This window comes from Falco peregrinus, chromosome 9 (genome assembly GCF_023634155.1).
Source record: "Falco peregrinus isolate bFalPer1 chromosome 9, bFalPer1.pri, whole genome shotgun sequence".
NCBI classification, from domain to species: domain Eukaryota; kingdom Metazoa; phylum Chordata; class Aves; order Falconiformes; family Falconidae; genus Falco; species Falco peregrinus.
Genome location: NC_073729.1, coordinates 34,799,649 through 35,066,278, shown reverse-complemented (window position 1 = coordinate 35,066,278; position 266,630 = coordinate 34,799,649). Strand labels below are relative to the sequence as shown.

Genomic DNA, 266,630 nt, shown 5'->3' with positions numbered 1-266,630 from the left:
GGGGGAGACCCCCGCGGCGGGCAGTGGGACCTCTGGGGAGGGCAGGGGGAGCCCCGGGGGCGGGCAGGGGGAAACCCCCGGGGAGGGCAGGGGAAGCCCCGGGGACGGGTAATCACGGATCAGCTGCGTCGGGATGGGGCGGAGGGTGAGGAGCGGATGAGAAAGATGAGGATGGGGATGAGGTTGAGAATGGTGATGGGACACAGCTGGACACCCCCAGGAAAGGGGGCCAGCAAGGAGGGAAACGTGGCTACTCCGGGGGCCAGGCGCCCCACCGCGAGGCCCCCGCACACCCCCACGGTGCCACACATCCCTGTCCCCACGCGGAATAACCCCCTCAGCTGCCCTGCGCTTGCCTTTCGGAGGCTGCCCGCGAAACGGCCCGAAACGCTGGTTTTCCCGGGAAGGAACATCACCCCGTCCTGCCCGCAGCCCCGTTCCCCGGCTTGTGCCACCGCCCGCACCCCGGTACCGCATTGCGGAGCTGCCCGCTGCCGTCGGGGGCAGCTCGGACCGGGCGGGGGGGACCCCAGCCGCTACCCGGGGCTTGACACCATTTGGGGGGTAAACGGAGCCCTACGGGGACCCCCCTCTGCTGTGCCCAGGCTGCGGGGATGCTGCCCGTGGGTCCCGTCCATCCTCATCCCCACTGTGCGGCGGCAACGGGCGGACAACGAATTAGCTGTTGCGGGTTTTAAATCGCTGTAAATCGAGGTGTTTTCGGGAATGGGTGCGGAGCGGGGGTCAGCAGGCAGGGCAGGGCAGAGTTTGGTTCAATCGGGGGTACCCCCAGCCCATTATTTCGTTTATTTCCCTCCTCCACTGCATTTGCTTGTTTGTGAGGCTGGGGTTTTTTTTCCCCCTCCTTCACAAGAGCGAAAATCTCGGGGTACATCTGCAAATTCCATCCAACCCCAGAGTCTGAGCACTACGGGGTAAAGCAAAACTGAGGGGGTGGGGTGGGGTGTGAAAGCAGCCCCTTTCCCCAGCTGTAGGATGGCCCCTTCTTGAAATACGTGTCCTACTTCTTGAAAACAGTTTAATCCCACCGTCGGTGACAACCCAGCGCTGCCTCTCCGTTACCACCGAGGATGTGCGGTACCCCCTGACACAAGTGGGCACAGGCAGGATGAACCCTCTGCCCCTGCCCTGCTCCTCCAAGCCCCCCCACAAACCAGGCCAGCCTCATCGACTATGTTTTCTCTTTATTGTTCGATATATTTATGTACCACATTATATGTTAAAGATAGATTATTTTTTTTTTCTGATATACATTTTTCATCTTATTTACCACAATGACACCACACGTACATTGGAAACAGCTCCACGGATCTGGTAGATTGCACAGAATGAATTGTGTTGTAGTTTTGTTCCTGTATCCTGAACAACGTCAAATCCAACAATATATTATTTTTTTTAAAACTTTCCATAATTTAGAAATAACAATTGTTAAAATAAAACAAAACAAAAGTCACCGAGAAGCAGACTCCGGGTCTGTGATTTCAGCCAGAGGCAAAACATTGTAACCGATGGGAAGCACGGTTCCTCGGTGTGAATTCGGATGGAAGAATTAAGCAGTCCTGACATCTATGTGACTACGGTGTAAACATTGCAGGTAACTGGCTTTGCTGGTCATCAGCCGCTGCTTGGACTTGTTGGGCTGGTCATACAATCTAGGTCTCATCTACATCCATCTCACGTAGCGTAAACTGAAGGTCCTTGCTCCCAGCACCCACGGCTGGTTTGCTTCCCTCTGTGAGCGCAGTAACACAATCCCACAGGATCGGCACCTGTGTTTCAGCTCCTGAAACACTGAATTGCATATCTGTAAGGAGTATTGAAAACTGCAACTGTTTCCCAACAGGTCATTTGTGGGGGGGCAAGCCTCAGGCAACGAGTGAGGAGATAAAGGTGGGGCACTGGATAATTCCTTCAAAAAATTCTAAACAACAAAAAAATATATTTAGATTTTAGCTTATTTAAAAAGAGAGCAGGGCACACACTTTCATCTCTTGTTATTTCCTTTAATTTTCAGATTCTATGACGTAGAATTTGTTGGATGCACGTAACGAAAATAATGACTCTTTCCATTAAAAGGATGCAGAATTATTTGGCTATGCGGATGTTTGATGCAATTCTCTTACTGCAGCTGACTCTGGCCCCTCCTTAGTCTTCAGCATTGGTTCTGAAGGCCTCTATGAGGCCTTCTAAAGAGTGGATGAACCCAGAGACACTGCAGATACCACCTATAACGAAAATGGCGACATCAAAGAAGACATGGTGCCATAAGAGCTTCCGCCACAAGAGTTTGAGGTGGAAAAGACTGGGGAGCAGGAAACAGAGCCCTGCGCCTGTGAGGCTCCCAGTAAGACCCATCAGGAGGGCAAAATGTGGGACATAGATAGCCATGAGCAGGGTGAAAACTACCAGGGCACATCTGAGGGTGAGTCCCCAGGACTTGAGCCGCCCATCACCCCCGTAGCAGTTGGGGAAGAACGCCCTGTTTCCATCTTGGAAAAGGGACCGCTCCAGGACTTCCACAGCCGCAAAGAACGGCAAGGGGTACGAGAGCAAGGCTTTGGCCACGAGGAAAATGTTGACTACTGCCCTAATGGTGGGTGGCAGGTTGTCTGTAATGACTTCCTTGGTGTCATCAGCCCAGGTCAGATAGGCGACCAAGGCAAAGAGTCCCTTAAGGATGCAAGCTGCTATGTGAGTCCAGTTCATCATGCAATGGAACTCCTTGGGGTTCTGCATGTTCCCCTCCAAGGAAGGCAGAAAGATCTGAGAGGTGTAGCTGAAGACAATGATGCCAATGGAGATGGGAAACTTCTTTACATCAATGTAAAACTTGACTTTGTCCCAGGCCCAGTCACGTGCCCTGGAGAGGCAGTAGGCGATCACCAAGATGTTGATCACAAAGTGGGCTAATGTGCAGAGCAAGCTGAACTTGGAGACTGCCTTGAGGTTCTTCAAGAACGCACAAGGCAGGAGCACTGCCGTGGCAATGATGGACCACGACTTCTGGGAGACGGGCAGGTTGGGGAAGCTGTTGTACATCAGGTTCCCACTGACCACCACATAGAGGATGCAGGTCATGACCAATTCAATGATCTGAGCCACGTTCACAATTCTGCCTCCGAGAGTGGGGAAGCGGGGCGCACAGCACGCGTTCGCTATGTCCACGTAGGAGTCTCTCACCCTGACTATCTCCCCATCCTCATTCTCTTCATAAAGACAGGCAATAAGGATTTTCCCAGTGTAGCAGCAAACCACTGCAGCGAAAATTATTAAAAAGAGTCCTAGGTATCCACCATGAAGGATGGCATAGGGCAGGCCCAGAACAAACATCCCCTAGAAAGAGACAAAATGGAAACCGTGTTGCTCGTCTCACAGAGGGGACCAGGCAGGCGCCGGTACCCGGGCACACGCAGTCGCACAGTTGCAGTCACATGCACGCTCGCTGTCTCGCTTGCACACCATCACACCCACGCAATCGGTCACACAGTCACACCACGCAGTCATGGTCACACACAATTACAGCTCCCCCCCCCCTCGTCTCTGATGTACCACCCCCCCCCCCCATCACACCCACACACTCACGCACACCCACATCATGTCGCCCTGAGCACCCACAGCAAGCCAGCACAGTCTCAGCACCCGGGCTTTGCCCCTAACCTCTCTGTCCTCAGCCCCTCTCAGTGCACCGAGACCCCCACAGCCAGGGGACCCCCGCAGGGGTCAGACCAGGCCCACCCCGGCACAAGCTCACCACCGGCCTGGGGTCCCCTCGGGGTCCACCCTCGCCCCTGACCCATGTGCTGGGGCAGCCTGCTGGCCCGGCCCTGTGGGAAGGTGCAGAGGGATGGGGATGGGGCCTGGTGGCCCCCCCAGCTCCATGCCATACTCTGGGGGAGGGAGGCAAAGCAGAGATCCAGGGCTGGACTTTTTCCCTTTCCATTTTTGTATAATTCTTTCTTTTTCTCTTCCCCCCCCCCCCCCTTTGCCCTCTATCTTTTCCCCCTATTTTTTCTTTCTTTTTTTCCCCCTTTTTCCCGAAGCGAGTTTGCAGCCAGCCTGGGGCTGCCGGGCCAGCGGGCGCGGGGTGGGCGCGTGGCGGGGAGCGGGGTGCGCTCCCCGGTGCCCGACACGACGGCAGTCGTACCTGGATGGCGTTGGTGACATTCCAGCCCGCCTCCCAGGCCGTGATCTTGGGCTTGCCCTGCCCGGAGAGCTCGGAGCAGACCCCCGCCTCTTTGGAGGCGGAGGGCGGCAGCGGGCCGGTGCCGTCCCGCTGGTAGTGGATGTCCCCTTCCAGGGGCGTCTCGCCGCCCTCCTCGCCGCCCTCGGACTTGAGGATATCCATCTGCAGCCCCTGCCGGTGCTCCATGTCCAGGTCGTCGCAGTGGGCGAACCCCACCGCCTCCTCGTCGGTGGCCGCCTGGAAGCCCATCCTCGCGAACATGCCGCTCATCTTCGCCTGGGACTTGTTGGACACCGAGGTGGCCACGTTGGAAAGCTTGCTGCGGAGAAGGGTGGCCATGGTGGCTGCCCGGGGAGCTCCGCTGCTCGGGGACCCGCGGCGATGGAGAGACCCGACGGGGCGGGGGGGCGGCGGGGCGGCGGACGGGAGCTCGGCGCCCGGCGAGGGGCAGCGGCCGCTGCGGGGGGCTGCTCCGAGCCGCTACCTCCGCGTCCCGGCGCAGTGCGAGCGGCTCCGCGCCGGGGGGGCCCAGGGGCATGACACCGCTGCGGGGAGGTGCGGGCCCGCACGCCCCGCCGCCCGCTCCGTCCGCTGCGCGCTGCTCCGCGCCGCTCCGCCGGCCCCCGCGGCGGGATCGGGGGGCGAGCCGGGCGGGGATGGGGGGTTGTCACCAGCCGGCGGCTGTCACCAAGCGGGCAGCGCAAGCCCCTGGCAGAGCGCGCCGCGTCTCCATCGCAGTGCGCCCACCTCGCGGAGAGAAGAGGGAGAGGGGGGAGAATTGCTGCATTTCTGGGGGAGGTACCAGCCTCCCCGGCCAAGCCCAGCCCCCCCGCCCCCGCCCCACCCCCCGCCCGCCGGGCCCCGCCGGCAGCGCCGCAGCGCGGACCCCCCCCCCTGCTCCGCAGCCCCTGCGCTGCCCGCCCTGCCCCACACCCGCGCCGCGGACCCCCGCCCGCCGGCCCCTTCCCCAGGGCGAAACAAAAGAGCCCCATCGAAGAGGCGGACAAACGGCTGTCGAGGGGCTCTTAACGGAATTTCCCCTCTCGCACCCCCCCACCCCTCCGTTTGCTTTTTTCTCCCCTCAGAAACGTGCGGCCCCTTCGGGGGCTGGGGACAGCAGCGGGGGCAGCGCACCCTGCGGCAGCCCCCGCGCAGGAACAAGGGTTTAGCGGGGCGACAACGACCCCCACCAGCTGTTTGCTCCCAACCCAGGGTGGAAGGGGGGTCCCCGCTCCCGGCCGGGGCTCGCAGCCGGCGGCAGCGCCTCTGCCCCGGGGGCCGCTCCGCCACCGCGCTGCAGCGGGGCGCCCGCCTGGGATTTCTCCTCTTGGTCCCCACCACCTCATGTAGCAATTCCGCTTTCTTCTAAAAAAGAAAAAGCCGGTATTTTCATTTTGCTTCTAACTTATTTGTAATTAAAGAGCCTTACGATTTTATTTTTTTCTTTATTAAAAGTATTTGCCAGGTGAGCAGCCAACATAGCAAACAACGGCAACAAGACATCCCTGTGTCCTGTGCTGTGGCCCAGACAATGCGGGGTGGCAGGGGGAGCACTGGGATTTTGGGGTGCTCTGTGTGGGAGCACGTCCGCTCTGCTGCTTTGAAATCGTTGGAATCGTCGTTTTATTAAAAAAAAAAAAAAAAAAAAAAAAGAAAAAGAAAAAGAAAAAAAATATTTTCCCTGAAAGGGGGGTGGCAAGGAAATCTGTGTTTCGTTTGCTGCTTTGGAAGGTAAAAAAAAAGAATATTTTTTTTTACTACAGACGGGTGGAGAAGCCAGTGCTGAATTATTTCCTAATATCGCTGTGAGTGAGCGGGGAGGGAACGCTCGGGCTGCGGTTGCGGGTGGGATGCGACACCCAGCAGAGGTGGGGAATGACCCCCCGGCTCCTAGAAAAAAAACCTTAAACACATTTTTTTTTTCCCCCTGTTAGAATCCGAAAGGAATTTGGGTGCAAAGTGACTGAAATGCGAAAAAACCCCCAACCCAAAACAAAACAAAAAATACCCCCGGTGAGGGCTTTCCCCCTAACGGGGTCTCTCGGCCGCTGCTCCCGGCGCGGCGGGGGCTGCTGCAGCAGACAGCCCCCCAAAATGGGGGGGGGGGGGGGGGGGTCTAGCAACCTTTCCCGTGCGAGGGAGGCAGGCGGCTGAGCGAGGCTGTCCTTGGCTTTGCGGGGGAATTATTACATGTCACTGCACAAATGGGTCGAGAAAGCCAAGCGGGGCAGCCGCCGGCCTGGGGTTCGCCACGACCCGTGCGCCCGGGGCGCCGGCCCGGTGGGCTTCACCGGGGCAATGCAAACCAACGGGCGGGGGGCGCGGGGGGCCGGGCCGCTGCCGCTGCCGCCTCTGCACGGTGCTGGAAAACGATGGACACCTCGGGGGACGGGGTTAAGTCAACGATTTCTGTTTTGGGTTTTTTTTTTCTTTTTTTTTTTTTTTTAAGCCTAAGACAAGTTCATTGTGAAAGAAGACGCGAAGGAAAGCTATTTCTGGAGGCTGCAGGGGGCATCAAGGAAGAAGGAACGAAAATTCACCCAAACCGCTGACTGGTGCGTGAATATTTCTTAAATTCGCCCTGACACATCCCCTCCCCTGCCCCGACCCCTCCGCCGGGGCACCGCGCCGCACCTCCCCAGCACCCCTCGGTGCCGGGAGGGGCAGGGGGTCCCAGACACCGGCATCACGCCGAGGGTGGAGGAGGCTCATTGAGCATCCAGAGTGTTAGGGAAGTGCCGGGCTCGGGAGAAATCATAAGAAAAAAATTTACAAACAAGCCAAATTTAAACAAAACAAAAAAACCCCACCCAAACCCAACCCAAACAAATAAACAAAAAAAACCCCAACCCACCAGAAACCCAACACAAAACCAAACCAACCAACCAAAAAAAAACCCAACTAAAACCCACAGGGAGCTGGAAAAGCAGCCCCGGCTGGGGGGGGCGGCGTGGAGCCGTGCCCCGAAGCTGGGGGTCCCCTGCGTGGGCCGTGGGACCCTCCGTCCCCCGCCCGCGGCCTCGGACCGTTTCTCGGGGGGGTGTGTGGGGGTGCGTGTGTGCTCTGCGGGCAGGGGATCTTTTTTTTCTTCTGCTGCATGCTGCAACGGACCCTCCTGGCCGGAGGGACCCCCGCCCTGACGTCCCCGGCACAGCCCCAGCTGCCCTCCGAGCCTTGGCGCACCCCGAGGCGGGTAGGACACCGGGGGGTGCGGGGGATGCGCGGGGATGCCGTGGGGATGCTGAGGGGTCCAGAGACAGCAGGGAATCCGAGGGATGGAGGAGCTGGGGGGGTGCCGGGGGTGTCTCTGTGCCCACTCGGTTAATACCACAGCTGGTTTTAACGGCGGGGGGCTGAGCCCGCCCCCGCCGCGTCCCCCCGCGCTGGTGGGGCGCAGGTCGGGGCTGCCCCCGGCAGCACCCTGCCTGGCTGCAGACACCCCCCGGGGACCCTCTGCCCCCGCTCGCTCCTGCCCCGTTTCTAGAGAAGGGAGAAAAAGACTTTCTGCAGCAGCGGCTGGAAAAAAAAAGACGCCCTGAACTTCTACCGACGGCTAAAACCGGGGGTAAAGCATACAGAAAGGGGGACGGGGGGTGCGGAGGATAGAAGAAAGAGGCAGAGAAAGAGAGGAAAGCGCACCCCGGGGAGGTGGAGAGGAGGGTCGGGGCAGTTACCTCTGCTGCTCTCCCCATCGCCGCCCGCAGCGCGCCGCTCCGCCGGGGAGAGAGTGGGGGGTGATGGTGGGGTGGGGGGTGGGTGGATGGAGGCAGCCGCGTCACTCCTGGGCTCCCCCTAACTCCTAATTAACCCAAGCAGGATAACGGTGCCAAACCTTATCCAAAGGTTAGCGGCTCTCCGGGAGGCGTTTCAGCTGTAAATCATTCCACGTGAAGCTAAAGAGGAGAGAGCCAGCCTGCAAACGAGCCGCAGCCCTCCCCTCTGCCATGGGCTGATCTTTCTGGCACTAACTGCTTTCTTTGCAGCCACTCCTGGGCTGGGCTGAGGGTCTCCTCCCCACCCTGTTCCTGCGGGGAACAGCTTGCCCAGACCCCCTCCATCCTTCCCAGTCACTGGCAGATCCAGCCAGAGGAGCAACTGCCTTATCTCCACAGAACAGGCTCAGGGGGGAGGAAGGATTGTGGCTGGGTCTTCTGATTAATAGACTGTGGGAAAAGAACTATTCATGCTCAAAAATCATGTAAGGAAAGCAAGAAAGGCCAGCCCCGGGTGGGTTGTCTTTCTGTATACAGCCCTCAGCACAGGCCCTGTCCCAGCTACTGGGCAGCACTGTGCCACGGCAGTTGCATGAAGGTGTGACTATTTGGGAGCGGGACAAGCATCACTCCTAGTTCACTGCTCAGTCAGGCTCCCAAACCCCAAAGGATTTGGTTCTCATGGGCTTCAGTGGGCTGTGAAGTGCCTCAAAGACGCTATGCTGCAAACCATGTCCATACAAAAAAGGGGACTTGCAATTCCCGTGTGCTCAGCTTCATCCTCTTCTGTAATACTTACGAAAAGTGTGGGCGTCTGAGTGCAGGTGTGTAACCCTCTGATTCCTGCCGAGCCTTCTTGCTTGTGCCACAATTATTTCCCGACACCCCTTAAACCTGCTGCTGGGCATGGACAGCAGAGCAGGCAGCTGCAGAGACAAGAAGGCTGGGGGGGCACCTTCCCCCTAAGCAGCCAAGAAGCTTCCCCAGCCCCGTCTGCCCAAGGACCAGCCTGCCCAGAACAGACCAGGTCAGCCCAGACACTCACTCTTGGAGGAGCAGCCAGCCCCCCCCCCCCGGACTAAAGTGTACCTAGAGTGTACCTAGAGATAAGATAAGATAAGAGAGAATAAGTGTACCTAGAGATGCGATTGCGGGAGTCAGAAGCGGTCCACCTTGCCCCCAGCTGTTGCTAAAAGCACCTCCTGGGTTTATGGCCCAGGCCGTCACCAGCCCCGCAGCACCAGAGATGCACAAGCTCATCCTCTCCATCACGAGTGGCTGTGCAGCAGCAAATTTCATCCCAGCTCTGCCTCCCTGTCCCCCCTCCGGCACCACGCAGGGGAACTCTGACAGGATAATAAAGAGTTGCACAATATACTATAAAAAGGCAATTAGATAAACTGCTGGATGGGGACCAGCTCCTGTGACCTAGTTAATAGCTCTGGGAATTTCGGGAGGGTAGGGAAGGAAAAGGCAGCAGTGTCAGTACGCAGCACAGGGTGAGCAGGTTTCAGGGGGGAGGAAGGGCTGTGGTCTGCAGCACAGCACCCTGGAAACGCCCCAAGAAAGCAGCCCCAGCATCATGTAGCAAACACCCCTGCCTTGCACTGCACCTTCTCCTTGCCTGTATTTAGAGCTTGCCATCAGCTTTTCAGGTATAACGTGAAAGCACTGAATACAGAATCACACAAACTGCTGTTCGGTCTGTGCTCTGGGTATTGAGGCTGGATTCGTGCACGGTGTGCTGTTCAACACAAAGACAGCTGTGGACAGAATGACAGGTACTTTGCAATAAGATAATTCTAGCAGAGGAAAATCTGAAAGCAAGGTCTCCAGGAGAAAGCCTGCAATGGATGTCCCCTCTGTATTTAATTTTTTTCACTGAAGACAAAATGGCTGCCTGAATTATAGAGACATAAAACAAAGACAGAGCATATAAAGGGTTGGAATATCATCATTTTAGCTGAACATGTCTTACCACAAGAAAATTCACCTGGAGAATACGTAAAAACTAAATAAAAGCTGCCTGATTTAACTTCACTATTTGCAAAATAGACAACTTCTGATCTGGAATTTGGGAGATGGTTCGTACACGGATTTCTGTGATTTTCATCTCCCGGAAGGGAAAAGCCTGCTAAACCATTATCATCTGTTAACTAAAAATTCATTTTCAATTGGACCATTACATGTTCTCAAAGATATTTCCAGTAAGTTGGAATTAAATTTAACTCATAGTTTGTCTTTATTGTTGACATAAATATTAAGTGATAGCCATTGGTTACTTGCGATGCCAAATTCCCAGCTCACTACACTAGTATTGTTCCCATGAGCTTAACAGCATTTTCATTGACAATATATAAAGCTTCATCACTGTCAAATTAAATATTCATATATGTACATGCTCCTGTATTTCATAGGGAACGATTATGGACTAGGAAAGGAAAGTGCATACTTCATAGATGCCAAGCTTTTTAATGTCAAATTTCCAATAAAAAGCTCTTCTGTAGAGCCTAAATGCTGTTTTTCAAAATGAGATTGTTGTGCTCCCCAGTCCTAGATTGACTGTTTTCCTCCAGCATAATGTTATTTTTTGGGGTTGCTTTTTTTTTTCCTTTTTCTTTGTCATTTTAAACAAAATCAAGATCAACTTGCAATGACCGTGCAAGGATTGGAGGGACCTGAGCAAACCTGGCGCGTTCCCGAGCAGAGCAGGAACAAGGAGCCTGCCCGGGAGGATGCTTGTTTGGCCACTGCTCGGTCAAGGGGCAAACACTTACGACGTCCCTTGCTTGCTCTGCTGACCCCAGCCCTGCTCCCTGCAGAGCACTCAGCTCCTTGCACAGCAGCTCCAGACTCTGCAATTGCTGCCTGGATCTGACTTGCCGCGTCCTGGTCCCATACCCGCTCGTGTTCTGGCTGGTGAATGTTGCTTCAAAGCACAGAATAAAAGCTGCTGTAATGAACTGGTCTGTATAGGAAATTTCCCCCTAAGCAGCCTGTGGTCAGATGATGCCCCAGTACTGAAGAGTTTTTATATTATCTGTATTTTTTTCATATGTTTTTTCTCTTTCTTTTAAAATATTATTTTTTCTTAATTTTATTTAGCCTGTGCAGGCTGTGAGGAACGGCCTCCCAGAGCAGAGTGAAGGCGCTGGCATCCAGCTTGCCTTCAGGGTGTTTCTTGTCAGGAAGGCTGAATCTCAGGCAGCTCCATCCCCCATCTGTCCTTTTTCCTTCTCCATATTGTGTCCATTTCTGATAAAAGCAGGTCAACGGCACAGACAGTTACTTATATCTCTTGCAAACATCTCCCAGCCCCATCCAAAAGCCAAGATCAGCACATTGGGAAAACCTGGCCCCCACTTTGCGGTATTCCTGGCAATTCAGCCAGGGCTGACAAGGGGGGCAGCAGGGACACCCTCTGTAGCTACCTTTAATAAGGACCTTGCTCAGTGTTTTGGAGTGATGCAAACAGGGTACACCTAAGCCAGGGACTGGCACTGCCGGCAGAATCACAGCCGGGTCTCTGAACCCAGCCCCTGCATCTCTGTGGAGCCTCATGCACGGAGGCTGCGATTTCCGGAGGCAAGATTTGGATGTGCAGTCTCTGTGTGCTGATACCATCAATTACTTTGGTGTTTGTTGTTGTTTTTTTTTGCCAGAAGCCAAAAATAAAAGCCACATAAAGGATACCGCCAAAATCTGAGCTGAGCAAAACAGCGTGGGAAGGAAGCTACTGCCGAGTTGTAAGGAAAGCCAAAGGGCAAGGTGCGGTACATCATTGCTCCATCCAAAGGGAAAGACAGCTCAGCCCACAGCAACACTCCCAGTGCCGCTGCATCTGCTGCTGGAGAGGATGGGACAGAAAACCTCACCTTGTGCTGGTGTTTACGGGTCCTTTGCATGCCCACTGCTAGCTACCGAGACGCTGGTGCGTGTGGGCAAGCACTGGATGCTGCGCTTGAGTTGTCTGCCTTTGCTGTGCAGTGCGGGCGGAGTCCTGCTCCTAAAAAAGAAAAAAAAAGAAAAAAAAAAAGCACCTCTTTTTGCAGAAAAGACCTACACACATTGTTCTTTTTCATCCCACACGTACCGGTGTGAGCGCTGTGATGCGCAGCGCTGGGAAAACATGTCACAGCCCAGGGAGGGTGAGAGCGCAGGGCTTTCTGCAGCAAAAACAGGGCTCGACATCGGGCAGAACCAGCCTCCCTGGGACTAACGTGCACCTGAGGGTAAATGCAAGGAAATGCAGTTTACCTGTGTCTAATGTAAACAATACAGGACCTGCTTGTTTCTTACAAAGGTATCAACTAATCTCAGTGTCTTAATTTGCTGTTGCATCCTGCCTCCTCCAAGTGCCTGATCGCCAACAGAACAGAGCCGACAGCTCAGCTCCTGCATGCTGACTCTGGATCCAGTCACGGGGACAGCACATATTAATTATAGTCTAAATGTAGCATTTCTACATAGTTTATCAAGTGCTCTGACCTGGAAAGCTTTCCTGTCAGCACTTCAGATTGGGAAAACTGGGATGGGATAATATTTATTGTCCTCACAGCTGTGCTGTGGGAGCAGCTCCCTGGCCGGAGGCACCAAGGCACCCAGCCCACCCTGCGGGGTCTCAGCATCAACCCCATACGCAGAAGACCAGACCACTGCAGAAAGGCTTTTCTTCTTTCATCTAGTCTGATGTACAGAAAGGAAGCAGATATTGGGGCAGGACTGAAATTATCCCTATAACACTGAAACTCTGCCATGTAAATGCCTAAATTAAAGCTGCATTTGATTTGATCTGAACTGCTAATTGTGCTGGCAATAAATCAAGGTATCACTTCTGTTCTTTACAGGGATCCAAGGGTCATTAGCAAATACAGTAACCAATGTTTTAGCCACCTTTGTAACTTTTCATCCATTTCTATTGCAGCAGTCCAGACCTCTGTAAATGCATACCAGAATATTCATTTCACAGCGGAGTCTTAAGCATGCTCAAAGCCTTTAAACTTTGAGGAGAAGATAGCAGCCTGTAAACTCCAAGTATTGCTATTAAACAAACAGTTCTTATAATAAACCTTTTGGCATTGTAACACTATCTTCTTTTAATAGAACAGTACTTCTTAAGCAATTTAGTTAATTTGATTTATAAGAAAAAGAAATTTGGAGAGTGCAAAACCTTAGGAAAAGAACAGCAGGGAAGGTAGCTCTATGATTACCTCCCCCTGCACACATGTAAACTGTGGCTGAGATAAATTCATAATGAGATTTAAAGTTACTTCTCTATGGAGCATATCAGAAAACTGAGTGAAAGAAGACTGTGAGGCTGGGAAAGGAGGGGCTTTGAGAGCAGGACTGTGATTCAGGAACTCTCTTCTAGTGCCAAACCACCTCATCCAAGGATTCTTTTATTCAGACATGTTTTGGTGATTACACTGTGTAGGAGAACCTCAGGACTTGTTCCTCAAAACTTGCAAATGACATTGGACTTACCAAGCCAAGCACAGCACCCGCTCAGTCTTTTCAGGAGGAACAGAAGTCCTTCTTGCCATGTCAGAGGTCTTTGGCTGATAAAGCTGGAGGTTTTCTTTTGCCAAAAACTCCTTTCCATGGTACAAATGTGGGGAAGGGGCAACCCAGACTACCAGCTTGTGCAGAAAAGCAGAGATTAAACTTCCTTGTTCCCATTTCCGTCACTGGAGCTTTGTCACTGTAGATAAATCATTTGAGCCTGGTTCAGCTCACATCCCAACTGATAATGGGACAGAAGTGCCTGGAGGTGTAGTTAAACTAGAGGGTCTCACTTTCCATGGTCTCTCTAGGTTTAACTCTTTCTGCAAACCAGGATGTCTTTCTGGCCACCTGATGACCAATTTCCCTCTGATATTCCCCCTGACACCTTGCTGGCGCCATCCCAACAGAGCCCCTCCGCAGGGATCCCTTCCTCACCCAGTGCTTCTGCCTGGCTCAACCACTAAAGCCATGCTGGAGGCATCTGCAAACCCCCGTTCATCCTCCCCCCTTCCACTATCAGTTCTTCTCTGCCCCAGGAGGTGCCATTCGTGGTGTGCCAACCCCTAACCCATGTGAGGCGACCTGAGTGACACTGCCAGACTAAAGGGGCCAAAGGTAGCACTGACTGGCTCTCATTAACAGGTAATTACCGAGGGGTCTGAAGCTTCCAGATCTGATCAACGGACATTAAAATATCCCTTATCTTCTTCTGTTTTTCCAGTTTCACTCAGAATGTGGCTCTGCTCACCGAGCCCTGGCCTGGGTGGGCTGGGGGTTACCCTCTAAGTCCCCGTATCTCAGAGAAGCTGCTAGAAGTAGCATCTCTTGCTTTGAGTCAAACCTAGTATTTGTTCAGGTCATCACCTGTGGTTTCTCAGTTGTGTTTGTACCCATCAGTCAAATCTTTCTGAGGAAATTCAATCTTTAAAATGTTTTTCCCATAAACCTTCACCGTAGAGAGCTGCCTGAAAGAGCAGTAAAAAGTCACCTTTGAAACCAGCTCTCAGAGCAACCAAACAGCAGCTACGGGGCATCTCCCTGGGGCAACGCGAGAGGTTTGGCAGCCAAGAAGTGATCATTACTGAAGGAAACTTCTTGAAAGCAGTTCCAAAACAGGGAGGAGTTCAGCGCAGACAACCCTATGTTCTCAGGTGCCCTGCAAGGAGACAAGGGCGTCTGCAGAGCCATCACTAGGGCTGAGAGCAGGGAAATAAGTCAATAATTGCGCAATCAGTGGCATCTTACTTTTTTGTAATGAACCTGTAGGACCAGGATTGCCCTCCCTCTCCTCTTTTCCCAGAGCTCATCTTTCACTTTGTCATGCAATTCCCAGCTGGCCAGCTGCAGCCTGCCTCACTCCCTTTTCCATTACACACTCGGCTGAGCTGAGGACGAAAGGGCCCCTGGATTCCAGTGAGAAGGTAATTAATTGACTTTCTGCTCTCGTTGCTATGCGGCAAAGGTGGAAGCTGCAGCAGCTACAGTTCACTTTTAATCCTGGAAGATTAGTCACAAATGGCATCATTATGGAGATCATCAGCTGCCCACAGTAACGACACTGGCCCAACCAAGGGGTGCTCTCAGGACGAGAAGGGCTGTGATGAGGAGACCAGGAGCTGTGAGTAACACACCCCCCGCTAACCCATCAGCCCGGCAGCAGTATTTGTAGCTCCTCTTTTGGGTAGTCTTTCTCCTTTTCATCTTAAACTTGTCTTTTAGCCGCCAGGTTAGGCAGAGATCAGAGCCACCACTGCTTTGGTGGCTGGTGTCACCTCCAGCCACACGCTCCGGGTAGGAGGGGAAAAAAAATAATAAATAAATCACTTTCTGGAGCTGTAGGTAAAATAAGTGGCTGATTCAGCACCACGCCCAGAACTCAGGTGAGCACCTTTCCCCAGTGTGACAGCAGTGATGTGCCCGTGGAGGCACAGACATTGCCAAGATCAGCTGTTTAGCGTGATGGAATGGCAAATTCTACCAACATTTGTGACAAGATCATTTTTCATCTCAAAATACTAAAAACTATTCTGTAGCTGAGACAGCAGGACTACTCACACACAGAAAACGACACAGATGCTGAAAATATGTTTGAATTTCAACTCTAGACTCACACTGGAAATGAATTCCTCTCTCTTCAGCAGCAATGAGTAACTGCAAAAATAAACCCATTTTATGGAAGAAAAACTATTAACCTCGGGGGATGCTTCCATTCTAAGCTTTATGAGGTTTATAGTAAATCTGAGTAAGAGAAACGGTTTTGTTAATTGTGCAAAAGAGCTTCTTACTCTTCTAGAGTTATGTATTTGCCTGATGAGTTTCAGCTAAGCTGCTCTTCCCTAGCTGCTAAGTCGCTGCTTAAGCGTTTTCTCAGTAATTGTGCTCCAGATTTAAAGCAATTTGATAAGGAGGAGCTGCCCACAGAGGTACCCCGCCAGCAACACCCCGAACCTGTCCCAGTGCCCCCCCTCCCGCGGCCGGCACCAGTGGGCAAAGGGTGGGCTGCTTTGGACAGCCCTTACTCTCAGAATCCAAGGGGGTATTTTGGGGAACGTTCATCCAGATAAGGGCTTCTCACTGCTCTGGAATTTGGGGAATTAATCCTGGCTCCCCTGAGTAATCAGCTTCTTCTCCACAGCCATCCCTGGCTCTCCATGAATCCCCATTGCCTGCAGTGTGATACCTCCAGCCCCGCGGGGCCCGAGGTGCTATTTGCCTGAGAAGGTCAGCAGCAGAGCAAATATTTGCCCTTCCTGTGTCTCATTCAGGGCTTTATAAGAATTAAAGTTTCATTTTATGATCAAAATCTGTATCTCTTTCTCCCCTTCCCCCCCCCCCCCGCCCCCCCATTTCCTTGTTACCTTAGGACCGTTCCCTTTGATTTCCAGTTAGCACCAGTGCCCTTCTGCCAGTGCACACACACAAAACCTTGCCAGCTCTAAATCTATGCCTTCGTGATAGCACAGAAAAGCGTTGTTTTAACCTAGTATTTCTGGATGTCAGCAGCAGCTTAAGATTTGAGCCCTATACACAGCTTTTATGGCCCGGAATAGAAGCAAACCTGCTTAAGCAGCAGCACTTACACAGACGCCCCACGGTGCCAAGACTACGGCAACGTTACAAACAGGGAGCAAGGGGTGTCAGGTCAGACTGAAGAAGTCATCGCACCATGGGTCAAATTAAGTGGGTTACTACGGTGGTGTAAGTTACTACGTATCACCCACACCTCAGCAGCCAGCTGTGTGGATACCCCTAGCCCCCTCCTGCTGTGCAACAGAACTCGTGGGCTTCAAACATCACCGCTGGAGACCTGATGGTTCAAAAGCACCTGCAGGTGCCTTCAAGCCACTCTGCATGGCTCTCTGCAGGGTGGTCCCTACACGGAGCCAGACCCCACACCCACATCACTGACCCCAGAAAGGCTTTTGCTACTTGTGTGCCTTGTCCCCGACACTGAGCTCAGCCTTTTCCACTCGTCGGTGCCCTGAGACAGACTCACCTGCACGTAAGGGCTAATTTCTGGTCAGCTTCCACAGCACTGCATGAGTAGGGCACAGGGGCTCGCTGTGAAACATGCCAAAGGAAGGGCAGAGGGAGGGTTTACTAGCCCTGAAGTGAAAGCAGAGATTCTCTTCGTGCTTCTGGTCTGGGCCATCACCAAATTTACAATGCTTGTAAAAGCGCAAGGCTCACTCCCCTGCCAGCGTGCCCAGGAGAGCCGTCTCATCTTGCTGAGGTGGCAAGTGCTCTCCCACGGGGACCCGCGCGCAGACATCTTGCATGGGGGGGGCTGCGGAGGGGTCTCAGCTGCAGCAGCACCAGGAGTAAAAGCACACTGTCAAAGGTGTCAGTTTATAGCACACAGCTGGGTCGAGGTGAAGATTCATTTTCACCTTTCTGAAATCGTTGCAGAGCCTAAAAGTAATCTCTCTCACTGTTTGAGCATTGTGAACTGCCCTCTTCATCCCTATGTGGTGTTTACTCTGAAATTTAATGAAGGTGACCTGTGTCCATGCTACTTGCAAACAGCTGGTTTTCCGTGATCCTGACAAACCAAGTGGGTGGATAATCACTGGTATAGCAGGCGGATGTGTGCAGACATTAGCAGCATCCCAGGAAGCTACTTTCAGATGTTCCCAACTCCCCTTTTTCCGTCACTGTGTCCAAAGGATTTCTGCTTGTGTCATCGATAGCATTAATACGCTTACCTGTGTAATTGCTGTGCTTCCCCTTTCTCCTCCTCAGCAACCTGCTCTCAGAAACTGGAATACAACTCTGGGGTGCTCTCTAGAGTGATACTGAAGAAAATTCAGAGCTAAAATGTGGTTTACTGTTTGAACATATAACACAGATTTCATCCGCTTTGAATTTACAACCCCCTGCAAGTTTCCTGCGCTTGAAGAGGCACGCCATGAGTTGTGGTTCACATCCAGCTGCAGGAGCGGAGCACTTACCTACGCCCGCCCGGGAGCTACTGTGCTCTGCCCCTCACGTGTGATTTGCATCAGCAAAACCAAAAATGCCTGAGGTTGTAAAGAGGCTTTTCTGAATGGGCACACCCCCTGTGGCAGAGTACTGCCGTGAGAAAGCAGCAGGTTTATTGCCTGAGCCATAGGAAAATTAATTGACTTTTAAAACGTGGCGGTGGCAAAATGTACGGGTATGCGGGTATGCCCTGTGCGTAGACATAACTGATACATATATATATATATGAATACAGTGTCTACAGTAGGTCATCTTTTTTCCCATGGAGTTACAGCAGGGTGTGATTTGGCTCATTTGCCTTATGCCCTTACATTCCCTCTAGGGCACTTTTCTATAGGTTACTGGGCAGATACCAGAGGTACAGCCGCTCATCAAAATCCATCCAGACTTACTCCAGTTGCCCCTTTGCTCAGGGAATTACATGGCTCTTTGGGGGCCGCTAACAGAGGAGCTGCCAGCTCTGACTCTCACCTTTCAAAACAGTTGAGCTGAGCAGATTCAGAGCGATGAACCCAGAACATTTTGTTGTGCGGCTGATACGCTGCGTGGGTATTGTTGTGACGGACCGCCAAATGCTCAGCGTACACCGACCAGGGGGCTGCGATGATGTAGATAGGAGGCTTGAAGCAGCAGGAGGCAACAGGGAATTATTCCTTGCCTTATCTCCTTCGTTCAGCATACGTCATCATTCCTGTCGTTCCCCGAGCTGGCAGGTCCCAGAAGGACGCATCTGCCAGTGCTGCTCACCTGATAAGAGAAGCTCCATCACGCACATTTGTACGGTTTCTTTCCTTACACACTTTGCATAGCCACAACTGTTGTTCTGCATTTCTTAGATGTAAGAGGATATGGAAGAAAGCAAATGCAACTAACTAATGAAAATGCATATATTGGCTCTGCTGTCACAGCATTCACAGTGGAGACCAGAGCTGGAGGCCTGATATTTGCATGTTACAGCATAAAATGCAAATGTATGCCAAACGCCATGATATTTGATGGGAAGCAACATGATGACTACCCCAGAAAAAATTGTCTGCATAAAAAGGTGTGGTGCGTGTTTCCCTCCCTGTCTCTCCCTTCACCATATTTTAACAGCAGAGGTGGGACATACCATAGGCATTTGGAGATGCTCCGCGCAGAGCAGCCCATCCTCAAGGGCACCATTTCCCTGCACCACACGCTCAGTCTGAGCTGGAGCCTCTAATTTCCTTCTGCAATTGCATTAAAATGTAAATAAAAAGCAGAATAGTTTAAGGTACTGTAACCTCTTCTCTTGCACATTCCTATGGCCAAGGTGGTCTCCATCACCACTGACCCAGATGTTGAAGCCGAAAAAGCAAGATAAGGAAAGGAAGGTCAAATATGAATAGTTATGGACATACGGAAAGCTTATACACATATGTGCATGGGAATATTTACATACTTACCCAGGGATATACTTGCCTAAGGCCATCAAAATGCCCCTTGCTACAGGGGATCTGCTGTGCCCCGCAGGGGATGCTCTCAGCTGGTGCAAATTGTGACTGCACGCAGCGGAGATGTCTGCCTTGCATCGGTTGGGATCTGCATTTCTAAGAGTCCCTGTTTTGCACTTAGGGAATATCCAGGAATAGAAAGGGTCAGCCTGTGATATCACCTCAGCTGGAAAAGAGGGAGACTAGGAAAGGAGTTTCCATCAGCTCCTTTAACGGCCGATGCCTGAAACACAAGCGCGGCTGTTCTCAGGCTGAAGCCCCTGGTTAGCAAACGCTGTGTGGAGCAACGTCAATGTCTGCAGCGTCAGGCGACAGCCTTTGTGCTTCCTTTCTGAAAGGAGCTCAGGGTGAAACCAGGACAACATGATAAGAAGTCAGAGCTCCAGGTCTCATTTAAATAAGAGCTGATGGCTGGGGAAATGCACAGTGTGTAACAGCGGGACATCTGCCTTTCAAAACTCTCCATCTGAAACAGACTAAAAGCAACTTCTAGACTTCAAATTTGGGAAGCAAAAGCTCCAGACAAATCAGATGTGCCTATTTATTCATAGATAAGAAAAAGTCCATATTCATTCACTTTTAAAAAAAACATGGTAAAACACCCCACATCTGTTTCTATGATTCAACATGCCTAGTCAAGAAATGGCAAGGCTAAACCTTATTTTATTCACAGGTTTTGGGGACATTAAGTATTTTCATCTCTACCTTTAAATCAGCATGCCCTCAGGATTTCTTTCCATGTGCCCTGCTCTGTTCCCATTCCCAGAGGTGGGAGAATTTCTGTTGCTTTGAGGGGGCGACGGATCAGGCCCATTGGGAATTTCAGACCTTGTGTCTCTTCTGCATTTTGGGCCTGTGTATTTAAGAATTGGCTTATTGTCCAGACTGCTAATGTTTTCAATTATGTGAAGCCCAATTCAATATCTCTACCTGATTGGGAGGCAGCAGGAGTTGGCTTTTTGTGTTCTCTGACCTAAAGCTGACTCCATTTGCTGCCTATCTGACTAACTAGTGAAGCAGAAAATGCACACAATACAGCACAATTAATGACAGAGTCTGAAAAACACACCAGATCCCAGCGGAGAGGAAGAAATTAGGCTCTTGCACAGTGAAGGAGTTTGTTGATGATGTTTTTCTATTTATAACATTTTAAAGGGCAGGGGGGATGAACTAGGCTTAGTGGAAAATACTGACTATTTATTTTTTCTAAAATTAGCTTAATTTCTTTTTTTAATTGAAGATGATAAGATTAAAATTCACACCAGCTGTGTGGCCCTACAGTGCCAAGAGAGGGACAGGGTTTCTCTGGCCCTTAACAATCTGTCTTTCTTGGCAAATATGGCAAGGTGTTTAAATCTGCTTAAAGAGAGAAATACTCCTTAAAAATAATTGTCAAGTGACACAACTTGCTCCTCTACTATGCTAATAAACTACCATTAAACAGGATTTTATAGCAAAGGTATATGAAATACACCATAGTTTGACCTATTGCTTTTTTTTGCCCATCCGAACTAAACCAGAATTACAAAGTTACATCTACTTTTGTCCTAAACACTGTGTTTGCTGTGCCATATTGGAGCCAGCCAACTGTTTATCATTATATACCCTAGAAAAAAGGCTAACCTCGTGCTGTGTTTGCTTTGCTGAGTTACACACATGCAGCCAAGCCTTGGCCAGATGCAAGAAGAGACGTCGGCCACAGCTACCTCCCATCACCACGTCTTCAGCTACAACTCACTATAAAGTCAGTTCAGTGTGAACCAAAACACTATCACTGTGTTAGCAATCGCTAATGTCATTAAATTCACTAATGGGATGGGCCTTTTTAACCTCCTGCTCTTTAGCTCTTGCCTACAAGCTTTGAACACTGTGAAAGAACGAGTACGAGCAGCATAAGCTCGTTACTGTGATGACAGTAGTATGAACAGGACCCAAGGTATCAGAACAAGGCGTAACAAGGGAGAGAGCAGACGGATGGAACTATCTCAAGACACCTTTGTAAATCAGGAATGTACCGATATATTTACACTATGCTTCTTCTCAGGCTACTTTATGAGGAGTAACTCCTAATTTTGCAGGTGTCAGTGAGACACAGATAGTCTTTACTAATCTTTTTTAAGCACTAGTTGCCACATTTAAATATTCAGTTTAGATTTTAACTTAATTTTATCTCCCTGCCCTGGAATGCTGCCACATGCCCTGTATCGTCTCATGGCCAGGGTTTCCTTAGCAGGGCTGTTCCCATGCTCTGTGGTCCTCACCCACCACCTGCGACACCTTAGCACAGGACATGACCTTTAGAGGTCACCCAGCTAGCACAGGACCCTGCGGGCTGCAACAGCATCTGATCTCTACTTCTGATGGCTCCAGCGTAACAGCAGGATCTAAATGAGGAAGCTGAAAACCTCTCTGCAGCATCTTCATCGCTTATCCCAAGGGGCAACAATGTGTTTCACAAGACCTATAGCATTCACAGAATCATAGACTGGCGTGGGTTGGAAGGGACCTTAGAGATCACCTAGTTCCAACCCCCGCCGCGGGCAGGGACACCTGCCACCAGCCCAGGCTGCTCCAAGCCCCGTCCAGCCTGGCCTTGGGCACTGCCAGGGACGGGGCACCGCAGCTGCTCTGGGCAAACTGGTCCAGTGCCTCGCTACGCTCACAGTGAGGAATTTCTTCCGGACATGTAACCTAATCTCCCCTCTTTGAGCTTAAAGCCACCCCCTTGTCCTGGCACTACAGGCCCTTGTAAAAAGCCCCTCTCCAGCTTCCTTGCCAGCCCCGCTAGGCACTGGGAGCTGCTCTAAGGTCTCCCCAGAGCCTTCCCTTCTCCGGGCTGGGCCACCCCAACTCTCTCACCCTGTCTCCACAGCAGAGGTGCCCCAGCCCTCTGAGCATCTTCGTGGCCTCCTCTGGACTCACTCCAACAGGTCCGTGTCCTTCTGATGTCAGGGGCTCCAGAGCTGGATACAGCACGGCAGGGGAGGTCTCACCAGAGTGGAGCAGAGGGGGAGAATCACCTCCCTTGACCTGCTGGTCATGCTGCTTGTGCTGCAGCCCAGGATATGGTTGGCTTTTTAAAGTAGAAATGCTTTTTAAAAAAATGCAACACATGTAAATTATACAGAGCCGAGATCTCACACAGCATTGGGACTATTAAATAGTGGCTGTGCTGCCTCCTGAATAAACACACCAACACGCTACCCATTGGCTTTCACAAGGGATGGCACTCGAAGCCCAGCACAATTTTCTCTCTAAAGGCAGGGAAGGACACACAGACCACAGCCACAGATGCCGGTGACTGTTAGAAAATGAAGCATGCAGGAACCCAAAGCATCATAGTTGAACTCATTCCTACAACCTTAATTTAGCATCAGCCAATACTGTGGGTCCTGGCTCACACTGTGCATGGAGAGGGTAACGCTCCAGAGAGAATAAATAGCAACATTTTCATTTATTTTCCCTGTTCACTCTGTGGCCACAAGCTTTACTCGTTGCATAGACGCTCTTCCGACGTATGAGTGTCTGCTTCCCCAGAGGCCATTTTTCATGGCCAATAGAACAAACGGATTTTTCAAGCGCTAATAAATATATCTGCACTGTGATTCAGTAGGACACAGTAGTATCATTCCCACCTTACCTATGAAGTACAGTGCTTGATTGTACAGTCAGCTTGAAACACAATGGATATCATATTTTCCAATGGAATTTAATATTCTTCTGTAACTGGTATCTTCAAAATCCAAACTCTATTGGCTTTAATTGCATCCTGGAGGAGTTGGACTATTGAAAAATCACATCTCAAAGTATCAAGCTGTGAAATATTAACATAGCTGTACGTACGTTCTTTAATGGGTATTTTTGAAAAATAAATACTCTTCAGCTTGAAAACATTGATTTTCATGGGAATATATCTTTCATTCATCCTCTCTGGGGAACAGACAGTGCAAGCACTCAGCGCCGTGCCAGGCCAGGGCTCTGATGAGCAGGAATGTGTCATTTGTCCCCTTTGAACATCACAGCACTGGCATATTTCGGCAGTGATTTTCAGATTCTCTCCTCTTTACAAGAGCCATAGAAGTTTGTTGAGGTTTTTTGTTTGTTTGCTTTGGGGTTCATTATTCTGGTGTGTTTGTTTGTTTTAAACTGCAAATTTAGTAATCAATTATTTATTTTAGTACAAACAATTTGAAAATATTTCAGAAATTCCAGTTTCCCCACTGCTTTTCTGCACTTTCCAGCTGTTTATTAGGGAGACATCTCACTGGATCCAAGTGGTAATACATGGCCTTGAGAGAGCTTGCAAATGGATTCTAAATTGATGTTTAAAAGCCTTGATTTTTCTAAGTGGGAGAGGCTAATGAATTTTAATTCCTTGGAAGGTCAGCTACTTCAGTAAAAAGGGATTTTTTCTATTAGTAGCAAGCCATCTGTTTTGGAGACTTGTTTACTTATTTATGTATGTCCTGACCAAAAAGCACTTGATTAAGGCTGTGTTTTGTCACTCCAGAAATTATAAGGAGTGCTGCTGGAGCAGGTTTTACTTTGTAAACATTCAAAAGGAAGGACAGGTGGAATGGAATAAATATATTCACTGAAGGCCAAAATGTGAGCATTCCTACCAGCACCCTGGTGTACAAACAATTTTCATATGCTCAGACTGCTGAAACCCACACCGAGTGGTTTAGGGACTACAAGAACAGCAGCCAGGTCTTGCTCCTACAGTAAAGCCAAGAATAAAAGTTCAGATTTCAATGTGCAACTTGGGCTCTTTACCTGAGCGTTACCACACCTGCCCATGGTCCAGGTTTGCAAACCTCACATTAATATCCAACTCCTCAAGATTCTGCTGCAAATTATCCCAATCAACATCACAAGCTAAAGGACCACCAGAGGAGAAGGCAGCCTCAGAGGGACAAGATGCACAGCCCTTTTCTAATTCTCCCTGAACATTTAGAAGTTGGACAGTCCCATTCTTTATTGTTTAAAAACGCAAAGCCAGAAAAACTAGTGTCCTCACCAACACGTAGCTAGGCAGAGGGGTTCCTGATGCATGCAAGAGGAGAGGCTGTGAACTGCTGCTTTTTCTGTGGAGATCTTGCAGCCATTGCACATTACCTGCTGTTCTGCCCCAGAATAAAAAGGTGGTACTATTGCTTGGTGGAATGATGCAGTTCTGTTCAGCCATACTCCAGCCAGGGGAGAATAAGCTGTTTCACTGGTTTCCTCGTTCTAGTCTAGAGAGGATCAATCTCCCCTAACCTCAGCACCATCCTTTACAGAAAAACATCCCCAAGGTGTGAAAATTTTTCCCAGTTTCAAGAACAGAAAAGATGACACCTCCACCTCTTGCCACCTTCCATGAGAGAGAACCTGGAACATCGAGTAAAATGGAGAGAAGAGAGGAAGAACCTTCTGTCCCCCTTAAGGAATGGTGAATGGCTCGATGGTCTGGCCAGCTTTCAGCTGCTGATGGAGCACAGGAGTGCCATGAAGAACGCTGTAAGGGGGGACAAAGCCCGTGATAACACATTGGCAGAAGCAGAAAAAAAGAACAAACTTGAGGGAAGGGTGACAACCTGTGCTGGAGCCCGCAAACCCTGGGGCTGTCCCCCACTAGAACTCCCTCTTGATAAATGTGGTCCTTGCAAAGCATCAAAGCCTTGGTGTTCCTTCGCAGACACACTACAGCTCACTGCCACCAAGGATGGGATGAGACAAGGTTTACTTTCTAGTCTCTGTGTCCCCAGAGAGCAATGCCCCAGCGATAGCTGAGCGCAGGTAGAGGCAATGGCAAAGGTGGGAGAGACCGTCCATGGACCCCTCCCCACCAGTGCTCACCACATGGCTGCTGCGCTCAGCATCTTGTGGCCATGGTGCTGCCTGGTGAGGACCCTCCGTACAGGGACAGAGGGTTTCTGCTGGGTGCCATCCCCTTCCTTGCATAACCGAGGAGCTGCAGGGGAGAAAACCAAAACTAGAAGCCTCTGGACTGAGATTTATTGCTTAGTTAATAACATCCTTCCCTTCCCAATGACCCCAGTGCAGAAAGGAAGGGCTGAGTGGCTTTATCTTTATTCAGTGCCATGGTCCTTCTGGGACACTTGAACGTGATCGCATCATTTTCAGTGTCAGACTTGATAAGACGCTGATTGTGTTTCCTCGTTGCTCTGTGGTCGAGGACTCCCCCGGCAGCCTGGGCAGTTAATGGGGACTGACTGGCTCCCCACGCTCACCAGCCCCGTTCCCTTTGGCTTTCTGCAGCAGCACATTAACACAACAAATTAACATTGTAATTGCCTTTTAACTATTTATCACTGTGGAAAAGGGGGGGGGGGGGGGCGGGGAGAAAATAAAAAGGGAAGATCACAGGCAAGGACCCTAGAGATAGCTTAGAAGGGCAGGTCTCTCTCTGCACCTCCCTTTATTTCTATTTATAGCCAGCCATTAAGTTATGCTAATAACAGCCAACCACAGGGTATGGCAAATCCCTTGCTCAGGCACAGAAAAAGCACGGAGTTAAATATATTCAGTTTACCCAACTCACAGGACTGGCGCGACTGCTACCAAAACCACGGGGATCTAATAGCAGCTTCAGCAGCTTTCATTTAGGTCTATTCACACAGCAGAGCCATTGCCAGAGTATGTACGTATTTGGCACATACATACATGTAAATCAAGCACAGAATAAATAAAACAAGAAAACTCAAAATACCCAGTATCGATGACTCAGACGTAACCAATTATTTTGGCAAAGGACAATTCACTGCAGTTCATAAATGGATTCATCTGGGAGAAAACAGCCCTTTTAGCCAAACAGCAGCATAATGCATCTGCCACCAATTTCTCCGGAGCAATTGCGTCAAAAATAGTATTTATTTTAACTCTCCCTCACATACAATTGGTTGTTATGCCATTTTCGTGTATATGCGGCAGTTTCTAATGGGGATTTCATCAGGTCCTCACATAACCTATATATTTAATCAGATTATCCAATTAAATAATACAGCCTTAAACGAAATCTGCTGTTCCCTCGAGTAATTCTGGGAAAGCTTTCATTGCTTGTTCTTGTGCTTAAAATGTACTAAGAGCACTGTCTTCTGCAGCTATTTTTAGGCATACAGACATTTGTAAAACACGCATAGTTAATTTCTAGATACCAATATCTTGTTTTCCTCATCAAATTACAGCAGGCAGAAATGTCACATTAACCTATAAAATCACAGAGCACATAAAAATAACGATGGTGGCTTTATCTTTTCTGACTGTGAGCAAGCACAGGGTGAGGAAGTGATTGCTGATGGCAGGGTTTTTGTAGAGAAAGGAGGGGAATCCCACCAGGGCGATGTGACTGCTGTCGCTCCCACACAGGGCTGAGCCTCGTGCTGACCGGCACCCTTTGAAATGTGCCAGCACCTGCCTGGCAGAGGGGCAGCCACGGAGGCTGGGTACCCTCTGGAAGCCCCTACAACTTCCCCAGCAGCCATCACGATGAGGTGCTGCGTGATGGATCCAGTTCTTGGGGCAACTCGTCACAGTTCACCCCTGGCTACCCCATGCTGTCTGTGGGACCACAGCAGCCCTGCTGCTGAGCTGGTGGGGCAGGAGCCAGCGCTGGCTCCAGCTGAGCAGATGCTCTAGGTTCGAGTATTTCTATAGCCTTTGAAGCAAGCATATCCACGCAGGGAAAGGCCTTTTAAAGTGCTGGAGCTTGCAGATCCCCAGGAGGATTTCACACGTGGAAGGCCACCACAATGCTCTGCCACAGGGATTGCTTCGTCCTGCAGCAAACCCTACAAGGATGGTAACACCTCTGGTTATTTTGCCTCCCAGTCCCTATCTTGGTAAGACACGTTGCCTTACTTATCAATTTACAGTTTAATCCAACATCTCCATTTATTTTAGCAATTATTAAATGGGTCACAAAATACTACCAGGAGGAAAGCTGGGAGGTGTTAGAGCACAGCGGTCTCCGGAGCGGTGCAGGAAGCAACGTAATGGCTCAGCACCGCAGTTAAGTGAACACAGACACCAAGTGTTATAACACAGTGTTTTCCCAAGGGCAAAATTGGGGAAAAGTGACAAATTCAATCTAGGCTGAGCACAGCGAGCAGACTGGTTGACAGACTCTTCTGGCTACTACAGCACTAAGCTCCTCCAAAAGCCACTGGCAAGGCGCAGGGATGCCAATGCAGCAGCTCCGCTGGCGTGCCCCAATGGGACTCCCCTGCGAAGTTCTGACGGCCAGTGCTTGGCGCTCAGGGTTTCTGCCAGCCTGGCTCTGCCAAAGTGCCCAACTTGGGCAGATTTGGCAGTGCTGGTCAGAGCCCCAAAACACGTTCTGTGCTCAGGCACCAGGTGCACCACAACTCTATGAAGAAGTCGGTTGCCCATGTATGCCTCTACCAAGTCAAAGAAATTATTACCTATACACTTTCCTTCATCCCTTAAGGTAATAATAATAAAAATAATTAGTTAGTTAAAATACCTATTCTATTTCTTTTCTCCTCTCTGCCGCCCCACACCCCAGTAAAGCAGGTGAGAGGCATCCACCCCTGCATCAGCTCTTGGACATCCCCCAACTTCCCAGCCCTCCCCTTCCTCCAGAGGGCAATTGGTGGAAAGGGGGCTATTTTGTAATCATTAAAATTTAATTTTATTTTTAAGCGGACATGCTGCCATTTCAAAAGCTCCCTGGTGAGAACGGGATTGGCAGTCTGGGGAAGAGAGAGCAGAGGTGGCGGGGGGCAAGGATGCGGGAGGCATTTAACACAGCAGCTGTAGGAGCAGCGGAGATGCTGCCGGCGCAGGGAGGGGTTGGCTTCTTGCCAGCCTGCTCCACACTCTGAAAAACAGCAAAGCTAATAACCTCAATTACAGCCCGGCCTTTCGGGGGGTAGCGGATGGGGCCTTTGTTTATCTGAATTCCAATGTGAAAGCAAAGATTGTTTTCTGTCTGCAGGGGCACATGTTGTACAGACGCCGGAGAAACAAGCAGTATGCTTAAGGAAAAGGAAGGTCAACTATACTTTCTTCCAAAATTCACCTTAGATGCTGACAGCTTTAACACCTTAAATTCATCTCCTTTGGGCTCCCAAATATTTTAATTTGGCAACTAGAAGGCAGCAAGTCACCTGGAAGGTGGCTATCAAAGTTTGAGCCTCAGCTGAAACAGGGATGGGTTTTCACTGCGGTGGCTGTACCACTGCCCGCACTTCCACTGCAGCACTCATCGTAAAAATGGGTCTTAGGGCTTTTTAAAGAAGTGTGGAGCTATTCTGTAACAGTATGTGGTGACTGATTACCAAAATATTTATTTTACGAATACATTAGTTAGACAGGGATGCCTAGAAGGAATAGGCAGAAAGACAACAGCCACCTCTGTTGAGATGGGGCTCTGTCAAGCCACATCTCAAAGAATATTTGAGACTTGGGCAACACTGCTGGACTTCTTGCCATTTTCCTACCTGATTACAAATCTAATCTACATTCAGGAAATCTGGAAAGATCAGGTAGAGAAATCACTACCTTCATCATGAGACCAGGGACCAGAAAACAGAGTATGGCAGCATCTATGCAGGGTCAAGAAAAACACAGCACGTTGTAGAGGCAAGGTCTGCCTATATCACCATTGGAGAAAAAATAACTACAAGAGATTTCATGGAAAATAACTGTCACTTTAAGACCCTTTGTCATATTTAAGCACCGTTCCTGCTGATAAAATGAGCAATGCTTTTGTTCATGCATGGTTTCCCTCCGCATGTCACTGGACACAGAGCCCTGCAGGCTCAGTGATTCAGTTGGGACTGCCAGATGGTCCATACGGATGGTCCTACGTTGCAGTTTTAATGCAGTTTACTGTGCTAGAACTTCATTTTCACGTGAAAATCCATGTAAAGGCTTGTCAGGATCAGCAAAGCCTGTGACATTATTCAGTTACAGGCTCCCCCTCAGTCCGCCAGCACACCCAAGCACCCCGCTACCTATGATGCTTATAGCAATATGCCTTCAGGCTGCATTTGTATAAATTTCAATGGGGGTGAACTCACATAATGGAAGTTAAATTTTCTCAATTCCCTTACGAAGCAGAGGCAATCGGCCAGCACTCACAGACACGTCACACGTCAGCTCTGTGCCCTGTATACACACACAAGAAACACAAGCCTTGTTCACCTGCAGTGGCATAAATCTGAAAAGACATCTAATAATTCCCAGTTCCCACTCACCAAATGCTAGATGCAGAGAAACAAACCACTTCTTCTCAGTGTCAGTCAGTAAAAGGGGAATGCCACCCATTTTTGGCAGCCCGAAATCGGACAGACTATAGATAACGTGTTACCAGGGTGTGTTAGATCAGGTTTACACAGGCTGACTAAAATCCATCACTCCTTGCAGCAAACAAGGGTAGTGAGATTATGCTGTCAATATGTTTTGCCTATGGAAAACCAGAATCTAACAAGCAATGTAACAGCTCAGGTTAGATACCCCTGCCTCAGGCTAGGAGTTGAGTATTTCTTGGCTAAGAGAACCTTACAATTTAACCTTTGCCTGATCTCACACATGACTGGCTCTTAAAAAATTACAGCAGCAGAACTGTGAAAGACAGAGGGGGGAGTTGTTGTACCTTTGACCTTGTTTGCTCACATTAAATAACAAGACACAGAAGGGTAGAGGCTGGGATCTAGCACAGCCAGGCTAAACCTCACCATGGGCACATGCTGGTTTGCATTAACCACAAAGGCACTATGGAAAATTCATATGAACCAGTCATACCAGACCCACAAACCAAAGCAGATGTCATTGCCTTGTCCTCACTATGGAACTGAGCATCACACGGTCACACCGGACCAGTGCTGCATTGTTCACCAGGGACTGGAGCCTTTACAGCCTGACACCACAGGCTGCACCTTCAGACTTCAAATCATTTCTCCCCCTTTAAAGACAGTACAAATCACACAGAACTTAGAGCTGGAGATTTACCCCACACATATGACATGATTTTTCAGTAAAATCACCAAAACACAAACCACATGCTTAGGTTCATCTGCCAAACTCTCCTTGGACACCTCGAAGTCCCCCAGACCCAAGTCCTCTTCTGCCCTCACTCTCCTGCAGAAGCACTTGCTATTCCTGCCATGTTTTGTCACAGTGATGACAACTGTGATATTAATGTCCCAGGCAAAGGCAGCCAGAGCAGCAGAAGAAATAGGAGTGGCAACAGGAATACTGAAAGAAAAGCTGAGTTTTCTTTGTGTATTTTTTTTAAACTCAATAATTCAGGGAACATCAAGGTCAACAGAGGCTTGAAAGGGTGCACTTAGCACAGGTTTGATACCCCAGTTCAAAATACCAGAGTGGGCAACACACCAAATGTCAATTTGGCCTGTTCCCCTGCAGAAGACTTAGTTCTCACTACAGCATCTTTACTTCTGTCCTTCAGTGAGGAGCTACAGTTTGTCATACCTGACCCTCAGCAGAGGTGCTGAGCTCCGCAGGGCACCCACGTCCCAGAACCAGGTCGCCAAAGTACTTGGCACTAACAAGAAGGTGACCCAGAGGTGACACCAAGCAGCCAACAACCTGCCTGGGGCTCCAAGGGAACAGGATTTGCAGTACGGCCCCTAAAGCAGTGACAAACCCAGGGTGGAAGTAGGGCTACCCCACCGAGCTGGTGTCGCTGGTGCCGGAGGGAGATCTGACCTTAATGTCTGAAGACTGCGTGGATAACTGTGTGCCCCGTAACTCCAAATTTAAGTAGCTCAGTGCTTAAAAGTAAGGTTCGGCTAAATGTCAACACAGCAACTCAATGAGCATAACAAATTGTGCTTCAATTTTTAAGCTTAGGGAAGGAACAGACAGTAAGAGATGCTCCCCCCACCCAATGAGATAAAAAGGAAAGAAAGAAGAGGGGACAACGCAGATACTGTTGATGTTTCTGGGAGATCTGTGGGCTCGAGGTTGATTAGCAGTTAACAGTGTCCTTTCTGTGTCAGGAGAAGATAAGCTGGGAGCAGAACACTGCAGGCAGCTGATAGCAGCAATACCCAGATCAAGGCTTTGGGGGGCTGAGGATGCGAAGCAGGAAAGATTTCCTGGAGGAAACAGCTTGTGATGCTGAATGGTTCTGAAGTTTGCAAAAAGTGCCTTGAGTCTACTAAATAAAAACACACCACTGAAATCTTCTCATCCCAGAAAACAATTTTGTTTTAAACAGAAAGCAGCATCTCCCAAATTCAAGCCTAGATAGATTTAAAATGTAATTATGTTTGCCAAGTAACAGCTGCTCAGCCATCACTTACAACCCCAACTACTTAAAAACATGCAAGTTTATTCTTGAAAACATGATAAATCTTACACTGCCTCCCCATACATTACCCTCATTAATAAAGGGAATTCAAACAAATAAACAAACAACAGGAAAAAAAAAAAAAGTAGTTTTAAAACAAAGCACTCACTCATGAAGTGTCTGGAGGTTTACCGTGGGAGTGCGGGTGACTGTAAGAACCCATACATATCTGAATTTTTAGCATCTTTTAAAAAAAACAAACAAACTTTAGCGTGAAGTTGTTAAGGTAAAATTAAGCAGTATCTTTGTAGACCCTCACTACTGCACAGGGGTGCAGAGTACCTGCTGACAGTTACCAGGTGATTGTGAAGAGGTCTCTACCACTTTTTATGTTTCTTTGCAAGGATACTGTACCTGTTATGGTATTTTATTACAATCCAGAAAATTTAACCAAACCTGATACCCCTTTATACACACACATACCCCAGCAAAAGATCTTGTAATATGCCCAGACCAAAATACATCAAAGGAATATTATTATCCTGTTCTATACATGGTGTCAGAGATGCTGAGAGGGCCAGTAATATGTTCAAGGTTGTAATGACTTTTTTAATAAAACAAAACAAAATCCAACCCTTGTAACTCATCAGCCTCATCCCATTCATCCAACACCGCTCTCCTGCACCTGCTCTGCTTACTGGTCCTGCTGGACCAGGACCTTGTCAGTCTGAGCTAGGTCAACTCAAAGTTTCTTTCCCTTCCTTTGGCTTGGTATTTCTGAGCTTTTCAAGGAAAGCAGCAATTCAGATCATTCAAGCCCTAGCCCCACAGAGTGCTTCAGAGGGAAGGCACCAGCTCAGCCCCACAGACTGGGGAAGAGATGAGTAACTTGGGCAGGCGTTTGATCAGCCCCAGGGATGTAACTACTCTCCTGCATCAAACAAGCTCTTCTCCTGTTCACCATGGCCAAAAGGACAAAGAAGGAGCCCTAGCAGCTCTGTGGTCACGCAAAGTACTACAAACCCTTTGTTGTCAAGGAAAATAAAGAGACAGAGAGTTTCCAAGCCTCAAGCAGAACCATCCTCCACCAGCCAGCTGGGCAGCAGAAGGGCTCTGCACTTCAGACAGAGCATCAAGCTCATTTCTGAGCAATAGGCCTATAATTTAGATATCAAGCCAGGCCAATGAGGGCTTAGCAGCCGCAATCATTGTGGTTTTAGCCATCCAACCTAGCACAGAAACCCTTCTGTAATCCCCTTTTCCTAGCACATTACTTTTAATCATAGGCATAATAGAGATTCAATTTGAGCCCTCAGCTGCATTTTCTGCCTTATTATTCACAGTGCTGTATTTTCCTCAGCAATAAACAATTTTGCCCCCATTCCATTTTGTACTGATCTGCCTCAAAGTTCAAAGAGAGTCTTTTAAGGTTTTTATAGCCCTACGCAGAAGCTCCTGGCCAGTAATGAAAATAGAAATTCAGGGCTCTTACCCGGGAAACTGAATTGCACAAAGGAACTGCCAGGAGAGCACCTGCTTTCTTTGTTCTCCTTCAGATAACATTCCTGGAAATTTGACAGTGATTTGCAGCCATTTGCCAACACCATTTTCATCCAAGTGCCCAAATCTCACCATCCAGGGTTTCTCCAGCACGTGCAGTGGCTGTTCAGACTGATGCTCTCCCAGAGCGGAGTGCCCACCTAAATGCTTTGTTACCAGAGGTCTGTGCCTCACCTCTTTCGTCTGGTACCTTCACCAGTACTTTCTGAACAAGCAGCCTCTTTAAGAAATATCAGTAGTCTCAACTGTTTAAAAAGAAAGTTGCCAAAACATGAAATTAATCCAGGCTGTGTAAATACACAGTTTCCCCTTAATTGACTCTTTAAATGCACCTGTGTCAATGCAGGCACCCCAGCGATGTATCAGCTTGCAGGACTGAAAGGTCTATTCCCCCCTAGAGGCATCTGAGCTAACATTTCATAAATTACAATCATGTTTTCCTTTTCTGTTAATATTTTCATTCCAAAGGTCATTTACCACACACACTTACACGCTCACAGAACAGGGGAAGGTGATGGAAGCTGCTTGATTCCCAGACTTGGGAATTACAGTCGCTCCACTAACGATGTAAATCTGCAACCTTACTACAAAGATAGATGTATCTACAGTCAGTGCCCTCACCTAGAAAAAGCTCTGTTCTTTAGCTCTGCCTGCCTATGAACTCCAGGCTACGGGAGCAGGTGTGAGCCACTTCCCTCCATGTACCATGGGCTACTAAAGATGTCAGACCATCTCTTCTGAAGCTCCGTGCTTCAGCTGGGCACCCTCACCCTACACTAAGGCAACCAACCTTCAGTCACCAGCCTTGGAAAAGCAGCAGCTGTGGCCAGCCTTGCTCAGGAGGGTCACACAAGTGATGTTTCTTCTTCACTGGGGAGCAGAAAAGACCAGGCTACACAGCAGCCGTGGACCAGTACTGGGAGAGGGACCCCAAAGACGATGGGGTACCGAGCCTGCTCTATTGCCCCTGTGTGAACTGGGGTCTCTGACAAGGGATGCTTGATCCTGGGAAACCAGCCATTGCCTGAGCAGCACTGGGGTGAAGAGAACATTGTTTATACACCCAGATCCAACAGCCTTTGCTGAATGGTTAATTCACTTACTGAAACATCGAAGGAACATAACATTTTCTCTTACTATTATCACATTAGCCTGAGAAGGTTTGTGTGCCCCGTCCAGAAGCTTAATATTAATTAAATAGCAGATTTAAGGTTATTTCTCATAATCACAGCTGTGATCTGAATTATTGCTTGATGATATTTCACTTTTGCCTGCTTGCTGCTTTTGATTGATTATTTGCATTTGCTGCTTTATAATGTGCATGTATTGCTTCAAACAGAGGCATCTTTTTTGATTCTAACTGCATTACATTCTCTGGTCAGATGATGGATTGGACTTTCGAGCATACCATAAACACCAGCCCATTCTTGCCAGCATGATATGTATCTATATTCCATATTCACTCTTCAGTGTATCCTGTATTCAATCATCCTTATACTCATTTCTCCTGATATTATTATTATTAGCCTTGGGGAACTTGTTTTATAGGCTATTTAGTTTGAATTAAGCATGTATGTCAGTCATTTTTTGTTTCTAAAATAACACAGATGATAAATGATAGGATTTATGCCTAGACTGAGCTTTGGACTTAGATATAGGTAAAGATGGAGACTAAGTATTATTACTGTCAGTAAAACAACTGCCAGAATCTTTTCCCAAAACCTTCCACGCACACATTTTCACAGGCTTTTTAGCAGATTCATGAGGCACAATTGGAAATTGCTTTTTCTTTCTACCAACTTTCTTGTTTAATCAGATATCGCCTCAAGAGAAAAAGGTCTTTTACCATTTTTCCCCCTACAGGGCTCACTGCCACTTCCCAAAAATGAATTCAAGTATGGATCAAGATATTGATTATATTTCAACTATGTTGCATCTTCATTTTAAGCTGTCTGTACACGGAGACCTGTTTAAATTTCAGTTGTTTTTCAATTAAACACACTTGGTCATCTAGGAATGATTGAATGTGTAGACGCTTACTTGGGATAAGTGTCTGACCATTCTTTCGTTCAGCTTTAACGATACCAAGTTGGTGTATCGCTGCTGTGGACAAATATGCATGCAGAGTCAAATGACCACATCTGCAAGTTATGATGAAACATTCAGACCTACAATCAGACGCTCCCCCGCACTGCTCTCAATGAAGCTTTGTTAGATTGCGATGCTTTATCCCCTTCCCACAAGTTTTGTAGTAAAGCATACTTCAGATGACACGACGCTCAAATTACTCGCCATCATCTCTGTGCTTTTGCCTCCCACAAATGACTCACAGAAACATCTTGGGATTTCTTGAGTAAGTGGCACCTTTGCCACAGAGGCAGCATGCCGCTGCCTGCCGTTCCGCACCCTCTGGAGCAGGAGTGAGTCACCGTTTCCCATCTCTGGCTCGAAGCCCACAGGTTCCTCTGTCACTACTAAAAACCATCACGTTGCAGATGGATAGCACAAGGAACGTCACTCCTCTGCTCTTTCCCTGGTTACTACACAAACTCTGTGATTTCTATTTACTGTGACTCATACAAAAGTTTTTCAGGCTGCTATCCATGGGGTTTTGTAGCTTTTTCCTTCAAGTTTCCAACTTGTGCTAAAAATCACAGTGATGCATTTACATCCCTTCGACTTAAGCCGTGACAGCCAGCGTGGCTGTGTCACACACCGTCGGATGAAGCCATACATTAGTCAGCCACAGATCTCCAGAAATAGAAGTGAGCAGCCTAATGCACAGAAGCAGATTATGAAACTATTTTGTCACATCTGCACTGGAAGATTAAAAGCTGTCAAATAATTATCATCATGGAAATGGGTTCTCTAACAAGGTGAAGATTGGAAACAGCTGGGACACCACCAGAGCTGAACACTGTTAAAGCTGGCAGACATCTCCTTTCTGCATCATTTTTACTTAGCTTCCAGCCACCTGACCAGAGATTAAGGCAGGGAAGCCTTAAAGCAGGCACAATTTTTCAGGTAGAAGTTTTCCTCAGCCTTCAGTATGCAGCAAACAGGATATTTGGGAAGGGGAAACAGTCATACCCCTCCGAATCTAGATAGAGAGCAAAGCACCTGCAAGCCAAAACATGAACAGGGAAGAATAGAACAACATAAGCATCCACAACCGGAGGCCATGCTTGAAAATATTACAGTTTAGATAGTAATTCTTGCTCTCTACAACTCTAAGTAGCATATCTAAGCAAAACGAATCCCCGCACAATGCCAGAATGCCTTTAAATCAAAGGAATAAAAAAAGAAGCCAAGAAGCAGTCAGCAATGCGTGTTCCTGGTCTCCTGATGTAACAGCGGGCATCCCTTCACGGCACACTGCAACCCTCGGACGATGCTGGGGACTTAGTCAAAGCCCCTGCAGCCAAACTCATCAAGCGATGACTCAGAAATGGCTTTGAGAGCAGAGACATCCTTGCGGATAGGACTGCGGGAGGATGAGGCATAATACATTCTTTCCGTTTAATCCTTGCCAGTGTAAGCAGGCTATAGGAGTCAATGTATTGTGGTAGCTTTAAAAAAATAAAATCTTTTAATGACCAGAGAAGCAGTACTGGTCCCCGCGTATTGCACCTGCATCCTGCTGGAGGCACCCACACCTACATATGCCCGTGGCCCAGCAGCGCGGGCAGAACAGGGCAAATTGCGTGCGCTGAGCAGGAGCGGTGGAGGGGGTGCAAGGTCAAGATGGATTATATTTCTGCCTCACTAGCCTGCCAGCTTCTGGTGGCAGAGATACTGGCCAACAGCCCTGATTCACAGAGATCACAGGTTTTAGGACAGAGGGGAAGAAGGCGGCAGAGGTAAAGATATTTTATACCTGACCTTTCTTAGAAGGTCAGGAGTTAGGTGTTTGTTTCTTTAAAGATCCAGGTCTTGATCTCAGAAGCAGCCTTATTGAAGTGCTACAGCACTGACAGCATTTGTAGGTACCTGTGCTTGTAGGGTAATGACACACCAAGCGTCACAGGCAGATCACCATCCAGTATAAAAACCCTGTAATATTTTTTGTAATAACATAGGTTCAAGTCAGGAACAGGCAGTGATGGACCTGAGTAGAATTCCTGTTACAGACGTATTTTTGGATTTGCTCACGTACTGGGTCTACGTGGCAAGGTTTTGGTAGCATGGGGGGCTACAGGGGTGACTCCTGTGAGAAGCTACTAGAAGCTTCCCCCATGTCTGATGGAGCCCGTGCCAGCCAGCTCCAAGAAGGACCTGCTGTTGGCCAGGGCTGAGCCCATCAGCGATGGTGGTAGCACCTCCAGGATAACATATGTAAGAAGCGGTTGGGGGGGGGGGTGGTGGCGCGTGGGAAACAACTGTGCAGCAGCAACTGCAGCAGGACAGAGGAGCAAGACTGTGAGAGCAGGAGCCCTGCAGCCCCCCAGGCCAGGGCAGGAGGGGCAGGGGGGGCTCCAGGACAGGAGCAGGTTCCCCAGCAGCCTGTGGTGAAGCCCCCAGTGGGGCAGGCTGTGCCCCAGCCCGTGGAGGTTAATGGGGGAGCAGATCCCCACCTGCAGCCCAAGGAGGTCCCCATGCCAGAGCAGGGGGTGCCCACAGGAGGCTGTGGCCCCCTGGGCATCCTGTGCTGGAGCAGGTGGCCCCATAGCAATGGAATGGGCACCCCCTCTTCCCTGAGCCCCTGCGCCACTCCAGGGCAGGAGAGAGGGAAATCGAGAGTGAAGCTGAGCCCAGGAAGAAGCAAGGGGTGGAGAGAAGGTATTTTTAAGATTAGGTTTTATTTCTCATTATCCTACTCTGACTTGATTGGTAACAAATTAAACTAATTTCCCAGAGTCAAGTCTGTTTTGCCCATGACAGTAGCTGCTGAGGGATCTCCCTGTCCTTTTCTCAACCCATGAGCCTTTCATTGTTTTCTGTCCCTGCCCAGCCGAGGAGGGCAGTGACAGAGCAGCTTTGGGGTGCACCTGGTGTCCAGCCCCGGCAGCCCACCACAGCTGGTACCATTACTCACACAGCCACTGGAGACAGCATTACCCATAGCTCCAGTGTCACCCCAACCACCACCGAAGCTCCTGTTTCACATCAGAAACTCCACATGCAAGTTCATCGACAGGCAAAAGACCCCAAGGACCTTTAGTGCAGTTCTTTCTCCCCAGCTGGAGAAGGGGAAGGTCACCATGGCAAGCCTGCTCAGAAACAGTACATCAACCTAGGTCCTGCAGCCCGCACTTGGGAGCTTTGATTTAAGGTATACAGATAAATAAAACATGTCAACAGCTCCTGGGGATTCAGAGTATCTGAGATACTCTAAAGAGAGCTTCTAACAAGTGACCACTCAGGAATATTATGACAAAGTTAGGATTTTTCATAAAGTTTTCAAAAACATTCCTGCTGGGCGCCTGAATTATAAATTTACCATTCAATCAAAATAAAAGCAGAGCCAGCACAGCTCGCTGGCCAGCCACAGTGAAACCTCAACAAACAGCAGGGACAGCCTGTTCGATTACTCACACAAATTATCCAACAGGTGTGTCTTAAATATTAGTGAGTTCAATAGCATTTTAATCGGGCTCAATATTCTCATTAGCAAGGAACAATCTGCAGCACTTCACAGTCCGCAAAGAAGGGGGGATCCTTCCACCGGGGAGTAATCCGAAAGGAAACTTCACCAACAGAAGCCAATTTCCCACTCCCTGTATATTAATGACAATCTGGCTATTCCAACCCTTTGAAGCTTATTTACACTTTGAACCTGCTACCCTGAACGTGGTAAATGCAGAAGAAAAGACCTCCCTGAGCTGCAGAGCCAAAAGTTTGGGTAAGTAGAGCAGGACACAAAGCAAAGCCATTCAGCTCAGTTCTTAGCATGCTCCATGCTTCAAAGGGAGATAATCAAACCTAAACCCACCGACGAGTCTGCTGGAATATCCACGGAGGGAAGCAGGAGACAGGTGAGTGTTGTTACACATTCAGGTCGACCTGCTCAGTGTCCCACATGGTTTGTAAAAGGTGTTTTCAACAAATAGTATTAACTCACTTTGTTTCCTACAAGATACTGATTTCCAATATTTTTAACAAGTCCTTTGAAACACACTGTGATGTGTGTATTTATTGCTTGAATAGGTCTGAGGTCTCAGGTGCAAAAGACTGCCTGGGGCTACACGCCTCTCGCCACCATGAACGTGATTAAAGGAAAAATCCAGACTGATACGTAGAATAATTCTACTGTTACAAGCAGCAAAACTGCTTGGATGACAGAGAAGCAGAATTTTCTCCCTTTTGCCATATACATCTCCAAATTTTCATGTGCTGCTAATAGTTCAGCAGGGAAATATTAATTATCAGAATATTTGGCTTCTCAAATGAGCCTTTAATTTGGCGGACCTAAGAGCTACACTTTTCTCTGCACTCCCAACTGAACTTGCCTGTGTTCTTTTCTTTGAAATGAGCTCTTGCCATGCAAAATCTGCCACACTGCCTTATTTATTATTGACCCGTCGCAGTTTGGAAACATAGCTCGAAATAAATGAGCCTGAATGCCATGGCTGTAGAGTTATTAAACTGCCTGGAATTGAGGAAATTGCTTTTCACAAACATCCTGAGCTCCTATGTTGGGTTTGTTTGTTTTTTTTCTTGAAGTGTTAGAGTCCGAGTTAATCTGAATCAGTCTGCAAACTGAATTGCTAACAAGAAGGGAAAATGTATTATTGTTCCATATTGAAAGACTAAAGTTAAAGCAAAGAAAGGAGTTTCACAATATGCAAAGAATATTCTTTCCACTTGCTGCCACTTGATGCACTAATCAGTGAAAGAAAATGCCTCCACTTTCTTAGTAGGTGAGACTGCATGGAGGATGTTCATTTCAGGTCTCCTCCTTCACGGATCCCAAACCTCACGGCCAGTACCCAGCACCCTTCTGCTGCTATCTGCACACCCTGGCAGTACAGACATTAACAGGTGAACAAAAAAATAGAACAGCGATTTGCACATTACCGTACAGAGCCACAGGCGCACAATAAATATTCTGCAGTTGTTAATTCCCTGTTTAATATCTTCCCTCGGTAGCGCTCAGGCATGCCCTTTCTGTGCTAGCACTGCCTTAGGCACCCAGGGAGGAGCGTACAAGGGTAGGTGCTCCAGCCCAGGCAGGTTTGTGTGGAAAGCCAGGTACACTGCCCCGACGAATGGCACACTGATAGCGTGCTTCCTGGTACCTAGTCACCAAACCTAGGCAGATTCATGAGGGATGCCCACGTGATGCCTCGGCAGCCCAATTGCTCTTTCAGGGCAAACTGCCTCAATCCCCACCCCTGTTATTACAATACACACCAAAGCTGCAGATTGAAGTTCTTTGTGCCCCTTCTGTGTGAGACAGCTAGAGCTGCAGCAGGGCAGGGAGATGATGGGATGTCCTGTCCTACCTGCACACTCGGCGATCGCACTCCTCAGTGCTGCCACTCATTTTTTACCTGTGCCACATAATCATGCTGCTCTTCAAAACAATCCTGGCCAGTCTCTGTCACCTCAATCTCACCATCTAGAATTCCAGAAAAGCAGCAGGTTGGTGAATCTATTTCCTATCCATGCATCCAATGGTCCGTAACACCTCACAGGTGTTACAGCTTTGAAGGGGCTCTGAAGCCTGACCACTTCTCCAGCCTGACATGGAGATGCAGCAGCAGAACCATCCCCCTTCTGCGCTTCACTCTCTAAACAGGGCTCGGAGGGAAGAGGGAACACAGTCACCCTTCTCACCAGTAATAATCAATGTGATACCAAGGAGGGCTCCATGGAGATGCCTTTACATCAGGTCTGAAAGAAGCCATGAAATCTCTAGTCCTCATCCCGTTTTGAGCACCAGCAGGACAAAGGGATGGAAAAGAGCAGCTGAAAACACAAACAGAACCTAGATTGTCCCAGGCTCATTTAACTTGTGAGTTTGCACCTACACGATGCTAAAACGAGGCCAACATCGCCTGCCATATCTTTACGAGATGTAAAACCTAAGTGAATCCTTCATCAATAATGAATTCCTGTTTGCGATGCCTCTAAATTGAAGAAAATTATTATTTCTTTTTTCCTCTTAGAAAAGCAGCACGGTACCCCAATCGGGGTTGCTACGCAACCACCTCCTGCACATGGCTGATAACACTCACGGCATTATTTCCCCGCCTGACTGCACCGTCAGAACAAAGCCCGGCTAATGAAGCTTTCAAATGCTCTTGGCTCTGCCTTTGACGGTTCAACACGGGTTTTCCTTGCATGTATATGACAGTTACAGCAGCGACTCGCCAGCCCCTCCAGCCAGGGACGTCTCTGGAGCTGGACAGAGGAAATGCCCAATGGAGAGCAATGGACAGCATGGGAGAAGAGCAGCAGAACACCTGACAGATGCAACCAGCCTCCAAAACACGGGGCAGCCACACACACCACAGAACAAGGCAGTGACGACGAGGCCCTCTGAAATGTTGAGCCACCAGCATTACAGACCAAGCCAGACGTCCCTGGTACCCATTTACCCATCAGACACAATACCCTTATCACGCTGCAGCTGCTGCCCACCTGCCTGTGGGAGTGGGTACAGCAAGGATCAACCTCCCCACTGGCATATGCAAAAAGGGATGGGACAAGGACGACTCACCAGGTTAAGCAGCTCCAGCACCCTGAAACAGTTACAGATTATTCTTTTTAACAATCAGTTGAAATAAATTTGACCATGATTTTCTACACACCACACAAAAAGAACCTGCTCTTCTGCTAGACGATCAGGCGTAGTGAGAACCACCATCATTGCCAAGGAGCATTAGCTTCCCCTGTAGACATCTTCGTCCTCCTGTAAGACAACCAGCCCATGTCGAAGAGTCCCACTTTATAACTGGGATAGTCTCTCCCTCACTCACCACCAGATCTGCCCTTCTGAGTCTGCCACAGGATCAGCCCCACTTCTCAGAGAAGGCACTTGGTTTCCCTCCCCATTTTTGTACCAGTGGCCAGAGCTGGTTTCTTCTGTAGTGGATCTACCCTTTATCAGTTCATTTCACAGGAAAGCAGAATACAGTGAAATGAAGAGCACCTCCTTGGCTCGCCAGTGTCTTGTCTGCTTAACAGGATCACCTTAAACACACATGTGGATGCCACACAGTCCTGGCGTGACAAGGCAGCTAGGACAGGCTGCCGACACCTGCAGCAGGAGCTTGCCAGGGTGCACAGACACACCTCAACAGCTTCAACAGGGACAAACTCCCATAGCCAAGTGCTTTCTAGACACCATGTGGCTCCAGGTGTTGTTTCCATTAGGAAACTACCATGAACTAAATCAGAGCATGAATTCAAAGCCCAGTGACTATGCCGCACCCTGTGCTATTTCAACACGCTCATGTCATGCTAGGTGCAGCCTGTGAGACGCCGGCATAAGGGGTGCCTGTCCCACCAGGGCAAAGCTGCAGCTGCAGAGCAGTTATTTAAATCCCTTTCCCATGTGAGGATCTGCTAGGAGGTATGAAACCCCTGGAAGAAGAGCTGGGCACAAATTCTTCGCACAGCAGCATGGTGGGAGGACTGGCCAGGGCTAGAAGCATGCGTGCCCCAGGACAGCAAAGTGACACAAAGAGCAGCAGCTGCGGGAGTCAGAGCAGGCAACATCTGCCAAGCTGAGGGATTCATCTTGCTCTCAGAGACATAAGTTCTGCAAACAACCAGGTAAGAGTCACAAGAGAGCACAGCACCCAGGGAATCCAGCCCACCCCTGCTCGAGGCTTAGGCTACAACAAAAGAACCCACCTGGCTGTTCACCCGCTGGGGCTCTGCCGGGCTGGGCTGAAGAAAGCACAGCGTGAGCGCTTTCTGTTGGAGACGAAATTATCTAACAAGAGACAATTATGTGACATTATCATTAAAAGCAGCGTGTGGAAAAAAAAGCTTTAAGCCTGTGTATCCTGATGTCTGCAAACCCCTTTCTCTACCTTTGCACTAAATAGGTCTCATTTAGCCCATTTGTTCCGTCCCAGCCTGGCAGAGTGAAAGTAGGGTTGATCGATTTGTTAATTACAGTAATTTTACCTTAAATACAGACAGCTGAGTGTTCATCAAGTCACAAATTTGCCTGTTACTGAGAGACCTCCCCCCTGCTTAATAATTAGGATAACAAGCGGCTCATAATAAATGCAACCCACAACAACACGCTCCGAGAGCGCAGTGCAGAATCACGAGGGCTATTAGGGAACCCCCAGGTCTATTTCTCCTTTGGAAGAAAACAATGCAATATCTTTAATTGTCTCTCTTGAAACCCCAAGCCAGCTCTGCTGGTTTAAGTAAAAGGCAATTATTCCACTTTCTGACTGCCTCTTGTGTCCAGAAAAGGCTTACTACAGAGTCGCCAGCGCAGATATGAGTAACTTTCTCTGCCTGCACTGGCTAGGCACATACGAAGAGCTGAGACAGGAGGTAACACAGGTGGGTTATGCATAACCATGCTCCTCAGAACTTCTAAAACTCTCAGAACGGCTCAGAAGACCCAGTTTCAACACAAGCAGCCCATGCACAGCTTGAAGCATCCATCCACATACGTGGACCAACATGAAGTATGTTCGGTACTGAAGGCTCACCTCGCCCTCCTGGCACAGAAAGGGCAAGCTGGTGAAGGCTGCAGGCAAGGGAAACCAGCCTCTGGCTTTCAGCCTGAAAAGGATGGGGAACCACTGATGGAGGTTTCTACTGCAGCCTGCCAAGAGCGATGTTTGGGACAGACGAGGAAAGGACAGCAGAGCTCGTGTGCATCTGTGTCTCTTCCAAATCCTGCAAAACAAAAAACCAAAAGAACAAACGACCCGCACACACCTACACCCTCCGTTTCTGTTTTAATTCCTCTTTTCCTCCTTTATCCCCTAGGCAATTGCTCCTTCTGCTCCACCAGCCAGGCAAGTAGGGACAGCTAAGGTGACAACATCACCACTTCAAGCTCCCTTCCACGGACCAAGGACAGAAGGAATGATGGCCCCCACCCTTCCTTAGGCCAGCCCGTGGCTAGAGCCAGAGAACAGAACCCGGCACCTGGACAGAAGTCTCAGCCCCTTGAGCTCAGTGGGTCCTGCCAGGTCCAGGTGCTGGGGAGAAGCCCCCTGGCAGGTGGGGCACCATCCTTCCCCTGGGCTGGGAGGAACGGGAAGGGATGGCCAGCACCGAGCTGCCTTCCCAGCTGATGGGTCAGCACATTTTCTCTCCTAGTAACTTAAAATACTGGACAATGGCCTCCCATCTTTTACCTCCCTCAGGGTGAAGACATATGCAACCCTCACGTGCAATCAAGATGAGACAGGACTTGGGAGAGAACTTTCAGCATGCAAAAACACAGATATCATTTGTCTTGTTTTCAGCACTGGGGAGTGTGCCAAGGGAAAAAAATAGGTTTAATCAGTTGCAGCCATATTTTTTTTACAACAGTACTTGTTGCCATTTACTTACTTTGCTCCAGGAAGTGCATTTAGTTGTTTTCCTGTGGCATTTCCCTCCAAGAGTTGAAGCTTCATTTGTTCCTGTGAAGACCCTGTATTTCTGCAAATATTTTTTCCTAAAGCAAATTACTTTTTTTTGTGTGTGTGTGTGGTATTTCAGTCCCACTTCATCCACAAATATGTTTAACGAGCATTTGCAACATTCTTTTATGCTACGTCCCGTTATCTCAGCACACCCGACTTCAAGTTGCATATGGAATAAATACTGGGCTTTTGTTCTGAGCCAGGGAGATAGCTGTGTAATGATCAATCAAAAAAAGCCCTTGGGGATGGAGAGAGATTAGCACTTTGATACTACTGAAGATGAATGGGTGAAATGAGTTTGATAAACTGGTGTTTTCCTCAGATAATTGCTCTGAAAGCTTTCTAAAGCCGCCTGGATCCTCCTCCCTTTCCTTTTGTTTCTGGATAGGGTAGCAAGTCCTGCTTTTCTATCAGCAATACTAGACAGGCTGCTGCTCTCACTGCTTTTAAACAAATCACAGTGGATTTATGCCACATTTCATCACTGACTATTGAGCATCAAAATATCAGCCATAGTTTAACCAGAGCTTCAGACTGGATTCCTGCTATTCTTGGCCAGCTTGGCTAGTTCTCCCAGCACAGACACCCTTTCTCAAGCTTAAATCTTTAACAGCAGCTCTTTTTCCTTCCAAGGTCACTAATCCTCAGTGCTCACAGACCTCCAAACCCCCGCCAACCTTGCTCTGGGCTGCCTGCAGCCAACACTGACCTCCTCTGCCTCCTCCTGCATCCTTCTTTCACAGCCCCCCCAAGGACTGTCTGAAGAGGAACTTCTAAGGTTCAATGCAAAACTCTTGTCAAGCTCACTCAGACCCCAGGGTACATCCCTCTTCAGGCAAAAGGCAAATCCTCCTGCCATTCACTGTGCTAACTTATTCTCAGCTGCTAATGAAACTGGAGCCAAAAGATTGTACTATATTTTTATTGTTTCACTGCATAAATGAATTTTAAATACAGAATTAAAAACTTGTAAAAAAAGTTATTAAAAGCCAGCATTCAGAAGTAGGTTGCACATCAGTGACTGAAAAATGCACACTTACTTTTTGGTACAAAGATAGGAAAGAAAAATTAAAAAACCACATCCATCATCTGGAAAGAGGTGATTTTTTTCTTTTTTTGCATTTCCTTTCATATTTGAGAACTGATACTTGTCTCATGAGTGTCTCCCACCAGCCTTGTTTTCCACAGCACTGATTCACATTGTTTGGTGTTCAAAAGAACCCACTCATCTGTTGTTTACAGAAGCAGTGATGTAGTGTTTCCCCCTCATATGTATGGAAGTCACTACATTTAACAAAACACCCAGCATATGAGAGGTGGGAAAAAATGCAGCATTATGTGATTTGCAGGGATGCAATTTAGCTTACAAAGGATCTTTGAGCTTACACCGATACCTTCATATGTCAGGTATTTCTTAGAGTATCACATCTCTGGCATTTGCTCTTTGCTAAGCTCCATCACTGCAACAAAGATTTCCAGAAGCGACGAGTGGATAGGTACCATTGATTTCTAATGCCCAATTTTAAAGCAGCTTGGTCTTTCAAGAGACACAAATCACCATCTTCAAGGACAAGAATCAGGCCCTTTTTCAGCACAATTTAAGCCCTGTAAAACAGAGGCACATCAAGAAGTCTTGACACTGGGGTTCTGGGTCAGAGTTGGGAGGTGGGGGTTTTTTTGCAAGTTTCTATGATGGGTTCTTAAAAAGACAGCCTTGAAGATGCTCCCACCAGTCAGTGCATCTGCATCACTTCAACCAAAAAAAGCAGACTCTCTAATGTATGCATCATTTCAAGGCATCGGCACCACTCACACAGTATCCGCAACAGGTTCAAAAGAATATGGACTACGGCTCATCTGTTCCTTGAGGATCTCAGTTACCACGAGGATATAACCACAACAACAGACAAACCACGGAATGAAGTGCCCTCACAGTAGAAACTAGCTCTTTGAGATAATGAATAGGGATAGCTACGCAACAGCCTGGGCACAAAAAGCAGAGGAGGGAAACTTCAGATTGCAATGGAAACAAAAAGTCATTTAACAAAAGTAGTAATACTGGAGATTGTCGCTAGTGCAGCTAGGATTTGGCAAATGAAATACTTTGAGTTTACACTTGCAGGGCAGCCCTGCTTCTGCCATGTGAATAAATATCAAACAGTGTTTAAAAATGGTATATAAAAAAAGACATCAGGATTTTCAGAAATGGTTCATGTTCCATCCCCTGTAACTGCATAGTAGGCTCCCTCACATGAGGTATTTCAGCAACACCACAAAGGAAAACAATACTCCTGCATGCTCTTCCACGAGCCCAGTCTGAGCCGAGTGAGACGGTTATGCAGTGGTGCAAGGTGCACACGTTCTGCTCCATCCTCGTCTCTCCAGACCACAGCCACCACGCGGTGCTGCATGGGATGAAAACTTGCAATCAGAGCGGCAAAGCTCAATTCAGTACCCACTGTGCGGCTAGACACAGGCACAGACCTCTCGTTTCAGCCACTGCATATCTTAGGGGGCTTTTTGTCTGCCCCTTCTCTCTTTTTTTTTTTTTTTTTTTAACAGACATGTTCACATAGAGTCTTCCAAAAAGAAGTTTAGTTCATGTGGCCAGGTCAGATTACTAACCTCAAGTTAACTTCAGAATATTTCCTTGGTTATCCATTGATATATAGGTTGTCCAGCATAATAAATGCATGTTTTACCTTCATCGGTGGCAAGCTATACATTTGGTTTTGCATTACCAGCAGAGCTGTATGGGACTAGCATCCTTTCACATGGCACATTTGAAAGGCTGCTGTCCATCCCATACTTTTTTTTCCAAGGAAAGTTATTTTCTTGTGTTACATATATATATATATATATAAATGTAGTCATTAAACACAGGATGTTGGCTTCACAGCCCATCTGGCCTTTTTGGAAGCATCCTTTTTCATTCTTCAAAGAACGTAACAGCATGTTGCTAGTGAAACCCAGGATCACAACTTCTTCTGGTTGCGTGCAACAGTTGATGGTGGATCTTACCAAAGGGACGTCATTAGTACCACTGCAGCATCTGACCGTCTCTCCTCCAAAATGTGGACGTGATCAAAAGAGAAAATCCAGAAGAAACAGATGTCTACCATCCTCTTCAAGAAGGTGTTTCTTCTCTTACACTCCATCTTTGCCACACAATCGCTGCAGCTTGGTTTGCAGGGTGTGTTTGGGGGGGCTATTTTGTTTAAGAATAATTATACTCCCTGCAAATTCTGCTACATAATGGTAATTGCTGCTTGTTATCAACTCCCCTGTTAGCATGTCAGCTAGTGTACTCTCACAGCCAGCTGTCATGGAACTAGTACATTAAGCTGGTTTTCCTTCAAAGCCAACAAGCATCACCCAGTCTGTGACTTTACCAGGAACATGTCTATAGCTTTTCCGTGACTTCCAAAAACTTCAACCAAATGCTTTGTTTTGCTCATGCTTTCCTTAGAACATCCGAGGATAAGATGGGTTTTGCTTAATTATCCACTCAGCATGGGGATTGATGTGGTACAAATCTAAGAGGTAAGTGTCTGGGTCCAGGCAACGTTCACCTATCAAAACAAGAGATTCAGAAAGAAAAGCATTTCTTAGATCCTTAGTCCTACAGTTGATAGGTTTTGTGGGGGCTTTTTTTTTTTTTTTTTTTTTTTTTGCTGCTGCTGCTTTTTGGGTTTGTTTGTTTTTTTCTCCCCTAAAACCTGGGATTTGTTCATATTAATTTCAATACCACAGCCGATCGGAAGCATTTCCACAAATCTGGAAAAGTTCTGGTCACTTATGTTAAAATGAATGTATGTTTCTTAAGATTATACTAAGGCTAAGCTTCAGCCTTTGTGTATAGGTATTAACTTTAACACCCATTAACTTCAGCAGTTGAGAACCACCACGAAATAACGTTGGCTATCAAATGCAGAGACCAAACTGTTTCCAACGACAGAGCTTTTCTTCTACGGATGCTACTAAGAGAAATACAAACAGGCAGCCAAAGCGCTCGCCAAAGCACTCCAGTAAGCAGCAGTCACCAGCAGCAGCTGTAACAGGGCAGAAGAATTCCTTTCTGTTTCCAGACACCCTGAACTGCTGCTGCAATCATATTATTTAAGTCTCCTCTCCATTTGATGATGTTACCCTACTGACGAGTGGAACTTGGTGATGGGCGATCATCAACTTGTTTAAGTACATAGTTGGAGAAACTTCCACCCAAGTTAGCACGGGTTCTTTTGTCAGAAAGTTGGCGAAGGCAGACAGAAGCCACGTGCCAGCCTACCATGCTTAATTCAAGCCCAGATAAGCAGCACACTATTAAAAGCCTCGTGGTATAGGAGGAAGTTTCCCTTTATTTAGATTAACGTAATTTATGGTTTTAAGTTCTACACTTCATTCCAAACATGAACTTTTATCATTGAGGGGAGAGGGAGTTTGACATGGTACATTTAACAGAATGGGAGGTTGGTTTGTTTTTAAGCTGGACCCAGTTTTGCATGTCTCTGTCCTCAAGAGTTTTGGATTTCTGAGTTTCTGCTTTTCTTGACAGGCGGCTTCTGAATAAGATCCATTAATGTTATGTATTTTTGGAAGTCCAGGCTTCAACCTTCCCACATACTTGCACCATAAAGGCTTTGCAGCAATGGGTGGAAGACACGTGAACTATCAACCCAAGAGCTTTGACAGGTGCTGCTCGCTGTGGGTGGGGTCAACCCACACTTGTTTGTTTGTCTTCTAACTTTTGGAGCCTGCCCTCCAAATCTCGTTCTTTTTATAACTCCCTCCTAAGACAAGTTCAGCACAAAAACTGGTACCAGGGTCCTTATTTTCAGTTACCATCCAGGCTTACCAATATTGCCTCCCACTTCATACAGGAGCAAGTTTGTGCACTCCATGGAGTTGTTACTGCAGAAAGAAAAACATATTGAAGTTAAAGCTCTGTGAAAGTCAGGTCAGATAGTTCAGTAATGTTTCTTCCAAAAGAATTGTCTATGGTTCAGAAACCAGCAATGGTTCAAGAAGATACAGGCCATGGCACAGAGAGCTTCCCGAACACTGCAGCTGTTGGAAAGGACACCCAAAATTGGAAAGGACAAAAAAAAAAAAAGAAAACAAGGCCGGTACTCCTCACTGGTAGCAAGAAGCACACTATATGCAAACACTAACTTTTCAACAGGAAGACAACAGGCATAAATACCAAAGCTAGTTGGTGCTATTCCTCTAGCACTGATGGCCTGCTGAAGAGCAGCTCACCTACAGGAAGACTTTGGCATCTGTAGTAACTTGTTAGTGAGACACCACCAGCTGACCCATATTCAGCCAGCTTCCCATCCACCCTCCTCATCTAGACATCTCCTGTCCACGGACACAGTCAGGGGATGCACTAACACTTTATCAACTAAATTCAGCCTACAGGCATGGTGACAGGGGGCAGGAATTCTTCTGTTCATGTTTTGGGTTATTTCAGCAATTCAGCACTGGAGCATAGGAGGGAATTGCAGAGCTTATTTTAGGAAGTGCCTATATTACCGTATGCATGTTGGACATACTACCCCAGGCAAATAATTTGCACGGGCGGTGTTTTTCTCCAGAAGAGCTAGAAAGGGTTTCTTTTGCAGGGTCAATGTTATGCCACTTTCTCTCCCCTGCAGCAAGGCTGCTAAAGTTCCCTTGTCATCCAGCAGCCCAGAGGGGATGACTGACCTCCTGGCAGCCCAAGCACAGTGACAGAATCACTTCGTTGAACTAACATTTGCCTGTCCTGTCCAACACACTATTTCCAAAGCTTAGAATAGAAGAGCAGAGAACAGTCTCCTAATGCTTACTGTGCCAGAAGACAGAAAAGAGCAACTAGACAACCTAGTGGTACTGTTTTTACATTTAAAAAGAAAAAAGCAAAGAAAAAAGCCATTTACCACTTGAGGAGGTTGACAGTGTTAACAATATTCCAGCCATTCTGGCACAGGTTCTTTTGAAACTGCCTCAAGACATCAGCAGCTCTGGTTGCATTGTTCAAACGCACCTCCAGCGAGTCCTTCAGGAGGAGCGAGGCGTGGGCTTTCACAACCTTGGAAGGCTGAACGAGGCAGACAAAAAAGAAGAAAGTACTTAAAGAACAACTTTATTATCAAGCTAAAACATCACGTTTCAAAATAGATGTGAGTGTGAAGAATTAAACCCATCCAGCCAGCTGCTCAGAGAATTTAGGTTTGTTTCTTAGGAAGGCTGGAAGGTAATAGAAGCATCAAGAGGAGCGTTATAAAATCAATACTTGGGTGTTGCGGCTGGGGAGAAAAGCACCGCTCTCCATCAGTGTGCGCTGGTGCTCTCTGCTGTTCAAATACAGCACCGGCAGCAACACAAGCTTTGATGAAAATAGGATTTGTCAGAATAAATTTTGACAAACTGTTTTGCACACGTCTGATAAAGACTTCTCTGGAATTCATTTATGTTACTGAAAAAGGAGTTTAGACAGTTGAATTGCAGAGTGCTGAATTTCAGAAAGGTAGTTTCAAAAAAAGGAAGCACTGAGCCATCACAGAGCAGTCAAAATGCTATTTTTTCACGACTGTTTTCATCAACTGCTTCACAAAGCAACTCCTCAGAATTTTTGTGGAGAATGTTGAGCTGTTCTACTGGGGTCTGATCTGCAGCAAGTGAATTTTGCAATCCCAAATCCTCTACAAAACCAGCACAGAACACCGAGAACAGTGCTAGGAGTACTTCCTAAGTGTCGGGTCATCTGCCTGCCTGCCTGCCCGAACAGTAGTTGTCCTCTCTGAAGACACAGCACCTTCAACAGTGACATGTCGCCTTAAGAAGCCAGATTTCAGGCAGACATCTCGGTATCCCAGCTCGTACAGAAAGGCAGGGGATGTACTGGTGCATGGGAACACAAACTCCTCTGGGTGTGCAGATTTAAGTTTTCAGTGTATTATTTCTACCTGCAGACTCCATCTAGCTCGTGACCTTAGAGCATCCCAGTTGCACCACCACTGCTATGCAATACTTAAAATCCAGCGCTGCATGATGTAACCTGGCTGCTACAGACCTACACTTATTCAACTAACAGCAGTAACAAAAAAGAAAAAAAAAAATGCAGAATGACTCCAAGGATCCTTTCCAGACTTTGACAGTCAAATCGATCTGGTAGTAATATCTGTTTCAAATTCTCAGTCTCCACCGACACAAGAAGTGGAGCCATTTCATTTGTCAGGGAACTGACTTCTAGTCAGTGGCAAGAACCTTGACTTCAAACTCTCCCCCATACATAGATCAGTGGCATTATGGAACAACAACAACAACAAAAAAAAAATCACATGCAAAATGTACTTTTATACTGCTGTAATAGCCTAAATTTTTGCTTTAAGTTCATAAAAATATGTCTGCCTTTATCACAGCAGATATATCCATCTAAACACATGGGACAGAAGAGCCATATGAATTCTGCTTTTAACATGAGGTAAAGACCAACATTTCTGCTCCTGGTCTCTCCCCACGCTCACCTGCAACCATGCAGCATCTTAACCAAGTGTTTTGCAGCCTGGAATGTATTTGGTGCTCTTGCTGTTGGGATCAGTTTTTGCCACAACTTTACCAAAAGGGTCTGGAAACCTGTTTCACATTGTTCTGCACATTTTTCTCCCTTTTGCTCTTTAAAGAGCATCACTCCTTACAGCTTTCCAAGTTCTCATAAAAGCATTTGCCGCCACTATGAAAGGGCTCAGTTTTTCCCAAGCCCTAACTCACCTCTGCCTGGTTCTTTTCCACCTTGTCTTTATCAGCATGAATCTTCCGCAACAAATTTTTAATTCTCTTGTCACAGAACTGGTACCTTTTGCTATTGCTCTCATTCAGCTTTCTCACTTGAGCTACCAGAAAAGAAGAGACCTGGGCAGGGGAGAAAGGAGAAAACAGGAATTAAAAGAAATCAAGCAGACGTGAGGATGCCATTTAAGAAACTAAATGTCACTTTATGAAGTTCCTTAAATAGACAAAATATCTATACACCTTGAAAACAAGTAGTCTTGGAATTCAGCCAGAGTTTTTGCCCACAGACATTTAATTCCTCTGAAATTTCCAAGGCTATCCCTTCCCCTAGCCCGATTCTAATGAGACCCAGACACTGCTACACCACACCACAAAACACCTGCACTGCTTACTGTCCAAAGCAAATCCTGGTAATGGATCATCATCCGCACAACATCAGCTGCCCCCTCTGCCAGCTGCTTCTCCTTCCCTTCCGGGATCTTGTTTGGCAGCCCCTTGTGCATGAAGAGGTTTGGGGCCATGACTGTGGAAACGTTCCAGAGGTTCATTTTGTTGTTGTTCTCCCTGGCAACCACTTTGCTGAGAAACTCAAGTATAGCCTAAAGAGAGGGGAAGAGACTTAAGACATCCATTACCAATAAGCTCAAGAAACTACCGCAGCAGTTGCTGCAGATATCATTTAATTAGCATTTTTTGTTGATATCCATGAGCAAATCCTTATTTCTCCAGTTAGGAAGTTCAGTGACCAATTTCTAGTACTAGGACAGCAACAAATAACAATACCGAGCAGAGAAGGAGTTCCTCCAGCAGTCACTGATCAGGAGAGACAGTCTGTATGGGCAGTAGATGAGCTCTTCTTGGCAGGTGGCAATGCGCAAAGTCCAGTTATAAAAGTTACAGAATCAAAGATGACACCCCCCTTCCCCCCGTATCCCCTCAAAGCTACTCCCAGATGTGGAAAAACAAATCCTTTTGGATCATCTGTTCTGCCTCATGACTCCACCAAAGCAATGATGCGTGACAGATCATCTTTGACTGGATTGTGTATTCCAGCACTCTAAGTAAAGCCTGTAGGGTGCTAAATCAGCCTTGCCTTTATTACCTGGAAGCTGAACTACTCAGGAGAGTAAAAACAAGAATAAAAAAAATAATAAAGAGACAGCAGCAGCCACCACAGTTCTCATAAAGCACAGGAAGGCAGAGATGCAGCACTGCCTGCAAAGCTGATCCCATCAGCAGTTCTTCTTTCAAGAAGTAGTAGGTGAAAGGATTTAAAATGCCTTCTGACCAGAAAAGGGCAGGAAGTCATAAGCTTAGTAGTTTCAATTTTAAAATAAATATACAAAAAGCTATCTGTCATAGATGATGGCAATACCCACGAATCAAGACTGAATTTCTTTCCCTATTCCTTAACAGGCCTACAGACAAAGTAAGACCTAGAGATCTTCCACTCCACAGTGAAGTGGTTTAACACACTAAAGAAAAGCAGCATGTTTCCAGACAGGATACTCCAAAACCACAGGGATCCCTGCTGCTCTTCAGCTTGTCCCCAAAAGGCAGGCTGTGCTTACAGCTTACGTGCACTGCACAGCCTTGAGGTTTGCCTGCTCCCCCCATCATGGGTTTCCATTCTCAAGTTGGTGAAATAAAACCAAAAAGCACGATGTATATCATTTGCAAAAGCCGGCAAGGGTTTCTCCAAATAAAAACTTGTAACGAGATCATGCTTTTCCAGTTAAATCCACAACAGATAGTTACCTTTAGAGTGTTTCTGTTGGGCTCTGGTAGAATCAGGATCAGGAGGTTTAGAGCTTGCAATCTTTGCTTAAGGTCTGGAATATCTGGAGAGGGAGAGCAACAACAGGACAGAGGATTCAGGCTTCTGACACTGTTCTTTTTGAGCACGGGGATCCCCCAAGGAATAAGACAATTACTGTAGCGTTTGTCATCTAAGATTGGAGGCCTTGTTTTACAGAAGTAAATCAAGCTCATACTGCCCTTATGAAGTGAACTACCTCTGTTTTAGAAGACTGGCTGATCTGCTGCGGAATACATGGTCTGCCAGCAAGTCTGATGCCCTTGAAGGGCATCAAAAGACCCCATTATTCCCCAGTTTTTGAACAAAAAAGTCACATACTTAAGCAGTTAGCCTAACCCATTCAAACCATCTATTGGGGCACAAACCCCAAACTCAGGTGCTTGCAATATATTGCATTACTGGCAGGCAAGCCAAGCTCGTGCAGCCTGGCCAGTTGCCACAGCTCAGGCTGCACATCATTATTTATCAGCTTGTCTTAATTCATGGCAGCCTCAAATGACACAACGTGATTTAAGACCCCAGGACAGTCTTCCTAAAGAAAGACGTATGCAACCAAGCGCCAGTGACCGTGACTCTCAGGCTGATCTGTGGGTACACACGGCACCCAGCACACGGAGCGTGGCTACAGCTCGTGTCAGGCTCTCTATTCCCATCAAATCCACGGGCTCCCAACACACCTGACGGGAAAGCCCTAGACCAGCAGAGCTTTGCAAGAAAAGCACAAACCAGCAAACTGATGCTAAAGAGCCAAAGCAGGGACTCACTTTGCACAGCAGCAAAAGCAGGGAGGTACTCTGCTGTCAGCAGCGGGGCCGGCAGCTCTCTTATGAACCTTTTCAGCAGCCCAGATACATCGTTCTGGTGGACTTCATCCCAGCGGAAAAGGCCAGTGTAGAAATCCCTTTCCAGCTTCTGTTCCAGACTCTATTAAAAAGGTGGAATTTATGACATGCTTTAATAAGTAAATACAAGGGAAATTCCGTAGCTGAGCACTAGGGGGGCAACTCGTCAAGTCAAAAGGGTGCAGAGACCCTCCCCAGCAGACCCTGGGAAATTTATGTCTGGGGAAACACAAATTTCCCAGCAATATTTCTAGTTGCAGAAATGTAGAAATATGGCATTTATAGTTGTACTGGGAAGGGAGATGAGACAATTCAGGTTATTTAGATGCTTCAGCAACATGCTCCCTAACCACCCCTGACACTTCAAACACTACTAAAGAGCTCATACCTTGATCCTGGTCTGGGACCCAGAAACTCTCAAAATGCCCTCTGTTTCAAGTCCTCTCTTTTCCAAGCATGACAGCAGCTATTAAAGGAGGGGGAAAAAGAAAGCTCTTAGGCACGGAGGATGAGAAGTCAGCCCTCCCTTCTCACAGGTTTCCCGACTGTGAGGGTCAGAGGTGTGAATGAAACCAGAAAACTTACTGCCTGGAGTAACAGAGGGACCTTGGTGTTAGGGAGCAGTTTTTGGTCATTTTCCAACAGGGTGTTGAGCGGAACTCCAAAGAGCCTTTTCTCTACAACAGAAGCAACAGGTTATAAATCTGCATCACCTCTGATACGGACGTAAGTCTCTGGTGGACGGTATACCCCTAAATGGCACATTTTGAAAGAATAGATACTGGAGAAAAAGAGAGGAATAGTTCAACTGAACAAGTGCATTTGATAGTCAGACATAAATGCGGTGCTAGGTCTTGATGTCAGGACCCAGTGACTTCCAGGACAAATTCTGATCGAGGAACACACACTTATCACAAGGTTTCTTAGCAAAGACCCTCTCCGTTCTAACACTTGAAACACAAACCTATGAGAAGATCAGTGTAAAAAAAAAAAAAAAAACAACAACAAAAACACACTAAAAAAAGGGCACGCAAAAAGATTAAGATGACATACAACTAACCTGTTGTTTTCAGTTTTGCTGCTTTGTTTCTCTTCAGCTCAAAGCCCAGAATATCACAGAGAGCTGTTAGCTCAATAAGGGCCAGCGTGGGGATCTTCTTCATGTCCTGAGCAGATAGATCTCCGATCCTGGTCACTCCTAGTCTGCCCTTGGGGATCTTAAATTTCTAAGGGAAAACATACACCCCCAAGACATTCAGTGCAATCAACTACTAATCCTGCTAGTTACCAAGTTTTGTTGCATTTTTTTCTTACTTACCGTAACCAGGCATCTATTAATTCTTCTGTTTTTGACACCAAAAATATATGCAAAACTACTACTTCCACTCAACCCACAGTTGAATAAATATTTTTCCTTTTCAGTATTGCTCTTTAATCACATTGGAGATCCCAATTTATCTAAATTAAAAACAGCCTGATACCCACCCTAATCCACTTGAACTTTGGAAGCAATCCAGTACATTTACAGAGAAGAAAATCCTTAGAATTACAAGAAGGAAAGTCCAGTTATTCTCTTTTTTTCAGTGGAAACGACTCAGCTCTGTACCAAAATAGCTAGTTTCACACACAAGCCTTACTTCTTTTGACCCTCCACTAACACAATGGTTATCCTTGCTCAGTTCTGCAAAGGTAACAGCACTGCCTGTTCAAAACCACCTACCTAATGTAGACCTAACACAACACTATCCGTTGAGGACATTTCCAAGAGTTGATCGTACAACTGAATTGTCTCGTACCCTTCTCGACAAGAGGAGACTAATAAGTTCTAACAGTAGAGATCCCTTCAGCGCTTACAGTTAGGGCATTTCCATCCTTTAACTTCCTAGATTCAGACAGGAACGATCCCTTGAGCAGGACAGCCGCTTGCTCCGAGTAGGCAACATCCATGTTGAACACTTCCTCTTTTCCAGGGTTCCGAACCGTACAGAAGTATTCCTGGGTTTCTGCTACAGTGGAGAAATTGCCTTGAATTTCAGAAAGCCAGAAGGGTGAAGCTTAAAATACAAGTGTGCTAAAAAAGCGGTTTGAGACACATTTGGGTATCACTGCTTCTAAAAAATCCTACATTAACATTTGAAAACAGTGTTCTTGCAGGCAGTCCTGAGCCTGATCAATAGAGTAAGATGAGCTTAAAGCCATTAACATGGCTACAGTCACCAGGCCACTGGTAAGACACGAGCATGGCCTTAAATTAAAGGACGTGCCTGTGGCTAACTTCTCTTTACACAACTGCATATGGCGTTTATAGGGTTTCACTACATGATCTTCGCTGGACTGATTTTATTTGCATCTTCTAGTTGCTTTCCAAAAGAGTTAGTTATCAGTTTGAGCAGCAATTCCTGACACTAGACCCTGGAAAAATTTACATCCACAACTATGGATAACCATGTATTTAAAAAAAACCCACACACCGCCACCACCCAAAACCCCCACCAAAATCCCCCAAACACATACAGGGCTGATGTTTCAGAGCCTAGATAAGCATGACTTCCCTTCCAGTTCCACCCTCCTCCAGATCCTTCTCCACATCCAAACCTTCCTTACTTCGCTGTGCACTTGAGGTCCGTAGGTTGTGCCACAGCTGATCTGGGCTGGACTCCTCTTTCTCTGCTGCTGTCTCCTGAAAAATAAAACAGAACATGTTTACCTACACAAAACAGAAGTTATCGTAAGGCAGCCTGTTTTTGGCAGACAACACACACCTGACATCACCTGCTAGTCTAAGAAAACGCTGCTCGAGCTCAGGGCTACAAGGCTGTTCTGAAATTAGGAACCATAATTAGACGATCTGGCATACAGGTGAAAAACAGACGACACTCTCATAGACAGTATTTGTGATAGATTTGCACATCAATAGGCCAATTCTTCCCTTCACAAATCATTAGCCATTTTTCCCCTTTAAGTTCACGCATTGAGGAGATCACAAACAGTGGACCAGGCAAGCTGCGTGGGATCCACCCGCTGCCTGTGATCACAGTTTCACAAGAAAGAACACGCTAAGAAAGCGGCAGTCAAAATCTTCCCTTTGTGGGCTTCACAGTAACCTACCTCTCTCATCTAGAGAGAGAAATTAACCATTAGAAGCGTAAGGAGGCATGTGGCAGATAATTTTGTTAATTAAAAACCTTACATTTACTAGAGCTAGTTAGAATATAGGAAAGCTTATTCCATTACCAAAAATTAGTGACTTTCCAAGAACCTGCTTATGGCACAGAGTTGCGGATGGAGGGCTGAAAGTTAAAGGGACCTGTGCAAAGTCAGTGCAGGTGGACACACGGGTTAATCTGCACAGAAGATGTATTTATCTTTAGAGTAGGTGCACGACTGATGGGCTTGCCATGAGAGCAGAACCAACTCTTTCAGCATCTGCAGCTAAATCACAGATCATGGAATGAATAATCCCCCAGCATCTTCAGATCCAGCTGCAGTGCAAACAGCCCGCACAGAACAGTGACACGGGAAATATGTGGAAAGGTTCCGACAGAAATGCCAAAACCTTTGATGCCTGAGAGCAGCTCGCAACAGAGGTGGACAGGAGGCAAACTGCAAAACAGTCCTGAAACACCGATGGAAATAAAAACCGAAATGACTGACAAATGACTGCCTGCATTCTTACAGCCTGAACCACTTCCACTCCAGTCACAGCTGAACTGAATTAGCTTTAAGCTCAATCTGCTGAAAGAAAAATACAAGTAATTCTGTATTGGAATTTTTTTCAACTCAATTTGCTGAAAGAAAAATATGAGTAAAAGAACACGTATTCTTTTGAAAGAAAATACAAGTAATTCCAGCAGTGTTACTGGGGTGGGGAGTGGAGGGGAAAGAGTCCAGGGATCTTGCTGGATGCTGATCTGGATTTTTCACATCTGATCAAACTAAGGCTATTTAAAAAGACAAATTTAGCATCTTTGTACATGCTTTTGTTACACTAAAATGTAATTTTAAAACATCAGATTTAAAGCAGATGCAGTTGCTTATCAAATGCAAGTATTAGCGATCTAGTGCATGGACACCTAAGATTAAGAGCTCAAAAATCCCCATTCCTATTCTAAAGACAGTACAATTATTTTAAGAGATATAACAGGCTTCTATGTAATCTGCAAGTTTAAAAACTTGCTGAATTTCAACTGAGGCACTTAGGACAACCTTGCAGCATTATTACTCCCAGAAATGTCATCTTTTTGCCACCCATTCAGGGAGGAACACTCGGAACACTCTGCAAAAGAGAATCAACCGTGACTGTCCCAGCGCAATTCCCAGTGAGGAAGTTATCAGCACCTCGGCACCAGGCAGTTACCAAGAACGTAACCACAGCAGCTTCCAGTGATGCTGCAGGCTGCTAGCGTCATTCCCTTAAGCATCCAAGGGATTCTTTGGGTATAATTAATCTCATTACAGTAAAAGAAGTTGTAAAGAGGTTCAGCCTGAGGAAAAGGAGTATTCAGTTCTTGTAGAGAGCAAGGGTCCCGTGCTGCTCAAAGAGGTAGATCTTAGTTAAGATCTTCTGCCTAGACACTTGACTGAGTAGAAAAAGTCACAAGGAGACCAGATTTGGATACTTTTCAACGGTCCCTAGAAAAAATAAGAATGCTGCACCTTGTGGCCACAACCAAGACAGCTGCAGCACAGCAGGGAAGCAGGCGAAAAGGTAATGGTTATGTATTCTCTAGCAAAAAAGAAAAAAACCCAACAGGCAACAGCTAGTCTTTCCTAGTCTTTCTCCAGGATTACAAGCTGTACAAGGTCAGCTTATCAGAATTGAATTTATTAAGTTCTTTCTTTTTTTTGGTTAATAATGATTTAACACATCACTGGAATGAAGAAAACACAAGAGGGCTCCAAACATGCTCTGCAAGGCTGCAGCGCTGTGGGCACTGCACAGAAGCCTTCCAGCAATCTCTAGGGAGCTCACGGGATCTGCACGTTTTGTAGCAGCCTCAGTGCTGCAATCTGGATGCAGAATTCCTACAGTCTCAGCTTCATTTCTGCTCAAGAGATGAAGTCATCTATTTGGAAACGACAGTAGCCCTAAACCCAGAAAGCCAAGTCACCTCCCACCACGCAACAAAGTCTTTCAGGAGACCCCATTCAATTAACATACCTCCGAGCTGACCACTCCAAAAATGTCTCGGACATCACGCACAGGATGCTTGTTCTTCCTCCTCCGTGACCGGGAGTAGGTGTCCAGCCGCCGCTGCACGGCAGCAGCCTGGGTCTTGGTCAGGGTGGAGAGCAGCACGATGTTGTCATTTTCCGAGGCATGGTCCCCAAGGAGGTCGGACAAACCTGCGTCTTGGAGCCACTCGGCTTCAGCTTCTCCCTCTGCGAGGCAATGGATGAGAAGGTCGAGCGAGAAGAGAAAGGAGAACAGCAATTTGAGTGTTTGCAACACTTCAGAGGTGGAAAACCAGAAGGCCGAGCCATCCCGTCTCTGGGGTGGCAGTGGGACATCGCTGGAAGGGAGCCACTTCTGTGCTAGGAAGCCACAGCTATTCTCAAAATCTCAGCCCTGTTCCCAGCTGGGTATCAGGGTGAAACCAGACGAGAGACAGCACTTGGGGCAGCTATAACTGCCCACACCCCCCCTTCCCCTTACCCAAGACAAGGGAAAAGAAAAGAAAAAAAAATATCTGTGGAGGCATGGGTGTCGCCAGGAACACAGGCTCCCAACAGCTGGGCAGAAGAGGGGGCATGAGCCCAACTCTGCTCAGTATTTCGCACAAGCACTGCAACAGGAATGGAACCCAGCAGGGGCTTTCACAGGACAGGGGAGGAAAGTCTGATGCATTTACTTAAATCTGCCTTTCCACAGCCTGCCTGTGCAAAGGGGAGCTCTGGCAGCAGGCAACGGCGCCCAGCGAGCTCCCAAGGGATGGCAGTGCCTCCCGTGCACACCCGATCCTTCGGCAGCTTTGAGAGGGGACAAAAGGTCTGCAAGAAGCCACAACACTGCACATCTGGCTTTTTTACTCTTCTCTATTTGGCTATTTCTTTTAATTTTTATTCATCTGTATGCATACACCTGTGTATCAACAACTTTTTTTTTTTTTTTTCTTCTCTTCAATATCCAAACACTGATCTGGTAGATTCAACTGTATTTTAATAAAGTTGCAGAACTATTTGTACGCACCACCTCTGTTCTTTACCTTTTCCAGTAGGCTGTTATCCATACAGTCATCCAACAAAAGCAAAAATGTTACTCTGTGCATTTGCTTGCTGTCTGTACCTATTAAAAACATTAAAGACCATTCCAGTTCCAGAACAAAGTGTGAGAAGCCTGGAGACAGTCCAGCAGCATTACTCAAACAAGCTCAATTCCATTTCATTTTTCAACATATATAAAGTTGCACATCAAACACAGAAGACAATTCTTTTCCTTATGGGATACACCCTTTGTGCAAGCCAGAAAGTGCCTTGAGCCAGGCAGCTACTTGAAATCCAAGGATAAAAGAAGCAATTTAGCAGGTGGCTTCAACTTTAATACAGCGAACACCACAAAGCCTTTATCTTTTCAGTTCTATGTGCCACATGCATTCACTGCAGGCAGCTCCGGCATAGCTCTGCCAAAGGTTATACTGGGAAAAAACTGTCACAACTGAACTGCAACGGAACAGTTCATTCTTTCCTATGAAAACTGCCGTCTCCTCAGGTATCACAGCTGCTCAGGCAAAGCTCTGTTATTGCTGTATCAATAATAAAAAAGCCATGCAGCTCTTCTTGAGAGATAAAATAATCTAATTTTTCCAGGGAAACTTCTGCATTCATGCCATTTGCAAAACATATTGTGACTCCATTAAAACTCTTTCCAGCCTTCGGGGGATGCTCTTGGTGGTGTTAGGCACTCTAATGAAACAGGACTTTTTTTACCAGTACACCACAATAAATACAGCTGGACTTGAAGTCAAGTGTTTAATGAATCATCTAGCAAATTGGCTAGCTTTCCTACATGGTCTTGAGTTTTGGCCTTTTCCCATGTCTGGTTCTACAGAAGCTAACAGGTAGAGCATCCCAACGGTGCTGCTCGCTTGGTTACAGCTGCTCATGTACTTGTCCTGCCCATGACTCCTTCCTTTATGCTTGTCCTACATCCGCGGTTTCACAGCAGCACGGCGAGCAAAAAAAAAATTCTGGTTTATTTTGTCTTTGGGAACTAAAGGAAGTTAAGTGTATTGCTTGCAAATTTTGAAAATACCCAATTCCAGTCATAACAGGAAACTAATCTAATACACAATACTAAGCTGCGGGCCCTAAATCGGACATCCGTGTAAGCCTACTGCCCCAGCTGATGCCAAAGCACCAGATTTCAATTCCTTTATTTAATATTTTGGCCCAGTTGTGTTTGCCAGTAACACAAAAGAAAACCAGTAAAATAAGTTATTTATGGGGAGAAGGGGGAAATCAGAGAGAAATAGGTCAGACCTGAGAGGTCCACAGAAGCTGAGCTACAGGTTTAAGCCTGGAGAGCCACTAAGATTTGCCTTGTGAGTTCCAGACAAGCAGCATTTGGGGGAATTGGGCACTATTAGGAATAAATTTGCAAAACTGAAGAACACCACTTCTAAAAAGTTACTTGAAACACAAGCAAGCCACAAAAAAAAGCGCTTATAGTAAAGCACTTGGTTCCCAAACAGTTACAGGACAGCTATGGCATCCTACAATTTCAGACTAAACACTAAGCACAACTTCCTACATAGTTTTCAAAGGTAAAGAAGAATCCCTCCTTGCAGACACTTCTCAGATGTGATTACATGCTATAAGGATGCTGACAGGTATTTTAGTGGCACTGCTGCAAAGCACATACGTTATCAGTCTGCTGTACTGTCAGACCTTGGAGAGAGCTGGATGAACAGCAGACAGCAAGGGAAGGACAATGCTGCTCGTATTTCAGAAAAAAACCTACTTTCTGCTCCCTTCGACTGTTAGTGAGGCCACAAGTACCACCAGCACCTTCCAGCTGACCCAGTTCTGCAAAGTTACATGCTGGCCTCCCACCAGTACCAGGTCACAAGCAGCTTCCCATTACGCCACCCTTACACAGGGCTTGCACAGGAGGCCAGCGTTTTCCAACTGGGTCAGCCTTTTTGCAACGACCTACCCACGCGTAGCCTCCCTGCTGTCCCCATACTGCAATTTTGATCAGCTGTTTGCCAGGCTGAGCCGTGCCACCCCCGGACGGAGCCGTTAGCTGCTGTCCAGGCATGACCTCTCGGGCTTCACGCGATGCGTGGTGGTGCCTTTGGCTCCGAGGAGCCCAGAAGCCCCTGTGCCGCGTTGCCACCGTGCAGTGTCCCAACCACACATCGCAGAGACGCGAAAGCCAACAGGCACCAGCCAAATCCCACATCCATGCCATCGGGAGTCCCCCCGGCCACTAACCCCTCTGGCACAATGCTTGTTTGACCGAAGCTCCTTTACAGAAGGCACCAGGAGGCTGAGCGTGCCGCACCTCCTTCCCCAGCTCAGAGCATTATTTCAAGTCTGTCTGGTTTCAGTGGACAATTAAGCAGTCGGCTCTTGCCTGCTAGATTAATATACAGCATTAAGACACTTTTCCTTGTGTCCCTGCTTACACACAGTAATCGAATTGCCTCTAGCAGATCAGTCTTTTGTATATCCCAGACAGCCTTTCATCTCATGGCACGGACTCTTTTCCAGAGTCTCCTTCCTGGCGCACTCATTTTCTGAGTCACTTTTGCATCTCTTCCAGTTCTAAGAAACACATGTATGTCCTTTATGTAGGGGCACTAACAGCAGGTCTTACTGTTTACCGTGTCTTGCCTACTACAGCAGACACGGATGGTGGTTGTTCCACCCCACCCTCCAGAGCCCCCCTGTGCACCCAGGACAGCTATTCACCCAAGCACAGCAGCACACTGGGACTGTCACTCAAGCATTTCCCCATCACACACCTGGATCCTTCTCAATATCAAGCCAGCACAACAGCAGGAGGCTGCACAGCTGCAAACCCGACCAGTCAAGAGGATGCGCAACCAATTAAATCCCATTCTTCAAAAGGGACCTGGGAAATGCACAATCCCACTCTGCGGGATCACTGGACACCTATCACCATTTAACATCCCTCCAGCACCCCAGGGTGTTGTACCTCCCGTGTCAAAAGGCAATCAGTCCAGATTCCAGTTATTCCAAAATACTGGATAACATCAGCACTACAGAAAGCCCAGTAGAAACACCCCATGCACATGAAGCAGTCTTCACAAGAAAGAGAAAAAACCAAACCAAACCAAAAGGAGGTACATAAGAAAAACCTTGTGTGGACAGACTCAAGTCATTCTGGATGTTTATTATGATTTCTTGAATACTGAACTAGAGGAGGGAGAGTCTGCCTTCCACAAAGGCAGCTCTCAAAAGCCACTAGGATGAAGTCTCAGAACCACGCACACAAACAAGCCTTCCCAAACACCACCAACCGTCACAGCGTGTTTACCAAACAGCCTCCTGCACGGGGAGGGGGAGCCCTCACACTTGGTGGGGGCTGTCTGAAACGCCCTGGAGCCTTGAGCATATTCCTGATGGACCTTTAGCATCAGCTTTGTTTCAGCAGCTGAACGTAGACCAGGCCAGCACTCCTCTTCTGCAGGGCACTACCTACCACCCAATTAAAAATACAGCTCTCTGATCTGACTGGTAATATTCTAACCATATTCCAACAGGTTTCCAAATCATTCAGGTGCATAAGCAAATTTTCTCTGTAAGATGTCCATCTTCCTCCCCCCACTCCCAACATTTTTGGCAACCTACCCTCTTGTGTTTTGATATCTGCAAGGCTGCATTCCTCTTGCTCGGCTTCAGCGCTCTGCTTAATGTTCTCTACTTCCAGCCAAAAACTGTCCATTGACAAGTTGTCCAAAGACTCTACCGTGGAATTCGTGCCCTCTGACACCAGGGATGCCAAAGGGCTCTTCAGAGGAAGCTGGCTCATTTTGCAAGGGCAATTTCTGGTACTGAAAGAGGAAGAGATAAGGAGAGAGAGACATTAAGCTACACGTACTCACATACGACATTCACATGCAGCGGTCTTCATTGATTAACGACTGCAACAAAAGCCAAACAGAGGTAAGTGCTAGACTTCCTTTGGTTAGTGTTTAGCACTAACAGACAAGGTTGGGATCAAATCCACCAGGGAATGGGAAAAACTGCTGTCCAAACAAGCAAGAGGATGCAGTATCAACATGGATTTTCCGATGCTGTCCTTCCAGTGACCTCCGAGACACCACCTACCACTCCCACCCTTGCTTCCAAGATCCCCTGCAAACTCGCACAGATATCCTCTACAGTCATGGACAACCGAGATGCTTCAAGCCTGGTGCACACGTGCTGGGATTATCTGGCACGCACAGCAAGCCCAACAGCTCCCCGCCGCAGCAGGCTGAACCCAGCAGCCTTGTCCTTCGTTTGCAAAAGCTGGCACAGCTCCATCTCCTGCATCTCAGCTTGTGCAATAAACAACTCTGATGCGTGAAGCCCTCTTTTCCTGACCAGACCAGATTTTTCAGCTGTGAAACAGCACAAGTGTCCTGGGAAGCCCAAACATACAGAATTTTCTTACCAGTCTGCTGATTAATTCATGGGTGGCCGAAGTCCCAGCCCGGCCTCCTTTGGCTTTCAACCTCCGTGCAGAAAGCTGTGAGGTTCTCAACAGCTCATAAAACAATGCCTCTCCTAAAATTAATTTTAATTTTCTTCAAAGGGTTACAAGCCATTTAAACCCTGCTGTGTATCTTTTTCAAAGACATTAAAAAAAGTGGGGTAAGCAGAACCTACTTATGAAGACACCTCAACGGCTCAACTTAAAAATACTAAATTAAAGAGATCGCACACTACGCTAACCCTGGATGGTTTTAAAACCACCTGTGAACAGCCACCACCACCACCCAGACCAGAACTGCTTTCCAGTTTCACAATAAAAAAAGCGCAGATTGAGTCTTATGCCTTGAAAACCATGACAACACAACACCCTCAAAATGCAATTAAGCCTCCTAACTCCAGAAGGACTTACAAAGTTATAGATGGGAAAATATCTGGAATGTTTTAGCTCCTTTTATTCTGGAAAGCCATTACTAGCAGTTCTGGCACCAACTTGCTTCTGTTAGAAGAAGCATTTCAAGTCATAAAGGGCTAAGTCTGAAGAATCTAACAACTAAGAGGCATATGTTGTAGGATATTCTGCACTTACATTTACACATGTGCAAGCATATTACATTCATACCTTTTTCTAATATGCACGTAGTCAGTCCTTCTCTTCCAAAGGTCAGAACTAAAGCAATAACCTGGTTCCAGGATCGTCTAGAGCCAGACATGGTGTTGAGAATGAAAATAAGAAGGTTTTTGTTTGCTTGTTTTACAGGAACATAAGAGTGAAAGATTGAAAAGAGCTCCGATGCCACTCAGCCCACCTGTGACAAGGGCAGAGGTGATCTGCTTGTTTACTACCCATCCCCACTTCTCCCACCTTTCCTATTCCTGGATACCCAAATAACAGGCGCCCAGTTGAGATGCCACTTTATAGCCTGGCAGAGCACTTAAATAGTCAATCTAAGATTTTAACAATTTTTTTTTTATCTGCATAGCTCTCTCTGTCCATCTCTCTCTGTTCTACTACACCTACCATCCCAAATCATTATTTCCCCTTTCAAATTTTTACTTACATCTTCATCCAGTAGGAGTTAACACTTTAGATCGCATCCTCCACGTTAACTCTTCATCTTTAGTACTCCTTTCCATTTTCTCACATTTGCCAACAGCCTTCTTGTGAAAGGATTAGATTTAAGTGAAGCCACTTTGCTAGCATCGAAAAGACCATTTAATACCTTGCCTTGATATCTCACTAGAATTCTACTACACACCAGGCAACAGAAATCATCACTTGCAACATGAAACCCACCAGGAGGTTTTTAGATTATCTTGAGGGACTTGGGTTTTGGCTGTATCAGCACTAGAAACGCTGGCAGCCCAACTTGCACTGAAGAGCAGCCTCGCAGAGCACACCATCATGTAGGCTAAGGAAGCACCTTGCCAGGTCTCCTAAAGGCCCTCAGCAGGCACCCAACTGCTCTTCTTGACCTCAATTATTGCTCTATACTACCGTGGGACCTACACTGCAGCTCTGAAATGCACCTTTCCTTCATGTTCAGCTTGGTTTAGAGCCTGCTCATCTAACATCCCAGAAATCTCCATGGATTCATGCTAAAACAGAACTAAGGTTTGCAGATCTAGCAGAGCCTACCCTAGACCTGAGCAGCAGCTTGCACAGCCTGCGTCACACATAGCTATGACAACCCCCTCCCCACACCTGCCTGGAAATAAACCCACAACAAAACATTAAGCCAATGTAAATACAATCTTCAGCTTCTTCAGAAGGGTGGCTCTTGACTTGCTCTGGATGACTTGTCCAAATACCAGACCCTGAATGCAAGTTTTAGTTCGGGAGATACTACAACTAAATGGAGTAACACTTATTTAAGGCATTAGGGCGTATTCCTGGTGCACATATGAGAAGGGTCACGCCATCCTTACAGCCCAGGTTCCAGGCTACAGCTTTGCCAGCAGTTAATTTTGATCTACCAGCACCTTCAGTCCATATGGAGACAACAGAGTACTGGTGCCAGGATACAGCTTTGCCAGACAACAACGGGTACGGTACCGTGATCCTACTCCAGCTTGTGCTGCCGTACCACCCACAGTTATTTTCCTTCCTTCCACAGCTGGTAATACAGATGAGCTGGCAGTGCTTGCACCGAAAAGCTCCACAGGAGGCACGCTGTATGCCTACTCTTGGAGAGCAGTATTTGAACTACTTGTGTCTCAAACAGCCCAAAAGCCATCCTAACTTGTTTTCGACCCCACGGGCTGAGGCACTGAAGCCTATCTCACCAAGGTGCAGGATGCTCATGCCGCGCAGCAGCAGCAGGATCCAAACCCCAGCTCTACAAGTCCTAAGCTAGCACTGCTGTTCCTGTCTCACGGAACACCACAGCAAAATCAGGCCTTCACCTTTAGAAAATCTTTTATTTTCTGGCCTTTTTTTTTTTTTTTTTTCTCTTGAACACAGGGCACAGTGCTTTACAAGTACAACCACCCAGGTGGAAGGCTAATTTTAGATTCAGCGCACCTAAAAGACTGTTCTTCCTCATTGCATTCCCAAGTCAACGGAGGGCAACCTGTGACGTATAAACATAGCAACAGTTTAGATTGAAAGTGTAGATTGTTGGCTTTAAATGTTAATTGCTCAGTTGTGACTGGGCAAGGAGTAGGTGGAATAATCAAGTTCACATAGTTGCACTGTCAGTGTAACAAAAAACTTAAGATTATGAAGTTTTAAAAATTAACCCCCCCCAAAAGCAAACTGGCAGAAAGATCCAGCTAAGGACAATGGTAAAGGAATGACTCTGTGGAAAGGCTGACCATCCTAGTGTAACCTTCTCGGCTCGTTCAAGAGCAGAGCCAGTTTTAGTGGGGCTCAAGATCCATTCAGCTGACTCGCCTAACACCTTCAGTCGAACCCTGACTTAACCTTTAATAACACAGTTATGAGAAATGAGGCTGGCATGGACCTTATACAGTTAATTTTCTTATTATTATTTCTTCTGTAAACCCCCTCTTTGAAGGGCACTGGTAGCCCTTAGCAAGACCTGCACAGACTGACTCCGAGTGACGGTGGCTCACCCATCCTGGGCTAGGATACGCAGTCTCAGAGTAGTTTTTTGATCTGATCCTAGATACTCTTAACACATGACAAATACATTGCAAATACTCATGCAATTCTTGGCCCTCTTGAATATCAAAATAAAATAAACACTGTTGCTACGCATTTGATCATGCCAGGTTTGAATCATTCCCAGCACTGAGCTTCTCAAAGGATCCCTAGCTGCCTTAACTACCTCACCGCTTGCTCAACATCCTTCCCTCATTGAAATACCTCTCGAACAGATGAATAAATAAAGAGGTTCCATCTCAAGCACTTCAAACAGAACAGAAGGTGACAAGTGTAAGCCAAGAAATGGAATTCCTTTAATATTGGTTCCAGAAAAAGCTAAGATGAGAAAAAGGCAACGGGAACAGAATAATTAAGTTATACAAGGCAGCCCTTCCATACAACAAACACCTAGTTTTTAAAGACATTTCCAAAGATCTGGAGCAAGCACAAAGGCCCACATGAAACAAAGAAACAGATGGAAGGAGTCTGAATTAACCTAAGCGCAAGTTAGGAGCAGCACACCAAGGCACAGCATCATAGCAATTCAGACCACTAGCAGGAAACACAAGCACTTTTGAAAGAGGAAAATATAATAAATTATTCTATCAACTGGCTGCAGCATTTTGACAGATGAAGACACTAAGTCAAGGAACAAAAATATGTTAGCGTCACAATATGCACACAACTTACCAGCTTTCAATTTACCTCAAGGTCGAAACCGACTGATGGGTGGTACTAAAGCACAAGATTAAAAGAAACAAACAACAAGGTCTATGTGGTACAAGTCTGTCTTCACATTGCTTCCAAGTTCCTACCTTAAGCAAGCAGCCTAAACCGAAATGAAGAACAGTGTAGTTAATTCTGGAGACAAATAATGACCTAAAGATCAGCCCACCACAGTTCATGATGATAGGTTTCCTTGTTTAAAATCACATAGTAGGATGAAGGCATCCAGAAGCAACAGACAGAAGTATTTGAAAAACTGGAGCAAAATCTGAAGCAGTAAGTCACATATCTATAGCTATATATATATATAAAATATACATAACTATAATATAGATACCTATAATATGTAACTATAATATAGGCACCTATAATATGTAACTATAATAGATATCTATATGAAATATAGATACAATTTGTTCACCGAAAGTATTGGAAGTTTAAACCTCAGTCTTGCAAAGGCATCAATGCTAATATAAGAACAGGTCCCTGTATTGAAGAAGTCAAACAGCTGGCTGTCAAAATCCTACATGAAGTACACATAAGTGGCTATTTCATCCAGACACACAGAATTACACAGAACTGTATTCCCAGCACAGATGGCAAATTTATCCAGGAGATGCTTTGTGGACAAAAGCTCCACAACTTTTCTACCAAAGATCTAAACCAAAAGAAAGCTCTACTACAAAACTTTAATGCCTGCCTTTGTTGCCCTTACAATCCCCCAGATTTTGTACACAAAGCACTACTGAAGTTTACTTTTAGGAGAAAACTGAAAAGCACATGGCTGCTTCACATTCCTTGGACCAGAGCATAAAAGCCAAGACATACAAATTATCAAATCACTGCAGCAGCAATGAACAGTAACTCACCCAATTACTCTTACCATGCTTTACTTTCCCTAGCTTAACTAAACAACTAAAGAGCCAGAATTAAAGCAATCTTAGAAGCAGGCTGCCACTGCTGCCATACATCTTGGAGTACCTCTAACCATTGAGGATTTGCTCCTATACCTAGTAGTTTCACCAAAAGCATGCCCTACGAGAAGTCACCGTGCCTTTAGCCCAGGCTATGCCATACAGTGCTGCTGCCAGCCGTCACTTATATTCACATAGAGGCACTTTATCAAAGACTTTGCACCCATGGGACAGCACACTTGAAGGTCGGTCGGTATAGCACCAGCAGGAATAGCGAAGACGTCACTACTACAATTTGCTAATAAGATTACAGCTTGTTTTCAGTAACACAGCAATCAGTTCATCAAGATCTTCTATTATGCAAGCAGCTCAGGGAGCAGCGTCATGTAAGGTTGTTTTGAAGAAGCCTGTTCTGCAAGTGATAAAGAGGACGTGCCAGATAGCTCCGCATGCGTGGAGTAATTCGTACTCCACACAAGCTCCAGCTTTCCCCTGCTCCAACAACAACAAAGCGCTCCCCAGCTTCTGTCCTGGCATCCCCAGCGACGCCAGAAAGACAAAACAGCAATCCTGTGCCCAGTGCTTTGTGGAGGGAAAAACGTGAATCCTGATGCCTGTGCACAGCTTAGCGCCTCCATCATTTTCTGTGCTGGACGCGAACTCCAGAGGTTACCCCCGCCACAGCATTGGGAGTTTTAAATAAAACATAGGTTATAACTTACCCGACAACAAGTGCTTCTATCAAAATATTGAAGGGCAGAGAAACTCCATCTCAACATTGCTGTCTCAGGCCTTCATCTGGAACAGATGTGCCTGCACTGGGTCTAATAAGTGTCTAAAAAAGCAGCTAAGGGGTAGTGAAAGCTGCCTGTAATTACAGATGTGCCTGGAGGTGTCTCAGACCAAAACTCAGGGCAGAACACACTGGATTGGTAAGCCCATGCAGATACAGCCACATTAAAAATACTCAAAGCCATGTTTAGCTTAGTCTATTAGCTGGGTGTCTGTCCCACCATGCCAGGGTTTGTTCTGGCTGCAGAAGACATCAGCCACGCTCTCTGTAAGTGGCCTTTTGTTTCACTGTAAGGTCACTGCAGACGAGGCTGCTGTTCACTTTCCCTGCACCGGCAGGGTAAGCCAAACAGGAAAGGGCTTTCGTTGACACGGAAATCCGGCTGCGGGAAAGGGGTACCTGGCCAAAGCAAAGCTTTAGTAGTACTGCCATCTTTAATGCAATTACAAATTGATAAGCCTGATCTACGGGATGATTAGATGAGAATCATTAATTAAGAGGTGGCATTCCCATCTCTATTTCCAACCTCACACACTCCACTGAATCCACAGTCATCTAAACACACGGGCTTCGTCCATCCAGCAGCCCCAAGGACCTGGGCTGCCATTCACATCCCACCTATTGGCACAACACCAGGATGCCAAACCCAGAGACCCACCAGCGTGGGGCTGCAGACCCCAGAGACCCGCCAGCTACAGACGGGGGCTCCCACATACTTGCTCTTACCCACTCCTCCTCCTCAGCTCCCTGTGGCTGCCGCGAGGCTGAGCCTGGGCACAGGATTCCCACCAAGTGGCAGGCAGGGACTCGCTGCCCTTCGGTGACTTGGCTGTCACAGCCTGTAGCACACGCTGCCCGGGGTTTTGCCGAGGCCAGAATGAGTCAATACCTCCCAGTTACTAAACGCATCCTTAAAACATGCTACCGTTACGTCAGACAAGACGCCCTTACTTCATTTCCATCACTGCTGTGACTTCAGGCGAGATGCTCAACCTCTAGGGACCTCAGAGGGACAAAAGGGGTGAGGGACCACAGGGCTTTGAGAGGAAAGGCTGCTAAGTGTGTCTGAATCCTTTATAACAGGCTGTGAACTTACGATTGTTCATGAACGCAAAGGCTTTTTACAAAAGCAGGTTCACACATACTAAATATTTGTTCTACAACTTCATTAATGTTGAACTTGGAGTAAAATCAGGATGACAGGATTCATTTTTATTTCTTCTTGTAGCCCATTCTACCAGCTACACCATTACAGCAGAGAATCAGTAATGATAAGTTGCTGCTCAGCTGTATGGGAACAGGAAAAAGACTTTGAAGAGGTCACCAAGAGTAACTTGCTGACCACAACGTATGGAGGGGTTGCGAGATGTCCTGGCATCCAGCTATGCATCCAGCTGTGTGTGAGAGGTTTGGGGATGCAGGAAGACAGGAGGGACAGTCATAAGCTCCTTGCTTGGATTTCTCCGGTAAGAGTTATTACACCCAGTGCTTGGCTATTACATTGCCATAAAAAGCCTGCCCTTGGTTAAGATTTATAACTATTTTTATAACTAATAACCAGAGCACTGCTGGCAAGCCCAGAGCCACCAGCCCCAGCCACAAGCCACCTCAGGTGCCACAAGCTTTACAGCACCGAGAGGAGGAGCACGAGGGAGGAAGAGCTGGCTCAGCAATGGCTTTTTCTCAGCGGTGCTTTGGAGGCATGACACCTTCGCTGCCGGGTAAGCCGGTGTCTTAATGGGAACCAAACGAGCATGCCACAGTTACTGCTGCAAAAATAAACAGTCATTAAAGTCAATTAATTAGAAGACCAGGATGGCTGGCATATCATCACCTTATTGTATAGGCATGTTTTAGGTGGCTTAGCTACACATATACATAGGGGATGTGTTTCACCTGCTGGTGAGTCCTGAATGAACAGCTGCCCTTTGCCAGTTTTTAACTAGGAGTTAAATATTTTGGTAAATGTTACTAGGCAAATTTGGGGTTCCTGCTGCAGTGCCTGGCCACAGAGCTGTTTGGCACCAGTATGGCCACCGGAATTCAACTAACTTGTGTGGCAAAAACCTTAGAGCTGTTACTGAATATTTTGATTTTTACCAAAGCAGCCCTGCAATACTCAAGGTGTTAGTCTAGTTCTCTTACACATGGGTAATTTTAAAGTAATTTGCCATATCATTCCTGTGTCAGTCCCCTTAAGATTATGATTTTTTCATATATATATATAAAATTTTTTACACCTCAAATTTTGACTAGGATCTTTTAAATACTTCCTTTCTTGCTTCTACACACAAAGTAAAAGCAAACTAGGAAAAATGAGAAGCCAGAAGCATGAATATGGGAGCTATGGTTAGAAACTAAATCCCTGTGAGTACATACACACAAAACCAACAGGTTTCGTTTACTGCAGCAGGGAAACCTTCTGAAACTTGCTGCAACATCTAGGCTGAAGCAAATACATGTTAGATGAGTCTGAAGTCACCTAGCATCCAGTAAGCACACACACAGTACTGTGTTTGTCAAGCAAAGTAGTTCAGTTTTCAGTTCTATCTTTTAGTACGCACGCTTTGCATGATATTTATAAATAACCAGTTCTTAACCTTCGTACAGCACTACAAATCACTGAACAGCCCTCAAACCCCGTGACCTGCCAGGGCAGCATTACCACTGAATCACAAGGCAACAGCCTGCATTTTAGCCCCCCTCAGCCACACATGCACCCCCAGGTCCCACTTCCACAGCTTGCTGTGCTTGCCCCAGTTAGAGAGTGAATTAGGGGAAAAAAAGCTGGGGGGGGGGGGGGTGGAGAGGGGGTTAGTAGGCTTTATTTCAGGATCAAGGCAGTCGCAACACCGTTTTAAAGAGCATGTTATAGCCTGCTTACCTCTGGAATCTTACCTTCTTTCCACCTACCCTGCCTCGCCTCTCAGCCCTGCCTTTGGCAGGGAGAGCGGCCACCCCCCCAGCACACACACCCCCAGCACCCCGCTCCGTACCTGCCACTGCTGCCTGGCCAGGCAGATGCCAACACCACCCAGGGCCTGGGGATCCCACTTCTGGCCACCCCGGAGCTGCACGTGCGATGCTTGTCCATGTCCCGATGGGAGAAGAGCAGCAGCCAGCCTGGCCGTGCCCCTCTGCCCACGAGCCTCGCGGCTGATAACAAAGAGCTGCTCCTTGTCACCCCCGCGGTGCTGACTGGAGGCCCGTGAGCATCCTTCTCCTCCCTCCCCGCATCCACCCGCCTGTGCGGACAGAGCAGGAGTGGTGTAAATCCACCTGAGCCTTCAAGGCAGCAGTGCCCGCGGCTGAGCCGCCCACGCCTGGGACGTGGGCTGAAGGACACAGCCCACAATCAGCATCCTGCGCTCGGAGTAAGCAGAAAATAGCAAAGAGTTATTCCCAAGCCTGGGCTGAAGCTGAGGCTTGCTAAACATTAACTCAAGCCTCAGCTGCGTGAAAAAGTAACTCCCAAAAGCAGCACCGGGAAGGGGGAATCAAACAGCGTATTTGCTCCTAAAAATTGTGCTTCTCTGAAGTAAAAGAACATGAAGAAAAGCACAAAGTATCTGCCTGGGGATTTGAGGGGGGCAGCAAAAACCATGAGTGCTTATTAAAAAAGCAGATTCAGTGTTTCCTGCCATAGTTGAACGATGAGCAAATCCCAGCTGGGTGTAAGACAGTGGTGTTGAAAGAGCAGCATAAACCCATAACACCCACAGAGAACATTTTGCAAGATCCAGATCCTTCTCTAAAACCTCATCAACCAACCAACAGACACACGAGCAAAGGGTTAAAGCCAGCAGATTCCCCAGCCATCCCTAACAGGTTTTGTTCTTTCCTTGTTACTCCATCCACTAAACCTCCTTTCACAAGAGGTAACTTCCCTCTCATTTAACATTCACTATTTTTAATCCCAAAGTCAAAGGGACAAGTCATTTCTTTAAAGTTTCCTTAATGAAGGCGTGCAAAGCTTCTCCAGCACAGGTAATAACCCTGCTCTGTGTTTCCAATATTCCCAGTAAGACTGGATGTATGGCTCAGCCTGCCCTGCCTCCAACAGCTCAAAGGGCAGCAGTAGCTATTTTAGAGACAATCCCTCCTAAAAGCCTGCAAAGAAGCCAGCTCGGTTTTGTTTCTTACCCCTTAACACAGCTATTTTTCCAGCCACCGCTTTAGCCCAGCTGCTTCCACCCCACCCCACGAACGCGCAGCCAACCTCCCGCGGAAGGAACGCTGCCCGACTGCCCAAGCTTCGGTCCCCCGGGGCAGGTAGAGGGAGAATCTGGGATGTTTACAACTCTCCACACTAAGTATGCAAAAATATTAATGGGAATTTCCCCAACCCCTCAATCTCTTTTTCTCCTTACCCTCAATTCCTGAAAAATTTTATTCCTCCCCCCAAAATTCTGGACACTTGTGACACAAACCAGGAGGAAAGCCCGCCGGCGAGAAGGAAGGTGGGTCTTGCTCCAGGTAACTGAATGTGGCTGTGAGAAAGCTCCTCTGCCCAGCCGGAGCTCGAGCTGGCTTCCCCCGTCTCGCCCCGGCTCCCAGTACACCCGCTGTACAGTGGTGCACAGACATTCTGTGCTAGATTTCTTAGATTTCTTATATAGCTTGTTCACTACAAGTGGCCCTAATGAGAATCCTAAGGGATCAAATTCCAAACTCGGGTTATCCATTTAGCTCTTCCTATCAGCTCCAAACCCAGGCAACCTGCAGAACACACCAGCTTGTGAAATTCAGTTATAACCAAAGCTCACCATGAGCCACAGCTTTACAACAGCACTGTGTTATCCATAGGCAGCAAGCACATTGTCATAGAACAGGGTCAGAAGGGACCTTAGAGATCACCTAGTTCCAACCCCCGCCGCGGGCAGGGACACCTGCCACCAGCCCAGGCTGCTCCAAGCCCCGTCCAGCCTGGCCTTGGGCACTGCCAGGGACGGGGCACCACAGCTGCTCTGGGCAAACTGGTCCAGTGCCTCACAACCTCACAGTGAGGAATTTCTTCCCAATATCTAATAATAAAAATTCATCCAATAATAAAGACCTTAGCAAGGTGCAAAAAGCAAATTAAACCAATTCTGATGCTTTTATTCAGGTACACAGACAATGGTTCCTGCAAAGCTACATCAGACAGAAGCGTACATCATCACGTGTGACCACCCAAACTGCCCAGGGCTGGAGACATGGGAGGGGAGAGCAAGGAGAGACGACAATGAGAATATCTACAGGAGGAAACGTGGCTGCTCTAAGCTTTGCTGTTTTTACAAACTCGGGAAAGCGTTCTCTCTGCCCAGGGAGCACCTAGCCTTTCCAAAAGCCTTCCCACCAAGTGTGCCTTGCCCTGGAACAAGCAGCTGGGTGTCAGGCCATCCCTTCTCCTGGACACAAAAGCACATCTAAGCTGCCAGTACTGCAAGTAGACGGGCACAACAGCCCACAACTATATTTCTTTTATTTTCAGCTACGTTCCTTCTCATTACATTTGATAACTTCAGCCAGCTGCTTGTACTTTTTGACTCACAGACTTTCAGACAGACAGGCTGCCAGTCCCTCATATGAGCGAGCTTCATCTTCACAGGTTTCTAATGCAGCAGTAATAATTCAGCCAGGCTTTTTGCCCAACTGAGACAATTTTAAAGTATCCAGAATGAAAACAGAATTCTTTAGTAATATATTCAGCTTGGACTACTCATCTAAAGCAGTACACAAGCACTACTGAAAGTTTAAGATCTCTGTGGATAATAACAGCTGCACTACTACTACCTACAGCCTTTCAGACTCCTGTCTGGACTTTGGTTATTCATATTATTTGAGAGAAGCAAGCTTATTTCCTAGCTTGGGAGGAAAAAAAAAATAAAAAGAGGTGGAGGAATAGGACATGAGGCCAGCTGAGTCTGCATTTTCGGACAAAGTGAATCAGGATAAATATTCCAGCTCTAGTTTCGAGCTCTCCAGCATGTTTCATGCTCCAGGACAGTCTTCCTGGCGTCATTAGAGATGAGCCAAGCTCACTAGGACGAGATCATCTGGATCACAGGAGCTGAATCTTACTCAAATATGGAGACAAAGAGATATACCAATGTTCTCAGCAGCCAATTAGTTCAAATGAAATCACTGATACAGATCCAGCGCTGTTATCATCACAGCTCTAATGCACAAGTTATTTCTGAAGGTATCTACACATCCTGCCAAACTGACACAACTTGGCTCGCTCAGTAAACCTGATATTTTTCAGGACCAAAAAGGAGGGGGAAAAACTTCGAACATGCTTTTGGATAATCAGGAATTTCAGCTGGGCAAAGCAGGTGCTGGCTGGACACCTAAAGACTACAGGAATTCTCTGCCAGACCGCAGGGATCCCAGCAGGCTGGGAGACCTGCCTCCAAACGCTGCCTGACAGAGCTCAGTGTCAGTGCAGTCAGGTCAGCTTGAACACAACGTTCATAAGCTGCATCACAAGATGCTATGGCAGCATTATGTTTTTCAAGTATCCCCAAAGTAATCTGTTACCATGAAAACCAAATGCAACTAAAGACATGGCAATGTGAAGTAGAGAGGAAGAACATGAATGTAGCTGAAAGCTCTGTCGTGTAATTCTTTTTTCTCCAGCAAGTTTATTTTTACAGAGTACACAGTATTAGGAAAGCCTGAAAATAATATATCCCCCCTCAACCCCATCAGATAGCAAGAAAATCCTCAAGCAGCGTTACCTATCCATCACATGGACCCATTAAGATTAAGAGATTATTACAGTTTCTGAGTCACCCAGGCGGTGAGATTACCCAAGTCCCAGCTTGTTCCCAGTCTGCCAGAGAGGCAGCACCCAGGCCGCGGCTCGGGGCAAGGTGCTCCATCACAACCGCATCTGGCTAGCAGACAGGGCTCCCAGCAGCCAGCCCCGCACAGCCACTGGCTCTGCTCTGCCCGGAGCCCGGGGACCAAACAAGCACCTCCGGGCTCAGCAGCTGTCAAGCTACAGCCACAGCAACGCTCAGCCCCTGCAAAGTGCTTCTGCCCGTGACCACTTCACAAGGCGAGACCCAGTGTGTCAGCCTGCTGGGAGGGACACAGGCATGCCCAGGGGAGCTGGGGTGTCAAGCCCAGTGCAAGCGCAGGGGCGAGGCACCCCCCTCCCTGACTGCCCAGCATCGCCCCGTGACCCTTCCTGCTCTACCCACACCGGGGTGGCTCAGACCCCACGCTGAACGGTCAGACCTCGCCTTACTGTAAAACCCAACCTGCCTGCGGCCGCGAGCTGCACCTCGGAGCACATCGTCTGCTTTACTGCACCCAAGCAGTAACAAACAGAGGATTAGGACTTCAGGCAGCAGACAAACAGCAACAACAGATGCTCCTTAAGATGAGATTGTTTGTACGCAGATGGCTGTTAATCTCACATTAAAAAAAAAAAGCACCAAACCCAAACACTGGGCAAAGGAGGGATCCCTGGTATCTGGCGGGATGCGATGCTGTAGCAGGACTGGCTGGCTGGCAAAGCCAGCGCCACTTCATCACGTTTGCATAGGGCCAGCAGCTGTGAGCAGCCATCTCCACCAGGCAGGGCAGAGCTGCGTACACAGCTGCCTCAGCTGCACGCCCTGCTTCAGTGTCATGGCTTGGGAGAGTGAAAGAGGCAGGGGGGTGCAGGGAGGATAAAAAAAAAATTGTATACTTCTTAGACACAGATGTATATTCAGATAAGTGAACTGCAATGTTGCTTAAACCTAATTACTACTGTAAATGTAATTTAAACCACTCAAAACATTCCCCTTGCTCAAGGAAGAGCTGTAACAATAAGAGGAAGCACTAGGACACAGCAGCTATTCTTAATACTCAAAAACACTTATTCTGATGAATAACCAAGACTTACTAATTTAAATTGAATATGTTTCTGCCTCCTGGGCATTTTCAGGTGGTATAAAATTATAAGTCTTAGCAGGTTTCCAAGAATTACCTTGTTTACCTCCTTATTCAAACACGTGCCTGATACCTACCAGGTACCGTGCCATGCAAAACTGTACCTTGCTGGACACTAAAGGCAGAACGAAGTGACTGGCACCAGACTAATAACCAGCAAGCTGCTTGTTCACTTCCTTCAAACACCGGGAGCTATTACCACTGCAACCAGCTGACTAAGTGCCATAAATGCCTTCTAAGGTGTGATGGGAGACAGGCAGATGGGGCAAAGGATCAGCAGTCAGTGCCCTCCCGGGCTGCAACAAGTAACACCATCTCATGCCAGCCCAGCTGCACCAGTCCAGCTCACGTGGGACTGGAGCCCGCGCTGCAGAGCTCACCTCCAGCACCCCCTTCAAGGAGCACTTTGCACCTCCTTAATGTTCACAGAAAAAGGAATATGCAAGAGCTCAAATTCCCAAGCTCACATCCCAGCCCATTTTGCAAACCCCATTTTGATTTTTGCAAGTTGGATTTTCTGTTCCCTTCTGGGAAATGGATGGCGCAACAGAGCTACGGATAAGACGAGTGTCAGAAATGGATTATCTTACTCTGCTGCCCCAGTTCTCAGCCCAGAGACGTGATAGATTAGGTTGTCATCTTGTTTATTTCCTGCACCATAATCACAAGCAGCAGGATGGGCTCCATAGGCTGAAACCACTGTGAGTCAGTGTGTTTTTGGGCATCCATAAGAGTTACTGCCCAAAGAATGCCAAACATCCACTCCTGAAAGAAGTCATGCCCATGGCACGGCCCCACGCTCAGTGCAGAGCAAATGGTTTGGAGCTACCAAGGGTATGAGACAGCTGAACAATAGCTGCTGATAGCTTGACTCAGATAAGCTATCAGGGAGGATGGTAAGACAGGGGGAGGAGAAAAGTAGGAGTGACTGGTCATAGCTACACAACTAAGCTATTTATTAAATTTAAAAGTGAAACACCTAAAGACCAGAGTGTGGACTAAGTACAAGTGCAGTTTTCAAACCAATGTCTTGTTTAGGGTTTTTTTGATAGGTTTTAGTATCTTACAGTTTTAAAAATCTCTCTAGAAGTTTTTATGTTGGGTCAGACTGGCTGAAACTACTTCAGAGATCAGGCTGGAACCCCTCTGTGTTATCGAAGCTTGTCTTGTTGAATGATTGCAATAAAAACTAAATATCTAAATACTCTGAATTCAAGATCCAGAGAAAAATACTTACTAAATAGGTCCCCACACATGTGGGTGTAGGGCATTTATTTGGGGATGAAATGCCCCTGTGCTCATGTGTGGGTAGGACATCCATCTGCCTCTGAGCAGGGGAACAGAACAATACCCCCTCTCAAAGGGAGCGGTGTTTTTACAGATCCCGATTGCTCAATCAAGTACTTCCAAAAATAAAAATAATATGTAATGCAGCCTAGTAGCAGAAGTTCCTATTTAGCAGTCAGGCAATAGTAAGTGCCAATTATTCCACTCATAAGCAACAGTTGTGCTTGTACTCAAAAGTCTCATCATTTATCCTAACACATTTCTGTTCTGCTTTGTCATCTCTTTAGCAGCAACAAGCCCACATCACAAGAAAGCCAAGCTTCTCTGTGCAGGGAGATTACAGGCAGCCCATAATTTGTATTTACGGGCATTCTCATTTGTCCTCTAGAAGAGAGCTGAGACAGAAACAGAACTGGGCTGCTGCTTTAAAGGCTCAGAAGTTAAAAACTCAGCTGTCACTATTTTTGCTACGCTGGCACCCGGCTCTGAAGTCACCATGCAAGAGCTTGTCTGTACTAGTTTTGTCTATAAACGACGCAACAGCTGGAACAAAAGTGGTTGAGATGCTGAACCTGATTGCACAATACAGCTCACAGCTCTTACAGAGCTACTAGGAGTCAAGAGGTTGTTAACTCATTAGAAGAGGGCTTGTTTCTCCAAAATATTAAAGACAAAGTTTAATCCCACGAGTCTTCATGAAAACCAGGATGAGAAGATTTCAGGCATCGTCTAGGACTTAGGGGCCAATGAGGGGATACAAGAACTTGCTGCAGACATTCCCGAACAGCTTTGTGGTGCAGGATTTTGAGGAAGAACACCACAGGGCAGGGTGAGGTTAGTGGTGCAAGATCATCTCAAAGGTCAGTCAGGGACCAAACTAGTGCCTGTAAATCCCCACATGCTGTTTACTCTTGTATAAAAACCCACTGCTGTAAATGCAGGGCCAAAGAGGACATCAGACATACAAAGTCTCAGGTATCAATGTCAAGTGATGTCACAAGACAGATTTTTATTTTTCAGTTTGCACCTGGTGTGCAAGTTCAGAGTAATGGAGTGCAGTTGCAAAGGAAAGAAGATGACACCAGTTGATCATCCACTGAATAAGCACTCTTGAATCCAATATGTTAAAAAAGAAGAATTTCAATTCAGGCTCACAGGCGAGTTGAAAACTGCAAAGATTTCATAGAAGTAAATCTAAAGACACATATACAAGCAGACAAACTATAGCAACTATGTTTTACCTCACAGCTTTAGTTAGTCTGATGAACTCTTGTAACCCAGCTGATGTTCAGGACTGTATGTTTTAACCAGGCTGGTCTAAGCAACTAAACTTTTGTACAAGGGTCCTTTTCTGACACAGGCATCACTTGACCGGCTGCTGACGCAGCGCCTGCTCAGGTTTTGGCCCACACACAGCTAACGCTGATAGAGCTCAGTCTGACCTGTGCTGGGAGCAGCACCACTGGGCTAAAGCAAGAGCTACATGTACACCAGGTACAAAGGAAAGGGGGAGATAAGACCTGCCATCCTTGCAGCTGTGCAAAAGCAACTGTTGGGCAGTTTCTGGTAAGACTGAAACTCTTCAGAATTAACTGGAACAACCCGCAGGAATGGTAGACACTAGACTTCCACGATGGAGGATGTAAGCCCATCACCTTACACAAGAAGCTTTCAAGCTGACCCATCAGCATCCACACTGCTGAAGCTCCCAGGCTTCCCCCTGTGATAGTTATACAGTGACAGAGGAGGAAGGATAAGCATGCTCACCATCAGCTGGGAAACTGGCTTCCTCATAAGCACGCGAGTTAGTGAATTTGTGAATCAATGAAGCAATGAATTAGAGAATGAACAAGCTGCACAAGCCCACCAAAAGAGGACTGAACCCTTGTTTGTTTCTTACCTAATAAGCTCATGCAATAAAGTTGGACTCACAGTGTACATCCTCCTGTAACCTTGGAAAGGTCCAAATGAACCGTGACACTTTACTACTGTCAGGAAAAGTACTCGTATAGGGTGAAACGATATTCACAAATCCCCAGCTACCAACAAAGCCGCAGCTTCTTGACCTTTATAAAGACTAGTTTTTCTTTCCCATTTGCCTTGTTAACTATGAGGTAATGCTAAACCATTACAAAATTGCACAGACCTCGCTAGCAGAGTTCAGAGGAAAGCCTTGAAGCAGCAATTCCTGGTCCTACTTAGAGATTTACTTCCCAGTTAGGCTTTCTTTCAGTTAACACATCATTGCAGCTAGAATAATCTTCGCAAAAAGCCGTTCTCCAAAATGATTTTTCCGGGATGTGTGCTGGTATTTAATAAAGCCTTGAATCCTTGCAACAATCCCAGCAGCTCTGTGCTTGCTCCAAACTTTTCCTGGCATCCAAACATCCGGCAGCTCCCTGCCTGCTTTACGTTGGCCAAGAGCGTAGGAAGCGCGAAGTGAATGAACTCTGAAACTCTTGGACTAGGAATATCGTTAGGAGGACTGCTCCCAGGAGGTATCCTTCCTCTCCTGTTAGTCAAAGGAAATGCTCCATCTAAATACAGCTGTTACCTTTATCTGCTTTGACCCTTCTTATGCAGAAGCTGGAGTGAGTCCAGGATTCTGGAATATTTGACCAAAACAACAGTATCTCGGATCAGCTGCAGGGATGTATATATTGCAGCCTTATGTCCACCTTCCGCTATGAGGCATGCAAGGATTTCCTTCCACTGTGTCAGCCCTGCTGTTTTCAAACATTAACATTGTCTGAGCTTTACCTTGACCAAGAAAAACAACTTTCATCAGCAAAGCTGTATTTATTTGTTGCCTAAAGAGGATATCCTTCCAGTTCCATTATACATTGGTCACCTGCTATGGACCTTGCAAGAGTTACAGGCTGCTGTTCCCTCAGGAGCTTTTACCGGCACCCTCAAGGCAAGAAATACTGTTTCCATGTCCAGTGTTGGTCACTTGGTTAGGGTTGTCAGGAATACCATCAGGCAGGAGAAACGGGGATTCAGGCATTGCCAGCACGCTCAGCTGTGTACAGAGACACTGAGAAACCCGAGTGTCCCCCAGGACCCCCGCATAACTGTGAATGTGGCAGCAGTGGAGAAAAAGTTTTGAATGCAGTTGAATGGCAAGAACCATCAACAAGACAGCCTCATACACCAGCTTCAAAGCCATCACACAAAGTCATTTTCCCAAACCAGCAGAGCTACAAACAGCCCTCTAGATGCCCGGCACCCCAACACGCAGCCTTCCTTTCCTCGTGTGCATGCTTTCTGCACACACCACAGGTTTACCGAGAACTGAAGGTTAAGTTAAAATACATCTGTTACGCCACCTCCTCTGGGAAACAGGCACTAACTGACCTCACCTAACTCAGAAATGAGCCCTTGCAGAGAGAAGAGTGCAGAGGAGGGAGTGAAGACTGCTCTGCATTTGTGTCATTCCACTGTTTCTTAGTTACAGCGATATCTCCCATGCTTCATTAGGTGACCCGGGCAGGGATAACTGAGAAGTATAAACCAATAACTCCTGGTCAGGAGCCCGCTGTCGCTGATTCATTAGTACACAGGCTGCCTGCTATGCTACTGTGGTCGAGCTGGCTCCTGCCCCTGCCCTCACTACCTCCCTGGGCAGCCTCTTCCCAATATACACGTGGCAGTAACATGTCAACACCAGCCGCCACTGCTAACCCCAAGCCCACCATCCTAGAAGGAACCTTCTACAAAAGGGAAAAACAGGACAAACTGATAAGTACATCAGTGCCCCAAAATCAACAAACAGTTCACCCCCTGGAAGTGTGCTTGGGTCTCAGCCAAGCTGGACGCCGAAACACGAAGGTCTCGGCTGTATGTTGTATTCAGGGTCACTTCCTATGCTCAGGCTCCACCACAGGACGGGAGTGTACCTGTTCATTGGACATCTCACAGACCATAATCCACAGTGATCGATTCAAGTAGCCAGAGACATTGCAAGTTATCATAGATGGACAAAATTTCATACTATATAAAAACTAAACAACTCTCAGGCAACTAGTGAATTAATAATAGGCTTGCCAGGCATCACACGTGAATATGAGGGTCCTGACACTTCTCCCTCTAGCAATTTGAGAAGACATGAAAGAAAGACCAGAATATTATTTTAAAAGGTCCTCCAGTGCGGGTTGCCCTATTATTTTGCTGTATGACAACAGCAAGGTTCCCTTCATACATAGCTAGCACCGAGGATTTCCTGAGAAAGATCCTCATTTTGTACAAAAGACCCAAGTTTTGCAGACAGCTCAATGGTACAGGCACTAGCAGCACAGGGGCTGACGGAATAAACTATGCAGATGGAAACAATTATTTAGGAGGGGAAGGACTCCTGCATGCATGGAGCAACATCTCACTAAAACTGAAGCCTCCCACCGACACATTCCAGACCCTTGGAGTAATCTGCTTTGGGGAATATGCTTTAAACTACATCAGCTTTTGTATATCTTTCTCCAAACTCCTTTGCAATCGCAAAGCACACTCCCCTGCAAACTGACCTAACAGTCTTACCAAACAGCAACAAATACCAGAAAGTATTATAAACATCTGAATCTAAAACCTATTTAGAGGCCAAACTTTTCAAGCAACAAGCTCTGATTTCAGACAAGCTTTTCATGATGCAACACACCTGGAAGGCCTTACCCACACAATTAATGATGCTGCAGTCAACAACTTCTGCCCAAAGTCCATGGCATAAAATAATGAATAAATCATACAGGTCATATTTGATGTGTAGAATATCAAAGTGCTTATATAACTCAAAAATCAGGTTTCTTAGATAAAAACAGAACTACAGAAAGGAATAGCACTAACTGATTAGAAATATCTAATTAAGGGTAGTCCTTTCAAAGCAACCACATTAAGAATATTTCATATACGTTGCAGGAGAATAATAATCCCAGCAGGTTTCAATTAAGACTCACTGCCATATGGATTTTACATCTGCAGCAGGAAGGCTCAAACACCGTGTCACAACTAAGACATTTTTATGTCTCCAACTGAAAGCACTTAAACTGCTTGGAATAGAAGCATAAGGGCCATAACATCCCTAATTAAGCAAATAATTTGCTCAACTAAGAGCCTAAAAGACCTATTAAGCTAGAATATACTGTATTCTTGGTCATGCATTTCAGCCTCTAACTTTTAAAGGATACGAAAAGCTAAGAGTGCTGAGCACGTACACTTGCAACCATTAGCATCCCCCTCGCCCAGCCAAAGGAGAAGACCCCAGTGCAAGCCACAAGGATTTTTAATGAGGCACTAAAGGGATGGGGGGCCCTTTACTGCGAGCAGAGAAGGGCAGTGCTCCCTGGAGCCGTTCACATGCACTATCACAAGCACAGGTGAAGGGCTCCTCAGGTCACCACCTCAGCCAACCTCCTGCTTAAAGCAAGATCAAAATGGAAGCCCAGACCAGGATGCTGAGGGCTTTGGCCAGTTGGGTCTTGTAAAGAAATGGGGTTTGTGGCACCTCAGCCCAACACTGCCCTGTACTCGCAGGGAGGGATGTTCTTCTCTAAGGCAAGCTGGACCCTCACCCATTTCAACATATAAAGCTTTGAAGAGTGACACGATTCTCCATCCACCTAATCAAAGACGCTATGTACTAGAAAACAACACTTATGGGTTTTTCCTTTCAGTATCAGAAAATGTTTTAATGAAGCCAAGAGCTACGCTGCGGCTGCTGCGCCCTCTTGGGGCACACGGGCCCACGAGCCAAACCAAAATAGCGAGAGTTATTTTTCTACATGCAGCTGGACCCAAGAACCCCCATTCCTATTTACTAAAAACACATGTGGGCCAAGTTAAATCATCCCATGACTCGTCCGGGAGAGGGATGTAAACAGCCACAGCTCACCCAGCTGTTACCAAGAGGGGGCCCGCTGACAAGCTGGGGATCCCAACGTGCTGCACGACCTTATCCCAAAATGCTGTGACATACTGCTTTCAGACATGTTTATCACTTAAATCCATCAAAACACATCAGGTCACTAGAGTTTACACTAGGTTAGGGTTTGGGTCTTTTACCAACTTCTTCCAGAGTTTTGGGCTAAGGGGTACCTAGGTTTTCCGATGTACAATGCTTCCCAATGGAGTCTTAATGTTTAACACACCCCACCCCTGTAACATGCTGGCAAAGTAAATGCTTTACGAATAAGAAGGTGGTGGGGGGGGAAAAGATTAAGTGATGTGCAAAAGGTCACAAAACTTCTGCGGTACAGTTTGTTATATAGACATGCAGGCTTCTGTCTCCCAGGAGGCTTAACCTGAGCCAAAAGAAACTACCAAAGTGCAGTTCTCACTCATGCTGTGCTCATTTTTTTGGTTTTTTGTTTGTTAGGTTTGGTATCAAACTTTTTCAGCTAAGAAATCTACACACTTGCTACAGTATCAAACTGCCCTGGGACAGAGGGTGCTGGATGCAAATGAGAAATAATGCTTTGCACCAGGTGAACAAGATATGAATTAAATCCAAAACTATAAAGAAAGCCTTCATTTAAAAAACAAACCTAAACCACGTATTTGCAATCACTGCAAACAATCACACTGGCAGGAGCTCTACTACAGTACCCGAGTCCACAAGCTCCAACACTCCTGCCGACGCCCAGAAAACACCTTCTGCACACAACAGCAAACAGAAACTAAAGCACAAAACTCACCGATGCTACTCAAGCGCTTGCGGACTACAAGGCAGCTGAGAGGCGGTGCTACATTCGCACCGTGAGCTCCAAATGCTCAGCAGAGGTAGGCACGGGGGGCAGGCATTTGCAGCTAGAGTCAGGGAATAACGTGTTTTAACAAAGGTGGACCACAACACGAGGTCTACACGGTTCAAACGGAGTCCCCACGTCCGCAGGTCTGGGCCCATTCTCCAGGTCAGCCTCACACATCACCAACCCCTCGCAAGAAGCACAGACCCACAGCAGAACCAGAATGGCCTTTCCACTCTACCTTTACACAAATCCCCACACAAAAGCTTTACTCTCAACAGCCAAATATTTCATTGTGTGTTATTCCTCATAGCTCAGAGACAGAAAACCCAGGTGTAAACCACCAGTGCCACCAGCATAGCTGTGGTACTGGGGAGCTCTGCAGGAACTAGCAATCCTTACAGTAGGTTTCTGAAGCAGGTTTTGTGCACTGGCACCAGCCTCCTGTTATTCCAGTGCCACTGTACGGGACAGACAGCCAAGACTACAGCTGCTCTGGGTGTATTTACACTATTTTTTTTAAATTTTTATTTTTTTTAATTAAATGAATTAAAAATATAATAAAATAAATTTTTACTAAAAACTACCCAGGACATGCATAGATATATATATATACACACACATACACACACAGAGTCTGGTATCGCCAGGCTTCCGAACATCCCCTTGCAACCCAAGAAGCAGCAATATCCTGCCAGACCTTCAGTTACTGACTCACCTCAGTTCATCTACTTCTTTGCAGCAATGATCGTGGTAAAACGTGTTTAAGTTGAATTGTGCCGGTTTGGCAAATGCCTCGCGATAGTAAGATTTCTTGTTACACCGAGATGAAGGGTCGAACGTACTCCAGCAGCCTGACCAAGTGAAACCCCACCGAGACAGGAGGCATGCCCGGCGACTCAGCCACAAGATGAAATCCTCGCCAAGGTGTTTTGAGGCGCACACAGACTCGGTAGAAAAGGAAAAAGGAAAGGGAACAACCGGGAGCCTGACAGCCAGCGCCCTGGGCGGCCCAGGGGAGCCAGCCCCGCGGTGGCACCAGGGGGGCTGCAGCTGGAGCCGCTCCCCCGCCGGGCGGGAGGAGCCAGATTCTGCGGGAAAAGCAGCGATGCAGCCCCGAACCACACCAGGGCACGTCCCGCACCCGCAACCCGGGGCAGCGCCGGGGGCCCTGCCGCCCCCCAGCACAGCCTACCTGCTCGGGTCCGCGCGGCAGCGGGAGCGGGGAGCCGGGAGCTCTCCCGGCCCCGCAGCCGCTGCCCCCGCCCCAAACCGCCCCGGAGCCGCGGGCAGGCGCGGAGCGAGGCGGCCCCCCCGCCCGTCCCTCCTCCCTCCGCAGCGCGCAGGCGGGCGGCGGGCGGGCACGGCCTCCGCTTTGCCGGGAGCCCCGAGGCGCGGCCCGGCCCCTGCGCGCGCTCCCGGGGGAGGGGAGGGGAGGGGGGGGGGGGGAGGCGGGGGCAGCCCCCCTCGGGGCCGGTCCCCAGCATCTCTCAAACACCCCACCGGTCGCTCTCCGCGAGCGGACGCGTCCCCGGAGAAGAAGCGCCCTCGCCCCCGCTACCCTCCGGCACAGGCGGAGGTTTCCGCGGCAAACGGCTTGCTTTTTTTTTTTTATTTTATTTTATTTTCTCTCGTACTCGTCCCCCCAAAATAAAGCCCTTGCAAAAATAAAAATGTGGACAAACAAGTTTTATTTAAAAGCATCCTGCTCTGGACAAATATTTGGGCATGGGGAGGGAAAGACAAACACAAACAAGGCATGCTGCGGAATTAGTGCAGCCCAGTGTTAACTAGCACACCGAGTGCCCGTGCAAGACTCTGGAGACAAGAGACAGTTACTTCACACGAGGAGCAGAGACAAATGTTTTTCACCATGTGCTCTTTGGGATGAAACTTCCTAATTTGTCTTAAATTTTTTTAAAAAAACCCACAAAACAGTTTATTGAATGTGTGCATCAATGCCAGGAGCAAGCAGCTGTTCTGTTCATAGCCTGACGACCGGATGAACATTTAGGCCACAAAATTATGGCTCATCCCAGTCCCACCAACCTCCTTGTGGTCCCACCAACTGGTTAAATCAAGCTGTCAGTGAGTGCCTGTTCAGGCTGCAATCTAACCTTTATCAGCCAGGCAGCTGAAAGGCATATCCTCACCAGAAATGAAGGAAATTCTTGCTCAGTATCTACTAAGGGCTTAATTATTTCTTGTTTAAAATCTTGTTTCTAATTAACCTCTTGTTAACTGGAGGTAGGCTTGTTTCATTTGTTAAACCTGAGTGTTGAAATGTTTCCTACTTTGAGAACTGACAAGTTGGACATCAGAAAAGCGCTGACTGCAGTAGGAATAAAATCTTCACTGGGCTGTACCACATTTAACCTCCAGTATACACTGCCACCCAGAGTTATTGCCCTGATCTTATTTGTTTGAAATCAAATATTAGTAGGGATGAACAGAGAGTATCACTGGTGCCAGTGTAGTGTTTTTTTCCTTATAAAAAAAGGACTTCACCCCCCCATCAAGTGGAAGAGGAGCAGGGTACACACCCAAGCACTGTGCAAGAGGCTGGGTGCTGTCACCCATTTAATATTTAGCCAGTCGATACTGTTCACTCTGAAAGTAGCTGTAGTGATCTGAGCAAATGTTGACTTAGTCTTGAGTAAGTTTCCTCTTCAGAGAATTAACCTCCCTCTGCAATGCTGCAGTATCCCTCACTGATGCCAAGCGGGATTGCTGCTAATGGTTGTGGGACTACCTGCTTTATTTTCACCCTGAGGTGGTTCTCTGAGCATCACCATTCTGTTCCAGTTTCTTCCCCAAGACTGAAGCCAACAGCCCTCTGCCCTCCAGCCTCAGAGAATCCAGGATTTTCACAACTTTTTCACCCAGCAAAACAAACAGCTGAGCCACGTAGATAATCAGAGAGGATGGCAGCAGTTGAATCTTCAGGACATTAGAGATCTGGAGCAACTGGCAGACAAAGTTCCAGGTGAGAGAAGAAAGCATGGTGCACAACAGCTGGTGAAGAAAAGAAGGAACAGAGTTGTCATGGCAATATTTTCAGAAGAGATTACATTTTCAGTAGGATATAAATGATTTGAGACCACAGGTTCTCGTTCCTTCCCTCACCTACCCAACACAATCAGCAAAGTATAGACTCCTACTCAATAAGAGCATTATGTCCTACAAGAGACAAGTTTAAACCCCAGTTCTTCAAACCGCTGTGTTTGAATCAATACTTCCGTATGTGAAGAGCTCTAGGAGAACCAGACGGTAGCCTAGGCAAGGCCAAGCTCATTCTTAGCATTGTTTTTCTAGCCTCTGAACAACAATGAAAAGAAAAGAGAGAAAAAAAAAAAAAAAAAAAAAAAGACTTGGTAAGGCCTTGGTGGTTTTAACGACGTCAAAAATACTCTGACTTGAAATATTATTGATTCCATGGCAAAGCTCAGCTTCAGGGTGTGCTAGTCAAACAACTGCAGCAATTTAAGACAATACCAGTCCTTAGCTACTCTAGCCTAACAAACGTTACCGCTCCAGCAAAACTGGTAGAAGTAAATGTGAGCGAGTACCTCGGTTGCTGCAATTCAAAAATCCCAGCAATGTAAATGGGTAGACAGGACTGTGAATAGTGACAGTGGAGGCACAGGGCAGCTTTCCCTTCTGAGCCCCTTCTGCAAAGGAACATATAGTCAAGGCACAGGGAAAGAGAAGACACACAGGACACTAAGCCCTTCCACTGCTTCAAATATACCTTTTGGGATTAGTATAAAGCCTAAGAGGATTGGGACAGCCATGTTTGCAAGAAGACTTCTGGCTTCAGCTCTTATTGAGCAAGTGAAATGTATCTAAGTTTTAGTCACATACTCCACTGTAAGAAACCTGAAGTAGCTTTTAAAAATACATAAGATCAGCCATACATAACAGGAGAGTTTCTATATACAGTTGAGGTAAATATCCTAGAGGAACAGGTAGCAATAGCCACTGCTGCAAACACAGTTCTCAAGGACTTTAAAAAAGCATATACATACATGTAAATATACACACACACATATTTATACAGTACACACATATGATAGTTACTCTGCACAATTTTGTTACGTTTACCTCATCTACAACAGGAGTCATTCCAAATAGGGAAGATGGAAAAAAGTCTCATTAGTCATTAACCAAGCAGGAACCAATCTTGCAGCTTTCCCTTACTCAAGAGGCTGGGGAATCAGGCAGAGGTGAATGCAAATAAGAGCTGAGGCACAAAAGCAGCAGATATGTAAAGAGGTAGTCTAGGCGTGCTACTCACCATCATGACGTTACAGCAATTGCTCTTCTCAACAGAGGAATACCTTACATTCTGGCTCTGAGACCAGCTGTCTGAGATTACAGCAAAAAGACTCTGCTTTTGGCTTTTTGGATTTGAACTCAGATAAGCAGGCTTGGGCCTCAGTTTTTCCACAGATCCACTAGATTGTGTCTCCTCTTGCGTTTCTGTACTGGATGTGTCATTCTGGCTTTCTTCCTCTGTTGGTTCGTTCTCAGATTTAGAGTCTGAATCAGGCTCATCAGAAGATTGTTTCTTTATTTCTTCTGCATTGGGCATCTGCGCTAGAAATAAGTTAAAAAATAACATTTAAAATACCCATACATGACCTTTTCTTCCTAGCTGCAAACACTGTGTGTTCCACCTAGGGGGTAGGCAAGGCTCTTCTGAATCTTTTTCAGTTGAAATAAAGGATTTCCACAACCAAGCAGGCAATAAGAGGCCTATACAAGTTTTGATTTTAACCAATTAGCTCTTAATCAGCAACTATATTAAAAGAAGAGCTGAAGGGTGGGTCATTTCTTACTTATGCCTGCTGTAAACTAGCATAAAGTACGTAGATGTCCCTGAATTATTTAGAAAGTTACTATAGTGAGCACTGGTTCATTTTTCTCTTTTTAAAGGAATTGAGAAATTTAATGTCCTAATCTTGTGAACACACTAGTATGTAAAAAAATTAGTCTTATGAAAATGGAATTTGGAGCGGTTGTGGATTGGAGGTCTGGTGCTAATAACAGTTATTGTAGGACAAGAAATTGTGAAGGTAAACGCAGTAGGCATACCTTGAAAGTCTTGTTCAAAGCATCAAAAAATTCCAGAGTTACTTTATCCCTGCAAAAGGCTGACACTCAACTGAAGTGTCACTATGTAGCACAGCTACCTTCTGCTTGTGCAAAATGGGTATTTTAGTCTGCTTTACAGACACCAGCCTAAGTCATGCCTATGTCACTCAGAGTAGCTTGTACAACTGTTACAGCCTCTCATAACCCACACATTTTAATTACTGTGTTCAGTTACCCACAGAAATGCAATTGAGTCTGTCTTCCCTCTGTATACGTCACTACTGAAGCAGAGTGTATGGAGGGAAGATGCTTTACTACTGAAGCAAGCAGAGGCTGTTATGAGTTGTGCACAAACATGCAAAGTGGGAGCTGATGGTACAAAATCCAGTGCACATATACACGCAGGACAGGAAAGAAGGGAGGAGTACAAGCCTTCGCTGTGGTGAGTGCCTCCTGTTCCTCTGCTGTCTGTGGTTATTGTCTCGTTGCTGTTCCTATGGGATGTATTATGGGACTGGCTACCACGTTATTAAGTAAGAACAGAGGGTACAGAAGTAAAAGTTTCTTATTTTCCTTCCTAAAGCTGTTGTGCAATGGCAGAATCACTGCTTTTGGCCTTATGATTGATTCATCAGCTGGGATTGCTTATGCTCCAGCATTAGAGCAGACTAGCAAGGTTTTAGTGTCATGAGTACATCAACAAGCCTATTATTGGCCTAAACCAAAGCCTGTTATCAGTCACTGACATGTTAAAAATAAGAATCAGTGATGGATTGGAAAGGGGCACAAAACACGCAAATAAATGAAAATGCACGTCCTGTTCCCTCCAAAAATTTTCTATTGGCCTCAGCATTGATAAAATGATCCCTTAACAGCTCCTCCAGTAACACCCCCACCCCACAGGAAAAGACAAGTGTAAGAGAACTATAATGCTAGAGGCTGAAAGTGTTCAAAATCAGAGGGTTGGACTTGCTCTCTGGGCGATCTTTTTACAGAAATTTACAAAAATTACTTGTCTCTTGCCTTTCTTAAATTATCTATCAGAGAGAGGGTAAGGCAGAACAGCAGGCAGCAGCCTGTCATCTTATAAGCATTTTCAACAGAAAAGCCTAATAATTTGGGTCAGGTTTTCCACATGCCACCAACAGTACTAAAACACCCTTTAGTTTCCTTCTGTGACAAGTAATGTTAGACTAAAAATAGCTAGCAGAGTACTTTCAAGATAAGCTAACAGACAAAGCCTTTATGCAGGAGCATTTTATCTGATCAGCTGCAGAACTTACCTTCATTAAGCAGAAGCTGTAGCCAGATAATAATCACGATCAACAGCATTACAAATGGCAAACAAAACCAGAAGAAAAGAAGAGGAAAGGTCAGTTCATTCACCAAAGGAACCAGAGGATACCTCATTGCTTGCTTCAGGTTACACTAAGTTTACAGCAGCTTGCCTGCTCCGCTTTTCTAACTACCTTTTAATAACTCTTATTGCACCACTGTTAATCACAAGAGGGCGGCTGATGCATAGCATGGCTAGCAAAAGGGACAGCCCTCCTCTATGCAGGGAGGGGCTAATAAGGATTACAAAAGCGATAAAAACAACTGAGAAAACATCTGATTTGATTGTCCTTCCTTTGCCTGCTACTTAAAGGATAAATACAAGTTAGGAAGCTTTCAAGGTTTATGTTAAAAAAATAAAGGTATGTTTATGTCTTGAGATAGGGAGAGGTAACCAAGCCACTTTAAAGCTGGGTAGCCAGGGTTGCTTTTGAGAAATCAATAGAACAGGATCAACCCTGCAGAGATGTGTAGAGGATGACTAGCTAAAAATTACTTCTCCCAGGCTCTCTGATTTGACATGGAGCACAAATATGTCCCATATTAATCTAGACTCTATTTTTAGCCTACTCTCTCTGTTTCTATCTACTAGTTCATCCATTAAGAAAATAAACCTTTGTATTTTAATTGCCTTTCTATCTCACTTCCCTCCAAGAATGGCAAGCTAGCATGTTTCATAGGGTATGTGTCTATAAACATATTGCTTAATAGCAAACATGTTCAGTAGCGATCAAAGTAGGAAGAGATATGTGACTTTGTAATTTGATATTCACCACACACAGTTTTTCTCCTTCAATAAAATAAAACCATTATCTATCACTTACCTCACAGGGGGTTGTTTGACTAAATTAATTGTTTGTGTAGCTCTCTGTAAACCTTAGAAGAGAACAGCTATGTAAGTGCACATTATGAACGATTGCATGCATTTAATGTTCTCGCTTGTGTGCATGTGTTTGTTTTTACGTAGTAACAGCCCCTTGAAATGAGCCTTTTAATCCCAAGATCTAAATGAACTTTGCAAATTCTTATTAATTCATGTTAATCACACCCCTGTGTGATAAAAGAAAGCTATTATCCCTACTTTGTGCATTGGGTAAACAAGTGAGAAAAGCCATTAATGACCTGAACTTCAAGGATGCTAAATATGTGCAGTCCCCATGCCACACGGCGGAGGCTGCAGGTTGGTGGCACTTCTGAAAACGCGGCTGCTGGGGGTTTGTCTGCAAATGCAGCGGCGAGGCGCAGGGTCCCGAAGCTGGGATCTCTTCGGCTTTAGAGGCGAAGTGTTTGTCATGGCCATGTCACTGGCCCCCCACCGGGCCCGGCCGCCCCTGCAGCCCCCCCGCCTGCGGGCCCGCTGCCCGGGGCAGGCCGCGGAGCAGGAGCCTCCGGGACGAGGCGGGGGCGGCCCCCCACGGCCGGCAGCCTGTGACGGGCAGGGAGCTGCGCACGCTGAGGGGGCCTCGGGGAAGGGTCTCCCGTGGGCTTCCCGTCGTCCCCCCGCAGGTCACAGACACCGGGGGGGCTCCCGGCTCCAGGCTTAACTCGGGAGTGCCAGCGGGTGTCCCGGAAACGGGAGCCGGGGGGTACTGCACCCCGCTCCGCCGTTCCTCCGAGGGCCGCCGCCGCCTTGCCCGGAACGCGTGTGGCTGCCCGCGTTCCCGGCCGGAGGGAGCCGCCGAGGGCACAAAATGGCGGCGGCCTCGCGGGTGTTCGCGTTCCGCGACGCGCGGTGGGCGCCGGACCCGGTGCTGGAGCCCAGCGCGGCCGTGCGGACGCCGCAGCCGGTGCCGCTGGTGATCGATAACGGCTCCTTCCAGACACGGGCGGGCTGGGCCTCCGCCGACCCCGCCGTCCCCGCCGAGCCCCTGCTGCGGTTCCGCTCGCTGGCGGCGCGCAGCCGCGGGGCCCGCGGCGGGGCCGGGGCCGAGACCCAGGTGGGCAACGACCTGGGGAGCCCCGAGCCCCTGCGCTGGCTGCTCCGCTCGCCCTTCGACCGCAACGTGCCCGTCCAGCTGGAGCTGCAGGAGCTGCTCTTCGACCACGTTTTCCAGCGCCTCGGCGTCGCCTCGCAGGTACGGCTGGGGGGGGCGCCGGCCCGGGGGAGGTTGTGCCTGGGTGGGCGGTGGGAACGGGGCTCCGGCATCGCCCCTGGCTGACCCAGGACGCTGTGGTGTTGGCTCCCTCCTGGCAGAGGCGGCCGGGGTGGCTGGGCCCTCAGCCCTGGCGAGCCCGGCCGGGGCAGGTGCTCCCAGGGGTGTCTTCTGAGCCCCACTGTTCTCTTAATTTCTTCACGGTTTTGTGGTAAAATGAAGGGATACAGCTGTAGGGTGAAAGGTTTGGACTGCAGTGTCTTGTCAGGCTGTGGCCAAGAACCAGCGCCCAGGATCAGTTTTTCGAGGATGTTAAACGTTACTAGTTCTGTGTAGCGCTCGTAGTAGTGGTGCTTGTTGTCTGCTTGGTTTGTATACACTGCCGAGTTGAGAGTTGCTCCTCAGACCGTTGAAGCCTCTTGCCTGTGTGACACCAGTCTGAAAGCTCTACCTAGTGCTGAATTAAACTTCCACCAGTTTTCAGTCACACTCACCTCACTGCCTAGATTTTGGTTACTTGGATTTTTGATAATTTATATATGCGTTTAAAGATCTATTCTCTTCCACCCTTAGGAGTTTGGGTTTTTTGCTGAAATAACACTGGAAGCCTTGCTGTAGACAAGACTTTGTTGTCTACCCCCTTAAGCACTAGACATAACTTACGTGATTAATAGCCTGCACATAAAGTGCTTTCTCATTGCTGTTTTGGAGGAGTTCTTGCTGGTATTCAAAAGAAGCAGCAAGGATAGGTATCCCTGGATTTTTCCCTCATACCTTTTCTCTTGTCTCTTACAGGGTTGTGTTGATCATCCAATTGTTTTGACAGAAGCAGTGTGCAATCCTCTGTATTCAAGACAAATGATGTCAGAGCTCCTCTTTGAATGTTATCAAGTGCCAAAAGTGTCCTATGGCGTAGATAGCTTGTACAGTTTTTACCGCAACAGGAGGCAGAACTGGCCCTGCAGTGGTTTGGTAATATCTTCAGGTTATCAGTGTACGCATATTTTACCAGTCTTGGAAGGCCGGTGAGTTTTGGGTGTCTTAAGTACAGTGCAGCCTACCTTTGTCAGTCATTGACTTTTCAAGACATGCAAACACCCGTTCCTCTAGCATTAAGTATTCCAGCTCCTACAGTATAAGCTCTTATCAGGTCTTAATTTATACCGACAAGTTAAAACTAGGTCTGCAGATTTTGTTAAGTTCTGTTGAATTTTGAATTGAAGAAGCAGTGTTGTCCTTTTTAGTTACTGTTCGTGCATAGATCTAGACTTTCAAAAGTCCAAGGGGATATCTGCCCCAAGTAGGATCAGGCATTAAAAAACATATGTTAGGTTTTAAAGCGGCTTTGGGATAAAAGAAAGTAGTCTGTGAGATTTCTGCTTTGTTCTTGAAGCTTTGACAATTTTGGTTATGCTGCTATGTTGCTCTACTTTTTTTTAAAAAAAAACATACCTTTTTTTAATCTCCGCCCCCCTGTCCCCTTTTTCTTTAGTCCTTACTGCAGGCAAAGGCTTTGTTAGATTTGGTAAACATCTCAAATTGTCAAGGGTTACACCTGGCCAACTGTGAGATGTTACAAAGGTGAAAGGAACTACTTCTAGCTCCACTGACCCTCACTGCCCTTTCTAAAATAGAACATTTCCTTGCTGTAGCCAAAATCATTTGAGGTCTGTGTTTTTTTGGAAGCAGAACAGAGTGTTTCAGAAAGTGTCTACAGTAAACAAAGCAGTGATTATGCTTGTTGCCTGAGAGAAGCAGGTGTGTTAGATTCTCTGGTAACTGAATCTTGAAATACTTATCTGTGGATATTCGTCTGTCTACTTGACCATATTAGAAATTAAATAATATTTGGGAAAGCAGGAGGTCTGTTTTGGGCTGAACTTGTGGATCTCTCCAGCCTCAGTTGTGCCTCTTTGGGTTTTCAGGTTAGATGCTAAAAACTGCAAACGTATTAATCTTGGAGGGTGTCAAGCAGCTGTATATCTCCAACGCCTCCTTCAGCTGAAATACCCAGGACATTTTGCTGCCATCACTCTCAGCCGCATGGAGGAAATACTGCACGAGCATAGCTACATTGCAGAGGACTATATAGATGGTAAAACCAGCTGTAACTTACCACTAGATAGTGTTCATCCAAACTTAGTTTTGTTGTCTATATCCCTTGTTCTCAAGCTGGCTGGGATTCTGGCAGAAATACTCTTACTGCTATTTTACTTTCTTTGTAGCTGTCTTTCTGATAATCTGCCTCGTGGGAAATGCTTGACAGCAGTTTTGAATTTACATTAAGATAGAAACAAAATTAAATTACAAAAAAAAATCTGATTAGTTCAGATCTCTCTGTGAATAAATATGTGAGTTATGGCAGAGGAAAAGAATTTTAAATTAGTTTATTTTGTTAGTTACTTTATACTTCCACAAAACATTAAATTGATTAGGACGATTTCTGTATCTGGCTATGTTTCTTATCTGCTTTAAGGTTTCCAGAATTGCAGAGGACACTTCTCATGACTTTTTGTGGATTAAAAAAGTTTTAAAATTTCCATGGTGTCATTAAGTAGCGGCCAAAAAAGTGTTTTCTTAAATTTGTCACTTATGAAAGAGCTTGCAGGAGTCCTTAGAAATGCATGAGAATTCTCCCTTACCTTGGGAAGACAGAAGGGACATTAGTGTGCGCTTCCCACTTCTTAATACTTTGTGTTTCCTTCATGCTGGAGATCAGAGCGCTAAGAACTGAACTGTGTGCACCGAGCATGTGATGGGAAGGTAGTGCTCTGAGGGTGTGGTGAAATATGGGGGCAGCTGCCGAGAGGTGACAGAATCCCAGCCTGGACTGGTGTTGCTTTTTCTTCTAAGTCTGAATTTAGCGTGGAAAGCATACAACATACAAATCATCATTTTCAGCCTGGCAAAATAATTATTTTGCTTTCAAAACATTTAGAGCTACAGAAGTGGCGGTCTCCAGAGTACTATGAGAACAACGTGCACAAGATGCAGCTGCCTTTCTCTAACAAACTGCTGGGAAGCACACTGACATCAGAGGAAAAGCAGGAGAGGCGGCAGCAGCAGTTACGTCGACTTCAAGAACTCAATGCACGTCGTCGAGAAGAGAAGCTGCAACTTGACCAAGAGAGGCTGGACAGGTTACTATATGTGCAGGTAACCAAGGCAAAGTTTTCTGTGTGATCTTTTGGGAGGAGGGCAGGCTGCCTTTGCAGCTTTATGAGAAGGTCATACATCTCTGTAAAGGAGCTATGACTGTCCTGTGTATTTTCTGATAGGAGCTTTTTAAGGTTACTTGAAAGATAAAAAGGAGAGATTGTTAATGTAGCGGTTGCTTTCAGGTTCTGAACAGTACTACTTTTGAGAAATATTTTGAATGCTGCCAAAGCATGCACATCATAGTATCTAGTAATGATGAAGGCAAAGGGTCTGTAAGCATGCAGTTGACAGATAGTTGATTACCCTGTGCTGCTCATTACAGCTAACTCTGATCTGTCTGTAGGAACTCTTAGAGGATGGTCAAATGGATCAATTCCACAAAGCTTTGGTGGAGCTGAACATGGACTCTGCAGAAGAACTTCAGTCCTATATCAGCAAATTGAGTTCGTCTGTTGAACAGACGAAGCAGAAAATCCTACAGGCGGAAGTCAATATTGAAGTAGATGTTGTGGACAGCAAGCCAGAGGTATAATATTTTCACCAAGTTAATCCTTTTCTTATTTCAGAGAGAATTAAGTTTCTATGCTTGGAAATGAGCCCTTTCAGACTTTTATTGAACTAAGCTTTTCCTTTAACACATTGCAACTCCTTGCTAATTTAGCAACTGCCTCTCTCTTATCCAGCTTTCCTATGCAGCTACAGAAAATGACAGCTTTGATTGTATAGAGTATACCTGAAATCAGTAACCCTTCGTCTGCTGTTGTGCACTGTAGTTGTAGTTATATAAAATCAGTAAGTTTCCTTAAAAATTTCTTGCCCATCTTTAAGAAGTTGGAGAAAAAAGAAAATAGCTGTAGTGGGTCAGAGAAGGTATCACTAAAGATACCACTGCTTCCCTTTGTACTTAATTGTGGCCACATGTGGTGGCAGCCGCTGTCCTTATTTAAGGTTGACTTGCTCAGAAGTTCTAAATGCAGCAGGTAACATAATGGTTGTGTTCATACTTTAAACCAACCTTTAACTCTGCTTTTTGCACTAATTTTGGTGAAGTGGACCTGGTATGTGAAAAAGACTTTTTTCAGTGCCTGCAATTAAATGACATGAAGTCTTACGTACTTAAGCCTCAAGTGGTTATAATCCTAAAACAACCATCCTTAAACATCAGTAGCCTTCTATTAAAGATATAAAAGAACCTATCAATCTTTTTGTTAAAAACAGTATTTGTTTCCCTTTCTGTTCTCCCCTTTCCAGTGCAGAGAACTTTATGTAAACAACTAGCCCTTTGCCTTCATTCTGGCTGTCTTTTTTTTTTTGGTGCAATTAAGCAGCATGTCCTATTTTTGTTTACTTAACAATAAAATAAAAAAAATGTTTGGTACACTTGGTTTTTGGAGCAGTCTTGAAGACGAGAAGCTTATTTGTCTGCTTTGCCAGACTAATACAGGCCCAGCACATAGCAGCTGCTTCTAAGAGATAGTCTAAAGCTGTTAGTGCATTTACTTGTAATTGCCTTTCTTATAGGTTACATAGAGCATTTTTACTTATATCTGTCTTTGCTCAGGAAAAGGTAGAGAGAAAAACAGAAAATTAATGCATAGAGGAGAATCTTTTAGAGAACTTGAGTTGTAACAAGAACTAGCAGGTGAACCGGTATCTTCTAGGTGTTTTATTTTGCCTATTCTTGTCAGTAAAGCTTGTGTAAGAATCAGGATGACTGTGTTTGAGTGAAATTGAGGTGGATGATGGGCTTACCGTTGTGGTAAAGAATCATTCTACCTTCTGTCAAAAGAAATTGTTCTAGAAAAAGATAATTGAAATACTATCGCGGCCTTGTAATTTTGTTCAGTGGTTCTGCCTCTGTTCCAGCACGTCTGTCTTCAATCCCACTCTCCTTTACCAGGTGTAGTCTCAGACCTTGGAACAAATCTGCAAGCCTTGTTGGGCCTGTGCTCTGTGAGAGCACCTACAATTATCACCAAATCCATTTGTGAAGATAGGCCATCCCTCTGTGGCTGTGTAGAGCACTCTAAAAGATAATTATGTTGTCTTAGGGTCTGTGCCAAGTCTTCAGCTGAGTCCTATGTTTCTTTCTGTTGCTGTTTTTGTTGGGTGGTGTGGGGTTTTTTAAGACATCAAAAGAAATTGATGTAAGCCTTAAGTGTTGGAGAAAACGCCAGGTGTCTATTGTTTGTTTTTTTGTAACAATGTAACTGCTTGAAGTTCAGTTTGAGCAATTGCTTGGGTTTTAAATAGATATAAGCTAGATAGTTTGTTTGAATTAGCTTAATCTCCTTGTATTGCTCTTAGACATTGCAACAAATGTATCAAAGTTAAAATAACAACAAAATCCCAAAGGTAACATTGTAACACAAAATTAAAGGCGATCATTAAAAAGTTGCTTCTGTTTCACAACAGTGAAGTACTCTAAGGTTCTGAGTGAGCTTTGGGAGCGCCTTCACATCTGTGTGAAATACAAGGGCTTTTGGTATATCCTGTGTGCAAATGCTAGGTGGTTGAAACTGTCAAAAATTGTGTGGTGGCTTTGTAGCTAGCAAATATTTGTTTTCCAGTCCCACACAAGCAAGGCAGGGAATTTAATGGTAGTTACAGAGCATTTAGAGGTGCTGGGAGTGCAGCAAGTATTAACCAATTTAAAAAGCTATTTTAATATGTTTTAGTATGCTATGTTTAGGACATGGCTGGCTGGGATCTTGGCAGTCAGCCTGCTGACTAAGGCCTTAATTTCTGAGCTGGCATTGCAATAAATTTATTGCAAGTATTCGGTTTTTATGCTTTGAGTGAATATCTATCTTAATTTCTGTTTTCTGGGTTGTTCACCATTTTGACTTCTGTTGCCAGTGCTGGAGAACAGCATATTTGGTTTCAGGCATGTTTAAAACTGAGGTTTGAGGAAATGAGTGTTGAATTTTCCAAATGTGTCACCAGAATTGAAGTCATATGTGTGCCTAGCACACCTGAGCTAACCTACCACAATATGCCTTCTCTGTTTCCAGACTCCCGATTTGGATCCATTAGGCAGTGAACAGTCACTGGAGGATGTGGAAAGTATTAATGAGTTTGAACCTTTATTTGCTGAGGAACAGCCCGAAGCTGAGAAGCCTGTTGCTGCAGTGCAGGTTTGATTTCTGTATCTACACCTAGTGCCAGAGGTTGCTGCTTCCTGGTTGTCCAGCTAGTCTGCTAACATTTCTCCAAATACAAACATTCTTTGCCTGCTTTTGGAAGAGCTGCTTAAACCATTTGAACAGGACATGAAGAGAGGAGAGGTCCTTGGATTCTTACTGATGGTTTAGAACAGGGGTCCTCAAACTACGGCCCGCGGGCTGGATATGGCCCCCCAGAGTCCTCAGTCTGGCCCCCGGTATTTACAGAAACACCCCACCACCCCCGCTGGGGGTTGAGGGGGGGGAACCAAGCAGCCGCAGATATCTGACTTCCTGCCACTTAATCCGTGTGCCGGCCCCCTGTTTAAAAAGTTTGAGGACCCCTGGTTTAGAACATGAATACACCTGCTTGGCTCACTCTGCAGGCAGTGCCTGTTGTAGCAGTACCATGTTATTAGGGGGAAAAAAGTTCCGCTCAGTTTTTTTTCTGTGAGCCTAATATTGCATCCCAGTGGACACAGGTTTCAACTTGCGAGGTTGAGCCTTAGGATTGAGTGTCATGAAAGAGAAAAAAGTATAGGAAAAGTCTAGCTTCCTTGGCCTTCTGGAGCCCTTTACAGCATGGCCCTTTATCTGTGGAAGCATTAAAGTCTGGTTTTTGTACAGAATTGTTTGGAAACTTTGCTTGTTCTAGAATATTACTGTTCTTTAATGTAACTTCTCACTACTACTCAATCTCATCTTTTCAAAGCCTGTGTTTAACCTGGCAGAGTATCACCAGCTTTTCCTTGGCACTGAAAGAATCAGGGCTCCAGAGATTGTCTTCCAGCCCTCTCTGATAGGAGAAGACCAGGCTGGTATAGCAGAAACCATGCAATATGTCCTTGAGAGGTGAGTTTACAAGGCTACTTGGCATTTACTTCAAACAAGCTAGTCTTGTTTTGATACCAGCTTTTGCAATACTGGTTACTTAATAATTTGAGAAAATACATTTGAATAGTTCTTTTTGGTGGGGTTGAGCATTGCAGTTTAGACATGCCTTCCTGTTCTGAAAACCCCGTGTAACTCTGCTTGTCTGAAGTCACTGGTCTCCCAACTTTTTGAACAATTATCCCATCAGTGAAAAAATTTTGAGCACACATCTTCAATATATCTATAAAATACATACAACTACTAATGAACCAATGTTATGTACATTTTAAAACATACACAAAAAATAGAAATTAAAAAAATGAGAAAAGTGAAATACTTTTAATTTATTTATTAATGGTACAAAAAGTATATTCTTCCTGCACCCCAGTGGATTGTCTTGCAGACACCCCAATTTGGAGACTCCTGGTCCAGCTTGTTACAGAGGAAAACAAGAAACCCTTGTAAATACCCATTCTGTGAAACAATGAGCTGGCAGTCTCTGTTTTTGCAAGACCAAAATCAGAGGTGACATTTTTAAGTTATGATACAGGCATGCTTGCTGGACAACTAATTCCAGACAACTTAGAATTGGCAAGATGTCACCCCTGAACTGTATCAACGTATGAGATTGCGTTTTCTGAAATGTAAGAATTCCAGCTCTACTGAGCTGTTGATTTAGAGGGCTTTAAGGATTTTCTTCTGCCACCCCTGAATTTCCAGAAAACAGATGAATGCACGTTTTCATGCTAGAGAGATGAAGGAAGCTTCTCAAAGTGAATCCTGAAGACAAGTATTACCCATAGTTGTTCAGCTCATAGAAGAGATGTCCTTGAGGAAGACTGAAGCTGGTTTTTGTTCCTTGTAGGTATCCAAAGGAACAACAAGCTATTCTTGTCCAGAATGTTTTTCTCACTGGTGGAAATACAGTGTACCCTGGACTGAAAGCCAGGGTCCAGAAGGAACTCCTTGAAATGAGGCCATTTCAGTCATCTTTTCAGGTACCTGTATTGACATGATGTGTGCATGAACAGCCTGTTCATCTGTGTTCAAAAGTATTTTGGGTTGGGAGAGGTGCAGAGCGGGTGTACTTAAAACATGAGAATGGAGACGTGTTTCATGACGTGACACGAAGTTAAGCGAAGATACAGTTGCTTTTTCTGAGGACATTAGAAAGAGTAGGGTGGATCCCTTGGAAAAGGAAAACCTGCTTCAGCTGAAGGATCATACACAAGTATGTTTGGCTGGAAATTTGCAGATTGCTTAGGATTGGGACAGTTACTATGTGGAACAAGTGACCTTTGTTAGGAGTAGTTGCTGGGAGAAACTGTGCTTCAAAACTACGTTACATGTTCAGTTCATTACATGTAATGGTTGGCCGAGACAGCAGCAAGAGAGATTCAGTGAGTATCTTGCAAACCTGTGATCCTTTGCAACTCTTTTTAGTTGCAAGCACAGTACAAGCTGGGGAAGTCCTAGAGTTTGTAATGCGTTTTGTAAGGAGACTTTCAGGAGTGTCTTCCTTGCTGTTCTTAGACCACTGTGTCTCTTCAAATCTACAGTCTTGCACATTAGTGCAGATATGATCTTGTGATTCCACAACCCTTGTTTTGCACAGTTATTGTATGTAGCTCTGAGTCACGTGCGACTGACAGGAACTTAGTTACAGCCATATACTTGGTAGTTCTAGGAAGGATATTGGTTGCTAAGTTTGGAGTGTGTAACTTGTGTCTGTGGGAAGAAAATGAGCCCATTTTTGTCTGCTTTTAATGTTGCTGCTTGTAACTGATTAAGAGCTTGCTTCCTTTCCATTAAAATATGGTCCATAGTGTGGTTCCCGTCAGAAGTCTGTCACTTCACAGATACCATGCGTGGGATTTACATGGTGTCTAGTCTAGCAAGCCCATAGCTGAATCAGGAAAGCACTTTGTGCTACAGTAATAGAAGTAGTTTAACTGGAAGTATCAATCCACACCAGTGGAAAGAGCATGTGTGGTTCTTTCCCACATACTGTGATTTTTTGAGCTTGCAGTATTCCTCCCTGCTGCTACAAGCAGGGAGGAAGTTTTGCTGGAGTACTTGATGCTTCTTTTGAAGTACCATCAACTCTTCCTGTACTGGTTTCCAGCTGTGAGGGCTGCTGGTAGTGAATGTGATACACCCATGTGCTTTCTCAACCTGTAGAAACAAAGCAGGCTCGTGGAGAATTGATCTCAAGGTGAAAAAACACTTCAAACCCATTCCTAACATTACTCTTCCCCAGAGGCACTGAACAATCAGCTCAGATTTCTGAAATTCAGTGGCTTGTGTCATATACCACTGTAATTAGGGTAAAAAGGGCTTTTCTCTCCTGTGTTGAATTGACACTGTTGTTCTATTTTCCTTCCATCCAGGTTCACCTTGCTTCCAGCCCTGTTTTAGATGCCTGGTATGGGGCTAGGGATTGGGCAGTGGAATACATGACCCGTGAGGAAGGCTGGATAACCAGAAAAGACTATGAAGAAAAAGGGGGAGAATACCTCAAGGAACACTGTGCTTCAAATGTCTATGTTCCCATTCGCCTCCCAAAGCAGGCCCCACGGACAGCAGAGGCGTTAGCACCTAGCAGAGCGCTGACATCCAGCGCAGGCAATCCTTGTGAGCAGGTGTAGCACCGCGTCTGTCACAGACCCTCAGATGGAGATAACGGTGCAGAGACAAGGAGAGTTCCTGGTGTGCAGCATGAGCTGTGCGTGGAGTGCAGGCCTCAGCCTGGCCTTGCTGGCTGCTCAGAGAGTGCTCAGCTTCTTATCCGCTCACTTGAACGAGGAGGAGAAGTGCTGGGGCATCCACCGGTGTGGTCGTGGTAGCACTTGGACCGTGTGCTTGGACTTAGTGCTGCTCAGACATAGAGCACGCATCAGCAAGAAGGAACACAAAAGAAGTGCATTCCAGAGAAAAATACCATCTTATAAACTCTCACAGTAAGACTCAGGCGGTTTTGAGAGTATATGGTTTACAGCTTTTTTTTTTCCTTTTTTTTTTTTTCTTATTTCGAATTTAAATGTACTGGTTTTATTCTGCTTTTGTTGCATGATCCAGAAGCTGGGCTTGTATCGAGCAGCTCGGCCCAGCAGGCGTCTCCCTTGCTCGCTGCAGGGAGCGCTGGCTGCTGGGGGGCGTCTGTGCCGTTCCCCCTCCTGCACTCCTGTCTCGTTTCATTGCCTGCCTGCTGCAGACCTTCTGCTAAACTTTTTTCAGGTTATCAAGTCAGGGATTTCAGATACTTTTTGACTTCATTTATGTCAGTAATGTTGATGTCTTGGTTGAAACTGGAGACCTGGTTACCCAAAGCACTGTCCAGCAATAAAGACAGAACCTTCCACAAAGCGCGGTCCCGAAGGACTGCCAAATCTCCTGCAGCCCTTCATTGTTTTCACAAGGCAGCTCTTGACTGATGGGACTTTATCACAAGTTGTTTTAGCAATAAAGCAAACTTTTTGCTTTACCACTATCTTATGTGTTTCAGTGATTTCACCTCTTTAAAGACTACAGCAATAAGGATGTAGTTGATTGATTGTACCTTACTGAAAAATGCAGGTTTGCAACCAGGCCCCTGTCCTGCTGCACAGCGTGCTCTATCTTGAGTTTGACTGGGGATTCAGTTGTCACACAGAACAGTTTGCTATTGCTTTCCCAAAAGAATAATCAATACTAAATGTTGAACTGAAACCTGTACAGACTCCATCACTTTGGCAAAACCTGTGAACTACTAGGCTGGAAAAGTTAAGGCTATGGGGAAAATATCCAGACAATAACTGGTATAAGGAAGGTGAAGAGGTGGTGGCTTGCTGTCCCCGAGAGCCACAACTCAAGATAAGTTATCACCTGGCAAATTTAAAGCAAAGGACATGAGGTGCTTGTTGGTGTTGAAGTGAGGTGTTTGTTGCCACAGGATGTGATACACAAGTTTCTGGATTCAAAAAGTATTACCCAGATCTATGATTTAAAAAAATAAAAATCTGCTGTCAAATGTGGAGCTGTCACCTGTGCGTAGGAGGTCCTGCAGTTGTGTGTTCTTTGGCAAGTGTGTGAGGGAAGTGTTGTTACAGACCCACTCTTACACAGTTCCTGTGGCACCCAGCACTGGGTGTGCTCAGTGGGGTACGGGTCTCGGTGGCCCTTTGGCTAGGTCCTGTTGGGCAGGGGAGCAGGAGGAGTAGAAGGGAGCTTGCTGGCTTCAGGTAACCTCAAATCTGGGCTATTGATCCTCTCCCTAGCCACCTGGAGGCGTGCTGGTTTTCAGGACCATTAAGGCAATTCTATGGGTGGTAAAGAATGTGGAAAAACGTGCTGTGCTTAAACACAGCAAAGTTACACCCCAACATGTCTTTTCTGATCTCAGTTCATACCAGTGACCTGGAGTAGAGTATATGATGTCCCCTTGCTGTCTGGCCCCTTTCTGACACATCTTTAGCTGTCATGGCAGAGTGACTACTTGAGAGAGAGAAATCTGTTCCAGTACTTGGTGCTGGTTGCTAAATAGGTAAGAGGGTGTTGTGCATAGAAGTGTTGCAGAATGAAGGCCTAAAAGGGCATCCATAGTGGATGGTTATATTACTTTTAAATGTTTGGCCGAGTTGTGCCAAACACTTCAATTGCATTAATTCAAAGCGGGGCTTTCTGATTCTGTACAGAGATGCCAGATCGGCTGCTCAAGCAGCTTCAAGGAAGCATGATTTTATAATCTAGCTATTAGCTGTTCATTTGTTACTTTATCCCCACAATAGCTGGAGTAACTAATGAACCTGGGCAACGTGATCACAGTCACAGACTTGAATGCACTGGTGCACATTCACTTGCTTGGAGTAGCACCATGAAAAGCAGGAGGAACGTTGCAGAACAGGATTAATTTTACCCATATAAGTTCAGTTTCCCGATACGATTTGCTGTGGTGCTACATGGGCATTGGTGCTGGCAGGAGAAAAACAAGAGGAGTGCGTGGTGTGGAGGGCAGGAGGGTGCAACCCTGTTACTTTTTACAGTAGCGTTGGCCAGAGTCCTTGTGAAGCTCCACCACTGTGACTGTTGTGGCAAGGTTTTCTCACACCCACGTGCAGAATTGGCACAGGGCTCACTAAACCCCAAAGGAGCTTGGGCTGTTTCTTCTGTGCATTGGCTTATGCCACCTGGGAGGGGAGCAGGCTGACAAGGCGCTTGCTGGGCTCCTTTTTCATGGGACTTGTGGCTGCGTGAGGAGCAGTAGGAGGAATTGTTACAAAGAGAAAGCAGCGTACTGGGTTGGGGCGGAGGGGAGAAGAGCGTTCTGTGGACGGGAAACTTGAACTGACGCTGTGAGGGCCTTTGCCAAGTGGTCGTAGGGCTGCTGGTGGGTGAGCTGCTGTGCAGTCAGCCTCAAAATCTGTAGTGTGTTTATCCTGGCGGGTGTCCTGCAAGCTGACAAAGCGCAGTTGCCAGTTCATAGGTGGCCAAGTGGTTCCCATTTGGTCCTCAGTATATTAAGTTCGAAACAACCTGTAACCGTGTTACACAATTCAGTTATCACCTAATTCAGGTCAAAGAATACAAAAGTACAGGTTGCAATTTAACTGGCATGGTGAGCTCGGTCTATTTAATCTAAAAGAGAGCTCAAACTGGGTTTCACCTTTGCAGGGTCCCTAAGACCTGCTCCGAGTGGAAACACCACGTCAGTGAGAAGCCCTGGAGACTAAACATAGATCACGTGTCTAATGTCCCAGATTTCCGTTTGAGCTGCATACGAGCCTTGCTTTTGGTCTTCAAGGCTTCTTATGTTTCCTGTGCCATAGCGACTTCAAACACTAACTGTTCTTTGCTAAATCTCTGCTAGGACACCAAGATTAGAACTCTTTGCTCCAGTTATTAATCTCCAAAATACTTAATGTGCTGTGTAAGACGGCATTTCAGAAGAAAGAGAAGATGCCCATGAACTGTCACTTAAAATTTAGGATTATCCCTCCAGAGACAGCCTGCAATGATCCTCTAGCAGCTAGTCATAAACCAGAAGTTTTGAAGCTTGTGTGGGATGAGCAGGGGAGGGGAGAATGCTGTAATGGATTTAACATTATCCCCAAAGTCATATGGTGGGATTTCCACCGCGGTTCAATACATCAGGCACAGAGCAGCTGTGCTGAATCCCATTGCTCGCTCCCACGGCTTTGTGCAAATAGCAAACCTGTCCCTGAGCATCAGCTTCAGCAAAACTTCTCAGTCTTAAGGGGCTCAAACCCCCGCATGGTTTGCCAGAAGTTTTTCAAGCTTCTCTCGCTGCCTCTTTTCAGGTGCTCGGTTTCCTATATTTAGTTGTCAAACACCTTTTCCCCACCTTGTTCATCACATGAGCCCAGCCCTACCTCGTAGGGTGGCAAAGTGCCATAGTTTCAAACCTAGGGGTGGTTTTGTGTGGTGGTGTGGTTTTTTTTTAATTGTATTGGGCTTTTTACATCCTTAGGGATCTTTTCTTCTTTTTGAGCAGTGGGCTTGATTTCCATTTCCTAATGCAGCAGAGACGATGACGAGGGTACTGCACGGAGAGTCAGGTGACCTGGATCCATTTTCGTGTCTGTTTACTCACGACACTTCAGGCTGTTTGCTCTGATCTCAGTTCTGTGCCTCAGCATCTGTAACGGCAAAGCTAACCCGAGCACGGTGCTAGCGGAGGGTTTCGCAGGGTGCATAATGACTGTAGAAGACAGTAAGGGACAGTGGGAAGCCTGGAAAGGGGTTTTTGGGGAAGGAGGGGAGGTCAAGCAAAATCGTGGAGAATAGGTCCATCTATGCTTAATACACAGCGGGCCAGGTGGAAGGTCTGCAAACCACTCGCTGCCTGAAGGAGTACGTGACGGGGCAAGGATCATGCCGTGCAGGTATGCTTTTGTTCTTAAGCAACTGCTATTGACCGCTGTCAGTTAGGATATGAAGCAAGTTCGATTTGTGGTCTGACTCAGAAGCTTTTATGCTCTTCAAATTCCCGGGTTTAGGCAGGGCAGTACTTTTTTTGGCTTTTTATTTATTTCAGAGCTGAGGTGAAGTACAAAGCAGCTTCTCCCTTCATCTGTCGGGAAATAAATGTGCTGTGCTGATGGGGAGAGCATCTTTGATGTTGACAGTGAGGTTCAGTGAAGGCATCCAGGTTCCTGCACTTCTACTGGAAGCCGTAGCCATAGTCAGGAGGAAACTTGTCCCTGGGGAATTCTGGTGCCTTGCTCTTGGCAAGTCTTGCTGGACAAATGAGCTTCCCAATATGCAAGGGAAAAGTGTGGCTTTACTCAAACCTCTGTCAAATGAATTCCAGAGGAGAGACACCTTTGGAAATCATCCTAGCTCCTCGTGTTTGAACTACTTGGGAACAAGTTGGATGATAGAGCACTGGAGAGCAGGAAGACCACAGTGCATTGGGTACCTTCCTTTCTGAGATGAAGGGCAAGGGTGTGTGGTGGACCTCTGGGTGGGAGAAGTTTTGAGGGGTGATGGCAACCTGCAGCCCCAAAAGCCTCGTTGCTGCCATGATGGCACATGGGGGTGGCACACAGGGCTGCTGTGTAGGCATGTTCCCAGGTGCCGTGGTGCGCAGGAGGGGTGGGAGGCTGTTGGTTGCAGCTAAACCTGATTTTTCTCCTTTTCTTTCCATCGCTGTTTCTGCACCTCTTTCTGGAGCATCCTCCGTGCTCCTAAATGGCTCTGTGTGCCCAGTAGGAAAACTGTCCCGTTCAAGCATGGGAGGCTGGGGACTCACTGCCTTGTCTGAGGCTTGCATGGTGGGAAGCTTGAGTCTGTGCAAAGAGTTTTTGGGTAGTCTTGTCCTTCCACGAAAGATTTTGATGTGGAGATTTTGTTCTTTAGGGTGTTCTCGCTCTCTTCAAAGGAGAATAGTTAATAAGGAAACCTAGCCTGCCTCACTGACGTTTCTACATTGGAACAGCAACCCAACTGCATCCAGATAAGAAACAATCTTGTTGATCTGACCTTCCTGCTCTGCTTTGAGGGTTAGCAGGGACTTGCATAGGGCTCCTCCACACAGCTTTTAGAAATAACTTCAGTAGCGGCTAGAACGACCACAAGTCCCCTGGGGCACACAGGGCCCCGTTCCTTGGGGGTGACCTCCCCGTCACCCCTTTCACCTTGAGCAGCAGGTGCCTTCCAGTGTTTTGTCTGCTACACTTGGATAAATCCACCTGATCTAGAAGCCATCAGCTAACGTGCTGTCAGCGCTGCAGAGGCAAAGCACCTTAAGAAGGTCCCAAACTGTTCTCTTAGGTGTATCCACAATGACATGTCCCTGGAATTCCACCATGCGTGCGAGGAGGGTTGTCACAAGGTAGGTGCCATCTGCTAGCGCTGGGTTTGAGCTATAAGTAAGCTTCTTGCATAACACCTTGCATAGCTTGTCTTTGTCTAGTATTAGGAAAAGCACCTCTGATTTCTGAATGTGGCAGGGTTGGGGTTTTTTTGTCATCTTTTAACTTAGTTTTGTGTCCCTTGGGTTAAGTTAAGCATGTGCATTAGCACAACGTTGCTGGCTGGTGTTGCTTCTCAGTGCTGGGAAATATGTTTCATAGCCTGATCTTTAGATCCCCTTTTTTTTTTTTTTTTTTTTTTTTTTCCCCCCACACTACAGCTTGCTTAAAACATATCCCACTCCTCCTCTCACCCCAGATTCCTGCCACATACCTGGCATTCCTTCATCCTTAATGAGAAGGAGGAGTGGGGGATTTCACGCTCCTGGAATTTTAGAGGAATACTAAGTGGATTTCTCATGAAAAGCCCTATTTAGGGTACAAATCTCCCTGAAAGATAGTCCCCATATGGCAAACCTTGCTTTTGTTGGTAATGGTGAACAGAGTTTTGAGTTCCTTGTTCAACAGCTTCTTTCCGTTTGGGTCTTGCTGTAAGTATTGCCATTGATGGAGACCGCATTGGAGCAAGCTCCTGCTGTTGTGGATAAAGCAGAGGAGACTTGCTTGCGAAGGTCGGCAGGGACACCTGTGCAACTCCTGGGCTGTTGGCACTTCAAGTTTTACCAGTGGCTGCAATGTGGACAAAATCTCCATATAGACAAGGCAACATAAAGGCTGTTAAGTCAAAACAGTTTTCTTCCAGGCTGTCATTAATTTACCCAAATAAACATAAAGCTGTGTTGGATCAAAGGTTCCTCCAGCCTGCTCCTGGCAGGGACTTCCAGGAGATGTCGAGGGAGGAGTATAAGAATAGGAACAGTAGCGATATGTGTGTAAAACAGGAAGAAGATTGTAAATAATTACAGCTGGTTAATACTACGTAGCCAGGGAGGCATGCGAAGGCAGTGCTCCTGGTCTGTCTTTAGATGTGATCCATCACCATCACAGGGCTCTGCCCTCTTACGTGTGTTGAAAGGCCAGGTTAAGGTGTCTAAATTACAGAGCTCTGCAAGGTTGTGGATTTTGGAGCAGCAACAACATGCCAGACTGGGAACATCTGCTTTGGAGGCACCGTGCCGTGTCGTGGATATTCCTGAGCTGTTGCCAAGCTGCTGTGGTAGCCCCCAGCCACGCTCCAGCGGGGAAGGGCTGGGACAGGACATCGCACCCAGCCAGCCCGGCTCTGCCTCCTGCTTTGGGAGAGGGGCTTCGCTGCAGCTTCGCGGGGCACCGACGATGGCAGCAAGAGCCCAGGGTCCTGTTGCACGGCGGCCCTGGGTTGCTTTCAGCCACCCCACAGTGGCAGAGGGCCACGGGCTGCTCTGGCTGCTGAGGAACAATGGAGAGGAAAGCTTTGATTTCCCCAGGGATGGACACCCCCCTGCTCAGGGGTGGTGCAGATGGAAGGAACTGGGGGCCAGCAGCTTGGGTGGTGTTTTTTTTTTTTTGCTTTTATCCTTTGTTAACCGCTGGTGACTTCTTGTTGTGGGAACTGCTGTGACCTCCCTGGGTTTTGTTTGTGCGCTGGGGCTGACATTGTTCGTAGCAGCTCTTTGATGCTCGGCCCCGGGAGCCGCTGGCCTGGGAACAGGAAGGTTGAGGCCGGCTGCCCACAGGCTCACTCCGGGCTGGCAAAGGGCTGGTGCCCTGCCATGGTGGCATCGTGTGGCAATGGATCTTTGCATCGCCCGGCAAAGGCAAATTAGTCACATACTGTAATGGGCTGTCCCCAGGTTGGTGACTTGTGCCCAGATCTGCCCTCCTTGGCCACAGCAGCACCCCGTGTCACAGCAGGCGCAGCCGATAGCTCCTGCTCAGGTGGGAGCAGCCGATGGTGCCGTGCTGCCAGTGGCTGGGGAAGATGCAAAGAAGAATCGGGCATTTATCAGAATTTGTCATCTTTTTCTAGGAAGCGAAGAACTAGGAGGCTGCAGAGCTTTTGTACTGGGTTCAACTGCAGATTCATGCCAGGAAGAGCTGGGACATGCTCAACATGGGTGATCTGTGGGAGCTTTGCTCAGGCCTCCTGCCCGCGGTGTCCTGGGGGTGTGCTGGCCGCCCCACTGACCCTCTTGTTGGAGCTGAGCTGGGGCTGGAAGGGATGATTCCCTGGCTCCCGAGGGCTTGATTTCTCAGTGTGCTGTCAGACGGGCACATCCGTGCCTTTTGCGATAGTTCCTGCTCGCAGGAGGCTTTGATTCTGCCCCTCGCTGCCTAGATCCATTTGTCTGGGTGTTGAATGAAAATAGCTTTTATAATGATGCAAAGATGGAGGGAATAATTCACATTTATACTACCCCTGAGCCCATTCTTTGAAATGCATTTCAAAAATCACAACGAATACTATTTTTCACCACACAACAGCTTCCCCAGGCAGCAAAGACAGCAATTCCCAGGAGCCATAAACCCCTTGAGCGTGTTTACCCAACTGAAAATGCACTTTATAATATTGGATCACCTTCAACCTACTCTGCTATTTTACATGCTAGGATCTGAAATACGTATATGCAAGCTCTGGTTGTGCTGTGTGCCTTACAGAGAGATTGGAAATGAGTCCTTAATTGCAAATTTAGTGAGCTGTGGCTGGCAGTTTTTTACAAGCAGTTGTCATTTCAATCATGGGAGCCAGCAGTCACGAACAATTGATTTTTATCAGGTATCGAAGTACACCCTCACAATCTGGGAAGTAGGGCTCATCGAGAGAGGGTTTATCTCAAGCTCCAGCCTTTATGGGGGAGGTTTAAGTAGATGGTCACCATTTCAAGGAGGACTTGAACTTTCAAGTATTCTCCAATACCTGCTGCTTGGCCTGGCAGCAGAGGGGCTGAGCTACACAGAGCCACGTGGGAATGGAGCTGGTTCATGTGTGCATGTCCCTGTTTTGCAAGAAGCAGGTAACAAAAAAACCCAATAACAAAAAACCCAAACAAACCCAACCCAAAACTCCACTGTTCTGATTTTGAACCCAAAGCAGTGATTTGTTATTCCTCACAGAAGGAACCTACCACCACTTATTCTGAGCAGCTATACTGACAATTTCCTATTTTTCTTCCTTCTGGAAGGAGGCCATTGAACTGAAGGAAGTCTTTTCCTGAAATGCAGACAGAAATGCTCCAGGGTTTTCTGGCTCAGGAAATCATTCCTGAATTCTGAGGCTGACTTGTTTGGAGCCATAGACACCAGAAGTCCCTACCAGGCTGGTAGAAACCCAGTGAGGCAAGTCCGGCCAGAAGAGATGATTTCTGTTGCTCCAGCCTTGCAGACTTTATGCCCTTGGCGTATTTTTGCTTCGCGGGCTTTGTCAGAAGATGCTCAGCCAGACTGCCCTTTCCTTTTTAAAGAAGGCACTGTAGATTAAATTTAGGCAATAAAATAAAAATCTAGTTTTGTTTCGTAGGCATCCTAGAAACTTGGAAATTAAAGCAAAAGTATATATATTGAAAGTGTTTTGCTGCTTTGTGTTTCTACTTGAAAATAAAAATGTTGTAGCTCCCTAAATGTTGCATCAGCTTCTTTTGAGATGTATAATTTAAACATTTTGAACTTAAGTGCAAGCTTTTAATGTCGTAATTTCTCAATACCACTGTGACAACTGTTTAGACATACAAGCCATTTGATTACAGTTTTATGTTAAATGAGGAACCATAATTAATACAATCATGTTTAATTTTTTCCTTACTGAATATAAAGATAGAATAATTTCTCCAGAGAAAAAAAGTTTCCTCAAATGACTAGATGGAAAGATTAAAAAAAAAATTTAGCTTTTAAAAAAAGAAATTTTAAGCTGTTAGATAGGAGTGGAGCAGGATATAAAATGCAAAATGCCTTGCTTGTGACTGGGGAGAGAATCCTGGGGAGCCTGAGTCCTGCCTGCTGTATCCTCCTTCCCGGTGTCGTGGTTTAACCCTGGCCAGCACCTAACCCCGCACCGCTGCTCACTGCCCCGGCGGGGTGGGATGGGGGAGAGGGTGGGAAGGGTGGAAGTGAGACAGCTGACGGGCTGAGCTAAAGGCAGTTTAACAGCTGCAGCAAAAGCCGCACAGGCAAGCGGGGCACAGCAAGGCGTTCATTCCCCGCTCCCACCGCAGCCCGGGGCTCAGCCACCCCCGGGACAGCCGGGCTCCATCGTAACGGGGGCTGGGGGGCCGACGGCATCACTCCGAGCGTCCCCCCCTTCCTCCGCCTTCCCCCAGTCTACGTGCTGAGCGTGATGCCACACGGTCTGGGATGTCCCTGGGCTCAGTGGGGGTCAGCTGTCCCGGCCGTGCCCCCTCCCAGCTCCTGGTGCCCCCAGCCTGCTGGCTGTGGGGTGGGCGAGGAGCAGCAAAGCCCTTGGCCCTGTGCGAGCGCTGCCGAGTGGTAGCGAAACACCCCTGGGTCATCAAGGGGGGTTTCAGCACAAATCCAGAACGCAGCCCATCCCGGCTACTAGGAAGACAATTAACTTCAACCCAGCCAAAGCCAGCACACCTGGCTGCAGGTGAGGTGTGGGGGGAGCCGCGGGATGTTCCCAAGTTGTCCTTTCTCCTCCTTCCAGCACCATTTCATGGAAAACACAGAATGAAAAGCCTTTGGTTGTCAGAGGTCTCCAGAAGACATTCTCCACTTTTCACAACTCTCTCCCATTTTTGCCTAAGCTACTTTTACTAACCATTTTAGGAAGCAGAACATTTGTAGAGAAGTGACCCTTGGCCTGGCCTCCGAGCAGCTCGCAGCGGGCGCACATGCCCCGTCTCAGCCCAGGCTTGTGCGAGCCTGAGCGCTCCGAGACATTTTCACCCACCTCCAAGTACCTGCACATCAGTGTCAAGCCCACCACTGTGGCCATCCAATTGAAGGATGGTCTGGAAAGGTGTGTTGGCATATTTTTGCACTCGTACAAGCCTGGGAGACCCCCCATGCCAGCTGCCCTGCCCGCGGGTGCAGCAACCCATGCAGATGGCACCCCTGCAACACCCCAGTAAATCCCATGGGCTTCACAATCCTAGCAATGATACCCCATGCCTTTATCTTCCATCCAGCACATCTTCTGTCATCAAGTCCTCGGGCCTGGGAGCATTTATCTTCTCCGGGTGGAAATTCAGCGCTAGTGACTTCAGCAGGAGCAGAGTCATGCAGCTGAATGTCCTTCATCCACACCCCGACACGATGTGCCGTAGCCTTGTCTGCACATTGCTAGTTTGCTTCCAAACTCTTAGCCACCATCCCCAGTTTTCGGTGCAATATAAATACATTTGTATTTTCTCTTTCTACGTAGCTGCATGCTGACACCCACTTGCCCACCTCTTTGGAGGAGAAGGCCACTATTTACGCTCGTGTTTCTCTCTCAGGATAATACAGCTGAGCAGGGTGTCACCAAGAGGGTGTTGAAGCCACTTGTGTTCTAGAACATGACCTTCAAATTGTTTACTTAAACTTCTGAGCATAGAGGGAGGAGAGTTTACTTCAAGCTATCTGTTTCTGCAGGGCTGAAAGAAGAAATAAGCACTTATTTCTGCCCGTGGTTGCTCCCGGAGCTGATTCCCAGGGGTACTTCAGTATTAAGTATCCCTCCCAGATCTCTGACGACATTATTAGCAATAACGGCCAATTAGGTGTACCGGGAAGGGAGGAAGAGCGATGAACAGAGATATCAATTTTAGCACTAGCAGAACAAAAGAAAATTGGCGTTTGCTGAGCAGAAAGGATTTAAGACCCTAGCAGGGAAGGGAGGAGAAGGAAAAACTGTAAACCTTTAAAGAAGGAACTATAGAAAATATTTAACAACGCTTTTTAGGGCTTGCCAAACAAGCACAATGCATTACAGCATTTTCACCTGCTGGCTTACAGATTTAACTTTTGATTCACAGTTATATAATGTGTTTTGCAGCCAGGGTTTAAGCAGGGCCCGGAGGTAAGTGGATCCGGGGGCCATTGTAGCATTGGGGAGAGGAATGTGGTTCTGCGCTCTTGGCAGAGGTGGAAATTTGCAGCAGGTCAGGTCTGGGCTGCTGAGGGATTAGGTCAGTATCTGCCCTCCGTGCTGCCTTAAGGCAAACTGAATTTTTCACATATAAGGGAAAGATGAAGAACAACCCCCCCCTTACAACTTAACTAATCACCTGCTGCTAAATAAGGCAGTATGAGTTATTCACCACCTCCACTCTGCTTTATAACATTACTGCAGTAATTATGTGCCATACTTGATTGGAGCGTTTCTAAATCCTTGCAGAATAAAAGGATTCTGCCCAGCTGTGCCTGTGCTGGGTAGTTGGTCTGGTGGGTTGGAGTTCTCAGGGGGTGGCTGGCTCAGTTAGTGGGGGAGGTGTGGATAGGCAGGGGGTTGGCACTGGGGGATTGGTTTTGGGGGGTGGGAAATGAGTCTGTAGGATGTGCAGCTGAGTATCACAGCTTTATCTCACAATGGTTTTGTTATTAATGAGGTAATCTCAGAAACTGTGGGTCTTGATTTGTGTTTGCTGATGGCTGCTTTTGGAGAGGTAGGCGAGGGGCTGCTTCATCCAAAGCAGGTACTGGTCCTCTCTGTCACTTGTTGCTTTTCCTTCTGCACTGGGGTAACCCCAGGGTCACCCCACCCCAGGTGCTCCCAAGGAGTGCTCTGACTCCTGTTAAACCTCTGGCTCAAATCCCTGCTTGGTTTGAACTTTGTGGGATGGGTGGCTGCTGAGGGTGGGGGTCAAGTGGTGCTTTTGCTGGGCAGGTGTTTCTGGCCTCTGGCTCCTGCTGAGCAGAGCTGCCAGCAGAAACCCTGCTGGGGCTGCAGGCTCCTTCTGCTTTGCCTGAAGGAGGTTCACTCCAGATAATAAACCACATTTTTCCAGACAGAAGGCAACAGGGAAGAAAGCTGCAGGCACGTCTGAGCCAATGTTCTGGTAACTCTTGAATTAAGAGAAGGCTTAATGATGACTCTCAGTGTTACTGTAGCTCCTCAGAGCAGAGTTCCCAAGAGAAGAAGAGAGGGGAAGCATCTCACCAGCGATCACCAGCATCAGGGCAACTGACTGTTTCCCAGCTCGCAGCTGGCTGAAAATACTATGTAGCATGGAGCCTTCTGTGTGATGCTCTCTTTCTCCTGAGGCTGTTGATCTTCACCGCCAGACACCCTCCCACACTATTGCTGTAGCTGTGTACGGCCAGGCTGAGGGCTGGAGGTGGATAAGGGTGATGAAATGGGAGGAAAAAAGTCAGAGAGCTGCTGTAGCTTTGCTTTTCTCCTCTTGCTTTGACTGGTCTGTCAGTGTGGACAACAGCCTGGTGGCCCCACAGAGAATTAACGTCCCTATTGCAACAGCTTCGGCAGCGCTGCTGAAGCCAGCGCCTGTTTCTCACGGGCTTGGTGCCAAGTGATGCTGGGAGGTCAGGGACCTGTCTGTTAGTGGTGGTGTGGGTATGTTAAGGCTGGGGCTGACACAGAGTGTTCAGGTTGAACAGGTTTAGTCAGGCGTGCCCGTGACCTGAGCACTTTCCTTTATGGCCCTGCCAGTTTTCCTGGGGACGGCTGGCCACCGCTGCTGGAGGGAAGGGACTGTCGTCTTGCATGAATGCCTGTGAAAGGGGGACGCTGCAGAGGGCACAAATGAACTATTCAAGTTCTCTTCCTGCTACCAGTGCCCTCTGTTCTGGATGCTGGCTTGATATATAATGATGTATCTGATCGTGGGTGTTTTTGGTGACACAAATGTGATTTGATGGCCTTCTGGCCACGTCGTGGGCAGCATCGGCTGGTTGGACTTTAAGGAGGGGAGGTGAATGAGTCCCTCAGTGGAGGAGAGGTGGAAGGGTGCCGGCTGAGTTCTTGAGGGGTTAATGCTGCTGAGGCTTCGTTACGTTGTGTGCAAGGCTAGAGCACTTGGAGCCTTGAATAGCGATCTTTTTGGTTATTTTTAAATTTGCAGCGACCAGATGTTTCCTGCAGCACTGGGCTGAGATGGTCAGAGGATGAATGAGGCTGATAGCCAGGGCAAGCCTGGGGCCAGCCAGGCACACACCTCCAGTGTGTCTCCACCTGGGATTCCTGCCAACCCACAGCTGTGTGCCTGCAGCACCCCCGGCAGGGGCAGGTCCCATGCCTGTCCAAGGTTACTTCAAGAGCTCTTGGTTATCTCTGAATGGGGCATCCCCCAGGCCATAGTGCCACTTGCCATAGATGAGCCAGGGCCAAAAGAAATCATGCCAGCTTTCCTAACACTGCTACGTGCCGATGTTGAGGGGAGACAGTGAAAGCATCAGCTTTCCAGAAATAAGGAATTTATAACAACCTATTAACTCAAGTTCTTGTCTTAAAAAATGAGACAAGAGCTGCCTGCTTGAATTACTTAAAAAAAAAAAAAAAAGACAGGAGAGGATTTTTCTATATCTTTTCCCACATTTTTTAAACTGCCAACAGCACACCTCAGTGCTGCAGCCCTCACAGTCCCAGGGGAGCACTGCAACATCTCCCCAGCTTCAGGCTGGGCTCTGAGAGGCAGCTTCCAGGGCTTTCTTCACATACTGGGGCACAATGCCACCAAGCCAGGAGGTGGCCAAAGCCTGGCAGCCTGGTTTCCAAAGGGAGTCCCAATATCTGCATTCGTGAGAGCTGCAAGATGTGACTGTTTGTTTTTAAAGAAAGTCAAACCTGAAATTTGTGTTACACTCCATGTGTATATGCATGTTTATATGTATACACACACCTGACTGAGGACTTCAAACCTTCCACATACAGCAAAAGGCAAGATTTTTGCCCCTCGCCACAGCAGAGTTGGTGTTTCAGGACTGGGCATTACTAGGTGATTTATAAGCACTCAGTCTGATGAGACAGGGCTTCTGTTGCTCTCTGGGGGAGCAGACTTCAGCCACTATGCATTGCTGTAGGAAGCCTTACTTCCTACTTCATTTCAGATTTGGATTATTTTTTTCCCCCCACTGCTTCATGGTCAGGGATGGGAATACCTGCTTGATATATATATATATGAATACCAATATTATAACATCAGACTGCTGTAGTTGAGGTATCACAATTATTTCTTGGAGCATGATTTAAAGCACATCCCAGGAAATAACTCATTGGGAATATTCACCACAGCTGTGAGACTTTCTGGATATAACCCTGTATTTCTGGTGACTTCACTTATGCCTCCCCTTCTGTATGTCTCCAAAACACGATCACCAAGAAAATTTAAGACTCTACCAAAGAAGCTTAGCTATAGTGTTTTACGTTCTTTAGTGTCCTGAAATGCTGAGTAGAGGCTTCTGAGGAAGAGCTGGGTGGTTTAATCCACCACACCTGAAGGCTTTGGTGGCTGTTTTGAGATCCTTCATCTCAAGCTGGCAAACTTTGCTGTGGAGGTCTGTCAGCACCAGGCAGCCCAGAAGTCACCCACTTTAACCGCTGCAAGTGCCCGTTGGGAATATTTTTAACAGGGATGCCAAAGCATCTTATCCAACTGAGGAACATCTTGTCTGCACTCCAGCCTGCTGAGAGCCAGCCAGGGAGACACCAGTCCCAAAAGTCTTCCGAAACTCTTCAGTAAAGAATCTGCAGAGTTTCTCGTGAGTATGAAAATATTTTAACTCCTTAAGAAATTAAGAATACTGAGATTAAGCACCACAAATTCTCCCTTCGTTCCTTCTCCTCCAGAATAATCCTTCTCAAAAACCCTTAGAAAATGGGTGGGTTTAGGGTGGTTTAGTTAGGCTTGTGAGCACTGGGGGCAGCCAGGTCCTGCTGTGAGCTGAGCCCTTCCCTTTGGGGTGTTTAGTGCCGCACGTCCCTGGTTCAGCTTCTGCTGGTAAGCAGCACTGAGTCATTACACCACTGACTCTGCACTGAGTGTGCAAGAGAACTTATTCCGAAAATTAGGGCTTTAATCCTTTGCCTGTGGGTGAAAGTAAAAAAAAATAATAAATAAATTAAATGCAAGTTGCATGTACGTTGTAATCATTTTATCCAATGTTATTTTATTTTTCTGTAATGCCATCTTCCCTTTTACACTTCTATTTTCCTGGGAACCTGAGCAGTGTGGTAACTTGCTGTTTATGTCCTTGCTAATGAGTCAACACCTCTAACACTTTCAAAACGAAATAGGCATTTACGTTGCAGATGTCTATGGAATGTCAGTGGCAAAGGCTCGGTTTTGATAACCTCATCCCTAGTGGTGTGAACTTTCATCCGTACAGTCACCTTTACAGCCGTTGAATAACTGTGTAGTTAAACTCTGTCACCATAAACAAGCAGCGGTAGTGCCCTGCAGGGAAGGGGGGATGCGGGATATCAGTAAAAACCTCTAAGTGAAGCCCTCTGCGGTCTGCCTGGTCGGGTGGCAAACCGAGATGGAACTAGGAAGTTAGCTGTATTTCTTAGGAAACGGAGGAGACCAGATCTCGCCTGTGAAACAGCCATCATCGTGCTCTTTGTTCCTTTTTTCTTTAGTATTTATTTTTCCCGTAAGTTCATCCTTTTGTCAAAACATATTAGAAAGACAAACCTTATAGGAGAGTAATATCTGTTGCCAGACTAGCTGGTGCAACGGGCAACCAGACCTTTTATAAGCACTTGACCTCTTGGAGTAGGAAATTTCCAATTAATATTGATTAGAAATAGTTTTTCTCACTGTAAATACTGCAGCACAGTATACATTGTCATCAGAACTTTTCTTGTTACAGCTATAGTCTTGATTTTTATTTACTCATTAGGATCTCAATGGAAAGATGGTCTTTCATTTATTCTATAATATTAACAAAGCTAGTTAACTGGAATGCATATGAAAGCGATTAGGAAAATCTTGACCTGCAATAGATGCAGAGCCATGGTCAAACTGACTGCTGAATTCACTAAGAAAGAAGAAAGCATTCCTCTGCCTTGCTAAAAGCTCAAAGTAGGGGAAAATCTGGGATGCTGCTACAAAATAAACCCCAAGCTGGTGGCAGGAGTGACTTGTGTGTTCCTGTAACCATTTACGTACAGCGCTCGTTCTCTGCGTGTTCTGCTCTGGTACGTTGTCTCAATACAGCATTAAACCAGGTCTCAATAGCCTCGGGGAGGTGGGGGGAAGAAATCCCGGTGTTACTTTTAGTGCTGAGTTGTGTAATACTGACTATACAATTAAGGCTAAATACCTTAACCTTGAGTCTGTGTTTCTAATGTCAGGTAACCTTGATAAAGGTCTGAGCTCCTGGTGCCTCCTGATGGGTCTGCTGGTGTTGCTTGGTTCTCACTGTTCTTAATTGCTGATTGTTTAAATGTTCATTTATGGATTTAAAGAGCAAAGGCATTGTTTCCTTCGGAAACACTGGACATGCGTGGTGGGCTGGACTCCAATACTGCCAAGAGCATAACCCTGGTTATCCGAGCGCTGCTGCAACAGTCTCGGGCATCTGTACAGTAACATCACCAACAGGGCACCTGACCAGGAAAGCCACCCTTCGTATGAAGGAGAAAGTTCTAAACGTGGAATGTCTGTGTTAAAATCCCTACAACCTGGTCCCTGATTCTCGCAGCTGTATGTCCCAGCTGTAGCTTTTCTTGCATGTGGCTGCTCAGGCCCTGAGCCCAGTCCTGCTAAAATTAACGGGGGGACTTTCATTAACTGTAGAAACTAGATATGGCCCTGAAAGATGGACAAAGGCTTCTGACATTGCTGCTCCTGGTGAGGCTTTTGTGCTTTCAGCTATCAAATGTGTACTCTGCTGAGCAGCGTCATTAAAGATGCATGAACTGTCAGGATCCGTTTCCTGATGGGGCAGGCGCGTGTGCTGCCCAGGGCTCTGAGCAGCAGCTCCAGCATTAAAAGTCTCTTTGTGCTCTTGTGCCTCACAAATGGTCAAGATGTGATGAACTTGGAGCATCTTTGAAGTCAGACCAGCCAGGTACAGCTAGCCGGTACACTGGTGTAAGGAGTTGCTTGGCACCAAGGGAGCGATGCTGGCTGTTCATGGGCTGCTCCTTGGGGTGCTGTTCCAGCAAACCAACAGTGTGCGGTTGCTCTTGGGCGAGGAGCAAAACCTGAGTGAAAGCACCAGAGCCGTGGGAATGGATGGAGAGAAGGTCCCCATGAACCGGCTTGTCTGGAAACTGGAAGATGAGGCTCCTCAGACAGCAGAACCAGGGGGCTGAGTGGGCTTCAGGATGTAGCGTGGCTGGTTCATCTCAAGGGTTATGTGAGGCAAGTCCCAGACCACACCGAGGGCTGGTTTATGGTTCAGGAAACCTGTTCGCTGTTTTTTCCATTCCAAAGGGCTCTGAGGACAAGTTTCTTTCAGAGACTGGATTCAGAAATACATTGAATAGTTGTATATCTAAACAGAAATGCCAGACACACCCTTAAACACTTCAGCTTGTCAAATACCTGAATGCCACAGAGGATTTTGTGGCTAAATGTTCTGGGCACTTAGTGTAAACCAGATTATCGTACAATATTTGCTTAAACTGGGGAGAAAGCCACAGACAATGACAAAGCACTGATGAGTTTCAAAGGCAGTGCACAAGGGATGTTTTAATTAATTGCCAATCAACAGCTGTCCAATAGAAGGTGGAAGGCCCTTTAATGGGGCCGGTATGTGAGAGCTGGGTAGAAAATGTCATGTTCTCCTCTGGTAGTGCTCTGACCTTCCCTCTAACCACCACAATCCTCTGCAAAAATGACATTTGCTGTCAAAATTAGTGTTGCTCTTTATATTTACCACTGGACTTAATAACGCTGTTACATTCCTGTGATCCCCAGATCTGTTTGATCTGGGCTATTTCCATACACTTTTTTTAACAGTTTTAAGAAACCAGGGGTTAAGGAAACGTGTAGTGCTGGAGGTGTTTCTTAGGGTGGTGTAGACCCCATGTTGCTGATGTACCAAACTTGCCAGTGCAGCTCTGCTCTGGATGTCTGTGCAAGTCTCTGCTTTCTCGAGGTGTAGACCCCCAGGCTGAAGAAGGGGAGCACAGAAATTGTTTTCTAAATCTCAATCAGCTTTGTGAAAAGTAGGTGAAGGGTCACCCCTGTTCCACAAGTGAATTATGGGCTGGATGATTTCTTCAAGGCCAGAAACTGAGAAATTGAAGGACCCTACCAGGAGCAATGAATTCTTTCAGTCAAGAGAAGAGAGTGGATGTGGTTGCAAATAAAATGCTGTCTTATCTGAAAGCTAAACCATCCTTCAGTAGTCCAGCGCTGAGATGTTTTAGGAGCATCTTGCTTTGCCTAAAGTGATCTTTTTCTTCCTTTCTTTGCCTTCAGCACTGACCTCAGGGATTTTTCAGGTAGCCAGAGGGTCTTGCTTCTGATTCAAAGTCCTTTTGAAGGCTGTTTTTTAAGGTTCCCCTCCTCATGAGTTGCTGTCACTTTTAAACTCCCTTAGACAGCATCTATTGCTAATGTGTTACACAAGGAGCTTGTGCAGTACCAGAAGTGTGCTGTGCTTTTTTGTTGTGACTGTAAGTTGTATCTAGCCCTTAAAACATCTTCCCCCCTAAAGCTTCTCACAAGCACAAAGATAGCAAGTCAAACAGACTCACTTCTGACCTTCAAAATTTCCAGCCAGATGCAAAGTTTTCACCTTTCTAATTAATCTTCCAAACCTGCTGTGAAGATGGCAACAGGCACTAACTGCCATCTGAGGACTGGAGCAAAGAAACAAGATGCAGAGCTGTGATAATGTCAAAAGTTTGCAGCCCCCAAATCATAGGCAGAAAGAGATGCTGTGCTGGCCAGGTTGTCTTCCCCCAGAAACTGCTGGAGGTGGCACCTACCCCACAGGTTGCTCTGCTCTGCTGCAGCAGGAGGGAGGCCACAGCAGCGGACTTCAAGCATTAGAAAAGATGTAGGGATTAATTATGAGATTAAAGCCACTGTTACTGAAGGTCTGCCGCTGCTCTGGTGGGCTCCGCTCTGCTGCAGTGTAGTTCCCACTTGTTACTGCAGCATCTGTGTGGAGTTAGGAGGAGGACACCACCACCAAAGCAATCCTCCCCTCCCCTCCCCCGCCCGGCAAAGCAAGCCCCCATAGGAGTTCATGCCAAGCACTCAAGTGACCCTACGGGCACGCTCACCCAAGGCAAGGGCACTGGGAGTACCTGTCGTGAACGCTCTCGGCACTGGTGAGTGGGTGGGCGAGGGGTGGGCGAGGGGTGCCCATTCCATCAGCAGGAGGCAGAGGATGAGGAGGAGCACGCTGCTAATAACAGCAATGCAGATTCACGCTCGCTCGGCGCTGGGCAGGCGGCCAGCTCCTAACCACAGGGATTTTAACTTGCAACCTTGCGAGCTGTGGATCTGTGCCCACCACTCCGTAGCATTTCTTTCCTGTCAAGGCATGAAATTTTTCATAGGTCAGCCTGGTCTTGGCTCTTTATGCGTTTGGAGAGGTTTACTCTCCAAACCTGCTCCTTGGCTTTTGTGTCTGCAAGTGGTCTGCCTGGGAAAGCCCTGGATGTTAGTGCTGCAGCATCGCTTTGGGTGAGTGCTGCTGCTGGAGCTGGTACTGAACGCTTCGTTTGTAGCGAGTTGGCCTTTGTGCCTACAGAAAAGAGGAGGAGTGGCAGCATTTGATAAAGGTAAACTGTACAAATCTTGGGGGCTGATTAATCGATTTTTTTCTTCTTTTGGTATATTGACAACGTGCAAACTGCCATTGGCACCATCCCAAGTCTTAATTTTTCTGTAGCAGTGAGGATACACTTGGATAACTTGTTGGACTGTTGGGAAGTCGTTGTGCCAGTTTACTGGCTCATGCCCGGTTTGGCATAGGCTTTCCAAAGGCTGATGGAATAACGGTCCACGAGGTCAAGGCCCCGCCTGCCAGCCTTAGCAAAGTTGGTTTTTTACTGATTTGATGCTCAAGAAGGAAACACGAGTTACTTTTGACTTCTCTTACTACAACACTTTTTGTTCTGCTGTACCATGCTGGAGCCAGATCTATGCACCCTCTCTTTTTGCCTCCTGGTTTATTCTTCACCTAATCTTTGATTTTCTCTCATGACCTTCTACCGAAATCAGCACAAATATCCCAGATCTACCCCTCTGTCTCTTTTAGTCCCACATTTCTGCTGTTACTTTCAGCTTTCTTTTGGTGTCCTCTCTTTTCTTACTGATTTCCTTCCTCTAATTTTCCTTTTCAGTCAGCCCCCAGTTATTCCATGTGCCCTTCTGTAAGATATCTGAGAGCATTCCCATGGCTTCAGTCTTTCCAAGCCCTTGAATCTGGTGTTTAATTCTTTGGGTTTTTAACAGAGAATAATCAATGTCAGTGCTCTTGCTCTTGTGGCTTTCTCTAAGATAGTGTTTTGCCACTGGCAACCCTCTGGTTTGAGCATCATTTCCTTTTCTTGTTCCTAGTTGCTTCCTTCTAGACAGCCCACACCTCACAGCTGAATCACTCCTCCCCTGCCACCACCCCACCACTCATTTCCTCCCACTCTCTCTGTTGGGAACCTCTTGCCCACACCATTAACACTGCAAGATTGCCCATTTCCTTCTGTTTCCCCACCTCCATCTCCCACCCTCATCTCCCACACCTTCCCAGTGCTCTCCGTGCCTCCCCTGCCCCATTAGCTTTACCTCCTGCCCTGGGAAAGCCCCAGTGCTTGAAGCAGCCCGTCTTCACCAACCATGACCAACTTCTGCCTTCACTTCTTGTCTCATGGCTTGTTTCTTCTCCCCAGCCCTTGCTGTGCTGCCAGATGTTGCCCACGAGCACTGCCCAGCGGTGCTCCGCCACGCAGGCACCGGAGAGTAGAGGGCTCCTCCGCTCTGCAGGGGCTCCTGCTTGTTTGCGGTAGGTTTAAGTATGGATGTGGTCTACCTGCTTGCCATCAGCCTTGCTTCTTAGTGACAGCAACTCTTAGCTGGATTGAAATACTGCAGGAGACCTTGAAAGATCATGAGAAGAAAACTTTGCCAGGGAATTAAAATGGAGGAGTTGGAAGTGTAAATTGGAGAGAGGAAAAACGGGGCTGCAGCACCTTCAGCTCGTGCATGGGGCTGCTGGCACAGCTCTTCCTCCGGCACTCGGCTCCCGCTGCAGCCTACCTACGCTCAGCTGTTCTGTTTTGACAGGCTGTCACCACGTGAGTGTACGATGAAGCAGCAATTGCAAGCGCACGTGCTCTGTACACCTGCAGAACAAGGACATGATCTCTACTGTCCCCTCGCTTCTACGTCTTTAAACTCCCAGCATAGCCCAAGACTGGCAGCTCCTTCTGTGCATCTGAGTTACAGGGTCTGCTCAGTGTCCTTCAGCCATTGCAGCCTTCTACTTATTTTTTTAATCCAGAAGATTCAGTTGGTTGCCAGCACCTAGTCTGACCGCTGAGTAACTTAAGTATTATAAAAGCACAAGAGAAAAATCCTGTTCTTAGGCCTGGGTGAAATCTTTCCAGCAAATAGCGTACTTCCTAAAGAAAGGAATTTGAGGGTCCAAAACTACCTGTGAGATCAGATTGAACACTGGATCGGGAAGGAGACACTAGGAACTGCATCTTTAGAAATGCTAGATGTTTTAGTAGTGCTTTTTATGAAACTTGAAATATCCTTCCTCTTAACCTAGATCTCTGTAATCTTTTTAATCTGTACCCAATAAAAAAGAAAACTTGATACAGCCAAAATTCACTGCATTAGAAAACAAACAAACTGTATTTCTATTCTAGCTCCAAATTTTTGTATTGGCAACTGAAGCAAGAGCTTTGATTTGCCAGCAAAAATGAGGATGCTGTGGATGCCTGCGGGCACTCTCTGAGGCACTCACCCCTCCCGCTGCCCTGAAGGTCTCCATCTTCTCCATTCCTGGGCTCTGGCACTCACCGCAAGAGCCTGCTGATGTGGTAGCTGTCCTTGTCTTCCCAATCACAATGCTCATGCCCACATTTGAACAGAAAATGAGGTGTGGGGGTTTTGGGGGTTTGAGGGGTGGTTTTTTTTTTTTTGTTTTTTTTTTTTTAATTCTTTAACTGTTAAGATGCGTTTCAGCTTTTTACGCTGACTCACTGGTCTGGCACAGAGCCAGTTTATTTATGTGACTCCCTCCATCATTACCATACGTACCTCAGAAAGCAGCTGTGCTTACAACACATTTTAAAATAAACAGAGGACTGAATTATGGACTTCAGAGACTGGTCCAAAGTTGCTCAGCTCTCCAGTGCCCTGGGCTAAGGCTCCAGCTGCTAGACTCGAGCTTTGGAAAGCCTCCTCCACCCTGCATAGCCCAGGGCCGCCAAGGTCTCTGGCTGGTGAGGAGCCAAGTCTAGTCCCAGATCGGTAACTAACCCTTAACTCAGTTGAAAACTTTCCCATTCCTCCCATCCTGCACCTCCACCTCTGTGACTCTAGTGAAGAGGAGGACATGGATGTATTTTCTTCTCATCAGCTTTGCTTTCCAGAGTTTTGCATGTACAAACGCAGCAATCGGTTTGTACAGTTAGGGCACATCTCTGTGCCACTCGGTGACTCTTACAACACGGTTCTGCCATGTGGCAGCAGTAATATGTGAATTCTGGACAGAGCTCCCGGACTCTCCTCAGGGTAAACTCTCACCTCCATCAGGCTGTCGCACTCTGGATGCTCTCTCACACTCATGTACAACTGCAAAGATCCAGGTTTTTTACCCGCAAACACTCACCCACACTGTCCTGTTCAAAGGAGCAAGTCCCATTTCAAACCAAAAGGCACTTGTTGAGCTGGAATGTTTCAGTGCAACTTCGAAGGACACCCCACAGCTGGATGGCTGGAGCTGTCTCCCCGATGATCTGCTAGATCTGGGTGGAGGCCCTTTCCCAAGGAGGAACAGGTCCGATGGTGATTAATCCTCCCAACCTTCCGAAACCTATTTCACCCCAGAAAAGGCAACCGATCCCAGACACAGCATCTGACGGCAGCGTGAGGAATCCTCCCTGCTGGGCTCCCCGCCGTGCAGGACGAGCGTGGGCCCAGGAGCTGCTTGGCTTCTCTCCCAGTGCTGCTGGCTGGCTCTGGCTCCCGGCAAAGACTCTTATCTGCCCCTTTGTCCGCCTGTGAAAGGGGCATGAGGCATCCTTCAGGAATGGTGCTCCGTTCTCGCATCACTCACTGGGCTTTACAAGCCTGACAGGGACGTTGCGTTGCATCGGGGGCGGCTTTGAGTTTCTCCTAAAAAAATGCTCCAGGATCCCGTCCCTAGCACGGCCTCGTTCTGTGGCAAGCAGGAGCCTGCTGCCGGGCTTGGCGATTCACGCTGGCAGAAGGGCAAAAGGATTTCCAGCCGGGATGCCCTTGGCAGACCCCCCAATGGCAGCGCGGGCAGCAGCATCCTGCACCTTGCGCCTGGCCAGATCCCCCTGCTGCAGGGTGCCCAAGCCGCAACCTTCCACCAAAACTCGAAGACCTTTTTTTTTATTTATTAATTTTTTATGTACTGGTTCATTTATTTATTTATTTGTTTGTTTATTTATTTATTTATTCACACACACACCCCGCTACACAGACAGCCCCGCCCGCCCCGACGCGGTCCAGCGCCCCTTCCCGAAGGGCCGCCCCGCAGCAGCCGCTCCCGCAGCGCCCCCGGGATGCGGCCGCGCTCCGCGCCCTCCACCTGCCGGGCGGGGCCGGGCTGCTGCGCGCCCCCTCCGCGCCCCCTCCGCGGCCGCGCCCCCTCCGCGGCACCTCCCCGGGGCGGAGCTGCGGCCGCAGCCGGAGGCGGGCGGGGGCCGGGGCTGCGCGGCGCCGCTGCCTGCCTGCCTGCCCGCCCGCCTGCCGGGCCCGCCGCGCTGCGCGGAGCTGCCGCGGGTGAGTGCGGAGCGGGGCGCGGGGCTGGCGCGGCCGGGGGGCAGCGGCAGAGCGGGGGTTGCGGGAGCGGCGCGGGGTCTGCCCGGCCCCCGGGGTGGGGGGTGGGGGATGGATGGCGAGGGGAGCGGGAGAGCTGTGCCAGGCCCGCGGAGCGCTGCGCGGGTGCGGAGCGGGGTCCCCGCCGCGGCTGCAGTCACGCCGCGGAGTTTCGGTAACTCCAGCCCTGCGCGATCGCATGCGGGCTGGCGAGGGGCACCGGAGCACCGCGGCCGCTGCCTTCCCGGCGGGTGCGAGGGACCGCGGGGGGCTGGGGGTACCCCGGGCCGGGGGCGAACCGCGGAGGGGGCGCGGGCAGCCCCCGCGGCAGGTGTTACGCCGTGGAGCGCTGGCGGGGCTGGGGTGCGCGTTGGCGCGGTGGGGCATCGTGCAGGAGCCCGGACGCTGGAGATGGGAATTTCCTGCGTTTGTTCGTGGATGGGCTTTGCCTATCGCGTTTAGGATCCCTTCCCCTTCTGGCCTGATTCAGGGTGGGAGAGATACACCGGGTGGTAGCAGAAGTGTTAAGCAATTGTTATTCCTGAAATGGCATCAGGATTGCAGTTCCTGGTTTCTGTGTGAGATGAAGGTCTTTCTTGGAGAGAGTCTCCTCCAGGTGCTGGCAGACCAGGCAAACTTCAGCCTGAACTTCAGCCCCTTGCCCAGCCCCAGGGGCTGCGGTGGCAGCGGTGGCAGGTGGCGATGCTTTCGGTTGACTCTGTTGACAAGCCAACAAGTTCATGTTTATATCTTGGCTTACTTACCATGAACGGGTCTTTGCTGTGCTGTGATAACTGCTGGAGGAGGAGGAGGACGCTTCCAGCTACAATGGAGTAGCAGAAAAAGTGGCTTTTCACAAATTGTCAAGGAAAGCAGAGGGTTCACAAACCTGGATAAAAGCCCAAACCCATCCCTGAGTCGTCCTAACAAACGCCCAGGGAACCTCAGGGGAGCGGCGGCCCGGGCTGCCCTAGCTCTCCCCTTGACCCAGCCTCCCCGACCCGGTGTCCCGAGCCCTGCCATTGCTGTTCCCGGCTTTTTCCCAGGTGGAAGGGCCAAGCGCTGTTATGGCAGAAAGCAGAAGGGGTTTTTCTGGCTGGAACTGAATTTAGTCCGGAGGGGGATCGTTTTCGTAGTGAAGGATCTAATGCATTAAATCCTGAATGTGAAGGATACTGTTTCATTTGTGTTTTTCCCTTCCTTCTTTAAACTCTACGCTGTGGGTTAGACCAAAAGCTGTGGATGATATTGGGAATACTCTTATTACATTATTTTTATCGGGTTTGGATCATGTCCTGAGATCTCTCATGAAGCTGGGGTGTGTGTGGGGAAAGCTTACTTTCCTTCTGACTGGGAAAACATAAGTGACTATTTCATAAGAAAAATAAGATTTAAAGTGTTGAACTTCAGATATCTATGGTGGATGTGATGAAATGCTGAGATATCGTGTCTTCTTTCTGCCATCAAGACCACGTGTCCAGGCTGCCCATTTCTAACAATGTCTTGTTGTCGAGTCCATCGTTGCAGGAAAAATGACTCTGTGTGAGTGCGCTGGTACCAATTGTACCGGCTCCTTGGTGCTTCTGCATTGCTTCTGCAGCCACTTTGTTGGAGCCTTATTTTCCCTTGGTTTAATAATTAATAAAATGCCTGTTGCCTCAAGGCACATTTCATCCAGTAAGAAGAAAAACATCAACCAGTGTTTACTGGTTATGGAGCCTGAGGTTGACAAATAATGAAGCTTTTGTGGATGAGAAGATGTCTCATTTTTATCTTGCATAAACTCGCATAAGTGCAGGGTTTGTGCTAAAAGTCTTCTAAGGATGTTACTCTTTTCTTATCCCCATCCTTAAAAAGGTCGCTTGCCCGCTGGTGACAAGTGGGTTTTAATTGTGACCTGCCCTAACCTGTTTATGGGTGGTCTTCTCCTTTTCGCTTTTACCTATGCCTGGCTCAAGTTTGGCAGCTCTTGGGTATTTAATGACTGTAAAGATAGCAAAATCAGGTCCTACATCTTCACAGGCTTAGCTTCTTTGGTGTGAAAGAGATCAGTCTCTTTTGGGGCAATAAATTGCCCTCACAAATCCTCTGTCAGATACTTATGAACCACTATCATTAACTGCGTTTTGAATCACTCGTTGAGCTGGAGAGGGAAAATTGGCCTGCAGTTCATCTTGTCTCCTTTCAAACTGCTAAATGATGATTTGGAGAACTTAGTGGGCAAATTATATCACCAGCTAATTGGCCTAAGAAGAAGAACTTGCCTGATATCAAACAAGCTGGCTGCTGCTGTTCTTCATCCTGAAACTGTCTGCTGCCTCAGGTGATGCCTCCAGCTTCAAATACCTACAGGGTTTTTGTTGTGGCGCTGGAAAGGGGACATGGTAAATTCTTTCTGTTAACACCTGTGCATGGTGTCCACTCCACCTCCAGCAGATTTTGAAGTATTGTCCCTTAAAGTACAAAACCTCAGCATTCCAAGCTTGCCTTCCCCTGCGGGTAGCCCTCTCCTCTTCTTCCTCAGAGGGTGAAACTGCTCACTGGGCTGTAATGTTTTTGGAGGACTTGGCTCTGCTGGGGATCCCCGACAGAGCTGAATTTGGGAAGGAGGTGAAAGCATGATGCAGGGACCCTGCTCATTGCCTTGCCATCCGTGTCCCTGCTTTGGCAGAGACCTTTTTAGGAGTGACATGCCTCTCCCCAGACGTGTCTGGCAGCTTGGTGGCCCGGTGCTGGGAGCACAGGTCAGGATTAGCCCCTGCGTGGGCAATGAAACGTGCCGTACAGCTGGCTGGGGCCGGGGTGAGCAGGAGGGTGTGCTCTGCCAGCACCAACGGTCAGCCCGACCTTGCTGCTTGTTGAAAATAATTCAGGGCTGGTGGCTTCTCTGCAAGGAGGGCTGTAACTGCAGGCGACTGCCAGTGTAGAAGCATCCAGGCACAGCAGGTTCAGCCCTCCTTGCTTGAAGAGCTGCAGGCGTGAGCTGGGATGTGTGAAAGGGGTCAGCTGTTGGCTTTTTGCGAGGCTGTTAGTCGAGTTACAGCACCTCCTAGGATGGCCTTGCCAGCTGGCTCACCCTTTAGGGAAGTTTAAAGAGGCTTATCACAATCTTACTAGAAATCTGTCGTCTTCTATTAATCTACTTGTCTCTCTTCATCTCCTTTCCATGTGCTCCCTTTGCTCATTCATCTCGACAGCACCATTCTGCCTGCACTGCTGCTGGTCGACACCAGCTGTGCCATTTGCCAAAGTCTTGTTTAGGACACGTTCATTTGTAGACTGTCACTTTTTGCTGTCCAACATGATTTTTCTTTATATATATGTAGAGATACTATACTTTTAAAATGTTTGTTTTTGAAGGTGGCATGCCTGAAAAGGCAGCAGAGCCCAGGTGCTTTGCTGGCTGGGGTGGAGATGCAGGAGAGTGACGGTACCCAGGAGCAGACTCCAGCTCTGAGTAAGTGAAAGCCCATCCTACGCCAGGTCCCGCTCGGCAGTGGGCTCAGTGTGGAGCACAGCTCACCTTGCCACTGGCAGCAGCGTAAGGGACTGGTGATAATGGATGTAAATCACTGGCTGTCTGCACCTTCCCTACTGAAATCAGAATAGTTCCCGCTTCTGGGGTAGCGCTGCACTTTCCTTAATCAATGAGCACAGGTGAAGGGCAGCGGAAAACACTGTCAAGGTTTGGGAGGTGAGAGGAATGAACGCTACACCCCGAGTCTCATGGCAAAGCAGGAAAGGGCCCATTAGTGAGAACTGGTGATGCTGGACCGAGCTGGAACTCGACAGCACACCTTGGCACCTCTGGTAGCTGGGGCAAATGTTACTTTCAGAGTGATGCGATTCTTGCCGATGGACCTTTTCCTTGCAGGTTTTACAGGATTGTGTCAATACTGGGGTTAACAGCCACATAGACACCAAGGGGGGAAAAAAAAAAAAAAAGTAGCTTGGGGAAGGCTAATCCTTAATACCCATACAAAGCAAACAAATAGTATATCATTTGACATGTATTAGGTGAGCTGGGAGATCTCTGGCTCTAGAGGCCTGGGTAGGAAATGCAAAGCCTTTGACAAAGGTGGCTTGGCCACCCCTGCTTCCAGCGACAGCATCTGCGTGCTGATGCAGGTAGCGGTGCTGCCGGGAGCCGCTTATCTGCCTCTCCCGTCGACTTTCACAGGAATGCTCTCTCTCCTGCACAACACATTGTTTGCTATCCTTGAATGTTGCTAGTTGGCAGGGAAAGAGATCAGTGTGTTTTTTTCCAGAATAGTCAGCTGATTTCATCCCATGGGAGGTGGTTGAAAAGCAAGAGACAGGTGGGTTGGCATTCCTGCTTCGTAGCCTTCCATAATTCCAGCAGAAGGATAAACTGGGAAGTGCAGTTGCTGGGTACTCTTCTATGTTTGCATTTGAAAGAGCTTGATAGGCTGGGATTAATGAGGCTAAATGGAAGCTTGATAAATGGTAAATTCAAATGAACCTGAAACAAAAATGGCTTTATAAGAAGGCATTTGGGTATGTGTGAAGTGCAGATTGTGGGTTTCATCTGTTGCTGGTTGGTTGCTGGTTGGCAGAGCGCGCTGCCTGGGCTGCCCCCCTGCTGAGGCATGTCCCCCGTTCCCCACCCTGCCGTGTGCCTGCCACAGGGGTGACAGGTCCTGCTCGAGGGGTGGCTGTGCAGACCCTCCTGCAGGCAGTTGCTTCTTTCCTGGTTTAGGTTAATATAACGTTTCCAAATGTGGGCTATGACATCTGCATCCTGGAGCCCCCTGTGTCCCCGTATCCAGGCTCTAATTAAGGATGCTCTAAAAGCAGCAGGCCAGCTACCATGGCCTTGCAGATCAGAACCATTGGCCTAATCTATTTTTGAAGTGAATTAAACTAGAAGAAGGTACTGCCACGCTAGAATAAGAAGCCACCTGGGGAGTTAACCCAGAATAGTTGTTCTGCTTTGGATTTGCACCCTGTCTTGTTTCAAAATAACTTTCCCGTCTGTATGTACAAGCTCCATCAGCACAGAATGCAGGGCAGGACTGAAGATCGCCCAGCAGAGCTAGGAAAACATCTTGTTTTTCCCGAGGTCTTCTCTGCATTGCCTCCCAGTGAGCTGCACATGCTCCTTAACATAGGCATCCCTTTCTGTAATAAATCTGCCCTGCTTCTTGCTCGATCCCCTGCAGAGGTCGGTGCTCCTTTCCTACCCACCCCCCTCTGGCTTGCTGTAACCCTGGCTGCCAGCTTCCCGCAGCCACCTCTGCCCTCCTGTCCTGTCCTCTGCCCAGCCTTTGTGCTGGCTGCACCCAGTGACACAAGCATCCCGAGCGCTGTCTCCCCAGAGGTCCACGGCCAGATTGCACAGAGAGCTTTTCTTAGGCTGGGTGGGACCTTATCGCCTTTCTCAGTGAGTCAGTGTGAGCGCTAGGTAAGAGGCAGCATCAGGTGCCTTTTTCTAAGCTGGGGCTGATAACCTGAGCTGGACATAGGTGGCAGGCGTAAATTATTTGCAACAGCTGCCCTAGGTACTGCTCTTGTGCTGCTCTCGTCTTGCAGCATCGGCTGCGAGGAGGAGTGGGGATATTTGCATGATCTTTTGAGTTGTGCTGAGACACTCTGCTGTTACACTGCTCCTTTGGATTTGTCAGGCTTAAGTTAAATGTATATAATTTTAACATCTCATGATTCTTTGGGGGCTGACTCATGGTTTTTTGGCCTGAGTGAATCATAGCTCTTGAACTCCATTGCTAAATTCATTATGCAACAATTACAGGGTTGGAAATGCCACCCAAAGTGCACACAAACAAGCTGGCAGCAATTTTCCTCTCCTTTTCTCTCACCCTGTGTTGCCAAGAGACCTCACCTGTGAGTTTGCTCATTAGCTCTTGCCTGCGCTGTGTAGGTGAGGGTCTGCACGGCACACCGCATCTTGATGCTTTGCCCTTGAGCTGGAAGGGGTAGGAGTTGCAGGTTGGGTGTTTCTGGAAGAGAAGAGAGGGGACAGCCTAGGAGGGGAGGCTGGAGACGCGCAGCTTTGCTCGTTGGTGCCAGTTGCCTTAATTTTGTCACAACTGCTCCATGTGATGTTATGGCATAGTCATGGCATCTCTGATGATCCATATGGGAAAACCCCAAGTATGAGGCGCTGCTCTGCAGTGGCTCCATGTGGCAATATTGGATGTTGACAGCATTTCACAGGCATAAATTCTGCTTGATTACTTGCTCAGCAGCTTAAAGGTCAAATACCCATTCAAGGAGAAAGACCAAGGAAGGTGTGAGCCTTGCGCTGGCTGTCAAGTGTCTAGTAATACCCACCGTCGTTTTCTCTGCTTTGTGGACTAAGCCGAGATTTGGGGATTTGTATAAGGCTTGGCTTTTTATTGCGGAGGTTTTGTGCAAGAGTTCATCTGGTATGTGAAATTAAGAGGGGCTTTGTACCAGGTGGGCTTTGCTTGCCGACTTGTTTAACCCACCAAAGCAGCTGGTGGGAGCTGTGCCGTAGATCTGTCGGTGGGATGCAGAAGGGCCATCTCCACCATCTGCAGGATCGGATCAGGCATTTTCTGGCTTTAAAATGCCCCTGCTACCTGAATTTCACTTTCACTACCAGAACACTGATTTTTTTTCTGCCATCCAAAAAAACCTGCTTCTCAGAGCGAATACTCGGCTGAGGCACGTACGGAGTGGCAGGCTGGGTACCGGTACCTGGGAAGCCTCCAGAAAGTCTCCCTGAAGAGCAGCCAGTCTCTTCCCTGGGCAGGGCTGGCTGTTTGCACATCCAGGCCTTGGCTGCACGTTGAGACTGCAGGGGAGGGTGGCTGAACCTTGTGCTGGTGGGTGAGTGAGGTTCTCCTTGGTGGTTCTTGGCCCGTGGCAGCAGAGCACTAGTGCTTGTAATCCCAGAAATGGCAGAAGCAAAGTAAGAACTCGATTGACAAGGACAAGAGCAGTACCAGCAATTCTGGTGCCAAAGTTCATAGTCAAGTTAATCTAAAGTATCCAAAATCATATTTTCAGACTAAGAAGTGGTAAATATTTGATGAAACTGAATGTCAGAACAACTGCGTTGTCAGAGCAGCAAGTCAAGCCAACGTACCAGCTCTGACTGTGGCCAAGAGTAGATGCAGAAAACACAAAAAGTAGGGCATGTATGGTGACGTGCGGGTTGATAACTGAGCCTAAAAATAAGGTACTTTAGAAACATAAAATCTGCCTTGCAAGCAAGGCAGTGGCAAGCTGCTCTGTCTGATTTAAGACTGAAACTGGTGATGTTGGCACTGCAGAAAGCTGTGCTAACGGTTTGTTAGCATTTTGCTAGCAAAACATTTTGTTTCAATCTGATGGTTTGCATCTAAGATAAGGCAAGTTACTCTGGAGCCGTGCTTGGGCAGAGGTGGAAGTGAGAGGCAGTGGCGGGGCTGTTGGCAGAGATGCTTTTCCTCAGCCAAGCCCTGCTAGCAGCAGCCTGCTCCCTGTGCAGGGTTTCTGCTGATCTGCATTTTAAGGAGCTTTTGTCCTCTTGAAGTATTATGGTTCGACTTTCTAGAAGATGCACTTATAATACTCCTGCAGGCTTCAAGGGAAAACAGTCTTGATTGCCCTGCAGTAGCAGTATCTGGTGATGCCGACCTTTGAATGGGCTGGCACTGGCACCCTATAGCAACTATATGATACTGCTTGTTGGCATGCTGCAGGGAAGCCTGACCTGCTGTGCTGGAGGTCTGTAGTGTCAGATCAGCAGCCTCGGGACCCCCTTGCATGCTGGTGGCTGACCTTGACCTGCAAAGGCTAGCTGGACAGGAAGATGAATTTTTTGGAGTGGTGGGGTGACATGTGCATAATTCAGCAGTGAAATAAGTAAGTCATTGCGGAGTTCACCAAGGTGTAAGGGCTGTGCCTTAGACAACAAATCCAGATGTTTGGGCCATGTGGAGCAAAGCAACTCACACTGTAGCATGGATAATTCATTTTTCCCAAAGCCTGACCTCTTCACCCTCCCAGCAGAGCCTGCGGACACCCTGCTGGTCCCTGCACAGCAGAGGCAGGTGAGCAACACCATCCTGAGTAGATGTACAGGCTCCCTGATGGATGCAGGATGGGTCAGAGAGCACCTTTTTGAATAACTTGGTTAAGATCTTTTAAGGATTATTGGAATGGTTACAGATATGCTCAATAGTGTCTGTAAACAGTAGCGTTGAAAGCATTTTGTTAGCAATAATTAAACGCAACTGCTATTTAAAAAGGTTAAGTCAGACTGTTGGGAAGAACAGCGTCCCTTAAATCTCCCACAAAATCAATATTCCTCCTGTCAGGTATGTAGCAAACACTTTCAAATCCTGGCAGTTGTATTCAAGCCCACCACAAGGCAGCACATCATCCTGACAGCAACGCTGCTTACCAGTCTCTCGGAACCTCTCTCCACGCTGTGGTGGGCCGCTCAGCACGTTTGGCTCTGGCACTTGGGGGCTCCGAGTTGGTTGAGGGTTCTGCCCAGCTGGTGACATCTGTCCCATGGCTGGAGGCAAATGCCTGCTGCTAGAGGGCTACATGGTATTTGCTGCTGTGGTCTGGTCACCTGGGGACCTCTTCTGGCTTCTGCACAAGGTGATGCATCCCGCAGGACCTGACCTTGGATCACTGGGTGCTATGGTCTAGGTGATCAGCTTGGAAGAAGTTGTTGTCTCTTGGTGGCAATGTTGGTACAGCGAACTCCAGTATGGGTGTGCAGGGATGAATCTTCTCTTGCATACCAGCATCATCTCACAGCGTGAACCCATCACGTGTTGTCCCTTCCTGCCATCTGATGGTGGTTGTGGTGGCTTTGTTGGCTGCTGGCATTGTCACAGCAGTGCCACAAAAGCTGGCAGAGTCATGCTTTTGCTTTGAAAAGAGAAGAGCGAGGCAGGACTCTCCTCTGGTGGTGAAGAAACCAGAAAAAAATCAAAAAGGGGAATGTATTCCCATGGGATGGTAACGCCCTGCTGTGTCCCCCAGCCTGCTGCAGAAAGGCAGAGCCCCGGGGCTGCACAGCTGGGTGGGGGCAGGTGGGATGCCCGCTCCTGTGCAGGGGTGCATGGCCCAGAGGTGACAGTGAGGGTGGCCATCCCCTGGGAAAGGCACATCCCTGTCGATAGCTGAGAGCCTGCAAAGCCCCTGCCACTGAAACATCCCATGTTGGCACAGTTTGAGGTGCCTAGGAGCTGTAAATGGAAAATCCAGGCACTTATCTAGCTTGTTGCAGTGCCAGAATAGGGCAGTTCCCAGGATTTTTTGTTTCCCCGTGGGCCAAAATGTGTGTAAGTGGCTTTAAACAATAGAAGGATTTCTGTTAAAAAGACTGGGGTGCGGACGAATAGGGCTTTAATTTGTACCTTAAGGGAAGGGTGTGGGCTCTTGCAATGGTGTTTTTGCGATTCTGTTGGAAATTAGCTGTTTTTTTCCCATGTCTTATTTTAAAGCCTGTTTTGGGGAAAGATTTGTTGTTGTTTTTCAAATTACAGATCTCTGAATGTGTAGTTTAAAATGTCAGGAAGAGGGATGCAGTTTTGGAACACCCCACACATCTGTCTGTTGCAGGGTTGATAAAAACAGAAGCTTTAACCAGAAAAACAAAAAAAAGAGGTAGTATCCCTGTCATAGATGGGTCAGGCTGCTTTCCCTTGCAGGTGTCTGCATTGCAACCCACACTCACATATAATGTGGTGTGGAAAAAATAAATGGAAAGCCGAATGAGAGACTTACACCCTCAATTAATTTTTTTTTTTGTTGTTCCACATAATCGGAGCTGCTGCATGCCTTTCCTTCAATATTTAACTGCCTGGCTCAGAAGATGGGGCTGCCCTTGTGCGAGGGAAGTTGGGATTCAGTTCATGTTTGCACAGAAATCCCGTTCTGATCTTTCTTTCTTTGCCTAAGGGCAGGGATCCTGCTGCTCCTCTGATGCTGGAGATAAATTTTGTTAGCAGATACTTTTCTTTGGGAGAGCAAAGGGGAGAGGGGAGTGGTATGTAATGAATTCTTGAAGGAATAAAATTTCCTTCTCTTCAAGCATAGTCTTCTCTAGAGTCCTGTGTGCAGCTCGAGCCTGTCTGCACTGTCGCCGGTACAGTCAGTGGGGAGCAGAGGGGAGAGCTTTGCGCATGGTTTGATGTGAACAGTTCTTATCTAAGGAAAAAAAAAATGAATCGGTACAATTAGCGTGTGCTCTCTGCAGATTTACAGGCTGTTGAATAGTTTTCTCTGTTGCACCAGGCTAAAAGGGGACGGTGTGTTTTGGTGTGTAGTTTGACACCGAGTCCCAAACTTAGTTTCTGATTTTTACCTCGATTCAAAACCATGTTTAGATTTCCAAGCTCACACTAACTGACACGTCCCTCTCCTTTCTCTGTGTTGCAAGCTGATGGCCAAGAGCCCCGGGCAGCTCTTTTTACTGAGTCACCCATTGACCTGAAAGCAGGAGGCAAACCAGAGGTTTCACCCTTGGACAGCGAGAGGGGGCTGAGCAGTTTCTGCAGCTCCAAGGCACCCTCCAAGGGGCACTGGGTGCCCGGTCTGGGGCGATGCCTCATGCTGGGGGCTGGAAGAGCCCGGTCTGCCCATGGGTGCGGAGGGAAAGCCAGCGAGAGCAGAGCTCGGCTGCCTGGTTGCTAAGTAGGATGCTAGGGAACAAAAATGGAGAGGCGAGGAAAAACCCTAAACTTGCAATGAACACGAAAACTATCCACAGAAAAGTTTTGGATTTGAAAATCTACCTGGGCAAGAAGAGTTCAGTGCAGAAAAATGGCAGCCTTGAGAGAGCTGTGTGGAGCAGATGTAGAAAAGAGCGTTGTTCTACAGAACTTCTAGATTAAGGTTTTCTAAAATGCCTCCGAGCCCTGCTGCCCTGCACTGGGGATTGGGCTTAAGGAGCAGCTTTGTGCGAGACCCATGTGGAGGAAAGCAAGCGCTGGGCTGGGCTGGCTTTAACGCTCTGCCTTTCTCCTAAATCATGTGTGTACGTTGTGCTTGGGCTTGTGTCCTACTGAAGCAAAGCCCTCCGTGGCTGCGGCCGTGCCCAGCGAACCCAAAGGCTCAGCTCTCCAGCTGTGCATAGGAGCCTGATGCCCGGCGTGTGTACGTCTGGGGACCACTGCCAGACTTGTTTTGCTCACCACTGAGGTGCTGCTGGAAAGAGCAGCGTGATTCCAGGCACACTGGTGTGGGGGAGGACTGCTTGGCACAGAAGGTCTTCTTTATTTATTTATTTATTTTTTTAAGGAAGCCCACGTTGAAATATTGATAGGAAAAAGAATGTATATTGTGTTGTGTCGAGTGTTTACAGGAAATATATAGTGAAAATACTGAGGGGCTTTCCTCAAACAACTGCCAATATTGTTAGGAGTGGAACAGTTGGGAGGAAAAAAGAATGAGGCACTTAAAATTTTCTATTACCAGCATCAGCTCCAGAGATATTTTTTTTTTTACTTGCTGTTTCACATTTTTCTTCTTTCTCATATTTCATTCCCACTCTTAGGAAGGAGCTCACTGAAGAGGGCGAGATTATCTAGAACTAGAGATAAAGCGGCCAAACCAAAATGTTTTTAGTTCTCTGGGGAAGAATTTAGCTTTAAATTTTGAGCTTTCCATTCAGCTAGAAATATAACATCGGTTGATGCACCTTCACCACCAAACTTACCTCTGCATCAAGCAGCAATGAAACTTCCTTTACTGCAGATGGGTAAAACAGTGTCTTCACTTTAAGAAGGTAATTGGGGCACAGATTAAATTACTTACTTTGCATACAAGAAACCTGTGGGAAAGCCAAGAATCTCTCCTGAAGCTCCCAATTTCTGATGAGATCTCTCACCCAGAAGACTTCTGTACCTGCTCTTCCTCACCAGCACTCCAGGGCAGGCTGTAGGAGTTGTGCTCTCTAAGGGGTCTTGGCTTTTTTTTTTTTCCCTTCCCCTCCCCCTTTGTATGTTTTTAAGTGATGTTTCCTTACACTTTCTCCTTCATTCCTTCAGGAGGAACCATTTGTCTAGTAGTGCTGAGCATCTGCTGCTTAAAATGCTGCAGAAGCCTTGAGTGAGGAAATGAGCTGTTTGTTTCGAAGAAACCAGTGAAATTAAATTGTTGCTGCATGATTTTCATAATTTTTACTCCTCCGTGTGGTTAACCTGCGGGTGCTGTGGGGCTCGCAGCAGGGTGCAGGGAGAATCACATGGTGCGCGCGAGAAGAATTTGCTACCAGAAGCAATAGCCAGAGCTGAGGGATGAGCAGGGTTTCACCAGTACCTCACAGCTGGAGCACAGGGCTAGAAATAACAATCCTGAGGTGGTGGTGTACCCCTTACAGCCAGCCCACTGCCTGAAGTCAGGCGAGTGACCTTGTTCTGTATTCATCTGTTAATCAGTGGATGCTTCACCTCTGGGGGAGGGTTTGTTGCATGTTATTTTGGAGGTACTGGCTCAGGTGTGGGGCTGGGGCACCTGCATTTACCGGTGGCAGGTTTCTGACGTCAGCTTTGCTATCATCCCTGACATCCCGGAGGAGATAGTGGTCAGGGTCCCCCTGTGTTACAGATATCCAGACAAGGGAGATGGTACAACCTGTCTGGCATGGTGTGATATTAGAGAAATAAAAATTTTGGTTTCAGAAAGGAAGCCCTTTAGGAGGCTGGAAACACTGCGTTTTGGTTTGCTTACCACTGCAGACATTCACCGTGGGTGTTTTTGTTCTCCTCCTCCTCTTCCCCTGGGCTTTGCAGGAGAGGTGACTGTCCTGCAGGTGAGAACAAGTGCTTCAGGGCCATGATTGCTCAGAGGGACAGGCGACTTTCTTGTGGTTTGAACTCCACTTCCCAGTTTGCCATGTGGTCGCTGTTGGTAACTGACCCTCTGTCTTCATTTGGAAGCCCCAGTGGCCGAGTCCCCTGTTATAGGTGTGTAAGGCTGTAATGGTTTGGGTCATTGGGTGGTCAGGCTTGGTGCAGTGTCCTTGTTGACGATGCTCTAATGAAATGTTTTTCCAAAAGGCAGGAGGCGAGAGAAGCAGTTATAATAGGGAAAGACACCCTGGTTCTAAGCTATGGTTTCTTAGCATGAAAGAGCCTCTTGTCTTGATCCAGCCTGTACTAATTATGAAAAACCAACAACAACCCACCCTACAAACCCCAAGAGCTCTTGGTCCCGAACAGAGCTCACTGTTCCCATGAGCAGGCCAGAAGAGGGGTTTGGTTGCCCACCTTCCCGAAGGTGCTGCAGATTGCTGCAGGGAGCAGCCTGCGTGTCGGTGGTGGGGTGGGGAGCGCCTTGGCAGAGCCGGCGCCGTTACGTGCTCGGCAGTGACACCGTTTAGGAAATGACTTGCAGCATGTTCCTCTCTGGGGAAGGTGGGAGGGGGATGCTGCTGCCCTTCTCACCCCCGGTCTGGGCTGCGGGGAGGGAGGGAACGGACCTCAGCTCTTTGTATGGTCAGCCCCATGACACATCCGTGATTTGGACAGCCCCGCTGGGTCCCCCACCTTGTTCTCCCTTGGGGACAGTTGAACTCCTGTGCCCTTCTTTCCCTGCCGTTCCTGCCTGTCCCTTAATCTGTCACCTTCTCGTGGTGGCTTTCTGGCTCTCTCAGGATGGTGTTACGGCTGCTGGGCTGCCATTGAGCTCTTTTCCCTCACCAGGGAGCAAGCAGCGAAGAGCTGCTCTGCTGCATCCTCCAGACCCTGGGGAGATCCTGGCCAAGAGCACAAACTGCCACACAGAACATGCGCCTTTGGCCGCTTTGTGTCACCAAGCAGTGACAGCCCTGAAGGTGATGCCTGAAAGAGAAACGCGGGAATTCTTCACTGGTGCTCGCTGCCAGAGGATGGGTTCAGCAAAAGGGCTGCAACGGGCTGGTCATCTGGCTCTTTGTGGGCAGGAATAGCCCAGACTGGCCTTTGCCCTCGTAGGAAGCAGAAGGGGTAAATGTGGCAATTCCTCACCTTGTCATGGTGCAGGAGTTGACTCTTAATGAAATAAATGAATCAGCCGCCGCCTCTGCAGGCTGCTTATGCGCTCAGATCCCCGCTATAGGCTTTTGTGCTCGGTTTCCAATTCCAGCTGAGAGGAGATTAGCTTGGGGTGGGGAGCAGAGGGCTATTTCTGTCGCTTTTCATGCCACCGACTTGACTTTATGCTGCAGGCACTTCATCTAATCAGCTGGGCCCGATCCTGCGGGTGCCTCCCCACGAGCAACCCAGTGAATGAAAATAATCTCCTTGACTTTGGAAGCGGCTGCTCACTACCTGGGTCTTGAATTTTACCTTGCTGGAAAGATGCACGATTTAGAAGAATTCTCTACTTGCCGAACTATTTCATTGCAAGGTGTCCCACTCGAGGGTTGCTCTTCCATGGTTTGTGTGTTATTTTTTTTTAAGTGGAATAAAACTGAAATCAATTGATGACACTTAAGTGAAGGACTCCTGTAAGTGTTTGTGTTCTGCTTCACCGTCATGCTGTGCTTAAAGTAGTGCCTTGGGGAGATGTGATGGAGGATTTGCAGGGCTTAGCTCCAGCTTCATCGTCTGGTGGGGAGATGAGGAGGCTCTCCAGCATCACTCAGCGACGTGGCTGTCTTAATGGATCCAGCTTCAACCTCAGCAACATTATAGCAAAGTGTCTGCAAGTTGAATGCTTTGTAGGAAGGTTGAGGGGGCCAACTTTGAGTGTGTGCTGGAACAGGAAAACAAACCCGCTCGGTTTGGTCCTTAGAGGTTGGTGCTTGCATCCCACGAAGGTGAAATGGGAAGTGTGTGTACAGGAGATGAAGGACCCCTCTGGGCGGGGCTGGTGGTACCTGGTAGGCAGCTTGTTGCAGCTGCTGACTCAACTAAACTCTGACTTCACAGAATCGCCGTCTCTTCTTGTATTGTGAGTGAGTAACCAATGCCCTGACAGTCCTTATGAGCTTAGCGAGATAGATCTTGCGCGAAGACAAAACACACAGGAAATGCAAACTGTTTTAAAAAGAAACCATTGTGGTTGCCAGCGCTTGCCTGCCCTGTGTAGGGAGTGAGCTTTGACACAGTTGGAGCGGGTCTTTTGTGCTGCAGCGCCGAGAGGACGGCGATGGCACAAGCGGGATACAATAGAGAGTGTCTTGCCTTCCTTTTGGCCCCCGAAATAGCCGCCTGCTGTCCCTGCGGGGCCGGGGGCCGCATGTCTGGCAGGATGCGCTTGGCATGGCGGCAGGCAGATCTGCTGAGCTCATGGAAACTGCTCAGTCAAACACGAGGGACAGCACTTCCCCCCCCACCCCCCCTTTTTAAAATAAAACAGAAACCAAAATGTGATGCCTTGCAAACCACAGACACCCACACAGCCAGCTTCTGTGGCGCTTTGCAGGTAAACAAATGCTGGGGCCCAAAACCGTGCTGTCGTTAGACTGACCAGTCTGTGTGAGGAGAAGTCAATGTGCTGGTTTTTTGGTACAGGGAAGAAACTAGGTCATTGGGAAACAGGTGGTTGGAGTAATGGAGCCAAAGTCTCTCTGAGGCTCTGGGGTCTTTGGAGGGTGCTCCAGGACTTGTCTGGGGGAAGCTGAGCTGTGTCCCTTTCAGGAAGACTTCTCAGGGTGACCCCTCTGCTCCTTTAGAGGTTAATTTGCTGGTTGGTTTGAGGAGGTGCTGGCATCTGGTAGGTCCATAAGATGTCTCTTGGTGTTCGTGGACCTCCCCTCTCCATTTCAGTCTCCTCTGGAGGCCACTCAAATCTCCCTTTCATTCTGTTGTGAGAGCAGAGGAGCTGCTGGAGGACGAGGTGCATGCGGGAAGGCTGAAACGTGGCAAGCAGAGCAAGCCGCGCTTCTCCTCACCTTACAAATCAAAGTCCTGTTGCTCTTTCCAAGGTGCTGTCCTAATACCGCCAAGAAAGCTTCCAGCTTTTTTTTTTTTTGGTAAACAGGGAGATGCTGAAATAAAGTTTCTTTGCTTTAATAAACCGGCAGAATTAGGTCCTCGTTTCTACTTCAGGTGTATTTTGGGAAACATTTGTTCATCTTTCAGCAAACAATGGCAGAAGTGGCCTGGAAAAGGAGCAGGGTGGGAGTGTGCATGGTATGCGGAGAGGCATTTCCTACCCTTATCTCCCCTCCTTCGAGGTATTGTAAACGGGGCTTCAGATCTGCAGCCTGTGTTACTGGGGCAGCGATTGCCAAAAATGATACCTTCCCCGGGATGCCTGCAAGGGGCAGGAGCCGTGCTGTGCGGAGCAGGGTTCAGGAGAGGTGGTGAAGAGCTTTCCAGCCAAGCGCCTGTGCCTGGAAAATGCGTCTGTCCCAAAATTAAAAAGTTTTTTGCAAAGTGGGCTGCATTTGCACTGCTCTTGTTGGCAGGGTTTCTGGGGGCCGTGGTGAGTCCCGGCTCGTGGGGGCTGCGGGCAGGGGTCAGGGGGAGCTGTGCCATGGAGGAGCTGTGGCACGCTTTCCAGTGCTGTGCTAAAGCCATGCGTTGATGTTCTCCATTTTGGGCAAGTGTTTGAATTTCTGGGTAGTATCTCTCTTATGAAAAGGTTTGTAAGGGTTTGGATTTGTCCCTGTGTGGAACTGAAGTGTTTATTTTGCAATGTTAAGTTCTTACAGGATGGAACAAGGGTTTTCTTGTTCAGGTCTATCTGAAACCCTCAAAATAAGGTTTGCAGGTGCTGCTGAAGCTGCCCTTGGCCTTCTGATGGCTATTTACTGGATAAAGCGACTGCCCAGGACCTGCCTGTATGCTCTGGCTGAGTTTGTTTGTTTTTAGTCCTCAAACCAATTATCTTGCAGAGGAAATGATGTGCCTCACTGTCAGTCTGCCAAGATATTTATAGGTAAGGTCAAACATCTGTGGAAGGTCTGTAGCAGTGTTTGGAAGGAGCAGCTGTCTCATCCTGGCAAAACTCACTGGGATGTGGTGGATGTGCTGCGTGGCAGGGACGTTTCCCTGCAGCTCCTCGGAGTAATGCCTCCCTGACTGGGCTGCTTCGCCTCTGAAGAGGGACAAGCAGTGGCTTTTCCTGGCTTGGCTGGAATGGGGTAAGGTTTGGTATCCTCACCACGTCTCTCACCTGGTTCTGGCTACCTCTCTTCTGCTGCTTCTGCTGCTATTTTTCCCACAGAGGCTTTGCATCCATCACTTAGGAGACTGTTGCTTGCTCTGTTTTGGAGCAGGAGAGTTGAGCAAGGAATGGCTTCAGCTGCCCTGTTGGAGTTTTCTCAGGTGCTTGTGAATACTTAAGCTCTCCACAGTCTCCCTTATTCCCCGTCAACTTCCCCCCCCTCCCCGCTTCAAGTTGGCTGAACCATAAGAGCTCTCACCTCATACGTGGTTATTTGCAGCATACCTCGGTTTGGCACGCTCACCTTGCCATTCAGCATGCTTCGTGCCAGTCTGTTTGGAAAGGACTCATTCAGTTTGCTCGTGACATTGGCTTTATTTCAAACACACCTTTCCCTGTTGGACTGCTCCTTAAATCTGGGACATGTTTCCTCCTCCTGTGCAGCAGATGATTGCGTGGCTGCCCATGGGTTGCCCGGTTGATCACTCTGCAGGTAGCACTGCTCAGAGGTCTGATGTCGTGGTCACATCGAGAGTCTGGGGCTGTGATTTAACTGCTCTTGTTGCTGTGCTTGTGGAAGCCCGTACAGCAAAACCAGAATGAGATAGTGTGTGGTGAAGAAAAAACCTGAAGTAAGAGAGAAATGAACACAAACCCCATGGTTTTAAGTCGCTGAGGTGTTTTAAGTGTTAGTAATACAGTAATACCTCCCTGGCAGCCACATCCTACCCGACTGCCCTCAGCTAGGGCTGGGGTGAGAAGGGGCTGATGGATGAAGTAGAAGAGTGCAGATGCTGCTGCTGGTGAGTAGAGCTTCTCTGGGAAAACCTGCCTGGCCTCAGGGCACTGGACAGGTAGTCCTATGCATCTCCAGCTTCTGGGTTGTTTCTGCTGGGATGGCCTCGTCTGGTGTCAGGGCTGCCCTGGGCTGTGGCACTGCAGCTGCGGTCCCCTCTGCCCTGTGCTTTGCTGCTCAGCCCGAAATGCTTCAGGGAGGCGGCTGCTGGTGTGCATCAGTGCGGCACAGTCCCGGCTGCGGTGTTGGGGACACCTCTAACAAGGGTGCTGGTTACGCTGGAAGGGGCCAGCTGGAGGGAAGGATGAGTCTCGGTGCTTGAATCTGTCCTGAGCTGTCTGAGGAATGATACCAAATACCGTGGAAGGTCTTTGCTCATTAAGACTTTCTTCTGCTCATACGAGAGGGCTACCTTGAACTATAGATGTGACTGAATCGTACAGTAAAACTGCTGCTTTATCAAGAGGTTTTTGCTTGGGTGTTGGGGGTGGGTGAAGGGTGGAACCACAAAGGCTAGTGAGAACAATGGAGAGATTAAAGTGCAGTTGAGTGAGCTGCCTTTTGATATGGTAGGTGTTCCCTGTCGCATTTTCCAGTGGGCTGATCTTTGTTGTTTGTCTGCACAGGGTGATGAGACTTGATCCCTCACACTTTCCTCCTCATTTCAGGTTTCCACCATATTCTCGTTGGACACTGCAATGGGCCCTTCCCAGTTCGGCCTCAGGATGCTCGTATAGCAGCAGGTAGCTGCAATCCAGAGGACCTGTGGTGGGACATTGTTTCCTGCTGGGACATCCTTCGCTCCCCCTCTCTCAGCAGAAGCAATGGATGCCCATGTGGACCTCCTGACAGAGCTGCAGCTGCTGGATAAGGTGCCCACGCTGGAGAGGCTGCGGGCAGCCCAGAAGCGGAGGGCTCAGCAGCTGAAGAAGTGGGCACAGTATGAGAAGGAGATGCAGCACAAGAAGCGGAAGCATGAAAAGAAGAGAAACGCAGTTAACAGAAAGAAAGTGTCTTTTGAGGCCAGCGTTGCGCTGCTGGAGGCTTCTCTGAGGAACGACTTGGAAGAAGGTACGGCACTTGCACTTGGCGGTTTCTTTTGTCTGGTGTGTGTGAGGTCCATGTAGCGCTGTGGTGTGCAGAGGCATTTGTGTTGACATCCGTGGACTGGACTGTCCTTGAGGTGGTGTTGGTCTGTAGAGTGTTGCTCTCTGATACAGCTATGGGGTTCTCAAAGCACTGTGTGACACCAGTGTCACCTAGATTGACATCTAGAGTGGGCACACAAATGCCAGGATAGGGCAGGAGTTGTGACTGGAATTTGGGGAAAGGGAGGCGGCTTTCATCTCTTTTCACACTTTCTACTTACAGCAGGTGTGAAACACTTCTTTGCCTGCTGGATGCGCCTCTTCTAGTGGGCTTATAGAAGTCTGTCGCAGGGATTTACATGTCAGTATAAATCTCTTCTGTTTCCCTGCAAGGCGGGGATGATTGAGAGCTACATGGATGTATGAATTTTTTTCCTATTCAAAATACTGAAAAGCATGGCTTTGCTTAATGCTTCCTATGGAAGAGAACTGCAGATTGTTCAGAAACTGGTGTAATTGTACCATTTCAAAGTGAATCAAAGTGCTTTGCTTTTGTTTCAAAATCTGAAGGGAGTTAGAAAAAAGAAAAAGTCTCAAAGTCAACCCCTGTTAGCCTCAGCACAGCACAGGGGAAAATCCGTAAAATCTGAGGAGCTAGAGCTCGCTTCTCTGCAGAGAAGTGAAAACATTTCTTGGAGGAGACATGGAGTAGCCTTTGGGGTTGCTGCTCTGCCAGGTAGCGAAATCAGTGTGATCTCCCTGATCCCTTGGCACGGCAGAGGTGAAGGAGATGCATCTCTACTTGCCAGGTTTCCTAAGCATCTCTGCTAGTGAATGTTGCTCTACTTACCAGCATCTTTTGCAAGAAGCAGTACATACTTGCCTGGTATGCGGGTGGAAGGCAAGGACCTTGTCTTGTCTTGTCTTGTGAGGAGTCTCCTCAAAGTCGTGTCCCTGTTTCTGAGAAGGCCTTTTTTTTGCACTGTAACTTGTCCTTGTGTGTGTGTTTTGCCCCCGTTTGGAAACGCAGCATTTTGGTGGTGGACAGTGATGCCTGCCTGGGTGTTTGCCAAGCCCTGCTGTGTGTCTGTGGTTTTGTGTGAGTCTGTAGCCTCTCTTCGGAGAGCAGACCTGTGATAATGCCCTGGAAACTGCAGGCTTTTATTTGTTTCTTTCGTGCTGTAATCGTTTAACAGTGGCTTCCAGCTCTTCGCTCCAGTGAACCTGTGTTTCTCACTCTGAGCCGTTGTAGTCTTCCAGGAGAGCCCTGACAGTGAAGCCAGCTAGAGCCCTGCTGTGAAATAGCGTCTGTTGGCATCGCCTGAGATGACAGATTTAACTTGTGTCGCCTCTGCCTGTGCTGGCAGGTACTTGGCAGGGTATGGCTGTGGGTTTCGTACCCAGCTGCCCGCCTGTAAGTGACAGGTCACAGCGCCGGGGTGGCTAACGAGCGTTTCATCATCTTCCTCTTTGTGTGGTGACGGTGCCTCTGCTCCGCGCTTGGGCCGGAGGGTGTGATGGGGCCATTGGGTCTGAGGGAGGCATGGCCTTCTGCCCCTTCTGGCTTTGGGTCTGGGCAGTTGGAAGGAAAGCTGCTTCATTGTCTGCCTTACAAATATTTTTGTATTTTGTGAGAGATGTGCAAATGGCGGAGGAGTTTGCAAACTTGGCACTGGTGGAGGGTAGCGGTGCACCCCGATGGCAGTGAGCAGGCAGGGCTGGTGTGTGTTCAGGCAGAGGCGTTAGCGTTCTGGCATCCGAGGTCCTGTGGATGATGGTCTTGCACCACCTGTGGACATGAATACTTTGCTGTTGGGGGTGGAGGGATTGAGCTTTCAGCTCACGGCTTCGCTCTTTTCCTCCTGTAAGGGAAACCCATTGCTGCAGGTCTCTCTCGGTACTGTAATTGTGTTGGCCTCTTTCTGCAGGCAAACCCAGGTAATGGGCTTTAACCGTCGGTGCCCCTTTTCGATGTGATGCTGGTCACACCAGATGTGATAAAGGCACTTCCCTGCTCGGTGGAAAATCAACCTCTCCGCCCACCGGAGAGGGCAGGGGCAGCATCCCTGGTGCCACAGGTGCTTCCCCTGTGCAGCTGGATTTTTCAGATGCCTCAAGTTTTGTGGTCAATTAATTTAAGCCCTAGAAATAGTGTGTGGGCAGGTCCCGTCCCTGCTCTGCCCTCTCTGTGCTGTGGGACCAGTGTAAAGGGGAGGAGGGGACAGAGTCAAACCCAGATGCCAAACTGGGAAAATTCCTTATTAAGTACCCTTGGCCAAAGTGAGGGGATTTGTGGGCTTTTGGAGGTCCTGGGTGATTATTTTGGTGTATGAATCATCTTTTGTTTCCATGTGGGAAGTGGAGGGGGAGGTGAAACATAAATGATTAAGACATTGAGAAGTTAGCGTGAGGAAGGTTAGAGAGCTGGGGGCGCAGCTGGCACGCGTCACCTCCGAGCTGCCTCTGAGAGGGTGTGCTGTTTCCATTCTTTGTTACGTTTCTCTACTTCTGTATTTATCTTTAACATTCACACCCCTGGAATGGGAAAGAGGATGGAGTTATGCATGCTGTGCAATGAAACCAGGGAAAAGAAAGCGGAGCTGGAGGCGGTGGAGCGAGTGCTGTAGGGTGGAGTCAGTGGGTGCAAAACCCTGCCCTGCTCTTCAGGGAGCAGCCCCCTGTCCCTGAGGACCTGGATGTGCTGGCTTCACTGTCCTTTGCTGTGCCTTGCCCAGATGTAATTGAAAGATCAGCGTTTTGCTCAGCCTCCGTGCACTCGCGGGTATCCGCAGCACCTTCCCTCCTCCCCGTTTCCTTCTGCCATCGATGGCACGGCCACCGGGCTGAGCCACCCTGGTTCCCACCTAGCCTCTGTCTCTGCCAATGTGACAGCCTTGGAGAAAAGGACTTCTTCCCTGTGTAAGAAAGAAATGCAGGTTTGTCCACAGGTGACTGGGTGTGATGCAGAATTGCTGCTCTCAGCGTGGTGGTGAAGCAGGACTGAAGGCAAGAGCTCCCAGGGAGCATCAGCACTGGCGTGGGCAGGAGCAGCGAAGGGGTGATAGCTCCTGCCTGCTTGTTCCTTGCATCTTTTGCAGCAGATCTGTCAAAATATCCCAGGTTTAACAAACAAGCTGCTATTAAAAGCTCCTTTGTAGCTCTGCTGAAACCAGGGTAGGGAGCACGCTGCAGACACGCTGGTGGCAGATGCGAGCGGACAGTCACGCTGGGGAGAAGTAGCGATGGGCAGCGACCCCAGACCAAGGGCAGTGGTCCCTCTGGGCTGCGTTGTGCTGGCCAGGACCTTTGGTTAGGCAAGACAGAATATCTACAGGCAGTTAATGGGTGAGCTCCAAGGCAAGAGCAGAGCATTCCCAGTGGACCCGCTCCGCTTTCCCCTGTGCGGGAGCTGGGAAGGGCACGCTGTGGAGGGGCATCGCACACCATGGCTGTTCTAAGTGGAAATATGTTCAAGCCCTTACCCAGCTCTAGGTGTGATCTGAGCTGGGTGCAGGGGGATGGTGCAAAGGTAAGCTCAGTCCATACACAGAGCTTACAGGGAGCAGCAGTGCGGTGTACAGCCTCTGGGCTCTTCTAATGGCTGTGAAGGACAGCTGCTTTATTAATGCAATAAAGCAATGTTTTATAAGCTACCCTACTAATTGCAAAGAAATTGTGAGGGCTGCTGAAGGCCATGGCCCTTCAAGGCCACCCTGCAAGGAGATGGACTGAAACTGTGGGGAAGAGGCTGGTCCTGCCATTCCCGGGGCAGCACCTCGTCCCCAAGGCAGCCCCGGCTGCTGCAGGGCTGTCATGTCCAGGTCTTTCTACATCGCTGAGCTCCTATAAAAGCAGCCCCAGAGTGCGGGGAGAGGAGCTGATCTTCTGTAAATCAACAAAAGAGAACCCAGAGGTGGATGAAGCGGCTGCCTGTACAGATGTGTGGCATTTGCTGCCTGGAAGCCCCTTTGCACACCCAGCCTGTTTGCAGGGGGAGCTGCCGCTTCAGTGGCAGAAGCTGGAGGTGTTTGCCTTAGTTGTGTTCTCTTCAGCAAACCAACGGAGAAATAAAGCCCCTGAAGGACTGATTCACCTTCCAGCAGTGCTGGAGGTGCCCTGATTTCTCCGGCTCTCAGATGAGAGCTGCCTCTCCGCGGGCGCCCGCTGGCCCCCAGCCGTGGCTCTGGGAAGCACTGCTGCAAAGTCCTTCAGCTCCCACCTTCTGGCACTGCATCCTGCAAGCAAAACTTTGTCACATCCAGAGTGTTGCATAAAACAGCGTTTCTGCAGAAGTGTAAGCATGCAGATCCTTATGGCTGGTGAGCCAGAAAGTGAATGACAACTCAGATTTGATGATCTTGGACTTGCCATCCAGCAAAATGGTTCCTGTTAGCAGAGCAGTGGGTGCAAGTTGGGGCTCACTGGGTCCTGTGCTGATACGGATATTTCCCTGGGGAGGGTGTAAGTATTGCACAGCTTATTTATGTAAATACACCCCCATGTTTCCCTTCATGCCAACCCTTAAATCTCCTGTAAATGTGCGATAATGATGAGTGTGGTAAACCCTTTTAGGAGCCATCCCCAGGCAGCTCCTGCTGCGCTCCCTTTGCACCTTTCTGGAATAAACCCAACGTTGTCGTTTGCAAAGGCACTTTAAAAAGAGGCCCTAATTAGTGTCTATAAATTGCTTTCTTTAACCTTTCCAAGTTGATGTGATCTGTTCCCTTGTTACTGAAAACCTTTTATGAGGTGCCTTAATTTTCCACCCACATTATTAGTCTCCTGAAGCTTTTTACATGGGGTTCCTGTGTCCAAGTCTATGAGCAAGTGCATTTATCTGTCTGAGAAGATTTTTCTCCGGGGTTTCATGCCCTTCGAAGGGCTCTGAAAAAAATATCTCTTTTATTGCCAATAGTCTGAGTGCGTATCTGGGTATTTGGGGAATGATTCAAGTCAGAAATGAAGTTTCTGTTCAATAGCAAAGGTGGTTCTTGAGTTTGAAACTCCATAGGTGTGGAAATGAAAGCCATCGTCTTTGGGAAGCTGCGTGTGGGAGCCCTTGGCAATGATGGATTTAGTTAATTTTGTTAATGGCGGTTGGTATGTCTTCCAAAAGCAGATTCACATATTTGGCCACATTTAACTTGGCTTTTTCACGCAATCTGGATGTGATGCCAGTGCGGGGTGGCTTGCATATGGCAGCTAACTAGATGGCATCTGGGAGCACGAGCAATATTGAATATGCAACTTTCTCTGTTGTCATAACAAGTAAATCTTTTTTTTTCTTCCTGACTTCACGGAATTTCAATCAAGTGGGAAGATAATTTCCATTTTCATAACAGCTTGAAATGCCAACTTTTCCGTTTGAAAATTAACGCTGGAAGTCCATCTCTGCTTTTCCTGGGATGAGGCCCTCTCCTTCCCCAAATCTGGAGTCAACTTACACATTTTGTTTCCAATCCATTCTTTAGACAAAAAAGTTGGACCAGAAACACGTCTTTAAAAAAATTTAAATAACAAAATGAGATATTTCCTTAACGTCAGGATGTATTTGATAAAATGTGACACCAGGTGTTGCAGGAAAGCTTTGGTTGCAGTGGGTCAAGCCTTTTCTTAATCCCTTTCAGAGGGATCAGGGTGTCTGTTCTTGGGTCACTGGCGGTTGCATGCACTGAGCATCGCTGCTTGCTGTTTGAAGATGTGTGAGTTGAGACACACTCTTGCCATGCCTGCAGAACAGAAATTGTGCATCTTTTGAGTTTCTCTATTCACAGCAAGGCTTGTAGCACAAGCGGTCTCTTTCCTGCGCCCCATGCAGTGAGCAATTGCTTTTCTTGACTAAAACAAGAACTGAACATGGGCGTGCAAATATGCTTTGACTGTCCTTGCTAAGAAACGGTGAGGTAGGGATGCTGGCTGGAATTTTTTTGATCAAAACTTAAACACCACCACCCTGGCCCCAAGCCTTTTACAGGCTGGCTGCCCCCCCGCCCCCAGCTCCATGGGCACATCTTCCCACTCGTGCATTGTTCCAGCAGAGCGCCCGTCCTCGGCTTGTGTAATGGAAATGGGTTGGTTTCACATCGTTTCGGTTTCTGGCTTTTATGTGGGTGCCAGCTTCCGCCATTTCTGATACCACTGGAAATATTTCTTACGTATCTGGTAATAGTATTAGAAGATAATGAATAAGTACTGGATTAAAACTACTTGTCCCTCCAGTAAGGATTGTCTGTTTGGATTCAAGGTGTTTTAAATCTAACAGGGTTTGGTCAATGATTGTTGCCAATCCCAGATTTTTGTTTCTTACTCGAAGTGGCTTAAGTCACTTTTAATCAGCTTCTAAAATTTGGCTACAGTGTGTTTTGGAGGGGAAACTCCTTGACCGCATGTACCCCTAAATAGAAACTGGGCATTTCTTCAGTTTATTGGTATTGCCGACGGTTGCTTCTTAATGCAGCCATGAGTATTCCCTTTCCAACAGAGACCTGGGCAATGAGGAGTAAAGGCTGAAACTCTCGGGGCTGTGCATGCGAGGTGCAGTAGGTAGGATATGTGAGGTCACCATCTGCTCTGCAAACCCTGCCCGGCCAAATCACAGCAGGGAGAGCTCAGGGCACCACGGCCACCTTTGCTGGGAACGTCAGGACTTTTGTCAGTCGAAGGCAGATTATCGATGGGACCTTAATTCATCCAGGTACCCAGAGATGTTTGTGCATACAACCAAGTACTAAATCGCTGGTGTTTAACCTTTCCCTTCCCTGTCCTGGCTGCTCTGCCTCCGCTGACATGGGGGCAGCCTTGGATGGCTGTTTATTTTCTGATGACTCTAGGCTGTCAAATGTCAAAGCCTTGCTTGTTTGGTTTGTCCCCATCTGAGCCTGATAATACCTGCTGATACATTAGTGGCTTTTTCTAGCCAGTAACTTGCCAGCTTGGTTGGCCCTGTGATGTCCCTGTCATTTCCCTGGGGGGATTGTTGTCTGCCATCCACACAAAGGGGACCAAGGCATGGAAGTGCAGTGATGGCCATCGATATGGGTCGGATCAAGCACTGAAAGCAGCATGCCCGGCTGCCTGCTCTGTGGGATAACGGTGTGGAAGGGCTGACGCTACAGCCCAGCCAGCTCCTTGCTCCGGGGGGGCTGTGACACGGGGTTTCTGCAGGCAATGTGTTTGTGGCCTGCCTGGCTGCCTTCCAGGTGTGTGCTGTTTCCTACGCTCCGATTAACTGTGTGTTTTGTCCCACTCCAATAACAAGAAACCAGAGAGCGTAAATAGCAGCTCCGTCAGGGACCTCTGGTATCTTCTGCGTAATAAGCAGCAGCAACTCAGAGTGAAATATCGTCTGTCTTCCCACCTTGGCCGTGACCTCCGATAGCCAAGGCTCTGTCTTGCTGCAGTGCTCTGTTGTGATATCTAACTCAGTTCTGCCAAAACGACGTAAGATGTTAGCCTGATCACTCCTGAGAATCGCTGGTACCTCACGTTCTGCAGCATCATTCTGTTCTTAAGTGTATTTCGTCAAAAATAAACCCCACCATATTCAACCCCAAAACAACCCATAACAAAAAGCACAGTTCTGCAGCTAAGCGTCTAACTCTTTGCAAATCAGTATTGGTGGGGAAATGAGTGATTTTGGAGGTGAAGCCTTCTTGCAGGGCTAAACCTCATGGGGCTGCTTTACCCTGATGCAGTTGCAAACGTGTTTCCGGACAGGAAGAACCTGGCTGTGAGCTGCGGTTGCAGCTCTGCTTTCTGTCCCTTCTCCTGGTCAAGGAGAACTTGAAAAGTAGATTAAATCTATTTATTATTTTTTTTTCCCTCCAGATTTAAATTCCTGTCTTTCTGGATTTGGGCCAGCTTAGCTTAGCTGGTGTAGATTTCTTCCTCCTAGAATCATGGAAAATAGAGGTTGAGAGGGCCTCAGGAGGTCATGTAATCCACCTCCTGCCCCAAGGCAGGATCAACTGTATCTAAAATGCTTGTTAATGAGGTTGGAGTTAGGTATCTTAGTGTATTTATAGGCAGCTCCACAACTCAAGAGCGCATATACCTGTGCAAATGGCCCTGCTTCTCATCCAGTTCTGCATTTTATTCCCACTGGCTATTATTTATCATCCTTTATTTGCTTTGCATCCCACCCTTATGCTTATTGACTGCGAGTTTTCCTACTTCCGTGAAGAACGCTCTAATTCCTTCTTTAATAGCAGTTGCTATGGCAGCTGGTTCAGGCGGTGCATTATAACCTAGTGCAGAGCTGCTTTTACATACGCTTTCACTGCTTGTTTTTTCCTCTGGAGCCTGGCCAGATGTTTGGGAAACCTTATCACCCACCGCAAATGTCTTGACAAAATAAAATAAATATTAAAAAAAAAATAAATCAGATTCTGGCACAACTGTTAAAAACGTCTCCGAAGCCTTGCCATGCTCTAAACCATCACCCAAAGGATGCTAAATAGGCCAGGAAGCAAACTGTTTAATTCTGTCTGCTGATGCCTTTGTAATCAAGAGCCAAGATGCAATCAAGCACCCTGCGCACTTTGAATTCAGGGAACAAGAGTTCATGTGCAGCTACTAGCGAGCGGATGCAGTTTCCACGGAGGTCCCTGCAATTTGCAACTGCTTATTGCTGAACTTGGCCTCTGGATTCCCCAGACAGTGTGAGGCAGGCTGGCTGTAAATGTTACTCATGTAGGAAACTGCCTTTTGGTGCTCTGTTGTGTTTCTCTGTAGCAGCTTGCAGCATCTGTCAATTTGGCCAAGGATTTCAAGTTAGATCTTGACTCCCTTTTTCCCGGTGGTCTCATCTGCTCTGCCTGGCTTTGCTTTCAAAGTGGCACAGAGGAGAGGTCCCTGCCTTGAGTGTAGGAGCACCCAAGCTCTGAATTGCAATGGGAAACTTCCAGTGTCTCATCTACCTTTGTGTGCCTTTACCTGGGCTGACAAGGGAAATCCTATTAGGTAAAAAAAAAAAAACATCCACCAAACAAAAAAAACGACTTTTATTTTCTTTTTCTCCTAAGGGCTACTGCTATTTTGTTCACCTCTAAAAAGGGGAGACCAGAGCAGGAATTAACCTGAAAGTCACTCCTACACTGTTCTTACTGGTTGTACCAGCCCTGTTTTAACCTGGTTGGCAGCTGATGGTTTCCACAGCACAGCAGCATTATCTGCACACGGCTTGTATTTTGTTCTGTGTTACACCTACATCTGTCTGGAAACATCCACATTTTGAGTGGGTGGGGGAGATTCTGGCATCTTCTAAGTATTTCCACTCTGATCTGATTCAGAGCAGCAAAAGTTAGAGATCAAGTGCTGGTATTTGCATGGTTCCAGTTGAAATGATAAGGCTTGAGCGCAGTGAGACACGATGGCTTGGTGTATTCAAAGTCTTTCAAATTATCTAGTCTAAAGGATTCTGTCTGTCAAAACCATCTGTTTCAATGTTACCAGCAGATTATTACTGAATGAAACCCATGAGGTCCTTGCATAGGAGTGGGGCAGCTCTGCTGCACTGGGGTTTCATTGCTGCAGGACATCTATCAGCCACCCAGTGGCTTGGGACAAGGAAGTCCCCTGGAAATCCGTACCAGCTCTCAGCCTCTTAGAGCTGGAAAGGAGCAATGACCCTGCAGTAAAGGTAAAGGACAGTCATTTCACACACATTAAGGACATGGGCAGAAGAGCCCTTTCTGCATCTGTCTACCAACGTTGGGTTCAATTCTCACGTGGTGTTGGAGGAGACAGGTGAGATTCAAAGCCGGGGTGCTGTGATTAACCCTCCCGGGGAGTCTGTCACCTCTGCAGAGATGAGGACCTAGCTCGGAAACCTGGGGCTGGACAACATGCAGTGCTCTCATGGAAAGCGAGTTTCAACCTACTTAGTAGCTCCTGACTCTTCCTGTGACTCTCGAACTTTTCAGACCTGGTTTCTTTTTTCACTTCAGATCCTGTCAGTTTGTCTTTAATTAGCAAGGCTAGAGCAGGGCTCCAAGGGAACTCAAATGGGACTCTTTTTTTAATTAAAATTTTGGTTTGGTAGCCTGAAATAGCAGGTATTAGGAAGAGCCTGATCTCCAGCGAAGGAGGACAGTCCCCATGGATCTGCAGTGACATCCTCCTGGCTGTCAGGCAGCTGATTATGGGGGTTTTTTTCCTCTTAAAGCTGATGCTGTCAAAACAATGATGCAAGTCCTGAATGTGATACGAAGCGCCAGTCCAGGCTGTAACCAGTCAACTTCCAACCTGCTGCTGGATGCTGTGCCAAAACCACAGCATATCTGGGTTGGTAGGTGACAGTGGGTCATGGAGAGATGCTGGAGGTCCATTTCCTTTTATTAGAAGGGCCAGTGAGTTTAAAATTTCATCTTAAAGGGCATCTAAGTGGAATTCCCTGTGTGCTTTCACAGTAAAGTTATTCTTCCGTAACTTTAATCATGTAGTTGTGAAACAGCTATGAAGAAGCTGCTGCTCTGCCCCCTGATCCAAATTATTCTCGTCTGTAGCAGTTTTCCATTACTCTTCAAAGCAAGGAAAACTGTCATCTCAGTACTGGTCAACACCAAATCTGTAGCATGGATTCAAGATTTGAGTCATCATTGCATTGTATTACTCAGTGCGCTCAGATTTCCCATGCATTTAGTAACGGGAATGTATGCAGCATTCATCTGTCCAGTTACCCTACGGGGAACAAGAGAACGGGAAATGTTACTTAATTCGCTTACATTCGAAGGCTTGTCTTCTAGCTGAAGGGCAATATTTGTTGACTGATTTCCTCCTGTGAAGTGGGACTGACAGCTTGAAATGCAGCTGGAGGTGGAAGGAGCCATGCCCAGAGCAGTGCAAGGGTGACAAGAGGTCTGACCATCTGGCTTTGCATGACCCTTGTACATTCTCTTGGGTCTGAGAGCTCCCAGAAACACGTGGCTCACTCAGGCTTCCTGGACCAAGCTCTGATAAGAGCCCGCTCAGCTACCACTGGCTGGGGCCTTCTTGTGAATCCCTGAACATTTTGGAATGGATCTCTAGAGATATTTGGACATTTGAACTTCTACCAAAGTCGGTTTGGTTTGGTCACCCAATGCATTCGTGCTCCTTAAGAATAGAGTCCATCTGAAAAACACCCAGCTCCTTCCTGTTGGATGGTGATGTGAAGACCACCCGGTTAAGGCACTCCTGCCCCATGGTATTAAAATATACTAACATGGCATTTTGTCCCTCTGGGGATTGCTCCGGTCAGTACCAGGAGTTCCCAGCAGCAGTGGAAACCTCTCTCCTCTTTGCTGTGGGGAGGAGCAGTTCCCTGGGCCAGCCATTACCCAGCTCTGGAAACCGACCCCAGCGCTGTGGGCTCCCCACCCTCCTCCCTCCCTTCCCACAGGAAGGGCCTGTGGGTTTTCCAGCCATGGAACAGGAAAGAAATGGGGATCCTGTTTACCTACCCACTATCTATTTAAAACTTCTCCATGTAACGTGCTGCTTATCGCTGTGGCACCGTGTTCGCCAGCTGTCCCATCCCCACTGCGCCCTCTGGAAAGAGCTCCTCCAGGGAGCATCATGTGTGGAGGTCCTGGGGTGCCGCAGCATGGATGTGGGGAGGGCTTCAAGACCCAGTGGGCTGATGTGAGGGGTTAAGGCACCACCATTAGCTGCTGTGTAACTGGGAGATGAAAACAGCATTTTTGTCACCCACAGACCACGGGGGTCTTGGGACTGGGGGGCAGGAGAGTGATATTTATTCACGTTGCAGTAGGTGAAGTTGGTCTTGCGGTTTGCTCTGTCCTAAGACAGTTTCTGTGTTAGATCCTAATAACGTCCAACTCCATGTCGGCTCCTTGGGAGGTGTCAGATAGTATCTGACCTGTGCATGAACGTGGAGGTTTGGTGAGACTCGTGCAAAGACTTGGCTATGTTTGTTCTCTCTCACTAAAATAAGAGGATGCTGGGCACTGGCTGTTTTGTTGTAGACATCCCTTTGTTCTTGTTGGGAGGTCTGAATTCTCCACAGCTGCAGTAGAAGCCTGCTGTGTGGGACGCCACCTTCCCACAGCAGACTGGTGATGGCTGCGAAGCAGGAGGACGAGGCGTGCCTCCCCTGCACGGGAGCTGGGGGTCTCCTGTGCTTCCGCCGCTCCCCCTCCTACAGGAGGGTCTGGCTTCTGCACGGGAGCAGTGTGCCTCATGGTTACAGTGCTACGGGCTGTTAGCAAAGGCAAGCAAGGTGGCAGAGCTGTGATGGGGGACAGTTTGCTGGTGAAAATGCTTGGGTAAGCGAAGGGAAGGCTGGAGGTCTCCTTGCCAGAGCAGGATGCAATCAGTGCAGGAGCAGCCTGCCCCTGGCTCTGGGACATCCTCCCGCAGTAACAAAAACCTCATTAGATTTGATTAAATTTGTAGTGTACAGGGTGATTGTAAAATGCTGATTTGTAGGCTTAGGCATTCAACCTGGGCACAAGCATCACAGGCTGATGGGGTATTTGCTTTGGAAGGAAAACGCGTACCTGTGCTTGTTCATCCCCTGGGATGCATGCAGCTCCAGAAAGCAGCGGGACTGGCTGGAGCATGGGGGCCAGGGCAGCCTCCTCCGAGACAGCTGGTGGTGGGAGCTTTCTGCACAGCCATGGCCCTGGGGAGCGAGTCATTCCCGAGGGACTGGGGAGAGCGGCTGCGCGAGGCACCCTGGGGGAGCTTTTAACCCTGGCAGCCCAGGTGCATCTCGTCGTGAAGATGCTGCCACCGCCAGGCCCTGGTGTTAGGGAGAGGCTTGGTAGCTGTGCTGGGAGTGGTTACAAGTGACTGGTGGAGCTGGAGCCCAGGCACCCAGCAAGTTACTGGGTGGTTGCATTTAACTACAATTAGCCCCTTGTAAACAGCGGTGGCAGCTGTGCATAACAGTGGGCTAATCTCATGGGGGAGAGGATTTGCTGGAGGAGGTGATGCCTCCCGGGTGCCCTGGCTGGTGCAGGTACTGGGTTTTGGGATCTGTATTGGGCTTCCCTTGGGAAGGCAGGCACGGTGCCTCTGGTGCGTGCATGCATCGTGTTCCCGCATCCGGCACTGCGAGCATCCCCAGGGCAGCACCAACATGCCCTGCCTTAGTCCGAAGGCTGGTGGCTTGTGCCAGGGACCGTGTAACTGCACTGGTGTGCATCCTCGGAGTGGGATGCTTGGGGGCCTGTGGATGGGCGCAGCCCATGCTTGAACCAAATCCTTCCTGCGTGGCTCTTCCCACCGGCTGAAATGGGCTGAGCTGAGAGCCTTGGTGTGGCAATGCGGCTTTGACCTGCCTGTGATCAGAACGAGCTGCCTGGTGCAGGGAGAATGGCGCTGCCAACAGGCAACGAGCCTCGCTTACTTCATTTAATTGAATTTGGGGGACTTTTTTTTATGGCCTATATATTTTTTTGACAGCTGCCTAACTGGAGAAGTAAGCTGTGGTGAGGGAAGCTGTCCTTATTTAAAAGGGTCTACCCTTAGCCCATAAATCTGGGCCAGATCTGCTGGTACATGCTGGCTGCTTTGTGTGACCCTGGTAAGGAAAACAACCATAAATGTCACTTTATAGCTGTTCTGCTTTGTTCAATGAATCTGGATCAGTGCCTCTCTCCCTCCTAATCGGGTTTCGTTTTCTATTGATCTACCTCTTTAGGGGAAATCTAAACTGATTTAGTTATTCCCATCCATTTTCCATTTACCTGATAGCTCTTTCCACCAGGCCATCTCAGCTCTACCCTAATTACTGTTGAGTTGTCTGATGCTGTAGCAGGTGACACTCTGCTGTATAGCTTTGTAAATCTTAGCCAATATTCACTGGGAGGTTTTTTGCCAGATGTTTTGTTTCAGTTTTGGACAGATTAGTTTTAAATTGGCAAATACACTAGATGTAAGGAGAAGATAATTGCTACTAGCTGTCAAAAAGAAAACACTAATTATCGATCATGTTTTACTGAGCCTCTGTTGTACTGATTTCCTGTAGAAAACATCATTTTCTCGTACTCTATCTTCATGAAATCTGATTTTTACAAGTCCTACTCTCTTGATAATGGGGATGTATACTAGAGCATAGAGGAGAGAAAAAATTAGCTCAGGATTAAAATCTGTGCTACCCTGGAATTTAAATCACCTGTTCTGAGGAGCATAAAACCATTATCTGTGCTGGTGTGCCATAAAATCGTTGCAGATGCGCGTTCCTTGTTTCTGCATGTAAACCCTGTCTACACACGTGATTTACAGCGCTTTCCTGGACGCAGCAGGGTCTCGTGAATGCGGTGGCTTGTTTGTTTGCTCTGAATAAGCCCCGGTTTTGAAAATGAGCCTTGAGTTACTGTGAGACAAGATAAGAACAGTTTGGGGAAATTTCAGCGTTCCTGCCTCACTGCAGGGCTTGGCTGCGGCGCTTCCCGTGACTCAGAGCGGCAGCGAGGCACCGGCTTCCTCGGAAATCACCCAGGCTTTGCAAAGCGGCTGGTGCGGTTGTTAAGTAAATCAGGTTTTCAGTGAGTTATCTCCGCTGCAGTTGTGTGTGATGGCTAAAATATATCTCGCTGTGCTCCTGTTGTCTCCGACGCACTCGAATTAACTGCCTGGCAGGGCGGGTGGAGGCGAAGGGGCATCTTTCAAAGATGCTCACGTAGTCCCTTCCTGACTCCAGACTGGTTTCGTTTTTCTCTTGTGGTAAGTCGAACGGGGGTCAGCAGCTTTTATCAAGCTATTTTTCTTGTGAAAGGGAAGCATTATCTGTGAGGGGAGATACGGCACCCTGTGTGATATGGACGCATGGGAGCTGATCCAGAAATGTGGCCAAATAGGACCCGTCAGTGGGTCCACGTGGCCTGGCCCCTGGCCCTTGCTGCTGGTTTAGTCCTGGGGGATGCCATTCACCAACAGCAAATTTCTCCTTATTTCTAGTGAGAATATCGGAAAGGAAGGGATTGCCAGCCAGGAAGCTGGGGAAACCTTGTCATTCAAATCTAGTCTGCTCTCTGAAGAAGCTCCTTGATTTAAATACTCTGGATGAAGGAAGGAGGGACCAGACAGTTGCAAAGCATCTCAAAACTGCTGACAATGTAAAGACCTCCTTATAAGAGCTCCTGCTCTTCCCACAGTTCCTTGAAGAACCTCTTTCTAATGGTCCTGAAATTTTACTGCAGAATAAAAACGTCTGGGAGGGTTTGCATATCTAGCCCAGCTGCTCTGGGGCTCAGGTCTACCTGAATTCCCACCTGACTGGGGCTCTTGTGGCTGGTGCTGGTAGGCTGGTGAAGGAGACAGCTTTGCTTTACATCTTGTCTCCTTCCCATGGTGACTCTGCAGATCACAGCTGCCGTGATTTGTTCCTCTCTGCCTGCAGTGAGGATAGCCTTGCCTGAACCTCGCCTGTGTGTGCTGGGTGTTCATCTCCACTTTTATGGGTGTTTTATTCACTAGAAGTCCCTGGTGCAGATGTTCTCCTTTGTAACCTCTTTGATGCTGTTGTGCATTACAGGCATAAACCAATTTGGTTTATTGCATCTGGCTAGAGGAGCAGCCCCCCTGGGGAGCAAGGCTTCCAGCAGTGACGAGGTTAATACAGTCTGTCCCGAAAACTATCTGTGCCTCATGCCGAGGCTGATTGTCATCTTGCTTCTTCTAGCCCCCGCAGACGTTCTGGCCCCAGAGCGGCTGTATGTGGCCATTTGATCTGTGAGGGATGGATGCACGTTTGCTGGGAAGCTGTCCCTGGCTTCCCAGCTCCTGGTGCCCTGTGAGGTGGGAGAGGCAGCGCCCAAGCCTGCTCTTCTGTGCCCTTCAGCCCCAAGCCCGTGGTGGTGCATGGAGATCTTGCTCAGCAAAATATGCTCTGTCCCCTCGTTATGCAAGCAGGGCCCATTTTAATGTGCTTTTTGCTGGTGATCCCCTTCTCCCCACGTGTGCCAGGTGGAGGAAACGTAATGGTCAAGCCAGAGGTTACAGCCCTAAGAGCTGGCACCAGCCAGGGCAGAAGCAGCGTGCTGCCTCCACACGCTCACTTTCCAAAGGGGAATGGATAGAATTTGGTTCAAGGTTTGTAGGTCAGGTTTCCATTATACAACTCTGCTGGTTGCAGCTGCTCACGTGAGATCCAGACCTCGTTGGATGCTCCTGGTTGGTGGGCTCCTTTCCCCAGGAATTGTTCTTTATGATGAGATGTACAGAAAGAAACAGGATTTCTCTGTTGTGGCTCTAACTGGGGTGGCAATAGAGGCTTGGAGTGGGATTTGCTTCCGTCTATGAAATGTGGGAAACATCTCACAAACATTTGCTACAAACAGCTGCGTAGAAAGAAATACATTTTTTTAAGACTGTGTTCTTTCAAAGGTAGGACCAAAAACAGTCGAGGAGGGATCTTATAACTGATCACAGATCTAGTAATGAGGCTCAGATCTCCTGCATCTCCCCAGACAGGTACGAGTACTCTTGGCACAAGTCACACTGCCCATGTTTGAAGGACAGGACTGCTTGTGTGAGGAAGGTTATACCCCTGGTTTACTAAGCGGGAGTGCAACCCTCCCATTTCCTTTCACAAGGGATAAAATGGTCCACGATGTCTCCAGGAACGAGAACGCTTTGATTCCTGTCCTCACAGTGGTCTGTAAGGGCCCTGTCACCCTGGCTAGCCAGCCCTACTCCTGTTCTTGAAGGACTTGCTTTCAAAAAGTGCTGAGTAAGATGCTACTGGGCATCTTCTGCTGGATGTTGGTCAGCAGAGAAATACATGTTCTTTCACCAGAAGCTACCACTATGCTCAGTGCTAGAGACAGTGAATTTTGGGTTTAGCAGCAGGAAAAAGCAGGGGAGTGCTGGATCCAGCCCAAGCAGTTGCATGGGACTGCATGTCCCAGTACCGTGCGTGAGCCTCAAGCCGACTGTGGCTTCCCTGCGCTGTCACTGGGATCCACCTCTGCAACTTGCAATTAGTGCTGTCAGCAGGGCAGTGTAAGCAGCCACTTAAGCATTAATTGCTTTAATGAACTTACTAAGGTGTGCTTAGCTACGAAAGCATTTTGTTGCTAGTATAAATTCTTAAATCAAAATATTAGACCGTGGAATGGCTGGGAGATGACACAAAGCTACAGCCTGGCTTTCCTTTTGTCTTGATATTCAAAGTGTGGGGGTGTTTAGCAACTTCCATCATGCGGTCTGTTCTCCTCAGTCACGCAGAAGCAGCCATGGCCAGCAGCGTGGCAGGAGAGCGTAAGGAGGCTCTCTCCTGGTTTGCTCAGAGGTAGGTGGAGGATGCAGTGAGTACAGGGCAATCTGCCACTCAAACCCAGAAGATGGCTGTCACCTTCCTTGCATTGTGACAGCTAAAAGGTGGCCCATGATGCTTGGGCTCTTGTAGTGTTACATATGTAATGAAAAACTCCCTGATGTGAGGGATCTGCTGCTGAGGGAGCTCTCTTAGAAGCAAACAGGATGGAATAAAACGGTTCATTAACAAAACTGGGTTTAATATGGAAGTAAGCAGTTTTCACCACTGTGGAGAGGAGAATGGTCCTGCCATTGCTAGTGGCAAAACTTAATGGGGAATTTTAATGACTTAATTATTTTAAGAACTGCCTTTTTCCTTGGGAAATGCAATATACTTTGGCAAACTGAAACTGTTCTCCGCTGTTGCAGAAAGGAAAACCATAACTTCTCTGAGCTGACTGACTGATGAGGGTATGGGAGGCACTTGACTTGCAATGCTGAATGTGGGGAGTTGGACAGGGTCTTGCATCCCAGGACAGAACCTCTCAAAGCGACTAAGGGAGAGAAGTGGGGTGATTTGCTCGCTCTCTGCTTCCTGCTGTTGCCTGCAACTCCTTGCTCCCAGCATCGAGGAGTTATGTCTTCACTGTTCAGGGATACTGCTCTGATAAATGGGATGCCTTAAACCTGCACAAGAGCTGTAGGAGTTATGTATTTTTTTAATTTGCTGGTTTAAACTATGTGTTTTGCTAGTACTACTACTAAGCTCAGCGTGTAAATGTAAAGCAAAGAAATAAAAAAAAGTCTCTGTATGCGCTGAGACTAAAGCACTCATCTCAAACAGGATGAAACATCAGTGACATGGTCTGAAGCACTACGGCAAAGCACTTTCTGGAGGAGAATTTCAGCCCTTTTTCTCTTTCCTTTAAGTAAAAGACTCCTAGACTGACCCCAAAGCCTGTTAGAGCAGCTGGGAGTCCTGAGCTCAGGTCCCAGGTGGAAGCTGTGCCCGCAGGCTCGGACCCCAGACCTCCGCTCCTTGTTCCTCTGCCACGATACACACAGCTCCGCCGCGGTCAGTGAGAGGGAGCTGGCTTTCTCTCTCTGCCCAGCTCTGATCTGAAGGGTACTGCCGAATCCAAGCCGTACTCTGCAGGTGAAAGTTTCAGGCTGGCCGAGATGGCTTTGAAAGCGAAGGAGCTGCTCACTACAAAGGAAAGTGCTCCTGACCCCCATGCAGTTTCTTTCTTTACAGCATCAAAGTGCAGGAAGCTCAGCCGAGGAGAGCTGTCTGGTTTGGAGTTTGCATGAGGCTGGCGCTTTGGTGCCTCTGGATATGGCAGGGATGGGTGAAGGCAACAAGTTGGACTTTTTTTTTTTTTTTTTTTTCCTTTTTCTTTCTGAAAAGTCTAAATGACCTGTCAAGCTTTCAAGCTGCTTCCCACACATGGGCTAACCCCTCAGCACCCGTGAAGCTGTACTGCATCATCCAGCCTGGCAACGCTCAGCTGCTGCCTGGGGTGGAAGAAAGCAGAAATCGCACAGAACGTGAGACAGAAGTTTCAGAGTTTTTGATTTTGTGTGATGGAGCAAGTGAAGTTACTGTTAAAACATGGTAGGCTGAATGCAAAGCACTTGACAGTCAGGTTATAAACCAAGCCAGGCTATATCACTGCATGCCCACTTGTTTTGACCTAATTTAAAGGTCTCTTATGCAGTCTCTGAGGAGTTGTAGAAGGGGATTTCAAACCTTCTTCAATGAAATTAGGCAAGGTTAAGGAAATTAACTTTTTGTCCACTATATTTATTTTTTTTTTTATCGTGGATGCTCAAGATAATGGCTCTTAAATTTGGATTGCACGACTAGCAACCTGCAGTGAATTTATACTGTGACCTCTATTGAACAGACCATCCTCAGCTGGATCAAGCCCAGGGCCCACAAGGTGGATGGTCTCCAGCTTCAGCCCCTGGCTGGAGGGACCAGCGTCCCCTGTGCACAGCAGCCATCACGCAGTTCTTTATATACCTTCTGTCAGGCCTGTCTCATTTATTGTAAGTGTTACTGTCGCTGTGAAAAACCTGCAGTTCTGCCAAGCTGAGGTGCTAACTTCTGGTTCAACTCCTGAATGTATGAGCTGGTTTCCATGCTGAACAGCTTAGATGATGATGTTTACGGATAAACTCTCTTGACTTCTTCGACAAGGGTTTGTTTGTTGCCAAGGGCTAGGAGAGGAGCCTGTGTGGCTCTGTAATCCTTTTGGTTATGCCGAAAATAAATTTGCAGCATGCTGAGTTGGGGTGTGTACATGTTTCTTGGAGATGCCCCTGCTCGGTACGTGGTAATGCACAGACCACCCATGCCTCCTGGCCAGGTCCCCCCAGGGCAGTGTGCCACTATCTGTGGGGCTCTGTGCAGTTGCTCGGTGACCGGTGACAGCTGCCCGCTGCCCCTGCGCCCCATGCCAGCATCGGGCCGCTGCCGGAGCTGCGAGGCAGCTGCTGCACGGGGGTGGTGCTGGCACAGGGGGTTGCTTTGGGTTCAGAGGTGTTAGACCTGGAGAGTGGGTTGAATGTGCTTTTTCATTAATACAAAAGGGAAGGTTTAGGCAATGTGATTTGACTTTGTGGTGGGCGCTGAAATGAGTGGAAAGTAGTTTGAAACTCTGGTAGAATAGTGGGATTTGATCAGTCCCCAAAATGGGCAGACTTCTGGGACTTGGGCTTGTGAGAGGGGGAGATAAAAAAGAGTTTGTCCTGGCTGGGTTGCTGGTGAAGATCGGGGTGGCTGTCAAATGTAGGCTTGGTGACCAAACGTGCTTCATCCTCCACCTTGGTGACAGCATCATTCCTGATTTAAAATCAAACGCAGCGTGCTGCCGTGCTGCGAGCCCTTGGGGTGGCTTTGCTCCCCCACCTCTTGTGACTCGCTCTCCTCGCCCAGCCCAGGCCCTCGATGTGGCCAGCAAGCAGGTCCGAGCCCAGCGGTGGGTTCCTGCCCGAGGGAGCAATACTGGCTGCGAGTCACTGCCGAGCCATGGCTTTGGTTTCTCTTTTTAAAATACTGATAGACACAATTACCAGACCTCGGTCAAGTACAAGGTTCACCTTGGGGTCTGGTGGCTGTCAAAGCTGTTAGTGCTGAGACTTCAGCTGCTTTGCCCAGATCCTCTCAGCTGGACGACCGGGAGGACAGGGGAGAGGAGAATGTTCTTGTGCTTAAAGGGTGGAGCTGGGATGTGGGACTCGAGGGCACTGTCGCAGCTGTGCCATGGACTGTCACTGTGACCTTGGCAAAGAAACTTGAGCCTCTGGAGTCTTGGTCTAACTCAGGCTGAGATGTCACATCTGTGAAAGTAGGAGAATACTGATTGTAAAATCCCAGGAGACAGCCTGGAGCTCGCTCTCGGAGATCTCTGAGTGAAAGGCCTCGTTGAAATTCAAATCTCTGAATTGTATAAAATTTGCAGCTGAATAATTACAGGTTGCAACAACAGAAGGGCTGCTAAGGAACGGCTGGTGCTTCTCTGGTAAAGTTCAGGTTGCTGCTAAATTTGCATGGAAGTTTTCATTCTGTAGTGTTTGGTTTTTGAAAGGAAACCACCATCTCTCATTATGTGACCGAAAAAAAGAAAGGGGAGGACTCTTCTGCTTTTATAGACATTTCCCTTGGAGTGCTGCACAGCAATGCAGCATTTCCAGTAAGAAGCGGTGGTGTTGAGCAGGGGGTGATGTTTTAGCAGATTACGCTCTAAGTCCTGGCGTGCCCGGTGCTCTCCCGTGGGGTGTAATGGTGTGAGACACATCTGGCCTGGGTGCAGTGTGGGGGCTGCCACCAGCTCCTGCTGCTGCCCTGTCATGCGGCGCTGGTTTTCAGAGGGCTGCACTGGGAGCGTGTCCCATACCGTGCTTCTGCCTTTCGCAGGCGCTTAGGTCCTGGCTATGTGGCACCCCGTTTCATGAACACAGTCACCCGTGGGAGCAGACCTACGGATGTGATTTGGTCCTGTGTTTCTTAAAGCACTTCATCCCCAATGTATTCATCCTAAAGGGAGACAAAGTTGGAGGAGGAAAAAAAACCCACAAATGTGCTGATTGAGGGCAGAGTGCGTGCTGCTGAGGGTGGAGAAAGTACCGAAACAGCCAGAGCAGCTGGACCTTCTCTAAGGGCCGGGTCCGATGCACAAGAGAGAAGAGGGGTCTCTAAAGCAGGGCTGGCTGAGGAGCAGGGAAGGGGAGAGCCCGGTCTGCCGGCGAGTGCCTGGGCTGCCATCAGCAGGCTGTCACTGTGGGGAATTGCTTGGTATTAATTCAGGGCAGCTTGAAAAGCAGGTATGTGTATTTCCCCACTCCTCCACCAAAACCTCTTTTCCGTTACTTTAAATAGAAAGTTTTCTGGTTTATAATAGAGACCCTTAAAAACATTCGTGTGGTTCACGTCAACATACAGCTGCTTAGCTGAGGCCATAGGATGCCTGAAATATGAGCTGGGGCAGAGGCTGTTGACTCTGGAACCTAATAACACTTTCAAATGGCAATATGAACTATTTCCTGCTACACAGAGCATATTAGAGTATCCTCTTGCAAATACTGGCAGGCTGGCTCTGCATGGAGCTTGGGGGGTATTGCAGTTCTGCTCCTCGGATCACCTGTTACGTTACTATGATAATGTAACTGGGGGAGCTCTTCATGTACTGGGACAGCTGCAAAAGTTTACTTCCTGACAACATTGCTCGCTTTTATCTAAACGCTTCTTAAGCTGTCATCTCCATTAAAGCCAATTATTTTTTTTTGCTGCATTTCCTTTTTGGTACCCTGCAAGATTTGTTTTCTAATAAGCTTAGTATAGACATCACAGGTGATGACTGCTGCATGTCTCTGTAGGTAGGTTTTGGTCCAATACATCAAAAGTAGTTTCTGAGCAGGTATATTAAGTGGGACCCTCTGTGCTACTCAGATAAAAGGCTTTGATGTTGTGTTGTCTGAATGGATTTGCGTCTGTTGTCATGACTTCCAAGAAAAGCTTTTTTTAGGAAGAAAGCTGGAAGTAGCCAGAGCAGTAGGAGAACAGCAGGTCCTGGTCGAGCACTTCCTGACTCTGCAGGTGCCCTGCGTCTAACTGCCTGAAACACGAAGAGAAGTGAAATGTGTTGCCTGCTTGCACCCGCCAAACCCAACATTTCAGGTGCAAACTCAAGAAACAGGGGGTGCAAGTTCTTATCGAGCCACTGCTGGGGGATGTGGCTGTCCCTCATCCCTCACTTTCTGTTGGTGTTCCCTGCTCAGGCCACTGGCTCGTGCGGCTCCGACCACAGCAGGATGATTCCCTCTGCGCATTGTCAGCGCCTTGTGCTGAGCACCATTGCACCCTAAGAGCCGGCATTGCTCTGCTCGTTGCTGCAACTGTTGAGTCATCCTTGGGCAACTTGGCCTTGGTCTCCCTGATTCATACCTCCATAAGTCTGACTTAATACTTTTTTTAGTACTCTCTAAATCAGCACCATTCAAATACCTACTCCAGAATGCCTCTTGAAGAGAGAAGAGGCTCTTTGGCAGCCCAGGTGTCCCAATGGTATTGGGGAATCTGCTTTCCTGGCTCCCTGCCCACAGAAATCCTGCTGAAGGCAGCTGAGCCTGAAGGTTATATAAAACACTCGTCCCTTTTAAAGCCTGTCATCTGTTTAAAAACCATACCAAAATGATTTATTTATTCTTCCAATAGCAGATGAGGAATGGGAAACCAAGGAATTAGTCTCTGACTTTAGTTTTCCTTTATGTATTTGGTATATCCTGTGTGGACCAATTTCACTGTTAGTCTGAGTAGGCGAAGAGGATGAGGATGCTTTTGAACATGACACTGTGTCCTTAGAAAGGCTTGTTAGATGGTGACATCCTCTAATTTTTATTTTCCCTGTTGAAATGAATTTGGCTTTGTTTCTGCTGCATCCTTTGAGCATTGCTGGTTGCAGATGGGTAACTTGCACATGGTTACTTGAGTAATTCCATGTGGATGGCAGCCATTAAAGAAAGATGCTTTAGCATCACTAGCACTAAGTGGATTATCAAAGCTTGAAGTCCTGTAGACACAGAACAAGAAAAATGTGGGATGCAGTAGGGTTTGGGCGCCTGGCTGTGGCCCATTCTTCCAAGACACAGCTGTAGGCAGCTGTGCCCTTGGAGCGTTCTTCTTAGTGCTCTGGTACTACAATGATGGGTAGGAGTTAAAGCATAAAGCAAATATTGATTGAAAGGCACAAAGAATGGGAGAAAGAATGGACCCTGTGCATGAAATAAATGGCTGACAACTTTCACTTGCTGTCAGAATAAAACTTGTGTATGAGCTGGGCACTGAGCTCTGCGGGAAGAGCCTGCCGTGCGAAGCAGGCTCCTTGGGGCTAAGGAAGGGTATGCCCTCTTAAGCAAGAAGCATCAAATTCAGAAGGAGATTTTCCTTGAAGGAAGCAGCACCTGGGCTGAGTGTAGCTGCGTGAAATATCCCTGCCCGTGTGAATATGGCACGAAGCAGATGGGACACTGCTGGCTTCTTTCCAGACTTCCCAGATTTTGTGGGTATATTAGAAGGGATGTGTGTGCCCAGCTATAAACTAGGTAGGAAGTGTCTTAACAGGCTTTGAACCTTCCCAAGAAAGCTTGGTGATCAATCATGATGGGATGTCTCAGCTGCTAGCTCAGCAGGAAAACTGGGCCATATTTATTTTTAGGTGTACTGAATGTTTGTAGCTATCTGAGTATGGGGGTTTGTTTTCTGTGGGCTTTTTTGTCCTTCAAAAAGCATTAGGGACCTGCAGAGTTTATCAGTGGAGCAGGACGAGATATCAGTTGTACGTTGCAGGGAGCGGAGGATAAGGCTGAGTAAGTTCATCCTGTTATTGCTCAGGTTTTAGGTACGCTTTTAAATCTGAATATCATAGTATACTGTGTTAGGAAGCTGGATGCTTTGCTGGCAGAGCACTCATAGCTTCAATGCTCTTTTCCTGGCAACGTTTCTCCTGTGTAATAAATATCCCTGCAAAACCATAGCAGTCAAAATGCAGCTTTGAAGTGGCTGAGCCCATCCATAGGACTGTGCCTGGTAGGGGATCTGTCTCTATCTAGACCTTTGCCAACATACCTGTGTGGCACAGACACCACCAGTATCTCACTGTAAGTAATGCTGGGAAGAGTTTCTGCTATGCTGGGTTTTTGACTAAAGCTACATTTGGGTGGAAGTGACTTCTAGCAGTGTGTAAAAGCATGCATCTTCATCCAAGTGAAACTTCTTTTCATTTTATTTAGTGTAATTAGGTACAAGCATACAAGAATTTTTTCTACTGCTGCAGAGACCTCAGGGAAATACTAGCTTTTAAAGGTGGCCTGAGATCCAGAAAGTGAACTAGAAGAGTTTAAATATTTAAAAAAAAATAATCATTGAATGCAAAGGATCAAGAGAAACCTGCATTTTTAAAAACTAATGGCACTGTGTGTGTAAACTTGGAGCACATAGGTGAGCCTGCTTACCAGTATGGACAGTTTGCCACTATGTATTTTTGGGGAGGAATCAGTACCTCCAATCAGAAACGTTTGTTTGGGGTTTTTTTCCCCTCCTTGGTATCCATATCAGTTTCACTTAGCTTCTTCTGTGGTGAGATATTAATACTTGAGGTATGCAAACACTGGGTATAGATGGGCGTGTAATAATATCCAGAATTTTATGGTGTAGCTAATCGACTTAGGGGGAACTGCACTGAGGAAGGCATAATTTTCTTTATGGAAAAGTCTTTGTCTGCTTTAGGAACTTTTCTGGAAAAGCTGTTTCTAGTGTAAACTCAGTGGGAAGTAACATTGATGAAAAATGATAGTGCTGGAATATCTCTTCAGATGAGAGCTGATCACCCTGCATTGAATTTTCCTTAGGGCTTTTGCTTTTTTTTTCTTCCCCCTGATTTATAGGTTTGGGGGAGAGTAAGTGAGGGTTGAATAAGCCTGGGAGGAGAGGGAGCTCCTGAGAAGTGCGTTTGTTGTGTTCAGGGAGGACAATCTGTCTAAGGCTGCCCTTAGTGATGTGATGGAGGGTGACTTAAAACCTAGGATGTATTTTCACAGCTGTTGTGGGAGCTTTTTCCATTTAATACAGCACAGATGTGAGTGATGAAATATAAATTGAAGATTAATGTACGTCATCTTGGCATGTGAGAGGTTCAATTATAAGCAGAGCAAGCAGAATAATGGAAAATACATTTGAGTGATTGTTCAGTTAATACAATTTGCAATGAATTATTCACAACAATTTGTTCACCCAGCTCTTATTGTAATCACTCCCATTCCTTCATTTGCTATGCGTTTGAAACTGCTTCCCACAACTTGTGCTTGACAAGTAATAAAGCATATCCACGCATCCAGCCCCTTCTCCCCACCTGTCCCCCACCTACATGCAAAGAAGGACAGATTTCAAAGAGCTCAGTATTTGAGGCACTGAGCTCTCTTTAAGAAATTAATTGCAAATTAAAGTTATGTTAATGTGGAGGCTGCTGCTTGCTGAACCTGCCGGTGTGATTTATAAAAGCCCATTTGTTGGGCTTGGAGTGCCTGGGGCTCGCAGAGGACCCGGTTCCACACTTTACCTATGGTTCCAGGTGTGTGGGGCATCTTCCTTTCACAAGTGGGGTGCTGAGGCTTGAGCTGACAGGAGGCGGTCAGCTGGCATCGAGTGATTCATCTGCATCTTCGTGAGCGGAAGCCTACGCTTCCTACCTGTGTAGCATCATTTGTGCCTGGAGGTGGGAGGAGAAGGTGTTGGGCTTTGCAGCGAGGCATGTGGCACTGGCAGGCTGGAAGAGAAGCGCTTTGCTTGCTCAGGTCCCTGCCCCTTACGTTGTGTGTTAAGCAGCAGAGCAAGTCAGTGGCAGGGCCACAGCCCTGGAGCTGAGGGTCTGGCTTCCAGCACTGCAGAGCATCGCGGTTGTGCCCTCCCTTTCCTATCCTTAAGGCACTGGAAAACCCACAAATGCACATTCCTCCTGAAGTTTATGAGAAAGGAGGACTTGTTTTTCCCAGCCATGTGGGAGGGAGGGGCTGTTCCTGGGCAGTGGGCTTGGGGAAGGTGTCCACGTCCTTTCCCCGTGTCCCTCTGCAGGCACGGCCGCAGGGAGCGAGGGGTGATGAAGCTGCTCTTTGCCACCCTGTGCCCTGCTGCTGGGGGTGGTGGGGAGGAATCGGGGCTGTGTTCTGCTACGAGCTCAGTGGGACGCTGGGTAAATCCCCTCGCTTGTGAAAGGGGGCATATGTAATAGGAAATGGCAGTTTCTGGAGACTTCTGCCTAGCTGTTGGGATTTCTTGTCTGTAGCATGAGGAATACTGAAGGCAACATCCCTCTGACTTGAGAGAAAAGAGCCAGGACTCACTGCTGCCCAGCCCTGCGCTCCCCCTGCCAAACCCCAAGATGCAAACTGCAGCTTAGGACTGGTTGGAAAAGGAGTTTGATCTCTTCTTCCAGCCATGTTTGCCTGGGCTCATTGGTACCACATCCATACCTAGCTTCATTAGCTCACTTCTCTGTGCTCTTTTTCTGGTGCCCTGTGGTTGTCAGTCTTCAGTGCATTGGGAGATGCTGAGAAATGTTTTGAGGGCTGTGGTGAGCTGGTCCCAAGAGCAGATGGGAGCTAAGGGGAAGTGCACCGAGAACATGAGGGCTGCTGCAGGGGTTAGTGGAGAACTCAGAGCTGCTTTAGGGTAAGATAATTCCTTGTTTGAATCTTAACCCTTCAAGGACTCTTACAAGCTCTGTCAAGCCATGGTTGCAGAGGCTTCAGCGCAAACCCCCACACTCTGTAACAAGCTGGGGTTTATGCTGCTGCTTCTTCCCATGGAGGGACAGCACTTGTAAGGTTAATCTGCCGGCATCTACTTGTCCAAATCTCCATAATCAGGCAAAACATGATTACGGAGCTGCATGTCATTAGTACACAATGGCTCTTAAATGACTGAGATTGAATTAAAACCCTAATGGCAAAGCATCCAAAGTAACTAAGAGACAACCAGATCCACTAGTGAATGACTCTCCTATCACTCAGCTTGGATTAGGAGAGCAGGAGCTTGAGGCTGGCCAGAAACAGTAGAAGCACAGTCATTAAATTGGATATACTGGCTGGGGTTCAGCGCTTTTATTACTGTCAAGCATGCAAGTGTCAGGGGGTGTGAGCTGGGTGTAGGCGTGGGCTTCCTGCACTGGCCTCTGAGCTGGAAAAAACTCCGGCTCTTTGGACTCGCCGCAGTGCGGAACGAGTTTTGTTCTTTGTTGTATTCTGCTTTTTTGTATCTGTTTCATTGAACAGGTGTCAAAGCCTTGAAATTATTTCCAGCAAACGTAAATGCTAACATTCATTTCTGGTTGAGTGAAACAATCGTGATGTAAAGTGCTTTATTTCACTTCTGTCTGGTTTTGCCTTCCTTTTTGCTAACGTCAGACCACTGGTTTCCAAACAAAATTTCACTTTGGTTTTGATTTGCCTTTCTTGCCTGTTCATTTCCCAGATCTTTTAAACAATGCTTAATAAATCAACTTTGATGTCATTGTAGACATGCTTTCTGTGTTCTACTTTGGATGCCAGAAGTGTTCCGTCCCCAGGGCCAGCCGGGTAGGTTTCCCTGTTGATGTGTTGGGGAAAGAGCTCCCTCTAAGAGTGGGACAGTGATCAGTCATGAGCAGCAGAAGCAGAGGCTACAGGATGCTTTGGGAGTGACCAGTCTTGCAGTCGTTTTGATTGCCAGCTCTGAAGATAGTTATTGCCCTTTTAGCTTTGTTAGTGTTCCTTGTTTTGCAGCTCTGTTTTCACTTGACGGTCGCATCCATGCCATCAAATAAGATGGGACTTGAATATCTGTTGCTACCCTGGCCCCAGGGCGATGATTCTGAACCTCTGGCTTCTGCCTGTGCTGTCAGTGACATTTGAAGTGGGGAAAAGCATTAGGCAGTGGAATCTCGAGAGAAAAAGCAGGGAATGAGGAAGCAAACAACAAAAGATGTGTACAGATCATCAAGATCTGTCAGCAGTGTTGAATCTGAAGAGTTCCTGGTGTTTATATGAATTTATGTCCTCTGCCAACCTTATTGCTGTTACTTTGTGCAAGATCTGTACCTCGGAGAAAACTTTGTTTTTCACCTAGGGGCTAATAACTTCTCCTGTGCTTCCAAAATGTGCATTTTAATGAAATAAATCTTATCCTTTCCCCCCAGAGCAGCAATTAAAAAATGAAGCCTCTGGGAAGCTTTCGTCAAATACCCAACAACGCATGTGAGGTGTCCAAAGCAACCCCAGTGTATTTTAGGTATAGCAGGCCCCTGAACCTACTGGGCTTCTTGTCCCAGATTGATGACTTCTTGAGGCAAGACCTCATCCCTCCCACAGTGAGATCTCTCTTACGGTTGTAGCTCAGGACCCCAAAATCACCGATTGCCTCTGAGCTCTCCGGGGCTGCAGTGTGCAGGGGCTGCACTCAGGTGTTGCAAAGCACAAGATAAAATTTGTAGACTGTTCCAGCTCAACTTATGAAAATGATAGCTGCAATAGCAGCCTCCTTTGGAAGGAAGGTGAAGGAAAATTGTATGCTGGTGCTCTCTGCTGGATAAAACTAAGAAGGCTTTTTTCTTGCTGCACTGTGGTGGCTGCGGGTTCACACCAGCGCTGAGCTCTTGGCTACGAGGTCTCGTGCAGCTCTGCCCACACTGGAACACCCTGATGGTGTGGGTTGCCTTTGTCTTGAACTGGCCAGGGCTAGCTGAGAGCAAGAGATGTGTTAGGATTACTGATCTGACTCTCCTTTCCTCTCCTCTCCTTCCCGTACAGTGTGTTACTTGCTGAAGAGCAACATCAGCCCAGACCTGTGCAATGAAGATGGATTAACTGCGCTGCATCAGGTGAGGTGTGGGAGGAGGTCACAGCTCCCTGCCGCTCCACACTGTTGCATCTTCCCGCTGCCCTCTGAGCAGACCTGTCAGGGTAAACAGAGAGAGCTCTTGTATTTCTTTCCTTTTTAAATTTTATTTTCTCTCAGTTACAGCAGTGAAACTTCACCATATTGTGCTGGTGGTCCTGTTTCTTGGGGAGCAAACTGAGATCAAAACCTTCTCTTGCTGTATCCCAGACTTTGTTCAGTGATGATAACAGCTCAGGAATCTGGGCTGGATTTCAGACGTGAACATTTCTCCCACCCTTTAATCTTTTCAGGGCTGGGCTGTAAACTACTAAACTAAATTAGCTCAAATTTAGAAACTTTGGCAACCCATGAGCTTTCAAACTGGTGTAAATAAATGACGTACAGGATGGTTGGAGAGCCTGCTGCTGCTCTCCGAGCTCAGGGACTTCCGAGAGTCTGTATGGGATGGCAGCAGCTGATCGCCAGTAAAATACAGACTTGCTGTGGTGATGTGGGAGTCTGTGTCCTTCCTCAGAGCCTCTGCACTGATCCCATAAGGGGGTTTCTATTCTTCTTCCTAAGGCCCCTGTCCCCACCTGTCCTCTTGAGTCCTGATTTCAGTACGCGGCTCCCCGGGAGCCAGCCCGTGCCTGGCAGCTGCTGTGACGCACAGAGCCATGGTTGTCACACTCGCTCCGAGGGTGGAACAGGCACTCATGGGGCGTTTGCCGTTAGACCCTGCTGTAAATGCTCCCATTGACTTGGGATTTTGGATTCTTCTGCAAGTTGCTTGCTCTCTTCAAAGCTGGCTGGATGTTTGCTTGAAAATGCAAACTGGCTTCTAGAGGAATAAAAGGTCCCTGTCACACCACTTCTCCAAAGAGATATTAATCTGCACACAGAGAAATGCTGACAGCCTCATTGCTTTCCCCACTAGGTACTGAAGCCATGGAGTATCCTACCCCGCCCACTGAAGGATCAGTTATTATAAAGGTGCACTTGGGAGTTGAGGTGGGAATGTTGCATCCACTAGAGTTAATTGAGCCCCCGAACAGAGAGAGGCTCCGAAGTGTTGCCCATTAGCAGTGGCTTCCAGCGAAGGATGCAGTTACACTTCTGTGATAACTTGGCTGTGTGACAGGTGTGATTTTAACCTCGCTTCCATATAACAAGTAGTAAACAGAAATAGAAATACATGAAGGGTCCTTGTCACTCAGCCGCTAAAATGCTTGTTGTGGGTTGTAATTCAGCCCCATTACAAGCTGTGAGTCTCCTGTGTAGGTCTGCAGTAATGCATAGGCTGCAAACAGGCTTCTTGTACAAGAATGAATCTTATTTTAGAATCTTTATTTTTATCTTATGAATCTTTATATTTATCATATGCACGTTCATCTCAAGAAGTGACCACAAGATGGATCAAAGAGCAAATTCCACCTTCCCCAAAGGAAAGCAGTTGGGGCCCTTTTTGCAGGCTGCCTCGGGGACTGCGGTGTAAATGCATTGAGGATGCTGGGGTTTTTTTTCAGGAGATGACAGGTGCACTGTCAAGTACCTCATAATTCTGGGAATCCAACTTGCAACTCTTCAGATAGCTGCGGTAGGTAGCGTGAGATGCTGAGAAGACTTTTACTTGTCACATGCCAGTGTGTGGGATTTTCCCTAAGAAAAGGGAATGTCAGCTTTTTAGCTCATCCCTTGGTATGTGGTTATACCGGTTATGTTGAATTTCTGCTGTGTTTGCTCTTGAATATGGAAGACCCAGTAGAACAGAAGCTGTTGAGTATTTGCTGTTACTCCCTGCTGGTTCTGCCCCCAAACCAGGGGGACCTGTAAAACACCAGTGACCTTCAGTCTGTCCGCGGTAGGTATTTAACTCTGGAGGTGCTTTGCCAAACACTGCAGGATAAAGTAGGTTTCCACATCCAGGTACCCTGGTACAACTGAGCTTGCATGAGCCCTCATCTTCCCAAAGTTTAAAAAACCCCAATCTGTATCCCTTCCTCACCAGTGCTGCATAGACAACTATGAAGAGATAGTCAAGCTTCTCCTCAACCACGGGGCCAACGTCAACGCGAAGGACAACGAGCTGTGGACTCCACTGCATGCAGCAGCTACATGTGGTCATATCAACCTGGTGAAGATCCTCATCCAGCAGTAGGTGGCTTTTTGTGTCTGTCCCTTTCTGCAGATCTGATTCCACCCACAGCTTCTGTGGCTGGAAACCGAGACTGCCTAGTACCTTGCAGGATTGCAGCGGTGGTGGTTGTTCCCTGCTTTCAGGCTATTCATGGGACTTCTTCCTGCTTGGGGGAGAAGGGGGTGGAGGAGGAAGAGCAAAAAGGCTGAGGAGGCACAGCAAAACCCTAGGTGACTTAGTTTCATGAGGCTTCCGGAGACTGGGCCAAAATTTGCCACTTTTTGCCCATATTCTGGTGTGTACATGTCTGTGTTTGTGCTCATTGAACTCTGCTGGCTTGGTAGAAATAGGAGCAGCCAGCAGGATCCACCCTTAAGCTCTTAAACACAACTTCAGGTCTTCCAGCCACAGTCAAAGAGACACTGATGTAGGAGGACAGCGGCATGTTTGTGTAGCTCAAATGCTTGGGTGAACTTTGTGACCTCTTACTGGCTCTTAATTAGTAACCGTAACTAGCTTGTGGTCGTGCATTTGTTGCCCAGCGTTGTGACACAGGGTGCTTGCACTGGACCTTCCACTTGACTTTACCAAGGCTCAGGTCTTTTCCAGACTTGCCAGCAAGGAGGAGGAAGCCAGATGTGTTTTGAGCTGCACCAAGTGCAGCATTTAATGAGCACCTGCTGCAAATCCTCTCTGGAGCAGATAGTCCTGCTGTCTGGAGCCCTCTCCTCTATTTCCCGGGGTGCTGGGGCAGTGAGCAGAGTGTGCTTTGGGAGCGTTAACACGCTGCCTTGAACGGCAGTGCCTGCCGCTTCTGCCTTGGGGAGGGAGGCTTCTGCCTCTGTCACTGTCACCGGGGAGACTAGCACTGAAAATCTGGCCCTTGTTCTTTGGCTGTATAATGAAGGAAGCGGAGCAGAGGATGCAAACAATCATCCCATGGAGGATGTTCCCACTTGGGTTAGGAAAATTTTGGGTGGGGGGCATAGAAATGGAGCAAAGCAATGTGGAACACCATAAAACATATCTGACTCTTAAATGACCATAAGGGAGTGTCATGGGATGGCGGACAAGGTGAGGAACTGGACCTTCTAGCCTTAGTTTTCGTAGGCTGCCCTGTGTCAAGTAGTTGCCAGCAAATTCAGACTCCAGTAGCCTAATGTCATGATCCCACGCTCAGAAACAGTCTTCCCTGGACTTTTGAGGAAGGGGGTGATGTAATTTGTTGCTACAATCAAAGATGTCCTTTACAGGAGATCTCACATATCAAATGACTGGTTAAATACTGCCACTGGAGGCCATGTTACTGGTGATGGGACCTGGAACCCCTGGAGACCAACAGAGGAAGTAGCCCACAAAAGATGTCCAGTTCCTTGCTTTTTTTATTTGCTGATTAAACTAATACTGGCACTTTGCAAATATGAATTTCAGTGTAGTTTTTTCTGCTTAGGCAGAGGGGAAAAATAAATAAAGAGGCAGGAATCTAAATGCAAGTGGATACTGTCTGCTGTCCTTCCAAGGCTGGTAACTGTCAAGGTAGATCAGGATTCAGCTGAAACTGGCGGCTAGCTAATATGGCATGGTTCATAAGGCACTGGAAGTTTCCTACTACGTGGGAATATGGGGGCAGTGATCAGTTTAGCTGGCAATTTCACTCCCAAATAATGACCTCCTGGAGATCACCAGAAATGCCTTTGGACAATCAGAAAGAAAAATTCACCAGGTGACAGAGTATTTTTTTTTTTATTACTATTTTTTGCTGGTGTGCCCTTGGCTAGATGGAAGGCTCCCTCTACCATTCAGCCCTGATCTTTCCCAACTTTTCTGGCTCTTGCGAACTTTTCATTGAAGGGCTGCCAGACGCTCAGATAACAAGCACCTGGTAGTTGCTTGGTATTGTTTTCCAGAAATTCAGCAAATAAATTGCTGCTGTGACTGAGAAGCTGCCAGTCTGTCCAGTGCCAGGATCAGAAGAGGACAGGAACAGCTCAGTTGCTCATGTGCCCCAGAGCCCATGAAGGAGGTGTCGCATGCTGCCTTTCATCCACTTCTGGAGTTTATCTTCCCCATGAATAGCTCCATGGCTTTGCTTCAAATCTTTCTTATCTCTTACATATCTTGGTGACATTTGGGCAACTGTTAGTTTTTTCCTAAGCATTTATCCCAATGTTTGGCGCTGTCTGCTCTAGGGTATCTGAGGTCCTTTCCTGTGTAACTCTTGTTTTCTCCTTGCAGTGGAGCAGACTTGTTGGCAGTAAATGCAGATGGCAACATGCCGTATGACCTCTGTGAAGATGAGCCAACCCTGGATGTCATTGAGACTTGCATGGCCTATCAAGGTAAGGAGACTGAGTTCATGTAAAGTACAAAAATGGGTCGATACAGTGCTAAAAATTACCTTGTTTCTCAGCTCTTGACTTGCCTCTGGAGAAATGCAAAGACCTGCTGCCTGGCATAATTTCTTGGAACCTGACTCTGTCTAGTTTCTCTGATTCCTAAATCACGATGAGGGTGAAGGACGGCTGACAGTCCCCTCGGCTACATAGCCTCTGGAAAGGATGTGAGGTTATATCAGCCAGGAATCATAAGTCTAATCTTTAATCAACTAGTGGAGACAAAGACCCTTTCCAAGCCTTCTGTATCTAACTGGAATTTTAACAGGGATTACACAGGAAAGAATCAATGAGATGCGGGCCGCTCCGGAGCAGGTCATGATCTGTGACATTCATGACATACTTGCAACTGGACAAGACCTCAACAGGACTGATGCCCAAGGTGCTACGCTGGTGAGTGGAACTGCGGTGGCTTCAGTTTTGCCTTCCTTCAGCCCGCAGGTTATGAAACCTGCCCTGTGGCAGGACTTACACAAAATCAACATGTACAAGTCACTGAGGAAGTTATTTTGATCTTTTTGCCTGTTTTAGTTTATTGTCGCCTAGGAACAGGCTATGTCCATGAGTACAGCTGACATAACTTCAGTGTCTAACCCTACGCTTTTTGAAGCAAATCCCTTGTTCACGTGAGCTCTGTCAGTTGTCCAGCAGCTCAGGTCCTGCAGCAAGGCTGCCGAGCTCCTGGGTCCCGTCTGACAGTGGCTGGTACCAGCAGCTTCCAAAGAAAGGTGCAAGTAATCCCGCAATGAGGAGCTGCAGAACACAGCCCTTCTGCTGACATCCAGGGAAATGGGGCTGAAACACCTCCTAGAAACTTCGTGCTTCTTGCTCTCGTAGTCTGATCTGACTCCTACAGAGGAGACGTGAGAGTCCTCCGGTTTTCATGGGAGCAGGCTCTGGTGTTGGGCGCTCTGGAGACTTTCTGCTTCCTCTTCTTTCTGCTTTGCATAGCATCTGGCTCACACAGAGGAGGCAGTTCTGTGGTTATTCACGTCGGATGGCTTCTGCCCCTGGGCAGATGGGAGCCCCCAGGGCAAATGTACAGCACGGAGCAAGCTGGCATCTAATTTGACTGGGCAGGGACTGAGAAGGCTGAGCAATCCTAGTCCTGTTCCTTGCTTTTTCACCTGCAAATGTGTCTCTTCAATCCTTGCTTGCAGCAGTTCCAACTTAGGGAAAGTTCAGCTATGTCATACGTGTTGGCACTTTCATACGACCTTGGTTGTTTGACACCTGGGTCCAGACATAACTGATGTACAGGCCACTCGCTGTCATTTGTTTGATGGACAGACCATGGCAGTGCGATCAGGTTTCTTAATCTAAATTGTCATCTATAGCATATACCAGATGCATAAGGGGAGAGCAGGCTCCCTCCAAGATAAACTTAGATGACTGAAGTTTTTATTGCAATTTCTTTTTTTGACACATTTTCCCCTTTAACAAGGATTATATATTTAAGTTTAAGCAGACCTCTTGGCTTCCCTTTTTATATTAACTCCAAGTGATTCCTTGTTAATTCATGTGGCCTCTAGAGGGTATAACCCAATACCATAATATTTATGTAGAAACTAATTGAATTGCCAGAAAGTATCAGAATTTATTTCCAGATTAGGGTTTAATTTTGTGTAGTGGAATCCACATAGAAAATTTTGGAAAGAAGCTTTCATTCTCCTCCTCAGCCCAATTGAAATAGGATGAGCTCTGAGTGGAGTTCACACCTTCAGAGCTGTGCATAGGTCAGTGTTTCGCTCAGAGATGTGACAGCAGACTATAATTATGAAAAGCTTCTGAGACATGAAGTGTCATGGGGGACTAAAGGAGACTATTATTGTCTCCAAAGTGGTGGTTGTAGTAGGAAGGAAGTAGGTTGTAGGAAGCCATTATCTGAAAAATCATATTCCCTTAACTAAAAGTAGCCAAGGATTAAAATGTTTTTGATTTTCAAATGGTAAAAGTAATTATAGTGTGAGCGGAAGCGCGTTGCACGAAGGGAGTCCTGACTGAAGCAGGCTGAAAAATTGATCAAAAAAATCACATCCACAGCTCTTAAGCAGGGAAGAAGAGACATTTTTCTGGCATGAGGAATGCGGAATTTACAGATGATGTTCTCCATTGCAGGTTTGCATTTTGATGGTGCTGTTTCCCTAAAGATTGGGAAGCACTTAAGAACCCTGGATTTAAAATGTGAAAACATTTTTTTCTAACCTATACATATTTAAAGTTATTTTAAGAATTCTTCAGCAGTTTCCTCTCCAAACAGAATTACATGCAAGTAATACTGAGTTTTAGTAATGGGAACAGCTTTAGACCTGATAGCATCTGCCAAATGTTGAATGTGCTGCCTGTCCAGATCTAGACTTAGACATTATCTAAGAAATTACACTGAAACTGGATGTATAAAGCCATTTGTGGTCCTTGCAGGTGTCTCATGCTCTGTTCTTTATCTCCTAGCTGCATATAGCTGCAGCCAATGGTTACCTGCATGCAGCTGAAGTCCTTCTGGACCAGGGGGCAAGCCTGGATGTTAAGGACTGGGACGGCTGGGAACCTCTTCATGCTGCTGCTTTCTGGGGACAGGTAATGATTTTGTTACAAATGTCATGTATGAGGGTGACATTTCTTTCTGCCTGGACAAATTGCAAATGGAAGAAATCTGTTCTAGGGCTGGACTCTCTGGGCAGCATCAGATAAGGTCTGTGAGGTTCCAAAAAGAACCTGTTGATGAGAAAGTTCAGGGAGAGTATGTCTGTGCAGGTGAATGGTGGGAACAAAGTTTAACATCACACATGTGCCAGAATAATTTGAGGCGAGTTCAGCATGCATGCCATTGCTTCCTATCTTATTCCAACTTTTCAGCTTTGAGGAGGAAAGTGATTGCCCAGAATACCTCCGTTAACTTGACTTTCTTTCCCTTTCTTTAGATGCAGATGGCCGAGTTGCTTGTGTCCCATGGGGCTAGTCTGAGTGCCAGGACATCTTTGGACGAGATGCCAATAGGTGAGTTTATTAAGCTTAAAAAAAAGAAATTGCTAAGAAAAGCTTTCCCCCCTAAGCAAGCTGGAGTCTTCACATGGTACTTTCAGAAGCATTAACATAATTTTTCAGGTTTCTTTTGAATCAAAGTCGCAGTTACTTTAACTGGAACTGAAGTTTTGAAGCATCTGCTTTGTTACTTCTGAAAACACTTCTTCCTGCTCATAAAAATAAGGGCCAAGGCACTTGTCCAGCACCAAGTCTTTCTCCTGTGTGTTTCCACCCATGTTATCCCTCTGTACCTGATGACTGCAAAGCTGAGCTCTCATCACAATGAGCAGCTCTTGTTTTCTGCTCCTGTCTAGATATCCAAACCTTTCTGCCTCCCCTAATTTGTTTAAAGATTAATGTGCCTAAACACATTCTGCTTAAATTTCCCTTCTCTTCCTACTAGCCTTTGTAGTTGTATGTACTAACACAGTAACATGGTGTTAATGGTACCACATTTGAACTGTCTGATTAATGGCTTGCTTTGTGCGTGCCATAGATCTGTGCGAAGAGGAGGAATTCAAAGTATTGCTACTGGAGTTGAAACACAAACACGATGTGATCATGAAATCTCAGATGAGGCATAAATCCTCCCTGAGTCGAAGGACCTCCAGCACCGGCAGCCGGGGGTGAGTGCATTGTTCCCTGTGGGTCACCCTTGCATTAGCTCAGCCACCCTAATTATATATAAAAAAACCTAATAATAAATGGTTGGGGAGCACCCTGCAGTCAGCGCATGGGGAACAACCCGTCTGTCCTTTCCAAGTGAAATCTGAAAGGCAGAAGCTGACTTTCAGTTGCTGAAAGCAGAGCTCCTTTGGAGAGGGTTTTTTTCACTAGCAAAAGGTGGGATTTCTGGTGGGGGAAAATGGCTTTGTGCTGTTGGGGTTTGAGAACTGCTGTGAGCAGAGGAGACAGTGGTGAGAATTTACCCTGTTAAACCGCTGATACTGGTGTTGGAGAATCAGTGCTTCCAGTGGATCAACTTGAGCTTCTCAATAATATGCCTCATGGCCAAGACGCTGTGCTCAGGCACGGTTTGCACAGGTCTTTATAAGATGTTTATTAGACACCAAAGCAGTCCTGCAGACCACAAAACTCCATAAACAGCCCGTGGGCTGTTTCCCTCTATGTTTACTCCATTGGTTGCAGAGTCAATCCATTAGGAGAGCTGTATAACCTCTAATGCAGATTTGCAGTACTACTTTAAAACTCCTTAAAATTCCTCCCACCTTTACTAGCCACACTAGTGGCTCTGCATGGGTGCCAGGAAGCTAAATGCACGTTCCATTCCATTGGGAGAGGCTGTGAAGCGCAAGGAGGAGGTGAGAAGAGCTACAAGGTAAGAGGAAATGTCACGTCCTGCTCACAGCTTCGATGCCCCTTCTCCCCGTCCCGCAGGAAGGTGGTGAGGAGGGCCAGCCTTTCCGACCGAACAAACCTCTACAGGAAGGAGTGCGAGAAGGAAGCCATCGTCTGGCAGCAGCTGGGGGCAGCAGAAGAAGGAAGAAACTCGAGTCTCATGGGAGAAATTGGGGAGACTCGGTCTGACCAGGAGAATACAGACCCCGTAAGGAATCTCTTCTTTATTACAGGAGTCACCAAGGCGGGGGCCTGGTACCGCAAGTTCAGTGGCAATGGGTGCCCTGGGGTGGAAGGTGGCTGAGAAATTTGTAAACCTTGTCCATCAGATGTTAGCAAAACACCAAATTCTCATTTGGCATGAACTGGGATATCCCACTCAAGTGGAAAGACTGTTTTGGATTTACAGCTGCATAAATAATTTTCAGATAAGGTTCTAGTTGAACCAAGAAATTCAGAAAAAATAGCATGTGTATTTCTCTTTACAGCTAACAAACCGGTAATCACAAAAGAATTGTAATCTTGCTTTGCAGTTACTTTTTTTAAATTCAGTTATTGTCATGTTATATTAATCTACTTATCTCTCTTTTTTTTCTTTTTTTCTTTTTTTCTTTTTTTTTTTTGTGAGTCCTTCTGAGTTCCATGTTGCTGGTTTGGGCTCAGTGTTATAGGGTCCTGTTAGTTGGGCGAATTCGATGTTTGTGCTGCAGCACCTGTCTGAGTGTGAGCAGGCTTAGGAAGTTGTCACAGGAGTGAATTGTGCTGTGGGGGATGGGGGAAGATGCTCTTCTTTCATGTCTTCTTGTTACAGAATTCAGTGTTGGAGAACTCTTCCCTCCTTCCGGAGTTAGCAAACAAAAGTACCCAGTGTGACTCTGAAATCCCCCTCCAGAATGGACTCATGGCATCTGCCAGCACTTACCAGTACACCTTTTCCAACGGGGACGTTTGGAGTATGCACGCGGACCCTGACAGCAATCCAGGCCACATGCTGCCCTACGGCAGCCCCGGGCTCCCTGACACACAGCAGTTCTGGGGTGCCTACAAGGAGCACAACCATCAAACGCTCTCCGAACTGAAGCGGCAGCGGGCTGCAGCCAAACTCCTCAACCACCCCTTCCTCAGCACCCACTTCGGCAGTGGCATGGGAGCAGTTGCCGAGAATGGGGGTGAGGCCAAGTCGCACCTAATCGGATCCAGGACTTCTCCTTACAGCTCCAATGGGACCTCAGTGTATTACACAGTGTCCAGTGGTGATCCACCCCTCTTGAAATTCAAAGCTCCCATGGAGGAAATGGAAGAGAAGGTGCACGGGTGCTGCAGAATTTCCTAGTCTCATCTGTTTCTCACCCCAGAAGAAACAAGACGCGGGTGGGCTGGCTGGATCAATCGCAGCGGCCAGGTTGTTTGCATTCCAAAGGGAGAATTTGGTCATGGACATCCTGACTGTGACGGCCTCGTTCATCATGAACTGTACTTTACCCTGCCAATTACTTCTATTGCAGTTGAATGCAATAACGCAGGTGGAGCAAGGCTCTTCGGAGAGGAAGGGATGCGCATCAATATGATGTAAAAAGAGTTGCCCTAGTCTTGCTCCCTGGGTCAGAAGGTATGGTGCACTGCCTCCCCGTCCTTGGGAAGTCATGAGATGCCTTGGAACAAAGAAAGGATCTGAATTAAAATCTTTGCATCTGAGCCTCTTGCTGTCAGTCACCAGAGCTTCTGGAAGGTGACAGTTCAGACCTGAATTTTCACTCCGGGGCAATGCATACATCCTGGAGGGGAGATCAGCACCCCCACCCCCGAGGTTTGCAAGAGTGGACAGAGCTGGTTTTTGTACAGCTGGATCCAGCACTTACAGGGCCTGACCAACAAGCAAGCATCAATGCTGCGCTTGCTTTAGGAAGTTTGCAAGGTGTTATCTCCTTGCAGCAACAACTCATCATCAAAAACTGTGCACTGGTTGGGTCCTGTTCTGCTCGTGTAAACTCATCACTGCAGACTGCCATCAGGTTTGAAGCAGAACTTTTCTCAGATCAGGCTTCACTCAATAGGCTTTAAAACTGATGTTGCAATAAGGGGCTCTGGCAATAGAACTTTACTGCAATAAAATACTGACAAAGGTCTATATTGGGATAAGTAATTTAAAAAAACATATTTGTACTATCTAGACTCTTAATTTGTTAAAACTGGAAAGACTTTTGCTGATCTCACTTTCCTATTGATTTTGTTTGTTTACTCTGTACACTCAACACAGATACTAGGGGCAGTATGCTTTGTGTTCTAATTTTTTTCTGGATTTCCAGAACCACAGGGCTCGGGAGGGATGAGGAGGAAGGGGCTTGCTGACACTAATCTAGAAACACCATGAGAGCATTTCTAATCTCCCTAGATGTTACAACATGTGTGTTTATCTGCAGTCTTTGGTTGATAAATAACTGTTAAATCATTGCTGTGGTAGTTGAACGTTTCAGCAGGGCAGGAGATTTTTCCGGTCTGTTTTCCAGCTTCCATGCTGAAGCCATCAGCAGTGGTTAGTGCTGTCAGAAGATTTATGTGCCTGTATGTAAAGGGAGCCACATGGCACCATGCAGGACACGGCAAAGTCTCTGTGCTGTGGAGCGGTTGGCTCACCAACACCAGTGGTTTAGTGTAGTTCATGCTAGCTCTGACAGACCACCCGAGAAACACTAGCACGGTGTAACCTGGGGGTTTGGCACAGCTCTTCAGCAAGTTAAGGCTTTGCATACCTGGTGTGTGTGTGTGTGTGTGTGTGCAAAAGGAGAGCGCCCTGTGGGAGACAACTCTGAGGAACAGGCCACAGTTGAGTTAACAAGTTGTATCTGCAGAAGTAACTGTGAATCTTCAACTGTTGTTCTGCACAGAGGAGCTAGCGCACACATAACTATTCATGCCTGCATGAATATGTGTCTTCTTGGGCAGTTTAAATTCCAAATTCTGAAAACATAAGCCTGTTTGGGTCTCTGTAAGCCATCCGTGGATTAAATCCAGCTCACGTAGTTGTGCTTCTGCCATGCACCCAATGCAGATTCCACCCATCTTCCTCTTAGCTGGCGGCTGTTAGACATCGATATTACACTTCACGCATATGCTCCCCCCGTGGGAATCCTCACAGCCTTTTCTTTTTTTCTAGGCTATAAAAAGTTGACTTAGGCTGCTGGTGAGTGCTCAGTGCTCTGCTCCCCATCCAATCTAGCCCATCGCTGGGGCTGGGCATGTTACAGTACAGGGCTCTGGGCTCCTCGTCCTCGGCTCTTCGAGGCAGCAGAGGTCCCTGTGTGTCACCACCACAGCCACACCGTGCAGGAAACACTGTTGGACGTGAGGTTGTTACTAGGCTGATAATTTACTCTTTTGAACTCTGAAGATGCGGTTCTCGCCAGTTTTTACAATTCTCTTCCCTCACCAGTTTTAGCAACAAATCATAAAATGGCAGCAGTTGATCTAATTTGTTGAAAACTTCTTTCTTTTTTTAAACCTCTTCTTTGTATATTTTGAAACGTTCAGAGAAGTAGGGCTTCCTCCATTATTGAAATGCATATACTAAATAAAGACTAGAAAATACTTCTTGTGCTTGACTTTACATTAAGGGATTTTAAAAGTCATTCTCTAGTAGAAAGAAGGTGATTTGGTAACTAGAGAGACTTTACTGCAGCTGTGTGTGGTCAACAGTGGGTCGCCTGAGTACCCTGAGAAACTTCTTCCTCCTGGGGTACCCCCAAGTGTAGCCTGGGTAGCATTGTTAAATTACTATTTAACATATATAAATGTTATATATATTTGAACATTTATATTCAACATGCAACAGGGGGAGATGATCTTGCAGATGCCTCTCCTGTCCCATGGTGGTGAGGGCTGTCTCTCCCCACCCATCCTGATGAGAATTCTGGACTCAGTGCAATAAATCACGGTGCTGCTGTCCAATAGGTTGTGAATGGTGCAAAATTCGGGCCCTGCTGATGCCTCCCCTCCCAGGGAGGGAGAGGTCAGGCCCTTTTCCTTCTCAGAGCAATTTTGTGCTATTGAGTGTATTGAATCCCATGTAACTCCAAGCAAAAAAAGACTGCCGAATGCAACTGCGTTAAGCAGTTTGAGGCTTGCTTTCACTGAGAGTTGTTAACACATTAAAACTGCAGGAAGCCAGTTCATTTTAGACAAAAAGCTTTTTGTCCATTGGTATTTCACTCTGTTTATATGTAAAACTCCAGGAACTTGTTGCTCTAGCTGTGATCTCGAGCAAACCAACAATTGATTTACTATCAGGCAAAAGATATTACAGGTTCTAGATGACAAAACATCCCCCTAATAGGAATTTGTATTGTACTTGTAAAATTGGCTGTAATACAGCTCCTGTGGCTTTATCACTGCCAGCTAGCCTGCTCACCAAAGCCTAGTGGCGTCTGATCAAATGTAAAAAATTCTTATTCAGATGAGAGAGTCAGTAATCAATAAATCTTCCGGGATATATTTCCCAGCCATGCCAAGTATTTGTCTACCATTGGCTTTGGGTTGAAGTTGCATCAGAGTGGGACTTGCAAAGGCTGTTAAACGGTGACCCAGAACACACTCATGCTTACGTGTTGGTGGCATTTGGGATATACTGGCCACTGCCCATGGGGCACCAGCACATAGGCTTGGGGAAGGAGCTGGCAGTTCTTGCTGCATGCAGAGCCGTTGGCTGTAGGCCTGGGATGAGCAATTCTGTAAAGTGGATATTTAACCTACTTCTGGTAAACTATTTTGTAGAGACAAACAGGCTTTTGGGGGAATAACAAACACATAGATACTCTTAACGTGCACTGTAGGAGCCCACTTGTAGGAATAAGGCTTTTTATTATAAAATTTAGCACTGTTACATCAATACTGGTTTTTTATATCTATGTTTTAAAGGCCATCCCAGTGGAAAGCTCCGAGGTACACAGTGGAAGGCACTTGGTTGTTCCATTAGACCTTAATATTGCTAAAAATCTGTAGAAACTACAAATCATGTTGCAAACGGTATATGTAGCACTTGGCTTATTATAGGAAGATTGGGGGGGTGGGGGGTATGCTATACTCAGTGTTTTTAGGCTCAATAAACATCTAAGTACAGATTCAAGGTCAGGTTAGAGTCCCACTCTGTGAGCAGTAAGCCAAAGGCTGTAGCTGTTCATACAGACCATGCAAAGATCGGAGAACGTGGATATATCGATGGGTCTGTTGTAGGCAGAGCTGCACATGAGAATAACCCTTCTGCTTGCAAAATCTTCCTGTATGCTGAACTCATACTGTTTCTAGCAAACTGACTGGCTGATGACAGCAACTTTATTTTCCATGTTGAAAGACTTTTTTTAAATGGAAAGAAAAGTGTCTCTCAAAACAGCATCTCTGTTTTACTGAGCTCAACCAAGAAAGTTCCGGCACTGAAATGTTAGGTAAGGGCTTAAGTACCATTCTTTGCTGGGATCTATTTGACATCAGACCTGGGTCCATATTTCACTTATCAAGTGATGCGATTTTAGCCACTTAGTCTCAGTTCTGTGGTGTTCCAGAATCTTAAACCCCTCCAGATTCTGCGAAGAACTGGCTCTAGCTGATGTGTTTTGGTACCATCTTACAGGTGTGGCTGAAGAGCCACGTAGATGAGGAACTCCTAGTAGGGAAAGAGAAGAGCACGGCAGGGCAACAGCAATAGCAAGTCGGTGCAATACTCAGTGGAGGCAGTGAATTATCTGGTTTATTGAGCAGGGTCTTATTTCATGTGGTCAAAAGCACGTACAAGCTCCCAAATGGCATTTAGGGTCCTTTTGCTTTAAACTTGGAGCTCTGTTTACCCAAATCTTCTCTGCTGAAACTAAATCAGCAATGAAACAGGAATATCTTAACCAAGAAAGCAATAGCACTGGTCTCCGGTGAGCCATAGATGAGCTGCTGTCCATCTGCTGGAAGGTGTTCTCCCTACATCTGGGTATTTCTGTGCCTTATCGTACTTGCTAAAGGTAACTCAGTAACTGCTCTCTGGAAGGCTTGTGGTGCCTATACAGTGCTGTTCTTTCACTTTCAGACTATTTTGCAAGGGAATAACAGTTCAGAACATAACAGATTTTGAAGATTTTATTTGCTCTTTAACTTTTTCTCATGATCACTGGCTCTCACTTCCTAGATAGAAGAAAGGCAATATGCAGGGTCTTCACTCTAATTTAACAAAGCACTCTGACCTCCTTTGTTACAGCAGTTCTCTGCAGACAGAATCCAGAACATGCTTGTAGCAGCAAGGTCTAGCCGCTCACTACAGAACACAGCTAATATTTACATTTTTTGTTTTGTTTTGCATGTGGCTGTACAACAGAATTTGTTGTCCCTGGTTGTTCTTCAGCTTTATTCTGCTGTTTTCATGTTGTCCAAGCTGGTAATGGACTTCTCAGTGCCCCCCCCCCCCCCCAATTTGAGTACCACCAGATTCTTCAGGCAACATCTGCTGTGGCACAATTATGACCTAGAATATTTTGCTGTATTTCAACCACAGAAGCTGTAGGAGAGGAACCTTTGCTCAAGATACCCGTTCCCAAACCTACACCACCGCAGTTGTCTCCACGCGCAGCTGGAGGGCAGATACAGGTTTTTTAACGGTGCAGATGCAGCATTAGTATTACCACCTCTACGTCTTCAGCCTATAGATTGCAGTGTGAGAACGGACTGGCGGGTGTCGGTAACCCTGGTACAGCTCGGTGCGGCTGCTGCGTGTACAGGATATTAACAAACGATGGCAAGCCTTCTGCAATAACTCATAATTCCATCGATCAGTAGTAAACGATGTACAAATAAAACTTGATGAAATGTATTTTATGTGAAAAAATAATGTAAGAACTGTATTGTATTAGCAGCTTTGTGTATAAAATGGCATTTTGGCAATCAGAGTCTAATATATTTAACACTTTTTTAAAAAAAGAATATTTGATATTGTATGGAATTGACTTTATTGCTACTGTAAGTATGAAGAGGTGGTTTCCTAACACGTTGAAGCAATGCGTAAAATCTTAAGTTGTATGTAAAACTCATGCCAAAAGGGTATGTCCAACAGTATTAGCACCTGACTCAGCGTCTTTAATAGAGATTGAATTTTTTAATTTAAAAATTATATTAAATTTCTTTTAATAATACAAACCCGCCACGGAATTTTATTTAATTGCTTTACATTTTGGGAACCTGCTGAAGCATCCCTGCCTCACTCAGCTGTAAGTAGAGCCGGGAATCGTCTGGAGGAGTGAATCCAGGCAGTGGGTGGTGTCGCTCTTTGTTTTGCAACAGGTAGTAACAATTTGTGATGGCCAAGCAGGAGGGCCAAGCCCCAACTGCCGTGCCTGGAATGTGGCGCCGGCGTGGCCTTAGGCCGCGGCACTCGCTAATGCGCCCCATTACGGGGTCCTTCCCGGGGGCCGCTGGGGCGAACGCGGGCAGCAGGGCCGGGGGGCTGCCACAGCGCACGCCCGGCTCAGGCCCCGAGGCCGCCTGGAGGGCGCTGGGCGTGGGGCGTGAAACGGCCGCCTCTGCCAGGCCCGAGGGGGGGCGCCGGGGTGTGCGGCCCGCTGGGCCCAACGGGGCTGCGCGTCCCGGGGGCGGCGGCGAACGGCCCCTGCGCCGCGCTCCTCCCCGCGGGACCGGCGGGCTGCGGCGGGCGGGCGGAGCGACGCGGCGGGGCCGGGCCGCCTGCTCCGCAGCCAACCGTGGCGCGGGGCGGGCCGCGGCTGCTCCACTGGCGGCGGCGGCGCGGCCCGTTTGGATTCAAAGCCGCTATAAAGGCGGCGCCGGGCCGCGCCGCGCCGCAGCGCCATGGCTAACCCGTCGCAGTGCCTGGAGGAGGGCGCCGGGCGCTGGCCGCCGCGGCCGCCCGGTCCCTACAGCGAGGCGCAGCGGCTGGCGCTGGAGGAGCTGGTGGCGGGCGGCCCCGAGGCGCTGCGGGCCTTCCTGCGGCGGGAGCAGCTGCCGCCGTTCCTCTCGGAGCCCGAGGTGCAGGCCATCGCGCGGGGCGCCCTGCCGCCCGCCGCGGCCCCGGAGCCGGCGGCCGAGCCCTCGCTCGGCGCCTCCCTCGACGCCTCGTCGCTCACCTACTTCCCCGAGCGCTCGGACCTGGAGCCGCCGGCGCTGGAGCTGGGCTGGCCGGGCTTCGCCAGCGGCGCCTTCCGCGGGCTGACGCGGGTGGAGGCGCACTTCCAGCCGGGCTGCGGGGACAGCATCTACGGCTGCAAGGAGGCGGTGCGGCGGCAGATCCGCTCCGCCCGGCAGGTGAGCGAGGGGCCCTTCCCCAGCGGCAAAACGCAGCACCGGGATGGATGAGCATCTCCCCCGTGTGACACCTGGGGGGGCCAAGCGGCTTTAACTCGGCGAAAGCCCGGCGCGCAGGGCGGGCGGTTCCCTGCCGGCGGGGCGCACCCCGGCTCCCTCCTCCCCGGCCCCGCCGCGGGGTTCGAGCTGAGCTCGCCCGTGTGTTCAAGCAGGTTCCCTGTGCCAGGCTCCTCGCTGGTGTGCTCTGCGAGTGGATCCTGCTGGCCCTTAAAGGATGCGCCACCAAAACCGGCTTCTCTTACAAAAGGCCATCTACAGAGAGCGCCCTGTGATCACGGCTCCTTTCCTCGCCGCTTCCCTCCTTCACCTCCTTCGTTGCCCCGAGCAGCCTGCAGGCCAGCTCGCCAGGGCTTCCCTCCTGCGGCCGCGGCGGTTGTGATCCGCTGCAGAGTATGGCTTAAAAATCATGTGGTGTCGTAACTTCTAACTGTTCTCTGTGCCTCCTCATCTTACCTGAGCTTACAGCCTCCAACTGTAATCCCCAGGAGGGAACCACCTTTCTCCTTAGCAGCCATTCAATTGGCTTAGCTAAAATTTAAATGTAATAGCTTCCTCTTTGGGTGGCCAGGTGAAGCAACTGCTGGCTCCTGTACCGTGCTCGCACATGGCACACCCTGAATCAGCAGCCAAGCTTCATCCCTTTCTGCGTGCAGAAGCTTAGGGCGTGTGTGAGGATGACATGGACGATGGGCTTCTGGCCAGAAACGGTCACAGAGGAAACTCAGGTCTCAAAGGTTCCTTACCAGGTCGATGAGACCAGTCTAGTGACTTGTAAAGTCCATGAAAACTTTTGTTTCTCCAGAAAGCTGTAGTCATTTGTAATGTTCCTGCTTGTAGCGTCTTGCCAAACGCTTTCCATCACACAAAGCCGAGAGCCGGGCAAGCTGTTCCTGCTGCTGCCGTGTAAATGCCTGATACAGGGAGTGGTTTTGTGGGCACAGAATGGACAGAAGTTTTGACCCCCTATAACTTACTGAATATCAGATGCTGTACGATGTTGCTCAGTTGTGCCTGAGTTATTCAGATTAATGTGAGGAAAGGGAAAATTCAGATGCTCTATAGTTTCTTCTCTGCTCACTCCAGTGGGGGTAGCTTAAGTGACTAAGGGGGGACACTTGCTACCTTGCCTCTGCTATCCTGAATGGATAAGTGTGGAGAAAATGGTTTTCTTTCTCTTTTCTAAATATAACTGTACTTTTGCTCATTTTGAGTAAAAGTATATTTCTTTTTCAACTGGTAATTCTGGGATTAGAACTCCAATGTACTGTTAATTGAATAGTCACCAGTGTTTCCAAGGGGTTTTTAGCATGATTTGTCTGTTTTCAGGAGTTATTTTCTTACTCATCTGGTCTTGTCTAAGTGTCAAAGGAAGATAAAGAAAAGCAAGAGGCTTTTGACAAGTGATTGGGTGGAGAAAAGCCCAAGAGGCACATAAGAAGCACAAGCACAAACTATCTTGATCTAGAAATACCAGCGTGACTGTGTGTTATACCTAAGAACTCATCCATAGGAGCCAGTCCCTTAGGGAGCAGGGCACAGGTGGGAACACAAAGCTTAGCCTGTTCTTGTGGGAAATGTTTCCTCTGAGTACAGGCAATGCCACACACAGAGCAGCTGTGTTGCATGCCTATATGCCTTGGGTGTGTTGCAGCAGCGCATGCTTATCTATCTAATAAGGGCAGATGCCAGGTACCTGCAAGTGGTTCTGTAATTGTCCCTGATGCTGGTCTAGTGGAGAATAGAAAAGTAAGTCATGAAGCCACATCCTTTATGCCTTTGTGTCCCCTAGTAGATGTGTGTTCCTGGTTTTGAAGGCTGAAAATTGTAGCACCAAAATGGTGTGTGATGTGGCTCTGAATTAGCTGGAGAGATTGGTCATAAATGTAGGACTGTCGTCTTGTCTTTGGCCCTCTGAGAGAAAAGTCTTCTCATCTTAGGACCAGCCTTCTGTAAAGAACTGTTGAGTTGAGTGAGTGGAAGGATTTCTTGTGAAGGGTTGGGACGGAAACTCAGAATCCTCTAGTAGGAGTCTGGAAATAGTATATTCAGTTTATATATTGCCACAGAACTCATTGATTTTTTTGGTAACTTATGTAGGGACAGCATTCCCTTCCCACCATGCAAAGAGAAATCTGCTGGGGTTTGTGAGATGCTCAGCTGTGATGGTGAGGAGGCCATCTGAGTTAATTCTCCTGCAGGCAGTGGCTATCTGTGGCAGGTATGCCACACTGGGAAAACAGGAGTGGAGATGACTTGCCATTGGATTCCCAGTTCTGCTGTGATACCTTTGCCAGCATTACCAAAAGGCCAGATTACAGGATATCATATAAGAAAGCAGGATGTGAAAATGTACAAAAGCAGCAGCAGGCATGAGGAAAAACCTCTTCAGGCTTACGCTTTGCACTCCAGGACACAGAGAATTTAAAGAAACATTGTGGGAATGTAGAAATCTTTTATAATGTGCTAGGGCCTGTGCTACAGGACAAAGAAATGTGCATCTGGCCTTGGTGACAGCAGCAGGAGAAAGTGGGGGGGGCAATGACCTGGCCTTGTATAAAATAAAGCCCTTGAACAAGCATTGTCACTGTTCTTGCAGGTGATTGCGCTTGTGATGGATTCCTTCACAGATATTGATATCTTCAGTGACCTTCAGGATGCCTATAACAACCGCAAAGTCCCTGTCTATATCCTACTTGACCAGGACTTTCTACCACATTTCTTGGAAATGTGCAAGAATTTGGGGGTTTGTCCTGAGCAGGAAAGTGTGAGTACTAAATGTGGGTGGGTGTGGCTTGTGTTTGTTTTTTGTGGAACAGTTGATGGTTATGGATATCAAAGATACTCTTCTATATAACATCAGACTCCCTTGAAAGGTTAAAGCATCCTGTTGGTTTGATAACTGACATAAAAGGGGATTTTCTGAAATGCTGTTCAGTTCCTGAAGATCAAGGCTCAATATTGAATGGTTCCAGTACAGTCTCTAGTGCAACACATGAAACGGCTCAGAAACTCTGTGAAAAACATGCAGACAAGGCACATCTACTACCCCACGCTATCCGTATGTAGGGGCTACAGCCATGCTATGCAACAACCTGGCGTTCTGGGTGCAGTGCATGCTGTGATCCCTGTCCTGAAGAAGCAACAATTTCAAACATTTAATTTTTGCAATATTTAAATGGCTTTATTCTTTGGCTCAAGAAGTGGCTTGCTAAGGAAAACAGAAACACAGGAAGCTCAAGGGTGGTACAGCTCTGGTAACATCTATTTATTTCCTAATACATAGTTGCTTTCTTTTAAAAGGGTTTGAATGATGTCACCGAAGTGATTTACTTAATTTCTCTGAATATAAGCTACATGGCTGTTGTCGCTTTGTTTGGACAGGCTTATGTTCACCCCAGCGAGTTTCCCTGGACTGGGAAATGCTCCTAGCTTTGTGGGCAGTAACTGATGAAGCTGGCTGTTCTCTCCACAGGCTTTCATAATGTAACAGAAATATAGCACTGCGCAACTAGTAACACTCACATGCAGACTATGTAAGGAAGCTCATTTTGTTCCTATCTTCCATAGTGTGCATAGCATAGTTGCTTGCAGGTAGAATTGCAAATCAAAACTTTTTGGAAGTTAATTTAAATCTGATGTTACTTTTCCCCTTTTCTGAAACAGATGATGAGAGTTCGAACTCTCACGGGGAACACATACTACCTGAGGTCGGGTGCCAAAATTGTTGGGCAATCCCATGAGAAGTTCATGTTAATTGATGGCATTAGAGTGACAACAGGCTCCTACAGGCAAGTACTGGGGTTGGCTGGTGCCCAGTGAAGCTACAGAAAGGGGGAGTTCTGCAAGATTGATGTATTAACTTTGCTGTTTGCCTGGTATGCAAGTGGACTAGCTGAGTCTAAGTGGGACTAACACAAAGCTGAAAGCAGCTTTGTAAAACTGGTTTATGCCACTTGTTGCTAGTAAAGCACTTGGGCATGGCTAAATAGAGCTCTTCCTGAAGAAGAGTGAATAGTCTATCAACTTTATACTTTCCTTATGCACAGCACTTCTGCGCCGGGTCTTGCTATCTGTAACTGTATGTGTTGAAATGCACTGGCAATTAACTGTGAATCTTGGTTTGTTTTCAACAGTTTCACGTGGTCTGATGGAAAGCTGAACAGCAGTAACTTGCTGCTATTGTCAGGTCAAGTGGTTGAACACTTTGACCTTCAGTTCAGAATTCTTTATGCCCAGTCGATGCCCATCAGCCCTAAATGGCTGTCCAGCTGCAGAAACAGTGGGATGTTTGATCACCTGGTGAACAGAACAGAGTCCTCTAAAGAATATACTGTGGAAGGCAATTTGAGAGCAGAATTCGCCATACTGGCTAGCACTCCAAAGAAATTGTTGAAAGAACGAGATCAGGCAGAAGATACTCCTGGAGGAAAACCTCGTAACCTGGACACCTCTTCTCTCTGTGAAGAGGAGTGGTTCAGCAATCAAGTGGCCTTGGTGGAACGGAAAAGCACATCAACTCAGACTGGCCCATGGGAAGAGAAGCCTGCAGTGATGGTGTGCAGTGTTGCCACGCAGACCAGTGCTTTAATGGCAGAAACTGGCACTCAAACTTCTGTTGCTGCTAGAATGACGGGCACTCAGACTTCAGTTTTGCTGAAGACTGCAGTGACACAGACAAAGGAAGATGAGCATACAGAAACACCCCTGCTTCACAGGAAGTTGTCAAAAGAAGGATCTTCTCTGTCTGGAAAGGCTGTATCCAGTTCTAGTCTGCGATCCCTGTCTTCATCATCATCCCAGTGCTCTCTGGCAAGCTCTACTGGTTCACTATCTTCTCTCCGGTCCTTTGAATATTCTAGCAGTCACAGGGCAGAATATTTCCAAAAACTGCATAAAGAGAGGCAATTCCACTACTCCACTATCAGGTCAAAGCTTAGCCACATGGTGGATATCCTGTCCCGGAGGGGACGTGTGCCTGAAAACTACATGACCCAGTACACGGGAAGATGCAATCTAAAGCAGAGACGTGACATCAGTGCCAGCCTGCGCAGCCTCAGAGATGTTTCACTCTTTTCTCTGAATAAATGATTACTGTGCTGACTGCAGAACACAAGTTCCAGTCTGAAACTGCAGGCACTTTGTACCTGCTGATTCCTCCACTTTCTTCCAGCACTTTTACTTTTTTTCAATACATGTGTATGTTGCTCTCCAACACTATGTTTTATTCTATGCAATTTAAGCAATAAAAAAAGAGGTATTTTAGTTTTTACGGTAACTTCTTACATGTTCCTCTTATGCATTAGTGGTGAAGGTTCATTTTAATTTTGGATGTTTAACCTAAAAAGTACTCATTACTGCTTTCTAGGAGTACATATGCCCTGGCTTTGATTTATGTAAACTTGGAAAAATCTGAATCATTCTGATCTTGCTCAGAGTGGCTTTGGAGATTTAGCTCACATCAAGGTATACTCAAATATATATATATATACACAAAAATATTGGCTTTTATTTCTACTTTATCTTTGGCATGAGGGGAAGCACTTTTATAAAGAGCCATAAAGATAACTTCATTCTGAGTCTGACTTCAGTGATACATACATTACTCTTCCATCAAAGTTGTGAAGGGTCTATTGGAGCAGTTGCATGATCTTATCGTCAACTGTATCCTTTTTCTATTGTTTAAGCCTTCTGAAATGGACTGAGCTAACCAGCTCTTCAATTTGATCATCCTCTTGTGCCTTTGTATAGGTTATATACTCACACATTTTTATTTCCCCCTCTTTCTCTCTCATCCTCAGAAGAGCATCTTTTTAAAACTGAGACCAGAAAGTAGCAACTTAGCACTCAAAGATAGCTGGTACCCATTTTAAGTACAGTCCTGATGTAAATGTTTCCAGAATTTGGGACCAAAAGCTAGATATATTTGACCTGTAAGACTATTGATGGGAATGTATTGCTGAACTGCTGGTGTTTTGTGTTTGTGAGTGGGAGATGAGGTGGTATCTGGAGTTCAGTGTCTTGCTGCAGCATGCCTGTTGTACTTCTCTGTCGGGGTGACTTCAACAAACTTTGTCGCTTTTGCAGCTCGTTACACTGAATTCAGGCTTAGTCTTAGCACTGTAAAACGAGTTTCTAGTTCTGGCTTAGTCTAGGAATGTCTGAGGCATCTTGCGTCCATTAAGAGATGTGCAAACAGCTTCCTTCTTTGGAGTGAAATGAGAGGCAAGACAACTGCCAAGGGCACATGGCAAAGGCTCTGTTCAAAAGTAAACTGACAAATGCACTACAAAATGCTATGGGTTATGTTTAGTAGTATTGTTGCACAAGTAAGTGTAGGAGTGGAGCTCTCCCATTTTTCTCTTGAAACCGTCCTATCTGAAATATTCTGTTTCCTGCTCTGTTTATCCCCTAAGTTGGTTTGAGGAGCTGAAGTGTCACTAGTTTTTGACCATGTTCTACTTCCACTATTAAAGGTCTCTGCAAAGCAGCTTAACCTAAGATCCATCATCTGAACACTTGTTAGCAGTATCCTGTATGTGTGTGTGCGCTTAGCTGTGCTTGCTGGGTCTGAGCAGTGTGCAGGGTCTCTCTGAGATCTGACCTGTATTGTTATTCTTTAGTCTTGCATCCCAGTCCTTCAGTGATCAACTAGACTGAATTCTGCCAGGTCAAATCAGAGTCTGGGTTATGTATTTTCTTACTTATAGGTGCAGGTGTCCAGTAGATGGCATGTTCCAGCTGTGCCTGACTATTCCTGTCGACAGCCAATAAGTGAATAAACAGAAAAACATCCAAAACTCAGAAAGGCTGCAACCTAACTGTAGAGAGCAACACTTTATTCTACTAAAGCTGGCATTTCTCTCTCTCAAATCTATATGGGCGAAGGGGCTTTGCTACTTTTATTGCTTGGATTTCAAAGCAGCTGCTCCTTCCTTAAAACCATAAAGCAGATGAACGAAGAGGTATGGGGGAGAAAACCTCTGCCCGCACTTGTTTAAAAAGAGAAGGTACTTTCTCACTGGGTGGCTGGAGCTGGATGGGTCACGGGGAGTGAAGTGATTTGCAGAGAGGGAGCTGAGCTACACCTTCAAAGCCAATTTTGAGTTGCACTTCTAAGAGCTCATGTTAACTAGTGCTTGAATGTATGTAAAATCAACTTGGTTGCACTCTGTGCTTTTTAACTTCATTACATCATGCAGCTGTTATGGTACTCTTAACAGGAACAAGAAACCGTTTACAAATAAGCTGCTTTTGCCGTGAGGGTTTTCACCTGATCATTGCTAAGCTTTTTTTTTTTTTGTTTGTTTGACATTTGGACTCTGGGTGACTAACGCAGCTGCTGCCGCTGCCCTGCCGCCCCGGGGGAGCGGCGCAGCCTGGGACGCGGCCGGGGGCCGTTCGCCCTCCGGGGCGGCTTTGATCCGGAGCAGGTCGGTGCAGACGGCCACGCTGGCGCTCCCTGCCCGGTGCAGGCTTTGCTGCTCCGCCGTGCCTCCCGGGCGGGGGGACGAAGCCAGCCGGCTCTGCCACCCGTGCCCTTCCCGGGGGCGCTGCGGCCACAGCACCCCGGTCCTGCCGTGGGCGCCGCGCACGGACGTGCCCCGCGGGGAGGGGGGTGTCCCCGCTCCGCCCGCCCCCGCGCCGCTCCCTGTCGCTTGCCTCGCGTGGAAGAGGCGTGGAGGAGCCTCCCGAGCGCGGGTCCGCCCGCGGAGGAGCCGCTATAAAGACGGCGCCGGGCCGCGCCGCGCCGCAGCGCCATGGCCAACCCGTCGCAGTGCCTGGAGGAGGGCGCCGGGCGCTGGCCGCCGCGGCCGCCCGGTCCCTACAGCGAGGCGCAGCGGCTGGCGCTGGAGGAGCTGGTGGCGGGCGGCCCCGAGGCGCTGCGGGCCTTCCTGCGGCGGGAGCAGCTGCCGCCGTTCCTCTCGGAGCCCGAGGTGCAGGCCATCGCGCGGGGCGCCCTGCCGCCCGCCGCGGCCCCGGAGCCGGCGGCCGAGCCCTCGCTCGGCGCCTCCCTCGACGCCTCGTCGCTCACCTACTTCCCCGAGCGCTCGGACCTGGAGCCGCCGGCGCTGGAGCTGGGCTGGCCGGGCTTCGCCAGCGGCGCCTTCCGCGGGCTGACGCGGGTGGAGGCGCACTTCCAGCCGGGCTGCGGGGACAGCATCTACGGCTGCAAGGAGGCGGTGCGGCGGCAGATCCGCTCCGCCCGGCAGGTGGGTGACTGCGGGCAGCTCCCGGGGGCCGCTCCGCTCCGCACCGCTGCGCCCCCAGCGCGGGCGACCCGCGGGGATGCCGGGCTCCGCCTCCGCCTTCCCCCCTGCACGGACTTGTAAAGAAACTCCCGATTCTACTTACTGCGCTCTTCTGTTATTGTGCCCACTCCCACCCCCTTTATATTTATTAGGAGGCTTGCAAGTTTTTGCGTCGTATCGGTGGAAAGCGGGTCCGTGCTTCCTGGACCTCGCCAGGCTGGCTCAGAGAGCTGGCCCCCCGGCAGCGACACCTCCGGCCCGTCGGAGCCGTCGGTGCGTCCCCTGGCCCAGCGAGTGCGCGGCGAACCGGGGCCAGGCCGGGGAAAGGGCTGCGAGGGCAGCAGCTGGCTCTCCAAAACTTTAGTGAATAATCGGATATTAGCATGAAATACCATGAGAATCTTGAGTAAAAAGTTGAAGAGAAACCTCAGATCAAAATGTACCTGAAATGGAGAGGTGAGATGTGAAGAGCAGCTGGACACTAACAAATCCTTCCTTTTTTACTGTTGCTTTTCACGTTTAAAAAGTTTGAAAGACTCTGGAAAACTCAAGTTTTGGAAATAAGTTCACATTTCTCTTCTGGCAGTGCTTCAGAGAAAAAAAGACATCCCTTCTCAGGGAAAAAAAACTCTTGCCTAGGAATCGAAGACTAAATTTTTCTAACAGAACTAGACCCCTGGTTTTGCCATATCTCAGGGTGAGAAAGAAACCTGAAGCAATACATTTACTTTGGCACTGTTCTGGTTCTTCTAAGATATTCTCAGCACCCCTAAACGTCTCCACAATCAGCACAATGCTCCTGTCATACCGAAAGTTACTGATGTAGCTGAAGAAGACTAACATCAAAATTTTTTCCCTTTCCTCATGCAAAATTTGCTTGCTTAGGTTTTTGGAGAGGTGTCAAGTCTCTGTCTGCCTTAGGTCTCAGTAGTGCTTTAGAGATGGGGATAAAGGAGAAAATGTGCAGGTTTCTGTAATTTTTTCTTGAAGTTATGTAGTAGAAAAGGGAAGGCTTCGGTAGAACCTTAGTTAAAAACCATGAGCAATGTGCTACTAAATAGCTGCAGGTGCTATCATGGCTGCTAATCAATCAGTCAGAGAAAAGGTGTCTCTGCAATAGGCTTTCAGGCTAGGTTGTTCATTCCTATTGACCCAAAAAAGAAACAAGTCCTGGTGAAAAAAGCTTCGATGTCTGTTGCTGAAATCGTCATAGAAAATGAAATTCTATAATGCAATAACAAAAATCTTACATCATGTTATCTGCTATGAATCAATCAAGTGACAACAAAATTGGGGCAAATAATCTTTAACAACAATTTCTGTCTATACATTCGATATTTTTTTCCTATTTAACTATACAGGGACATGAATAAGTGATCATAGTGAAGGGGGGATGTATATTGTGTTTCCTGTACTCGGTAATCACCTTTACCAAAATACCGTTCTCTTCACAGAACTTCATTCTAATCAGTTAATTTTTTCCTTTTTCTTCTCTTTCTGGTATGTCTGTTAAATGTTTCAGCAGTCCTGTGAAAAACAGAAAATTCCATATCACAGAAGACAGTACCATGTTCCTTCCATAACCACCAGGGGGAAAAAAAAAGGGGTGGGGGGGCGGTGGTGTTGGAATATGTAATTTGAAAGTCAAATTTCTCATGTGCCATCTCCTTTAGGATGCTGAGGAAACAGCCTAATGATTTCTTTTGAAACTTGTTGCAGATGATTGCCTTGGTTATGGATTCCTTCACAGATACTGATATCTTCAAAGACCTCTTGGAAGCTTGTAGCCAGCGGCAAGTTAAAGCATATATCCTTCTAGATCAGTCTTCGTTTTCTCACTTTCTAAAAATGTGCAAGGATCTGGGAGTTGACCTTGAACAGGAAAAGGTGAGACTTGTCATATTTATAGGATAGAGAGTCAATCCTCTTATAAGCGTAATCTTTGAGCTATCAAAAGAAACTATTACGCCTGCTGCCACAACTTCAAATGGGGTTTATGTTGCTTTAGCTCTGTCTTGGGAGATTTAACTATTCTTGTGTAAGAAGGCAATTAATAGAAAAACTGAAATCTTTAGAAGCGGATGCTTTCTGAGAACAAATACTCATCGAATATTCAAGGGAATGCAGGAGGAATGTCCAGTTCCAAAAGCATGACTGGAGTTGCTCAGGCTTGCTGAGACTGAAGCTGATGGAGAAACAGGTTCTCGGGAGTCTATGGAATTTGGGTTCCTCCAAGATTAGGTGACAGTTTTTTTGCACTTGCATTCTCCACAATCAGTTTATGGGTTTGCCTTTTAATGCCACCTCTTTGCCTACTAAAACGAGACAGAATTATTATTTGGTTCCTAGAGGGTGAATCTTGTGCAGCAGCTTTTGCTAGTTCATCAATGATTGTTCATGTTCTGTGTTACTCCTTTAAATGCAATAATTTAACTTTGAAATCCACATGATGTTTGCCGTATCTTTAACAGCTGATAAGAATTCGAAATATCACTGGGAAAACATACTACACGAGGTCGGGTGCCAAAATTGTTGGAAAAGTCCGTGAAAAGTTCATGTTAATTGATGGCATTAGAGTGACAACAGGCTCCTACAGGCAAGTGCCCATTTCCTTCTGTGACTTAACATGATTTTATTACGTGGAAAGGGAAAACAGCCACGTTGCAAAACTGCTTTCCTTATCAGAGTTTGTGTGTAACATTTGTCCTAAAAAGAGCACACTGCTCATCATGTGGATTATAAGAATGATTTAATGAAATGCAGTGAAAAAGAATTTTCAGTTAATACTTTGTTTGCTGTTTATTTTTAATTAACTCAGAATTTTCTCATTCTTCCATTGCTAGTTTTACGTGGACAGATGGGAAGCTGAACAGCAGTAACATTTTGATCCTGTCAGGCCCTGTAGTTGCACACTTTGACCTGGAGTTTCGGATTCTTTATGCACGGTCAAAGCCTATCAACCTCAAAGAGTTATCCAGCTGCAAGAAGAAGAACGTGTTGGACCAGCTGGTCAGGATAACAGTGGCTTCTAGAGACTTGACCAGGGAAAACTTCCTGAGAATGGAGTTTTTGTATCTTAGAGCATTTGTAGGAAATCTAAAAAGGAAGCGAAGCTGGCTGCATGCCTCAAGGGAGGCAGTCTACGTGTCAAATAATGCAATGCATGCCTCTCCTCCACTGACAAAGAGGAATGGCTCTCTAGTTATGAGGCCACACTGGATCATAGAGAGATGAAATGCATGTTCACTTCGGAGTGAGAAGCAGAACCTCAGGAACCGCATCCAGCCGTCCATGTCCAGTACTGTCTTACTGTATGTTTGTGAGAGCAGCTGGGAAACAAACCTCAAACTGAGAGAAAGTAATACTGGAATTGTGGTTTTGTTTGAACACCACTCTAATTCAGATCAAAAGACACAATTATGGTATTGTCTTAGGCTCAGATGTGTTTTTTTTGAAATAAAACCAAACTCTTAACACCTGGAAAGCCATTACTTTTAGTATTCTGTCAGATTTTCATTTTTCAACCTGTTCTTACATGTTTTAAGCTGATGGGTTAGCAGTGTCTTAGCTCAGTAGCTCAAACCTTTTTTTTTTGTTTGTTTGTTTTGGTTTGTTTTTTGGTTTGTTTTTTTTTTTTTAAGGAATCCAGGTACAGAAAATAATATTGCTTAAAAGTCTTCCAAAGATGAATAGCAGCACTGCTGTACAGCTCCCAAATCAGTCTAAGCTTTGTCTTGTGTTACGTAAACTCTCCACAAACTGTTTCATGACACAGACCTGATGTGGAGTAACCATAATCTAGAAACAAGTAGGTCGGTACCATGCTACTAGTCCTCAAATATTACTTTTTTTTTTTTTTTTTTACGTGAAGCTGTCCTGCAAGGCAGAATGAGCTAACATGTCAGGCAAACAAGGCTTTTGCAATGACTAAATTTCAAATTACCTTTTCTTAATTGTAAGAATACTTGGATTGTTGGACATCACACAATGAATGCATGCAAGAGTTAGTATTGCTAAGAACTTACTATGTTTGGAGCAGAGCCAAATGAGACCACTTTCTTGGTGTTACTATATATACTTTTTGGTTTCTTTATAGTTGCTGCTGCTGGCTGATCTTGAAGGAAAAATCGAGTAGATCTGAAATCTGTCAAGCTGCTGCTACTTCTCAAAAGCCTTACTTCCAGACATGCAACAACATGGAAGTCAGAAGTAGAACCATTTCTTCTTAAGGTTTCATTCAAGTTTGATTACTTTTTTAAATAAAAACCTCCATCCATTTATGGAGAAAACCAAAAAAACCCAAATTAATAAACCATCCTCCTAAGCAGTTGTACATTGAGGCTCTGAAGTTCCAGCAGTCTGACAGTGCAGAAACTTGTTAGTCCAACCGTGGCAGCTGTGGCAAAAGGTACACAATTCCTCTTCTTGAGGCTCTTGCTACTGCAGAAAACTCAGGCGTATGCTTGCGTAGGTGTCGTGTGGGTTCTGGGCTTTGAAGGGGAATGTTGAAACTTATCTGGGGTATTTCATATGCATTTCTGCTAAGCATCAGCAGGATAACATTAAATTGGACATGTGGAACTTACAAAACTGGTCTTTATGAGCAATGCAATAATGTACTGATTAGGATACAATGAATCTGTGCCCTTTTTCTTCTGCATTTACAATCATGGAAATGAAATAGTTCTGACTCTCCTAATCTGTAAATGATCAATAGTTTATAGTTTAATAGTCTTAACTTTCATCCAAATGTAAAGAAGTTTGAAGTATGTATTTTTGTTCTTAACTATATTTTCCATAAACACAAACCCCCATACAATGTTGTACTCTATGTAAGATACTGGTTTTGCAATCTTATTTTCACAACAATTATCTGTGTATGTTTTCTCAAAGATAAGTTTTTACCTTTGTTATTCGTCTCATTACTTTAATACTTTCCATGCGCCGTTAGTAGGACTTTTTTTCAGCAGTTGCTAATATATTGATAATACAAAGTACTGTGGTAAAAGTTGTGTTTATTTTTGATAAAGTGGATTTCATCTGAAAAGTACATTGAAATATATAGCTAGAATTTTAAGAATGTCTTTATTTATTACTGAAGAACTTATTTTTCCAAGTGGTTAACCTAAAGACTTAGCGTAACAAGTGACCATGAGGTCTGCGTTAATCACAGCTGCACTGCTAGTGTGTCAAGTTATTAATGAAAATGACAATGAATAATAAGATATAAAAAGTGATGAGGTTTTTCCCTAAGCATGACATTTTGTCAGCATTACTGAACTTAGGAAAAAGTGGGGGGGGTTGGGTTTTGTTTTACTCCAGCCTATGCTTAACTCATCTACATTAAATTTGATTTGATAATGACTTTCATGGGCTGTAATGAGCCTGTGATAGGGCGCCACTGGATCTACTAACTATTACTGTAATTGTTTTCTTTCTAGTCCTTCAGCTGCCTGGTGTGAAGTGCAATAGCTGTGGTACATAGTGCGGAGGCATCCTTCATGTGGAGAATGGAAGCGATTAGCTTCACTTAATTAATGAGATGAGGACTTTCTGGAAGCAGTCTTTCAATCTGGTTAAATCCAAGGTTCTCCCTCTGGTTATACACTTCACGTTAGTACTAGGAGTAGTATCTGGTGGGCTTGGCTCAGACACCTCCGGGCCTGTATTATCTCACTCTTCCTCTGTGCTTGGAGGGGAAGGGCAGGTTTCAGTCCTACTTGAGAACGATTTTATGAGCCGGGTTTCCTCAGCAACACTTCTACGTGTTTAAGAGCACGGAACTCGCACACGGCGTTATAAACCGGGAGTCGTTCTGGCCGTCAACACACGGAAACGTCCAAAGCTTCAGCCGTTCATGCTGGGGGCCGGGACAGGCGCTGGGGCCGGCGGGCCGCTCCGGGCACCATGGCAACGGGCGGCGCGTCACGCAGGCCCGGCCCCGCCGCCACTTCCGCTTGCCCTCTCACCCCAAGATGGCGGCGCCCGTGGGACCGGTGAAGTTTTGGAAGCCGGGTGAGGGGCGCGGGGAGTGGCGGGCCCGGGGCGGCGGGCCGTGCGTTGTGGGGGGGGGGTTCCTCCGCCGGCTGTCTGTGGCGGGGGCCGGAGCGAAAGCCGCGGCGCTGCCTCCCCCCTCCCCCCCGCAGTGCGAGCAAGGTCGGGGGTCGCACAGATGTGAGACACCGAGGGCAGCGGAGCAGCGCCCCGTCCCCCCGGGGCCCAGGGCAGCAGGGCGGGGAGGTCCCTGTGGCTCCAGCCGGGCGCTGCCCGGCACCGGGGTGGCAGGGGAGGTGTCGCAGCCTTCCCTCAACCTGCCGGCAGCGGGGTGGGCGGTCAGTGCTGTGGGTCTGCGGCCCTTGGGGGGGCGGCTCGGCGGGCTGGAGAAAGGCGCAGCGGAGCCCCAGGGAGTGGGGCGAAGGAAGGGGGGCGCGAAGTGCGGCCCCTGAGGGGTGGCAGCCCCGGGGCTGCTCAGTAGGGAAGGACCTGGGGTCCTGCGGGCTGCAGGCTGGGCCGTCGGTCAGCCCTGGAGCAAAGAAGGTGACCTGCGGTGTGAGGGGAGCGCCGCTCTTGGGCTGAGCGGGGCGATCCTTCCCTCAGCCCGGGGAAGGCCGTACGGGGGGATCCGTGGGCTCCCCAGCACCAGCAGGACGCGGGCTTGCTGAAGGAGGCCTGCGAGTGAAGGGCTGCAACGCTGGTTGAGAGACTGGGGCGGGCGGTGTGCAGGGGGGCTGAGGGAGCTGGGGCTGCACAGCCTGGAGGGGTCCCAGGAGGATCTTTGATGTATAAAAATACCCGATAGGGGGTTGTAAAGAAGGTGAAGCCAGATTCTTCTTGGTAGCACCTACTGACAGCACAAGAGGCAGTGGGCACAAACCGAAATATGAGAAAGTCAGCTTAAACATGAGAGAAACCTTTTCTGCTGTGGGGGTGATCGGGCGGGCTGCGGGGTCCCCAGCCCAACTGAAGGAGGACCTGAGCCACCACTGGCACAGTGCTGAGCAGCGTGCTGGTGTGGAAGGTCTCCGGAGGTCCCTCCCAGCCTCTGCCATGGCTCTGTGGCTGTTCCCTCGGGATCTGGGCAGTTGTGTGCCTTCCCATGCACTTACCCCAAAGGGGAGCCTGGCGGGTCTGAGTTTGGCAATTTTTTTTGTAATGTGTCACTGTGTTGTGGTGTGCTGCAAAGTTATTCCAGAGTCAAGATTAGTTCAGCAAACAGCTTCTTAATCATTTGGATATTATAGTAATATATGTTTATATGCAATATGTGTGTATATATAGATATAGTAACACGTTGACAGTAGGGTATTAAAAAATAAAGCGTATAAAACGCTGTGAAAGATAATCAGTGGCTGATGAGAAGCAGTATCTATTACTTCATTGATTTGTCAAGGTGCAGATATTCAAGTCCCTGGTTCTTAACTTCCCCATCTGTCCTGGGGAGTGAATAGTAATCGGAATCATTGCTAATTACTCTTAATGTTGGATCAATTTGTTATAAAACTTGCTTGGCAGATTTTAACAGGGACTATTTAAACAGTGGGAAAAGCCCAAACAAGGAAATCGTACAAAACGAGGGAACCCTCTTTGCGCTCAGACTTTCCCAGTTAAATCTGCAGCTGGTAATACATTCCACTATTGACATGAGGTTTTGTTTCTAGTTCACTTGCATGATTCATCCTTTTCAGTTGTCAGTAGTTTTATGATAACCTGCAGCAGCAATAAATCAAGTTTCAGTAGCTGAAACGGCAGATCTCGTAAGTGGGCAAGGCTGAATGTTTATACAGCTCATCTTAGTCAAGGGAAGTTCTGTTACACATCTGACAGGCTGGCTTAAAATCCATGGACATCTGAGAAGGGCATTGAAGGCACATCTGAACTTTTGCACAGAAAAAGAAGAAAGTTCGCAAGATCTTGCTGTGTATTTTTCCTATGTGCTTTTTTTCCTCCTTTATCATCTTTAAAAAATTCGAATACTTACTCACATTAGATATTTTTCTTTTTAGCCAGCAGGAGACACATTTAGTTTGAAAGAATTTCTGCATGTTTACTGTTCGTTATTTTTTAAATTATTTTCTAGAAAAGTTAGTCTTTTGATGTATGCTACTAGCCTTGATTCCTCATTCGAAGGAACATGTCTATTTTGTTTGTATTGTGATACACTAGGCAGAAGTGTATTCTTCCAGTCAAAATTAACTTATGTCATCTAGGCACGGAAGGTCCTGGTGTCAGTGTCTCAGAGGAGAGACAGAGTCCTGCTGAGAGTAGCGGCATAACTGTTATCTATAATCCTTATGCTTCCCTTTCGATTGAACAACAAAGACAAAAGCTGCCTGTTTTCAAGGTACAGAAGTTCTTTTTGATATATCAAATCTGTTGTGTGATTATTTTTTTTTTTGTGAAAGAGCAGTATAGAATCACTTTACAACATAAAATAACAATTGTATGACCTTATTGTCTTTATTTGTTGGAATTGATTGTCAGTAACAGTTGTCACACAGGACACTTTTACAGGCTTTGTAGACTTGTTATTTACTATATGTTGTACGTGTCACTGATAGATTTTAACAAACTGTTTAGCTTTCAACAGTGAACTCCACGTAAAATTAGTTTACTTTGTCTGTTGATATGTAAATATTGTAATTTAAATTATTTTCTTATTTTTGTATACAACTGTTTTTGATACTTAAATGTCATCCTCTCTTTCAGCTAAGAAATCACATACTTTATCTAGTGGAGAACTATCAGACTCTGGTGATTGTTGGGGAAACAGGTTGTGGGAAATCAACACAGATTCCACAAGTAAGTGTCTGTTTAACTTGGTAAAAGCAGGTATTCCTTCAGGGGATTTCACATGAAATGTTAAACTAACGACCTAGACCTGCACTGTGTGAATGGAATTCACCTGTGCTTGTGTGTGTGACCAAAAGGAGAGAAACATAAGGAGAAAACAGCGGAAGCTGGCGTATCTGTAGCATTACACCTTCTTCCACTACAGGAAAGGACCATACCAAACAAGTAAGTTTACGCTGGTACAAATAGTAGTCATGTTGCTATAGGAGGTGTTTATTACTCTGTTGCAATCATGTTTAAAATTTTGTTGAGAATATGTTTTTAAGAAGGAAAAAAGGGACACTTTCTTTATGAGCTTTCCTCTTGGAAATTTTTGCAATACTGCATTTTTTGTGGCTTTGTAAAATTTTCTCCTTTGTGACAGGAACAAAAAAAGTCTGAGAATGGTTCAAAGTTAGTTCTTGATTTTTAACTTAAAAAATTGCAGACTAATGACAAATGTCATCTGCTTCTTTATGAGCACAGGACTTGTGCTGTTGAGCTTTTTTTCTTAAAGTGTTTATAAAATAAAGAAGGGGAAAAATGAAGTAATTAAAAAATACTTGAGACCCAAAGAACTGCTCTTAGATGCTTTCTGAAAGCATATGTGCTTAGGAAGTAGGTATTACGCTGTATTACTTTTACTGGTGAGATTAATAATGCACAGAATCTCTTAAGTAACTGATTTGCCTAAGGTCATGCATCAGTTATTTTCAGAACCAGAAAAAAACATGTCATGTGGAGAACTAACACCTTGCGGTAATTGCAGTGTGACCAATTCATTTCTTGTCCTCAATATTTGTTTTGCAGTACCTAGCAGAAGCTGGATGGACAGCTGAAGGAAGAGTTGTTGGAGTGACGCAGCCTCGTCGGGTTGCTGCTGTTTCAGTGAGTTTCTCCGTGTCCAAATTTTCCCAGTTTGTTGTCATTATAACCCGCAGTTTATTAGCAGGTTTTGCTGAATAGCAGGAATCACAGCTGCATGAGCTCCTGCATAAATAGATGTTTCTGCTTATCGTCCTCACAAAAGGAGGACAACAACTTGTACTCTCTGTTAATAGCCTGCACAGAAAGCATCCAGTGTTCCTTGTCTTCATAGCTGCTGCCAAACACTGACTTGGTGGGCTGAAGTTTCTGCTGCAGCATTCTTTTCGTACTGAACACTAAGGTGCCATTTCATAACCCTCTTTTTGCGTGTTCTTCTTCATTGCTGGCACCTGCAACAAATCCGTTTGTGCCTCTGGTAAAAATGTAGTAGGCTGAGCAGCTGTACAGCTTGCTGTTTCATCTCATCCAGTATTTTTTGACCAGATCCAACATGGTTAAGCCTCTAGCAGCAATTTGCATCTTGCGCTTTGGGCTGTCTGCCTGCAGTGTCCTCCCCTTTCTCCTTCACAGGACATTCAGCTGACAGTGCAAGGTTCTACGGGAGATGTGTATGCTGCAATGATTTCTCACAACAAACTTACTTCTCTTTTCCCTTTCGTGTCTTAACACATTATTTTTAAGCTTCAAATAAAAAGATTACTCAATTAGGGCTTAGTATATAGGCACAGTAGGGTTTTTCTTTAAGAATGTTGTTGCAGACTGGCTAGACTGTATGGCTATTGCAAGGAGATGAGAGATATAATTCATGATTTACTACTTTGTCTTGAACTGAAAGTGATCTTTTAATAGGTGTTCTTGTCTGCTTTCCCGTCTAGAGTATGGGAGTTGTTAGAGTAAAGATAGGTAGTTGCACAGAATAAGGCATAGTTTAGAAATACCTGAACTTCTGTTTGTTCAGACTAACAATTATCCTTATCACTTGGGCTGAAAGCGATGGAGTGATAGGATTCTAAGTAATATCATTAATTCACTGCCTGTTGTTATTGTTTAGAACAGGAGTCCTCAAACTACGGCCTATGGGCCGGATATGGCCCCCCAGGTCCTCGATCCGGCCCCCGGTATTTACAGAAACCCCCGGCTGGGGGTTGCAGGGGGAAACCAAGCAGCCACAGATATCTGACTTCCTGCCACTTAATCCGCGTGCCGGCCCCTTGTTCAAAAAGTTTGAGGACCCCTGGTTTAGAATGTCACTCAAATGACTGCAAGTAACTTGCACTTGGAATTCTACATACGCAATGCATGTATTGTGGAGCTTTCTCGTGTCTTTAGCTGTTAAATGTCTTTGTGGCTTGCTGAAACTGTGGCCTGATAATACCTAATATTCTGTAGAGTAAGTCCGAGTAACTCAAGATTTTTAGCTAAATCTGCTATTGGCTTAAAACTTGCCCAGGGTAGTATTGTTGCGTTTAATTATTCTGCCAGTTCTCTGTTTTCTGCATGGAAGATTCTGTATTATGAAAAGTACAATAGATCTTTATTTAAAAAAAATAAAAATCTGAGTAATTTCAGGGACAGATCAGCTTAACTTAAAACTTTTTTCTGCATGCCATTTTCCCTTTTTGCACAGCAACTGTGTTCGTAAATTGCAGTCCTGCAATTGGCTGTACATGGGCCTTCCCCAGCACTGTGGTGTGTTGCCTTCATAGGTCTGTCAGAGTGCATATCACAGAAAGGTGCCTCTGTAGCTTTCCTGAATAGAAGCAGCATGAAACAGGTTTATTAAGTGACACTAAAACATTTTAAAAGTATTTACCACTTGTAAGTTCAATATGCACCATTTTGTCAAACACAATTTTGTGTTTGAACATGAACAAATAATTCTTTGGAAGCACTAGCTCTGTTCCTGTTTTGATGTCAGTTCTCTTAATGATACAGTGAAGAAATGAGCTGTCTCTCGTTTATAAGAATCTTTTTTTCTCAGGTTGCAGGCCGAGTTGCTGATGAAAGAGGTGCGGTGTTGGGGCATGAAGTTGGATATTGTATTCGGTTTGATGACTGCACGGATCCACAGGCTACAAGAATTAAGGTGAAACATGAACAGTATGTGGTTACTCTGAAAGGATTAGCTGAAACTCTTCAAGTACTTTTGCAAAATTAATGAGAACCTTGTGATTCCCAATAAAGAGAATAGATAGCATTTCAGTTTTCCAGGTGGGTACCCCAAAAGTGTGCTTCAAATGGTTGTGGCTATCCAAACCTTAATAAAAAGAGTACATGTTCTATTCTGCTAGTCTGGCAGTCACCATTTTAAAACTAAAGGATTTTTTCATGTTGGGTATGGCCAGATGTTGGTGCAGTGTTAGTGTGACCTGATACGTCACTCAAAGTCGTAGTGAAAGCCTGCAATGAATCACAGCTAAAGTATCCTCACCACCCTAAAAATAGATTTTGATTAAAAGCGCAGATAAAACATAAGATGAGTAGGCTAACAGAGTAATTTGATGTGGATTAAATAGCAAGCTTTGCAGCTGTTCTTTAGAGCTGTAAGTAATATTAATGTTGCTTGTGTTGGTACGGACAAGAGTTTGCTTTAGTTATGATGGAATAGCAATGATGATGAATAAGACAATTAACTTTCGGAGGCTAGTAGCCCTTCTAAAGTGAAAGAAATGGAGATGCTTGTTCATTAAATGCAGCTGAAATCTTTTTTTTTTTTTTAGTGTGATGATTAATCATTTGGAGTTGGAAATTTGGAGGTTTTTACCTTGCACACCAGTTCTTGCCTAGTTCAAGGCCACAGTTGGTGTCCCAGGTCAAACTACTATTTGATGGCTACATAAAGCTGGTGGGTTTCCACTGGCTAGTAGGAAGAAAGTATTAAATTAAAATGTCACATTTTGTTGAGATGTCAAGATTTGTGTTCAGATGAGAAGTGTGTGATAAATATTAGCCTACTTTGAGAGGGTCAGGACTCGACTGACATATAGAATTTTATTGGTAGAGCAAGTTAGCCATGTTACAGACAAGAGTGAAGAAACTTCTACTGCCATGTTCCAGTGCTGCCAATCTGTTGGATTTTTTTCAATACAAAAATAACTAATTAAAAAAAATCAATACTGATTAAAAAGCAATCACTTTGCTTTTTATCTCCAGGTTAGCACTCAGAAATACATATTTAGCTTCCATAGCTGAACATTGATCAATTTAATAGATCATTAGAAAGTTAAAGGCAAGGAAAAATTCAGGCAAAAGCCTGGAAAATAATCTTTAAAATCACATGGCTAACCAAGTTACCTTGAGAGGGTGGGTTTTTTTTATATTTTTCTTTGCATTCACTTTTAGTTTCTTACTGATGGTATGCTGGTGAGGGAGATGATGGCTGATCCTTTATTAACAAGATACAGGTAAGGAAAATTGAAATGAATGCTTGCTGAAGTGTAATCTGGTAAACAACTGCATTTGTTTTAGACCAAGGTGTGGTTATTGTAAATCAAGCGCCAAAAGATGTGAAAATTATTTTAGGAATTTGATTTCTTGATGTTGTAAAGACTGTTAGAAAATCAGTTGATCGTTGCAGCATCAAACCTGGCAGGGTTTGGTGCTGTGGTTTTAGAGCAAAAGCTAAATGGGCTTCATGAAGTCTGAATTAACTTAACACTAGTAAATTAAATTTCACTCTCTTTCTGATGCTAATCAAATAAAAGAAAAAATCATCAACAAACACAGGCTATTCTGGTATCGAGAAAGCCTATGCAGTATGGTAGAGAGAGTCCTTTTTTCTTCTACTACTTTCCAAAAGCTAGCCTGAATAAAGAACAGTATGTATATACCACGTGTTGTTACCTACATTTTTCTCCCTACTTTGTTGCTGTGCTTTTGATTTTTAACTTCCACGCTTTTCTAAGTGGATATAAACAGTAAGAGTCCAGCAGCAGATTTCAAATAATGATACTTCTAGAAGACAGGAAGCCTGTCTCAATGATATTGATACCAGTCTCGATCAAACCATTTCTGAAATCTTATCTTTCTGCTTTATTCACAGTGTCCTCATGCTGGATGAAGCCCATGAAAGGACTCTTTATACAGATATTGCCATTGGCTTATTAAAAAAGGTTATTTTTTTAATGTTCTCTGTAACAGTTTTCATTTTCATCCGTTTTGTTAAGCCTCTGATTCTAATGGCTGATTAGTGAACCCATTTGAGAGAGGGTGATTTCTGATTCCTTATTTATCCTACAGCCTATTTTACATATCCAACTGTTTACCTTAGATATTTTACACTCGGGATCCTCTTGTTTTCTTCCCGTGATGTTGAAATGTCTCCTTGGGTGACGTTAACAAAAAGGTACTCTTCATTCTGCTGCTGATGATCATGTGAAGTGATCTGATAAGGGGTTGTTGTTGACTTTCAACCTGCTAAAGATCTGACTGCCAATGGAAACCAAGAGTAATCTATAATGATTACCAACTGATTGCCCTTAAAATGAACATAAAAATTCCAAACAGTCATCAGGTTGTTAGATCTATGGGCTGATATGGGTGCTTCTGTTCATCAGCTGTCTTGTAGTTTCAAAGTATTTTTCAAGAGAAGTTATTGATAATCTGGATGCTCTAAAACTTGGTTCTAGCCTTATAGGTCAGAAAACAGTTTTTACTCTGGATGTTCTTGGTCTCTATCCTAGGTTCAAAAGAAGCGTGGGGACCTTCGGCTGATTGTGGCTTCAGCCACCTTGGATGCAGAGGTATGGCTCACAGATTTGATTTGAAATAAAGTGACCTGAAGTGGCAGCTCCACTTGGATTTATATACAGCTTATCCTCTGTGCTGCTCGCTTCTGGCGAAGCGTTACTGCTGTTTGAGTAATGAAGAAGAGAGGGAGGAGTGTTGGAAAAAAATCTGCTATAGTTAGGTTGCTGTGTTTGGTTTTCATTAGCAAACGTTTTTGAAAGTAAATTTAAATATGAATCTGCTTTTCATATATTGATGCCTTTTTTCCTCTTACTGGTAGCGTTGTGTAAAAAGATGTTCTCTTGACTTTATTTAGCCTAGTAAAAGACATTGGTTTAGCTCTGGTTTGCTGATAGCCATAATTTGAGACAACCATGGACCAGAAAAAATAAGTGATAAATGAGTAGATTTAATTTCAGTGAGGTCTTACTAATTTTCTGATAGACTTGTGGCCTGTGGAATCTTACATACCTTATTAAAAACACTGTTAATTTAATTTTGAGTAGGAACAGAATAAATGCTCTCCTAGATCAGAGCAGTGTTTCATCCAGCCCAACGTTCTACCTGTAGCAGCAGCAATGACAGGAGATGCTGTTCAGGGAGAGCACATGAGCCTGTCCCCCTGCTGTGGGTCTGTTCTCTTTGAGCTGCCTCAGCCTCCGCAAAGGTTGAAATAGAGATATTAGACTCACAGAATCACTCAGGTTGGAAAAGACCTTTGAGATCATCAAGTCCAACTGTTAGACAGTACATTCCTGCTGTTTCCTTCTAGTATGTGTTTGTGGACCTGCTGTTTTTTAATTTGGTTTTGACTCTGCCTGATGAAGCTGTAAGTCTGCAGGACGTCATGTGAGACCAATTTTCAGAAGTTTGCCATCTGCTATATAATGAAGTACTTTATTTAATTTCTTTTAAACATCCTAGTTCTAGTAGTGTGGGATTTCTAAAGTTTATTAAAAAAACCCAACAACAACCAAATGATCAAAACCAGTTTCATATTTAATTTTTCAGTTGCCTTTGATTTTGTAAGCCTCAGCTTTGTAAAGCTCAGTCTTCTCAGCGTTCTGCTCCCCAAGTGGCTCCCCAGACTCTTCAGTCTCTCTGCACAGGGCAGCTACGCCATCTCCTCTATCATCTTCATTGTTTTTCTCTTTGCTTTTCCAAACTACATTGTGTCCTTCAGGAGATGTGGTGGTGAGAGCTTGCAAGTAGCCCTGAAGATGTAGGTGTACTGAGATTTCCTTTGGTGGCAACTATCTTGATAGCATGCTGTGCTTTGGTAGTACTTGCACTACTATGTATTCTATGCGTTATATTAAATATCATTACAATACTTTGCCTTTTGCAAAATTTTAACTGCTAGAAATCTCACGTTTCAAATAGTTTACAGTTAATGTAAAAATAAACTAATAGGAGCAAAACTATTAGTATTTGTTTAATATTAGTATTAGTATTTGTTTAAATACAGGAAGTTTATGGTATCTCTGTAGTGGTCACATTATGCATTGTTTGGCTTCTTAAGTGTTCATTGTTTTGCTATTATGTATTTAAAATATTTTGTGGCAATGAATCTATTTATGAAGGTGTCTTGTGGCACATAAATCAAAAACTTACATGTCAGCCTTACTCTGCTTTTACAAAGTGAGTTCATTTACGAAGTGTTGTTCAGTAACAGCTGTAAAATGTACTTGCCCATCCAAAAAATGGATGAGAATATGCAAGCCCTTACCCAAAACATTTAGGACCAGTGATTTCTAAGTTTTTAGCTTTGATTTTGCTACTGTTAAAGATCCAATAAAAAAATTATATCTGCTTTTTCCAACTGTGTCAGCTGATCTAATTAGTTTATTTACCTCCTTTTGATCTTTGCTTTTCAAAGTAATAAACATGAAGAAGGCAACAAATTTTAAAATTTTTTAATTGGATTGGCCCTGTTAAATTTATGAAGAAAACGTCCAAATAGTATTAATTTAACTTCTTCGTATCTTTAAGTTTCTCCCTCATTTTTTTTGAAGTATCAAACTGAAAATGTTTGTTTTTATTTTAATGTAGAAATTCAGGGATTTCTTTAATCAAAATGATACCAGTGATCCCAGCAAAGATACCAGTGTGATCCTTACTGTTGAGGGGAGAACGTTTCCAGTGGACATCTTTTACATACAGAGGTGTGTTCCTGTTTGATCTTCCATGTGGCAATTAGAAGAGTGTGCAATTGTGGTATTGTTTTGCCTAGATTAGAGCTCAGAAATTCCCAGGCCGACAGTAAGGAGGTGTAACATTTAATTAGAAAAACATTTGAATGTTGCTTGTAGCAGCAGGGATGTTTTTAAGCTTACTGTAGTGTAAAAGAAACAAGTGGATTGCTGAAGGCTGATACCCAGGGATGCATCATAAACTAAATGTGGTATGGCTGAGGTATAGTGACCAAAAGCTAGCTCTCTGCTTGCTCCTTATGGAAGTGAAGAGTCTGTACCTGTTTTTCTACTAATATCTCTGCTATTTTCTCTCCCTGTAGTCCCGTTCCAGACTATATAAAATCAACTGTGGAAACTGCAATGAAAATTCACCAGATGGAGAATGATGGTGATATACTGGCATTTTTAACTGGCCAGGTATGGACATAAGCAATTTTTTTTTTTTTTTTTGCTTTACAGTGCTGTATTGTGGGCTTTGTGAAGCTGCCTCAGTCTCCTGCTCTCCTTAGCTGTGCTTACTTTAATCTCATTAAAGATGACAAACATTTCTGCATGATGGAGCAGAATTAGGCCAGCCCCAGACTGGTAGAAAATGTATGGCCTGGATTTATCAAAGCTCGTGACAGAGATATTTTTTTTCTCATTTAGTGCCGTATGCTTTCAGCCTTGTTAATAATTGGAATAAGCATGTGGGGTTTTTTGGCGCTAGTCACACAAAGTTGTTCAATTGACAGTGAGTCATCATTAATAGTTAAGGCAAATGGAATTATCATTTGTTAGGCTAAACATCTGAAGTCTTTGACAGAAAAAACAAATTACTGTGAGATAAAAATTTACTGGTGTCTTCTGCTCTATTTATGCCTGTCAGCTCACTTTGCAGGTGAGAAGAGTAAATGGGAGGTAGCTTATCATTTTTCCAGTGAGGAGCTACCTTGAAGAGCTTCAATAGCCTATTGCGTATTTTCAAAATAAATGCTTTGTCCCCATTATTGATTTAACTTTGCAAGAGTGAATTGGGTATCTCGTGAGGCAATGTCTGAACATTTTGTTGTCTGTTTGAGTGAGATGCCACAGCTGATCTTTGAGATTAAATGTGAAGTTGAGCAATAGGCGTTAGTGCTGTTACTGCTCTTGTTTCTGTTGCTGTTACTAATTCCTAATCAAGACCTACAGCACTCTACCCTGTCAAAATAGGTTGACCTCCCATTTTGTTCTCACAAGTTGAGATACACAGGAAAATATGCCTGCTTCCTTCTGAACTTCATTCAGTCTTTCCCTTGTGATTTTGCTCATGTATTTGTGGTGTGACGTTGTCTCAAATAACAGTGAACATAATAAATATATACTTGTATAAATATTTATGAATAGTAATTTAGGTAAGAATATTACAAAATCGAGTCAAAAGATCTTGGAGTTTGACCAATTAAAATGATATAATTTTGGTGCATTTTTTTGTATAGAAGTGATATTAAAGTGAAACCTTTCTCATTCTGTCCTTTGTCTTGCTCTGACTCTAGGAAGAAGTGGAGACTGTTGTTTCTATGCTCATAGAACAGGCTCGGGCCCTTTCTCGCACTGGAATGAAAAAACATCTCCGTGTTCTTCCCATGTATGCTGGGCTGCCTTCTCCTGAGCAAATGAAAGTGTTTGAGAGAGTTTCTCACAGTGTCAGGAAGGTAAGGCTGTTGTGTATATCTCAATTTCTACCACCCAGAAGGGTGTCTGCATTACACAGATTTTGTGTGTCAGGTTCACATCATGAGACTATTGCAAATACTTAGCAAGTGTCTTCTAACACTACCTGTCAATTTTCAAACTGAACCAAGAACATGTTTTCTGGCTTCCCTTTTCATCTTTGGTCAGTCCTAGACATGCCAGTCCTAACTCTCCTGTCTACCTCATAGACTTCTAAATTTTTAAGTGTCTTCATGCAGTCTTGTATTTGTCTACGTCCAGTTGCAGCTTCTTAAACTCTGAAGTCCTCTACTTTTACCTGTTTTTGTTTATTTTGTGGTCTAAGTGTCTATGGCTGTTTTCCACCAGTAATGGAAAAATTAGTGACACAGTGGGCAAGTGCTATATTTTCACCTAAGAAACAAGTTAAAACTTGCTTGGTTTTACTAGAAGAAAAGCCTTGTTTTGACTTCTGCAAGTCTTGTTCAGATATTTAATGTCACAGAAGTATATAATTGGTCATGATTAGTGCTTTCTGCTTAGGCAGAGTCTGTGTTAGGGCTGAGATAAGCTGACAGAATTACACGGGGGTGACTTGTAATTCTTGTGCCTGCTGGAGTCTAACAAGTAAAATTGTTCATCTGGTATTGGAGAATGTTGAGTATAAATACTTCTTTCCTCTCCAGGATATGACATTAGTCAATTAACTTCCAAAATTTACTTTTTTAATTTCAGGTGAAATAAGGATTAAATTTCCCTGTCATCTGGGAACAATTATTTTTTAATATTTTAGGGACATATATATAACTGTGTCTCTCTGCAGGAATACTGGATGTGGAATGCTTAATCAACTCTGTTCCCCTCCTGTCCTTTGCCTCACTCCAGTGTTAGAAGGAACAGTTCAATATAACTGAGAAGCAGAAAGAAAATATTTTATTTTTTTAATTTAATTTAAAAATGTTCTATTTTTAATTAATGTGTAAGAGCTCTTGGTGTACAGTCAGTTAATGTTTTTCGCTGCAAACACTGCCAGTGATTTTCTCTGCAAACACTGCCAAGTTGTTGTTTTATGAAGAGAGAATAAATGTGAATAAGAAAGTGATTGTGAAGCTGTAAAACCTAGGCTTATTTCAAGCTGACAGCTCTTTGTGCTGCATGTTCTGGTATTCTTTTGTACCCTAGAGTGTGTTTACTGGAAGGGTCATATCTGAGATCTTTCATGTGGTTTGTATTTGAGTGCTGGTGCACTGATGCTAGGGCTTGATAGTGTAGTTGAGACTGGGGTGTTCACAGTATCCTCATTGTGTCTGTACCTGTAGGTGATAGTAGCCACCAACATTGCTGAGACCTCCATCACAATTCATGGAATTGCATTCGTAATTGATTGTGGTTTTGTGAAACTTCGGGCCTATAACCCCAAAACAGCCATCGAATGCCTTGTGGTGGTACCAGTGTCTAAAGCTTCGGCTAATCAAAGAGCAGGACGTGCAGGGCGGAACCGCTCTGGAAAATGTTACAGACTTTATACAGGTCAGTAATTTGATGTGTAGGGAGGATGAACTTGCTGGTTTCCATTTTGTTTCACAGTGTTTTTTGTGTTAGATTAAGGAGACCAAAAGTGTGGGGATTTTGTCAGTGAGAGAGAAATTGCCCTTTGTTATCTCTCTGGCTTGTTTAGAAATGCATTGTTCACATGTGCTAAGTGTTGGAAACTGAATTATTTTATGGATCAAAAGCACAAATTGAGCAGGGTAGGTACTATGAGATGGTCAGCAGTTGCAAATCTGTAATGTTAATGCAACTCTTAGAGTGGTGAGTCTACCAAGAAGTTTATTTTTCAGTGACTTCAGTTGTAGAGCAGTTGCTTCAATTTATAATACCCGCCTATGATGCTCTCTTCTGTGACTAAAGTCTACCTTAGACTGTGCATCTAACAAAGGACTCTTGAAATCCTTTAGAAAACAGAGGGGAAACTTCTTTGTCTCCCCTTTTTCTTAGAAATAGGTGCTAACCCTGAATGCTTGTCTCAAATCAATGACCCTTGTACTACACAAAAATTACTGTTACAAATAAATCCGTTGGCCACCTAGCAGTGTTCAGAAAGCTGCTATCCAACTGTCTCTGTTCTCGGCTGTTTAACGAGAAAAGGCACTGTAGTTGAGCCCTGCCATTGCTTACGTGTCTCGGGTTCCCTTTGGTTTTACTGGAGCTTTGAGACTTGGAGAGATCAAGCATGTTCTTTTAAAATGTGTGTGTGCTTGCCAGCAGTGGCCACGTTAAACAGAGATGTGATTTATTCTTTTAAGTTGCGTGTCCAATAAGAATCAAGAGAGAATGTCTGCTGCATAATATATGAAGGTTACATAGCTTTTTAAGTATTTTACTGGAGAAACCATAACTACACTGAAGTTATTTTTGTGTGCTCAAGAGCTAGCCTAATGAGTAGTGCTTTAAGAAACATTTTAAAGGAGAGAGGGAAAAAAAAAAAAGGAAAAAAAAATGCACTGAGTGGACAAAAGTAGAGAAAAGTATGCTATCTTTTTCTTAGGGGAGGTCTGAGGTAGACCAGGGATAGAAGAGTCTAGAAATGAAAACAAATCAAGTGAAAAGGTATTTCTTGTTTTGATTTGGAGTTTTAGATTGACATAGGGGTGCATGTGCCTTATTCTTTACTGCAGGAAAGTTGGTTAATGGGAGGTGCAGAGATTTTGACCTTTTCTAGGCTTAGACTGTATAGCAAACATGCTTTTAAAATGGCATTTTCAATCTTTAGTCTTTATTTTAAATATGCTTTTTAAACTTCTGTTTGTTTGAGGAGCTATTAAAAATAGCGTTCTTACACTGCAAGCATGGTGGTTTTGAACTTTTCCATGCCCTTTCTTTAGAAAAAAAAAATGTTTTGTACTATTGCACCCTGTCTTTTATTCTCTGATAGAAATATTAAATGGAAGAGAAAAAAAGCATTTCCAGATTTCTGTGAAGAATGTATATCATTTCAAATTGAAATATGGGTGGGCCAAGAACAGAATCAGCATTGTAGCTAAAACCATTGATTTTTCTATTTAAGGTATCTTAATTGTAGAGATACTATTATGAAATTGGAGAAAGATCATCTTGGAGTTAGACTTCTATTAAGACCTGTTAAGTATTCATATTCAATACTTTTAACTTGAAGTCGGTATGATTCTATCATGTTGGCTGCATAGAGTAGGAGTTGAAACTCAGTCCCAAATTGCTTTGTTTTCTTCCACAACAGAGGAGGACTTTGAGAAGCTGCCAAAGTCCACTGTCCCTGAGATGCAGCGCAGTAACCTTGCACCTGTCATCTTGCAGCTGAAGGCTTTGGGCATTGACAATGTGCTCAGGTTCCCCTTTCTTTCGGTGAGTCCTAGGCTGTCAATGCTGTCGTCTTCCCTTGGTGTGCAGAAAGATCAGTAGGTGACTCATTGATAAACCACAGAACCAGTAACCGTTGCCCTGTTAATCTGGAAAGCGTAACTCATTGTCCGCTATCGGTTAGTAAAGTATGGTTTTGGGAATCAACTAGTGCAAGTGATGTGTGAGACGCCTTAGAAACAACACCTGTTTGTATGTAGCATTTGCTGTTAGAAGTAGTGAGAAGCTGAGAAAGGCCTAGAAAGACAAACTGAGATTCGACAAAACTGTAACTGTAGTCCCTTTACAGTGAATTTATGAAGAAAAAGGGGGAAAAATTGGTAGCTACAGAACTAAACCTGTGCTTGTCTCTCTCGTTAAAAAGAGTGATATGGGTTTTTTTCAGATTTGCCTTCCATAAAGTTTCTGGCTACTCTTTTAATGATGTGAAAAGCAGCATGGTAGCGTCAGAAGAGAAAGTTCAGTAATTGTTCTGATCGCCACTGGCGTCATGCTGGAGAAAGCCAGTATGCCTTTTCTAGCTCGGATCTTGAGAGCATCATAGTGGTGATGCTGAGCCTGTTGAGATGGTTTTGACTGGCAGCACTGGTGGTCAGCGGAAGGGTGATACCTGAGTAGAAATGTAGGTAGTTAGAACCTGGGGATTTTGCAAAAGAGGAAGGTCTAAGAATTTGAGAAAACACATGTCCTATGATGATAACATTAAACAATGCAAATTTTTTCTTCACAGCCGCCTCCTGCACAGTCAATGGTGCAAGCTTTAGAATTGCTGTATGCTTTAGGAGGTGAGAATATTATTTTGCTTTATTTATAGTTATGTCACAGGAGTTATGAAAAAAATTTAATTCAGATTTAATGATTGAATGGACATTAATCAAACTTGCATTTGAGAACTGTGCTTTGAGAAAGAGAAAGTGCAGCCTTGACCGGCTCTTTGTTGGTGTGTTTTTGGTGTGCCTCACTCTCCTCTGGATTTACTTTCTTTTCTGCTGGTTACTTCAGACAGATAAGGAAGCAAAAGGCAGCAATAACACTCTGAGCGGAACTGGAAATCTGGTGCATAGAGTATAAACTAGAATTTAACTGTTTAGATTTGGGCAAGCATGTTATTTTATAGCTATCTTATGTGTCGTTCCTTGCACCTTCACAGGAGGAACCAGCTATTTGTTCTTGCTGGGAACACGGCTTTGAGTTGATGAGGGTGTTGGCTTGATCCTTTCAGGCAGATCTTCTGTTTGTGTTTCTTCAGTACTTACAGAGTGGTATGAGGATACAAATGGAGTTTGGATGTTAATTAGTGTTTAACTCATGCACTGGTCTAAATTTTACCTGCATCACATTAGATATGTTGTTAGATACTCAAGCTCTTGGTGTGGTGCTCTTTCATTTTGTGTTACTGTGACAGTGATGGAAACCTGTAGCACTTGCAAGTATAAGCAAAAAAAGCTGGAAGTAGAGGTTTGACCTCTCTTTCACAATCAAACCTTTTGTAATAACCCGCAATTTAGCAAGCTTAATATAGTTGCTACTTTGTTTATTCCTTGTTCAGATTTTAAAAAGCATAGTGTATCTATATAAAATTTTTCTGTTAGCATGTTACATGCATTGTCTGATCTTGATATGTGTGCAGGAACTCTACCTAAACCTTGGAAGTAAAATCTGATGCTTGAATTTGGGAGAGGCAAGTCACTGGAGGCTAGCATTAAACCAGATAGAAAGTCTGCTTCCCGATGGCTTAGTGCCAAAGCCAGTGTCACATGTTAGTTTTCAGACCTTCTCATTGATACAGTTTTGAAGGTATGACTGACAAAAGTGAAGAGCTTATCTAGTTACAATTTTAAAAATGAGTTCTAGTCTGTGTCCCTGCTCCGAGTGTAGTATGATGCATGGTGAAAAGGCTACACCTTCTGTAGTGCAGTGCTGTTGGTGCTGGTCCTGCAGCTGAGGCAAAGTTCAAACTGTGCTGATTCTGTTAGCTGTGAATACACATTGCAGCCACTAAAAGAAAACCCTGATCATTCCTAAAGGCTGCACATTTCCTCCTGGATGAGTTGGAACTGTGTTTTTCACACTCATTGCCTGTGTTTCAGCGCACAGTTGCTTGCTTTCCATGCTTTTGAATGCCCAGGAACTCATTTGCATGCAGCTCACAGAGGGACTGCTCTGGTTTTACTATTGAACTTTCTGGTTATGGACAAATGAACAGATACACACAAGCTTCTAATGAAAAGAAGAAAAAGCTAGTCTCACACACCCTGAGATCATAATTCAAAGTACTTTTCTTCTATTTAACTGGTTAATAGAATATCTTTTTAAATTATGTTCTCTGAATTACTAATCACAGCTTGTTCTCAAATTCAGGAGCGAGTCTGAACAGTTAGTCATATGGTTTAGTTTTGGGTAGTTTTGCGAGGGGCAGGGCGTTGGACTCTGGTCCTTTTGGGTGGGTCCCTTCCAACTTGAGAGATTCTATGATTCTAAATGTGTTTATTTTGGTTTTATTCATTATGCCCCTGTTGGATACCTACAACACTCAAATCACACTGTAGCAGGATTTTTATACACTTATATATTTTTATACAGTTTTCAATTCCTTTTTGTTGTGGTAAGTGGAATGTAAGCTGGCTGATTTTGTTTATAGGAAGAACTGTTACATTGTTGGTTTTTTTGACAGCTAGTTAATTGCTTTGAATGTAACAAAGTTAAAACAGAAATTGACACAAGAAGGAGCAAAATGAAACTCTGTTTCACTTTAACTCAGTGTTTGTAGTTATTTCAAAGTTAACAATGTTCCTCCATAATGTAAACATGAGGAAAAGGGTAGTGTAAAGGAGAGTGTTTAAGTGTTGGAGGCTTTCAGAGGTTTGTGGCTGTTTATACATCCCTTGCAGCAGTCTGCTCTCTTCTTACTCTCACGGAGCTGTAACTCTCTGCTTGGCTGTGATTTTGCTCTGTGCTGATTCAGTTCCATCTTGCAAAGGAGGGTTTCACTTAAGACACTTGGTTCTTGGCAAGCTTTTCAAGCTTGGAACAAGAACCTTCACAGTGGCTCAGAAGCATGTTGCAAGAATGAATTCACAGCCAAAACCACCTTAGGGAAATGGAGAGGAAAGGTCAATAAACTCACTGATTAGCTGTTTGACGTTTTGGCAAAAGTGTTATGCTCATGGTAGCTTCACAGAAACGTACAGAGCTGGTATTCTTTTGGCTGCCCAGCCTTTGTAGCAAAGCAGAGAAGTGCTGATGTTGGTGTTTAAGATGGAAAGAAATGTGTGTGCATGCGTGTGATATGCAGATTCGCTCTTCAGTTTTTGCTGAAGTTTAAGATTTTAGGTGGTATACTGTGGAGATTTTATATAAGCTGCAGAGGTGAAGTTGCCCAAGCGTTTGCAGGTGCAGTGAGGATTAAATTTCTCTTATGCAAGTATGAACGTGTATTTCATCATTTGCATTGTAATAGCATGCAAATGTGCAGTTTAGGGTCAGGACCCTGTTGCGCCAACACGGTACCAACAGAGAAGCTCGTGCAGAGCAGATGCTCTTAAGGTTGAGATAGTTCTGTTGAATAAACACATCACAGTTTTTAGCCTGATTATTTTTACAGTGATGCAAACTGATTACATCAGGAGTATCTCTTCTCAGCCTTCTCCTTTGATGCCCTTTTGAAAGTCTGAGTTGTCAGCTGGAGTGTTTTTAAGCATAATTTAGGAGGGAAATAAGCAGGTAAAAAGTGGCTTTATTTTTAGCTTTATTTCAAATCCAAGACTTTGTTGAAGATTTGTTTGTAAGTTGTCACCTATCAGAAACAACCACTCTACCTAAGTTTAAAATAGTGTTTTAATCCCTCAGCCCATCACGCACTAGTGGTTGTTACTTGAAACTTTAGCGCCACAGCGCTTGAATAATCTCTCCTGAGCATGTTCAATAAAAAGTCTTTGCAGTATCTTTTTTCTAAGATCTCCAGTTTTCTATGTATGTATGGATACAGTGGTTGCTTCCGAGATTATTTCAAGGAAACTTATACCTATTCCGAACGAGCATCCATTGCAGGCCTTTTATCTATATTCAGGCTTACTGCTACAAAGACATCTGTGCATAAGCTATTTGTATATGCATGCAAAATTGCATTGAAATTTGTAGGATTCAGCAGAAGCCAAAGGATTTTGGCTTGGTGCACCTGTAGAAAGTTAAAAAGATGATAATTTCTCCTTTTTCCTACTTAGGAACGCAATTGTTTTTCTGCAGATGAAAGTATATTCTAATTGTGGTAGCACTTCTCGTATTGAACTGATCAAATGAAAGCTACCTTACCCTAATTTTTGCATTTTCTGTCTTTGTGTTTAAATATATTAATTCGTCATTTCATTTAAGCTGCCTTTTGTAACTTGCTACTGAGAAAAATACTGTGACATTATGTGAAAGGCCTATTGGGTTTTGTTGGACAGTGTAGGGGTGTGGTGAGTTAATTACTACATTGTTATAATAAGTGAGATGATAACATATCAAATAATAAAGGAAAGTAAACACTTGATAGAGGTATCTGTGGTTTTAGTTATGCTGAGTTATAGGAGGTCTTATTCCTTGACTGGATTTGTGGTTTTAGTTTTCTGCTGTGAAACATAGCTGAAGTACAACTGTGGCTTTTTGTCACCACAGTGTTTGACAAATAATATGTTTATATAATGTGTGGGCCACAATTGTGTTTCCTCAGTCCACTCTGCTGAGGTTAGTTATGCACACTACAGTGACCCAAAGTCCTGTTATTGGGCTCTTGTTAGTCCCTCCTTGTGCAGCTTTTCTCTTGTGCTCTGCCTCCTTGTCATACCTCATACAACTTGGCTTACTTGCAGTTTTCTTTTTCAGTTCTCACTCTTTACTGCCATTTTAGTGAGATTTTTTCTTATTGTTTCCTGTGTCTGTATTTTTTTATTATTATTATTATTTTATGTCCTCTTGCAAAGGAAACGCTTTTCCATTTAAATTGTTCTTCGAAATTTCAGCATAGTGCTCTGGATTATAACATGACCTGGTAGTCTGCATGGGTAAACCTTACTGCAGGTACCTGACTGCAGGAAGCCATACAAATAAAATGGTAAACATGCAGGGTGGCCCAGTGATTACTGGGAATCAGAAAGCAAGCTGTCATGCCAACCTCCTGTACCATTTCCAGTAAAAAGGTTGTAGTTGGACTGTGGCTGACAGTTCAGTTATTGATGCATGAAGCAGACTAAACTGTAGAGAATCTTCATCAGCTGTACATGTCTGATTTAGATTTTATTAAGTTTAAATTATTTTTCTTCATGACCTAAGCAGATATGCCTCAGAAAAAAGACACCCTACCCCACCCCCAGCAGTACTTCCTATTCCTGCAGTTATGCCTGTTCCATGATTAGGCCCTTTTTTTATTCTCATTGGGGCTGCTTCTGCATCCCATCCCCATGAACAAAGATGCTGCTAAACACTAAAAAGTGATACATAGGTGTAATGGCCATTGCATTGACTTTGACTGCAGGTTTTCTAAATTGTTGGCAGTAGCAATGGAACTTGGTCAAAATGAAGAAACTTGTGCATTCGAGTACGTTTGAAAGAAAAAAAAAAAACCAACACCAAACCCCAAACAAAAAATGGTGACGCATGGGAGAGTAAATGGGTATTAAAGAGTGCCTTCAAGCTTAGTTTAATATATATTCAGCAATTCTTAGGTGCATTTGCTATATTTTAGCTTGTTCTTTAGTACACATTACATTCTTAAGGAAGACCCTCTGTGCTATTCTGCCTGTGTCACAGTTACATTTATTAAAATGCTGTAGGTTTGGATATGCACTGCCATTTAACAGAGCCTCTTGGAATGAGAATAGCAGAGTTTCCTTTGAATCCTATGTTTGCAAAGATGCTTCTGGAATCAGGTAGGAGGAAAAAGAAGTTCGATTTTCTTCATAGTCTTGCGATGAGTAGAGGACACTGCCTCTTGAAATTTTAGTATAATATTATATATTTGCTAAACTTGAAACAAACCTTATGCTTCGTCTTGGTATGGTGTTAAGTGAAAAGAATTGGTTGAACTCGTGGACTTCTCAAATAACAAGTCCAGCACATTTAACCCACTAGTAAGTCTAACACATTTGTCTTTTAAGTTTTCCATTAAAAACATTCACTGTTACACTAAAAAAATCAGGAGTTTAGATATTTTGGTTTTATATACTGTAAAAATATATTCTGCTGCTTTTCCTTTATATTTTATATGGGGGTGAGGTGAATGGAAAAATATTTCCTATACTGAATTTCTTCACTTACTCCTCAGGAAACTTTGGCTGCTCCCAGGAGATTTTGACAATTGCTGCCATGATGCAGATTCAAAACATCTTTGTGATCCCTCCAAATCAAAAAACTCAGGCTGTAAGTTTAGTCGTGTCTCATTTTCTTTTTCTTAGTTCTACATTTCTGGATTTCTGCCAAGTATTTTCTAGATAACCCGTTACAGACTGCAAGTTTGTATGAAAATGAAGAAACGTCTTGAACTGTACCTATTGGTTATGGGTGAAAGAAGAAACTGAGTAACAGAGGGAACCTCGAGTCCTTGATAAGTGTTGAAGGCTTCCCTCTGAGGACCAGGAACATGAAAGGTTAAAAACCAGTACTGGTCAGCATAGAGGTTTACAAAAAACTCCAACAACCCAAGTCTCCCCAAACACCACTTCCTTTCAAGAGGAGCAAAAGAGAAAGTATTAGGATGTAGCAAGTTCTTATATAGGTAGCAGGAGCCTAATTTTAATGCATCACTCTCTTTGATTTTTGGGGCTCATTTTCAGTTCGTTTTATTACTTCCAGTTTTAGAAGTGCTCCTGAATACAGATGGGCCAGTAAAATATTGCTATTGTCTAGAGGAACTACCCTATATGGTAGGAATTTTAATTGTCACCAAGAAATATAGAGATGATGGGGACTGAGCGTATTAGCCATGATTTTTGCATAGATCATTCTGCCTATAAAAATGTATTTCTTCTGCTTCAGGCCAGGCAACACAGAAAGTTTGCTGTGGAAGAAGGTGATCATCTCACTATGCTTAATGTTTATGAAGCCTTTGTCAAAGTAAGTTGTTTCAGGTGTAAGTGGATTTGCAGGAATGGGAAGAACCTGAGGTTCTCGGTTATGATTCTGGAAGTTTAACACTGATCTTAATACTTCTCTGCAAGCTGAGGTTTTACTCAATGGTTTTGAAGTGCTGTACCTATTTGGGACAAGTATATTTTGCTCGTATAAAGCACTTCTTCAACTTCAGCATTGAGTTGAGGCAGTGTAACCACTCAAGGGTTTAAATATGACTTCCAGCCCCAAAGCAATCAGTCAGGCACCAACTGAAATCTTGCCCTTTAAATTTTATATCTGCGTAATTCTCGTAGAAACAGCCAAATGCAGAGGCTCTTGGGGTATGAGCTGGCTTCCAGAGAAGTAGTTCTTTGCATAGAGAAGATCAATGAAAACTGTACAGAAAAGGTTGTTTGCATTCCGAGGTTGAAAACAGACTAGTTTAAGATATGATGCATTTGTGTGTGAGAATGGAATGACTGATGCTTTTCTCTTTCACCACATATGAAGAAATGAAGCACATCTGTTTGAAAATACCCCATAGCATTTGTTCTGCTGCTTTGGAAGTTATTTGAAACATGTTTTGTAGTTATTGGCGCTGTGTGTCCTTGTTAGATGCTATGTAAATAGGTAATTTTCAGGGAAAACAACAATAAATATATTGCAGGAAGCAGAAGAAAAACGGAACGAGGCTATGTGATCCAGAAGAGATTGGATTTTGGTTTTCTGATGGTATCTCAATGTAATTTTGTCTATTCTTCTCACTGTACAGCACAGCAAGAGCTCTCAGTGGTGTCAGGAACACTTTCTGAACTACAAAGGGCTTGTTAGAGCTTCTGTTGTAAGAGAACAGCTGAAAAAGCTTCTCGTCCGCTTTAAAGTGCCAAAGAAGTCCAGTGAAGGTGAAAAAGTGTTTTTTTTAACCTGTTGTTCAATACATATTCAAGGTAGTCTCCAAATTGTCAGTCTGCTTCCTGCTTTTCTTGTAACCTTTGAAGTACATTCTCCCTGGCCTAATAATAATGTTAATTAAGCCCATTTTTTTTCCTAAAAATGATCACAGTAGAGCATTTTAGCCCATATTTACAGTTAACGTTTAGTCCAGTCTTCATTAGGTAAGTCTTCCAGGAAGAGGTTATAACCACTGATTATATGTTCAATGGACAGATTTACCAAAAGAGTCATAAATAGATCGCCTTGTTCCCTCCTTTTGACTTCTCAAAATGCCATTTTTCTAGTGTGTTCAAAATGATGTACAGTCATAGGGTTCTGACATCCAGCTGTGCTGTGCGTGCACGGATGCGATGACTAGTTGTCAGCACTTGTCTCTAACTGCTCTGAAAAATCAGACTTCAATGCTTAGCTGTCACACAAGGTTGCTCTAAGGACTGTGAAACTATTTTCATGGAGACACTAGTGGCAACAGTAGTTTTTCATGTAGTAATTTTGATTTGCTGTGAAATTGAAGTCAGAAGAGATTGCAGGGTTTGTCTGCCTTCAAGCCTTTGCTGTCAAAGTGCTGTGAAAAGTTGTTTGAGATGATTAAGTGTTATTTTAGGGATTTTTGCCATTCTGTTGACTCATTTTACAAAAAAAAAAAAAAAAAAAAATCTTTTCAGGTGATCCCGATCCCGTTTTGAGATGCATAGTTTCTGGCTTCTTTGCTAACGCAGCTAAATTCCACTCTACTGGAGCTTACAGGTAAATATATGTAGTTTCATTGCAACCGTTGCGTAGTTTAAAAGCTCCTTTGACTGAATAAATCAAAGTGTAATGAAGAAATAGATGCTTCTTAAGACACTTGCAGTAAGGAAGACATGGCAATAGATTTACTGAATATTAGAAGTTTTTTATTTTCAAACAGCTTCAATCTTCTCTTTGGCAAATATAAATAAAGTTATTGATAGTAGGAAGCTGTTACTAATAGTAATTAGGCTGTGTTAACATAAGCCAGTGCTGTTGTAGGCAACAGTGTTGTAGCACTTTCAGGCTTTTATCCAGTGCACTGTAACACTACTTTTTCATTTAATGTAGATAGAACTCCTTTTAGGATGTTAAATTATCAGTTGTTCCTTTGGCCAGGGTTTAAGCCTGGTTTCAAATTTTCATTAAATGTGAATGCTTTTAATTTGCTGCAACTCTTTCGTTGTAGCCTTTTATTAACATTCTTAGTGGGGATGAAAGGAATCAAATGTTAAACAGTAAATAGACACCCAGTCTGAAATAGTATCTTGCTTTCAAGGACTATTCGTGATGACCATGAACTTCATATCCACCCCACTTCGGTGCTGTATGCAGAGAAACCTCCGCGCTGGTAAGTTAAAGCTGCTTTCAATTTTTTTGTGATCTTTATAAGACATTTTCAGCATCCAGACACTTTCATGAATGGCTTTTCTTCATCAGTGGAGGAATAGATGTAGAAGGTCATGGTTTCCCACAGAGAGAATTCAATTGGTATTTCCTTTGCAACTTTTTGTAGGCAGTATCCAAATAAATCAGGGAAATTGAGTGACATTTAACTGTCAAAAAAAACCAGCAGAGGTTGGAAAGCAGAGTCAGGTGACCCCTTTTTTCATGGGCACCATATCTTGCACTGTAAATTGCTCTCTCAGTAGTCTCTGTACCTAGATAGAACTAGAGTTAATGTACTTTTATTAAGCCTATTAGGAAATATCCTGTCAAATAGGTGCTGCAATAATTGCAAATGGCTTGCTAGAAGAGGGCATACATGTAAAACACATGATGCAAAAAGTTACGGCTGTTTAGCAGATTGAGGAAAGAAATGGTTGCACTTTCATATTAGCTGGGATATTACAATTCCATTTGTATGTCGAAGATGCTCAGATAACAACTAGGAATGTGTTTCTAACTATCAGGTCAGCGTGGTCAGCCTGAAGTATTTTGACTCTTGTGTTTTTTTGCTTGTTGCTGACACTTTGAAGGATAAACTTGGCCAATGTCATCTGTTGTCTTTGAATTGGGCCCCTGCAGAAGCATAACTGGTTGGAACATAGCTAACATTTACATTGGCTCACAAAAAAAAAAATAAAATCCAGTTCACTGTACCAATTTTTTTAGGGCTGAGTTGAGCAGAGTGTAACTAAAGTAATTTTTGCCACTGGAACCAGCCTGATTCGCTGCTGTTTTGCAAGTTTTTTAACCTCCTGTCACTGCTATTAAAAATAAAAATAAAACATGGTTTGTTTAAAATAGTAAAAAGAATACTTTGCAGATATACCTACTGCTGTAAGCTAGAACATTTTGGAAGTAACACCCCGAAAGAGGCTGGGTTATGGGAGAGTGACAGACAGTAAGAAGAACCAATTTGAGAAGAAATTAATATGGAAAGAAAGTCTAGTGGTAGGAGAGTACTGGAAGAATTCTTTTCTCCAGCACACGCCTCCTCCAGGGCTTGGAGTTTAGATAATGAGCCTTCAGCAAGGAGCTTCCATCCCAGCCTTGGCCACTTCCAGACATACAGAAAAGCAGAACAGTAGACAGATAGCTGGAAGTTTTAACTCGCAGAAGCTTAAGACAGCTCTTTGTTTTGTACGCTGTTTGGTGACAGCAGTATTGCTGGAGTTTTGGGGGATACTGATTCTGGGCCTGAATCTCATGTTGGACCCCTGTGTTGCAGAACACGCACAGAGCTGTCTTCCAAGGCCACGTAGTATTGCCACTGCCAGCCTAAACGCTGCTGGCTCGTGGCATCCTCTAAGACAGAAGTTTAGGAATTAGCAACCCTGATTTCAGTGCTGCTGCTGCTGCCTGGGCAACCGCCCTATATTGAAGCCTTCAATTTTCTGTCTGTTACAGTTGTACATAAAACGTGTTCTCATTCTTGTTTGTTTTCCTCAAATTGCTCTTTAGTTGCATTAGTATGTCTTGGGCTGCATTTGGCAGAGAATTTTGGACTCTTTCCTCTGTCCTTTTAGGAGCAAAATAGCAATTAATGAGAGACTACGAGCCTTGTGGGTTTGCAGCTCTAGTATAGAAGGCAGATAACGACTTGTGGTCTTGGTGACTAACCCTTCGGAGTGTGGGTTTGTGCTTCCTTGGTAAAAATTACTTTCCCTACCAAAGGGTGACTTCAGAAGTAAGTTGCCCGTGCTGGCAATCTGTTCATGCTGGCAGCAGGGATTGAGTCCACACGGCTGTCTGTTTCTAAATCTCTTACCAGGAGATGTTCTGGCAGTAGTTAAAGCTGATTTCTTCCTCTAATCCTTATCTTGCTTGTCTGCAGACAGGCATCAGGCATAGTCATGCTGTGATTTGCGCCCTACTTGTTATGGGTTCAGGGTTTTGGTGCTTTTGACAGCCTTCCTCATGATTACACAGAGTAACTAATATTTGTTCTTCCAAAGCACGTTATGAGTCCCCCTTGGCCCCATTATAAGAAATATTATTTCTTTTATACTTTGTATCCGTGTGTCCTGGTAGTATGTGAAAAGTGTTTTTAATGGCAGTCTAAGGGTTGTCTTAATGTAGAGCGCTCTGAACAACCAGAGGGGAAGAGTTAAGAGGCTGTATTATGACTTCAAGCCTCTCCTGTCACTCTGTAAATACTACCACTGGCAGCATGTATGTGAAACTGTCTAAATATGCTGTTAAATATCTCTCTTCATCATTACTTTATAGCAAACTCTTTTTATTTCTTTCTCTTAGGGTAGTCTACAATGAAGTCATACAGACTGCTAAGTATTACATGAGAGATGTGACTGCTGTTGAATCTGCATGGCTTTTGGAACTGGCACCTCATTTTTACCAGCAAGGAACGGTACGGAATCGGCATAAAGCCCAAACGGTACCATTGCTGAATTAGCAGCTCTTGTATCTGAACTTTTTAAGTATTTATGTTTTGTTGTTGTCTGTCTAGTGGTACAAAAGTGAATATGGTTTTGTACATTGTAGTAGTTTTAATATAAAGAAAGAGGATAATAAATTGGTGCATGAAAGCTTTTTCCCTATTATCCAGCTAACAGACATGATCTCCAAGTTACAAGATAGTGTATCTATCACTCTGGCAAATGAAGCCTTCAGCCATGTTATGGCTGAATATAGGCACTTGGTAGCACTTCTTTGAGTAGCACTATACCTGGGCAGTGGTCCTATTTTGCACGATATTTTAGATTTTATATAAATCTATATATAAATCTGTAACTTTAGACAAGCATTTTCATGCTTTGCAAATGTTTGTGCAAATCCTGAACCTTTTTTTGAGCATTAATTATGTTTACTGCAAAAAAAAATCGGCTGTGATCTGCTCAAACTTGAAATGGCATAGAACAGCTGCTATTTGTGCAAACCTTTATTGCAGATTCTGTTGTGTGTGATATACGTATCTTTTCATAGTTGTCATCACGCTTTATCAACTCTGCCCCATGTGAATCCATCAATCTAGAGTTACTCACTGGTCATTCTGAGAACTGGATTGGTATTAAATATTATCTAAATGTTAGTTATGCTGGGAGCTGTTGATACCACATTGCATGTAAATACTGTACAGGCAAGATTACCAAAGTCATCTTGCGTGGGAGTTTCCCGTGGGAGATCGGTAACTACTGAGCTTTTTATTCTAAATTAGTGAAATATTTCCAAAATACTGAGTGAAAAAATGCACTTGCATACCCAGACCTATGCGAAACATGTATCTTTCTGGGCATTTTACATGCTGGCAACTTGCTTCCCATGGGAAATTGTTCCTATGCTTGCAGTTAGTACAAAAGTACAAGAAGATGATACTTCATACCAAGCCATACCATCACTTTGGGGTGCACGTGGTTTTTTGATTTCATAGGTTTATTTTATGGGTATATCGGTAACAAGCAGAGCTTGGGAAGGGTGGTCTTTAATGATATTTGTTTAAGAGTTTATTTGACTTGGGATTAAAGACTGAAAGCATTCTAACTGGACTTTTTTTCTAATTGTGATGCGTATGCTAAGCAGTGTTTCTTTTCTTTTCTTGCAGCATCTTTCCTTGAAAGCAAAAAGGGTTAAAGTAGATGACCACTGATTTGACGTGACTTAAGTAAGCCTTGTGACATCAGATGCAGAACTACCAGTGATTTCAAGCTGGCTACAGTCCATTCAGCAGTCAGTTCATCAGTAATTTGAACTTACATCAACTTAAATGTTTAAATGCCTGCCAGGATCTGTAGGGGTTTATGCATGACCAGTACATTGTAAACCTATGTAGAGCTTGCATTGTGGACATTTTATTCTTTGCCTGCTTGACCACTGTTGTTAATCTGGGCATGTTGCTCCTTTTAAATAGGTAGATAAACAATTTAAAAAGTAAGAGGACATACAGGACCACAGAAAACTGAAACCTTCAAGAAGGAAACTGATTTTCTGGAGTGGTACGGCTGCCTTATGAGAGTGGGGAATGGGGTACCCTGCCTCCTATTACCTAGAGCACTGTGACTACTGCCGGCCAAACTGAGACTGACTCCTGACAGCAGGAGCTCAGGGCAATGAACTAGCCCTTGAAATGCAAGGGGCTGCCATGGAAACATTGATTTCATGTTGGACCATTCTGAACTGGTGCAGCTTGTGCTCCCAAGCAGTAAAAGCCTCCTGCCTGAGGTCGAGCTGCTCCTGCCTCCCTACGTCCTATGCTGTAACAGTCCTTCTGTAGGCAGAATTTATTAAAATGTCTTGTTTCCATACATAAGAGTTCCTGTTTGGGGAGGGGGAGGAAAAGTAGCTCAGTATTTTTAAGAAAGATTAATTTTCTGCTCAGTCAGGGTACTATACACATAATGTTCACAAACAATCAAATTCACAGATGAGGTTTTACTTTTTTATTATTTTTTTTTTTTTTTTCCCCCCTCCAAACAAGGGGAAAGATGTTAGCCTTTCACGGCTTAGAAATACCAGACAATTTCCGCAGGTGTATATCATGGAATATTTTTTTAGCCTCTGTCATTCAGGAACAAAGAAAATACTCTGTACTTTCCTATAAAGAATGCAGTACTATACGTTTCTTTTATTAAGAATCTGTTCTTTGGTGCTTGGGACTCTGTGTGTTAGCGAAGAGGAGGATGCTCTGAACAGTTGCTGCTTTAATGGGGACTCCATGGCTACTTTTCAGTCAGGAACTGTACCTTTTTGTGTTTGAACAAGATGGCTTGAATACATGTATTTATTTTTTCCAACCCTATTGATATTTATTTTAGAAACACATGGTTTGAAAGCTTTATTTTTGTAAGGCAACTGATTTGATGAATGTGTGTTTGGCATGTTAACTGTCATTTTATTTTCCTTAAAAAAAAAAAAAAAGGTTGTAAATAGGCAAAAATTTCTACATAGAACAAATGCCTTCCTCATCACAGGACTGCCTTGAAAACTTTCTTGAGAGCTTCTTTACCTTCTCGCTTCCAAACACCTGCAGGGAGAAAATGTTCTGTCACGTGCAATGTGTGGTCTATTCAGTGTCCACGTACTGACTGCCAGCACAAAAAGATGTACCAGTCTCCATGTATGGCACCAGCAGCATGACAAACCGTGTCACCTTCCTTGTTGTTTTCCCTGTGAACCTCACGTTTGTATTACTCTCCCTCTTAGAGTGGAAGCTCTTTGGGGCAGGGACTGTCTCCTAGCCAGAGCTGAGAGCAGTGTTGGCACTAACTGAAAAGATTCAATTTGCAGGTTTTTTCTCTCTTAAGGGACTGAATATGAAGACTTGTAAAATGTCCGTGTCTCTCTGTCCTCTGGAAGTATTCTTAAGAAAAATAAAACCACTGAATCAAGGAAGCTTGAGAATGTGTCACTTCAGCCTGAGTGGTGGGTGGTTTCCCAGTGTCCTGGGTTGTTGTACTGTGCTGGGCTGAATTCTGATGGGCTGCCAGTGGATGCTACTTCTTTTGCCAGTTCTGAGGATTTCGGGTGTTCCTGAAGAACTCTCTCTGCAGATATTCCTTTGCCTGGCTGTATAGCTGCAGAGTTTTATTGTGGAATGATTGTGACTCCTGCTGAGTTTAGAACCCAGGGATGTACAAGCTTTGTAACATGCTGCAAGTAATTGTACTTTTATAAAGGAACAAGTGCAATAGGTCTTTGTAAACAAAAACAGAAAGCGAGACTTACCTTTTTAGCAGTTTTAAAAACTGCTGAGGTATTGCCAGAGGTACAGACACAGAAGAGACAGACTTTATACTGGAGATACAGGCTAAGAATACATGGGTTTACTATCCAGATTAAGGGTACCTTTAGAGAGAAGGCACTGCCTTCTCTCAGAATGTTGACCCTTTGAAGGTGTTTGAAGACAGAGACCCAAAACTTAAAAGGCCTGAAAATCTCTTTACTTTGTAAAATTTTGGCCTGCAGCTCTCTGCTAGATTTGTACATCGCGTTACGCTTTAAAGCGTTAAGGGGATGGGTAACTGTGCCTTGTTGTTGGCTCTTTGCTGCATAAACAGTCTGTGAGCTGTTGTGGGGGAGGTTGGAGCCATTTAAAGGTGGTTGTCAGGAGTTTATGAAACAGTTTAAGGGTTTTAAACCTTTTTAGAGAACGAGGTTAAAATATTACGCTCTTGAATAAAAATGCTGCTTGAAATAGAAGTCATGTTTTTTTAAAAAGTAAATTTACAGTCCATTAATGTCAAATTATTATGGGGGGAAAAAAAGAAGCTATACTCCTGGAGCCCATCAGAAAATGCTCTCAGTGTTTCTACTTAGGACTTTGTATTGTCAATTATAGAATAAGATTAAGCTAAATAGGAATAAAAATTCAGCTGAGACAATACTAATTGAGATATATTCCTCATCTTGTAGATTAAAAATAGTTTGGATAAACTGATGGGAAAACAGTCACAACTCTTCCTGGTTAATATGAAGAAAGAGGCAAGCAATTAAAAGACTACAATGAAAAAAGGGAAATAAGTGAGTCGTAACTGCCATTTCTTAGTGCTTTATGATAAAAATGGCTGTATAATAGGATATATAATTGAGCCATGCACACAGCAGTGTTCTCTAAAGGTACATCAAGGTAATGTGTGGTAACTTATTTTTAAGCTGAGTTAATTTTGTATATGTGTTACAATAAGCATGTTACTGATAGGAATCCCAAAAAAGTGGCAAGTCAGGTACCAAGCATCATTAAACAAAAAAAAAACCACCACCCCCCCCCCAAAAAAAAAAAAAAATAGTAGTTTACCAGAATCAGATATGTGTGGCTCATTCTAGATCTGGTGGTTCAGATCTGTTCTGGCTTGTGGGCAGGTGCAAACAGGGAATAGTTTCTTATTCCAGCAGATGGAAAAGCAGGATAGAGATGCTGAGATGGGGAGAATGTTGGAGCAGCATTTCTGCGTGAGGGCTGACAGGGCTGTAAGACACTGTAAATGTTTCAGTAATTCCAGACGTAATCTGCAAAGACATTTCTGATTACGAGGGAGGGCCAGGCTTCTTTGATCCCGTTGGGAGCCTTGGTCGTAGGGAAGGAGGGAGGGAAAAGAGCAGGCAAGCAGGGAGGTATCTGCAGGGAAGGTGCAAATAGGTGCAGGATTTCTTCATCGTCGGTTCACACGATGACTCACGGTGGTGCGGTGCTTGTTGACGCCTCTGATTGCTGCTGAGCAGGCAGTTACGGAGCTGCTGGCTTGGGTGGTGGGAAAATGAACTTCCAGAAACTGGTTGGGAAGTGGCTAAGGCAGTACTGCTGTGCTTGTCCCTTTTGTGCGACTTCTGTGATTAAGCCGCTGGCCAGCTTGCTGGTGGGGCAGGCAGCTGCTGGTGCAGGGGCATGGGCAGGATGGCTGCGGGGCTGGGCTCAGCCATTCGCTTGCCGTGCTGGGTGAGAAAAGCACCTAGACCATGTACCAGCTCTTGGTTTGAAAAGCGATTCTGTTCTGAAATGTAGCTGCCGATCATTTCTTGTGTTTCAGCTGCTTTCTTTACCAGCTCGGCTGTACCCGTTTTACCCACTTGCCTTCCAGAACCCCCTCGGCTGGGAGCATCAACGTGCATTGGTAACCGTTGTCATCCCATCATTCTGGTGAGTGTCACTGACTGGGCTAGTTCCATTGAAGGCAACTTGAAACCAATGTTTATTACTGTAATTTCATAACTTTATATTATTCTCTATCAAGTGGCCACACTATCAACAACTGGCAAAGAAAGTCAACAATACAAATCAGCATTTAGAGCCAGTTCTTCTACCAGGACTGGAAATAAACAAGTTGCAAGATGAACATAAGGAAATACTGTCCGTATATCCAGTTTCTTGTCTGTTCTCAGACTTGCAGAGCGTTTTCCCTTGAGAGCTTGTATGTGGGTTTTCTGTCAATTCATACAACCTTCGCCTGCCTTTTGAGAGACGTGCCAGCAGATGGCAGGCAGCAGTTTCTAGTAGTAGCATCTTGGGGAGCAAACAATTGGCCAGTTCCGAAGTTTTTCTCATTCTTCAGTTTTAACTCTGAATTTATTTAGCGGCGTGAGAAAGGGTAAAGGAAAAAGCTATCGATGGCTGTGGGATAAAGTGCAGAGATCAGTGAAAAAGCCCAGAGTGCTGTGCGCCCCACTGGTTTAAAAGTAAACGAAATGCCCCCCCCAAAACCCCCAAATTCCAACCAATAAATTCTATAGCAGTTCTTTCTGACACACTTGGTCATAAAAATGGCACCTTTGCTGCAACCCGCAGCTGGAGGTGCGGCAGCGTGCTGGGTGGGAGGTGCTCATGCTTCAAGGACAGTGACAGCATTTGCTACCAGCTGTTACGTTTAGCTTATCCAAGTGACCAACCACTGCTGAAATTAATTTTTTTTCTCACTTTTTTGTACTACTTCCAGCTACAGCTCTCCATTTTTCAATAAACTAAATCTTTCAGCCTTCTTGGCTAATAGAAATACTTTTGTAATAAGGAAATGAAGAGTAAATAGAATGCTTCAAAATTTCTGCACGTGGGTTTTGTACATCCATGGAGTTTTGCTCCTGTGGAATCAAAGCCTAAGGCTGGAACAGTGGTGACCAAAAGGTGTTCCCTGGAGGTTTACCGAGGTGTCAGTCTAAGCCTGAAAGTTGTTTTGATTGCTTAGACCTTTCTTCTTTCCCCACACCGATGTTCTTTTCATACCTTGCTTTGTAACTGCTGGGTGCACTGAAACGCTGTTCGAGTGTTCAGGTGGTGCCGAATGCTGTCGAAAGTCCTTACCAACCGTGTGGGTTTTCCTCTGTGAAATATTGGTAAACTAGCGAAGCGCCTGCTTCCAGCAAAATTTTGTACAATTGAAAACCCCAGAGGGAAGGCACCCGTGCACTGAGGCCAGTTCTGCTTACAGAAGTGCATGGGGAGCTCTGGAGACGTGAGCAGGGCTCTGAGCAGCACAAGGACCAGAAGTCCATGGCCTCGATTTTGAAAACATCAGGTCATGTCCCACGCGGGGCCAGCCCAGTGTGAAGGGACACACATCCCCGCTAGGGACCTGCTGTATTTCTTTCTGCGAGCATCTGCTGCTGGCTCTGCTCAGCAAGGTGAAGGCTGGGAGGTGCCCTGGGGTGCGGTGGTCCTTCGGTGCGTGTTTCCCTGGTGGGAGGTAGATCCAACCCACCCTCCTGCTCGGCTTTATCTCCTGCCCAGAGCAGCAGATATCCTATCTACTGCAAAGGAATTTCTGATTTGTGTTGGATTCTAGCCACTATTGGAATGGAAAAAATCAACAATTTTGGGCATTTTTTTATAATTTTTCTTTTTATGGCAACTTGGTAGATGCGTTTTCTCTCAGTGGATGCAAAAATGACTGCCTGCTCCATTCCAAAACTGTCTTTTGCAGGGCATTGCTTTTGTGAGGCTGTGAGATGCAGAGGTTATATTTAGCTGTGTTGCCAGTTATGAGAGATCAAAAATTGCCTGGAAAAACTCCCCTTTTCCTCCTTTCTAGAATTATAATTATAATTTAAAATAAATACATTTAATTTGTCTTCCAATTTCATTTTAATTCTCTTCAGCAGTTCCTGGAGTATGCAGCAGCACAAGGAGCATCTCATGAGGAAGCCCCTGGTTGGCGTTCGCAGTGTAGGTGCCCGAGGTGGTCCCAGCTGGCTGCAGCTGCAGGTCTCTCCCTGGTGGGCTCCCAGTTCGGGGGGTTGCTCCCTGTGCTCTCCTCCCAAGCTGGGTGCTGCAGGGGGAGGCAGGAGGGGGAAAAAGGCTTAGAGGGCAGAACTCTGCAGGTAGAATAAGTCAGGGGAGGATGTTTCCTACCCCTGGGGCGGGTGATGGCCAGCACAGTTTGCTGTTGCCTCTGGCAGGTGCCCTGGAAGCGGGCAGGTTTCCCTCACCACAGAGGCACGAGTCCTGCTTTCCCTGGGCAGCCTCTGCCTCCAGGGGTCCCTTCAAGGCCAGCGGGGTCTCAGACCTGACCAGAGATCCCCCACGGGTTTCCTGTAGACTTTCTGTCCCAAACTACTTTTCTTGGCGAAGCCCAGACTTACAGGAGAAAAGAGCAGAACAGCGAACAACAACATTACGATGGCTTCTTGGCTCCCTTCAGGCCAAGGAATAGGTTGTTTATTGCAGATGCCTGTTGGCAGAAAGCTGATCCTGTCAAACAGGGAATGTTTTGATGCAAGGAAACTTCTTCCACGAGCCAGGTTTGACAGATCTCCTGCTGTGTTTCTTTTCTGTATCTGGTGAGATACCAGGGTTTTAAGCAACCTGAGAGTTGCTCCCGCTGAAGCGGGAGCAGGGAGGGAACGCTTGCAGAGGAGGGAGGACCTGGAAGACCTGGGGTCACGTTCTGTCCTGCTACCGAGAGCAGGATCTCTTTGTAAGGCAGAATTCCTCCTTCCTCCTCCCTGTCCTTCCCCTTGCCTAATGCTTTGGGAGGCCAAAGGCTGTTTTCAGGTGTGTGGGCATGCACAGGGTGCTCACTGTCTGGGACAACAGGACACAGCCCTCAGCAGATGCCTGCAGGTGCTGCAGGGGTGGGAACGTGTCAGGGCTTGGGAGAGTGGGGAAGAAGAGATGCACTTGGTCTAGAAAAATGACAGATCAGCAAAACTGCGCCCCGAAAGGTGCTTGTCACCGAAGGGAATGCCCTGCCTCTGCTGAAGCCCAGGCACCCACTGCAGATTCTGACGGCTGTTCAGGGGAGGGGATCCCACACGTGGGCACCCGGTGTGGCCCTGCTGGGACACTGGTGCGGGCTGGGGTGCTGCTTGTGCATCAGTCACAGCAGCCACTCTGGCGTGTGAACATGGGCTGAGGCAGTATGAAACACCGATGGCCGGAGCTGTCAGGCCAGGCAGGGTACCAAAAAAGGCTTTTTGCAGCCCCCTGGGGGGTGCTGGGCAGCCTGGCACAGGGCAGGGAGCAGTCAGAGCTCAGCAAGGTCCTTTTGCTGAAAATCTCTCTGGTTTCTTGAAAATTGCAGCTGATGATGATTTAACCCTTTGCACTGCAGGAAGAGTCATTGATGAGAAAGCAGTGGTGAGGGACCGACCAGAGAAGCCTTGAAGTTTCTTGTTTTAGATGGACAAGCAGAAAACAATTCCTCTCACAGCTACGTGCATGGGACCTGCCGCACTGGAGCATTTCCAGAGGTGGGCATACCTGGTTCTGTTACAAAATTAGTCTTCGCAGCTGGCTTGCCAGTCTGAGCATCTACACGATAGAGGTAATCCGGGGTTTGGACACATGATCTAGGTTGCAGGGCTCACCATATAGTGATGGAACCAGTTATTAGGGCTTGTGTATGTGCTTCTGACTTGCAGCAGTGCACATATCTCTTGCCACGGTGTGAGCAGAGGCTGTCGTTCCCACTTTGTTCTGCTAAGGCTGCCCATACAGCCATGGTGCAGGCCTAAGGCGTTCATGTCTCCTAGCCTTGAGAGCGGATGAGCTGGGTGATTTTCCATGCAGCTGTCCAGACTGCTACGTTCTGGTTCCCATCCTGTCCACAAAACACCTATGGAAAAAGCTAATTTTAAGTAAGTTCTTTCAATGGCCAATTGCACCACTCAAGCCTTTTGGGAACCCCTGGGACAGCACTGTTCAAAATGCCCCCACTGGTGCTATTTGGTTAGCAGGATTTACGGCACGTGAGCCGTTAGCACCGTGCGCTGAGCAGGCAGGTTACCGTGTGGGTAGATGTGTGTATCGCTAGTGTTATTCATCTTTGCACCTTTCAGTTTAAGTGCCATTTGGAGGCCTCCTGAGGATGTGCTGTACCACAAGGAAGACTTATGAAGGTGAGGAAGGAGGTCCAAGTGGAAAACGCTTGTCACTAAGTGAAGAATGAAGGGAGCAGTGGTGAGGGGAGGGCTGCCGCTACGTGGTAGGTAAGAACAGCTGCTGCTCTGGATCCGCTCTATGTCCTCCTGCTGTTCTCCATCCAAAAGCTTTTTATAGATGCCTCCTAATTCTTGTCCCTTTGTCACCAAGTCCTTTTTAGTCTATTTAAGGGTCGTCTTGTCAGTTGAGTGAAATATGGAAGGAAGATCTATTGTAGGAGGAGATCCCAGGGACTAGGAAAGCAGAAATATATGGGAACCCACTACTCAGTCATTTGAGTGAGGTTCCCATTAGGGTTTGGAAGCTTTCCAGGAGCCCTTCTACCTAAGCAAGCTATAACTTCTGGCAAGACAGGTATTTTAGGCTTTACCAGAATTCCTGCATCAGGAGCAGTAAGAGTTGAGCTGAGCCTAACAGAGCTGCGACCAGGGCAAAGCCAGGCTGAGGGCAGCCAGCAGAGCCATGGAGGCAGGCACAGTGCGAGCGCTGTCACCATCATAGGTCTTCCCGAGGTGGGTTCTCCAAGGAGAAACACCTTCAAGGAGTCCAGGGCTACTATAGACTGCTTTGCACCAGGCTGGTGGGTTATTTCTTTTTTTGTGTGTTTTTACAGAAGTTAGAAGGTAAACTATGTATCTGCCTCCACCCTCCTGAGTTTTATTCTGGAATGAGTTTTTTGTTGGAGACAAAGGACTGGAACATCTGAATTTTGCTGTTGACTTTGTCTCTCACTGGGTAAATCTACTTGTAGTTCATTTTACTGAAGTGTAAATATGGGTGAAATTTTATCTCCTACAGCAGTAGGAGACTGTAATGTCTGTCAGATATATTGACACCCACAAACATGATGCTTTCTGGAAAGCAAAAGTGGTTTTGGCAAGTGGGTTTGCGTGTTTGGAGTTTTCTTGCCAAAGCTAGCTGAAACATTTAGAAAGAAAACTCTTCTTTCTAAAACAGGAATTAGCAGATTGCTGACATCTGATATTTCACACTGCTGATGGATCTTTAAATGTTATGCTTGATTTGAGTTGCACCTTTTTTCCTCCTTTTAATTTCTCTTTTAGGTTTTTGGGTTTATTTATATCACTTGTCTCGCCTTTAATTCCTCCTTAGTGGTCACTGGAGGAAAAGTAGCAGAGCAAGCAAGTCTTCCATGTCTCCCATCTCCTACCTTAGTTGAGTGGCAGAAAGTAGTTTGCCACGTCCCTCTCATCCCCGTGCTTTTCCACTGCAGGAAGATGGAGACTTGCACGTGAGGGTTGCTCCCCCTCTCATTCCAGTCAAATAAAAGCAAGGTGAAACTTCAAGGCATGAATAAAGTTTTAGAATCTTCCTTTGAAAACAGATCTAAACCTTTTTAACTAAAAGTTTTCTGGAAAAATAAAATAAAATTAAGGTTATGACCCCCTCTGCAACCGCCCAGCTATTTAGGGTTCATCTCTCCAAGCTGTGCTCTGCACACCCGTGCATGCTCACAGCCCTCCAACCCAGTGGGCCTTTATAATGACATGAAAGTGCCGTTCTTGGGACTTCGGACATTTCTTGTTTTCTTCTGCACCCCTGTGTTGTTGGCTGCAGCGCTGGTGTGACGCAATCCAGGTGGGAAGTATTGAGAAAGCTCCTGCCGTCAGCAGGTTCCTGTTAAAATCTTGGTGCTTACATGATGCTGAATTGGCAACATGGAACTCCTAAGTGGAGCAACGCGTGGCAAATATGTAATGAAAAATGGCAAGTGGATCAAAATTAATGATTATAAGGAGCAGCTTTTCTAGACGGCTTCTAGTCTGAGTAACAAGTATGGTTCAGTGACTTGGAAGCTCTTTTAACATCTTTAAAGATTAAATTCCTCCGTCACTGTAGTGTAAACTTGCATTAGTTATTTACAGCTACATGCATGAAAGGGCTCTGGGTGTGAGTCAGGGATCTGCAAGGTCTAACTTCTGGACGTCTGGCTCCTGCAGTGGACACCACAGCCTTGTGTAGGTGTCTAATCTTCCATGCAATGCAAAGGGACTGCTGATGCCAAAGGATAAGGTTCATGGCGTTCAGTTTGCTTGGAGGGGGACCCACCTAAGAATGACAGGGAAAACTGAGTTTGAGGTGGTAGTGCTGGTGGGAGCTCGGCTCTGTGGAGTACTGTGAGAACTCTCATGGAACTGAGTGTGTAAAAGCCTTCCATAAGGTGATGTAGACATGTGTGAACCAGTTCCAGAACTGGAAACCCAGAACTCAGACGCCAGTGGGATGCTGATGACCAGCGGTGATTAAGCTGTACATGAGTTACATGTCCTTCTGAGCCGGCTGGACATAGTTACATCGTTTCATTGACCTTTGCTAATAAGTGTTCAAAGAGGTGTAAGGAGGTTGAGTTCCTGGCTTTAGCTTTTGGGACCTCAGCACCACGCTGCTGCAAAACAGTCGGAACTATAACTATGGGATGAGATCGGTAAGGGGTAAATTCCTTCCTGCGTGGTGGCTCAGTGTTTGATGCACTCAGGAGATCATGGTGGGGCTTCTAAGCCTGGTTCAAAGGTGGCAAAACTCACCACCTCCAGAAGACAGTCTGAGGGGGAAACGGGGGGCAGGCTGCCCCCCTGCACACAGACCAGCTACCTCTTGTAAAAGGTAACCAGCATCGCATCAGCTCGGGGGAAGGTGTGTAGCTGCCGCTCTGCAAAAGCAGCTCCCCAGGGAGCAGAGAGCCCCAAATCCTTGCGCGAGTACTGTTTGTGTATTCGGTGTGAGAGGGACATCGGGCAAAACAGCCTGGGCTTTGGGATGTGGCAGCAGCTGGGGCTGGAGAGCCCATCCCTGTGAGCCCAGCAGGGCGGCTGGTGCTGGTCAGGGGGGTCCGGCACGGGCACTTGGGTTAATGGTGGAGGCTGGGGAGCCTGCGATGCTGACAGCAGGGACAGCCGGGCTCGGAGGCACTCAAGTAACAAATTGAACGGTGAATATCTTAAGATGACTTTGGTTTATTGTCCAGATCAGGTCAGCGGAAAAAATATTGGGAGACTGAACAAAGAGACAGGCTGCTTTAGCAGATAAATGGACTGATCATTTCGTATTGAGGAACAATCTCTAAAACATAGTTTACTGCGCAGCTGAGGGCTGAAGCATTTGCTGATGCCAAGAGCTCCTTCTTTGACCCTAGGCACGTGTGGAATTAAATGGCGCGGTGTTTTTTGATGGTTAAACTCCCCGAAGAAGACACTCCATTTGTTACCAGGGCTCTGATGAAGTAAAGTGTGGTTTATATGTACAAGGCCGGCCTTCAACTCATCTCAGAATGAATGGAGAGGTAAAATTGAATTTTACACTCCTGCTGCTATGATTAATGTAGGGGCTCTGGGATCCAGTGGCCGGCCGCAGGAGGGCAATGCAGGCTCGCCGTGCAGGAGCCTGCCTCCCTTATGCACAGGGGCGCCAGGCAGAGGGGAGTCTGCATAAATGAATAGCTGGTGTAAGAATAAACCTGTTACAGCGATAAATTCCCCCGTATCCGTCTCAGCGCAGCCCTCTGATATGAGGCTGCACCTGACAAAGGAATAAACTTGTTAGATGAATGAAAGAGCACATATACATTAAATCAGAGAGTCTAATGCCAGGGGACCGAGAGAGGTCTACGCAGTGCTGGCCGTGCGGTGTTCGTGCTGCATCTCACAGAGGAATGGGGAAAGGGGTAAAGCTGCTGCGGGGAGATGCTCAGGGTTTGGCAGGGATGTGCAGGGCTGGCGAACTTCTGGGGGCCCTTCAGCTGTGTTGCTGCAGCCTCTAGGCTGCATGGAGGAAGGCACAGTGAGACCCCAGAGGTTCTGAAAGTTGCTCACAGGCAGGAGAGGGACAAGATACCCAGCAGCTCTAGTAACATGTATTGTCCTCATCCTCTTCAGGAGCAAAGGAGTGGGTGAGACCTGTTCATAACTTCATTTGGGACCAAGTGGCTTCATCAGAAGCACTTTGGGAAGCCAGGATCCATGAAGCATCCTTGCACTGAGGAGAGGTACTCTCTGCAGCACTTGCCATTACACTCTTCTTATACTCCCTGGGACCTTGGTTTTCCTGCTGGGAATCGCCTGGCCCCACTCACTGGTCTGCGCACCATCCTGCTGGTGCAGCAGCTGAACCAGCGTGAAGCCCCTTTGCCCCACGCAGCAGCACAGCAGCAGCTGCCCGAGGGAACGCTCCTGCAGCAGCGTTAGTGCCCGCAGCACCGCAGGGAGGAATGCACTGGGAAGTCACCCAGCGAGAACTGGTCCACTCTGACTCCCAAAGCAGAAGGAATTTCCTAGAATAAGCAGGACCTTGAGCCTGATAAATGGAGGAGTTGGTGGGGTTTTTCTGCCGATAAGTTTTTGGGTTTTTTTATTTCTTTTCCCCTTATGGTGTTATCTACTAGTTACAAGAACCAATCTTCCAGCCTTCTGAACGCTTACAAACCGCCTGCGGCACCTGCTATGGTTAGACGGAGAACAGGCTCTGTAGTAAATAGTTGCAGGATTAAAACTGTGTCATCTTAGTTTAGGTAGGAAGACACTCAGCTGCTAAAGGGTGATGTGTTCATGAAAATAAACATTTAAAAAAATACATAAATCAGGAAAATGTTGGGCTAAGTACTGCAGAGGACTATTCCTGTGTTGATGCAGGTAGCAAAGCGGTTTCCCTAAAACTCACTATACCATTTGCCTAAAAATGGAGCAATTCAAACTAATGATGTACAGTAGAAGTAGAACAAGATAAGCAATTGCCTTTCACCATCTCTGCATCCCTGAGCTCAGGAGTCTGCTGAAATCAGTGGGCTGCCACCTATGTGGCACTAATGGGGCTGAAAATAGAACTGCGTAAATCGTTGTTGGTTTGTTTAGTTTTATTTTAATTTTTTTTCCTTGATAAACTGAAAGTTGAAGCATCAAGTATCAGGTGGAACATCTTTAACTTTGTATTTTTCTGTTGGAATGCAGAATCAGAAATACTGTTTTGGATCCTATGAATTTTTTTTATCCCAGCTGAATTTTTTTATTTTGCTCTTAGTTAACTCTAAATTTAGGTACATTTAGAAGATTCTCTCACTAGAAAACACTTTCAGCTAAGGATGGGAACGATATTCTGTCTTTACCAACTGCTGGGTAAAGTGCACAGGGAAGAGATCCCAAAGCTCTGGAGATGAGCCTGATTGGAACAGTGGCTCTTTCTGCACCTGGAAATATTTCTCAGTTGTTGACCATGGAATGAGCTGATTCTCCTTGGGCAGCACCTTGTTAGTGTGATTAAACACCCTGTGCCTTGAGGAGGGATGTGCTTTGTGGGGTTCCCCAAACCCACCATTGGTCTTTAAGCCGGAACCATTTTAAAGAGACATTTGGGAGCTGGTGGTAGCACTGTTCTTTTTTCCGTCCTACACAAAAATAATTTTGTTTTGCTCTCTGAGCTGCTGAGATGGGAGGAAAAGTTTTACTCTTGGTGAGGAAGATAGGCTTTCTGCTTATGAGCCTTTTTGCTTGGCTGGTGGGAGGGTGTTTGACTCCAGGGGACAGAGTTTACATGGATGGAACTTTTGAAAAGGTTTTGATGTCAGGAAAAATCCACAAGGAAAACGTGTCTTCTTTCCTACCGGTGTAAAACCTGCAGCACTCATTTCTCTGCTCCTCCACCCAGCCCAGCCCAAGCCCAGGGATAAGTTGGCTACCCCATCAGTAGCCATTTCCACTCGCAAAGGCATCTGTGACTGAGTTACAACCAGCAGGATTAAAACTGTCGCTCCGTTATAAATGGAGCTTTTGGTAGCTGTCAGTCACTTCTGTAGTATCAAGTGGTGCAAAGTACAACAAGCTGCTTTCCAGAGCCTACAACAGGCTGTCGCTTGCTCCAAATCCAGGCTGGGATGTAACGCATGGCAATGGTGGAGGGCTGAGGGTCCTTGTTACCTGGCTGCATCGCTCCCGCAGTAAATCTGAGCCCATCCGTCCTGGGTAGGGTGGTCTGGCCAGGGGACAGGTGGCTTTTGAACATCTGCTTCAACCTAGCACCTCTCCTCTGCTCGTCCCAGCATGGAGCGGTGGCCGGTGCCCGGCTGACAAACAATAAACGGCTGAAGGATAACAATGAGTCAGGTGAAAAAGGGAAATTGTTTTTTTGACAATCTGCTGTTGGGGGAAGGGGGGGGCAAAGACCCTGTAAGAATGAGGAGCCTGGGAGAAAGGGGATAAGTTAACATTAAATGGGCATGTGGTGACAGGGGGGGAAATGGTGGGACAGCTGGAAATGCAGCAGGAGTCTGGAGAAAATCGATACGAGATAAGCGTTCCAGGGGTAGTGCTGTTCATCAGGTGACAAAGTTAAAGGCAGCAAGACACTAAAAGTGAGAAAATATCACTGACCCCCTGCAGTATTGATCAAACAGCTGAGACACTCAAGGCCAAAGTCACTAATAAAGTGAGACATATCAGCAAGAAGCCCATGAGAGCAGATGAGTTGGCTTCCGAAGGTCTTAAAAATAAAAATAAAATGTATCTGCAAAAGTTCTTGTTAACCATCTTCTTTGTCTTGTTAAGTGCGAAGGGGACAAAGCAGCTTTGTGGGGAGGCACAGGCAGGGAAGGGAGATGCATGAAGACTTGCTGTGTTATTAAAAGGGGGTTTGAAAACGGGGTGGATTTTGTAGTGGAGAGAAAAGAGGAGCCAGTAATGCCAGGCAGGGGCAGCAATTCTGCTGCTGCCAGCTCTGCCAGGACACCTGCAGGAGCCAGCCTGGCTCTGCCTAGAAATCTCAGACTGCAGCCATGCCCCAAAATTCAGGCTGCTCCCGTCTCAGCCTGCCTACCTGAACTGCTGCGGTGACACCATTGCACATCTGCTGGCGGTGTCCCACAAAGCTGGAGCCCTAAATCTGGCCTTCGATCGGTTTAGGTAGGGAAGATGGAGCTATTTGTATTGCTTGGTTTCCTCTAATTGCGCGTAGCTGAGGGATGCAGGTAATGGCAGGTCTCTCACAGGACACACACATTTCAAATGGGACCTATAATCCATTTAGGAGACGTTTATTCCCTGCCTCCTTCCCCTTGAAATGCCTGAAATTGTGCCTGGACGATGCGATGCCCTCATTTCTTTTGCTTTTTGAAATAGGTTCGGGTCAGCCTGGTGTGTTGGTGTGGCCCCAGCCCATAGCTCTCCTTGGCACCTCAGGTACCAGAAGGTGCCCAGAGCTGGGTGAGAAGGTGCTGGTGGCGCTGGTGTGTGTTGGGAGCTGGCCCTGCTGCCATGGAGCTGGGGATGCAGGAGCAGAGCTCTGTGGAGCAGGGAGCAAGCCTTGCCTGGGCGAAGGACCCCTGCTCCAGCTGCCAGTCGCTTCAAAATGACTTTTTATGGTGAGTGGACAGTGTGAAAAGGGAGAGGAAAGTAGTTGCGAAAGGAGGAGTAAATGTGTTTTGAGGTATTGTCTGGAAAAGGTAACAGTGGGGAGAGGAATAAGGCTGTGTGCTGGCTACAGTGGAAAACAGAGTAACTCAATTTTTTATATTGATGATGCATACATGTAACAAAGAAGAAGAAAAAAACCCTTTCGTCTTTTCTTAGACTTAAAGAGATCAGGAGTGTCTTTTCACCTCCTCTGTTTTCTAAGGAGAGGAGTTGCTGGGTGATTGTTCTATACTGGGAAATAACTAATCTGAACCTAAATGGAAAATCCATCACAGCTTCCTGGGAGTCATTTCCAGCCTGTCGGCAGCCTCCCGGGGTCTCGCAGCCGCTGCCGTGGCCCACAAAAGCTGCTGAGGGACACAGCTCCTTGTAACTAACTTATTGTAAAGGGCTGGCACTGGAACATCTCCGGTCACACCTCTGCTGGAGAAATTTCAGGGGTCTTCAATCTAAGCAAGCACAGAAACTGCTGTCTGTCAAGAGGTGTAGGTGCTAAGAAAAAATAAGAGCCTAAATAAGACCTTTACTGTGATCTGAAATCAGCCCAGCTATTTTAGAATAAAGGACTCTGCAACTGTTTTGTCCTAATATAGGAGTGACTTTTATTCACTACGTTTGTTCTTTTGTCCCAATTAAAAAAAAATGACTGCACGGTGAATTTTTTTCTAGAGTCATGAAATTAAAGACATAATTTAGAGCAGTTATTTGTGAGTTGCTGGGCTAGATAATTTTTCCCGACAGACTAGACTTACATACAGTGTCACCTGAAATCAAACCTCCCTAGTTTGATTTATAGGTTCTTCTAGAGGGTTTTGAGCTGAATGGCTAGTGCAAAATCTAGCAGGAAACTTAAATTCTGGTATTTCGGGCTGCTTTTAAGCAGAAGGCATTCCCTACACAACTGAAGGATGGTTAAAATATTCAGATTGGCGTCTGTCATTAGCTGCACCTCAGTCACACTGTCTTGCACCTTAGCAGGCAATATATTACTGTGCATCCATGTCTATATTGCTGCAGAGACTCCCAGAGGGGTTGAGGTGGGAAGGCAGCTCTAGAGATTGTGTTAGTTCAACCCTCTGCAAAGCAGGGTCAAGTAGAGCATTAAGCTCGTTCACTGCTTGTATACCAGTAACACAGAATCGTGTATCTTGTATTTTTGTACTATCATGCGTTCCTGGTAATACCTGGAGCGAGCTGTATACTGAACTAGTTCCACAAATAAAGGGAAGGAGTGAAAGAGAGGAGGAAGCCTTTTGCTTCGACTTGAAATGGAAACAGTGGAGGGGGAAAATGCAGGGTGCAAGTGAAGTGCTTGAAATGAGGTTAGGCACAGCTCCAGCTAGCTCCTTGCAGGTATGCAGATTTTAAGTGAATAATTCATGGATATGTTCATCTGCACTGTGAAAAAGCAGCAAATTAGAATAACTCCTTCTGTTCAATGTTTGTATCTTCTAGCTAAATCTTTTTTGTTTCACATACTTTAGAACTTGGTGTCAGGCAGGAATGAAATGACGTGCTTGACCTCTTCATCTGTAAAACGCCCTCATATTCCAGTTCTTAGTGGGACTAGGAACAGGAGTGTCCCAGAACTAGAAATAGCAGAATGAGTCTGTTTAGGCTATTCTGTTGAGGTATTTTATAATTACCCTAGCACTTGCATTGTTATCTGTCCACACAAACTGTTGTTTTCATGCACCTTCTTTTACTTGCCTTTATTGTGGTGGTTCATATCCTGAATACTGGAAAAGCAGAGTTGCATGGGACTTGTTCTTTTGGCTCAGAAAGAAAAGGAAAAAAACCACCCTTTTGTTACTTTTTCTTTTGAAAGATAGCTTCCACGGGCTCCGGTCCTTCCTCTGGCTCTTGCTCACCTCCCTTGTGGAGTAAAGAAGGAAGAGAAGATGAAATAAATACTAACTTACTAACTGAAGGTGTATGTGAGATCCCTGCTGTTAAGGATGATGTAGTGTCCTAAAAGCACGTGTGCCATGAATAATTTTAGCACAGGAACTGACAGTCCTCCCAGGGAGGTGTTTTTGGGGGGGAAGAGAAGAGCCCACGAAGGAAGCTGACAGAGGAGAAGGGAATTTGTGTAGCTCAGCTATAGCAAAGGGATTAAAAGAGTTGCTGGCTTTGTCAGGCTTCTATGTGTTAGTAGAAATGACTGTGCCTTAAATTCATGTCTGAAGACCCTGAAAACCAGAGGACAGCGTTTGGAAATGTCTATTTGAACTGGGACACCAACTATTTTGTATGCAGCAAGGACAGATCAGTGAGCAAAGACAGATTAGTTTAAATCAATATGTGATCACTAAGCCTCATAATAAAACCTTAAATAAAAACTTTGGGGAGAAAAATTGATTGCCTTTGCAGAGTGTGAGATGGATCAACTGTTTGTTCATGAAATACTTTTTCAACAGTTTAAAGAATGATTGACTTCTTCCTCTCCCCATTTCCACATCCCATCACGTGATAGAAAAACTGGTAACTGGTGTTTCAGCGTTTTGGTGGTGGTTTTTTTTTGTTTGGTTGGGTTTTTTTTTTCTTTTTTTCTTTTGCTGTTAGTTCTTTCCAGGTTGAGTGGCAAAAGGAGCAAATCCCTCTGCAATCCTTTGCACCTCTCTCCTTTCGGAAAGGTGCAATTGTGCCTCTCTTGGGTGTTACCAGAGATTTTCTTTCAACCAGATTTCATTACCTAAATTAGGAGGAATAATCAAGGTTTTTAAAAGGTCAGTGACCTGAAGTGTACAGCTACTGGGTGCACAAGTATTTCTTGCACACCCTGTTGGCTTTTATACTCTGATGAGCCTGTTAATTTTTATACTCTTACTTCCTAGGAAATAATCACCTGAGATGCTTGGGCAGACAGGAAAAACTGTAAAGAGATCGAACATCTGCCAGGATCACCCCACAGCAGCACACGTGCCAGAAGGTGCGTGCTGCTGACCTTCAAAAAGCATCACTTCTCTGCAACGGGATTTTCCAAAAAAATCTGAGCTTGACTTGTTAACTTTGCTAGCAGGATCACAGAGGGTGTTTGTTATGTCTACTCCTAACACAAAGAGGCTTTTCTTTCCTTTCAAGCACCCACACACTCGTGCAGCTGGGTTGTTGCTGTAAGTGTGTTGCATCAGGAGACTGTTTACAGTTACAAGGGCTCAGAGCCTCACCTGACTGCTGATCCTCTTTAAGTGATTTCTGTTACCTCCTGTGACATAACCTAGCATTTTAGGCTTTCAGCGAGATCATCTTGCTGGACCTGTCACTGGATGCGTGAGTGATCCAGCAGATCTCCTGCTGCTGCAAGGGCCAAGGCCATTGAACCCTCTCCAGCTTTCTCCCTTCCAGTGCATCAGTGTTCCTATAATTTCTAGCTTTTTATGGAAGACACCCCAATCACACAGTTTGTCTACCGGTACCGAGAAGTGCAGGTGAAACTGAGGATGTTGCACGTGCCCTTCTGGACCTGAAGTCCATCCCCTCTCCTTGCTGCCTACTCCATCCCTGTCCCCCCTCCCCAAGCCAAGCTGAGCCACTGCCTAACACGGCGGCTTTCTCAGCGCTCCCTCGTGAGAAACATCTGTTCCTCCTGACTTAAACCGATGGGGTGCGAGGACCTGGGCAGCGCTGTGTGCCTCGGCGAGGCCAGCCCCAGGAGTGGGATAACGGATGATGTGCCAGCGCTGGAGCGCCTGCGAGTGCCGTTAGAGCGGCGCTCATCCCGCCCGTTGGTATGGTAACGGCCTGTTATTCAGTGGAAGATGCCATCCATAGCCCCGTCCGGCTATTTGTACTTGTCTAATTATTATTACTCTTTGCATTTTCTTCCAGTGGATGAGTAATGGAAGAGGGTTAGAGGGAAGAGAAGGTGCAGGGGGAAGAGTGCAGTGATTTGTGGGATAGGTATCTCATCTCGGAGAGGAGGACATTCATCTTGCTGAGCACCCAGGGGCAGCTCTCGCTGCCGGCATGCGGTGTTCACACGCGGGTGCCTGCGTGGGTGTCAGCCCGCGGTGACCGACAGGGTGGGGACCGTGGTGGTATTTAAGGTTGTTTTGATCTGTAAGTGCCAGTTATTCGTGTTTTGATTTCTAAATGCTCACCAACAAGCCAGCTGTTCTGAAAGCCAGCCATCTCCTGATGAGACCTGAAGAAATGGAAAAAGGACTTCTCAGATCTTGATCCAAGCTGGTGTGCTCATCCTTGATAAGTAAAATCTTCCACTTTGCATAAGTTTAATGAATTAAACTGGATTAAAAAGTAATTTTCCCTTCCTAGAGCCAAATGCAATTCTAGATTTTTCAGGGCAGAAATCTATCCAAACTGGGACAGCAGGCATAGCTTTGGAACAAGCCTTCCTTTGGCTGGGCACGTTGGTGGCTGCAGTAAAGCGCAGTTCCCCCTCAGGGCACAATGATTTTGTTAGGATATTTCATGGTCTCATTTGGGCTAGGTGTAATGATGGGTGGGCAATAGACCCCTGATGTATATGTATATATATTTATTTTTTTTGTAATGTGTGTATGCATTTACCTGCCTCCTCATAGTCTTGCTTATGTTTTTTTCTCTTGACCTCTATGTTCCCAGAATAGTGCTGCTGACCTCCCAGAGGGATCCTCTCTCTGTTTCTCTGTGGTCTGATTTGGAGTCAGTTCCTGTTCTAGTAGAGGGCAAAGTACTTTGGCCTCCTGGAGATTTACAGGGGTGGGGAGAGAACAGAATGTTTTGTGAGGGTGGAGAATGGGGTATTAATTCTCACTTCATAGTGAGATACGTAGATGAGAAACCTGGATGTGTCAAAATAGAAGATATAGTCCAGTAGCAGCTCGAGTAAACTTTTCTTAATTGAGCATTTTTATTTGTGTTTCACAGAGATCATCTGTGATGTCTTTCAACCCTGCTCACCTGCAACAAGCAGCCTAGGTCACTGCATCGGTAAGTGGGCTGGATTTCTTTGGCCACAGCCATGCACAAAGAGCAGCTTGTACCCTCTGTTGTAGAGCTTGTGTCTGACGCAACAGATATTCCCCTTGCTTTGAGCGAGACATAAATATCTAGATTCAAGAAAGCTCAGCAACGTGTTGTCTGGCTCTTGTTGATTCACATGAAATATTTATAGATGCAATGAAGGAATTCTGTGGAATATTTATGGATGCAATACAGGAATTTTATCAAGGGTCACTTTTATTCCATGGAACATATACTTTTATGTAGCTATGCAGAGCGCTCTATGTGGATTTTTTGTTTTGTTTTGGTTTTACTTTTCTATCTATGTTTTTGCCAACTGATTCCCAAGAGGAGATTTCTTGAAGTCTGCACAAGCTCATATCATGCCCTAATCTGTGATTACAGAGAATTTCATGCTTATATTGCTCTCTGTTGCTGTGGGAGATTTTGGGGCTCTTCTGATAGCAGAGCTTCCCACTGTTGGTGCAGAGCTGTGTTCAGCAAGGTGAAGGCTTTGCAAGACAGTCAAACACTTCTTCCCCTGCTCCAGGGAGGGCAGTGGGTAAACCCAGCAGCTGGTGCTACTGTGCAGCAGGGTCTTGGTTTCTATGAAAAACCAGTAAGTATCTCCTTTCAGTAAATGAGCAGTTGTACAAGAAGGAAGACGCTGGCCCTGGACTGAAAATAGAGGGGTCCCTACCCAGGGGTAACACCAGTTTTCTGCTCGTACTGATCGTATCTCAAGTAGGCACGCTGGAAAATGTTTAGAAACCAATAAAGCCAAACCCCAGCGGATCAAAATGCAGATTTTCCACAGCAAAGTAAAACCCCCTCAAAGATCTTTTTCTGCATCCCTTCTCTTCTGGAGGTGTGCACTGTATTCCATGTAACACCCTGATTGCTTGGATTCTAAATGCACCCTGGGGAAGGCCACTGAGGCACTGTGCTGGGAATTTGCTGGGGTGGGGATGGGAGGCAATTTTCTTCTTTGTCCTTAGACAGAATAGTCCAAAATTATTGAAATGCATGGTGGCTTTAAGCCACCATTCATTCAAACACCAAATCAGGATTTCTTTCCCTTAGGCAGTCTGTTCTCTCAACTGCTAACGGTCTTGTAAACCAAAGCCATCCTTTCTTTTGGAGTTTTGGAGCTCCAGAACCGTAAAGATACATTGCCTCTCGCAATCAAAAATCAATATGTTCAACCATAAGAGCTGCTTGTGCTTGAACGTTTCTTGGTAAATGAGTTAGAAGATGCTTGTTGGCTAATTTCCCAGCCGTTTCAGCTCATGGCCAAGCATCCCTGCCCTCCCCTTGCCTTGGTGCACAGGCAGGCCCTGATTTGGAGAGCGCCGGGGCCACGGTTAGCCTGCCCCTTCGGTTATGGGATCTGGGAAGGGAAGAAACAAAAGACCTCGGCTATAAAGACCCCAGCAGAAGCCAATCCAAGGGCACGCGGCGGTAACGGCCAATTATGATGGTATTATAAAAGATGGCATTACAGCACTGGAAGTATTGATTGAACCTTTAGCCATTGCAGACATTGAAAGAGAGAGAAAGAATGAGCGTGAGATCAATATATGCATCTTTAGACCTATTTATCTCTGGGTGATTTTTCCATTCCCCTTCCTGTTCGATATGGCATAATTTACCTTCATAAAGTGTTCAGCGTCAGGGGTCCATTATCAGAGTAATCAGTTTTGATTAGTAGAGAAAGGGTACAAAATTGTTTAGCCTCTAGATAGAACTGTGAAGAGTGAGTAAACTATGCTTGACAGCACCTAATGCAGTTAGAATGTAGACTTAATTTGATTCCAATTCTTTATGGCTTTCCGTGATTTCAAGCATCTATTGGTTTGTTAGAAAAATATAATAGGAAATGGGCCATGGCAGGTGGGAGGGGAGAGGGCGGAGAGAGATAATTTAAGTTTGCAGGATGCAATTTTCCTCAATATAAACATTCTAATGCAATTTGATGCCCGTTGTGTTTTGGTGCACCAGGCGGGAGCTTTTATTTCGCAGATTTATTTTTAGCACTTTGAATACATACAGGGGGTAACCCAAGCTGGATGGTTGTCTGTTTATTCCCAATGCCACGAGCTAAACTTCAGAAATTCTGACATGGAGCAGGGAGCTGGGAGTCAAGGCTCTTGTCTTTCCTCCCCAGCTCTTTTCTTGTACCGTGCTACAGTGCCTGCATCCTCCGGATTTGTTTAAAGTTCTTTTTTTAAATTACTTTTTAAAAATTATTTTTAAATGTTTTCTTTTTTTAAAATGGAGTGTAGAGTCACATAAAATCCATTATGCTGGCAGAGCTCTTGGAGATCCTCTAGTGAAGTAAGCGTCCTGCTTTGAAGTCAATCATTAATCAGGATGTGATTAATGCTACTGTAAAAGAAAAGCCAATTAAGATTTTACTAGGCAACGACTTCACTCTGCTCTGATTCTCAGGCCAGCTAGCAGAACAGCAATACGGCACGCTGGGAAGCATTAGCCAATTTCCCAAACTTCCGCAGTTAGCTGGTTTGAGCCCTCAGCCCCATCTCGGTTATGCCTAAGGCAGCTGCTTCACAAGTAATGCCTCTGCCTCTCCCAGCTGGACGCAGAGGTTAGTCAGTTAACAACATGACTCAGGTTTTTCCATCTCTGATTTAGCTAATGATGTTTGGGGAAGAATTGTGAATCTGTAGCCTGTGTTGCTGCTTTGGAACCTGGGATACTGATGTTGCAACTTGGATTAACCCCACCGCAAATGCAAGCATCTCTGCATAAGGACTTTGCTCAGGGACCAGATGCGCCTTGGTGTTAAAGATTGTAAAATTAATAAGTATCCCAGGAATTAAATGCAGTGTTTCTGTGTGTTGGTGTAAGGTGAGGAGGGGACCTGTGCACAGCACTGCACACCTGGCACAATGGAGAGGGGAGGTTTGTATTTTGAGAGGCCAAAGACAAGACGCTAGACTTTACAGGCACACCTTTGATACACTGAGATGAAAGGACTTTACCCTGCATTTATCCATGATAGATCCTGTAGGAACACCTCTTGTTTTGATCCTGCTTGTTTTGTTGGTCTGTTTTTACTAGACAAATGTAAGTGGCATACTGTTTAAATGCAGAAAGAGATGAGATGAAAGGAGAAAAGCCTCTGTACTTGTGCAATGTGTTTCTTCTTCTATCTTACTTTAAAGACCTGTAGGGCTTCTGGCCAGAACCCTTCTCCCCCTTGGCAGCTGCAGGAGGTGGATGTCATCTCAGTGCCGCCCTGCCCTGCCTACCCTGCTCCATGCTCCATCATCTGTTCTCATCCCAGACCCTCCAGTATTTCATGTTTTTTTCCTCAAGGTATACCAAAGAGCATGCTGCGAGGAGACCTCTCTCCTCCTACACTTGGATGCACCAGGTGTCAGAGAAGGGGTGAAAGCAATGTGAATGACTGTATATTAATTTTTCAGCTTACTATGGCAGTTTTGGGAGTTAAAGGATTTAGGATTGACACAAATTTTTTAAAAAATATTTTAAAATCAACATTCTTGGCCAAACCCGACCACTTTAAAACCCCACCATCTAAAGTCATCTTCAAAATATTTTCATTTCGCATGACAACATTGTGTTCTGCAAATGTCAAGATGTAACTTTGCTTTTTTTCCCTCCTGAATTTATTGGTAGGAGATTTGATTGAAACAAATAAGAGAAAATAATATGAATTCAGAAAACACTTTGGTTGACCTGAATCTGTGTTTATCTAAAAAAAACCCCAAACACCCAAACAAAAAAAAAAAAAACCCAACCCCTCAACCCCCCCCCCCCCTTCCAAACAGAAAAGAGAGAAGAAGAAAAAAAACACCCCAAAACTCAAAAGAAAGAGGTTTGGTTCATTTTCATTTCTTTGCTTCTGCATAAGCCCATTCCTCCAGTGCCCTGCCTTTGCTGCTGGTATAACCACTCTGCTCAGTTTTCCCTTTTCATCTGGAGTTGCTTCCACAAGCAGGTATTTCGAGTGGGTTCTGTAGCTTTCAGCACCTCATGAAACCCACCTTTCTCACTACTGTTTCTCAGACTTTACTCAAATGCAACAGCAGAGGGTCCCGAGGTGGTGGGGCAGGCCAGCCCCTGCCCACGGCTTCCTCCCAGTGCATCCCTGCATCCCTGGCTGCCGCGGGAAGCGATGTACGGGGGCCATTACCAGCCACGTCAGGGTTCAGGGATCAGTCCTACAGCACATGCCAGATGGGGAAAGCCACACTTCATTAGATGTGTTCCAGTCCCTGCCACCCCCTGCTCTCCTCTTACAGTAAACTGACAGGAGGATTTAATTTCAGCCTTGCATTAGATAAGTAATCAATTAGGAGAGGGGTGAGGAGATGAAGGAGCAGAGTGGGGGCAGCTGGCAGGTCACCACCAGCGCGCCTGCGAGAGGCACAGCGAGGCACACGGCAACATGGAGGGTCACCTGCAGCTGTAAAATTTTATGTGAATGTAAAATTGACAATAAAACCTGAGTGTGCCAACTCCCACCGTATTTAACCGAAACTTTTAAACCCTTCTCAGATACCCATCTCGTTCTAAATCCTTCCCACTGGCTTTTTTCCCCTCTCTGTCTCCCTCTCTTTTTGTCCTCCATGAGAAGCTGAATAGTTAGAAGAAACCCACAGATTTCTTGAAGCTGGCCAGTAAAGCCCAGTGAGGGGCCAGTAAAGCCCAGCGAGGGGCCAGCCTGGAGCTCGCGCTGGGCTGGCATGTGGCTTTTGGCTGCCTCTGCCCATCGATGCGGGGGCTGCTTGTCCTGGGTGAACTGATCAATAACCTTTTACATGGCATATATATTTTTCAAGCTTTTACCTATAAAATTAGAGCTGGGTGAATCAATTTGTGTAATAGGATCTCTAGTGGCAGATCCTTTAGTATTTGGTTTATACCCTCTAGTGACCAGAGCTTTTAATGCCTTTTAATGCTTTGAAATGCAGACGGCGTTGCCTGCTCTTGTGCTTTTACTGAGTCCTGAGATATTTGCTCTTGTGTTTATAGTCCCAGCTCCTGGAGGCAAATGACTGCAGGAGACTCTTGGCTTTTGTTTTAAAGCATTTCTAGTAATTGTGGTTGGAGAGAATGGCTTTAAAATGTGATCTAGCTCTGCTGTAAAGACTGGGGAACTAGAAAGCAAATGAAAACTCAAGTTAAAAAACCCAGAACCCCTATTAATTTTTAGCTAGTTTTGCTTTCTTTGAGGGGATGGACAACTCACAGTACACGTCTATATATCTAAATCTATGTAACGAGATGTTCTCTCATATTTATATCATTTAGAAACTCAGGTCTAAGTCAGGAATTGGCAGGCAGCTACCATCAACTACAACGAAAATATCTGAAACTGCTCTCCTCCTTCTGTGTTGCTTTACTTGCTGCAAATGCAATGCAAGCCAAAGCAGGAGAACTCTGGGCTGTGGAAATGGCTTTTCATGGTGAATTTATTTCCACTTTGTAAAGCTGGAAGTGGCTGTAGGAACTTCTGCAACTGGAATCAAGGAAACGCACTTCAGACTCAAAGGATGGGCAAGAGGTGATGTGGCACTGAATGGGTTGGATGATGGTGGTGAATTATCGGTCAAAAAAGGTGAGGAAATTACTGTCATCTGAAAAGTTTTAACTGTTTCTGGGTTTTTGTGGGTTTTTTGGTTTTTCTTTTAAGCCATGAAAATGGTATACATTTATTTTTATTTCTGTATTTTTTTTTGGTCAAGTCAGCATGTTACCTTTGGCCAGACCGTCAGAGCTAGCTGGAGATACGCTGTGTGTCAGAGCAGCCTGCTGGAGCAGATATACTCGTGAAGAAAATGGAATTGGTGCAAGGACCCATTCACAGCAACTTCCCTGTGAACTTTTTCTGTTCGCGGAAATGCTGTTGTCCTCTCTCACACCGCGAGGAAGCCGCAGCACCTGCCCTGCCTGCCACCGCCTGCGCCCGCCAGCTGCTCCCGGACCGCAGCAGGAGTCAGAGCTGGTGTGCATTTGAGTAGTCTCTTCAAAACAGTACGTTGGAAGCAGTTTTTCATCTCTAAAGTACAGTTTCTGATTTCTGAAGAGAAACAGGCTGAATTTGTCAGGTATTGCCGAAATGAGACACTTCACCTTTCATCTGTGTGATGGCAGCTGGCCTTGCTTGGCCTGTAAATGGGAGGGGAGCGTTTGCGGCGGCTGTTAGCTCCGCTGTTGCAGATCCCTGTTAGCAACTTCAGCCTGCGTGTGGATGGACTAAAACAAAATTTCAGAGTGAATAAGAAGGATTTCTGTGACTGTTTTTTTGGTTCGTAGCCCAGCAGAACTCTTAAACACATGTGCAATCTTAAGGAAGTGTGTAACATCTTAAGTGAATTTGTTTCAGCTGTGTTCACGCCTTTTTGTCAAATTCTTCCCATGAAAATTTGGACTATAAAATCCTGCTGGTATGAAAGCTTTTTTTCTATAAAGTTTGAAGTTGTGTGCAGCAGTTATCCATATCCCAAGCTAATAGTTTGCATGTGCAAATCAAAGTATTAAGTTCACAGTTTTTGACCAAAGCCAATGTTTATCCCGTGACACAGCCAGTGTGGGTCACTTACCTGTTTAATCACAAAGTTCCTTCACATGTGGTGGAATTACGATCCATAGAGCAGCGAGACTTGCTGTTGGAAAGAGGTTACATTAATGGAATAGCTTGTCTGTGATAAGTGATTAGCTGATCAAAATATATAATTTATTTTTTCAATGGAATTAGGTGATGGCAGAAGGGATCGCTTGCTTATCTCAACATCCACGTGCATGTATTCTTGGTCTTTTAGGAAATTCGTCTCCAGTATAAAAATTCAGAGTTCCCTTCTTTAGAGTGGGATTTCTGACTCAGATTTCTGGATATGAAAGCAAGTCTGAGAAAATGGATCCTGTTTAATATTTGAAGGTCATCAGCTGTGTTGGGGAAGAGTCACCCCACATCTTCTGTCAGCAGAGTTACCAGGCTTTAAGCAGGTATATATATCTGGGGCTACATGATTTAAAGAGGTAACATTTTTCAGTAGTTAAAAGATGCTAGCTGAGTAAATAAAGCCAGACCGTCACGTACGAGTTCTCCTGCTTCCCAAAGTTCATTACTGATAATGAGACTCTTGGCATTTGGATAATAAATCCATGATCTAAGGGCTGTTGTAGGCAGGTTGAGGATCTCGGATGGTGACATTAATGGTGCAAATACAGTAACATTTGAAAAGAAACTTCTTGGAGGGGAGAGGAGGGAGGAATAAAGGGCAGCCAAGTGCGAGAGCACCAGGGAGAGCTTCATCATTGCAACCCTCGGCGCCAAGCGCATCCACCATCCACCCGCCACGTGCTGCTTGGATTTTCTGTGTCAGTTCTTTGAAATAGTGCTCTGAAGAGGGTGTATGAGATAGTAAGAGGTAAGAAATGGGTACGTTACCTGCCTGAACTGGTTTGTCTGGTCACAT

At 46.3% G+C, this 266,630-nt stretch overlaps 8 protein-coding genes across 17 annotated transcripts; 5 read left to right on the top strand and 3 right to left on the bottom strand.

Annotated features, from left to right (window-relative positions):
• Positions 1 to 1,188: 1,188 nt before the first annotated feature.
• Positions 1,189 to 7,949, bottom strand: SLC32A1 (solute carrier family 32 member 1). Its single transcript, XM_055814762.1, has 3 exons — positions 7,879 to 7,949; positions 4,166 to 4,951; positions 1,189 to 3,354 (listed from the first exon to the last, which is right to left on the bottom strand). Exons 2-3 carry the CDS (start codon positions 4,541 to 4,543, stop codon positions 2,167 to 2,169), a joined length of 1,566 nt encoding a protein of 521 aa, XP_055670737.1. The 5' UTR covers positions 4,544 to 4,951; positions 7,879 to 7,949; the 3' UTR covers positions 1,189 to 2,166.
• A 37,740-nt stretch (positions 7,950 to 45,689) lies between these two features.
• Positions 45,690 to 88,222, bottom strand: ARHGAP40 (Rho GTPase activating protein 40). Of its 6 annotated transcripts, XM_027784513.2 has the most exons (16): positions 88,096 to 88,222; positions 87,327 to 87,438; positions 65,040 to 65,242; positions 60,382 to 60,602; positions 57,825 to 57,900; positions 57,075 to 57,226; positions 56,281 to 56,446; positions 55,806 to 55,897; positions 55,609 to 55,686; positions 55,143 to 55,302; positions 54,318 to 54,400; positions 52,952 to 53,158; positions 52,539 to 52,679; positions 50,705 to 50,865; positions 49,639 to 49,694; positions 45,690 to 48,355 (listed from the first exon to the last, which is right to left on the bottom strand). In XM_027784513.2, the coding sequence occupies exons 3-16, from the start codon at positions 65,218 to 65,220 to the stop codon at positions 48,249 to 48,251; spliced, it is 1,881 nt and encodes a 626-aa protein (XP_027640314.1). In that variant the 5' UTR covers positions 65,221 to 65,242; positions 87,327 to 87,438; positions 88,096 to 88,222; the 3' UTR covers positions 45,690 to 48,248. The 6 variants fall into 6 exon arrangements, with proteins under 6 accessions (XP_027640314.1, XP_027640312.1, XP_027640311.1 ...); XM_027784511.2 differs by lacking the exons at positions 87,327 to 87,438; positions 88,096 to 88,222 and adding an exon at positions 82,790 to 83,186; XM_027784510.2 differs by lacking the exons at positions 87,327 to 87,438; positions 88,096 to 88,222 and adding an exon at positions 82,854 to 83,186.
• Positions 88,223 to 89,033: 811 nt separating this feature from the next.
• Positions 89,034 to 95,214, bottom strand: ADIG (adipogenin). Of its 3 annotated transcripts, none has more exons than XM_055814251.1 (4): positions 94,634 to 95,214; positions 93,758 to 93,773; positions 91,675 to 91,971; positions 89,034 to 90,392 (listed from the first exon to the last, which is right to left on the bottom strand). In XM_055814251.1, the coding sequence occupies exons 2-4, from the start codon at positions 93,761 to 93,763 to the stop codon at positions 90,141 to 90,143; spliced, it is 555 nt and encodes a 184-aa protein (XP_055670226.1). In that variant the 5' UTR covers positions 93,764 to 93,773; positions 94,634 to 95,214; the 3' UTR covers positions 89,034 to 90,140. The 3 variants fall into 3 exon arrangements, with proteins under 3 accessions (XP_055670226.1, XP_027640335.1, XP_027640334.1); XM_027784534.2 differs by lacking the exon at positions 94,634 to 95,214 and adding an exon at positions 93,944 to 94,612; XM_027784533.2 differs by lacking the exon at positions 94,634 to 95,214 and having other exon boundaries at positions 91,675 to 91,976; positions 93,758 to 94,608.
• A 166-nt stretch (positions 95,215 to 95,380) lies between these two features.
• On the top strand, positions 95,381 to 106,588 carry ACTR5 (actin related protein 5). Its single transcript, XM_055814250.1, has 9 exons — positions 95,381 to 95,884; positions 96,698 to 96,927; positions 97,828 to 97,997; positions 98,841 to 99,058; positions 99,405 to 99,587; positions 102,076 to 102,198; positions 102,938 to 103,077; positions 103,964 to 104,096; positions 105,489 to 106,588. Exons 1-9 carry the CDS (start codon positions 95,501 to 95,503, stop codon positions 105,744 to 105,746), a joined length of 1,839 nt encoding a protein of 612 aa, XP_055670225.1. The 5' UTR covers positions 95,381 to 95,500; the 3' UTR covers positions 105,747 to 106,588.
• A 23,526-nt stretch (positions 106,589 to 130,114) lies between these two features.
• PPP1R16B (protein phosphatase 1 regulatory subunit 16B) lies at positions 130,115 to 190,821 on the top strand. 2 transcript variants are annotated; one of them, XM_055814365.1, is made up of 11 exons: positions 130,115 to 130,234; positions 148,787 to 149,189; positions 178,256 to 178,326; positions 180,334 to 180,479; positions 182,698 to 182,801; positions 183,124 to 183,248; positions 185,307 to 185,432; positions 185,777 to 185,852; positions 186,376 to 186,505; positions 187,278 to 187,446; positions 188,050 to 190,821. In XM_055814365.1, the coding sequence occupies exons 2-11, from the start codon at positions 148,943 to 148,945 to the stop codon at positions 188,569 to 188,571; spliced, it is 1,716 nt and encodes a 571-aa protein (XP_055670340.1). In that variant the 5' UTR covers positions 130,115 to 130,234; positions 148,787 to 148,942; the 3' UTR covers positions 188,572 to 190,821. The 2 variants fall into 2 exon arrangements, with proteins under 2 accessions (XP_055670340.1, XP_005235941.1); XM_005235884.3 differs by lacking the exon at positions 130,115 to 130,234 and adding an exon at positions 147,137 to 147,299.
• A 4,176-nt stretch (positions 190,822 to 194,997) lies between these two features.
• On the top strand, positions 194,998 to 200,850 carry LOC106112057 (protein FAM83D-like). Its single transcript, XM_027784479.2, has 4 exons — positions 194,998 to 195,521; positions 198,178 to 198,345; positions 199,245 to 199,369; positions 199,715 to 200,850. Exons 1-4 carry the CDS (start codon positions 195,069 to 195,071, stop codon positions 200,667 to 200,669), a joined length of 1,701 nt encoding a protein of 566 aa, XP_027640280.2. The 5' UTR covers positions 194,998 to 195,068; the 3' UTR covers positions 200,670 to 200,850.
• Positions 200,851 to 200,986: 136 nt separating this feature from the next.
• LOC101912102 (protein FAM83D-B-like) lies at positions 200,987 to 207,310 on the top strand. Its single transcript, XM_013297994.3, has 4 exons — positions 200,987 to 203,791; positions 205,550 to 205,717; positions 206,302 to 206,426; positions 206,674 to 207,310. The coding sequence occupies exons 1-4, from the start codon at positions 203,339 to 203,341 to the stop codon at positions 207,062 to 207,064; spliced, it is 1,137 nt and encodes a 378-aa protein (XP_013153448.3). The 5' UTR covers positions 200,987 to 203,338; the 3' UTR covers positions 207,065 to 207,310.
• A 2,454-nt stretch (positions 207,311 to 209,764) lies between these two features.
• DHX35 (DEAH-box helicase 35) lies at positions 209,765 to 240,321 on the top strand. Of its 2 annotated transcripts, none has more exons than XM_055814333.1 (22): positions 209,765 to 209,845; positions 212,038 to 212,171; positions 212,537 to 212,629; positions 213,470 to 213,547; positions 215,469 to 215,573; positions 216,830 to 216,891; positions 217,530 to 217,599; positions 218,170 to 218,229; positions 220,268 to 220,380; positions 220,731 to 220,827; positions 221,928 to 222,086; positions 223,404 to 223,614; positions 225,341 to 225,465; positions 226,211 to 226,265; positions 231,291 to 231,386; positions 231,782 to 231,876; positions 232,492 to 232,569; positions 233,339 to 233,468; positions 234,186 to 234,267; positions 234,809 to 234,880; positions 237,232 to 237,370; positions 238,535 to 240,321. In XM_055814333.1, the coding sequence occupies exons 1-22, from the start codon at positions 209,806 to 209,808 to the stop codon at positions 238,577 to 238,579; spliced, it is 2,139 nt and encodes a 712-aa protein (XP_055670308.1). In that variant the 5' UTR covers positions 209,765 to 209,805; the 3' UTR covers positions 238,580 to 240,321. The 2 variants fall into 2 exon arrangements, with proteins under 2 accessions (XP_055670308.1, XP_055670309.1); XM_055814334.1 differs by having other exon boundaries at positions 209,796 to 209,845; positions 237,232 to 237,343.
• Positions 240,322 to 266,630: the final 26,309 nt, after the last annotated feature.

Excerpts from the sequence above, each read along its gene's own strand:
- SLC32A1 (XM_055814762.1), bottom strand. The coding sequence starts at position 4,543 with ATGGCCACCCTTCTCCGCAGCAAGCTTTCCAACGTGGCCACCTCGGTG. Across the intron at positions 3,355-4,165 it reads ATGTCACCAACGCCATCCAG|GGGATGTTTGTTCTGGGCCT; the intron begins GTACGACTGCCG and ends GTCTCTTTCTAG.
- ARHGAP40 (XM_055814433.1), bottom strand. The coding sequence starts at position 74,521 with ATGGACAAGCATCGCACGTGCAGCTCCGGGGTGGCCAGAAGTGGGATC. Across the intron at positions 57,901-60,381 it reads TTGGAGTGGTCAGCTCGGAG|GAGACAGCAGCAGAGAAAGA; the intron begins GTATGTTAATTG and ends TTTATTTTTCAG. Across the intron at positions 55,898-56,280 it reads AGCAAAACTGAAAACAACAG|AGAAAAGGCTCTTTGGAGTT; the intron begins GTTAGTTGTATG and ends CTTCTGTTGTAG.
- ADIG (XM_027784533.2), bottom strand. The coding sequence starts at position 93,884 with ATGAGGTATCCTCTGGTTCCTTTGGTGAATGAACTGACCTTTCCTCTT. Across the intron at positions 91,977-93,757 it reads ACAGCTTCTGCTTAATGAAG|CGCAGATGCCCAATGCAGAA; the intron begins GTAAGTTCTGCA and ends ACTTATTTCTAG. Across the intron at positions 90,393-91,674 it reads ATTGCTGTAACGTCATGATG|CTGTTGTGCACCATGCTTTC; the intron begins GTGAGTAGCACG and ends TTTCTTCACCAG.
- ACTR5 (XM_055814250.1), top strand. The coding sequence starts at position 95,501 with ATGGCGGCGGCCTCGCGGGTGTTCGCGTTCCGCGACGCGCGGTGGGCG. Across the intron at positions 97,998-98,840 it reads TGCAGAGGACTATATAGATG|AGCTACAGAAGTGGCGGTCT; the intron begins GTAAAACCAGCT and ends CAAAACATTTAG. Across the intron at positions 104,097-105,488 it reads CATTTCAGTCATCTTTTCAG|GTTCACCTTGCTTCCAGCCC; the intron begins GTACCTGTATTG and ends CCTTCCATCCAG.
- PPP1R16B (XM_055814365.1), top strand. The coding sequence starts at position 148,943 with ATGGATGCCCATGTGGACCTCCTGACAGAGCTGCAGCTGCTGGATAAG. Across the intron at positions 178,327-180,333 it reads GATTAACTGCGCTGCATCAG|TGCTGCATAGACAACTATGA; the intron begins GTGAGGTGTGGG and ends CTTCCTCACCAG. Across the intron at positions 185,853-186,375 it reads TTTGGACGAGATGCCAATAG|ATCTGTGCGAAGAGGAGGAA; the intron begins GTGAGTTTATTA and ends TGCGTGCCATAG.
- LOC106112057 (XM_027784479.2), top strand. The coding sequence starts at position 195,069 with ATGGCTAACCCGTCGCAGTGCCTGGAGGAGGGCGCCGGGCGCTGGCCG. Across the intron at positions 195,522-198,177 it reads AGATCCGCTCCGCCCGGCAG|GTGATTGCGCTTGTGATGGA; the intron begins GTGAGCGAGGGG and ends CTGTTCTTGCAG. Across the intron at positions 199,370-199,714 it reads GTGACAACAGGCTCCTACAG|TTTCACGTGGTCTGATGGAA; the intron begins GCAAGTACTGGG and ends TGTTTTCAACAG.
- LOC101912102 (XM_013297994.3), top strand. The coding sequence starts at position 203,339 with ATGGCCAACCCGTCGCAGTGCCTGGAGGAGGGCGCCGGGCGCTGGCCG. Across the intron at positions 203,792-205,549 it reads AGATCCGCTCCGCCCGGCAG|ATGATTGCCTTGGTTATGGA; the intron begins GTGGGTGACTGC and ends AACTTGTTGCAG. Across the intron at positions 206,427-206,673 it reads GTGACAACAGGCTCCTACAG|TTTTACGTGGACAGATGGGA; the intron begins GCAAGTGCCCAT and ends TTCCATTGCTAG.
- DHX35 (XM_055814333.1), top strand. The coding sequence starts at position 209,806 with ATGGCGGCGCCCGTGGGACCGGTGAAGTTTTGGAAGCCGG. Across the intron at positions 226,266-231,290 it reads ATTGCTGTATGCTTTAGGAG|GTTTGGATATGCACTGCCAT; the intron begins GTGAGAATATTA and ends AAAATGCTGTAG. Across the intron at positions 231,387-231,781 it reads AAAGATGCTTCTGGAATCAG|GAAACTTTGGCTGCTCCCAG; the intron begins GTAGGAGGAAAA and ends CTTACTCCTCAG.